Source organism: Leuresthes tenuis, unplaced genomic scaffold (genome assembly GCF_036924035.1).
Source record: "Leuresthes tenuis unplaced genomic scaffold, fLeuTen1.0.hap1 SCAF_7, whole genome shotgun sequence".
Lineage (NCBI taxonomy): Eukaryota > Metazoa > Chordata > Actinopteri > Atheriniformes > Atherinopsidae > Leuresthes > Leuresthes tenuis.
The window spans coordinates 20,379,809-20,623,601 of NW_027325361.1; the positions used below are offsets into that span (position 1 = coordinate 20,379,809).

At 39.8% G+C, this 243,793-nt stretch overlaps 7 protein-coding genes across 10 annotated transcripts; 4 read left to right on the forward strand and 3 right to left on the reverse strand.

Annotated features, from left to right (window-relative positions):
• The first annotated feature begins 22,563 nt into the window (after positions 1 to 22,563).
• On the forward strand, positions 22,564 to 27,840 carry tmem161a (transmembrane protein 161A). Its single transcript, XM_072389779.1, has 11 exons — positions 22,564 to 22,681; positions 23,189 to 23,292; positions 23,706 to 23,789; positions 24,003 to 24,094; positions 24,284 to 24,440; positions 24,790 to 25,005; positions 25,146 to 25,289; positions 25,407 to 25,520; positions 25,638 to 25,812; positions 25,967 to 26,063; positions 26,959 to 27,840. Exons 1-11 carry the CDS (start codon positions 22,679 to 22,681, stop codon positions 27,258 to 27,260), a joined length of 1,488 nt encoding a protein of 495 aa, XP_072245880.1. The 5' UTR covers positions 22,564 to 22,678; the 3' UTR covers positions 27,261 to 27,840.
• Positions 27,841 to 31,325: 3,485 nt separating this feature from the next.
• mef2b (myocyte enhancer factor 2b) lies at positions 31,326 to 46,134 on the reverse strand. Its single transcript, XM_072389781.1, has 9 exons — positions 45,927 to 46,134; positions 41,687 to 41,762; positions 39,451 to 39,654; positions 39,078 to 39,206; positions 38,762 to 38,951; positions 37,843 to 37,991; positions 37,487 to 37,601; positions 34,889 to 35,000; positions 31,326 to 33,357 (listed from the first exon to the last, which is right to left on the reverse strand). Exons 2-9 carry the CDS (start codon positions 41,738 to 41,740, stop codon positions 33,045 to 33,047), a joined length of 1,266 nt encoding a protein of 421 aa, XP_072245882.1. The 5' UTR covers positions 41,741 to 41,762; positions 45,927 to 46,134; the 3' UTR covers positions 31,326 to 33,044.
• A 4,781-nt stretch (positions 46,135 to 50,915) lies between these two features.
• tmem221 (transmembrane protein 221) lies at positions 50,916 to 54,018 on the forward strand. 2 transcript variants are annotated; one of them, XM_072389784.1, is made up of 3 exons: positions 50,916 to 51,479; positions 52,515 to 52,603; positions 53,338 to 54,018. In XM_072389784.1, the coding sequence occupies exons 1-3, from the start codon at positions 51,178 to 51,180 to the stop codon at positions 53,877 to 53,879; spliced, it is 933 nt and encodes a 310-aa protein (XP_072245885.1). In that variant the 5' UTR covers positions 50,916 to 51,177; the 3' UTR covers positions 53,880 to 54,018. The 2 variants fall into 2 exon arrangements, with proteins under 2 accessions (XP_072245885.1, XP_072245886.1); XM_072389785.1 differs by having other exon boundaries at positions 52,518 to 52,603.
• borcs8 (BLOC-1 related complex subunit 8) lies at positions 52,649 to 56,989 on the reverse strand. 2 transcript variants are annotated; one of them, XM_072389787.1, is made up of 6 exons: positions 56,862 to 56,989; positions 56,560 to 56,672; positions 55,553 to 55,617; positions 55,349 to 55,456; positions 54,450 to 54,541; positions 52,649 to 53,171 (listed from the first exon to the last, which is right to left on the reverse strand). In XM_072389787.1, exons 1-5 carry the CDS (start codon positions 56,896 to 56,898, stop codon positions 54,472 to 54,474), a joined length of 393 nt encoding a protein of 130 aa, XP_072245888.1. In that variant the 5' UTR covers positions 56,899 to 56,989; the 3' UTR covers positions 52,649 to 53,171; positions 54,450 to 54,471. The 2 variants fall into 2 exon arrangements, with proteins under 2 accessions (XP_072245888.1, XP_072245889.1); XM_072389788.1 differs by lacking the exon at positions 54,450 to 54,541.
• Positions 56,990 to 57,034: 45 nt separating this feature from the next.
• rfxank (regulatory factor X-associated ankyrin-containing protein) lies at positions 57,035 to 59,927 on the forward strand. 2 transcript variants are annotated; one of them, XM_072389783.1, is made up of 9 exons: positions 57,035 to 57,201; positions 57,349 to 57,453; positions 57,618 to 57,728; positions 57,822 to 57,887; positions 57,982 to 58,082; positions 58,173 to 58,298; positions 58,434 to 58,500; positions 58,585 to 58,665; positions 59,528 to 59,927. In XM_072389783.1, exons 2-9 carry the CDS (start codon positions 57,354 to 57,356, stop codon positions 59,578 to 59,580), a joined length of 705 nt encoding a protein of 234 aa, XP_072245884.1. In that variant the 5' UTR covers positions 57,035 to 57,201; positions 57,349 to 57,353; the 3' UTR covers positions 59,581 to 59,927. The 2 variants fall into 2 exon arrangements, with proteins under 2 accessions (XP_072245884.1, XP_072245883.1); XM_072389782.1 differs by having other exon boundaries at positions 57,036 to 57,268.
• nr2c2ap (nuclear receptor 2C2-associated protein) lies at positions 59,894 to 62,005 on the reverse strand. Its single transcript, XM_072389786.1, has 5 exons — positions 61,917 to 62,005; positions 61,675 to 61,765; positions 61,028 to 61,133; positions 60,837 to 60,898; positions 59,894 to 60,347 (listed from the first exon to the last, which is right to left on the reverse strand). Exons 1-5 carry the CDS (start codon positions 61,958 to 61,960, stop codon positions 60,219 to 60,221), a joined length of 432 nt encoding a protein of 143 aa, XP_072245887.1. The 5' UTR covers positions 61,961 to 62,005; the 3' UTR covers positions 59,894 to 60,218.
• A 37,220-nt stretch (positions 62,006 to 99,225) lies between these two features.
• On the forward strand, positions 99,226 to 242,771 carry ncanb (neurocan b). The gene is made up of 16 exons (XM_072389789.1): positions 99,226 to 99,546; positions 131,057 to 131,139; positions 145,566 to 145,795; positions 145,883 to 146,051; positions 150,560 to 150,734; positions 152,643 to 152,770; positions 155,335 to 155,628; positions 157,600 to 158,436; positions 162,694 to 163,884; positions 181,079 to 181,195; positions 209,418 to 209,531; positions 224,455 to 224,613; positions 226,342 to 226,424; positions 226,568 to 226,712; positions 234,902 to 235,084; positions 236,304 to 242,771. The coding sequence occupies exons 2-16, from the start codon at positions 131,067 to 131,069 to the stop codon at positions 236,444 to 236,446; spliced, it is 4,041 nt and encodes a 1,346-aa protein (XP_072245890.1). The 5' UTR covers positions 99,226 to 99,546; positions 131,057 to 131,066; the 3' UTR covers positions 236,447 to 242,771.
• The last annotated feature ends 1,022 nt before the right edge of the window (positions 242,772 to 243,793 follow it).

Here is a 243,793-nt window from a genome sequence, read left to right on the forward strand (position 1 = left end):
TAAATTCCACTTTGCTCAAGAGTTGCTAAACTCACACTTAAACAAAAACACATGTCACACACTTCTCACTCAAGTCCACTCGCTGACCTCTCAGGCCAGACACTGTCTTCCCCACAAATCAAATTCCCAATTCTTCTCCCCCTAAAAAAGATCCCCTTCCAACCCTGAACCCCTCCTTGAACCTCAAACACCCCCTTCCCATCATGAATGCTTTTCCTTCCCACTCCGAAGTTCCTTCCAAGTGCTGACAGACAGACAACTAGGGTGACATCATGGTGCAGAGAGACAGACAGAGGAAAGGGGCTGTCTGCCCGTCTGCCCCCCCCCGAGCACCCACACAATACAGCGGGGCATCTGGCACTGGGGTGGTGGAGGTGGGGGTGTGATGCTGGGGTGTGGGCTTTAAGAACAAAGCGTTTACACTCCCTTCCATGGAATATGATTATAGTTTATTTGACAACAGAGACATACACATGTGAAGAAAGAGATTTCAGTGTGGTGGCCACTGACAGATATATGAAGTGTAATTTAAGACATATTTAAAAGTGTGAAAGCATACATAAAAAGAAAAAGTCTTTCAGTTTTGTAGAATAATTTCTTTGTGACGATACCTCCCCTGGTTGACCGACTAAAATTCAAATTGGCAAAAGTGAAATTGTGAAATCTTTTTGCATGTTTGAGAACCACGATGAAGCAATGCTGCCAACGGTAGAAAAATCAGTGTCTCTACTTTGAACAGTGGCCCCCACCTAAGTCTGTGTCTGAGAGGCTGTCTGCTCGCTGTGTGCATACATAAGACAAATGAGCTGTGTGTATGTATTGTGAGAGTCCACAGGCCCAGCGTATGTATTAAAAATGTGACTTGACCCTGGCAGGCTGAAGTAGGGTCTCTGCGTCGCACTGGGCGTGGGAAAAAGGGGAGACCTCCTTTCACAGCTGCTTTGGCCGTTGCATTGAACCAATGGAGGGCCCCACCATCGCCCCGCCACCCCCAACTTTCCTCCGCCGCTAGCCCCCCACCCCGCACCCCCCTCGTTCCCCCCTTTCCCATTCACTATGCAGCCTGCTGCCTTTCAGCGGACCCCTGTCCCTCCCTCCTCTGTTTGTCACCCTTCTGCACCCCACCATCACAGCCACCAATCTTTAATACAGCCACCATTCAGCCAGTCTGCATTGAGATGCTAGAGGCCTCCGTGCTTTAACGAGGAATCTAAAGAAACAAATACAAATGCAAAATAAGTCATTTATGATTGTTGGATACAACGCACAGCAGCATATGTTATATGATATTAAAAAGCATAACCCCCTTAATCAGTCCTTATTTCTCTTTACTTCATGTGTTTATTTTACTTTTAAAACTCCCCTTTGCCCTCCAAACCCAGACATTCTTTCTCTGTTCTTCTTTAAACCTGGACTTTAATTTATGTTAACATACGCCACCACTCTACTCTTATACGCCTACGCACACACAGGCATCAGGCCCTCTTCCTAACCTCCCACCATCCAATGTACTGCAGTTTATACTGGAGCAAAATCCCAGCAAACAACAGGCTGCTAAATGCACTCCCAACTGTAAGGAGCAGTGGGTAGATGGTTGGTGAGTGTTTTGTTTTGTGATTAAAGATAACCTATTACTGGTAAAACTCACAATCTGTTTAAACCCTAAATTGAGGCTTAATTACTTCTGACACCATTCACTAATCTGACAGTATGATATGCAATACCAGACCCACGGCAGAATCAGAACACTCATATGGAATTTTGTAGAGATTTTAAAAGGTCACAAAAATGTACAACATGACTGCAACACATTCATAGAAGCAGTCGAATTGCACTGTCTCGCTACCCTGCTGATACACCAGGCGTATTGAGAAAATGTTGAGAAGCAGCAAGAGGGCAGCAACAGGGGGAGGAGGGAGGGAGGTTGTAGCCAAGACCCTGAAAGGACTCCATCTCCCTTGGCCAACATGCCATGACGGTGTGGAGCAGTGGTCTGAATTGGTTTCTCTGGAGTGGCAATGCTGGAGAGGTGATGGCAAGATGAGCCCGAATGGGGGTGGAAGAGGGAATAAGGGGTGTGAGGGGGAGGAGATATGCTACACTGAGGTATGTGCGTGAGAGAGAGCTGGCAGGGAGGATCTGAGGTACTGTAAATGGGCGGATTACTGTTTCCCTCTCCTCGAGTCTTTCCGTATACATGAGGGTGCTCAGCTGTGGAAGCAACAGTGCTATGCATGAAATCACACATCCTCCCGCCCGCACCTTCTGTAGGAACAATCATAGGCAATGCACAACCTGCACATGGGTCCTTGAATGGGAAAACGGAACATGAATGCAGACCTGTGCATGCAAGCTCTTAATTTGCTGTTATGAATCCAGAGAAGATGTGAAGAGTGTCACTTCTGGATTGATGCATCTCTGCCTGTAGCTATGCTTCCACTTCTAAAGCTCATGTCCAGCAAAAGCTTGTTTGCATCGATTTATCTAGTTTGTGGATATAATATTGACTAAGTAGACTGCCAGCCCTCAACGAGTTGAGGCAAAACGAAGAAGGTTTAGGAGGTGGTCGGATGCTTTACAGCAGGATAGCCACAGGCTGTAAAATCTCCTCTGATCCTCCCTTGTCTGATTCTCAAATGCAACCTTTTCTCTTGAGGGAGAAGCCGATATAGAACTAGGCCAATGTCACAGAACACTCATCTAACCCTGAAGGGAAATAAAATTTTTAAAAAATCACTTCTTATGTTTCTCCCCAATGACGGCCCTCAATCTCCAAGGATGGAGCTTCAACTCCCTTTCCTTCCCTCTTCAGCACTGCCTCCATCACTCCCTACACTTTGTTCTCCGCAGGAGGTTGAACATGCACGAGCTGAACAGCGTTCTCTGCCTTGATGGCTTGCTGCAGCAGTTAGGATAGGGAAAGTAATCTTTAGTCGTGTCACTCAACACTGAGAGGCACGTGAGTGAGTCACATACTTCTGTTTTCACCCTTCCATCACCTTCAGCATTATACATTCTTAGAAAAACATACAGCTTGCAAGGTTTTGACAACTAGATAGCAGAGCAACTGGCAGCTTAAGACACAAGTCTCTGGATGCATGTTTCGTGAGATCATTAAACAACGCTAGCAAATATCTAACACAGCAAAGAACAAAAAATGTCCAGAAAAAAGTCAGTTTGCCTGCAAAACAACAAGCCAGAAAATTTGGAGGAAATAATAAGATGCTGCTCCTTAGCAGAGTAAGAAAAGGATCAAAGGTAAGAATTCTGTGGATTGGGAAAGGAAAACATACCAAGTGTTCCAGGAAAGCTGCATATAAATTGTATGTGGTGTTTAAAGCTGTACCTTGAAACTTGCTCCACAACTAAAATAAAAGAATTCATGTTTTAAAAGAAATTAGAAAATATATATATACGAGGGTAAGGCTACAACACATCAGCAAAAGCCAAAGGACGGAAAAGTAAGAAGTTGAGGGAAGGATGGAAGGAATTAGCACAGCGAGGGACTTAGTCACCCTGGCAGTCTTTCCACATGAGCACACCTTGCACAACAGACCAAAGCCCCCATCCATGTATCTTTAAAGGGATAAAAAGCATGGACAAGAGAATAAAAATAAAGATTATATAAGTAACCCCTCTTATCTGGCAAAAGCGTAGAATCAAACAAATTGGATCAGACATTATAAATAAAAGGGGTGAATAGAGGGTTGAAAGGTGACTGAATGAGAGGGTGTGGAAAAATAAACAAATGTGTATGCGTGTTAAAAAAAGAGAGGAACTTCAACTTCGCCGCTCTCGTGTGGAGAGATAAATTGCAACGGAATCAAGAGTTGATTTGATTCAGACTCAATTTTAACGCGCAAGCCTCACAGCAAACAGGTTTTTCTGTTTATGCTCTTGGAATCTTGTGTATAACTGGTTCAAGTTCAAGTGTACTAACAGAAGTAGATCATTAGCATGGCTTTGTGACTGTACCTCCTCCGTGACGCTGGAGTGACGGAGCCTCATTCTGACCAGGGCAGTGACCTCTGCACCTCAGGGCAGGAGGAGGGCTGGTTCTCACTTCTGTGTGACTGCACTCAGTCTGCGCTGCACTGACTCCTGTAAAGCATTAAACATTATTTTGAGAGAGGGCACTTAGATCCATCTGTTAGCCTTGCACATGATACACATATAATTACTTCCTAAAGGAAATGTTTTCGTTACGTTACATTGACTTCAAACAAAGCTATGATGTAGTACTGATAATATGACAAACAGGAGTTTGGATTTTGTCTCGTAAAAATTTATATAGAGCAAGTAGTTATAGGTTAATGATCATATTGATAAATTAAAACAAAGATTTCTAAAAGGAATTAAATGAGTAATACAGGAATGACCAAGCAGATCAATTCAGGACAATTCAATGAATCAACTGCCAACATTAATTCTTTTGTTCTTTCTATTGTAGAAAAATAGACTAAGACAGATATATGTTAGCGACACACGTCTAAGCATTTTATTTACCTTTTTATATACATACGGTAAGAATCCACGACAATGACGATCTCTTCAACACACTCTCATATGCACACACACACACTAGCAAGCACACTTCACAAGCGATTACACAAAATACTCAAAGATTACATCCACTGAAATCTGACGTCCGTCGCGGGTTTAAAGCCTGCATGTCAGCCTTTCAATTTTTTCCCCCTCTTTCCCTTGTATGGGTCAGAGGCTGTTGCTAGGCTACCAAACCCAGAATTCATAAGTTCAGACAAAAAGGTTTATATAGGCCACTGCAATTCAAGGTAGAATGATAACAGTAAGATGATAACACCAGAATATGGATTCAGATGATATGGAATCAAATAGACCATGAACTGCTTCAAATGTGAAAGAAAATGTGTAATAACAACACCAACAATAATAAACAATTATTACACATAAAACTTAAATGAAAAAATATATATAATTAATAAAAACCTACAGAATTTTTGTAATTGCTCTATATAAAGACAGAACCTACAACAGTTTGCAAAGACACAAGCCACATACTTTTTTTTTAAACACTGTTTAAAGGCGAAAAAGCAAAGCTGTGTGCACCACACTGCAAAAGAAGCTGTTCTGCAGTCCACAGTCTTCTGTCATGTTTATGTACCCTGTAGTGACGAAAAATGAGGCACTAAAGGTGCTGCTACAACCCGCAGCAGCGCATACATAAACACATGCATGAAAGCACAAGTACAAATGCGCAGGTATGTGCACATACACGCAACTCTGCAATCTAGTGGCCCAGTGTGACTCAAACAAGATAACATCTATAGGATGGTAGCTCGCAGCAGGGCTGTAAACCTAAAACAATGGCTCTGTTTGTGTATAGCATGCACTATAGGACGGCTGCTTTGTCCAAGCATCTTTGTCAGTAAGTCCTTAAGCAACATCCAAATGTACACCAAAAAACCCACAATCAAAACTGTACAGAAGAAGAGATGGGTGGTGTAAGTGGGAGGGGTGGGGGTACTGCCACAATAGTCTGAAAACATGACAGAACGATTAGAAGTGCAGGGTATGCATGCATAAATACCCCTCTTTTATTGTGCTACATCCTCTCACCGCATTCATTCCATATAATTTTCATCCTCTCTATTGCTACCATCGCTTTGTGTAAATTGTTGCCATCACAGTGCATGCAGAATAAACCCACGGTGGGGAATTTTTAAAAGACATTCAAGTAGACATTCGAACAGAGAAATCACTGAGACAATGAAATGTTTAATGCAGCCTTATGGCAGGTGCTTGGAAGCTAGACTCAGTCTAGACTGGGCTCCATCTGGTGTTGAGGGCCTCCTCCTGATGGAGGAGAGGGCCCAGACAGACACATATTAATGTGGGAAAACCGACGTCTCGCCTGCCTCTCAGTCACTCACCAGACTGCATTTGAATCTCAAAGGGCTCTCTCCATACCCTCCATTTATTAGCCTTCAGCAATGCATTAATTTCTGCTGCAACACGGTAAAAGCTGGGAGGGCGGTGCTGTTGGTGCTGAACAAACACAGTTGACAGATCATGCTGTGTTATAAATGCCAGGCTTAATATTGTAATTATGTGTAAAAGGGATGGACGAGACATGTAGACGAATGTCTCTGTACACACAGTCCTGAAATCATTTTTCAGGAGTTTCTTTTGTCAAATCACAACAGCATGATGGATGTACGAGATACTTAAGCTTATGACATACATTCTGTATGTTAAGAAATTGTCTCACAGGGAAGTTACTATTTAACTACAAAAAAATACAAGTGCAAAAATCACCCATAGAAACATAATAGTTGCAGAAAGCTGAGGTCCATAATGTGATGTGTCAACAGTCAGACATGCACACGCTGCTAGGCAATGCCAATTCCCACATACAGCGTTGAGGCACCACACAGTTTTAGCTATATCCATTGCTAGCATCTGCCCTGGTCTGTGACGCAGTATGATCCGGAATCGGGCAAAAGTAACAACAGACTCTGTGCTGCTTTACACTCCCACACTCTGCACAGTGCAGAACTACAAGCAGCTAAATCTCCTAGAGCTAACACAGAACTGGCTCGTTTAAAATTCAACAGGCTCCACCAACCTATCACTCAGGCAGTTCCTCTTTGACTCAGATGGAGCGTAGAAAGAGCAGATGATGTGCAGCCCAAACAGCATCATAAAACAGGCCTGAAAACCAGTCAGATCAGAACAGGCCAGCTGACCTAGCCTTCCTCCCAGTGCTGCTTTCAAAATCTCTGCAACTTCACATCAGCCATGGGAACACACGTTGGTTGTTGGCTGATTGTGCTGACATACCAGCCTTGCCCTGTGAGTTATATGGACACATTTTGTTTGATAGAGTATAGAAAAGGTGCAGCAACGGACTTGTGTTCAGTCTACTAGCTGGAAGAATAATCTGCCTCCTTGAAATACCGCTCATCAGCAAAAGAAGTAAACATCTCTAATGATACTGAAATATACAGTATGTGTTTTGCTTGTCTGGCGTCCCCACTCTAATGTAGCAGTAATGGCCTTTGTGGTTATTCAGTTTTTCTTGTGCATTAGGCCTGGGGGTGCTGTTAATAGGGGCATCAATCAGGCTAAAGCTAAGGTTATAAGATTATCCCTTTGACAAACACCTACTAAACTGCAATATTGTCTTCCTCTCCATCAGATAACCTGAGACATAGATAGACATTCTTCTTTTTTTTTTTTTTTTAGCATATCAAGCACTGGAAATGCACCGGGATTATTTGACATCTCGGCCAAATTGGAGCACTGTGTGGTGAACATAGCTCTTACAAACATACTAGAAACAAACTATTTCTGTGTAGGCAAAGACTCCATAACACAGCAAGCTGGAAGGTGTAGGTGCATTAGTTCTGATTGTTAAAACCTTTCCCCATATCAATACACAGACAGGCCAACAGCACAGGGATATGGGGGCTACTGTTAGAACACGTGACTTCCAATCAGGTGCCTCTTACATCGTGTTCATCTCACCTTATCTCTCGTGCTCGTCGGCATCCAAGTAACTATACAATTAAATCAAGAGCATGTAAAACATTTTTTAAAGGCTGGATATGTAGTAACTACCAGTCAAGTATGTTCCATTAAGAGAATCAGCAGCACCAGCGCTGCCGAGTAGCACACCTCCTCCTCCTCCTTCTCCTCCTCATCATCACTCTATGAATGGAGCCTGTCTCCGGTTGCTAACTACTGTCACTCCACGCATTCCCTCGTAGAAGGAAACTATAGCCATGAATCCAATATCTGGGGAGCGGCGTTTTTCTCAGCACCGATGAACGTCCAAGAAGGCAGGAGGCGTTTCTCTGAGCGATGCGCGGACGCTGCCGCGGGCTCCCAGTCCTCTGTGCAGGCTGCATCCATCCATCCATCCATCCGCTCTGGTGGCCACCCCGTCGGTCCGGTTCCGGCTCGCTTCGCCGTGACGACTGCAGAATTAGTTTATACATTCGGTTCTCTAGCTTTATGATATTACATAAACTCATACAGCTAGATAACCAAAGAGAAAAACTAACCCACGTCTCTTAAAGGGGCCGCCGCCGGAGCTGCTTGTGTTGTGGTCACATGGAGCCATTGCAATCCGCCTGCATGCTCGCACCTCCCTCTCTCCCTCTGTCTCTATTTCGGTCTCTAATAAACGCACAAAACTGCGCGCATGCACATAACAGGTTATAGTCAACGTGATCCCGCCCTTCTTTAAAAAAATTTTTTTTATTATTGTCTCTACGCATAAGGCTTCCCTTTAACCCAGTCACTTTTACATCAACATTTCATCAGACTCTTTTGGTGATGCCGACAACTGCGTGAAAAATCAGGAGGGAAGTCAAATACAAATATTCGAACTATGACCTCCATCAGCATGAGGGCAAGAGCAATACAACAATACAAAGTAAACCATTTTCCAACTAAGATATCCCTCCCTCAATCCTCCTCTTTTCAAAGAAAAAAACAAACACTCGTGAACTTCCTCCCACTGTACGAGCATCTGCAGGGTGAAGTCATCCAGCTGCAGGATGATGACACATCCGTCTATCAACCATGGACAGGGGTGACCACGTGCAACAACCGTAATGTACCACTAATTCCTTACTAATAACTTCATATAATGTCCAGCTTGACCTGTAAGGTAAAAACACAACTCAGGAGCTGAGATAAGAGCAACTTCCGCACAGCACAGGCCTTCACAAACAACCAGCTTATTGTTGTTTTAAATGCCAGCCCACATCGACCCATTTCAAACCACAGGACTACAGTTTTCGCCTTGACTGAATTAATCTATGAATTGTTCTGAAAGCACGACGCACTACAGGCACTACACAACCTACAGTAGAAAGGCTTCCAGCAAAATGTCAACAACATGATCTTGTGGAACGAGTTCTGGCTCGGTGGATGTTACTGAAGTCTTTTAATTGGTCAGTGACGCGCTAACAAGTTGAAGCAGAGCTTCGTATTCACCTTGATCTTAGATAGATATTTTAAATCCAACAGATAAGCCCGAAAATCTCTGTTTTACAAACCGTTTTAAAAGTGTAGATTCCTGGTTGAAATACAATTTGAGATTTTTTTTATAATGTCCAATACCGAGTAATTCTTCGTATAGGCCTAGTGGAACTCAAATTAGAGCAGATTATTTAACTCCACTGTGGCCTACCTTTGATAAATTGTTCTAAAATGTCACTGAATTTTTGTTTTCTCCTGAGCAGCCCATTCTCGGTGAGACGAATCTTTTAAACTGAGAATAAACACAAACAATACTCACAAATTCAGGCTGAGAAGAGACAGAGCCCATTATCGGACAGTGGTCGTGCGTCCTTGCGCAACATTTGTAAAATCCACCAGGTTGTGTGCTTCAGAAAAATTCTGTTGGTCTCAGTCTGGGTTGGGAGCCTCTCTCCGGTTCTCTGCAGCCGTGATGCTGCGTGTCTTCCACCACGTGGGGTACCGGCACAACGCGAAGACAAAGCCCGTTTTACACAGAGCGATACTGTCGGCGTATTCACGTGATTAAGAGGAGGAAGAAAAAAAAGATGAGGTACATTTTTTGAGCTGTTGAAAAATACAACAAAGACCGAGCACGAGACCATGAGAGTGAGAAGAGAGCGCATCGGCTGTGAGGGTGTCAGATGTGAGGCGCAGGAGGTGGAGGACCGCTCGGGGCCCTGAGGGTCAGACTGCCAAGAAATAGGCGCGGTGTCCCCAGAATTAGGCATGCTCATTGGCACACACATGGATGAGCACTGGAGATATGGAGAGGACGGACAGAATAACAAGAAAGAAACGGAATATTTCAATACGACGTGTATGGCTTCCAAATAGCTTGTCCACCATCATTTAGCTTCCTTCCGTGGAAGTAGTTGTTATCCTCTCAGTGCGGGTCCCAAATCCACTGACGGTGCGTCTTAAATCTCCAACAGCAAACTATATTATTGACTCTGAACAAGGTCCAGCTCCTGAAGCTGCACCATTTCACAAACCACTTGTGATGTTAATGTGCCAAACATCTTCCACATCTTTGCCTTCACGGTTCCACCCTCACAATCACCCTGACTGCACAGACCTTGGGCAAAATATCACACACGTGGCCACGTTTAAAGGCTGACAGTGAAGAATCCTCGTATTGAACCACACCCTGTTCGCGTAAACAAGGACAGAAAGTTTGCAAACGAAGCAGTCAATCACGGGTATTGAGCAAAGTGACAACCTGCTGGCCCCAGACGAGAGGATTCAGTATAGTGTTTCGTGTGGTGATTTGATTTTCTTCATTAAAAGAAAATAGGTTCAATTATGGCTTTATAAAGCTCCACTTTACCATTTTGTCCACACTAGTTTTTAATTTCCTCTTCCAGCTAAAACGAGTCCTTCAGATATCTGTATATTAATGTTATAAGTAATCCTTTCAGGGAGGAGATTATCTGGAGGTCAAATTGACTAAATTTAGGGAAAGATAGTCTACAGATCTCTTCTGTGCGCTTTTGCTTAAATCACCCCGAAGCCCCACAGACGCATGCGTTAGCTTGTTATCATCATAAGCAACATGTTAAATAGAGAATCCACACAAGACCGGATTTAAACTGACATCCAAAACAACAAACCTCTCTGTCTCGATTCATGGCTCCAATTGTTCATTCGCACTAATTTGTTAAAATTTGAAAAAAAAATTAATCAGCTCTGTCAGTTTTCAGCTCAGGGAAGATTCCCTATAAAAATATTTGAATAAATTTAGAGTGTAAACTACAGCAGTATTTCTGTACAGACACGATTTGAGTATAATCTTGAGTGAGCGGAAACCTAATTTTTCACACATTTAGATGTGTGATGTTTAGTCACATTAAAGACAATAAAACCGGCTCAAAACAAAATAATATATTCCCTGCTTGCATCTCAGCAACCAATTTAATGCCAATTAATGTAAGAAGTGGTGTCATTTTGGCTGACCAACTATGCATGTCTAAAAATATCAAATTAAGGAAATATTAATTTAATAACATGAATAGATTGCCACAACACTGGCTACCACCACTTCAAGCCGTAGGGTCAAAAGTAACTGTTTGCGCGTGTGTGTGTGTTGGGGGGGTCATGTTTGCTTTGCCTCTGCTGAACAATGAACGGACTGTACATTGATACAGTTGGACTCTCAGTTCTTACTCTCATCAGCTTCACGTTCATTCACTGAACACGCCCCCTGACTGCGTCACGTCCTGCCAGACATTAAATACAGTAAATGGTCCACAGACAACAAGCTGAACCCCTCATCTTGACAGGGAGTTTTCTATTCTATTCTGTTCTATTATTTGCTATTCTAATCTTTTCTATTCTGTTATATTCTATTCTGTTCTGTCCTATTCCAGTATGTTCTTTATGCGTCTTCTTTGCTCCTATTTTTGTTCTGAATATAAAAAAACGCTCCCTATCATTTCTATTCCGTTTCTAAAGCGTACGTGTCTAACAGAAAAATAAAATACGAATTCGTTTGTTCTCTCGCTCTTTCTTTCTTTTTTTTTTGTCACATAGGCTGAATAAATAAAGCAAAGCCTTCTATGGTTGAATGGAATTTTAAATAAATACATTTCAGTTTAGATATCTTCAAAGAGAGCTTTGGCGAATCCTCTTCAGCATATGCAGCAGAAACGCACAGGCTCTGTCCTTGGTGCTGAAACCAACGAAATTACATTCATTGCGTTTCAGTGCTGAAGTTTCAAAAGAGGGGAAAACGGTAGAATAGTTTGTGAAGACAAATCTAAACCAACTGGAGTCTCACTAAACCATAATGCATATCTAACACATCTAAAGTGTGTGATATACACACACGCACGCGCGCACACACACACACATATAAATATATATGTATTTCCAGTCACATATGTTAATGGAGGGGTTACACTGCCTAAATACCCTGACTGAAATAGATTTCGGTGTAAATAATATATAAACCTGAAAACACGCTTCAAGATACGAATGTAGATACATTTTTTTCCTTTCTCTCTTTTATTTATTTATTTGAAATAACCACAATTTCAATGTATCATTGAATTTAAATTGTATAATTTCAGGTGAAATTTTACATGTGAAGATAGTCCATATTGTGTAAAATAAAAAGAGATTAATTAGAATAAGATAAACTTCATATGAGTAACATCTCGTATCGGAGCTTATCACAGTAGATTGAACAATTCTGGTTTTATGTTTTACTTGAAGTGACATTAGATCACGTCAGCCTTGATTAGAAGCTTATTGTAAAAGAGCAGTTCAGTAATAGCAATATAGTTTGCATTAGGCCTACAACTGTTGCATAGTATAAGAAAGGAAGAAAGAAATAATTTGATATTTTCTTTAAAAAAAGCTACACAATTCTTATGTAGTTTAAGTGTTTTGTTTTTAGCTTATCAATAAAAATTCAAAGCAACACTCTCGCAGTTCTTTATCTAAATTGTTTCTTTGTGTTTATTGCCAAGAATAATCTATCTTTTTTAAAAATGCAACGGCTTAATTTGACATAAATCTTTAAATGTCACTTGAAGTCTAAAAAGAATTAAGATTAGCAGGCCTAAGTCACTGGTCCCACTCTCTGGGAAATGTCTGGTGAAAATGATTTTTTTAATGCTAAAAAAAAATCAAATAGGGAAAAGAACATTAAAAATAAGAAAGAAATGTGACTCGCTGTTTCTCTAAGGAGTTGGTGACTCTATCATAGTCAGCTGCAATGGCTTGATTAATTAATTTCACACTGTAGCTCCGGAGAGGATTTTTTTCCGCAAACAAGTTACCAAGAGGAAAAGAAAAAAAAAAAGAAGGAAAGAAAGAAAAAAATCACCCAGTAAAAGAAAGGAAAAAAAAGTCAACATCAAGTTCAACAACGTGCTGGTGCTCATTAGCATCACAATGCTGTCTGGGAGCACACAAGTCTTCTTAACAAGAGGCTCTGGCGTCAAGTCCCTCCACCTCCCAGCCAAGGGGACATTTTCCCAGGCTCTGCTAACAATCACACAACTGTTTGCTTTCTAAACGCCAGCTCCGGGGCCACTCAGCCCGCCTCATCAGCGCTCAATGGATGCTCCCGGTAATATGGGATGGAGCAGCCGGCTGCCACTCATCAGTTTGCGTTTCAAAGCAACTGACAGCGCTTTAACCACCGTGAAATTTCTACCCAAAGTTATCATTTTTACAATGTTTTTATTTACTATTTATTTTAGTAAAACTAATATTATCATTATTAATATTATTAGCATTTTAGTCAAGCGTCCAATTTTCCATAGCTTGAAGGTTAAAACCGGCTGACCTTAAATAAATCATACAGATATACTTACGAGACATAAAGTTTGAGTAAATCCCAGTTTCAGAATTTGAAGCCTCGTCTCTCAACAGCCACTCAGCTACAAGAGCCCAAAGTCCAAGGAGAAAGCCCACAGCGATGTCAGCTTTCACTGACGGGAACCTGCACAGTGACTCGATCCAACTCAGAGATGCTTTTTGTTCGTTTGTTTACTTTTTTTAAAAAAGAAGAAAGTAAAGTAAAGAAAAAAATCGGGATTACTCTCTCTTTATGCCGAAGGCTTAAGCTGCCAGCATCATGCTCCTTGTTTCCCAACATCATCTGCTCAGCAGCCTCGGATGACAGTCTGAGCAAAGCTGCTGCGTCGCCGGTCCCCCCTCTTTCTTTCTCTCTATCCCACTCCCTCTCTCTCTCTCTGTGTCTCTCTCCCTGACACACACACACACACACATGCACACATACCGGCTGCTGATCTACACAACGTCTACAGTAGCCGAAACATTCCTCCTCGACCAGTTACTGTGAACTTAAGTTCTGCTTGAATGTCGGCTCCCTCCTTGCTTCCAACATTTGACCGACGTGCTGAGCCACGTGCAGCCTCTGTCGCTGCGTGTTAGAGGTTCGCACTGAGGGGTGGAGGACGAAACCGAAGGCCTTCGGGAAACAGACGCAGCAGACCCACAACCTTTCACAAAGGGAGGAGGGTGCATAAAAAAAGCTCGCCAAACTACGCAAGCACCCCGTTGGGCACATCAAATTTTGTGGCACGAAGAAGACGCCCAGACTCTCCATCTCCTTCTTACAAGCCTGACGGCAGTGCACAGAACACCTGCGCCTCGCTGCGCTGAGGCACCTGTGACCACGTCTTGCGGAAAGCTCGAACCAGACCGCCCCTGAGGCGGCAGCAGCCTATGGCGGCTGCGGGTCTAAATGCTGTAGTTGAGTCTGTGCGTCGGTTGCAGCAGGAACGCGACAAAGACAGGCGATCTAAGGTAGAGGCAAGCTCGAAGCTGAGCACGCAGCAGCGGTGTGTGCAGATGCCGCAGCCTTAGCAGCGCCGGTACAAGCTGACGCTTCCCCTGAGCTCCTGTGGGTCACGTTGATTCACGTGTCTCCGTCGTTTTTTGTGAGTAACGGTGCGCGCGGTGGGCAGTCGTGCCAAATGTCGGCCGAAGGAATTCTACTGAAATCAGACTGATGAAAATAAAAAGATCAGAGTGTGGGTGCAAAAACGGAGACGAAGAGGAGTCAACGCGCAGTAAGAATCCAGCCCTTGAAATTGACGTGTTTGCCGACGTGCTGACGTCAGGCGCTGGGATACATTTTTACCTAAATGTGTGATCCTATACGCCTGTGTGTGGGAGCCTCGGATTATAACACGAGGAAGCTTACTTGACAAAGTAAAAGTCAGAGTTTAGAAGTTACTGAGTGGAGTTTAAAATAATGATGATGATACTATTAATGATAAAAAGAAAACATATATATACTACATGCACAAAAACAGTTTGGAACAAACGATGGTCAGATTAAATCAATGCTCCACGCAGGACACAAAGCAGACAGAGAAGAAATTATTATTTTAGCAGTCAGGTGGCTGCTAAAGCCATCTGTATGCAAGGAAAATCTCACTTTAAGCCATATTTTCATTTTCTGGAATCCATTGATCACATACAACAGGGAACTCTCACTGAATAATAGAAGTTCAGAAGCTAGACTTGTTTTACATTTATAGGCCAACAATTTGTCACACTTTTAGCCACTCTGATGTCATTTAGCTGCAGATTTAAATGAACAACCCAGCGCCCTTTCACTGATACATTAACATCTTCTTGTTTTTATTGAACGTCCACACACATATGTGGGCTAAATCATAAACTCGAACGTTTGGAACATTTGAAATGGTGGCCCTCCGGGCCTGCAAGTGCAAACCACTGTAAAATAGCTTGGATTTAAAAGTACGAACTACGACACCTAGCGGCAGCAAAAAGCAACACTAGAGCTCAGCTCGGGCCTGTACGCGTGACGTCTCCGGCCTACATCCACAGCGCATAGAAAACTGCGTAAAACACCTCGTTGCAACTATGTAAATGGAAATGTAGAATCAAAGTGGATGTAGTGGAATATTTTATTATGCATATCTTGTATGTTATGGAGCCAGAGTCAGACCTGAATGCATTCAGACTAACTGCAGGTGAAGTTGGGACATCTCGAGAGGTTTTAGGTGTCACCATAATTAATGATTTATTCATTCATGGCATCGAAATCATCGTTGACCAATTTTAGTTTCAAACTGAGTTGGCCCATGTGATGTTTCGGGCGAAATACAAATGATTTAATTCCGTACAGCTTTGAGGAAATAAGATCAAATAAAAATATCCACTCATTCGACAGTGAAAACCTGGAATATTGCAGACTATACTAGCTGTGAAGCGCAGAATAACAAGGTGATGTTTAAGCAACCTGCCCAGAAATCATGGCCTAAAAAGCAGCATAATAAAACAGTAACATTGTCTTTGTGGCCATCGTTTTATCTGCAGCAGAACGGAGTTTCCATTCATAAAAAGTAATACCACACGAGATGCAAAATAACTTCTCCAAATACCTCTGAAAATGTTCAGTTTTTCATGTTTATCAGCCTAAAACTGTGATCTTCAAGATTTATTTTCAAATGCGATTCTGAGATTTTTTTTTAAAAAGGGCTGGATTTCGTCAGTTTTTCTTGTTTGCGCGTCCTTATCTTATTGCAGTTTGGTTTATGTAGCGTTTTGATAGGCTTTACACAGAACAACGAGGCTGCATTCATACGTGCATTTTTGTGGTTTGATGTCAGCAATTACTGACTCGTATATCAAAATCAAATTAGCCGAAAAATAAAATAAAATCAGACTTTCATACTTTTCGGCTGAAACGTTAGTGTTTAAACATGTAAAATAAGAAACAATGCAACACATAATACAGATTCGTCTTGACAGGCAGTAAAGTGAACAGTTCCTCGTTACAAAAAGCAAAAAAGAGAAATCTGCGCTCGTGAACTGTCTTTCTTAGTTAAGTTTCTGCTGATTTATTAAATATTGAGTTTTTCTATTTATAAAGATTTCACAAAACATTAAATGTATTATGTAACTGATTTCTAAATAAGTTTATTTATTGTAGTGTCTTATTATGTCTGGTGCATTTAGGGAAACTGGACGGTATATATTTTAAAATATAGACTTTTTTTCCTTGATAAAAATGTTGTTTATCTAACGTGACGGTTGTATGATTCCAGGAGGAAATGATTTTGCTTCGTTGTATTGCCCCACAAATGTTCACCTTGATCTTTTTGTTTGCACTCATAACCAAGAGTCAACCATCCCAATCTTCCTGTTACAAACTGAGCCCAACTTGCCCTTAAAAATCATGTATTTCTGTCAAATTTGAATGGCTGTCATCATGCATGACCACACTGAGCCCCGTTGGGTTCAACTGCTAATAACTGACCAATTCAAGCGGCCACTTCTGGGAATTGTAATAACTGCTCTTCAAAGGGGTCTGACCTGACACGGGGACATAAAGGTGTCAAAGGTCATAAATGAAGACCAACAGGGTGCCAATATTTGTCATGCGGCCAAATTAGCGCCTAAGTACTGCCGTTACTGAGTGCTGCAGTGGTTTTGTGATGATGGAGAGGAACTCCTAAGTTAAAAGAGATTTAAAAACAAAACAAAGTAAATGTTATGCAAAATAGATGTTTTATTAATGCTGAGTTATCCAAGAAAGCTCAGATTCTGCAGCTGGGTATCATCCTGGACATGGACTTGCTCTTATAGAAATAAGAATCATTTGTAAACTGCACCACATGAGCAGCAACCAGGTGTAAGTGTTCCTCTCTAAACTCTCTCAAATATAGAGATAGAATTAATATCTTGCAACATTATCCATCAATTTATGGGGTTAAAATAAAGACTTGTTGGCTCTCTTGATTATTTTGTTCCTCCACAACAACATAGTAATGGTTGGTATAATTATTTACTGAGAGTCAAATGCTTACTCTTGGAAGTGTGTAAAAACGTTTCACATCATGTGACAGCCCCAGCTGTCCCAGTTAGATCCTCACATAGGTGAGAATTGAACAGCTGTAGTGTGGAGAAAGGATGCCTATATCAGGTTGATATGATCACACACAGCAGTGAAGACACTCTGCAGCAGCAATCCGCCGAAATCTAAAGGATTTCAAGATAACTACACCTTGTTGTGTCAGTAGTCAGACCAGGAATTATTAATGATAAGGCCCCTCCAAAACATCAGATGCCAGATCATGCATGCTGGGAATGTATAACAGAGTGAAACCCTGCGCGTGGAACTAAGAAACAAGCCGCAGGTGTCACGTACAGCAGCACTCTCACATCAAACAAAACAGAAAAGAAAGACAAATAAATCTGATTTCATGTCTGTAGATTTAAAAAAATGCTTACAGGAACTAAAACGTCCAAATTAATCCAAATTCTACAATAAATTAAAAAAAAAAAAAAGAAAACTGCTCCAACAGAACTTGTAACTTACATGTCAGCTGCTGGTGCTTCTGGCCCTTGACGCTCTGACCGAAGGAGAGATGTTGGTCTGTTCCCCGCCATGAGACAACAGAGTGATGGACTCTCTGGCTTTCCTGGTTTAATTGGGAACAGGCTGAAGTTTATGCAAATGAGCGCTGACATCAGTCCTGCAGCCTCCTCTCCATAAAGGAGGGGAGCAAAGGGCCAAAGTCGCGCCTCTTTTCCCAGCCAATTCTGTCGGTCAAGTTCAAGCGCAGTGCCCTGGATTGTTATTCAAAATACAAAAATCCGCACTCAAAATTAATGAAGGTGGAAGAGGCGGGCCTGCAAACGCCTTCGGATTGGTAAGTGAATCTCCTGGAATGCGTTAAAAGATCGCCAGTGCTAACGTGTTAGTGTATCAGATTCACTTCTATCTTTTTCAGTGACACTGTTTAATTATTTTGCTCGCGAAGGAGTAACGTCCACCTGCGTTTGGGCACGTGTGCGTGACTTTTCGGTTTAATTTGGCCCTGCACGCGCTTTTCTTTTTTTAGCTGCACGGAAATGTTCAACCATAGTGCTGACAAAAATGTTCTCCTTTAAAGGTGCAAAAGAAGAAGGGGAGTCCAATGCAATCATTTATTTTTCACTAAAGACATCCCCACATGAAAAAAAAGAAAAGAAAAGAAAGAGATGATAAACTGAGACGATAAACGTGAGACCTAAGTGTTGTCATGAAATCTACATTATTACAATCATTTACGGTACTGCGTGTTAGCTTCGTTATTTTCCAGCACCAAGCACTGAAAGACATTAATGTAGAAGATCGTACTTGAGAGGCCAAAATTCACCCGTGTATTGCCTGGGTCGTGCTGGAACATCACACATCTGCACGTGTGGCCAAGAGGACGACCTGGCATCATCTCCGCATCCAGAAACACTGGCAACGAGAGAAACCGAAGAAGCATCGCACATTTGCGTAATTAGAGTCAAAGTGCGCAATGACTGATATCCAAATCCGTAAAAGGTGTGAGAACAAGCCAGAGAAACAGATTAAGGCATGGCAGCAGCATTAGGCTGAGCTGTATTCTCCTGATACACACTGAATGTGAAGCCACTCGATTGTGATTTTTTAAAGGCCTCGTGTATGCGCGTGCATCCTCTGCAACGTACATTAACACCACTGTATGAATGCAGTGGGGAGATTGCATCACGTACCAGCATTTTCTTTTATTATTTCAACACAAATAGGGATTCGTTGAATGTTAATCTCTTCAAGACTGTTGGATGAGCCTCCTTCACAGAACATATTCACAATTGTGCTTTACTGCTGTGAAAACCCATGTCTGCTGTAAAAAAAAGAGCAAAAAAAAGGCTCCCATAAAAGCCAGCACATTAGATTCATGAGGTTACAGGTTTACAGGATTGTAGTTGAAATGGGACTATAACACCAGAGCTTTTTCCTTTTTCTGCACTAGAACACTGGAACTAGCAACATGTAAAATGTTTATTACTGTAACGTGATCAGCAAAATCTGTCCTTTGATGGCCTCAAGGATGTTTTTGCTTGGCCAGAAAGAAAAAAAAATCCACAGACTATAGTGTTGCCATATATGACACTTCTAACTGCATTTGAGCCTAATCCCAAATCCACCTTTAGGTGCTACCCGTCTTTTTTCTTTCTTTCAGATTGTGTAGGGGAATCCTTTTTTTTCCTAGAAATCCAGAAACAGCCCCCAACCCATGCGACTGAAAGGCTGAATGACACCACATCTCTGCTCCATACTTTTGCAGAATGAAAGCAAAGGGGCCAAGGTGGGATTTGGGACTGGGCCTTGGTTTGTGCACAGTGCAGATCGAGGATCAGATTAAGAAATATTACAGGACTTTTATAGCTTCTTTCCATACACTTCCTTCTTTCTCATATCTTTCCATGAGCCTGTTAATTAACAGTCATGAGTCTCACTCCTCTTTAAATAAATCCCTGTGACGAAGTAGATCTGGTCATTCATAGCTGGTTCCCACAGCTCTCCTCCTACACTGCAGAGAGGGCAGCAGTTAAAAAAGAGACAAAAAAAAGCGGGGAAAATTAAGGCAGACGAGCAAGGAAAAATAACCATAGCAGTGCTGTTTGGGGGGTGGGGGCCCTTTGATAGGCCACCATTGCAACATTTGCATATATTCAAATCAGGAGGTGAATGCCATGCAAGGGGGTTAACAAAGAACAGCCAATGGGAGGGCTGCGTGCCTGCTGCGGGCTCAGAAGCAGCCGCCGGTATCCCAGCAGCACCCTGGGAGAAACACAGGGAAGTGGTGTGGGAACCAAGAGGCCCCCCGAGCCGAGCAGAGGGAGGGGAGCCACTTGTAGCCCGTGTGGATTTGCATTTTATTTGTGTCCATTTTCTTCAGTAATTTCTGCCCCGGCTCTTCAACCACAGATGGCGGATATGGCAGAGGGATTAGCATTTGTGTCAAAGATGATAATGATGGAGGTGTTTTTTTTTTTTCTTTTTCACCCAGACAGAGACATTTATTCTCTCAGTGTGACTGACATTTTAATGTCTGAAATGTTGGTAGAATGTACAGAACATTTGAGTCATTTTTGTATCTTTTCGTTCGTTATTTATGGCAACTGCCAGCATGAAAAAGGAGCATTTTAGATGAGAGGAGGATGAATGTTATGGCTGCTATTGCACAACATCTATATGCTGGAATTCAAAACTGCTCTAGTTTGTCTCAATTGCCCGTATGTATACCATGCATGTTTTATGAGTTGAAGCAAAACAACTTTATCTTTTAAAAGTTGATATGAATAAGGGACATTTTGATTTAAAGGTGATCTCTATTTTCTCAGAATCTCACAAACTGATAGCCTCAGGGGGTAGCTTTTAGTCACTTCAGAGAGTCATGAAGATCAAACACCCGGTGTTCTATACTGAGCTGAGCAACTAATTTCAGGTGATTTATGTGTACAGATGTGTGCCCACCAGAAATGCTGCTGCTCCACTGCTCAGAGCTCCATTTGATCAAATCTGCTGCTCACTGAAACGTCACACTCTTGCGTGCAAATTCAGAGGGCAAAGGATCAGACACATCTTCAGCAGAAAGGGGTGCCACCAATTAGCAGAAAGAGGGGAATTCAATCAATTTTAAGAAGACCTCCCAAATGACATGGACACAAATGCAAAATACAGATTTGAATGCTGGGAAGGGTTCTGGGAAAAGATCTTTCAACAAAGCGTTGTAAATGCCTTTCACTCTTGAAGGCACACGGGCCTCTGTGTTGCAGAGGATGAGCTGATATTATAATGCATGTGCAGGCCACGGTGTGCGACTGTCTAAGTGTTTGTTTGTGTGTGGATGATCATTCTCAAACTGACCAAGCCACATTTGAAGGAGGCCTCTGCACACCCACAGCTGTTGTCCTCCATCACTCCCCAAACACCTCATGGTTTACGGTAATTTGAGATGTCAGAACTATCTTCGTAAACACACACACAGCAAAGATATACCATTTTCTATAAAGTGTTAAGACAACCAGACGACACACTAGAAAGACTATTAAACAGTCTTTCTTGTTTTCAAAATGGAAAATAATGCTCCAAAACGCGATTAGATCAAAATATGGGCACTTTTTTTTCCCTCTTTTCACATCCCATCTGAGCAGTGTTTTAATGCCAAAGCAGGGAGCAAGAGGAGCATATCTGAGACTTTAAGCTTCATGATTTGCATAATGTTTGTTTTCATCCAGTGAAATGTTAAGATGTGTGATGGTGGAAGCATGAAACCCGGAGATTATCATTAGGAGGATCACACAGAGGCATTCAGGGGTACTGAGGAAGAACAAGGACCTAAGATGGTTAAAAGTAACCTTACATTTTAATTAGAGCCAATGAATTGAAGCATATGGATACATTAAAACTGCCATATGGTCCTTATTACATTTGTAATGTTTTTCCATAAACTGCCATTTCCAAAACAGTTGAGACTCTGCGTAAAATGTCAAAAGGTAAAATGTGTAAAATTGTGTTGATAACTGCAGATTATACAAATTTCTGCAAATACTGAACAGGAGGCATGTTTACACTGTGTTCCATCACTTTTTCCTTGAGGACTGCTTGAGGAGGTCGGTTGCTATAGTTTTAAAAGCAAAATGTTCTCTCAGTCTTGCTTGATACTGGTCTTAGGCCTTTTTTGTTCTGTTTTTTTGCCTTGTATACAAAATATTTTCAACAGCTGACAACAACAGTGTCCACAGTACAAAACCTGTCAGGCTCAAAAATGTCTAAAATATTACAAAATTTTAGCCTCTGTAAATATTACACCTAAATGTTCCTTTACAGATTGTACTATGATTATTTTTTGCATAAAATTAACCAATCACAGAGGTAATTCTTCACAAATAAGATGTTCAAAAACACTTAGAATAGTAAGGATAGACTAAAAAGAGCAAAACAAGGTCATGGAATTCGACCTAATATTGTTTAACAACTTTTAACTTTCCTACTCCCCTGGTAGTGGTGGGTGGAAACCTATGGTTTGACACCTAACATCTATTTCAATCACATTAACAGATTATAAACAGTAGTAATAAACCTTCGAAACACAAACAGATAAAAACTAGGATAAACATTTGTGACCTTGCGAGCTTTGCTGCTGGGTTGTGGCGGCAGTACAAGCAGCTTTGGTTTTAGTCTTTAGAAATTACTTAGCTTTGGTGAAGCACGTGAAGGCAGCTTGGGAGTACATCCGGGGTATTCGGTAGTTTCACATGTCAGTGGGTTCAGCTGTCAAAGACTTGCTTGCATGTACAGAAGCCGTGGCAGCTTTTCTGGGTTTAACCATTTCTGTGGACAGAGGCGATGGTAAATTGACTGACTCCTTAACGCAGGAGCCTCTGACTATTAGTATAAACAGCGTGCTTTATGGTTCGCTGGCGAGCTCAAATCAGCTACTGAGAGATACTTTGCTAATGCTAACTAGTTGGCTTACGCTTGCAGCAGGCTGACAGGTGCTGGAGTTTTGGCTAAATTTAGCACCTTAGCCATTTGCTAAGTTTCATTCATTGAGAGGGGGCTTTCAACGCACCCCGTGTTTAAACCTGTTCAAACTTTTATCTGTGGTTGCTGTGAGCTTTTCATTGTCAGTAAGCGACTTTGGCTTCGACTACAGCCTGTGAAATGTGGACAAAGTTAAATGTGCTATAGTGAAAACTGCATTTTCTTTCAACTTTGTTTTGCGGACTAGTTTTGAAATGGTATCTTGCCGTTGTTGTAGACGGGGCTCTCCTACTCTTTTATGGATAACCTACTAATACGTGTCTTCATTTGCAAGGTATAAACGGATGATACTTGTGTTTCCCTCCTCGACAGGCGCTGATGGGGATTCAGCTGGTGGTCAGCTTGCTGGCCGCCAGCATCATGCAAAGGATGGCTCCGCACTACTCATTTGCACGCTGGCTCCTCTGCAGTGGCAGGTAATCACCCTTACAACCAGTTTCTGTATCCTATGTCTGATGTGCTGTGCTTTAATCACTCCAATATGTGTCATCGATCAGTGGTGAGAGGGGGTTGTCCAATAATCGGAAGGTTGGCGGTTTGATTATCGCCACTCAAAGATTGGTGAAACTGACAGCTGGAGGGGTGTCAGTCCACCTGCTTGCCACGGCTGAGGTGCCCTTGAGCAAGGCACCCATGCTCCCTGGGCACTGTGAATGGCTACCCACCACTTTAGTGTATCTGTCTCTATGAGTGTGTGACCCTGTGCATGTGCTTGTGTGTGCTCAACAGGTGCCAACTTGAATGGGTTATAAGTGGAGTCATTTTCTGTATTTCCCTGTACATGACAATAAATCTGTTCTTAATCTTAAAAATCTGTCTTTCTCTGCAGCTTGTTCCGGTTCAAGCACCCTTCAGAGGGAGAGCTGTGTGCATTAGCAGGCAAGCAGATGCCAAAACAAAATAGAAGAGACCGGTGAGTTAAGCTTTTGCTGCCTGGATTTTTCTATTGTAATTGCTGACTCGTTTTTGACAGTGTGTGGAAAAAAAGGTTGATTCCACAGACAACAATTATTATTTTTTGTTTGATGAGTTGCCGATCCGTCTCTGATGCCCGCCTCTGATTTTCCCCTCTTACAACGCTCAACCACAAAGTTAAAATGTTGTCTTCATGTTTGACCGTTCATAGACGACAGAATGGGGAGAGCAAGCCTCTCACTGTGCCCAAAGACATTGACCTTCACCTGGAGAAAGCTCCGGTCAACATGATTGACGCTCTGGGTAAAGCAAACACTCACGCTATATCTTTTTCCAAGTATACAATATGCTATAAGCTAAGGTGCTGAGTACTAACTCATTATGCGTATGCTTAATTTTGCCAGTAAATTTCACTCCATGAAAACATTCTCTGAAATGCAGCTTGAACGAAAGAATATTCTGAGCTTTTGGTTTTTCTGTTTATTCTTCCAGTGCTGCGTTTTTTCCTGGAGTACCAGTGGCTGGTAGATTTTGCAGTCTACACACTGGGCGTCTTCCTGTTCACCGAGTGTTACTACAATATGGTGGATGCCAGTAAAGAGGTCAATATCGGAGCCATATGGTGTGTCCTCACTGTTCTCTTTGGTTTGTATCCTTCAGTTGTGAGATAACTTAGAATGACACAACAACCAAGTTTGTTTGTGTATTCAGTTCAGACTGACTATACAAAACCCAATGATCTCATCTCCATCTGCTGTCATGAACTTTTTGGATGATTTATTGTTGGTGTTAACGCAACATCTCATCATGTTTCCACGGTAGCTATATTTTCAGATCAGACTGTATGCTAGCAGTAAGAAGCAATGTTAACGCATAACTCACAATGCATCACAACTATTTGTATTTTAAAATCTTCACTGAATTATGCAGAGAGCATCAGGCTAAGTATTTGGTACTGTTGCCTTTTTGGTTGCTCTCCTTTAACCCCTGTCCCTCAGAAAGACCCTTCAAACTCTGATGAGCCACTACTTCCGCTCTGAAGAGGGTGGGGAGCGCTCAGTGTGCCTTGCCTTTGGCTTTCTCTCTCTGCTCGTGGCCATGCTGGTGCTGGTGGTTAGGGAGGACTACCTGGAATTTGGCCTCGAGCCCGGCTTTTCCAGTCTTTTTACCAGTTTGGAAATCTTTGCGAAACAGCAGGGCTATGCCGACTGGTCGTAAGTATCTGGCAAAGACAACTTGCAGCTGAAATGCTTGGAAAAGGTTTTGGTTGTAAAAGTGGGTGTGATATTGCACTGTTCTCTGATTTAGTGCAATGTATGACCTCATATGGGCTGTTTGGTTGTTTTGACATTAGAATTCCAGTGACCAAGCTGACAGTGAAGCTCGGTCTGGCAGCTGTCTGCGCTTACATCGGTGCCCTCCTGGCCTTCCCCGGTCTGCGGCTGGCTCAGACACATCTAGATGCTGTACAGATGAATTCAGATCGCCCACTCATCCAGTAAGAACTGCTCCTTTTGTAAAGATGGAAATGAATAAAACATGGCTTGTGGGTTATTTTAACAACACATTAGCCAAGTTTAGGTTTCTCAGGGATGTTTCTTATGTTCCCTGACAGGATTTTGCTGCACATGAGTTTCCTGTCTCCAGTCATTGTGTTGGTTTTGTGGGTGAAACCCATGGCAAGAGACTTCCTGGCCAATGCACCGATGGGAAAGACTTCCATCACATTGTGAGTGTGCTCCTTTTATCCACCACAAGTAACTTAGATTTGAAGAGAAACAATAGATGTCCTGCACACAGCGCGTAGTGGTCAGCTGGCTGCTTTCTTGTAATATTACTTTTGCAGAGTGCCCAGTGCATCGTTTGACAGCATGCGTCTGTGGATCATCATGCTGCTGTGTGCGCTGCGGCTGGGGCTGACCCGTTACCACCTGCAGGCCTACCTCAACCTGGCTCAGAAGTGGGTGGAGCAGATGAAGAAGGAGGCAGGCCGTATCGCTGCCATTGACATCCAGAGGAAGGTCGGAATCACTTTCACACCTTGCACTGTGATTTCTTTTGTCCTCCCTTGAGTCTGAAACTGAGAGTTTTACATATTTTTTATTCAGAATCATTTAGAGAAGCCTCTCTGGTCTGCAAAGTAGAGAAATATCTGTAAATCTTAATGTTTTTCAGGTCACACGTGTGTTTTGCTACTTGACAGTAGTAACTCTTCAGTATCTGCTTCCTACTCTGCTCATCCTCTTCTCCACTCTGTCACTGAAAGCATTGGGTAAGTGAAATACAGCTTCTGTCATCTGAGCCGTTGCATTTGAGGATGAGATCCAAACGACTGGTTTGACATTTTGGGAAACGGGTTTATTAATTTTTTTAATGCCAAGAGTTGAATGAAAAGATTGATATTTCTCACCTGTCAGTTGTGTATGAGGTCGCAGTGAGGCGACAGCTGGCTTAGCTTAGCATTATGTCTGGAAACATGAAAGCAACAACTTGATGTTTTACAAATACAGGTTCTTTTACTGAACACAAAACTCTAGCAAAAACACTTCAAGTCCCATGTCAGATCACTTTAAATTTTTAAGCATTTTTAAGTTAAAAATTAAAATAACTCTTTAAGATTTATTTAAGCCAATTCAAAGCACTAATTATCCATAAAAAGCTAAAGTGCATTCAAAGCTATATACAGTTATAAAGGGGTTTTAACACAAAACGGAAAACAAAATTAATAGATAGCAATCTGAGTAAGTGTTTGAATTATAGATTTTTCATATGTATAGATGGATAGATTAATAGATAGATATAGAGATGGATAGATATTTCAGAACGTTTGTAATGGCAATGATTAGGGTTACAAGGAGCTATTGCAAAGGCCTGAGGTTCTCTAGATTTTAATCTGCACCTTGAAGGTTATAAACCTTGGTGTTCTTTTGCTGAATAAAAGATGAGGCGTTAATCCATCTAAACATTAAGTGGTAAAAGACAAACTCTTAGAATGAAGTCTAAAACCACCTGGAAGCTTGCCTGTAAACGGCCAAAAACACATGAGTGGATAAGCGAATATCGCAAAGAAACTAACTGTTTCTCCAATGTCACATCCGGGGAAGTTGGAAGTCCCAAACGGAAGTTTTAGGTGTCTGTGAATTCTGTCATGCATTGTTTTCTTACAGGAGACTTCTCCTGGGTTCCGGGTGCTGAGGAGAGCCCCGGGGTGACACCAGCACTGCTACCCACAGCAGCACCTGTGCTGCCCGTTGGTCTCGATGAGGATGAAGAGGGGGTGGAAGACATGGAAGAGGACATCCAGGCCACAGTAGCTCATCTGTCAGAGATCTTTACAGCTCTGCGGTCCGTCCTCACTCCACTCTTCTTCCGTGGTTTCTTTGCTTTTCTCACCTGGTGGGTGGCTGCTTGCCAACTCATCAGCTCTCTGTTTGGCATCTACTTCCATCAATACTTAATGCAGAACTGAGGAAAATGGAGTGTCTCTACATACAATGCAACTTGATCACTCTGCCTATGGTGGTTTGCTGTTGCAAAGGATGTTGGCAGACAGCAAAGGGGACATGTCATGAAACCACTCTACCACAGGCGGACTCTGCCTCATTTTATAATGACATTTCTGATTAAGGTTGGACTCCGTTGCAGTATTGACCAGCAGGATACTGGTTTTAAGAACACAATATACAGATAGAACTGGGGCTTGTATCACAAACAAAGTGCATCTCTGTCCATCCAGCTTTCAATGTTTTGCATGGCTTCTTGAAGTCCTGCAGGTTGTGTCTATGCAAATGTGTGACACGGGCAGCACGTTTAGCAGAGCAGCTGCTGTAAATGTTCCAGTTTATGTCTAAACTGGACCCGACCAGTTATATTGTTGAGGACAGGTCACCTGTGCTCTGACAAAGAGCTGAGGGGCCACATCTAAACCGGAAGGGCACTGTGAGAGCTCTACTCAGCGAGTTTCCAAACAAAATGGTTAAATACAGGTTTGCTTCTTGGAGACCCCCTTAATGGCCGAAGGTTGATTTTTAAAAAAAAAAACAAACAAAAAGGGGTTCAGAATTTATAGAATAAATTGATCAAAGCATTGCTTGGACACTTTGCTTGCCGTTTGGCGGCTATGTTGCAGATTTCAGTTGGCCGACAGATTAACAAAGCAGGTATCTGTTTGATAACCTGAGGATTATCTGTGAAACATTTGATGACGACAGAAAAAATGTTGCCTTTTTAAAAATAAAAAATCTATTATCTAACAAATTTCAAAAACAGCTGTGAAAACCACTCGATCCAAAATCTTTATTTGTGAAATTTTTGGTGCAGACTTAAATAGTTTTTTCATTTCGAGCTGCTCCACCTCTCCTTTTCAGTTTCACTAAAACTGACTTTAAAAGTTTTTATGTCATGCTGTTAATGAACAAATAGCCCCCCCCCCCCCCTCCCCCCCATCTTCTTAGTTGAATTATTGATTAAAACTCCATAAAAAAGAAAAATGCTAAGACTGGAGGCCATATCATCTTTTTTTTCTCTCATTTAGTGTGTCTGCAAAGCGTCTGCAAAGTTCACATTCCTCACAGAAAACAAGGCTCCTGAGCTGTCATAAACGCCTCATTTCAAATGTCCACTGTTTCGCTGTTACTCATCTACGTCGCCATGTAACATATCTGCAGAACACCCACCTAACGGCGAGTTTGGCAGTTTCACACCCGACTAACCATTATCAAAAGCTGGTATTCAGAAAGGTAAAACTAAGCTAAAGAATCATTTGTAGGCAACAAATGCCTTTTTTAAATTCGGCTTTTTAGACGCGTTCAGAAAAGTGATTTTTAGACTTGTAAATGCAGAGAGTCGTGCAACGTGTTACCACGGTGTAAAAGTTCGCCAGTATTGCATACACAGTGGCAGGAAACCCAAGCGGAGCCCGGAAGCAGCCAGCAAGCCAACTGCACTTTGTCATACAGGCCCCAAGCTTATCCTCCAGCTACTGTATGAGAAAATCTTCTGTAACTTTTCACAAATATCTGCGTTGGTGTGATCTGATTTATTTTTTATTTTTTCCATAGGACTAGTGTAAAATGCTGCATATAAGATATTTAATGGTACCAGGGCTGATTTTAGTACTTCCTCCCTGAGTAGAAAGATGTTTTTTTTTGTGAGGGACTTTGTGTCCTTCAAAGAACCGATTCACGAGTGCTAAATGATTGATTTCGTTCTGTCTTTTTGTTTCTTTCTGCTATTTTCTCTTTTTCTGCAACAACGCGCTGACGTTGTGGGTAGTTATTAGTGTGTGAAACCCAAACGCTGAACATTTGTTGCTTTTTATCCAAAGTGCCTGGGAGCTCAGGGGTTTAGAGTCGCGTCTCTTTTCTCCCTGTTTATATGTATTTAGTGGAATTGCGTAATTTAAGGCTTCACCCGCATTTCTTTCATTGGAATACGTTTTCAAACACTACCGTGAGCAGCAATTTTTACTTGCAGTGTCTTGATTAACCGCAGTTTTTAGCCAGTCACTCAGGTACGTTAGTCAGCGCCTTGTATTTATTTATTTATGATGCATTTCCTCTCATAACCTTTGTTTCTTAAAAGTGACACGGCCGCTGTCATTCTGAATGTTCATTGTATTCTGTTTGAGTGAGCCTTTGATTTGTTATGTGATTAAAGTGTTGTTGTATTTCCTGATATCATTACACTGTGAAGTTCATATGAGAATGTTGCTTTGAAATTTTTCCGAACGCATGGTGTGCAAAATCTTTGGCTAAAGCCTGTTTGTTCATAATATATATTTTTCTTTTTTTCGTATGTGTGCGCAGCTCAATAAAAACTGAAAAAAAATCATCTTTTTTTTTGTATAATTGAGGAGTTTTCGCTTAATTCACCCTTCCCTCGTGGAGCGTGGGATAAAGCATTTCTTTTTAAAAACTGCTGCTCCGTTCGACAAAAGAGATCCTGCATCACAATACCCCTGTCTAGCCGCTGTGCGGGGTCCTGATCTCTGACCCCAGCCTCCTGAGAAGATCATTCTTTAATCGCTGCTGATTACTATGAACCTAATGCCCCTCAACAGTCTGGGAAGAAAAAAGTTTGTGGCCACTCGACTTTGCTGTAGCAAATGTTATGTTTTCTGGACTTGACAGGTGTTCACAACATACAAACTTGCTTTAGGAACTATGCGACATTAAAACATTCATATTTACCAATCCGTTAAAGCAGTTTGAGGAGCGCGGCCTCTCATTGGCACGAGACTGGAGAGGCTCCTTGTTTGAAAGCTGACATGATTCATTGGTGATATTATTTGATTTCCACGCCTGATCAAGATCCACAAAAGCCGCCCAAGTTAGAGAGGGACGGGCTCCTCACTGCCTTTAGAGTCATGGTTCAGTGGACGATAACAATTACAATGACACTCAATGTTCAGATATCAAAATTTCCAAAGACAACGGTTGTGTTGCTTTTAGATCATGTTTCTAGTTGCACCATTTGATTCTTGAATTTTTCACCTACAGCCAGCCCTGCTCCTCCCTGGCAGGTCTGTGTTAGAGTCCGGCCTAACGAACTAAAAGGTGACAGGGCTGACACATTCATATAATCACATTACCTGAGTGCATCTGTGCTGGAGGCCTCAGGCCCCTTCAGTCTGCAGCATGCCAAGTCAGGCAATCATGGCTGGCAGTGGTTGCTATAGAGACCAGGATGTCTGTGTGTGTGTGTGTGTGTGAGTGCAGGATTCAGATATGACCAACAGACTGGACCTAGCCTGGTCTCAAGGGAGCAGACCAGACATGACCCCAGTGACAGTCTTTTCATTTAGGGAGGGGAGGCGACAAAAATGGCCCTGGCTGGTCTGAACTCCTCCATGTGCCCTCTTTTGGTTGTTAGTTGAAATCAAAAGGCAGGTAAATGCTCTATAGGGGTGTCACATGAAAACGCTCAGGCATGGTTACTTTGAGACAACCAGCTGTGGAAATTAGCCTTTTTATGCGTTTTTTTTTTTTTTTTTTTAAAGACATAAAGGTCTCCAGGCTTTTAAGTGGTCCATTCTTGTTCCCCTCATTTGGTGGCTGCGTGTTGAGCTGCCTGACAGGGTGCTGACATGATAATGAGGGAGTGAGTGTGTGTATGTTCAAAAGATGAAACGTAGGTGAAAAAGAAAAGATGAAAGGACACATGAAAGCTACACGGAAGAGACATTTTATCTGCTTTACACTGAAAAAAAAAACCAACAACCAAAAAACTGTATTAGAATCACGTTTTGTTCCCAAAGACAGATATCAAACTAAATTTCATGCGTTGAACAAAATAAAACTCATGTCGGGTCAAAGTTACAAATGATTTCTTTTATTATTATTATCATCATCATTTAAAAGGGCTCACAAGAAATGAATGAAAATCAGTTTCTGTTCTGCTAGTGAAGAATTCAGCAAACATGGGAAATAAAAATTTGTAATCAAGCCAGAACTTAAGAATACTGATAACATGAATTTTCACTGCTCATATCAAGTTGATAGGGCAAAAAATTTTTTTTTTTTAAATGAAGAGAGCTATTTCTACAACAGAACTTTGATGTGATGACCTCTGCTCACCGAATCTCTATAAAGTTAGTCAGGATGTGTTTGCTAAATGTCATCTTGGTGAACTTTTGTCCTGTCATGGAGATTCATGATAGGATAATCACGTTTAAATCGCTCACACTGAAGGCTTGTGTTCTCTGCACTTTCTAGTCCCATTCACTGTGATGGTGTGAAACCTCTAGAGGACAATCAGTGGAAGTAGCATGACGCGATTTTGTCTAGTGCAGAACAGAATTTGAATATGCATCAGTAAAACACACACGGATATGTACAGTGATAATGAAACCAGATAAAATTGTGCTTTCCGTGAGATATCCTATACACTCTAAGAGAAATTTATCGAGCACATTTCTGAGCATCATGAGCTAAAAGCCTAAATGAACCAAATGACAAAAAAAATAAACATCTTTTGGCTGTTGCAAGAGGTGAGTGCACTGCATGAGGAGGGTGTTCATGCAATAGTTTTGTAACTGAAAAAGTAAAGATGATTACCGTCATTTTGAGGAATAAAACAAATCAAAGCTTAAAGCACGAACCTGAAACAAAACCGTCATTCATAGGGATGGGGTCTCTCTTCAACAGCTTTCAACGAAAAAAGCTTTTGGCTACTGCTGTTTCCTCGGGTTTATACTGGCCCAAAAGAGATCCTTTGAGGGCCTGCGTGTGGAGGTATGCTGTCCTTAATCGTGGGTAAAAATGATCTGATTTGAGAGCAGGGCTCCTTTTTTTTCCCAATCAGACACTAAACTGTTCGCCCTAAAAATTTTATTAGATTAAAACATTTTATTTCAAGCAGTGCTCTCAAAGGCCGCAGCTCAAAAAGTTCTTTGTGAGTTAGATGAGCCCAGTGGATATTGTCTATAATTTGGACTTTTTAGAAAAGAACTACTTCCAAATGCATTTGCTTTGGCACAAAATATTTCCTGTAAATACACTCGACTATCCTTTAACCGAAGCACGGTGATGAAGTGTAACTGAGCCTGCTGGTGCCAAGAGCTTAACTAGTCATTTTAACTTGACATAGAATAAAGACAATGGATTTCATACCCAGTATTTCCTGTTTGAATTCAGATATTAAGACTTTGACCATGGTTCTTACAGACAGTGATTAAGAACATTTTTTTTTTGTCTAAGACAGACTTAAAAAACAGAGAGAATCGTCTCATTTTAAATGCTCAGATATATTTCACTATTTCAACGAAGGCCAAGCCTCCAGTAATAACTGACTATTATATGTCTTATTATAACATTTATCTTTTTTTTTTTGTTCTTTTCTGACAAGCTCTGAATTTCTTAACGCTTTTGTTGCACTGAAAGCCAGGTATGCTTGCAGATGTGTTTTACTCTTTGGGAGAAACTCAGTTGGTCCCACTGTCCTGCCGTAGATAACTCTAACAAAGTCACGGAGCAAAACAAACACGTTTCTTATTGTATTTTGGTTCACCACACGGAAAACTAAATCTAACAAAAACAAAAAAAAGAAGTAAAAGTCTGTATGTATCAGTCTCCTCATCCGTCTCCTCGTGGGATTAAGCAAGTGAAGCAGAGAAGAATTCTCTGAGAGACCAGCTCTGTGTGAGGAGACAAAGAGGGGCATCTTGTTCTGGGACGTCGGGGACACATCTCGACCCCATCTGGTTTTGTTGGTGGCTGCTGAATGGGAGATGGTGGCAGACTGCAGCAGCTGGCTATCTCTGCCAGCCGTCACTCATGTGTAACTGCCTGAGCGACTGCCCTCCTTCCTCTCCATCTTGTGGGTAGTTGGCTTTGGGAAACTCCTTCGTCCCATTGGCAGACTGAATTTCAGGGGGGGTACGGTGAGCCGAATCAGGGTTGCTCATTGGAGAATGCTGCCTGAGGTGGTGTAGAGGAGGGGAGGTAGGTGAGGACATGTGCTCAGGAGAGCTCCGCTCCGATTTGATGCTGAGGTTGAGGGAGGGCAGATGTGGAGAGTTTGAGGAGCAAGACTGAGAGGGGAAGGAGCACCCCCCACTGGACATCCTAGATACAACAAGGAGATGGAGGGAAAAAAAAAAGTGTGGACACAACATTCATTCATCAGTATTTCATAAAAAAAGTCACAATGATTCTTTAAAATCATTTATGAAAAATTATGAGATTCAATATCTAAATATGACACTAAAATATATATATATATACTGTAGCCAAAACAGCTTTTTCTAGGATTGTACTTTTAATCTATGCTCTTTCACTATATGTCAACATACACAATTTATTTTCATTTGACTTTTTTAAAACAAATATTTAGATACATTTTTACTCTCCTTCGTATTGTTGATACAGATCTGGCTGAGATCTGGATTAAAAGAAAATGGCTGACAGAAAACTTTCTGTCAGAATCCAAAAATGGTAAAATAATGTTGAAAGTCAAAACTTCACTTTGTGTTCATGTTGGTTAAACCGAGCATCAAACAGTCTCCTACACCAGAGGATAAAGAGCTTGTTTTGTGGTATACTGTGATAAGGAGTTTCATGATGCTGTAAAGTCACATGATGTCATTTTCAATGTCCTTTCTGTTTTCTTTGGACAGAAACATGTAAAATACTATTTCATTTCACAGCCCCCTAAAAGAAAGTGCAAACCCGATACATTTGTTTACAGCATTAAACCAAAACCAGGGGATTCCAGTATGTGGAGGTATTAAGTAACTACTGAAGGAGTCATTTTTTTCTTTTCCTCTGTTTATTAGTTTATAACAAAGGGGGAAATGTGGTTTTTGCCTGTCAGAAACAAAACTCCAAGTTAGTAGAAACTTGTCTCAGAGAAAGGACGTGGGTGTCGAGTCAATGGTGACGTTCATCACTATAATAATCACCTAAGAAGGACATCCAAGTAAGTCTGCTTTGCGTGGCTCTTCTTGTTCATCTCTTTTAAGTTTCCTTTTCTTCTAACCTGGATCCAGCTGCCTTTTCCACATTTTTTGCATATGTAACAGTTTTGCTTTCTTTCAAATGTGTTTTGTAACTTCATCTATCATGATTTTATTTTTACTTTTATTACTGTTTTTGAATTAATTTTAATGGCATAGCAAATAAGTTTGCTCACCTCTTTAATTGTCTTTCATCCCTTGCTAGACCAGAATGGTAAAACCAAACCTTCCCTTTTCTCTGTCTCTTAGGGAACACAAGCAGTTGATTTGCCTCTGAGGATATCATCTTCTAATTCTGATTCTGTTTAATATATTAAGCTCATGCATCATTGCTCCAGTTGGATATTGACCCTTGTGAATAAATCCTCTCATTAATGCAATGGTTTTGTCTTTTTTGTGTGTTTTGATCTTTGTCAGAAAGCTAACTGAATCGCCAAACATAATTTGCATTATTTGCTACGGTTAGTTGCCTTGAGCTGACGTTTGATAGCATTATGAGAATGTTGCTGTATAGGTTTATGTTTTTGGTTCAGATTCACTGAAGCTTACAGAAAAACAGAAAAAAGAAACATTCATCCAGTAAACATTTGCAGGTACCAACTTATGTTTATACAGGAGTTTATCTGCAAAATGGATCTTACCCTGAACTTATATGAGGCCCATGGGACTCCTGAGGCGGTTGCGTTGGTTGCCAGGGGTTTACTGTTCCTCGTTGTAAACTAACAGAGTGATAAAAGCCGGGTTGGCTGTACTCTGGAACAAAGAAACAGACATGGATGTTCAATGTTCAGTGACAGAAGATTTTAACATATCAGCCTAAGGTAATAAAATAATAGCCCATTGTCATGAGTCATTTGAAATATCCTCATTGGTTTGCTGACCACATTGAGAGTTACTTTTATGTAGCATAGCCTAGAAATATGGACAAATCTGGCTCTCGATGTCACAAATGAACATTTCCTTCGGTGTGATGTAGTCAATGGACTATTTCTATCTGAGTATAGCGATTGGAAATAGGTTGTCACAAGGCACCAGGACACTAGCAGAAAATTAAGGGCCTTATTAAGACTGGCCTAAAAATAGAACTGTATAAACCCCTGTAAGAAACATGATGTTGTACTAATGAAAAAAATGAGAAAATCAGCCTTCTTTGTAAGTTTTCAAGCTAAGAGCTGGATTCTACAACATAGACAGTTATCTATTACCCTTTTTAGCAGTTTTATGCTAAGCTAAGCTAAGGCAATGCTGTGGCTGCACAGACACTTTCATTAATTATGATGGAAGTGTGTTGGGTGAGCCGGTCCACATGCAATCTGGATGGGCTTTCCATGTAGCCACAGTGCGACTGTCTTAAACCAGCTTTATTCTAGAATAGGAAACATCCTTTTTGAAATAACATATATTTCTGTCCCACAATTCCTTGCAGTTGCAACTTTAAGTGTGAGCAGCCGAAGACAGCAACGATTTAACTTTTGAGCCTTATTCATTTCTTTCTTAAATACGAACCTGGATAACAAAGTAATGATTAATATCTTATTATACGAATATGATACATATGATATAGTGTAATAAAGTGATAAGACTGCATTTGACGAAGTATCTAAAGCAGTTTTTGTAGAATATTTATAGAACAGGTGCAATAATGCTGACCCACAACACAGCTTAGTGTAGTGTGGTCGGATTCTAGTTGCAGCCTGGTTGTTTTTTCCACACAAATTTCTCTACCATCTTTTCTAAACCTTGTAATGTTTCCATAACCTTATCAAGTAGAAGAGCTTCGGAAAAGACAACAGGATTCAACCACACCCTCTCTTTGAGATTTGACAAACAAGCCACTAGGCAGATATTACGGAAATTCTAACATGGTGATGTAGACAAGTGAAGGGGGGGAAGTCTGATTTGCAAATGAGGCAGTGTTTGCTATAGAGGAAAATAAAGGTTACTTTCTGGGTCTGTTCTCAGCCTCATGTACAACTGGTTGTGCCAAAGGTGGCTTCACAGTAGCTGATGCAGCGTGCGCTTTTGAGTAATCTTGGTCATTTGTGCCCCTTGTCATATTTTTGACATGTTCTGTGATATATGACATTGTATGTATGGCATTCAAAAGATGGACAAGCTGGGGGCAAAAGTGGCGAATGAGGTCTCCACTCAAAAGTGGTGAAGGTAAAGTTACTGCAAATCTTAGAAACGCTTCAAAAATTGAAAAACAAGACAGTGAACTTCCAACTGTCAGACTCAACAGGAGGAAACGGGAGTACCCGGAGAGAACCCCTGCAAACATAGGGAGAACATGCAAACTCAGCACAGAAAGGCTCCAGATGCAATTTGAACCAGGAACCGTCTTGCTGTGAGGCGACGGTGCTGCTAAATAACATATCGCAATTATTCATTACAACAGTTTGGCCTCATAGCAGATGAGTTCTGGTGCTGGACTGGCCTGCATGCAGTCTAGATCTTTCAGTGATTTAAAAAAATTGGTACGTCATGAAACACAAAATAAAACAAAGAAAACCCAGTTGCTAGAATCCTGTATTAGACAAGGGACAATCATATATGGTACACCCCTCGGCCAAAAGTCCAGCTAGTCCCAGATGTTTACAGACACTAACAGAAAAAGGGATGCTGCACAGTGGCAGAGATGCTTCTGTACCAACTTTTTTAAGACATGTTGCTGCCATCAAGTTTTTTCATGAAATAGTATAATGTCTGGTGTGGTGATTAGCACCGTCGCCTCACAGCGAGAGGGTTCCAGGTTTGATTCCCACCTGGGGCCTTTCTGTGTGGAGTTTGCATGTTCTCCCGTGTATGCGTGGGTTCTGTCCGAGTACTTTGGCTTCCTCCCACTGTCCAAAAACATGCATGTTAGGTTAATTGGTGATTCTAAAATTGTGGAGTGAATATGGGCATGTGTGGTTGTTTGTCTCGTTTGTCTCTGTGTGGCCCTGTGATGGACTGCTGACCTCTCGCCGGATGACCGTTGCGATAGGCTCCAACCCCCCCGCGAACTGACCGACGGATTAAGCAGGTATAGAAAATGGGTGGATGGATAGTAAAATGTCTCTCACTTCTTAAGATTTGCAATATTTCCTACTCTATGTTCTCTTGTCAATAAAATATTGGTTAATCAGATGTGCAAATAATTGAATTTTGTTTTTATTACCATAGTAAGCAACACACCAATTGTTTTGTAATTGCAGTTGTACATTTACCACAGAGTAGATGATTCAAAGTACACATACCAGAGGATCCAGTGGAGGGAAGGCCATAGCCTCCTAAAGTGTGACTCAGGAAGCCTGCTTTCCCCATGGCCACCATGGAGCTGCTGCTGTGCAGGCCCTGGTACAAGAGACCCCTCTGATGATCAGAGAGATGGAAACAATCATACTGAAAATATCAATACTATAGTGATACAATGATGTCACTCAATGGTGAGAGGTGTGAGTGTGTAAAAAAACTGAAATGTCTTTTGAGTTTGCAGGACAATGTGTGGCATATCCATCCACTTAGAGGAAGTCCTACTACATGCTGTTTGTGGTAAATTCTATGACATCTATTTGTGTCTATCACACTGGATAGCAGCAGCTCAGCTACTCACAGCAGAGTTGTGGTTTGCTCGTGCGCCCACCATGCCCTGACTAACAGCATCTGCCCGAAGGTTCTCAGTGCCCAGGTTCAGAGGAGGAGGGCTTTTCATGTCCAGAGCTCGATTCAGGTTTCCATGCGAGAACACAGAGTAGCCAATTCCTAAACAGTGAAATAAAGGGGCAGGAAGTGAAAAAGACAAGATCATTTTCATCATCAGATCAGTTCTGATTTGATCGCAAACCCTAAATCTGTGTCATTTCAAAGCAAAATCATAATGCTCCATTTAGAAATACTGTGAAAGCAGATGATAAATGTCTAATGACATCATAATGCATCCAAATAGTTAAAGTGTAAAAGAGGTTGATATGACAGGCAAGTGTGACACATTCTGTATAGAAACCACAGAACTGGTTAGAACTGTTGTTACACTGGTGGAGGGCCAGTTTCACACAGCAGGCTGACTGTATGTGTGGATTGGTGAAGATACACACTCACGCACACACACTTCCTGTGAGTTCACAGCCAGCTGCACAGATGGTTTACTTGTGAATTTTACTGAAAGCTTTGGTGAGAAACTAAAAGAGTTGCAGTTGGATTTTCATGTAAAAACTCTTCCCCAACTCAAGACAGATAACACTTCATTCTCCGGTCCTTATTACAAAAATTATTTACAAAAAATATTCTTCATTCAGCAGACTTCGAACCTTTCATTTTGAAATGAAACTCTTACTGACATAGCATTGCTTAAACTTGGACCTATAAATAAATATGCACTGAACACATACATTTGTTACATACAAAGATACAGCACTGAGTACTATAAGATCTCCAGTGATAGCAAGTTTTTGCAGAGGATAAATTACAGTAAATATTTATCTTTGTCATTAATATGAATTAAGTGTAGCTTTCACAAGACGTTCCAGGTTAACCTGCATGTGGAGACATGAATGCAGTGTGTGCACGTGATGCAGCAGGGCTGGCAGAGCCTGGTCTTGAGCTCAGAGGTTTAAAGCTTGGGGGTCTGTGGGAGGCCATGCTGGATGCAGAGGAGTTGGGGAAACCGTTCTCACAACCTGCAGACACCAGGAATTGTGCCTCCGGTGAGAGCAGCGAAGGACCCTGAGGAGTAAATATAAATCCCATGGAAATTAGTATGACCTAAAAATTCATTTCTGCACATACGTGTCTCAAAATCTATGCACGTTTGTGTTGAATGTGTGAAAACAAAAGCGTGTTTGGACTGACATAGAAGCGCTGGCGAGCCACAGAAAGATCCATGCCCTCACTGAGGAGACATTTATCTGCAGACGCTTGTACGCTCTCCTCACTTTCAAGCTCTGAGCCATCCAGACCAAGGCCTTTCCTACGCAGGGTCTGACACGGAACAGAGAGCACATGTGGAAAATTATCCACAACGATGACATAATAGTTCAAAACTGCAAGAATGATAAGTGAGATGCAACAGTCTATGCTGATTTTTCATAGAATTTGCAACCTGAAGCTCTATCATGCCTCTCACAACAGATCAAATGAATAGGAAATAGGAAAGACATTATAATGACTTTCATCTCTATCTGTATATTAGAATATTTGACATTAGAAGTAGTTCTGAGAGTACCTCCAATATGTCTGTGTTGGTGCGACTCTCGTGTGGCTCGCTGTACTCTGTGTATTTCAGCAAAACTTTATCCATGTCAGTGCTGGCATACTGGAACAGACGATTAGTGCTGTTGAAGATGATGAGGGCGATCTCACAGTCACAGAGCACACTCAGCTCATAAGCCTTCTTCATCAGACCAAACTTACGTTTGGTGAAGGTGACCTAAAAGCAATAAAAAAAAAAGATTGAAAAAATGAGGACGTCTGCGCCACCAGAACACAGTCATCGACTGTTCTAAACAAAGCAGTAGAGACAGGATGGTCGCTTATGATAGAAATGAAAAAAAAAAACAGAACTACGGTAGCGTAATTATTTCCGTCTGCTTTTCGGAGGAATCTAAAAACATTCCTTTTCCCAACTGAAATCTGAACCCTGAAATCCAAACGGATCACTTGCAAATAATAACAGCCATGACATTCAAGTGTGTGTACCAAAAGTCCCAACTTCGCCCGGAAAGGCTTTACTATCTCTACAGCAAACAGCACTTTCAATTCTCAGACACTCATATCAGATAGGAAAAGAACGATAAAGATCAGACCAGAGACCGATCGTGTTTACCAGCACTTTCAAACAGCTTGTTTTCTCGCTGTTTTCTGGTTACATCAACATGCTGTCATATTAATAAACTATCTACATGATGTGTCTAACTCCTCATTATTACACAAACGTCACAGTGGACTGTGTCTGAGAAGAACGTCACATCTGAAATCTGTCATGGAGATTATATTGTATGTATAATCTGTTATCAGATTTGTCATTCATTAATCTGTTACAAAAATTCCTCACATGTAAAATACATCTTTATTTTAGACTATAACCGTGTTTCCTCTTTCAGCGTCGGCTTTTTTTTTCTATTCTCACTTCACTTTGCTCACTGTAAAAGAGAACAATTGTACCGTTCTGTACCGCACTGCATAATTCTCACGCTTTTACTGCTGTTTTGGATTTTGTTAGATTTACATTATCAGCGGATGCAAAGCTTTTATCTACAGCTGCTTCTTAGCCCTTGAAAATCATGCTTGCAACAATTATTACAGTTATTCCAATTAGCTTATGGTCACTGAATATAATAACTCATGGACTTTTGAAATATCTACATCTATATCAATAGATTAAATAAGAACAGAAAGAAAAACCTTTTCTGGTATTCCCTCTCTAAAACAAAGTATAAAGACTTTGAGCAGGCAGACCGCTGCAAAGGAAAGCAGCGCACTGGAATTATAACACAAGACAGTTAAATATTTCCAACAAAATTGTCATTTTATCTTGATTATATTCCTTTCATAAACTTCAAAAGGCAAAGTGAGGGTTTTATGTTATTCAAAGCATTGTTTTCAGTCTCACAGCAAGACATAATACAGTCACTTAAACCATATCTATTGATTTGTTTTTTCTCCTTCTGTACGGGAGAAAGTCTCCAGAGTAAGACAGGATCACAGCAGCTCATGTTATAGTCAATATTCAGCTGGTGGTTTGACTGCTTTCTACCAACACTTTCATTAATTTTAGAATGTTGTTTTTTAGGGGTTTTTTGGTCACTATTTTCTTGCTCTTTCACTCACTGTTTCACGGCTGTCTTACATGTGAAAAATTATTTTGTGAAGATTAGATATAAAAAAGACAGAGCTGGGTATTGACAATTACATGGTTAGGCTTAGGTATTTAAAACAAGTAGGGTTAGGGTTAGGAAAACATCACGGCTTGCATTAAATGCCACGCTGCCACAGCGTATCGCATGAAAATATCTGACCCCGTCAGCGAGACACATGAAACATGCTGCACACTTGATCACTCGCCCTCTGCATTACTTTGAAAATCGTTCATCAGCATGAATGCATAGTTTTCGGTTATGTGACTGAGTTGTTTTTTTCCTGCAAGCTGGCACACCTGCCACTTAACATTAAAGTCTATGGGAAAACTATTAGACAGAGTCCATCAGAACTCTGCAGGGCCTCAAGTGAGCTCCTTAAATTTCATGCAGCCTACAAAAATCTTTTAAAATCTTCTAAAGTTTAAAATATGCACAGCAGAGAAAAGCATTTGATCATCCTACCAGAGTGGCTGGAAGCAATCTCTGTTTATCTTGTAATCAACTATTATTTCAGAAGCATTGTGATGTAACTCTGTCCAAATATTGCTGAGGCAAATGCGTTATTAAAAAAGTTATTGTGTGGAATATTGTGTGCAGACTCACCTGTCTGTTCCTCTGGTCAAGAATACGAGAAATTTGTATTTTCTTTCTTCCCATTTTTCCTGTTATGCTCTGAAACCTGTGAAAGAAGAAAGAAGCACTTATTCAAAACGGCTAAAATAAGCTCTGGTTGCTACCTTTCACTTCATTATCCATAAATACGATTTTTGACACTAGTAGTTAAAGTTTGTAATTATTAAAGAAAATATTAAACAGGAATGCAAATGTTATGACCAATGCTGCCACAGTTTGATCTGTGAATATTGCAACATTTAAATATGCTGATGTTGCATGTTTCTTTGGCTTTGATGTTTAGATTAAATGAATGAATTAAAAATACTTTATTTATCCCCGAAGGGAAATTATATCGAATTATATTTGATATGATTCCAAATTTCTGTCAGTTATTTATTTTAATTTCTTTTATCATATGTGTGCATGTAAATAATTACTGCAAATGCATATTTTGTGTGCATTACTCTGTTTCTGTCGTGGTCTGGACAATCTCGAATCTCGAAAAGATATTTAAAGTTTCAACAGTTCTAATTCTTGGTTAAATAAAAGTTAGATGAAAAAAAAACAGCGACTAAGTGACTAAGGTCTCTTCCTCTTGGTAGGGGCAGGGTGTTTATTTTTACCACCATGAAGCGATGCGGTCTAAAGTTAGAGCGACTCTTGCCGGGCCATCAGTCCGCCTACTGACACCCGTAGTCTGGGTTAACCCCAGGCCAGCAGCACAGTGCTCAACTGCACCACGAGGCCCCAAGAGACAGGGTTAAAAATACAGTCCATAGCTCCTTTTAAAGGTTCAGCAGGCAGTAGCTGAAACCAAACATTAGAAGGAAAACGGTGTGTTTTTGAAAGATGGCTGAAGCTGAGAGCCACCCACTCTTCTCTCATGCACAGCCAGGTCAGAGAAAAAGCAGGACTTGGAGGGGCAGAAGTTAAAGACATGGATGGATTGTGGCTTGCTTGAGAATGTTTTGAGACCCACACCCCCTGAATTTCTTGTTTTTCTTTTTGGTTTAGAGAGCTCTGCTCTTGTTCCGTACATAAAGGGCTTAATACTAGAGAAAAATTAGCAGGATATTTTTGCTGATGTCCTCTGTATCTAAGGAGACTGCCATTAAGTCACCATACAACCATACAAAACTAAATCAAATGCATACATAATAACAGAACTCATATAAAGAGCACATCTTTATAAGAGTTATGTTGTTAAGTGGTGGTCTGCCTCTTCTGACCTGACTATACAGTACTTCTCCAAAGCCCAGAGGAATTTTCACTGGTTTTTCCCTAATTCTGGACATTTATTGGACTTTTCTATATTTAGTTGTCTGCCCCTGCTGATGCTGCCTGAACGGATATGGCGCCCATGTTCCCACGACCTCTGAAGTACCCGTTGTCCCTCAACATACGCTGGGCATAAAGGCATCTAGGTCATTTCTGGTGGAATCCACCTCTTTTTCCCTCACAATTACCTTATAAAGTTTGATCAAAACTGCTGCACTTAATCTCCTGCAGACCAGAGAAACCTCATCAATAGCAGCTGTGGATAAACTCAGATATTGCCTATATCACTATGGTAAAAAAAAAGGCACGTAATGGACTAATGGTAGCCCATTAACCAGCACTGGTCTGTCACATTCATAACTCAGCTACGACAAAGAATTAACAGCAGATGAGTCAAACGGTTCTGTTTTTTTGGACCAGAAGTAAGACTATTTAAACTGAGATTAAGGCATTTTAATGGCGAGAAGAGAAGGAAGTGGAACTAAACAAACTAAATGTGTTCTAAACAGTGCAGAAAGATATTTATCTCGTGGGTTCAGAGAAGGTTCCTCTTGTCTAGGAAATAACCAAATGACAACTATCCGCTCTACACACAGCCCTTTGAAATCACATGAGTAGCTAAGTAAATATAGCTCTGCATCCATCCAAACAGCTCCGAGTTAGCTGAGCTCTTCGTGGTTTTGCAGGTTTACCAAAACCCTAAAGGCCAACTTAGGCAGGAAAAGCCTTACGGGGCCTCAAGGCTTATTCTACATGTTTTCCCATATGACAACTGCCACTTGAGGCCTCCACATGTACTCAACTAGCCAGGCAGCCGCACGCACCTTCTCCTCATGACCTTCAATGGCCTTTGAACATGTCATCTCTGAGAGAAGAGGGACATAAAAAGGAAGTAGCAGATCTTTTTCACTGCTCTTACTTAGGTACTAGGATGAGGAATGAATGCCAGACAGAATCCGCCACTGTCCTGCAATAATTGCATACATACACAGTCACCCCTTGGGCTTCTATACTGAAAGACAGCAGCTTTTTCAGATGCCCTCCCAAGTGGGAGACAGAGGCAAATACTGAGCACAGAAACATAGCAGGGCACCACCAGTCATTCTCTCTGACATACCCTGGGATCCTCTGAGTATTCACCGGGGAGCTCACCAGGACGACGAAGCACATGCAAAGAAAAGCTTGAAAATCAACATAGAGTAGAATATGGTTTTAGCTGATTTGATTAGTTGTTTTCAGGTCGCTTATTGGTACTGTATAGTGACTTGTTTAACATTTGTCTTGCTGCAGTGCACTGTATGCATGAATGAGAAGGGGGAAAAAGTAGGGCATCTGTAAAGTATTAAGGGTTCGGCTTCAATGGTTTTCCTTCCATGAGTCATTCAGAGCATGGTGGCTTGGTGATGTTTCAAAAACATGATAAACGTGTGAACAATTATCATCCAAGGTAGCTGATAACTACTGTGGTACCAGAGTAGATCCCACAGATCTGTCAGCACTTTTATTTGTTTAATGTCACCAAATAGAATGGTGCTAGAGCGTAAATAACAATAATAATGATAATAATAGAATAGAAAAGAAAACATGACCTAACCTGTGGAGAAGAAGAATAGTATTTTCCAGTTTCTATATTTTTGTCGGTTGACTGGCGGCTGTACCTAATAGGAACTGATGTATCATGACGGTATACTAAACTCTCACAGCAGCAAAGTGTGGATAATGCCTAACAGGGCTGTCATGTTGACTGTCTAAGACGCTTTTGTTCAAGTATTAAAAAAATAAACCCTAATTGTATGAACTAGTTTGTAACACAGTCCACAAACATTCTCTCAATCCCAACTTAAAAACAGTAGAGACCAAACTGAACCTTGCAAAATAAGCTTCCCGTTCAAATGTTTGAGAATTAATACATCACACTTGATGGTCCGTCATGGGGGTTCCCTATATGGCATTTCAATCTAAATCAAAGAAATAAACATATTAATACACCAAAGATAGTTAGATCAAATTATAATTACCTCTACCAGTCCACAGGGGTACATAAAAGTATGTGTGTATGTGTATTTGTTTTTGTGTGCCGCCCTCACGGTCAGACAGTTCATGTACTCATGGGGCCTTTGCAGAGTAATGGTGAGGAAATATTTGTCTAATTTTAACTGGAGATAATTGAATTGCCATGATATTTTTGATTAGGGCATCATACACTGAAGGCATGAACAAGACATTTGATCTTCACATAAATAGAGGCAAAACCTTTTTTTCATGACTTTATGGTAGAATGATAGAAACTACATTTCTTGCTAAATATATCTATCTATCTATCTATCTATCTATCTATCTATCTATCTATCTATCTATCTATCTATCTATCTATCTATCTATCTATCTATCTATCTATCTATCTATCTATCTATCTAGCTCATAACTCCTAATCTACTACAAAATAAAGAGGAGTGTCAATATAGTTCCAAATTTTACAAACATTAAATGTGCAACAAAGTGAGCTGTAATGCTGCTTAAAGTTGAACAACTTTGTGTTGGATGGACTCAGAGTCGTGGGACGGGCCCATTTCCAAAGAGCTCAGAATCATTTTTGTACACTGAGCTATTTTGGCGCTAAAAATAAAAACTGTAAGAATACAACGCTGAAATTATTGTGCATGATTAGGCCTAATGAATTGTTTACTTCAGTCAAAATAGGCCGTTTAAGAATAGCCCGTCTGTCCCCGAGTTGCCAAGCACCCCTCTCTAATATAGCTTCATCCATAGGCAGCAACAGGTACTTAACTCACAGCTGTGTCGTGAAACGTGCCACACAGGAAACCCAAGGACACACTACTCATTTGGCATTAAAACCCAAAAGATAGATACACATATATATGAGTGCGTATGTAAAACAACAACAACAAACAAACACATTTAAAAGAAAAAGCAGGGCATCTGATCTCACCTGCTCCTCGATGTCCTTATGAGTCAGTCAACTTCTTTTTACGCGCTTGGTCTGCTTACTGTTTCACTCACTTGATCGATATCGATCTCGAAGTTCAAAGTGCTTATAAGAAATGAGCAGGTGTTCTGCCGTGCGCTCGAGTCTTGTGCTGATGTACAGACATTCACCTGATACAGACGCAGCGGATGGTTGAGGAGAACAGCGCGCTGCTCTCCAACAGCTGGCTGCTGCTGCCGCCCGCCTCTCTCTGTCGCCACACACCGCCTCCCCGCTCGTGCCATTGGACACACTCCAGTGGCCATCCTCCGCCTTCTTTCCGCCCTCATGAGCGCCCGATACCATAAACTGCGGGCAAATTCACAAGAGAAACTGGACTACTTTAAGTTTGTTTGTCTATACCTACAGCTGCTTTGCAGAATAGATTGTTTGGTCTATAGGAGAACTTTTCTTTTTACAAACAAGCTTGATTTTGAATGAATTTCCTCACAAGAGGTGAAAGAGATTACAGTGGGCAGAGGAAAAGCATTGTGATATATCGACTGCATATATATATATATATATATATATATATATATATATATATATATATATATATATATATATATATATATATATATATATGTATATATATATGTATGTTGTATGTTTCCAGTTTCCATTTTACCACACAACACCATAACATTTTATGATAGAAAATAGTAAATAACATGTATTCCATGAAAAAGTGTAAACTTTCAAGATTGTTAAAGTAGCTACTTTCCATCATATGATGAACATCTTACATCCTTTTTTTTTAAAGTGAAAAAATGAAAAAGACTAACAAAAAACATAGAACATCAGATTAGTAATCCAACCTCCTTGTTTATGTCTTTGATATAGAGACAGACACATTTGGTCAAATGAATTTCTGATACAGTGAACAGAGAGAAAAAGACAGCCAGATTTCCAAAAAAAGCATAAAGTTGATAACGGTATATTCTTAACATTCAGTGCAAAATTATGCTACATTTTGTGTTTCTGTCCTGACTGATTTGTTTTTTTAAAAAGGGCATTCTGCATTGTCTGTTTACCTGGAACAAAGCTTTTGGACAAATGTTCCCTTAATCTTTCTGCTTGTAGTTGTGTAAGTCTGTTCTTTTTGTGCACAAACAGTTGGAGTGTGGAAGCCATACTAAAAATTGATGGAGGTTTGTTCACCGTTGTGTTTGGGATCATAAACCTTTTCTAACTGTAAGTTGTTTTTACACATGATGTGAGGTTTCATTTAATGAATTTGTCACTTGTTGCAGCAAACGCTGCACTACTCTACTGCTCCTGTGCTTAACCCTCAGAGGGGTGTTGTTTTCATGACTTTCTGCTGCCTTTTTTTCCCTCCTTAGAGCACACCATTGCTTGTTGCAGAAATGTTTTATTATGCTTTGCCAGCAATCCTATAGGCAGCTCTCTCAGAGAGTTTTTTTTGTCTTCTACTGAAATAAATTCTTTGCCATTGTTTTATTGCCTTTCCCTACTTTGCGGGCATCAGACATTCTAATTTCTCAAGTGCCATGAGCAGCTGTTCGAAGGTGTTTATGGATGCTGAGTATCTGGACAAGGTTCAACAAATTGGAGTATTTCAAAGGTTTGAAATTTGCATCATTTGCATTTTCTCCCAAGTGACTGCACAGCCGATTAAGACCAAAAATGCTGCTTCTTTCCTTTTTTTCCACTTTAAAATGGTAAGTTAATAAACTCTTTAATTTGATTTGTTGACAAGAATATTCTGTATTTAACTTCATGCTGTTTGGAGATCGGTTCATGTTCATCTCATTTAAGTGTGCTCAGCAAAAGAAATGCTGTCCGAGGCTTTGCATGCCACTGTATAAAGCAATGTCTGCTTGTGCACTTTGGGCACAGGATGCACGTTGTGAGCGTTTCAGAGTGATTTCCTTTTTAGACCTTTTGACCTGAATATCTGAGGCAGAGTGATGGTGGGAAATATTAAACATTCCTTCATCAAAAGGGGTTGGGGGGTAGCTAATTAAATTTATGCTTTGTTTTGTTTCCTACCCAGACTCTAAGAGGATGGGAAACCAAAGACACATATGTTGCTTTAATGTTATACTTCTGGTGAAAGAGATGGCATTTAATGGCATTTGCATTTGGATGTTTTTTTTTTCTATAGTTATCACCGAAATCTGTATTAAACTGTCTTGTCTCTTTGAAAATCTACATGACAGTTTAATGATCAATGACAGATTTTTTTTTTATTTCTAATCTTTGTGTATATTATGCACTTGTTATTGGATCAAAAATACTTGAATAAGAAGCTTTGAATCGATGGTTATTCTCTCCACCGATGCACCCTTTGGTCTTTCATAAAATATTCAATCAATTGAGTGTCATAAATGTCCACAAAATTTTCATTTCATCAGTAGACGAGTTGATCACAAGGCCGCCAACCTGTGTCACCTGGGGAGAGGTCAGAGTCGCCAGCATCATTTTGTAACTCCCGTTGCTGATAATCTCAACAAACTTTCAACATGTGGTAGCGAGGAGTTCAGTGTCTGTGGCAATAAGGCATTGTGCTTCTGTATAGACTTAAAAATGAATCTTTTGGTTAGAATGCTGCATAGCCCATGAAGATTTGTAAGCATATATGCGTATCAGCTGACCTGGGTATCACTGATGAAAGCAGGGGACGTACTGTGTGAAAAAGAAAAAGGCACAATCTAAATATTAAAAGCAAATGGAGGGCAGACACGCTGTTAGTCAACAGATATATTTAGCAGTAATAACTGAATCACTGCATGAGCTGAATTATCGGCTATTCATGGGCGGTGAAACAATGTACTCCTAAAAATAAGAAGGTGACAAATTATTAGCACAGATGATCTGTGTAAGTGTGGAAAGCAGCTCCATTTCTCTCTGTCTGTCATACACACAGACGCTCAGATAAACACTTCAACATGCAGGCATGGACACATAGAGCTATGTCTACGCACAGACACACAGTTTGAAATCCGATGAGACGTCTCTAACTGAGCACCTGATGCAATGGTTAGCAACATCCCTGCAGACTGCCACAGCCTTTACCTTCAGGATTCATCTGTGTGGCCCCCATCAACTGAAGGAGAACTGTGCAAATCTCTAACTGTAAACATAGCGAGCTTCACCTGCAGCAAAGGGGAAATTCTCTCTTTCCTAGGTGTGGTGTCTATGCAGTTGCATTGTTTGTTACTTTTCTTCTAAACACTGAGCATCTCACCAGAGCAGCGCCCGAGAATGGAAATACAGTCCCATTTGTGTGTTAATGAGAATTACTGATAAATACAATAAAGTAGAAGCTGTGCAGAGATAAGGGTGCCTTTGAGAACTTCACGTATCGAGTCCTTTTTTTTTTTTCATTTTCCTGAAACTTCTCACTTCTGCTTTCGACAAGATCAGCCACGACCCTTTTAGAGCATGTGGTGAAGCTGTCGGATTCAGAAATAGCCTCCCTGGTCAGTGTACATGTGTGAGAGCAATTGTTCACATTGTGAGCCTTTATAGCTACAGCCTTATCTACATCTCAACAGAATAAGGGTTACACCTTTACCTCCCCACCAACTCCTCAACCTTTAACAGAACAATACGGTCTCTGTAACACAAGTTATCGACTTTAAATACAACAAGGTGCTTGTGGCCCAGAAGTGTGAATAAATATTCACAATAGCTTAATTAAATCGTCAAGATTTTGGACCAGGGACTCATTTCAAATCATGGCCACGATGTAACTTAAGTAAAAGATTAAAGTGTCTCTGGGCAACTTGTTAAGATTCAGAGTCTTAAGGAGGTGGACAATGAATAAAAAGCGATACTCTCCGTTAACAGAGGTACTGTAAGCTAAGGAGGCTGCCCTGCTGCAAATTCCTCAAACGTTTGCTGAAATCCACACCTGCCACGGTCCCATTTTGCTCAGGAAGAATTCTCTGCCTTTTCAGTCGTCTGGTCGCGGGTTGATTTTTATGCTGTTTTTAATCTATCAATTGTCTTGTCAGTTATTTATAAAGTACTTTTGAGTTCATATGCTTTCTCTCAGGCAGCAGACAATCAGATGGCCTATTGAAAAATAACTATGTTAATCCTTTAATCACTTCATGAGGATAGCTGTCTATATCACAGCATAAGAAGTAGGCTAATCTAAAAGAAGACACGGGCCTTTTACCACGTGCAGGTTTCTTTCAGATTACTTTGAAATGCAGCCAAGAACTGCACGCAAACCACAAGGTGACTTATGAAGTTAGTCAGGCTACATAGAAATAATAATGCATCTTAGTACTTTTTGATCACTTCGAAACGAGCCATTGAAATATTGCATCTTACACAGTAAAATGAGTGAGAGACAAACATATCATTTTCTCTTTAAAGACTATTTAAGTGCAATCAACTTGCATTGTACATACTTTTCATTTACATTTGGCCGGATCAAATTACACTGCACAAACACAGACTGCAATGTGGTTTTGCATTTTCTTTATTTCTTTTTGCTGCTGTTTTTTTTTAATCTGAAGTAGGAGAGGAGCACATATTCTACTCATGTTCCATCCTGAATTTACACAACATAGATAAATACTAGATCAAAAATGCAAGTGTTAATATAAAGTAAGTACACTCTTTTTACAAACGTAACCTGGACTGGTTACAATTTAATTAGTTAATTGTTTCAGGAATATGACTGTTTAATTGCAATTCCATGTAATAGGTCACTCAACTCTGCCTTTGCCTGGTATTTTTCTAATACAAATGCCAATGTTTGCAGATGATTTAGAGTAAATCTGACATTCCAAAAACAACCCTTCAGTTTTTCATTGCCTATATCTAACACTGACACCAGCTTTGTTCTGTGCTGGTGTTTTGTGTTTACTCGGAGAGCTCTGCCTCTCCCACGAGCACGTCACGGCATTGTTACCGACGATCCCAGAGAAAAAGTCCATTGTTGTGGCGAACTTTTTAATCTGGGGATTTAAAACCCATCACATGCCCAGACGGGGCTGCGGGGCGCTCTACCACAACAGGCAAAAGTGCTGCTAAAACCCATATCGAGGAGGAAAGTATTCACCCTGACAGGGCTGGGAGAAACTTGTCATCCACACTGCAATGCCAGCGCACTTTTCGGGACTATAGGGTCGCAGGAGGATTGGATTCAAAGAGTCCGACCGGGAGACGGAAACCGTTTAGTTTTTTTCTTCTCTGGAACCAGCGCAACCACCGGAGACTATTCGGGATAAAGATGACGCACAAGTACAGCCAGAGGTCTTTAATAGTTTTGTCTTTGCTGGGGATCTTGTCGGCCATCATGACAGTTTTATCGGTGATTTTAATTTTCCAGCAGCAGTCCCAACAGAAAGCGGTGAAGGAGTCCCCCCCCTCCACCTCCTCGGTCATACCCGCTCATGTCTGGGCCGTCCTGCTGCCCGTCTCCACGGTGCTCTCCGCGCTGTCCCTCACACTCAACCTGAGCTCTGTGGTGGTGTGTCTCCTCCACAGCTACTTCTCAACCGAGGTCTGCAGAGGAGAGCAGGACACAGACAGGTATTTTTTGGCCTCAGTGTGAACACCTGCAGCACCTTGCACCCCAAACTGTTCAGACAGGTAGTTTCGGCCAGCAGTGACTCATCTTTTTGACCGTGTTACTTCCAACATCACTTGCGCAGACAGTCGACTTTTAACGCAGTTTTGAAATAGAAATAGTCTGAAATCCCAAATTACTGCTACTACTTTGTGAGGTTTTTCAGCCACACCCCTAATTGGTATGGTATGACTAGAAGCCTGGTTTATGGTGTCTAACTCCAGCTATTACAACATTAAATGCCACTGTTGCATTGGCCTATATTTAATTATGGAATTGCCAGTCACTGTCTAGCAATTTGTATATTACATTTGTAGTGCTGATCTACACGTGGTCCTATTTTCTGGTTGCACAATAAATCAAATAGTTGCCCCCAAGTAGAAAAGAAAAACCCCAACACATTTAAGGTGTTTCCATTAGTTTCTCCTCTTTAAACGTTAATGCTGTGAAGCACAGCCTTATCTTGGATGCTAAAATTAACCATTTTGTTTAGTGAAAGGAAAACATAGCCTGAGAGGCAGGAAAGGAGGCCCCCTATGTGTCAGACAGCAGAGGCCTGCACCACAATGTTGTTGGTCATCCCCCACCTCCCAACCCTTATGAATCCCATTTAAACAATGGCCTTCCTCTCATTATGCACCCAGCACACAGTCTTCCCCACTGCTGGCCCTTTCCCATGTCAGTATACCAATTCAACAGCATACCTCGGGACCTCCCTCCCTGACAGATAGATTGCCCAAGAAAGACTCCAAGAAAGTGAGAATAATAATGAGTGTCACAAAATGCGGAGCATTTGAACCGAATAACCAGTCAAAGTGTTTTATTAGTAGCTAACCAAACTCATCCGAAAGAATATAACAGAATAAGGAAGTAGTCTAAACAAATATTATGCTGCACCCGTGTCAACACATGCACATATGTTTTTGTTTTTAAAACAACAGAAATAGTAATGTTGAAGCGTAACCATTTTGTGGACACTAATGCCGAAGTTCTTTCAGCAGAGCAGACTGGTTCCTTTTGGACAGCAGAGCTGTACGACATGTGGCTATTGGACTCTTCTGCTTGGGGGTGTCGGTTTATTTGGCAGGTAAGAACAACAGAATAAAAACATTACTAAATAAAAACGGGGGCATTTTTCAAATTTTCCGTACTTTTATTTTTGAAACGTTTGCGGTGGAATCTGACATCCAGGCCACTGCCTCCACTTCCACCTGTGGAAACAAACCTAAAAGAAAAAAAGAGAAAAAACAGTGTCCGAAACCTCATTGGCTCAATGAATTTCAGCCACAGAAGCAGATCAGCGCTGCCGCTTTCCCTCTAATCCAGCAAACCAGTCCAGGAGAACAATGCAGTGTTTGAACAGCCATGGCTTAAGTGTTTTTTTTTTCTCGTTTTTTTAATGCTGAACCTGGCAGTGCTGGCGCACTCTGTTCCACAGAGTGGCTTGTACTGGGGGGAGGGAGGGGTCACTGGAGGCAGTAACTTCATTGTGTTGGGAGGGGTCACCCCTGTGACCTCACTTCAGCCGCAATCAAAAGGGAAAGGAGAGCAAGATTCTTGAGAAGCAACACCACCGAGTCAGGAAGTCACGTCACATCCCCGAGCTGTGCCTTTCTCCCCCTTCCTTTAGGATGCCTGAGTCCATGGTCCTTTTCCTGCAGACAAACAGAAAACTCTCAATACCCTGCGACAATGTGTTAAAGTCGCAGTTATATACCCATTACAGACTGATATTGTTTGCAGCTTGGAGAGAAAAGTATTTAATGATTCTGTCTTTATAAATTCTCTACTTTACAACCACCCTCTCCTCTTTCTTGGCAGCGATGTCCATCTTCATGCTCCTGATATTTGAGATGGAGACGGGTATTGCCAGTGCCTGTGTGCTCTCCTCTGGGATCCTGATCCTGCTGGTGGCTGTAATACACTCTCTGGTAAAAGCTTCCCGTGCTGCCAAGCACTATCACAGCGACCGCGTGGACACCCTCTATCAGAACGAGCACAGGAGCAACAGCACAGCTGTTTCTCGGCCCTGCGAGCTAAGGGTCGGTGTGGACAAACCGCGGATTCACCGCAGCCAGTCTCACCTCCAGCATCCCATCTCCTACCCTCCGTGTGGCAATCCGAGACAGCGAGAGCCTTATCAGCAGCAACAGTACTCCCCTGCTGAAGGCTCTCAGGGCCACTCCAGTGATAAAGACGGTTACAGCAGTGGTGGCAGCTATCCCCGCATGCACAGGACTCTGTCTACTGAATCTGGCTTACTGCAGGCACAGGTTAAACCCTGGAATGGAGTCAATAATGAGATGAGGAGCGTTCTTGCACGCAAGTCAGGGATTTCTGCTAAAGACTCTACTCTTGTGTGAGCTCCTGGTCAAAGGAAGGAATTATTAGAGGACTGATTACCGCACGTGGATGTAACATGCAAAATCCCAGCACAGAGGTAGAACTGTTAGCTTGTACTTTTTCCACTAAGCAAGTTTATCCCGACTGCAGACAACATGGGGCTGAGAGCAAAAACGCACCCAGGTTTTTCAGATTATGCATTATTGTTAACTGGACAACATATTGCATCATTTTATTTGACGAGTTTTTGATTAATGAACTTGATTTAAATCTGCACACCAATGCCAACCAAGGATATATCTAGCATGTTTATAGCTTTCTTTATAATAATGTAAATACTTTCATTCTGCTGTATATAGTGACTTTCTGCCATATACAATGTGCCGATGTGTTTTCTTATGTGTTCGAAATAAATGATTTGACATAAACCTTAAATAAATTCTAGGAAATATAACTGAATGAAAAAATGTCTCACGTGACACATCAAAACAATGTTCACAAAAGCCCATTACCTTAAAAAGTCACTCAAATGCACTTTTAACTAATTTCCCGTCAACCTTAGCCATGTTATGTCGAGAGGAACTACTAACCTTGGACACGTCTGACGACAGATCAAGAGGAAGTGGATGGGGCATTTTGAGTAGAGACAAGGGGACTAGGAGATGGGGTCACATCATGTAATCTGCATGCAGGTGTCAATGGGAAAAGAAAAATGAAACAACAATGACAAAAAAGGAGGGTAAGAAACAAAACAAAGCAAGGCTGTCATGAATAGATCGATATAAAGTAATGCTTTATAGTCTTTGCAGTCATTGGTGGAATGATCTGGCATTGTATGCAAAGTAAACTAAAACAGTATCTGATGCAATTTATTCTGAATGAAAAATTAAAAATAAACAAAAAAAAGAGGACAGAGTAAAAAGGGTGATGATGCAAAAAAAATTTTAAAAAATAAATAAAGGTGGGGGGTTAGAAAGGGAAGTCCAGACACTGTGTCCCTGAATATATGACAATAAAAGGAGCTGCAAGGGGCTCTTTAATACTCCTTTATGGTTGAGTGATTGGGTCACAAAGTCACATTCTACAGTTCATTGCCTTTTGAGCACAGACAGCATATACATGAATAACTGGTCCTTGTTTGTAATGATAGCAATGAAAACGAACTCAAGTGACAACCAACTCTCCCTCCAAGTGACTAAAGTGGGGAAAGTAGACGATAATTTGACAAAGCAAAAAAATGACCTTGACACTTGAGGAATAAACGTAATAATTTGAAGGATTGGGTCATATTCCAGTGACATAGGATGGATTTCATTTAGAGGCAGTCATAAGGATGTGAAGAGATGAGAGGGATGAACCCTTACAACACTAAGGGAAACAAGGGCCAGTAAAATGCGATGCTAAGACCTGTTGATTTGAAGAAAAAAAATGACACTGATGCGAGGACCATCAGTGCACCAAAGTGAATATGCTCGTTACTGCCTCCTACCTGCGTCCTTGAGAGGTACTAATCTGCTCCTTCATGCTGATGGCTTGACGGAGAAGGCTGTCGATGTTTTTGAAATACAGACTGCTGTTTGTCATGCTCTTCACGGCACTGCAAAACCAGCAGATAAATGCAAATGTTAACAGGTAGGGCAAAGAGCTGCTGGGTTTATGCAGATATGAACATCGAATGTATGAATCATCTCACCTGCATGCATACTCTACGCTGTAAATGGCTCCTTGACTTTGTTCCTCCCAGCTCTGCATGTCTGTCTGTGTGAAGAATGACAGAAAATTAAGTTGTTCAGTTTGTAACCCTCAGGATTAAGCATATTCCACAAACGACAGGAAAAGAGAAGTAAACTGAAGTAAAGTCATGTTCAGTTGTTCTACATTGAATGCAAACCGTGGCAAGAAAACTTAAGAGCTAAAAACAAAAAAAGTAATTGTCAAGTTGAGAAATTTTACTTGAGTTACCAGTAAAAAAGAAAAAAAAAAAGAAAAAGCAATGTGTCTTTTGAGACATTCTTTTTTTGAAATTCCCTATTTGTTGCAAAAACATCTCAATTTAAAAATGTTGCATTCAGTGTATCTTGGAAAAATCTAGACATTGGAAATCCTGACTACATGTGGGTTGGATCAGCCATTTTGCATTTGCAGTGAGTACTGATACTGATGAAATGAGCAGCTGGTAAACTGGGAGAAGACTCAAGTAGCGTATAGCAGTTTGTACCGGAGCAGCTCTTTACACCTGCGATGCAAACAGGGCCAGATTAGCAGAGAATCCCATCCACTGAATGAGGAAAAAAGGTGGAATCATACACAAACTACTTTAAGCCACGAGAAGTTTTCTTCTATGTCAACAACTTTGAAATGTGTCATTTTAAGGAAAATATAGAAGTTATTATGTAACAACTGCTGGAGTTGGTCAACAGACCTGTGAAGGTTGTGCTTTTTGTCCCTCTTTGCCCTGCTGCATGTGAGCCAGAACTCAATCTCAGCTAAACAAATTGAGACGATTGCTAAAGCCCAGTTCCAGTTCTTTCCAGATGCCCTCCCCCTATGTTTTGCAGAATTAGAGTCTCCCTTTAAGGCAGTGTTTTGAAATGAATGGGTCGTCCTCAGCCTTCTGTAGAGCTTAAAGACCTGACCCATTCATCTGAATGTGTTCCACACAGTTTTGATCTCCGGTAGGTTGCCACAGAATGAGTTTACCTTGTGTTGCACCAGCTCAGGCAGCGACCTCCTGACGTGCTCCTGCAGTCTGTAGAGAGCCACTGAGGGCTCGTTAGCCAGGACGTACATACTCTCCGTGAATTTGTCACTAACTGTAAAACCAAATAAGCACATACATTTGCAGAAAAATCAGGAAAAAAACTGAGAAACACCCTTTTGAAGGCTACACAGACAAACGGCACGTAGCATTAGCTCAGCTGCTCGCCTGAACAAACCCAGCGTAGCTGAAACGTTACAATGTGTCAGTGAGTTGGGTACAAATTCATATTTCTAGTGTTTACCTCGTCGAACTTTCAGTTGCATCTCCTGGTCCTCCATAACGTAAAATTCTTATGTTTCCCCCTACGGTCAGAACAAGTACAGTCACCTGACTCCTTCTTCTTCCGTATTATTGTTGCTGTGTGTCACACGAAAGCATTCCGGAAAAAAATGTCGATTACGAAAAAAACAGTTCCTTCCTTCAGAAAGATCGTGCCAGATGCCGTGGTGGGTTACACAGGCTCCCGAATCAAACGTGTTTCCATTGTCTTTGTTGAAATAATTGTTTCATGAAGTCGTTTAGGAACTGAGTGACGTGAAATGGACTACCGGCGCACTTGGGAGATCAGCAAGATCCATTGTGTGAGCTGAAATAATTTACTTTCAGTTTTCCTAAAAGGAAGTTAGCGCGACTGTGAGGCTGGATGTGGTGAGTGGAAATTTTGCTGTATAAACTAATATGGTCATATCTCTCTTGGCGTCAGGATCTTATATCGCTTTTAATTGCAGTTATCATGGAGACCAGAGGTGATGAAGAGGTAGCAGATGGCCAACACATTCAGCCATCCAACGCTAATGGATGTTCCTCCGATTCAAGACACGAGAAGACCAGTGGTACATTTTCATCCAAGTCTCCAATCTGTGGTCATCATGTCATACCTGACATGTTATCCATCTCTGAGTCACACCTGAAGTCACCTTCTGTTTACAGTCCTGTAATAATTAGATGGTAAATATATTACATTTGCTGACATGGCTGTTTCGTCTGATTTCACTAGTGCCTCCAGAGAACATGGATGTGGATGAAGATGATTTGTTCAAACACTCCACCACTCTGACCAACAAGCAGCGTGGGAATGAGGTTACAGTGCGGCCGGCAACGTTGGACGGTGAGTGTCTTTCTGGCAAGGAAGCTCTGGTATTGAGACATGCGTTTTCACCGTCTTGGCCATTGGAAATGATTATATTTGAATCCCCATCAGTTCTGTCCATACATCAGTTGGCGGCCCAGGGGGAGGTTTCACAAGTGGCTGCGCACCTGAGTAAAGGTGAGAAAGTGTAAGGAAATGCATTTTTATAGAGATAACTTATGGAGATGTTTAAAATTCCTGCAGACTGACCGCGTCTTGTTTGATCTGGCAGACAGTTCTCTGCTTGGCAGCCAGGATGAACGAGGCTTTACTCCTCTCATGTGGGCAGCGGCGTTTGGGGAGAAAGCAGTGGTGGACTTGCTCTTGGAAAAGGTTAGAAAGAAGAAAGACATACATGCTGTGAGGACACAGGACACAAAAAGTGTTTTTTTTTTACTGAAGCTCGTGTGATCTGTGTTTAAGGGTGCAGACCCCAAAGCAATCGCACGGGAGCGAGAGAGTGCCCTGACGCTGGCCAGCTCTGGGGGTTATGTGGACATTGTTGAGTCTCTTCTCAAACATGGAGTGGACATAAACACCTATGACTGGGTATAGTTGCGTCTTCATGACTTGCCACCATAAATGCTTGAACTTTAAAAGCTGCCATTAAAAATTCAAAAGATAACAGCAGTTTATCTTTTTTGTTTGTCCGTTTAACTTTCACATGTCCTGTTTTGCTCTCAGAATGGTGGAACTCCTCTTCTTTATGCTGTACGCGGCAACCACGTCAAATGTGTAGAGGCATTACTGGGTACGCCGGACATCTATTCATCATGTTAAATTTAGGGGAATTCTGTTAAAATGCTTTCATTCCCGTTATGATGCTTTCTTTCAGCAAAAGGAGCCGATATGACCATCGAGTCAGATTCTGGGTATAGTCCAATGGCCTTAGCCGTCGCCCTGGGACACAAAAAAAGTATGTATGATGCTCCTTTACTTGATATGGATCCTGATTAGAATGATTGGCTGCCCTGAATTGTATGTAGATGATTTTGGACTACAAATGAAAAAAATGACCTCAAGTAAAATTCTTGGCAACTTTTACTAGAATTTGGGTATATAAACTTCAGTAGCGATGACAGCCTCTAAAATTTTGAATTGGCCATCAGGAAGCTTGGGGCAAGCGGGTTCTGTGGTAGTTTGTCAGACTTGCAGGAACCATTTCTGAAGTGGCACATTTCAGCTCTTTCCAATAGTTTTCAGTGGGTTAGGACTTATTTTCATCCTTTACTATCAGATCCTGTTTTTTTCCCACTTTTTGCTGTTTTATGTATGCTTTTTCCTGTTAAAAGACGATCGCTATAAAATGCCTCGGCTGTCTTCTAATTCAGATTTCTCATCTATAGTAAACGGGTGTAGAAAATGGATATAAATAGCTGCATTGCTTTCTCAAATAGCTCTGCTTGGAGAGACTGTGGCTTACCTATAAAATTATACATTTGTTTGACCTTTTTGTGATTTTGTTTTTGCCTTCACTCACAGCTGTTTGATTTAATGTACAGTCAGTTATAAAGCTGAAACCACCTCTCCAGATTGCTCCAAGTCTTCCTGATGTCCTGTTTAGAGGTCTTCAATGTAGTTTTATGTACAAAAGGCACCTACTTCTTCTTGAGTGTGTTCTGAATGCCATGTCCCAGAAGTATACACATTTGTAACACATTTCTTGTGCTAAAAAGTTATTTTTTTTTAAATAAGCCTCTTTTGTTGTTTGAAGAACTGTTCATCCAATGAAGTTTTTCTGTGTTAACATTTTCATTTATTTTTATTTTTTTTCCTAGTACAGAAAGTGTTGGAGGACCATATCCTGAAACTCTACAAGCCACCAACATGACTGTGCATCGAAGTAAATTCACAGAAAGGACAGTCTGACAGAGCTGATCTCAAATCCACGAGCAGTTATCTGTGATCAGATAATGGAAGTCATCCGTCTCAAGAAGATCAGAACATTTGTAGAGACATTAACATAGGAAACTAGATTTGTTCATTTAGAAACAGGTTAATCCCTCTGAATGTATGACTTTTATTGCTTTAAAATGTATGTCAAATCTTTGTAGGAAAAAGGACTCAAACGTGCCCGTTGTTCTGCAAAATTGTTTTATTTGGCCGAGGAAGGGCAAAAGAAAAAGAAAAAAATTGCAGTAAACAAGTTTTTAATAAAAATGTATTTTTTCAGTGGAATGATGATTGAAATCCAAGGCACGATACATGTACAAAGAGCGGCGAACAACGGCTTTTATTATCACAGAAGAACCGTGAAAAACTCAAAATACAAAGCGTGGTATATTTCAGTGATGTAGAGCCCGACAGATCCCCCGAATGCAGTCATACCAAAAAAGGCCACATTCATGTCAGTTCACAAGGTGGTGGTGAAGATGACATGTTTCCTCAGTGCCACCACACCAAGTCCCATACTTTAGCCACAGGTCATTTCCTCTCTCATGACAGGATTAAAAAAAAAAAAAAAAATGGTCACGAGGCCTTTTCCCCCAGGAGATCCAAAGAATAAACAATTATTCTCCCAAAAAAGTCGGCACTATTCTCAAACATTATTTTTACTTTGTCCACTGCAGGGGCCTCCTGTATGGGAAAGCTGTGGGTGTGGGGTTAAGAACAAGATAAGAATTGGAATACTGAAAAACATGTCCAGGAATATATTGTCTAATGCTTATTGTGAGCCATCTCGGGCAGCGACAGGAAGGCCACTGTGTTCTTAGAGCGACATGTGGTCCTGCGAAATTCCTGGTAGATTGAACATCATGCATTAAAACAGCATTTCATTTTACATTTACTGTTCAAAATCACGATGGAAGCTTACCTGCAGGATACCCACGACACACATGATAGGCTACAAACTATGACGAAAAGATTAATTCTATAAAACTATAAATAATAGTCTGCCGCCGTTATGTATCCTATGGAATATTAGCTCGAGCCACAGTTGGAGTACAAAATAAACCAGGTTGATTACAGTTACTATCCTGGATAATGACAATAACTAAAGGATTGATCCAATTAATGCACCCAACTTATTGACAAAATGGCCTCCTGCAGAATGTTCTTTAGTGAGTTTTTGAAGGATATCTGAAGAGAGTTGTTGTCCTCTGGGTAAAAATGGCTAAGCAAAGTGAAGTCTTCTTCTTTGAGGCGACCTGCAGACAGCACAGGTGAAATGATAATGTGCCTCATCTTGTCCCACCTGCAACAGGAAGCACTGCAGGTAGAGAGGCGGTTAACATTTCTATGAAGAATCCTCTGGCGATGCCATTCTTAGGTTTTACCTTCTAATCTGCACGTTTTGGCCGAGAAGCCTCCCTGGAATTGGACCTTCACCTCCGACACCCTCACAGGCCCGGGGAACTGCAGTGACACCCACTGACATTCACCCTGACAAAGGTATGACATTGACTCGCTGACTCTGATATGCACAGTAAGTTGATCGAATACAAATTTTCCAGAAAAATAGCATTTTAAAATACTGTCCCCTTTATGGTCTAAAATGTGAACATTTTCTGCTTTTTTTTTACGGTCTCTCACTACAGCAAAGGTTCTCAAAGTTCATGTAAATCACTATTAATGCTTTAGACTTTGAGAAGTCTAATACACCTCAAACATATTTAGATAAAAAATAAGGTCTAATGAAGAAAACAATTGGCAGTAGAACCAGGAATGAAAACAACTGTCTCTGCCCTCGTTGAGACAATTGGTACAACAAAAAAAAAAGAAAAAAAGTAAACAGCATAATTTGATGGTTTTTTGTTTTGTTTTCAAGCTGACTCAGAAACATGAAATACTTTAGAGTCTGCTCTTCCAGCAAACTTATACCCTATCCGTGCACTTTTATTATTGTGTATATTCTCGTTGGTCTAAAGCAACGCATTTTAAGCACGTTTTACTGTATTCAATAAGTAGTGTGCTGTACTTTTACCTGGTCGGAATTCCAGCACGTCTCTTCATTACTGTCGAACATGTACTTCTTTCCATACTGCTTTACATCCCTGTTTAGTACTGAACTCACCCTAAAAATGGGAATAACAGAGACCCATAGTTGTTAATAGTCAAGAGCATTAGCTGAGTCACAACATTCACGAGCTGTGGACTACTGACATGCTCCATTAGCTAGTTCTTCGTCGACAAATCCCTTTTATTCAGTACGACTGTTTACTTTACCTGCTTTGTGTTTCGCTACAAATCAAAGAGGCAGCCATAATCATCGTTTCAAATCAAGATTTTTGCCGTCAAATGCCGCGACAACATGGTGTTGTTTTTACGACAGTGACGTCAACCCCTGGCCGTGTTCTTTCTTCCCACCACTAGATGGAAGTCACGTCCCGTCCAAACATCCTCAGTAGGATTCGCATCAAAGTCGGGAGGTAAAGTCCAGCCATCTTCACCAAGGACCCGTAACTAATACTTGAGAGTGTTGAACATTAAACGTAGATTGACGTTCTCCGGTCAGCGAGGTGCTGTGTTTAGGCCTTCAGCTCTCAGTGTTAACTCTCCTCGCGAGATTTAAAGGTCAAAGAGATAAGAATCGATTTGGAAGAGAAGATCACACCGAGTAACGGCAAATTGATCAGCCAACGGATTTCAACCTTTAAATGAAAGACAATTTTTAAAAGGAGACAGTCAGAGATGTTGCATGTATAATATAACCGTTTTTCTGCTGGTTCACTGTCGATTGGACAATAATAATTGGATAATATCACCCTAAAGTTGTACATATTTTCTAAGCGACCAAATCCTTTACCGTTTTATAACCTGGAGACGGATAACACAGAAATATGGATGTGTGGATGTGTGTGCGTGTGTATGTGTGTGTGTGTGAAGGAGAAAGCCAGCAGATGGAGAAGCCCTGCTGAGCTTTTGTCACAGTGCCCCCTCATTGCAGATAATCAATAGGTCTGAAATACAAAACCTGATGAAAGCCAGCCTCTGTGAAAATTGCTCAAGGGGGCTAGGGAGGGGACTGTATTATGCGGTTTTGATACCTCCCCACAGAAATCCCTCACACATACACCCACACCTTTGCCTTATCCACCACCAGTGTCACTTTGACTCTGCGACCCCCCCCCCCCCCCTACAGTGCAGATACTTATAGCAGCTTCTGCACTGATTTGTCAAGCATCTGAGACTCAACACGAGCTGTTAAAACAACAGCAACATTTTTAATGTCCCATATATGAGCAGTCACGATCAGTCACAACCCACTGACCATGGATACAGGACTCCTTGGGGTGACCTGTCGTGTTTGGTATTGCGATGCGGGCAGGGATGCTTTTGGTTCTTGAGGTTTTGGGCAGTTTCTGTGATGCATCTGTGATGTAACTTTGTCCTGTGGGGAGATGCTGCTTGTGTACTGATTTCATGGGGGCTGCATGCTTGATCCCCAACAATGGTGAAGGCACAGTGTTTCCCAGCAGAGCATTGCATTGTAACACGATGAGATGTGAGTCCCATCACCTGCCAGTGTTTTTAATGTTGCAGCAGATCGGTAAATACTGTTGGAGGTTTGGGAAGTTGTTTATCAGAAGTGCTGCCTCCACAATTAATTTTCCAGGTGCTCGTTTATTTGCATGACAAAAAAAAAATTCCTGGAATGAAGCCATGTTGGATGCCCACCTGGCCAACAGTCCCATGACGGGCCTCTTACGAGTGAGTGATGAGCTGTTGTTCGAACCTGTAAAATGATGCCCAAGTGGGCCGCTAATGATGCCAAGGTGGGCTGCAAGTGGACCATTCATCCCAAAAACGCACATGTGCCCTTTCTGTGTCCATTACAAGAATAGTTGGAGACTTGGAAGTTGCCAGGCAACCAGTTAGCTCTCAAGGATATCAGTGTGTGCCCAGCACATAACCTATGTTAAACTGTAACATAGGTGATGTTGCATATGTTATACATATGTATAACTGTTACATTCTTATAGTAAATGTTACCCAAATAAGGAGGAGAAAAACAAACTAACAAAAGAACTTAGGAGCCCGAGAAGAACTTGTAGCTGTATTTTATAACCTTTGCTCAAGACCAAGCTAGCTGTTATTTCTGCCTCTAGCCTGTGTGCGATAAGCTTAAGCGATGAGAAAGAAATGATGCTGGTTGTTGCATTTGCATTTACCAAATAGATGCAAAAGAGTCTCGTCATTTAAACGAGCAAATAAATGTTTCCTAAAACATCAAACGGTTTTATCCGGTTTGACTGGGTTCCAATAGGGGTAAAAAGGTGGGCTTTCTGTTGTTCTGTCTGACTAACTTTAAAATGTAGTCTGTTGTTAGTTGTGCAGTCTCAAGATTGGACTACTGTAATTCTTTATTATTGGGCTGTCCCACATATTCTCTGAAAAGCCTCCAGCTGATCCAAAATGCTGCAGCAAGAATTCTGATGAGAACTAACAGGAGAGATCATGTTTCTCCAGTTTTAGCTTCTCTTCATTGGCTCACATTTAAATTCAGAATAGAATTTAAGATTCTTCTCCTCACATATAAAGTGCTTAATGACCGAGCTCCATCTGATCTTAAAGATCTCATTGTAAGATATTTTCCTAACAGAGCACTTCGCTCCCAAACTGCAGGTTTACTTGTTGTTCCCAGAGTTTCTAAAAGTAGAATGGGAGGTAGAGCCTTCAGTTATCAGGCCCCTCTCTTGTGGAATAAGCTGCCAGTAGATGTTCAGGAAGCAGACACCCTTTCCACTTTTAAGATTAGGCTTAAAACTTTCCTTTTTGATAAAGCTTATAGTTAGGGATGGCTCAGGTAATCCTGAAACATCCCATAGTTAAGCTGCTATAGGCTTAGACTGCTGGGGGACCTCATCTGTCACACCTTTCCTCACTTTGCTCTCTTTTTCCCCCTGTTAAATTTCTCAAATGATTTTATGTACATGTGACATTATTGTGGTTATTAACTTGTGTTTCCCTGGTCCAACACGTATCCTTTGAATGGCGTTATGGTGTTTTTCCCCCCTCTTTTTCCCCTTTTCTGTCTTCTCAAACCCCAGCTGGTCGAGGCGGATGGCCACCCTTCCTGAGTCTGGTTCTGCCAGAGGTTTCTTCCTGTTAAAAGGGAGTCGTTCCTTTCCACAGTTGCCACAGGCACACTCAGGACGGGAGATTGGACTGAAGACAAGTTCCAGTGCAATCTGTTGGTTTCCTTAGCTAGGATATTGTTTTTGAATTGGCTCTGTATGAATGAATTGGATTATTTTGAAATTAATTAATTGGATTTCATTGGATTATGATTACAATGAACTCCAATTGGCTTGAATTGGACTACATTATTTAAGTGCCTTGAGTTGACATTTGTTGTAATTTGGCGCTATATAAATAAAACTGAACTGAGTTGAATTGAATTGTGTAATATCAGCTTTTGTTTAGATATTCAGTCAAACATAGTGATCGTCTTTTTTGACAATGAAGCGTTTCTGCCTTGGTTTATCAGAAGATTTACTGTCTCTTACCTTATTTTCAGCAAGAGGGCGATTCTCAGCCATTGTTTGCCTTCTTTCCAAAAACAGCATAAATTTAAAATGCTTTCCTATTTTTGCTACTTTTCCCTTTTGGCATTTTCTGACAATTTCTTATTGAAAAATAAGATTTTCTTTGTTGCCCACTGACACTTGAAGTGTTTGCCTGCTGGCTGATTCAACAGTAAAAGTTCCTGAAGCAACCTGCCAGCCCAGAAATTGATATGATTTTGATAGATTTTGCAGAAATTTAATCTTGGACTACCTTGAAAAACCTACCTTCAAAATAGACGTTGGAGGTCAAAACCCTGTATAATTTGAAATGACTGTTGAGGAGACTGTGTGGATGTAAATAGGATGATGCTTCCGAAGTTAAAACAGTCACTATGGTCTGTTCCACGCTTTATGAGCTGTGGGCACTTGTGCAGATTGTCTTAATGAGTTGGGTGATTAATGCTTGTGCTGCTGTCTGCTGAAGAACACAACATTCTGGCTGGGGCAGAACTGCGGCACACTTAACTCTCCCCTTTTGGTCCAGATGACAAACTGACTTATTTTCTGCCTGGAAAGTTAAAACCCTCTTGCACGGTGGGGGAGTCACATGGTGTGAAATTTCTAGGTTTACTCCCACTCATTGTGTAGACTGACGCTGTAGCCTATTGAATTTATCTAAAACTTTGTCTATATGTGCTATTTGTAATTTTTTTGGAGCAAATTGATAGTTGATGATACCTGTCGATAATTGCCTAAATTGACTGTCGGAAATTAGAATGACGTGATGCCGCTTTGTGGCCATAAATCATTTATTTAAGGATGACAACATTTGGCATTTTTGGGGGCCCAGCTCATTTTGATAAAGCAGGAAATGGGAAGAAATGGGAGGCACATCTGTCGACTGCTGCAGCAATTAGCAGGATCTTGTGTTAGCATGCTGCTGTCTGGCACAGTTCCTCTCTCATCTCCATGTTGAAATTTTCTGCTCCAGTTTAAGCAATGTTCTCTAATTAAGTCATTAAAAATCTGAGGAATTGCTCAATATGGTCTTTTGCTTTCGTAACAAACCGTATTCACTTACGATGCAGCGAGGGAGCATTCACAATCTGTAGATGTGTTCTCATGAACAGTTGAACAGCTTGCTTTCTTACAGTGAACCAGAGGTGGAAATAAGCAACATAACCAAGAACACAAGAAAAAAAAAAAGAAAGTATAACTTTTAACTACACATACAATAGCAGAGAGTGACTAAACTGAACTCATGATTACAGAAATGCTTCCTATTTTCAGATGTCAGAAAGAACAAAAATGCAATCAGAGTGACATTTCGCAAAAAGACTAAAAACAAAAACAACATTTTCCAAAATGCAACATTTTCTGAAACAACATCTTAAAGAGCAGGTCAGAATATCAACATTTCAGAAAACACAGCATTTTAGAGAATTTATTTCAGAAAAACACCATTTCAAACACAATATCGCGTCAAAAAGCATTTATTCTTATTATTCTTATTTCTAAAAGGAAAAACTCCACATTTAAAGCAACATTCACTACATTTCAAAACATGTGATATCAACACATATCTTAAAGATTTAATTGTAAGATATTTTCCTAACAGAGCACTTCGCTCCCAAACTGCAGGTTTACTTGTTGTTCCCAGAGTTTCTAAAAGTAGAATGGGAGGCAGAGCCTTCAGTTATCAGGCCCCTCTCTTGTGGAATAAGCTGCCAGTAAATGTCCGGGAAGCAGACACCCTTTCCACTTTTAAGATTAGGCTTAAAACTTTTCTTTTCGATAAAGCTTATAGTTAGGGATGGCTCAGGTAATCCTGAAACATCCCATAGTTAAGCTGCTATAGGCTTAGACTGCTGGGGGACCTCATCTGTCACACCTTTCCTCACTTTGCTCTCTTTTTCCCCCTGTTTAATTTCAAAATTGATTTTATGTACATGTGACATTATTGTGGTTATTAACCTATGTTTCCCTGTTCCAACAGATATCCTTTGAATGGTGTTATGGTGTTTTTCCCCCCTCTTTTCCCTCTTTTCTGTCTTCTCAAACCCCAGCTGGTCGAGGCGGATGGCCACCCTTCCTGAGTCTGGTTCTGCCAGAGGTTTCTTCCTGTTAAAAGGGAGTCGTTCCTTTCCACAGTTGCCACAGGCACGCTCAGGCCGGGAGATTGGACTGAAGACACATTTCGGTGCAATCTGTTGGTTTCCTTAGCTAGGATATTAAATTTTTTGAATTAGCTCTATATGAATTAATTGGATTATGATTACAATGAATTGAATTCCAATTGGCTTGAATTGGACTATATTACTTAAGTGCCTTGAGATGACAATTGTTGTAATCTGGCGCTATATAAATAAAATTGAATTGAACTGAATTGAACACAAATTTGCCAAAGACAAATTTCCATACAGTTTTCTTTCTGTGCTTCATCCAAATAGTTATGTATGAAAAATAGATGCCAACAGATAATATAGAAATCCCTCACACAAACATTGGAGGCTGGGATGAAAAGGGACGAGACATGAGGAAGATATCAAATGGTGAAGTCAAACAGATACAGCGGCTACAATCAGCCCGCCCTATTGACAGTGATGTTACCGTCTGCGTTGCTGTGCACACGCTTAAAGTGATGTGTACAATGTGTGTACGTTTTGAGTCGGGCAGAATAGGATAAATGTTAGAATGACTGGCTCCACACACTCATACCTGCCCGTGTTAGTGTTTCATGCCATCACATGAAACGTGTCACTCTTGGTGATGGGCTTGACACTGCTCAAAAACCTGCAGGCCTCGTCTTTCTTCCTGCTCTGGGCAGCAGATGTTTTACCTGCATCAGCGGTTCGGGGCAGGTGATGGAGTGTGGAAGAAAGAGATGACATGCAGTTAATGCTGGACTGAGCTGGAGGGTGGATGCTTCCCCAGGTCATTCAGTTTCATGGGTGATCAGCCACACTCATGCTGGTCCTCAGTGTCTGCATGGCTCTCTAAGTCCCACATTGGTAATCCAGGCTTTTGCCGTGGATAGAGATTACAAAGCAATAATGACTGTTGCATTAAGTCGTGCCAACACTTACTACTTTGCTGTTAATACCACCTAACTGTGAACATGCTTCAAATCGCTACATTTTGACGTTATCTCGCAATATTCTTGCCAGCAGCTCATTCCCCTAAACTGAAATGATGTGTCCTCATTAATGTCTGCTCCTCCACAAATCTGTGTTGCTTCAGCTGGCGACCACCATGGTGACAACAGCAGAGAACGCCGACAGTCATCTTACCCTAACAGAGAATATAACTGATACAGAATCAAACCATTCATGTTTAAATATTAGTTTAAATTACACACACAGGAGTATTTCTACTGAAACTGTATAGCTGAACATGCTGGAGATGTAAGAGCAACAATGCTTTTGGTCCCCCAGGCTCTCTAACCTCAACTGTGTGCAGTGTTGTGTTGGGTGGGATTCATGAGATGTGCCTTCTCCTACTTCATGCACCAGCAGTCCAAATCCCTGCTTGCTTGTGATGTGGTTTGAGTCCCTTCTCAGTCTGCAATCCCGCAACCACCACCACATGCCTGGCCTCTGATATCTGGGCAAAGACACAGGCCTGTAGTAATGACCGAAGCACCAGCAGGCCTCATAGGAGACAACAGTGTGAAGAGACGCTCGAGCGTATCATTTCATGGTGAGGTCATGGGGATTTGTCCCGTGGTATAGCAGGGGATTTCATGGTTCAGGGGGATTTCTGTTGAATGCACAGGTTCAGGTTATAGTGCGAGAGAGGAATTGCTTGGATTGGAAAGGCTATGACACATGTTTTTTTCAAGGTGTTGGAGGATTTTGCAATTACACACCAGCTGCGAAGCAACAACATTTCAGACTGCGTGGATGGTGCTTGTTTTTTATTTGAAGTAAAACACTTTCAGCTCTAGCTGTTTAAAAACAGAGGAGAGCTAATCCTCACTGTCTATTCAAGTGAGTGAGCTTTGATATGTAGAATAGAATAGAATTGAATAGAGGGCAATCTTCGTATTTTTCCACCACTCCCACTTTTTCTCCTATGATGGAAATAGTGTTCAGCTTATTCCTGATCCCAACCCAACCTCTCATTATCTTAATCTCTTTGTCTCTATATTCAGTTGTGTATGAAACACAACTGGAGTAGCCAAGTATCAGAGACACTTCATTATTAGTCTTTCAAGGTAAGAGAAGGCGACGGCACTCTGCGTTAGAGATCGCTTTGCACTATTTGTTGTCATTTTCCATGTCAAGCTGGTTCAGTGAAGGATGGTATGGGGGAGTGATATCTGACATCCTAAGTTGCTGCTGCCAGATGAAGCGGAAACCTTGTTGTAGTGCAGATCCTTTAGCTTTATTGGCTTGCTGCATCTGACAGAGATGTGGTACCTTTATAGCAATCCAGGTTGTCAAGCGCTCTCTGTTACAGTCAAACAATGCACCTACCAAGGCAAGGAAAACTTCACGTGCAAGACCAACAGAATCAAAGTCACAGCATCATGATAAAAAGCTGAGTGCTGAGTCCAGCAGTGGCTTGCTTTAAGCTGGGAGAACCAGTGTTGGGTTGTTAGGGTTGCTTTACTGTCAAAATCAAAAAGAAGGCTGTTTTGTCATTCGTGTAAATTAATTCCACGAATTCCCACTCATCATTCAAATTTAGCTATAACCTTTGCTAAATTCATCCCACAATCTTTACTATTTAGTAGCTGCTTAATATGGCAAGTTTAATCTCATACATTAGTCATTTGTGATTGACAGTTTAATGAGATTAATTGTTTTTTTTTTCGAGCATGAGGTAGACATTCATATATAGTTCGGTCATGATGTAAGTGACACAGAAAGAGGGAAAATTAGCCGGTCCTCTTGAGGTTGTGTCATATCATGGGAGTATGTGCCACAAACGAGGTCACTTGAGCTGGAAAAAAATGTTCAGACAGCTGTGATTGTACACCTGAACTGCAGGGCTAGCTTCTTGAACCCTGGCAAATTGTTTCTACAACAATTAAAGGAGATGGCACCTTCTCTTCGGAAGTCTCACTCTCATTATAGCTTGTTGTTTCTCTGTGGACGTGACAGACGGCAAAGACCTCCTTAGTGCTGTGGGGGTTTTTGCATGTACACATGTTGGGCTGACAGACGTGTGTTTATGTATGTGTCATTTAAAGCATCTGGTAAGTTGTGGATACTACGGAAAAGAGCAGTCGCGGGTGTACATGTGCAGAAAGTTGTGTGTGGAGGCTGATGGGGTGAGAATTATTCTCAGTTTGCCCAGAACAATTTGTGTGTTGGAGTCCATGTTAGATGGGAAAGTGTTTCCCTGCTGTCAGATGGGCTTCCTCTTTAATTTGTGCAGACAGCTTTGTAATTGCAGTCCTGAATAGAGGGGAGGATCTGCAGCTGATGGTGCACCCCCAGTCTAAGAGATGGGGAAATAATAGAGGTGGAGGATGGGTGTAAGTGTGTGTGGGTTGGGGGGTATATGTTTCTGTGATGGTAGTGATGGTGGGGTGGTTAGAGAGTAGAGCACGAAGCCCAGCAGCATTTAGCTCTAGGGATCAGGGGTTTTCAGTCCATCTCCAAGGCAACGGCATTATTGTCAATTCAATTGATCCCCACCTGTTCGCCCTCTCAATCTGGTCAAAACCAAATGAGTGCCTTTATGAATGGATTCCAAAGGCAGCCTTAGAATCATCCCTGGTTTTCATTTGAATGCTTTTCTGAATAATTTCAAACAGTTTGACTTTCAGTTCTGCCCCATGGCAGGTCCCACCATTATGTGATTCTCTCCTCAACTCCCAGCTTTCTCTCACAGGTGCACCCACTGCACAGGAGATGGACTCAACAAACAGGTGCCATACTGCTCAAAATGACAATTTGCCTTTTAGAAATAAGGCACTGGCTCCATTGTGCTCCCTGAAATTGAATTAGACCATCAGCAGACACTCAACAGCCCACCATCTCCCATCTCTCTCTCTCTCTCTCTCTCTCTCTCTCTCTCTCTCTGTCGTGTTAGACCCTTTAATGTTGAAACTAGCTGAGCATGCACATGCTGAAATAAAATAAAAAGCACATTTAAAGCATATTTAAAAATCAGATAAAGCAAGCTCAGAGAATTGCATGGCAATTTATGTTATGAGTGTTAGACAATAGTGGCTTAAAACATGTTCAAAGGTCGAGAAGTGTATATTACTGAATTGTGCATTTTGACTGTTAAACCGTTTTACACTAATTTTCTGTTCAGGAGGGCAGATCTAAAGAGCACTACATTGACACAGTGGGATTAAGTATATAAGATGTGCAAAACCTTACACCCCCTCTCTGACAGTAGACCAGTATAAACAGGCCTACTACATGTAATAGTCTCAGGCTGGCAGCTAGCTAGCTAACTATTCTGCCCTCACCGCAGAAATGCATCTTCCATGGATGCCAGAACCCGTAGAACTTGGGCTATTTAAATTGCAAATAAAACACCGAGAGCAATAAAAACTACTTTGACTTTGTGAAGCTGAAATGCAGTGCTACAGCAGATAATACACTAGCTTAGAAAAGCATATTTATGCTTGGTGGATTGCAGGATCAAGTTAACAGTTTAATAGTCTCCTATCTAGGCTTTTACAGGAATGTATATGCATGTACTTAGTGGCGTTATACACCATGAAGAGCTAACAGTGCACCATGGAAGCCAGTGCTGTGCATTTACTCAGAGTTACAAAGAGTTGAGGATGACTGCCAACGCCTGCCTAATTTTTCTCCTGGTAATTTTATGAATTTTTACCATAGACAGCTGAAACTGTCAGCTCCTATGTATGTATGTATGTATGTATGTATGTATGTATGTATGTATGTATGTATGTATGTATGTATGTATGTATGTATGTATGTATATATATATGCGGTATATGTTGAAACATTTGGTGACGAAACATTGAATTTTTCTATATTTTCTTATCTGCTTATTGTAAAGGTGTAGAATATCTATCTGTCTCTCTGTCTTTCTGTTAAAACAAGCTCAGTTTGACCTATTAGTGTGGTTCAGTTGAGCTGATATGAGATCTGTCAATCAGGGTCTAGAGGATATGCCCTCAGCGTTTGAGAACCAAGAGTTCTGCTAATTTTCCAATCATTTTGAAACATAGTTTTATTGACTCGGATAGTTTTAATCATTAATGTTTTGTTGGGTGGTTCATTTTTCTTTGATGTGGTAAACTCAGAACATGGATTCTGCTTAACTTTGACTTTAAACTTAAATGATAAAAAAATACTGTTTCAAAAGCAAGCTAGCAGGCAGAATGTAAATAGATATTTCATGTGCACACATGTACAATCTAATTACTTACGTAGCTGTATGTCTAAAAGTATACTAGTATAGACAATGGTATCCCAAACTAAGAGCTGATGAGAAGCTTCTTGTCAACCATTATTTCTGATCAGGTCAGTCAATATGTAAGCAAGCCAGCCAACGGAGACAGGGTCCTCGGTCAAGCCTAATTAACTTCTGCATCTAAAAGTAAATTAGTTATCTATCAAGGGAAGTGGCTGGAAGTTCCATCCGTCTTCAGCAGAACGTATGGTCAGATCTTTCAATTATACTAAAGGTAGCACGGCTATCTTTGCTACTGTTGCAAAAAGCTTAAGTAGTGCAGTGATGGCAGGAAGGTGGAAGAAGGAATCCAGCAGACAGCTCCAGTTGCATGACCCTGTCCAGCTCTCTGAATTAAATATGCATAGCCTATCAGTGCTTGTATTTCAGTTGTAGTATCTTACAAGAAGAAATAACTTGCTAAATAGTATTAACTGTTACCATACAAATATTAAATGAATATGCCTAATCAAATAAACTCTCTTTGGACCAGTTTCCTATTCAACAACTGTTTCACTATGCATGTTCTTATGTGTCCGTGCAAAGTGCAGCTTGATGAAATTTGCATTACACTTTAGGTGATGTCATGGTGGTATGGAAGTAGATAGTAGGTGGTCATGAATAATGCAAAGTTGATGTAAATAGCTTCTAGAAAAGCCTGTTGGAGGACAGAGGGAATCTTTGGCTGCTGGAAAAGATGGATTTAAGTAAATTTAAAAAGTTCTCAGTGGAATTTAAAAAAAATCTCAAATTAAAGTTTTCGGTCAGATTTTTTGTGTATTTTTTTCAACAATATAAACAAGTGAATGAACATCCCCCAAGATTGTTGACTCCATAATCTTTGCCAGGGATTGTATCAAACATGCTATTGCCTCAGACAGTATTGCTTTATATGAGCCCCCTTGGGTGCATTTTCTAAAATAGATAATTAGATTTTTCTGGTTTGTTTACATTTCTGATTTTTCTTCCAGTCCGCAGGTGGCGGAATCTAAATGCAATTACTTGAGCGGTGAATGGGAATGCTCTTGACCAAAGTAATACATCAATGTCAAGCAGGACTGAGATTTTCTGGTGAAATATGATTTTTCTCTGTATCTGCAGAAATAAGTTCCCAACTCAGTAAAATGAAAATAAACTGCTATATTTGCCAGCCACAGCCCATTTACCAGATGGTGGGGTCTGGATGGTGGGGGAATTGATAAAGAAAAAGAAGAAATAACTCCATTCACTTCACATCTACAGGAAGTAATGAGAAATATGCTCCATCCTCAGAATGGCGAAGACATTAGAGATGGATCTGGAACTTCAGGACTCCAGATTCTCTACTTGTGAATAAGATTATAGAGAGAAATTTGATTTGGGCTTTCATCTGTCTCTAGTCACTGAGCTTGTGCTCACCGAGATGCAGATTTGTGAATATGCTTTTAACATTAGGATCAACTCAGAGACTCTTGAATAGTCTTACTGCAACACAGAATGAGATTTTAATCTATTTTACTAGTGCAGAAATAAGCTGAAGTACATCACACAGACGTTTTTTTTAATCTCCTCTTTTCTCATGTCATTGCTGGTTCCCTCACTTCACGAAAATTTCAGAAAACAGCAACAACCCAGATGCAGACACATTGCTACGCCAATATTCAGTGAATGCTGCCAAATAATTGAAGCTTAGACGAAAGGGATGATTTTTCTTGCACTTTTTGGCTCCATGTCACCTCATCCACAGACCATTTCCTTCCGTACAAAACAGTAAAAACCTTACAAGTGCCTGTAACCAGAGCAGAGTTCACTTAGCTGAGACTTTGTGCCAGTCGCATTTAGCCGTTCCAGTGTTTTGTTCTGCTCGTGAAATCCCACCTGTAAACAACACCTCGATGGTACGTTATTTCCAATAACTGCTCTCGTATTTTCTGTAACAAATTGAGGCCTGAACATTTTTACAAAGTCTGTGAAAGGAAGGACTGGAGCTGAATTTTGATGCAAAAACTGTGATGATGCATTTTTTATTATTATCTTCATATTACTCAGGATGTCTTTTCAAAGACTATAGACAGAAATTGACACATCACAACCAAGATTTTATTGTTCACAATCACTACATTCATCCAAGGTAAAGCAGCACTTCCAGGGATAAAGAAAATGCTTGACATCATGTTGAAAAGGAGTAGAACATTTCACACTGTGCTTGGTAAATTACTTACATTCACATAAACTCTTCATAATCAGACCAAAGGATTGGTAAACAAATATTTTCAGCAATAGTTTACAAGGCGCTGTTAACTAATGAAGCTGAAACAGTTCCTCACACTACCATATTCTTGTCTACACAGTCGCATTTTTCTTATTGATTCCTCTTGCAGTTAGGAGGTATACTGGCTTGCAGGGCTATTTCGATAGCAGCAGGATATAAGGAGAGCACAGGAAAGAAAATTGGAGGCAGCTCTTTGTCACTCATTTCTCTCTGCCTGGCTTCTTCACAGTACATATGCACATTCACATGGAACAACTAGTGTTTGATGGGGGAAAGAGGAGCTATTTGGATGCATTGTGATTTTGTCTTGATTCATTCAGCAAGCAGAAAATTTCTCATTTCTAATTTTTAAGCGGTGTTTCGTGAGTAAAACATCCCCTATTGAGGACAAACAGAACATGTGATAAATATTTGGATTCTGTTGAGGGCTGTTCATGGGAAGTAAAGTGGATAATGATGATAGTAATGATAACAAGAACTGATTTATGTGTAACCTTAATGCTGCTTTGTATGGAGTCAGAAATGTCTTTGTCGTAAGAGTGGTTACCTATGAGCTAGAAATGAACACGGCAGCCTGTGAACACATCGAATCATTAGAATTTGTTCCTGTTTCTCCAAACAGAAGTCTTTGCCACCACAAAAGAAAAAGACTACGTAATGATTTTGAGAGATGCTATAATCACATATGAAAGCTTCCATAAAGCAAAGGAAGCTCCCCTGTGTCTAAGGGTATGTTCACACTGCAAGTCTTAATGCTCAATTCCAATTTTTTTGCTGAGATCCAAGTTTTTTTCCGTGGTTGTTCCCATTATAATATAAATGCGATCGCCATCAAGACTTAAGTGTGAACAATCTGTGGTCCTGAAGTGACCCACGTGTGCAGAAGAAGACGTGATGTGCAATTAGAGCCAACAAAATTATGAGGATCTTAATTAAGTCCAAAACCTCTCTTTCTTTCCACTGACTAGCTCCATCAAGGGTGTCTGACATGCTTGTTATGTGCTTTGTTTACGTTTGATCTTGCTGCATACTGCTTGTGATGTCTGTCTCACTTCAATGACATACAATTTGGATGAAATGCGACATGACCAATTGGACTGAGGTCGCTTTGAAAAACATCAGATATGTATCCGATTTACCACATATGAAAAGGGCCTGAGTCTGATTTTAAAAAATCGTGCTGTTTAGACTGCCATAAAAAAAAAAAATTGGGTCACAATGGGCAAGAAAGTCAGATTTGGACCACTTGCCTGCAGTGTGAACTCAGACTAACACACTCATACTGGCTTAGAGTACCATTTACCAAGTATCTGAAATCAGGTTTGTCATCAAATCGTAGCATGATAAGATGCAATATCCATACATAATTATGGATATATCATATATATATATATATAAATGTGGTTAGATGTTGTTAGTGTATGCACTGCACTATCTTAGCTTCATTGTATCCACATCAAATTGGTTGAGATCAGTGTCCTTCAGAAATTCTGTGAACGGTTAAAACATGTATCAGAATCTCTGTATTAAAGCTACAGTTGGTAAGATGGAGAACAGAGCAGACTGAGCTTGAAAATTTGAACCAACACAAGCTTGACGTCACCTCTTGACGTCACGTGCACTCATGCCCTGGCTCCAAGCCCCTCCTCCCTGCCGTGGCTGTGCTGCTGCCGTGACAGCGGCCAAAGATACTCAGCTGAGGCGACTTGAAGAGGCAAAGTAGCCGCTACGTCACGGAGCTAACCGTACTCGCCGCTGGGGTTTACTGTAACAATTTCGCCCAAAAAATCAAAACAAATATAAATCAAGCAGGGGTAATTACCTGTCGAGCAGAAATGCTGCCAACTTGGAATCGGTTTTAAACCCTTTCAGGTCACGTAGCTCCCTCCACCTCTGGAAAGCTACTCCGATATTTACCCTTGTTTTATCTCGGGCTCTGTCGAGTTCTTTCTTCTTCGCTTGTTTGTCGACTTAGCCGTATATGCTGTTGCTGGTAGCGGCGGTATGGGCAGTTTTTCTTTTGCTGGTGGCTGTTGCGCCACCATAGCCATAGGCATAGCTTTCACTAGCCTCCTGCCGCTGCTCACAGAGCTGTTCTGACGGAGGGAGGGGCGGGGCACAGCGTGTGTGTGTGTGTGAGGAGTGATTGACAGATGTCAGACACTCCTTCAGACGCTGCTCTGGCTCTGTTTGGTTGTTTTGTCTCGGTCGCGGTAAATTCTTGAAAATCACAGTAGGGCCATAGGCAGTAGGTGGGACCAATTGAGCTGCTTTTTTTTCACAGATTACAAGTCTCATGTCTTACTGCCTGGGAATAGGGACAATTTTAGGAAATGTCACAAGAAGTTATTTTTATTCAAGTTACCAAATGAAGCTTTAAGATGCCAGGTTCCATTTTATCAGTTGTTTGGGATGATACAGTGCGTGTACTTCAGGAGTGTGAGAGGATACACAAGAGAAATCAGGTTTTATACGTCCTTAATTGTGTTCCTCTGCCAACATCAAGCACAGCAGAACATGGCATCTTGAAAGAGACTTCATCCATAATTTCTGAAGCAGCTCAGTGTTGTGCTGTACAGATGCATAAAAAAAAATAAAAATGTGTATACCATGCAAAGGTAGTATGATGAGAGGCTAGGAGAAGAAGAGTTGAGAGGGAGCCCATCAGCTCAAAGAGTGGCCTCACCGCTCAAAGTCAGTGGAGCTGAACAAAGAGGTAAACTAATGATGGATGGAAGCAATCAATACTTTTTACTGATTTCTCACTGCACCCACACAATTCAGCAAAGGAACCTTGTGCAGCACTTTCTATTATTTTTCCAATAGCTCAGACAGAAATCACACGTTAGAAATTCCTTGTTCAAAGAAACCATTTCTTTAATTGCCCCCAGCAATGAAGCTGGAGTCAATTAAGAATTTAAACTCAATTAAGACTTTTAAGTGTGATTTTTTTTTCTTCTTTGATTTAATGTTGGATAATGATATGATGCAGACAGGAGCGCCCGAATGATTATCATCATTCAGATGGAACATTTCTTATCGTTTAATTACTCCTAGTGGCTTTTTCAACCACAAATAAAAAAAACGCTCGAGGAACCTCTTCATTTAGTCAGTTTCAACATACTTTCTTATTTTAGATCTTATATTTGACATCTCTGCCTTGTTACTGCTGAACCTACAGTGTTGCTGCTCCATTTCTCAACAGTCTGTCATAGACTTTGTGGCCCTACTAGCATTTTATCGCATTTTTAAGCAACTGATTAACAATCAGCTACTTAGCCAACTGTCAAATGAGACAATGCAACACTCACACATGGTTGAAGCTGCAGACAAGCTTTTCCTTGCCAATGAAAAAAACGTTACTCTGGCTGTTCAACACTAATGGTCTTCTGGCAACAAATATGCTTCCAGTCTGTGTGTTTCCATGAAAATGTTGGCAAACCAGACATCTCTAATGAGCTTAATTTGCTTTGTGTGTCATCCTGAATAAACTGCACTGGAAAGAAAAAGAAAGAAAGAAAATGGACAGTTTGTCAGTTAAAAGTGAGATATTGCATTGTCTGTAGTTTGGGTAAACAGCCACCATAGTCTTGGGATGATATGCACATTCTATTTTTATAGATTATGATCCCTTGTTTGAATTTCTTTCTTTTAAAGTTTGATATCAGCTACCATGTGGAGCCACAACCAGCATGAACTGTCTTTATAACTACAGTTTCTACTTGCGTTTTCTCATTAGTCCAGTGAGGACTGGGACAGGCTGATACTTGTCTTGCTGGATTGTTAAACAAAGAGGAATCGCCACTTTTCTTAGAAAATATACAGATCTATGCAGCTAAGTAAACAAAAAAGGTTGGGGTGGTGAGTTGCAGTAAATCCCTGACCTTTAGATTAGAGGTCACTGGTTCAAATCGTGTCCTTTACAACCTCTTCCTCCATCCATGTTCTTATGTACTTCCGTGATTGTGTACTTTTCTAAGTCACTCCCACATGATAATAGTTACGATTAGGAGTTAAAAGTACATTGTTAGTGTTAGAAACATACATGCTAAAAAAAAGATATACACGGCTGAGGATAGAAAAATATACAATACACTACACTACAAAGTCTTTTTGTTCATTGGACTCTTCCTGGTGCAATACAGTTACGTAAAAATGTCATCATCTCACAATTGTGAAACCAGGACTGAGAAAATACTTTGTCATGAACATGTAGAAAAATGTCTATATTTTAATGGTGATACAATGAAAGAAACAAACAACTCTGAACAAGCAAGCCTCCCTCCAAACTACAACACAGTGCAAAAGTCTCAAGCCACCCTACATTTCTCCATATATCTTCCTTCCAAGGAGCCAGACTTTCTGAAGGTTTTGGATAGTTTTTATTTGGACATTCGCTGCTTTTTCACTTCATTTTAAGTTCAGTCCTTGTACCTGTCTAATTTCAGATTAATGTGTTTTTGTTTGCTAAGCCACTGAACCATGAACTTTGAATTATTCATGTAGGAATCACTCTGTTTTGTCGACACATAACAAACAAACAAAGAACTAATTTTGAATAGTATCTTTATGCACTTTGTAACTGGCAGTTTGCTGTAAAGACATATGTTGTACCAATTATTGCAGTAGGATCTATGAGCAATGCCAGAGATAACAGTGTGACAGGTATAATGTTTTATTTTTGCACCAGTAAGGTCACTCCCAAAGAGCTATTAGCTGAACTTGTCATATCTCAGCATGGTGTGCAGTATGTCTTTAAAAAATTTGAGGAAACTGGACAAGGGGTGGAAAAAACAAGAAGTGGCTGGTCTAACAACCCGTACACAGCAGATGAACAGTATCTGAAAGCCTGTCCTTAAGGAATAGAGAATGAAACAGCAAATACCTGACACAGAACCTGAGAGATATATATGGTCCTCAGGCTGATCCATCTACTGTTCACTGAAGCCTCATCTGAAATAGTCTCCATAGAAGGATGGCTGTCAAGAAGCGATTATTAAGGAAGTGAAACAGGGAGAAAAGGCTGACGTATGCCAAATGACTGAACTGGACTGAAAATCAGTGGCAACAGGTTTTACGGCGGGATGAATCCTCCCCAGAGCCAGGATCACAGCATTAATGAAGCAGCGTGGGATCATCTTGACAGAGAACGGAACAAAAGGCAGCCAGTGTCCAAAGAAGAGCTTTGAAATGTCCTTCAAAAAGCCTGGAGAACTAGGTTAACCTGAGGTTTACTTAAAGCTTGTCAAAGAGGGTTCAGGCTGTATTGAAGAACAGAGGTGCTTTCAAATAAAGACTTACAACACTCTATTTTTACTTAATTTACTGTATTTACATTTCTAATTGCTCAGTTAAATAAATCACTGCATCTATTTCTTGTTTTCCTGGCAACATAGTGTACAAAGAAATGGGGGTGGCAAAAGATCTGTGTGTTAGAAAAATTCACTCACAGACAATGGCATGAAACCAAGAAATCCCTCAGAGGCCTCAGTATTTTATTTGTAAGGGGAGAACAACACACGAACCTTCTCTCTGCAGATTCACAAGAGTTCTCCAATGAGTGGTTGCCTCCCTTGCTCTTTTATTTGGTGACACACACACATACATACAATCTTCTACTAGCTTTCATGTGCCCAGGTCTGGTATATCTCCTGAGTTTGGAGTCATCTCCTTATTTGGGGAGCTATAAAGATAACGATCAGTGGGGAGACAACATTCCTTCTTAAAACACAGCTCTCTTTGTCTCCCCACTTCTCCTTGTGAAGTTTTGATATATAAAAAGGCCTCTCTGGCTGTGACTTTTCTATAATGATAATAAGCAAACTTTTCAGACACTGTGCACAGGCAAACATCCCCTTTAATTATTCACCTTCAGAAAACATAAATAAGACTTTTGTATTAAAGATATTTTATGGCAGAACTCTTTACTTTCATTCGATATTTGCAGTGCTGTCACAGAGCACAAGACTTAAATAAATGAAATACAAGAAGTTGATTAAATCCATGTACAAGATAGCATTATTACAGCTGGTACAATCAATTGAAAGACCATTTGCTGAAGCTTCATCCAAACACACTGGAGTGCTGGCAGAGCCTCATTTCCATGACATAGTACAGTTAGTGATATGTTAAGTGATATGTTGTTGTCAACTAAACATATAGGTTAATCACAAGGTTTTAATGAATCTTGGCGGTCAGTCATGATGCTCCTGCAGTTTAAACCTTCAGTCTGATGAGGCCCCAGACAAAAGCATCGGGACATCTAGCGTGAGGTAAATATCTTCTTGCTCCCGACAAACACCTCATGCCAGACCGCTCTCCTGATGATTCTACACTGCTGGAATGAGGTGAAACGCACTGTGAAGACAGGCTCCTGCATGCAAGATTAAAGCTATGTCGATTTCTGAGAAAGCAGAGGTTGTCTGGAGTTTAACGAGTCAGAGATGCACACTCACTCGCTCACACTTTCACAACACTGAGGCTTTTTTCAGGACAGGCCTCAGAGCATGATGTTGGTTCTGCCACTCATGCCTTACTACCTCTTTGCTTTTTATATCCCTTTATCCTTCTGTCTCCCCTAACCAAGTCCCTTGCCACCTCTCCTTTTACTTATCCCCAGTCTTCTTTTTCTTTTTCACTGAGCACAGAAAGCCTTTTATATCTCTGACTGTATATGGACATTGAGGCTGTGCAGCAAATCACTTTTGAAGGTTTTATGGTTACATTGGAATGAAAATTTTTTTATCAATAGAATAGAATAGAATAAACTTAAAAGCACATTTATCGTTTCTTTTCTCATACACACACTGGAGTCTACTAGAGATTGCCGTTAAGGTATCCCTAAATCTGTGTTGAACTCACACCTGGTGATTCAGAAAGCCTTTGAAGTCTGTCAATTGATTTGGGATGACTTTACTTTTTAACAGGCTGCATTATCAGTTATAGATGGGGAACACCAAATGTTTTTGATTCAATAAAACTTTCTCTCAGTTATACAGACACTGATATCAGTACCAATACCACTGTGAGTACATTGCTTACATTTGTGTGCAGTTTTCTTCCCAAATTCAATTTGATTTAATTAAATGATTTGATAAAGAGCCCAATACACAAGGCAATGTACATGACACACCCTGGCCATAAAGAAATGTATCACAAAAGAAAATGTCAATAAAAGTATTTGTGGCAAATTAGCCACAACATTTTTCAGATTCACATAATTACCATGAACTGATGATGAATTAGGTCATTATTACAGGAATAGAAAATAATTCCAAGAAAACATTTAAACAAAGTTTGTTAACAAAAGCTACAAAACTGAAACAAAAACTTTGGGCTAAATGCATAAGAGACATCTGTGATCCTGTGATGATCAAGTCAGAGTGAATATGAAAAGACTTGACATCTTCCATCAGTTCAAGTAAAACTATAAATCGTTCAGACAAAAACAGACTTATAATGATAGGGATGTAAACACACTGGACCTGGTCCAAAAATGCTCAAATGCATCTCCACCAGCTGCAACAATGAAACATGAACAAAGACATCTTTATTTGTCATAGATGAGAAGAAACTTTAAACATTTCCTTTCTTGAATTCTACTCTTTACTGTTTCTGTCACTGATGCTAAATGAGGAAGTTAGCATGCACGGGTGTGTGCTCAGTTCTCACATCCATGTGACACATTCCAGCAGTGATGTCACAGGCTAAATGTGTCAAAATGTTCTGGTGCAAAAAGTAACAAATGATAAAGCAGACCGCATTTACCGACCAGTCATTTTAAAATAATATAGTTGAAAGACTGTTTGCTGCATTTACAGTAGTATTGGACAACAAATATTATTGTAAAAACATATTTAGTCCAAGAAAAGATTGCCAGGTGTAGAGGTATATTGGTGCCATTTTTCTTGTGGTTTCTAGCATAAGTGCATTATATAAAGCAACAACTGGATTGTGCTAAGTAGACTGAGATGTCATTGTTTCTCAAAAACTCCCATTCACTCTGCACAAAGGGGTACACAGAAGTTTATTTGAGAAAATCATTACTCTGAAGGGTGTTTGTTTTAATCTCAGTTTCTCTGACTAAAAGCTGTATGTATGAGAGCTGACAAAACAAACATTTAAGGTGGATGGCATTCAGCCACTCCTGTCAGTCTGTTTAACAATTCTGTCTTATAAGCTTTTGAAAACTGGAGTTAAAAGCTATTTCACTGCATTAAAAGTATTGTTACTTTGGTCAAAGTCAAAAAGTAAAATTATGTGCATGAATAAACTCAGGTCAAATTTGAAAAGTTACTTGTTTGAAATATACTCCAGCTGATTTTATTTTGTTAACTGAACAAAGAAATGTTACTGTGACCCAACATCAACAAACTCAGTGAATGATTAAAGCAGGTCAAATTTGAAACTCTATTCAGTTTCTATGCCCACTTAATCCACCTCAGGCCTAGAATATCCGGCGAAAACCCCATGCATACACCAGGAGAACATGCAAACTCTACACAGAAAGGCCCCAGCCGGGATTCAAACCTGGAACTCTCTTGCCGTGAAGCAACGGCACTAACCAGCACACCACCGTGCAGCCCAATTTCAAAACCTTTTTGTAAATTTATTTAACTTACCCCCAAATGCTTACAGTTGATGAAGAGTTTTTGTAAGGAACTATCCCCACATTTTTTGGTAAGCAAAGCACACACCACAGAAAAAAGCCATTTATTGTATTTGAGGATTAGAGCCTTAAATGTGCATCGACATTTTTACCTTGTTGATGTCTAACCTCTTAAGCTTGTGTGTCATTTTTTATTTTATCCTCACCTCTCGCACCTGAATGGGCAACTTGAAAAAGACGTTGCACTAATGTGAACGTTTTTCTTAATTTCTACTCTGCTCTCAAAATTAATGCAAACTGTTACCAAGTTAAATACCTCATAATGCCATCATCAGCTTCCATTTTCTCCAGGTACAAGTAGACACTAACTCACTTTAATTATAGTAATGGCAGTAAATTGAATTAGAGGATTGGAATTACTGGTTAGGAAACCTTTGACATGAAATCATAAAATATAATGACATAAAATATGATATAAAATACTTTTGAGCTACAAATATTAGTACTAATATTCTTCAGATCTAAAGCAGATTGATAGTGGTTAAAATAAGAGGCATTTGAACAGCAGTTTAAATGTGACATTCATTACCATGAGACAATATAGTAACATTTTCAATTTGAGACTTATTACTCCAGGCAACTCAGTCACGATAAACGTCAAGCTCTTCGTTCAAAATGCATTTGCAATCAGCGGTGTCCGTCCCCGTTTCCCACCACGCTTGCATCTTCCCATATAAGACAGCTCTGACAGAAGATTAGGAAGTTTCAAAGGTTATGTGTGAGAAAACTGGAGGGCAAAAAAAAATAGCAATAATAATATTAACAATATTTCTGAAGAGAAACAACAAGATATATTGGGTGCCATAACTGTTTAAATATTGAGTATTTAAATGGTGTGTATGTATGTACTTGCTTATGAGTGCAAGAGTGCGTGACGCAGAGCCAATTTAACTACATAAGGACAGATGTCTTGCCAAGTGAGTTGCTTCTCTCCTGCTGTGGTAAAATGGGTTACACCCACTTTCCTGCCTGTAAAACCAGCACAGTACCACAGTTGTATAAATACTACCCTTGGACAGCAGAGTGTACCAGCTCTATCTGTGAGCCTCTCCCCCAGCGAGCGTCTGACAGTCTTGATATTTATTCTCCAGTAAGATCATTAGAGGAAAACTGGAGGCAACCATATGGACACGACTTCTGCTCAGCTCAGTCCATTTTTTAAATAAAAATTCCAGCAGGCGGACCCCAATCAGCTTTCTTCAAGTGTTGGCATGGGCAAATATGGAGCGTGCAGCAGTGATTTGATGGCCACATGTAAAAGGGAAAAAAAGTGACAGTAAACAGAAAATGACCATATCTTATTTGTGAAGACATGGACATCTGGGGGCTGAGTGCAGATAATATAATTTTAGAAATGTCATCAATGGACAGATGTTACTGAAAAGAAAGCAAAAAAGTTGCACAGTTGCCCTGATAATGCTGGAACATTAAATCCCTTTGTTCACATCATGCCATGAACCCAACACAGATCAAAGCATTTTTTCAGCGTCAGTCAGGCCTTCGCATCTAATTTAAGCAGATTCTTTTAACATTCAAAGTTCAACATCCACACAGATGTATATGATATTGTTCATTGGTGTGACAGTGTGATCACTGTCTCTTTAACCACGACATCACTGTAATGAGGCACTAGACAGCAGGCTGACTACTCTTTTGTTTCATTTGACTCACATTCATACTGCCCCAGGCGCGCTTTTTCATGCTGAAATATACATAGGAAGCCGTGATTACCATCACTGCCTCTTTCTATGGAAACTAATGTGGGGAAAATTGTTTGATTGTTTGAAGTGTGACCCAGGATGCAAAATATCAGATTAGTTCTGATTTTGAATGATCATCAGCATCTTTTTTTCTTGGACTACAAGGACAGCTAATAACATGTAAATTTTTTGTCTTATTTGTTATGTATTGATTATCGTCTCTTTATCAAAACATTGACATTTTATGGCTTGTGGCCTGTCAGTGAATTTAAGACACTTGGATTGTTTAACGTAGCAGTGGGAACAGCTGAAGGATAGAAGATAAACGTTTGAAGGAAGAGAAATTGAAGAAAAGGGGTGAAATTAGGTAATGATGGATTCTAAACTGAATAGACAAATAAAGTCAACTGCGTCCCAGCCCCTGATTCACGAGGGGCCCTGAAAACCAGGCCTGTGGTTGAAATATTGCCTCTCTTTTTCTGGACCCGATTTCACACATTTTCTCCTGTACTGCTCTATATACACATGTTGTCTTTTCAGATAAAGCCAAGCCAAGGGGGCCAGGCCCACATACTGTGAATGGAGGCTTGATTATGCCGAGTGGCAGACTGAGAGAGGCGTTTGTAGACGCTTCAGCGGACAGATCACTGCTGGGACTCTACAGGGTGTATGTTTGCTGTCCAGCAACCGAGCACTGACGACTGAACTGCTTCCTTGGTGACTGGCGACTCTTTAAACGCCTCAATGAATTGGCTTAACTGTTTTTTGGGGGGGACCACAGTGGGTGGCCAAAGAGAACAGTGCAGGGTAACAAAAGATTTTCTAGAAAAGAGAGAAGGATACATATAAGGGATGGATTGAACATACCTCACTTGACTGATGTACTTTGTGCATCTTTCACTTTCACGTTCTCCTTTACTTGTTTCCATTTCTTTCTTCTTTCATTTTTTTTCTTTGGAGCCCAGTTTTGCTACTTTCAGTCTTTTCACCGCAGCGAGCAGGACGGCCTTTCAAAGCTCAGCATTTATCAGACTGTTTCTGTCATCGTTTTCCTGCCCCCCGCCTCATTAGAATCACTGCCATGTTTGTGGAAGAGTCTTCTGCTGTGCAAAACAGTTGCAGGCATCAACCGTCCAGCTCTCTGCTCTGGCACTTTCAATCTGTAGAAGCCACCCTTAACACTGATTGCAAATAAAGATGATCTGGTGAAGAGAGGCTGAGGGAAAGATGATATGGTGATTGGTGCTACTCTGTGTGAATTGATAATGAAGACTATAAGTCATCTGCCATTATGTATCTTACAGTGTACCCGTAACCAATATGCTAATTAATGCTGATTTATGCCTCATTATGTTGATTTATAACAGGGCTGCAGGAGTGCTGTTGACTGAATCCTGCAAAAAAAAGCTCCATTGAAAGACACGATGTTTGCATTACTTTCTTGTGTGGTGCAGAGAAGCTATCCTTTTTTTCTTTTCAACAAAAGTCATTTTATATCTTATCATTATTTTTTTTTTATCTTAATTACTTAATTTATAACTTTACATTACTCCATTACTGGATCAAATCCATGGATTCTGTCCATTCATATAAAATCATATACATATATTGTATTACTGACAGTAATTTTCCAAATCATAAATTGGAATTCCTGCTTTCCACCATTAGTTCCCTTCAGTGCAATACATTAATCAACTTTTAGAGACTTAAGTTTGCCTGAGATAGATAATCCATAAAAGTAAATGTTTATTCACCAACTTTTCCTAATGATCTTTGGGTAAATCATATAGGAAACAAGTAATTTGTGGTACTATTGTCGATCCTTTGATATTCCGATCTCTATAGTTTCTTTCCAGAAAGAATCACCGCCATTAGCTTAATCTTTAAAGTTTACGCTGTGGTTTTAAAGCTTTAATAGAGCAACCTCAAAGTGGTTGCAGAACAGGGTCTAAAAATGCCAACAGCTTATGATTTATTTTGCCACGAACGTCCCATTGAGATACAACATCTCTACTCTCGGGAAGTGCTGGTCAAGATGGCAGCATAAAATAGATTTCACTTTAAGGTTTCATATAAAAGACTAATTCAAATGTTACAATAAAAATGGCACAATAGGTAAAAACGATAGGGCCATACGAAATGCACCAAACTTGTCTTCCAGATATAAAACAATAAATAAAAACATCGGCTTGTTTTCTTCAGGGCGGTTCTTATAACACCATTAAAATGATGTGATGTGTTTGTAAGCTAATGATATTTTGAAGCTCATTTTATGATTTTTTAAGGAGTGTAGATGGAGAAAGCATTTTTTTTTCAAGCTCTGGGTTCAACCAGGAACATTTAAAAGAATTCTAGTTGTAAATATACTATCATAGTGGCAGGCGTGATATGACAAAAGACTTACTCATTTCTAGCCTTCTGTCATAGCACACCATGATCTACACCACTAGATCTACAACTAGAATTCTTTTAAATTTTCCTTGAGGGCACTCAGATCTTACTGTTGCCTCTCAAAGTTCCTTGGGCAGACATGTTAGTAAAATGTGTCATATTTTCACATCTGGTGAACACGGAGCATTTGCAATTCCGTTTTTGGATTCCTAACATGTACAGAAGAGTATTTTTTCTTCTTTTGGCTTTGCTAAGAAAAATTTTCATTTCCAACAGTGTGACGGTGCCAAGACTGAACCAAAAAAATAAAACAGTGGTGTATGACACAAAACAAGAGAACTGACAGAGGGCTGGTGGCTTTCTTAGCTTGCAGGTTAGAGTTGCCTTTTTACAAATGGAATATGTTATATTAATGGCTGCATCATTATCACTTTCATGTCATGGCAGTGTTCCTCACAGCTTCACTGAGAGAGGGGGCAGAGGTGGCTCAGGAGGGAGTTTAACAAAGGCACTGTGTGAATGTTTGTGTAATTAGGGTGAAAATGGCCTCTGGAGTAGGAAAGTTTGGACAGTGCTGTGATTCATTTAATGATGCAATCTGCCAAATTTCTCAGAAATGTGATTGTGCGCCAACCCCTGCCAGTCTGTGTGTGTGTCTATCTGCTCATGTAGCCCCAAGCAATGAAGACTCACGCAGCGTTAAAGGCAATACTTCATGAATGTTACACCGTCCATAGTTTTTTACAACTCTTGGAAGTGCTTCAGGCTTCTTGGATGCACCCGTAACTGCTGTGCAGGATGCAGGAAGTGATCAGATTCCCTACATCAGAAAGAAAAAGAGTTGAAACAAGGATCGTAGATAAATGATGGCTCTCATGTCAAACAATGTACTAAGCAACTGTGAATTAACATTACTTTAAACAAAAGTTTAAACAAATCACATGAAATCATACTGTCTAGATGATTTGGAAATGGTGAAAAATAGGATTCAATTAAACATACTGCACTGAATAATGTAATGATTGATAATAATAATAATAATAATTCTGAAAAAACAAAAGAATCAGAGCATTACAGTGTGTGAATGATATTATTTTGTGCGATGCTGAGGGTCAGGCACTGTTGTAAATAACAAAAATTAGCCTAGCATTAACCAGTGCTGACTATCTATGGTGAACTTCAAATTCCCACCTGTAACTGCATGTTAACTGGTTTTGGGCTTTTCATTTTTTGTTCCAAAACTTTGATTGATGTGGTTGTACAGATAGTTATCTAACAACTTGGAAGCAGTGGTTCCCATTGACGTCGATTTCACTCAACGGTTCTGCTATAACTGAAAGTTCTGAGATGAAGAAATCCACTTAAATCAATGTTTGAAAACCAGCAACTCATTCACTAAACAGCAAAGACAGGCACCTCATATATTTGATTGGCAGGTGAGCTGACATCAAAGTGTTGGTTTTAAACCCGGGTTCAGTGTTTTTTTTTTTCTCGAAAGATTTCTCTGCCTTATCCCCAGAATTCTCACAGACAACAAATAGTCGACAGAAGTAGGTTACCCCACAAAAACTGACATCATCATGCTGTTATAAAATCAGGGTTTTATCAGAGCAGAGCGACAGTCTGGAAATGCTTTCAAAAACCGCAAGTTGACAGGCAGTCTTACAAAAGAAACAGCAAACCATGTAAATTTATTGAGAATTCATCTATTTCTTTATTGTTTGGTCCATTTGATATTAGTTGAGTGTACAATACAAGCAGCAGTGATTTAACTCCTAAATGCATTATCTAAGCCCAGTTTTAGAAGCTCAGTTTGTACAGTTTTGGTTGTACCAACATGTTTACATGCATATTAAAAGTCTAGTTTGGTTCTGACCAACATGATAATCCACATTTAACTGTCATGATTTAAAACATTTTACTTTAGTTTGTATTAGAACCAGGCCTCAGTTGCTAGAGTGAAAATACATCTATCTATTCATCCATTTTCTATAACTGCTTACCAGTAATCCAATGGGGGCTGAAGCCTATCCCAGTGGTTTGATTGTAAAGCGATAATAACACAATGTTTATCAAAGCTTTCAACAAAATGTCACATTCATGATCTCCACATATAAGTATCATTGTTTTATACATAGCTGAGCTGTCAGTCATCAACCTCCTCAATGACAGAAGAGTATTTATCCTTTTCCTGATAGTTCTTGACTCATCAGGAAAAGCCCAAGTTGATCAGAGTTAAGATTTGTACCATATCTCCAGTGTAAGTTGTAATCATCTGCTTACTTTGTCCTTGTGGTTGCATTTGGGCAAATGTTTTCATCTTTTCTAAGGCTGCAAAACAAAAGGACTGGCAAAAGGAACCTGAAAACGTTTGTTTATTCATATTTCCTCTTTTCTTTTCTTTTTCTTTCTTTTTTCCAAGCAACTGAGTCAAGTGGGACATAAACATTAATACAGATAAGGCATCCTTATATAATGTCCACCTACATCGATGACTAATTTGATTAGACAAATAAATAAAGAGGTTTGCTAATCCATATTTAATCTATAACATGAGGAAATCATCATGTTAAGTCAACTTTCCCTACTGTCTGTTGCCTTCTATTGCTGACATACACAAGAATAACTTCCGAATCGTTTAGACTTACTTCAACAATGGCATGCAAGCTGTTCATCAGAGTTTAAGGCTGATGGAGAATTTTTGTAGTTAGTTGTCCGCTTAGCTTGGCAGTGAATAATTGTCACACACAAATCACACATGCAAGTTGGTTCATATTACAAGTGTGTCTCTGTTTAAGATCAAGCTCCCTCTCATGTTTTTCTTTATTTTTCACTGCAGGAAACTCTTTGCATCTGGTCGTTAACTGCCTTTTATATTCATTCAGCTGAAGGAGTTCCATGAAAACATGCCACTTGGATTAGGTGGCAACTGTAATTGCCACCAACTGTGATCAGGTTGGTCAAGTTGAATTCTGCTCAGGCTGTGTCAAATGTTGATTTACTTCTGTACCAATAATGTTTAACCACATATTTCAAATCAATTATATTTAGATTATAGATTATACATAATTACATTTATATTTCTTTCAAGACCCCCACATCAACAGATATATATTGAAACGTGGGATATTCATACTAGCTGCGATGCCATATCAGCACACCTTTGTATCATGCTCATACCTAGACTGGGGACATCATTAAACAGCAATCCAAATCCTTTTTCGCTCCATTCACCTCTGCTAGGTCAGTCAGAGAATCTCCGATTGGATGTCGGTTTATTACAGACCAAGCAAAGCTCAGCCAACAACCCTTTTTCTCCTCCCTTCTCAGCTTCATTCATTATAGATCACCTGCCCCCACCAGCACGGCTTCATTACTCCCTCATTTACAGCTTCTCTGGTCTGCTGACTCTTCTTTTTTTCCTCGCTGCCTAACAGCCCTCCTGGTGCCGCCGTCTCAAACCCCATCAGTGCCCGTCGTCCCTTTGTCTCCTCTGCCGTTCCTTCACTCCTCCTGAGTTGTCATTTTCACCATCAGGTCATTTAACCCTTCATTCAGGCAGTCGTCCTCATCGATGGTAAATGATTGAGTGCAGTGTGTTGATTGGATTTTAGTGCTTGTGTCGTTCATTTCTGGGTCACTGAGCTCAAGGACCTGGTTTGCCAGGAGTTGTGACCCCAACATAAGACACACAAATATCCCTTTCTCTTTTTCAGGCATTTTGCGGACACACAATTCTTCCTTTTGACTGTTTATTTGCTCATCAGTGATCCCTTCTGTGAGGCACTCCAATAATCTTATAAAAAAAAGAAAGAAGAGAAAACATACAGGGACTGGCACAAATGATCAAGCAGCCATGTGTTATTCAAACTGCATAAAGTAACTGAGCTATATTGAGCTATAAAAAAGTCTGGTTATTGATCTGACTGACATTTGCTACTGAATTGATTCTTGTTCATGTGTTCTGCTGCTTTCTTACCGTGTTTAAGATTGTGTTGTTTTATTGCTTTTCTCATTGGCCTGGTGTGATACTCAGCCTAGAGACCAAAAAAAAATTACAAACAGCTTAAAGCCAAATCACTATTAAAGTAAACTGTTATTTGGGCATGGCTGTTGGTGTGTGCATGTAGTTTGTGTGTTATCAGGCAGCCTCTACATGTACCGGCATGGAAACATGAAAATACCTTATGCCCCCTTACCATTCATTAGATTGTTTACTCAGCCTGGAGGTGCGTCAATTTCAGTTTTCTGTAGATGAAGGTACCTGGTGGGAGTGTGTATCTGACCCCTCTGCAGATTAGCATCAGTTTGTCTGGTTGGTTGTGTAACTTGTTAGATTGGTGCAATCTCAATGACAATTTAAATACAAGGATTTCTCTGGCTAACTGGGAGCAGGATAAAATCAATGTAAGAAAATGTTTGGGGATTAATTTAATTTAATCATTTTCATGGGGACAGGTGCTTTAACATAGAGAATTGGATAACAATTGAATGCAATGCACACACAGAATATGTAGCTGCTGCTATTATGAGTTAAAATGGCTGGTATATTCTAAGATGCACTTTTCCAGCAGACACATACTGTTAAACATACATATGGTCTAATGTTTATTTTAATTATACATACAGTAAAGCCAGCACTCATCCAGCCACTTTCATACATGCACACAATAAGTCCCATTCCCTCTCTCTATAATTATAGGTTTGATTTGTGTTTTAAAATTCTTTCAGCTTCATATTAAATTCTGGCACTTTTTTTCTCTATTTGGAATTCAGTAGTCAACACATGTATTGACTAACTTTGTAAAAAAGACCATCTGACCAAAGGCAGCTTTCTGGTAAGATACTATATATTTTCCTGCAGCGATATTCACGTTCACACCGCAAAGACTTGGGAGCCTGGCCGCACATACAGTATGTGTATTTTGCAAACCTGTTCTAGTTATCAAAACTTGGCATAATGAGCTTTTTCAGATTGTAATTGGACTTTTCAAATACGATTGCAGCGGGATTCCAGGGATGTCATTGTGGGTCCAACACTTTGGTCTAGACCAGTGTTTCTTAATTCCGGTCCTCATGACCCACTGCCCTGCATGTTTTTGATGTTTCCCTCCTCCACCACACCTGATTCAAATGAACAGCTCGTCATCAAGCTCTGCAGTGGCCTGATAAGGAGCCATTCACATGACGTGAGTAGTATTTGAATGGTTTGCCACAGAAGCCGCCAAGAAGTTTTCACTTGTTGACTGAAATGTCTTGTCTGGGCAAATAAAAATTGTTCAGGCATTCATAGTTGAAGATGTATTCTGATGATTATGGAGATACCCTGATTTTCCCTCTGAGGCCAATATGTAGTAGATTTTTGTCTTTATTATACACATGCTTTGAGCACTTTTACATTGGATTGTAGTAAATGTTATGATTACTTAACTTTACATTCGATTTCATCACTAGATACAATTAACTGAAGTCTGAGTGAAGCAGAAATGTTCTGAGTTTGTCAGATTAGAGACAAATGTGCTATCAACCACCCAGTCAAACATGAATGATTAAATCAATTAGCAAGTAGATAAATTTAGGTCTAAAAATCACAGGAAAATGAGCAGAGCTCATGCTGCAGATAATAAGTATTTCAGTCACCTTCCAGCTGTGGACTAAGGTATCAACAATGTTCAACTGTGAAAATGACATGTTCATGTTGGGTATGTCTTGCTGCTGAGTATTCAGCAGACATGCATTGGTGCAGCATGAACACGCCAGCGGGAAAGAGAGGGACTCAGTCCGGCGGTCGCAGCAGGGTCTCTATGTATCAGTTAATACCAACTGTATTTGGTAAAAGTTTGTCAAAGTATCTGGTGAATACTAGCAATTGTTGTTGGAATTCATCCTGAACTCTCTCTTACTACAGCTCTGCACAGATCCGAACCACAGAGCTCCCTTAAACTGGTTCTCTCAGCAGGTGTGCCACCCTCAGTCCTCTGTGGTGCACTGCTGTTGTGTTGCCAGATCTGCGATGGTGCTGGATTTCAGTTTCTCTCCTCACAAAATGTATCCTTTTTTTTTGTTTACATTGTTACTCTGCAGTTTAAGAAGACAGCCCAAGTTATGCAAATTCTAACATCCAGAAAAGGCTAATTTCCATCATGAAAGCAGAATAGTTAGCTAGCAAGTTGCAACTCTGAGGCTGATGCATTTAGAAGACCTATTTATTATTTTTGCTTGCTTTCTATTTTTGCTTTTGCATGTTTCATATACTCAGTCCTATGTGTCATGGATTTGTGATTTCAGACTCTGAAATCAATTAACACCAAAACAGACAGCATGATTCAGTAAAACACTGTTCTCTCCTCTTTAACATGTTTTAAGCAACTACTGTCGAATACATATATAATAATTTCTTTTTAAATTAGCTTTTCTCAGACTTTGATTTCTATTTGCTTCTGGATCAAATACTTGAAAAACTTGACATCTCCATCACTCTTCTAATTTTTTTAAAGTTTACTAGTTAGAAAAAGATTCACTGCAGCCTATTGTTACTCCCAGGATGCCAAATGCTTCCATTTTGTCAAAGCATGTAGTGTCTATGATATGCAAATTGTGTTTATATTTAACCTCAAGAGCAAATGTCACTGCCTTTTCAACAAGACAAGGCAGTGTTTTGCCCCCAAGGCCATAAAAAGATGTTGAATTGTGATGAAATAAGACTTTTTCTGGATGACTTCTTCCTTGGAACATGGTAGAGTTTATGGTCTTTTTAAGCAGGGCCTGATAGAAACATGCAAGCAAGTTGCAAAAAGGAGATGATAAACTTTAATTGAACATGCAGGAACAACCTTAGGTGACTAATTATAATATAGTGTCTGAAGAATCCTGGCAAAACATATTTCTAAACAGTTTAACATTGAGAACAGGGAAACCAGTTGAGAATGTACATTTTACGGAATAAGAGGCAGGTGAGGTAGAAGGCTGCATGGTAAGCAGGTAGGGCCGCAGGTGATACAAATAAGGAAAGAGCAAGCAATCAAAAGGACGCAGAAGTAACACAAAGGGAAAACGTGGCAGCACTGAAGTCACGAAGCAAAGTAAGCAATAAGAGAGACAGAATGAACACATAAACAAGTAGGGGAAAAAGACAAAGAAGGACAGGATAGAGGAGGAAAAGATGAACACTAAAGGATCATCTTATTTGTGTAATTTGTGTGTCCTCTTCACCTCTTTTTCCTCTGTCCTCCTTCCCCTGAGGGTCACCTGGAGGCTTGCTAGATGAGTTACAAGAGAGGATACATAACTGTATAGAATGTGGCAAGTTATGAAAATAAGTGATGTCAGAAACACATGTAATGCTCGTCTGACAGAAATAACACAATAAAGATGATTACAGCAACAAAACCATAGCTGTGTCACATGTCATATTCAGTTGTTGGTTTAGAATGACAGCTCTGAAGCAAGAATGTCTTGATTTGATATGTGCCTGTTATCTGGCCTCGTCTTCTCCTATCTCAGGTGGGAGGGACTGCTGTGTGGGCAGAAGGGTCGAGGATGTGTAAAATTGAAAGAGAGATTAGTGGCTGTAAAAATGATGGAGGACACAAAATGAAAAGAGAATCCAAAAACCTTAACAGACTTCTTGGATTTGGTTACAAGACTGTTTTTACATCTTAGTTTTAAGTTTTAGTTTCAAATAGATCCTTTTATAATGTTAACCTCTCCTTGAAAAACATTATGATGTGAAGGAGTCTTGTGTTTTATGAATGTAGCGAGACGGGGCTCAGGATACAGTGTAAAAACTCATCGATTCATAGATAAATGGAGGTCATTGATTTGCATTCAAGTAATTGTTCCGAAGATGAGGCTAACTTACTAAGTTATTTTGCACTCGGGTTCAGAGTTTAAACACGCTTTTGCGTCTGACTGAGACTAAAGAGGGGACAGATAATTTGAGATGGGAAAATAAAAATGAGAGCTAAGCTCGAGTAGCAGAAATCTGCCTGAGCGTCTGAATGTCTGCTGACCTTTTCCTTCATTTCCACTCCCTCACTAATACAAAACAAACAGCAGTTTAACAAATGAATATTCCGTTGGTTTGGAAGAGTGGTGCGGCTTTGATGAATTCACGCAAGGTCCTCAGCCATGTATAGTATCTTGAGAGATTGTCAGTGAGTTTCTTGGGGATGGAAAACGCTCTGTTGTCATCATTAAAGTGGATTTGTGCTTTATGATTGCCACAGCTCACAGGGCTAGGTCTACAAATAAAATCCCAGTCCTTGTCACAAACATGGAGGTAGAAGGGAACCTCAGTCATGAATTCTCTCGGAGGCAAATACATTTCTACGCTTTGTCTAATTATTCTGTCGGGTTTCAGGGGTGACTGGACAGTGTTGTAAGAAGACACTTCTTCAGGGATTCCTTTCTCTCGTGCCTTTCCTAATTAAAGCATTAACAAAATGTATTAAACTCTTGCCAGCAGATATTTCAAAGCAAATCATTGGCTTCAGTTATTACTTGAAATATTTAGTCAATGTAAATATAATGCAGCAGATGTAGAGGATAAACACATTTAATCACAGCTTTAAAGTCTAGGGATGGTATAAACTATTTTTTGTTTTCTCCTCTGTTTGCAGTTTGATTTTCTTCCAGTCTTTCAAGATAAATGGTCTCATAGGAAAACAGAGGAAAAAAACAAAAAAACATAGTGAGTAATAACACCATATCAGCCATCATCATCATCACCAACATTTCTTTCCCATTAAAGAATCTGCATGTGTATCTGATCTGATAGGCACAAATGTATGTGGTTTTTGGCTCTGAAACAGTGAGAAACTCACTGGGAACTATTATTCAGAGCAGCAGACTGTCTCAAGCACTCAACCAACATTAGTTTAAGTGTCACTCTTATGTGATGCTTTGAACAGGAAGAGGACTTCATCTCTCCCCACTGTGCAGCAATTATGCCATCAGTGAACTGTCTGTGGACATCAGATGACTTCTTCTCAGCTGTGGTCATTAGAGCTGCTTCTTGTGTTTTTCATCAAATCAACTGTGTACATCTGCTGCATGCCTGGGTAAGAATGGGGAGTAAGATCAGTGTGAGGCCCAAGGCTTGTGAGGAGTACACACTCTTTTGTACGATAAATTGTTTCATGTTTCAGACTCTGCTTAGAGTTTTGATCCTGCTTCTGATTTTGAAAATATAATTGTTCTGAAAATGTCTTTTATCATCTAAAGAGAAATGTTCTTTCAGCGTCTCATTTAAAGTCAATGACTGAATAACTTTTTAATGTTTTCAGCTCCCTCTGGCTCAAATAATATATATTTTTTCTGCTCTGTCAAAGATTTGATTAAACTGCAGACCAAACAAAATGCAATACAAAAAGTGTTGATTATGGCCAGAGGATGGTAATAAACTGCACCTTCTCTAAAGTCCCTCTGTTTGCTGCTAGATATTTTTACGATACACTTTATGTCATTGCTCCCTTTACTGTATGAGCAGTCAGGGAGCTACCTCGTAAACACATGTACTTCTGCACATAGGATAACTGCCTCTTTACACTCTTTGGCCTTTTAGTCATTCCCTTGGCCCAGGTTTATACCTTTGTTTTTAAGCAGGCTTTAGTTTATTGGTCCTCATCTCAAGAGCAGCCAGCCCAAAGACCTGGAGCTATCTGAACTTGCTGACAGATTCACACAGTTTCAAGTTATACTCTGTCAGCACAGTATTTACATAATGACATACACCGGGGAGGTCAGCTTAAGTATACTTTAAATACCACTGCAGTGTTTTATAATCATCTTTAGTCACCTTCATGGGTTCCTTTTATTAGTTTATTTTGAAACTTGCCTTATATTTTTGGACATATCACATGGAAAAGGCCAAGATTTAATTTGAACATGATGGTGATGTGAAAGAAAAAGTCAGAATGACTGTCACCTTTTTCCTAAACCCACACTCTGTAATTCCCTTTCATTGTTATATACTAGTGATAGATACAGAATCTATTGTTGAATGTGTTTTAATATTCAGGTGACATCTTGAAACGTCCAGGTCTCCTCTAAAAGGAAAGTCTTTGTTTATTGTCTGATCTTAGATGAGGAAAGGAATTGAATATCTATTTTTGAAAATTGCTTGATGAGTTTTGCAAATTGAATAGGTTCTGAACACTAGAGCTGGTTCTAAGATGATAAGAGGTGATGTTGTGCACCGTCTTCACAGTTCATTTGGTGTCTTATAAGTCACTGACAAATCCTATACAACTACTCAGTACCACATAAAAACAAGATGCAAAGGTTAAAGAATGCGTTTGTTGTATGCTCTTTAATAATATTTGTTTTCTTTTAGCTGCTTCTTTATGTTTGTTATTTTTCATAATGGAAAGATTTAGTTATGATCTGCTGGCTTTTTACAGTCTTTAAAAACACTGGAAACCCTGAACCACAAGTCATTTAATCATGCAGTTTGGCTTGGTGAGATAACTATTAATTCATTGAATGCCTACATTTCTTGAAAGCACTATTATGCTGCTACACAGGTTCAGGACCGTGGGCAGCTCCTTGAGTGTTGAGAGGCTGCAGTGATGAGATTTTATTTTCAACATCCCCGTCTAGCATGTTGCTGCATATGGTGACGTTGCCCTCTGCCTATAGGAAAAAAAGAAAAGAAAGAAAAAAAGAAAAATCTTCATTTTGAGACCAGTAAATAACAATGCAAGCAACCCGAGCGATGGTTGAATTATACAACTGGGCTGCTCAAAGCTTTCATCTCCCTGCACGGGCAAGGCGTCTCGTGGGAGATCATTATTCTCCATATATTGTCTTACAGAAGTGGTGGCTCGCTCATGGTGCCTATGAATGTATACAAGCAGCACTTTTGCAAACTGATGTAAAGGTCTCTCCGCATCTTCTTTATGTAAGTACCCCAACAGGGAAGTTTATGTTAGCAGTTATTTTAAAAAGTAGTTGTAGTTAAAATCTGTGTACATTTGTAATCAGGTGAGCCAAGTTGATGCAGCTTTTGCCGCTTAAGCCTGACAACTAAATCTGCGGCAATCTGTATGTTAATTTACTTTGATTTCCTAAACTCCCCAACTGCAAGCACATCTCAGGTCGAGGTCACTGCAACTCTGCCAAACAAGGTATTTATATCCCTAAGGTCGTTAATTACAGCGCGCAGACAAAGAACAATCGGAAAGTCTGTAGTTGCACAGAGGTGCCAAATCGTAAAATCTTTAATCCATCCCACTGCCCCCGAGTCCGTTCTGAATTACTTGACTAATACTTCACTAATAAAACGCCAAAAAAACGAAGAGGCCAAATAATTTATCACACTGAACAACAATAACACTTCAACAGATCATCATAAATAGTATTAGATCTTATATGTATAAACTGTATGAATTATATTAGGTGTTTTAGAATTCGTTTGCCACACTGTTCTGCAGAAACTTCGAGTCTTTATGTCAGCCTAAATTCTAAGGGCACCCCTCTCCCACACACACACACACACACACACACCCCTCCATTCACACACCGTCCTCCCCATCTCGGCCCTCACTCCCTCCTTTCCATCTCCTGTTATTTGAATAGAGATCCCTCGCAGCACTCTTTTGTTCAGTAGCGCTCAGCTGCTGGAGAGGTGAGCACCACTCTGACTGGCGCTCATCCACTCATCACCGGCTGTTCCCCCGCCTCGTCTCCAGAAGACGAGCGTCTCTTTTCGAAGTCCAGGCGGATCTCTCGTAAGACGACACGGTCCTCCTGGTCTTGTTCCTTTTTGACGATTTAACTCTGAATACTGCCTCGATTTCACCCTCACTCGCTGGGCTTTTACGCGCCGTTGGATGGTACAGCTTCACTCCTTGTGGCGCTACCACCTGCACTGTATCAAAGCGGCGCTCCTGTGAAGCTGCAGCATCGCTCTACATTCCTGCGGACCTCACTTCTTCGAAAGGTGAGAGCGAGTTCTTGTGGCTTTTTTGTATGTTAATGATCGGAATTTCACATCAAGTCTGGTAAGTGTTGAATGATTCGTATATACTCAAAAAGAGACGGGTGTTTCACAGATTGTGTTCACCACAGCCGTGATGAATTGCAGATAAGCGTGTCAAATGTGTCTTGATGTGTTCCTATAAACAGAATTACAGGTGCACGGCAGTACTTAAGTGTATAGCCATTGTAAGAATTGGACTAACTGATTTAAAATGTCACTGGTCTATGTTTTAACATGACAGATTTTAAATGAATTTCTTGTTGAAGTGTTGAAGTTTTATAACAAATTTCACTAAAGCAAATACGGATAATGGCTTTAACACAGACAGGTGCTTTTGTCATTTACTTCTGCCTCCTTTCTTTTATGTCAATTTTCTAATTATGCAGCCTTTCTTAATAGATAATGAATATGTAAAACCATTATTCACCTTTTTTGTTTTCCCCTTTAGAAAATGCCTATGTCAAATCACCGAAAAAGTTTTTTAACATAGAATTTGTATCTGTGCCACCATCAGCCCACCTCTTTTTGTGAGCCCTCCACCCTTTTCTTCCCCTGTAAAGCTTCAGGTGAGGCAGAAAGGGAAAGCGGCAGCTTTTGGTCTTGGTGAAAGTCAATAGGCAGCGCAGGCATGCAGGGTTGTAAGCGCTGTCAGCAAAGCAAAAGGAGGGAACCTGAAACATTATCTTGAATGGCACTTACACTCTGCTTAATAGGTCTCTAAATGATATCGGTTAGAGAAAACTTTGCAGTCTATCAGGAAGAGCCCTAGGCTACAAACTGTTCAAAATAGAGGAGGCCTGAACACAGTTTTCTTGCCACAGTGATGTAACACAAAATGGCTTTTAGTTGGCAATCTCACAGTGAGGGATGTTGTTATAGATGAAGAAGATAACAGTGTTGGGTTGTGCTTTTCCTCTGTTTTAATTTTAACGAGTGTATGGCAGTGTTTCAGATACAGCGTGGCTGTGAGAAAGGGAGCGGAGTTGCTCATGACCCCATGGGAAATTAAGCAGATATTCGACCAAGCAGTTTGTGAAATGGTTACTAGTATCCTTTTTTCCCTCCCCTCTTATTCTGTTTGCCTTGTGCTCATTGTTGGTCTCAGGTATTCGTGCACATGGGGGCACACACACAGTCTACAAAGAGTTAGTACAATCTGTCCTTGGCAGCACTTATTTTCTTTGATATTCTATATATTTTCTATATATTTATCCCTCCCAACCTCATCCCACAGGTATGTTATCCTACTGTATTTTTAACCAGGCATTGGCAGAAGGATCTCTAATGTCTACAGCCAAGGCAGTAAAAGCAAACGTGTTTATCTGAGTTTAATTCTGTGACAAATTTTTTATCAAATATCCCCTCTCACTGGTTGGGCAGTCATGTGTGTATCTTTGTGTATGTGATACTTGTGTTTGTTTCACCTCTGTTGTCAATTCCTGAACTGTGTTAGTCAACAATTTGAGCATTATCGGCTTCTGTTGCACAAGTAAGTCATGGCCCCACATTCAACTGTTCTTTAAGTCCCTTTGCTGCCTTTTCTGTCTTTCTTCTTGATATGCTCTGATGCACATTTCGGAGGATCTCTGTTTGACTTTCTGTCTCTTTCTTTCTCTTGATACCTCATTGTGTTTGGACTTTCACTCATTAATCCTCCTTTGGATCACAGTCACTGCCGTTATTGTCATTGTTCTCAGAAGAGGTGCTCTTTTCTGTGCTGTTGCCAATTCACTGCTCTCATTTTCTGTGTGATGAGGCATTACAATGGATAAACAATATTCCTTCTGAGAGAGCCTCACCGCTTCTTAGCGGCTCTGCTCCAATTGTGGTCAACGCCAAATGCAGCACAGAAATGTTGTCATCACATCTCAGGTGCACGGCAGGAAAGAGGGGGTGAAAAGAAGCAGAAATCAAGAGAGAAAGAGGAAGGTGAAAGCTTTGGGCAGTTTGATAGCATTATCTGCTCTTTGCATGAGGTTGTGTTGTCACATATTTCAATAATATGTCTTTTCTGGCTGACTGCTCTCAGCTTAGTGCAGACACTTGTAGCAGAAGATGTGAATTGGCAAGAATTCAATTGTGCTCTTGAGTTGCGTCCAAGCAAATAAATGAGAAACTGGGGATTTTTACAGATATTTTGCCAATGCAAAACATAAATTTTCCTACAATGAACCCTTTGCTACACTTAAAGAAAACACGGCTGCTCTGGCATGGCACTGGAAAAAAAGGGAGAGCATCCAAGCAACTGCATATAATCAAATAGACAGTCACTAGGGTTACTATTGGCTGTTTGACCAGTGAAGTCCTCCAGCTACAAGTCTTTTGGATGAAAGAGTGTGGTCCTGCAAGTCAACTGTGATCCTGCTGTGGCCAATAGCTAGCCATATTCTACTTTTACAGTGGTTAAAGTATATTTATCAATAACTGTTTTTCTCTAGTGCGTTTTTTGCTCAAATTCCCTTTGTAGGCTCACCTTATACAAGTTTATGTAAGTTTTTTGGGTCTGTGGTGGCAGATGAGGAAGGTGGCGAAGGATTGCTGCAAAAACTGACTAATTTACACACTTAGATAACTCTGATCCAATTAAAAAGTGAAAACCCACACAGCAGCCTATGCACATATTTGATTCTGGCTGTATAAATGACCATGACCGTGTGCGCTTTCTACTTTCTGTTCAAACTACGTGTGTGTAGCAGCAGAGTACACATGATCATAGATCACATTTTAGGCTGCGATCCACTTGGCACCTCCTTTCCCCCAGTCACAGGGTCATTTAAACCTCTTAATGAAGGCAGTACCTTTGCTCACGAGGGCACGTCGGTCTGTTTGATTGACAGTTATGCGTCCATTCACTTCTCCAACCTGATGCCACCAAGCAGCTGGAGCACAGCCTAAGTGGACTGCTGCTAGCTTTACCTTGGCTAATGATATAATAGTCTGGCATTAGCCGTGTTGAACTAGCCACTGCACAGGGAGCCAAGCAAATGAGCAGCACAGCTGGGATATCATGGTCAGTAGCTGAGCAGACAAAGCCCAGGAGGCACAGAGGCAGAAAAAAAGGTAGCTTACCACAATCCCTCCAGGCTCAGGTCATTAATATTCATCGGTCACCCCCCAACCCCCAAACCCAAGCTCTGCACCCCTCTCCCACCAAATGTATTATTCAAAGGAAGCATTTTCCCTGTTAAATACTATAAATAAATGATGATATCTGGTAACAGTTTTCGTCTGCTGAATTAATGACATGAGCACAGTCAAGTATCTTCCAGTGATTAGAGGAACAAGGGGTGTTGAGGTGGATTTCTGTTGAGCTACCTCACGGCTTCCTCTTTGTCTCGCCAGTTGTCTGCAAAGCCTCCTTTGTTAATGTCCGTTAGCATGCCAGTGGATTTGAACTGGATTGCATCTCTATCAGTCAGCCCATGTCACGCTGCAGAGGAGAAGCAACTACTACATAGCTGTTTATTTAACCATTATATGTCTGCTTTTTTTCTGTCTGAGGTAATCCTCAGAAAAGACAATTCTCCCTGTGGGCTCTTTATGTGATTTCAGCACTGGACAGCTCGCGAAGCAGTGCCTGTTTTGTCCATCTCATTGTTTTTCTCTCCTGCTAAACAAAAATTCAACAGAGTTTGCACATCATAACACACACACACACTAATAGGGAGCGTCTAAAAGATGCCTCACTGAAGCATATCAACAATGTAATGTTGGCATCATTGTTGTACAGGCTGTAGCTGTCAGACTCTGATGAGCTGCTAACAGGGAGTGCTTGAGAGGCCCACAGATGGCCAATGTTTTCTCCTCTTGTGTGGTGCAATTCCCAAAGGAGAAGGATGCATTTTGCTGTGTGTGAACAAGTTTTCAATTTTAATTTGTAAAGGTACACAAGACTGCCCCAAATCTCATAGTGTATTTCTTGACAGGAAGATTCTAACTGAAGATGGAGAAAAGCGAGACATAAGGGGATAAAAGAATAAGCTATTGTCACAGAGAATGATTTCTGATTGTCTTCTTCCATCTTACCCTGCCTGCCTGGATTTTACACAGCGGGGCTATTTATGAAGCTGAGACAGCGGTGTGATTCTTATTAAGTTCCCCTCCCTAATCAGAGATGTAGCTCTGGGGTTGCTGAAAACAATTGCAGGGATTTGTGGGGGAAAAGAGGAAACTTGTGAAACTAATTTAGTTCAGAATACTGTCCTAGGTCAAACTAACAACTTCTTATTTTAAGTGTTGACTTAGTTTGTGTCTTTTTGAGTATTGGGAGAGGCAAGAGAGAGTATTTGTGGCACACATTATTTGACATGCTTTGACTGAAATTCATTAGTAATTTGTAGTCACACAAAGTCAAACACAATGCCTCTTTCCTGTCTTTGTGTCAGTCAGACAAATGCTGAGTGACAAATGCCGAAAGACTATTCTGTGCAGGACGCCGTAGTGCATAATTTCTGTTTGAGTTTTGCAGCTTCAAAGGGTTTGATGTTGGTGTATTTTGCCATTACTGAAAAAAAAAAAGATAAGAAAAAAAATCAGCCTATCCCAATAAGAAAAACATTTCTGTCTGTAATCCTCTTGTCTGTGTCTCAGTTGGTGCAGAGTTGATAATAATGCCTTTTAATGCTCTCCTGTCACTCCATTTGTATTTGACTGATCAGGCTGCTTTGTACATTCCAGTGAATACAGACACAGACAAATAAACAAAGGTTAAAATGCCACAACTCAATAAAGTTTGTGCCATTGTCCTAAACTTCAATAAATCTGCAAAATCAAACTCCAGTCCGTCATTTTTTTCATATTTTATTAGTGTAGCACTACACCTACTTCTACTATTTCACTTAGATTCAATTAATTAGTTTCTGTAGCAAGAAAACTTTTTAGGAATTTGTGTTTTGGAATTTGATAACCTCTGATTATAACTGGATTACAATTAATTGGCTTGAATTTGATTGGATCATAGTTCAGCTTGAATAGATAATTTTTTTAAAGGTGCCATATAAATAAACTAAATTGCTTTGAATGGATACACAGGGATAGCAAAGGATGTATATATATATTTTTACCTACATAGATTTGTTCCCAAAAAGTTCTGAGTAAACAAAAAAATACATTCTGTGTGGTTTGTATATGCCCTGCTCATAAACTTCCCATGCTCTAACAAATACTTACAAACACTCTCCAAAGAAGCAAGGTTAATCACGGAGATACTGTATCTGTGTCTGGTGATGCATTGACAGTACCATGGATCGATACGTTCATTCAGGTTTTATTTTAAAGTCCTCCTGTTGTAAGAAAGTCAATCTTGTAACCACGTTAACATGCCCAATATATGTTTCGTTTGAGAGAAAGGCAGATGACAGACAGAAGGAGGACCAGCCAGAGACAGCAGCACCAGTTGACCAACCTGCAAATCTCACCAGAGGGATTAAAGTGACACATGGATTTGTGGAACATGTCAGTTTATCCACCAGCAAGAACAGCTCTGCCTCTTCAGATCTTTGGCACTGTATGTGCGGTTGTGTGTAAGCGCTAGCGTTTGTGGGAATAGGTCAGCGGAATCCATAGACACGCTAAGCTGAAAAGAATGAGCAAGAAGACAAGAGAGAAAGTGAAAAGGCCAAAGAGAGACGAACCCTTTGTGCAGACAGTAAATATTTTGACATTAGAGACATCGACTCATTTATCCAGCTAATTTGTTCACCATTAGTTCTCTCCACTATAAACAGCAGATAAATTATTAGATTCTGGCCAGTCTCATATTTTTTGCGGATATTCCATGTCTGCTTAGCCTATGCAGTGAGCTAAATGAAGAACATCAAGAAGATTTTAGTTCTGAATTTGTAAGACTTGTAGCAGGTCAGATGTCCTGTAAGTGGGGTTCTGCACTTTATGATGAAAATAGTCAACGCTTCCCCAAAATGATTTTTGCGTGGATCACATCCACGAGTCATTAGAGTTGAATGTAGACGTGGTGGTTGAGGTTCTGCGCAGGTGTGTTTAAGCAAGTAAAAGCTTAAAACTTTTGTTCATGTACTTGACTAATGTGAAGCTTAATTTTTAGGGAACGAGCAGATTTTGAGACAGGAGGACATTTATTTTGCTCGTTTCTTGCATCGTTCCCAAGACCATTGCATTTCTAAAGCTTAGTTTCACAATAAAGTACAGTTGCTTCCAAATGAGGCTAAAACCAAGGTATTCGCCCAGTAAGTGAGTAGTCTAGCTGAACATGAAGGTCAGTGTTTGTGGCTGCAGATTTCAATGCGCAAGGCTGTTTAACAAAACTCTACCATTTTCTGTGTTTGCTTAGTGGGTCTGGATGGACATTCTTCCCTGTGGTTACAGTAGTTTTTCAGTTTCACTATGGCAAATTCAAAAGGAGCTGCTTGGGTGTGTAACACTTCTGTTTTATATATTAACTGTTATACTGCGGAATAATGATGAAAATAAAGAGTCTTTGCTGCAGTCAGTCATTAGTCAGGCAAGAATAATATTAATCAGCTTTCTGCTATGTTTACAAGCATTTTTATTTTTATGCCTGTGTGGAAATCTATGACACTAACATCTGTTTCTGATCCTTCTTGTATCCTCTCCTTGTCTACATTTTCTGGGATTCAACAGCTGTAATTAAGGAGGGTGTCTGTCTGTCCTAAAAAACATCTTTAATGTAGGAGTACTGGATCCACTCTTCTCTTGTACCTTTCATTACATTTGGCAACTGTTCCCAGAACTGTTGCTGGGGATCCTCTAGTAGCTGTGAATACTTCAAATTGTATGTGTTCCATAGAGGTTGGTGTGGTAAGCACTGCAACTACATCTCCAAGTGACCACCTCAGTGAGGAGATTGATTGGGAGCTGCAGTGTGTGTGATGGACTGCTTTCCGAGCTGTCACTGCAAGGGCCACAACAGCTGCTCCGATGACTGTGTGTGATTCTGCATGTGTGTACTGTCTTTAGCAAATAAGTCTGCCTCCTCTTTGTAAGTCTTGACTTGCTCCAGCTGTTATCAGTGTCCCATTGGCTTAGCAGAGAGCCGAGGAAACAGTGTTTGTTGACGTGATTACATTCAAAATGTTTTCTCTTTTTTTTTTTGGTGGTCCTTTCCTGGCTATATAGGACTGTAATATGTGTGCCTTTACAATGCTTGACATATTCTCTCTTCTGCATGCAAAACCTCCTCTAAACACAAAACATGGGGGAAAAAATGAGGATTTCATGCTTGGAGAGCTGTAGCCACCTCAGGCATTTGACGCCAAGCTCTAATTGGGCCGTGTCTTAGCGGGACCTTCATTGTTTGACAGAGAGGGGATCCGAGGAAGACTCTCCAAAGCTGAGGTTATCTCCTCCTCCCTGCTCCTGTCCTCTCCTCTCCATGTCAAACCACCAAGCTTAACAGCAGAGGAGGCATGTTCGCGCAGCCATTAGTTCCCCCCCTTCAGCTTTTCCAAAAGGGTCAAAGCTGTCTAAGGCTCTAGGGGGGATGTTTCAGTACAGTGTGTGTATGTATGTGAGTTTCTGTGACTATATGAGTTTGTCTTGCTGGACTTGCATCCAAGAATTGCAAGAAGTTCAAAAAGCGAATCAGCTCAGCAGTGCGTGTTGAGATTTACCACTGAGCCATTAGCAGTCAAGCTGTGTGTGCTTCAGGTGTTCTCGGAGGGAATGGAAAAAGAAATCCTCCCTTCTGTACTGCACACTGATATTAAAAGGTCCCCTGTGATTTATTTGGAAAACATTTCTTCAGACCACCCACCATCACTTCTATGCCTCAGAACATATAGATGCTGAGAGCAGCCACTCGTAGTGTCGAAGTAGCAGGAGGGCAATTTGGAGTGGATATTAAGTGGCCAGTAGAGGTTCACAGCAGATCATTAGGTATTCTCTTCACTGAAGTGTGTCCATAAGAGTATGTGTTTGTTGTTCGCAATCATGGTGCAACAAAAATATATCCTGAGCGAGGAATTGGACAATTCTTTCTCATCTCGTGTCTCTTTCTTGCTCTGTCTTTGCGTCTTAGTGAATGAAGGTCATAAGAGAACTTTGGCACTTTTAAGAGGCCAATCCTGCAATCAGGCTTCTTGATTGGAGTGTTTATTCTTAATCAGGATCCCAGACAGGACACATCTTCAACAGATCATCCCTTCATGCTGGGGCAATCACAGCTATTGTGATTTCCTATGTGTTCCTACAAACAGCCTTAATTGACTTCTGTGTGTCCTGCTACCACGCTGTTGCTATTACTGCTGCTGTTGAAAGAAGATGCTCAGGATTAATAGCTCTTCCTCTTAAAGCAGACTGAAATTACCATTCTAAATGAATTCTCAAGATTACGGCTGACTATAAGTACTTCTTAAAAATCTGTTTTTTATGTGTGCTGCTGTCGTTTACTTTTTTGTCATGTGCCGCATAACCCAACTGATTATATGACTAGGCTGAGCTTCTCCTCAACAGTGCACTTCAGTGTGCCATCCAGCAGCAGTGTACTGTATTTCCAAACAACTCCAACCTTTTCCTAAAGTTAGGAGCTCAGAGTGCTCATCTTGTCACTGCCACAGACCCAAAAGCCAGTGCCCCAGGCCTCCTATTACATTGGCCTTCAGATAAATGAGGTGTTTGCTTTTCTTTGGCAGGGTGGTACCTTCTAAAGGTCAGGTTGGCTTCGCTGGGGAGGGGGAGTTCTGCTGATTGAACTCTTGAATCAGCTCTCTTAAGGACCAATAATTCTGAACATGTTAGACCATTAACCACAAATCATGTACGCTTTAGATAACTGCCAACCATTTCCCAAAATAGGCTGTAAATATTAAGATGAATTTCCTTCCCTTCCTTACAGCAATAGGTTTCCCTTCAGGACACGATAGAAATCAACAAGAGACATTGAGTTCACGTTATCTCTTTTGTAATTTGATGATGCAGGCTAGGGTGCAACAGTTTTAATTGTATTTATGGATGATTAAACATCTAAAATTTCTAGCTACTGTTACAAAAAAAAAAACTGACAAAGAAATGTTACCATTACAGCTTGACCCTTGAAAGTGTTCATAGTTTGTCTTCAATTAAAGTTTTAGTTCTTATATTTCTTTTAGCCAAAAATTAGATTTTTTTTAAATATTTGAAGCTCTTTAAGCTGCGATTTGGAGAGCATTTATTGCTGTCGGAATATGATTATTTTAATACTTACTACGCTAGTTTGTGATTTAAGCCAAAGTGACTCCCTTTTTGTTTTACCTTTATAATAAAAGAAATGAAGACTTGTGACTCTAAATTGTCCGTAGGAGTGAGTGTGAGCGTGCATGGTTGTTTGTCTTGTTTGTCTCTATGTGGCCCTGTGATGGACTGGCGACCTGTTCAGGGTGTACCCCGCCTTTCGCCCGATGACTGCTGGGATAGGCTCCAGCCCACCCGCTACCCGATTAACGGATAGACGGTATAGAAAATGGATGGATGGAAATGAAGATTTGGTATCATACAGTACTTACCACACGGTGGTTTTTCAGTTGGAGGACTTTTCCTCTGTAGAATTCCCTGAAATAGACAGTGTGGTGGACTACCATCATGGTCCTATGTTAATTCAAGTGTTCAATCTGTTGGCTCCAGCTACAGTAATGCTAAACACTGAGCTCTCACAGCCAATGACACAAAGTTAGTTAGAAGCAAAAGAACGTCGTCAAACTAGCCTTTCCTTCAGAAGCACAAGTGTGAACCATTCCACTCGTACCAAATCATTGCATAGATGGTTTGCAAAAACAAGCAGAATCTCATGTGAACAATGCAATTCCGGCACAGACTCCTAGCCAAGGGCAAAGGCTAAGGGAGGGGGGTCTACTTTTTCACATTATGATTCGTAAAATGTTAGTATTAACACCAGCATTGATATGTTTCATCACAAAACAGTTAAATTATCTCAGTTTAAAGCTTAAAAAACACATTCAAGGGTGTAGTTTCTCTACATGAATACACAACATGCCTTTGTTGTGGCAATATCGTCACATATTCTTCAGGAAAAAGATGTTTAGTTCTCTGTGCTAGATCAACTCTGCACCTATCCATTCGAGTTATGAATTTGTGCCAGGTGTCTGTTTTTCTTCTCTCAGTAGAGATTGGATTAGCTTTGCCGTCACCTTCTTCTTCAGAGAGAAGGCACCATTCGACAGAGCAACTGAGGAGAGTAAGTTTTAAAAAAAATAAATACACTCAGACACTGCTTAAAGCAGTAGATGCTTTCATGAAGGTCAAGGTCTGACTCTCAGCTTTGATTAGCTTTTTGTTAGCTCTGATGCAGAACTTTTCATTTTTCTGTTCTCTTCATAGCTGTCCTTACACTGTTGTCTTGCTGTACAGAGTTTTTCCTCAGGCAGCATTCAAATATCTTGCTCTATTCTAAGCTTTCATGTTAACGGCTAATAATTACACATTGCTAGGAGCATGTAAGGAGCTTATACTGTTTAAAATATGTCTCATTTTTGAGTGTATGTCATACCAAAATGTGACTCTGCAGCATTACATTAATAAGATACATTAATAAGTTACAGACGAAAGATTTCTCATGTTTGAGTAAGCCAGTGAAAATATCCAGCAACAGTAGAGCCAGGAAAATACCAATTTCCCCTAATTCCACTTGTCTCTCTTCCAAAATCTAATAGGCTTTGATGCCATATAACCAGTGTCAAGACCACTGCCTGCATAATCTTTTGTGACTCTTTTCCCAATATCTATGCCTCAGACAGGTGGTATTTTCTCTGCCCCACATCATGGCACATCCCACCTCCTTGACATCTTCTGCTGTCAATTGCAGGGATTCTTGTACCTGTCAGAATGATTTAGATGTAACACATTTTCTAGGCAGGAAATGTCCACTCCATATCTGGACAATCTTTTTTCTTATGAATATTATATTTAGAATATGAAAACAGGTTTTGGCTGGCAATTTCTATGTGGGGAGAGATCAAAAAACAGCCAGAAGACTGCTGAGTCCAGGGTAACTTTCAAAAATCAATTTTATATGCTTCAAATGAAGTGCTTAAAGGAATAGTACAACTTTATTTGGGAAATAAAGCTTATTGCTTGTCTGCGGTGAGACAGATGGCAAGATTTGTTCCGTTTTTGGGTAAAATGAAGCAACAACCAGCGAGCTTAACTTAACATTAAGACGATTGAGGAAATGAAGGTCGCATGGTCCCGTATATGGGAAAATATGAGTAACTAAGCTGTGACATTAGAGTCCTGGTGAAATAATGTTTTACCTTTTAACAGAGCCAGGCTATCTGTTCCCCCCTGATGTAAATCTAAATCTCAAGTAACAAATGACATGGATAGATAAAGGTCAGGTTAGAAAGTCATGAATGAGAATGAAAAAACCTGTCGTTATAAGCATTTGCTCATATATCAAATTGTATGTAACATCTTTGGACTGCCAGTCCTTGACCCTACGTTCTTTGCTTTGTGGTGCATATTACCTGTTAGTTCTCAGTTAGGAACTAGCTTTCTTGCCATCAGCAGCAGAGCTTGTAGACTTATATTCCAATATTTTGGCCTGACTTTCAGATCGCCAGGATTGGTATACGTCCTTTTTATTCTTTATTTGTAACATTGAGATTTAATAGTTTTTGGGAAGTTTTTATTCCAGTTACAGTGACTTAATGAGTCGTTCTTAACTTTGTCAAACAAAGGATTAGTGAAGAGAAGAGAAACCAAAGTGACCATAATTGAAACCAAATGCAGTAGAGACTAAAACACGGTAGTTAAATGAAATGAGTGCTTAAAAATTTGGAAATAAACCCAAAGAATAGGTTGATTTTCCTGTGTATTTTTAACACTGTGACACACAGGCTCCCAAATGCAAATGATTTGGCAGTGGAATTGTTTTTCCTTTTCTTGCATATATAACAGCGGGGATCTAATAAATTAAGTAAATAAAGTCTTTGCCACTATAAGATAAATTTTGGTCTTTAACCAACTCATATGAGACGGGTATCAACCTCCCAACCAAAATCTTCAGAAACCAGAAAGTGGGGGGAAAAAGCATATTTCCTAAAAAGGAAAAAGGTGTTTCTTTCTAATGTAATGTTTTGACACTATGAAAAAGTGACTCAACTGTGATCATATGTTGTGAGCTGATCATGTCACCTTCTTTTCAGCTTACTGTGTGCAATGCAGAACGTGCTAAACTTGAACAGCTATTACCCACACCACAGGCAAGAAATCCCAGCATATCTCCTGCCTTTTTTTGATGTTTCTTTCCGTGACCCTCTTAAATCTTCTTTCCCTCATAAAACCTGCCCTGCCATCATTTACAAAGCAACGAGGCAGGAAAAGGCAAGAGATAAGACTAAAATGGGGACATGTTTTTATTAGGAATTCCTAGAATTTTTTTGTTAAAGATTGATTTAATCATCTTTGAGACAGGTTTTAAAATCAAATGCATCCCTGGGCTGCCACTGCTGCATCTTTGGGGGGACATTAATGGGGGGGTTGAGAGGCGGCCATTGCTCAGACAGCTGGTTGCACTGACAGGATGGTATTCATCAGGGCTTGATGGACTTACATGGTATGAGCCCAGAGAGTTAGAGCAAGATGAGCCCATAGCAAGTCATTCACATAATATTGCGTCAATATTCTGTACATTGTTGCATGTGTTAGATTAAACAGTGACTTTTTTCCTGGAGATAGCTGCAAACCATTTCTGTTATTATATGCAGATGTTGTTTTGGGACTTGTTATTCGATGCATGGCTCCACCTCAGAATTGCAGATCATGCCTGCGCTACAGCAGTAATGCGGGAGGACAGCCGAGAGCCCGTGGCTGTGTGTGGTCGTGATGAGATGTGTAATTATCCAAAGCACACTGACAAACTGCTGCAGGTGCATGAGAGATGAAGGGAAATGAGCCAGAAGAGAGGTCAGAGGAAAGCAGAGGAGGAGTTATCGTGGCATGTCATTTTCAAGGTTGAGACAGTTTTGTGCGATATTGCAAGGATATTTCTTTGTTTTATTTGTGCCTCAGTGTTAGATCATTATATGAATGCTACACTCTCTCACTGTTTGTTTGATTTAGCGTATATCTCATTTGGGGTGGACGGCAAACCATCGTCAACCACTGCTGTATTTAGAGTAAATTGCACACAGGGGGTGCACGGTTGCAGAGTAAATCAGCCACTTTGTTTGCACCGCCAAGAGTCCAGGTGGAAGAGGTGGAGGTTAACATCACCAATCAGGATAATTAATTGCTCCAATTTAGTCATTAAGGGTTGAGTTGGAACTGAGAGCTGACACCTGCAGGGTCTCTGAAAGACTGATGGTGAGGGAGAGAAGAGAGACTGAAAAACAGGGAGAGAAAGGAGGGGACAAAAGTATTGACTGTGTCATGTTAAGAAGAAAATAAACAAGGAATCTAACTGCTTAGCTCCTGAAATAAGTAATGTTACTATGGAGGAAAAAAATATTGATTTATTATGTAACTTATTCTAACTGTGGTCTAAAGTTGTGAAAGTTAGTATGTGTGTTTTGGTCTAGGAGTTACTGTTGCTGTGGGAGCTTATTTTTTTTTACACAGTATGAATTAATTCAAAGCTGGTGTAATATTTTAGGTTATAGGTCAACGCGGTAATAGTTATCGTTAAGAGACCACTAAATGTCCAGGAAACAAGTGTAAGTCAATGCAGTGCCCTCTAGTCATGGATACACAACTGTGTGTGTGTGTTTCTAAAATCTGTCAAGCTCCCGGGGTGAGACCTTCAGTGGGTGTATTTCTGCCAAGACACTTATCAGTGATGCCCAGGAAGGAGAAGAAGAGGGCAGTAACTTCGAAGGCGAAGAAGAGAGGGGAAAAATGGTTGAAACAAACATCAAGACAAAGAGCAGCACAAACTAGCAGGACTAAACCAAATACTAACGTAAGACAGTAATGTTAATGCTAATGAAGGATTTTAAAAAAATATAATTCCAAGCTGAATGAGCTAAATTATATAATACTTTGACTTTTTTATTGACTCCTGTTTTCTGTTTAACAATTGAAAAGCTTTCAACATTTGACATCTTATTGATGTTGTTTTCAAGACGCATGAACAATTAATAAAATAAACTTAGGTGAGGGATTTACAGTAAGAGCTAATGGTTTAACCTCTCAATTGTCTTTCCCCCCATAATTTCCCTACCTTTAGAGGTTGTGAAATAAAAGGATTTAATGGACAAGATTTCCAGAAAACCTCTGGCTATGGACTACTTTTTTAAACAAAGTCTTTGTTCTAAACGGGTTAAATGTATGAAGAAATTGTGCATGGAAACTTCCAGCTTTTGTCAACTTTGGGTGAGTAAACAGAAACAGAGGGAGATAAATCACCTTGAACCTTAAATAGTTCAATATGTAGGGTGCCATCCACAGAAATAGGCTCTCCATCAGTGGCTGTTGTGTACAAGTGACTTTCCATGTAACAGATGGCCCAAGCAAGGTTGGTCTGATAATTAAAGTAAAAAAATTAGTGTTATCTTCATGTGCTACCTCAAGTGTTAAATAATTTCTAATTCTAACCTTTTCGTTCACTTCTTTAGTCTGCCTGGTCTCAGATTCGTTGCTCTCTTGTTCTTTTCCCATCCTTGCTCTCACGATTCTCCTTGAGCTCCTTCACCTGCTCGCGACTTCAAACGTGCATCTCTGGTGCTTTGTAAACCTTGTGTTTCCTCTTGTGTTCCAGTGCTGAGTAATTACAGCACAGGCGGTAAGAGGTTACGTCGGCCACTCTTTCGCTCTGATATTCAAATGAGCCTTTGCCTCCTCGTTTGTCATCACTTCAGCAGTGCGCGTTTGTGTGCGTCTACGTATGTGCACGTCTGGAGTCTAAAGTCTTATTTAGAATATCGCCTGGGAAAGGTATTAACATTGCTCGGATGAGAAATTAAAAATGTGGCTGATTAAAGATCTTATCCTTGCCAGCCTCTTTGTTGAGGCACTGAGATTTAAGGTGATTGAAGGTGGTTGCTCTGCGCTGCCACCGTCATTAGTAATCACCATCCTTCAGGAAGATTCATGCTACAGTGTGCAAGTTGGTTCAAAACACTTATCCATTACACATGACACTGAGGGCTTGATATATGACAGGCTAATAGCTCTGCGCTCAAGTGACAATAAGAGCCATTAAGCTTCTATAAAAAAAAATTAGAGGAACAAGTTTCTTGTTAACAAAGGTTGTGGCTTGTAATGAAGCTCGATTGAAAAATTGGTGACTGTAATGGATTATTAGTACAGCTTGGTCTCTGGGGTTCACATTTTTTAGAAACTCCGCAGCTGTGCATTTCCTTCTGAAACGTGTGCGAAAGGTGTGAAGTGTTACTGGGAAAACACACTGACAGTGGTTGACTCATCGACAAGAATTAACATTCCTGATCCAGCCTCTTTGCTCTGCGGTGCTGGAAACATTTTCACTTCTTCACTTCTTCCTCTCATGCACAGAGAGAAATGTAATAAATGGGATCAAATTTACAGGCTGCTTACACTGTTTGTATCTATAGAGAAGTTTATTTTGCCACCAACAACGAAGCAGTTGAAACTAAATAGCTTTAGTATTTTTAAATTCAGGCTGGGGCTCTTTGATTCTTTTTATTTCTTTCTTGACTTTTTTCTGAAGGTGGATTCAGCAGAGATGAAGAAGTGCTTTATGACTAGCTCTAATTTTCCTTGCTCAAGTGCTGGCCTGCAGTTACTAATCAGTTCCATTGCATTATCTCAGGTGATAGGGCCACTTGGGAGATTGGAAAAAGGGAAGTGTCCAGTTCTGCAGCACAGCCTCATTATTCGCTTAAAACTTGTCGTCAGTTGCATGCATCCTAAAAAGCAACATAGTTCATATTTAGAAAATATAGATCATTTTAGTAGAGTGGAAAAGCTTTGTGGAATTTTACATGGAAGGTCACAAAGGTGTCTTAGAGACAACCGCTTGCTGTGCACATGAAATACAAAGACCATCTGATGTGTTGGAGGAAATTCAGACTTTTCATTGGTTGCAGAAGAAGTGTCCCAGACTCGAAGCCTGTCAGGTACTGATAAGATCACAATAGAGCTGAGCTGATCAAAGGCCTGCCTGATGTAGTCTGGCCTCTTTGTTCTTGTCTCCAGAGATGGAGAAGGAGCGGAATTGATGCTCTGCTGCATCTGGTTCACACTTGAAGGACTTCTCATCAGATCAGAAAGCAAACAAAAATTTAATGCACATGGCTGCATACCAGCTTGTGCTCACAGTCGCCTGTGTCCCAACTCACTCGTCCACACATTCAAATTGTGTAAAACTGATATCATACGTTACCCCGCTGCGCTCCCAGAGAAACCTACCAAGCCACAGAGATGATCGCCATGCTTGAGATTGATTCCGTGTGTTGCTGCTAATTACTTTATGCCGCCGTTTGAACTGTGTTGAAATCCAATTATCAGGCAGTCTGTGTAGCTTACAAGATTGGGGCGGCGACGACGGGAGGGGAGTATCAGCAGTGGTGAGAAAAGATGGCAAGTTGTGGAGAAAAACTGTCTGGTTCTTAGATATTCAGAATTTCAGAAAGAGAAACCCTATGCACAAAATGCTTGGAAACAGTGGTTTACTTAGAAATGGAGCTCTGTTTTTCACCTTCGTTACCACATAATGGCACAAGCAGTCAAAGCTAGTTAGTGTAGCTTAGTATCTGTAACCTAGGTTCTGTCTGACAGAAACAAAAATCCTCCAACTTGCATGTTTCAGCCTCACTAATTAATGAATTTGATCTTATCCTTTAATCTGTGCAGATGTAGAATAATCACAAAAAGCCTTAGAATATCCAGCCAAGACAAAAGTCTAACACTTAAGACCAAGTAGAAACAGTGGTTTTGTACAGATTAAATTACAAAGTGATGATTAAAAAGCTTTAAAGGTGCTGGAAGGTGAAAATGTCAAGCATTTTGTTTTAAAAAGTAGGTATCTAGTTCATAAGACTGTCAAAGGGACAGAAAGCCTCTGGATATCTTCACTGAATCAAAATGATGGCAGCCTGTAAACTTTGCAGCAAGGAGTAAAGCACATAGCTTGTTAAAATTTGATCCCCATGGTAGCAGGCTGACCGACATGTAATGACATTGCAAAAACAGCCTATAACTAACAATCAAGCAAACCTTAAAAAAATATACCCCTGTGTGAAATGTCAAATTGTGTTTACTGCCTCATCTTGATTTATGTGCACAGTGTAGGTGGCCAGCTGTATGCTCAGAGTCCCGCCCTCTCACATTAGCTGTCGCTCCTGGACATTGCGGGTTGCTGGGAGCCACGGCAGGTAGGTCCATACCCTCAGACAAACAGGAGTGGAGCAAGGGCAGGCATCAGATAAATAAGTAAAGGCAGGTCTCATCAATTCTGATTCTCTCAAATGAGCGTGCCCGAGAATCGATATAGCCTGGGGATCTCGGTCCGTCTCCATTTCAGACCAAGGAATTGTGCTTGGACCGAGGCTGCACCATAGCCCTTTGCAATAAGGCTGGAAATAGCCAGGCGGTGACACGAAACCCCTGCAAGCCTCTCTCGCTCTATCACTTTTCTCTGAAGTCTCCCTGCATCTTCCATGTCTGCAACCCCAGCCCCATCTCACACCTTCCTCACGCTCCTTATTTACACTTTAACAGCACTCTCGAAACATCTGCACACTTTCATGACTCATTAGCCCTTCCACATGTGATTATTTAATGAGCACAGAGCACATCGAAGCTCCTGTCACTATTAAAAGGCTTGCTTTCCGCTTCCCCTCCTTCTTCCCCAAGCATTTCTTTTCTTAGTGTTTGGAGCGTTTGATTTTTTTCCCACTTTCATTCCAACACTTTGATTCTTCTCCCCCACACAGTTAACGCAGAACAGTGACTTTCTCTTTTAAGCTGCTTCCTTTTTCACTCTCTACTTCTACCCAGTCAAAATCAGGTTTTTCTCATGGCCTCAGTACACTCCCCTACTAATTTCTGCTCAATTCATTCAGTGTACTTTTAAGGTGCTCATCATGTCTCATAATTTTTTTTTCATTACATGCCATTTCGCCTGTGTCCACAGGGGATGATTCGTTGTCAACTTTTAATAACTCTTCTTGTCACTCTCTTTTTAGTTTTCTGTCAATCTGAACTTGTTCAATATGCCTTGTTACAGCTCAAATTATAGACTGCAGAATAATTCAGCTTATTTTTTTCAGTCCTGAAACCCTTCAATCACATCTCACCCACATAGAAAAAAAAAACTGTAATTCATAAAGCGCAGTGAGAAGTTTAAATTAGATTAATTTCACAAATGCTCATATAAAAATTATTATGGGACTAATGCATTCACGGACACTCGCATAAACACAGCTGTTTATAACTGCTATTAAAATTTTCAGTTTTCGACTCATGTTCCTTTGACTTACGTGATTCTTAGATTTATTATAGTGCCATCAAAACACTGACAGAAATAGAAATTGTTCATGCTAATGCACTTCCCCTATGGGGTCAAAACTGCAGCGGTGCATGGAAGAACTCGGCACCATCTTGTACTCTGCTGTCCAGTTCTTAAAAATATGTTGTTGGGTTGGCTGTCAGTTGGTGGCTGTAGAGGTGGACAAAACATCCCAACAAACACACAAAATTGTCTGCATCTGACTTGAAAACTGACTTGATGGGACATTGTGTGGTTTGTGTGTTTGTCCTTCTGGGTGCTTCAAATGGATGTGTCTGGCATGAACTGACACAGTGTTTGCTATGGGAAGAAGACTGATCTGCCCATCAAAACAGCAGATTAATTCTACCACTGGGTTTTTGTGTTCCTCTCTCTATGCGTGTGTGTATATGAAGCTTCCCTTTATGTAGCTTGATTGTGATATAATTTAATGAGTAGTATAAAGTGGATTGGATCTAGAAAAGCTGAGCTGTTGGAGAAACACACTCAGGCACATACACACTGAACTGGTGTCCTACAGGAGTATTTCTGAAAGCAGAGCTGTGTCATATTCCTCTTACTATCCATGCTGACTCTCCACTCCCTTCCTTCCTCCTTTCTCCTCTCTCTGGCAACTTATCAACTCGTCTTGGGAAAATACAACTGAAGATTAGATGAGTTCCCTAAATGACAGGTCACTTTCATCCCTCCATTAATTGGTCTGGTCTCAATGTGCCTGCATGGCATGACGAGGAAGATGGAGGAAAGTGGAGAGAGCATTCATTAGAAAGGAGGAAAATAAATGTCTTTGGATAGCAAAGTGTTTGATTTAGCTCCAAGGTGATTTTTGTACAACAAAGCCATGTCACATATCCTAAATTTGATTATTTTATATGCTTTTTCAAAGTCAAGCCAAAATACCTTATTTTCCTACAAGGATGGTTACAACATGATTATGCAGCAGAAGCTTATCATGAGACACATGCCAAACTGCTTAGGGTGAAGAGCTGACCCATGAGAGACATAATGATAAAATCTGACTGATCTGAAAAGTGCTACTGCATTTATTCTGATGGTGGATCTGGTGCAGGGTTAATAGTTTCCGGTCAACAGACCAGCTCCCAGGCCTTCGCCCCACCATGATGTAGTACTCCTACACCGCTGACTTTGATTAAGTCTTTACAGACTGCAGTCAACAGCTTGGATTTACTATATCTCATTCACCCGTGGATCCTGCAACTAGACAAAAACAGAGAGAAAGAGATAAAAAGTGTGAAAGGGAGTGGAAATACAGAGACGTAGGGACTTGACTGCGGTGACATGAAGAAACAATGTAGAGAAGAGGGGATAAGAAAGTGAATAAGGTATAGAAAGGAAAGAAAAACTGGCAGCCTTCCCAGTGAAAGCTGTCCTGCTCCCAGACCTGCTGTAATAAAATGATAACATCCTTTAACCACAACCATTTACAGCTGTATACACAATATGTCTAAGCTCACATTTGGAGTGATGGGTTAGAGTTTGTGCTGGAATTCATCTAAGATTCTATAATTAATAATCCATATATTCATCCACCCATCCTTCCATCAATTTTCTGTACCTATTTTGGCTGGAGTCTATTCCAGTCGTCATTGAGCGAGAAGCAGGGTACATTCCTGGACAGGTCACCAGTCCATCACAGGCACCAAGGAGGCACACAATCATCGTTAATAATAAAGACATGGAAATAAGAAGAATTTCTGATGTCCTCGTGCAGCACTGTAAGTTCCATGGTCTTTACCATGACAAAGGTAGTGCCAGTGTATCTCAAAGTTTTAGTTTTAATGACCATATGATAAGTTAGACAGTATTATGGTACAGTCTCTGTTTACTGACTTTATGTTATAATTACTTTAAAGTCAATAGTGCAGTGTGGAATCACCGGGACCCCTTAATTGTAAATTAATGTAAAGTTTGGAATATTCAGAGAAGAGCGCACATTGAACAACAAAAAAAGGCTTTTAATAATAAAATAGGATTTAAGTTAATAAAGTGTGCACTTAAATGTTAGCATCCTTTTGATCAATTTAAATTAATTCCTCAAAAAATGCTCACTTCTGCTTAGATTTCAGTGTTTTAATGTAAACTTTATTAGCCAATGTGTAATGACTTCACAGCAGAAAAATTGTTTGAAGGTTTCCTATTTCTTTTACTGTAGTGAAGATGAGAGAGCTGCTTGAGAGTGTTGGAAAAACTATTATCAACTATTGTGCCCAGACAGTGTATTTTCTCCACCAAGGCCTGTGCTGTTTCTGTCTAATTTTAACGAGCTGTTCTGCACCAAAATTTTTGTTCTTACTTTACCTCTCCACAGAGTTTTATGAAGTTCAGTATCATGTCTTGCAGGATCTTGTTTGCAACCTGGCAAATTCCAATGATCACATACCACCACATCAGCTAATACCTTAATGGAAGAAAATACATAAATCATAATGGTATGAGAAAAATTTTTAAAAAAATATATATTTAGGTGCTTCCAGGCCACAGAGGTGGGAGGAAGCTCAATGAGAAAACTATTCCATTAAAACATGGTGGACAAGTGTTTTGCAGCCTCTGTTACCAAAGGAATTGAACACATGAAAGAACTTGTACTACAAACAAAGATATTGGGTCCTTTCATGGAACAATGACACAACAGACACATAAAACAAAAACAGCTTGAAAAGGATAAGATGGACCCTTTTTAAAAGTATTGTGATGGAAGAGTAGCAGAAACTAAGATAGATGAAAGAAGCTAGATGTCTATTGGAAATACTGGCTTTCTCGTGCCAAATATAGTTTAAGGATGCCAATAATTATATTTTTCTCCACTTCTTGAATGTCCCTTTTTGTTGTTCTTGTTCAGTAACTATGGACATTTTATACAAGACATTATAATAACTGATTACCAATACGGACAATATCCTCAATCATGTGCTGTAAATGATGGTGTGCCAGTAATTCTGACCAGAAGCGTTTAACAATTCAAATAAATGTTCTGTTTTTAAATTTATCCTGCTTGTCATATTTCCAGGGGCAACACTTTCTGTTGTAAAAATTAACTGTTTCTTTGATATGTCATGACAGACATTCTCCAGCTGTGTCTGTCTTCATATTATTATAGTTCTAAATCCACAGACTCACACACTTTTGTCCACATCAGGCCCCAAAGGTATTTGTCCCTCCGCCCTTTTCAATTGCTTGTGTACAAGGTGTTTAAACTCCTTGTTCCCTATACCCTCTCCTGAAGCCACATTTATATTCAAGGCAAATACACGCAGACAGCCAAGGGGACCTTGATGTGCCCAGAACAAGTTTAACATTTGCCACCATATAAAGTGGTTTTGTAGCCTGGCAAATGAGAAGTCTCAGACATTTGAAAATTGCCTGGCCACCCTTCCTGAACGTAAAAAGCTTTCTGTCACCTAATTTTTCAGGTGAATCTCTCACTTGCTCTCTTTATTTCTTTACTTTACCACCTTATGTTTTATCCATTCACTACTCCCCCCACCTTCTATATGTTCCTTTATTTTGCTCACACTTACCCTTCTTTATTCCATTATGAGATGAGCTCACCTTTTCTGACCTCACAGATTAAGGTAATACATTTTATACCAAGTAATGGGAGCCCTGGCTGTGTTGGCCGGTCGCTCCTGTGTTGTATGAATACCACACATACCACACTACATAGTTTTGGGTAGCCCTTAAGCTTGACTCTCAATTGACTCTATCAGGGTGCTCAGGCTCAGCTTTGTCACTGCAACACTATACGGTGAAACCTGTTCAGGAATGTTTGGCACACATTCTCCATCTTTTTTTTTTTTATTTTGACCTTTGCCTGGGGATATTTGATTTTTTCTTTCATTCTGGTCTAACCATTCCCAACCCAGCCTAACGAAGTGTTTGGAAAATTTAATGCTGCTTGAGATTCAGCCTTTTGCCTTCCATCTATTCAGACTTGGCATTTGAGAGTGACTGAAATAAGTGTTGGTTTTTCTGTGAACCTTTTTTTAAACTCTCTTTGCCTTAATACCATTTGCTTTTATACCGACTTCCTGTTTTTCTTCTCCTTTCTTCCTCAATCCACCACTGTCTTTATCTTTCCTTTGTCTCTCAAGTCTGGCCTTTTTTTTTTTTCTCTTAGTATGGATGGCAATTCAGCAGTTCAGGAAGTCGTCAGTGAGTCATTGAAATTCTTTCTGTTTCAACTTGTTCTCCGCCAGCTTACATCTTGTTCCTTTCTTTTTTTGTCCTAATGACCATGATGTCTTGCTGTTTCTCCTAACACCGATTCTATTGGCTGGAAAATAACCACCCACTCAGCCATTATTTAAATTTAAGTGCTTTTAAATTGTACTATAAGCTACAAAAAGAATAAAAAGATTAAAAAAAAGAAAACCAGCCATGAGAAATGCTATGAGACAGATGCAAACATGGAACCATCCACTTACCTGAAGAAAATGTGAAGCGCTAAAGCCATTTATGTATGACAGTGTGACAGGTTGCTTTGCTAAAACCTTAATAATATCCTCGTCCAAGGGAAACAGCCCTTTTTCAACCGAAGGGAAGCCTCATTTTTCACTCTAAGAGACTTCACAGACACTGATGGGACTAACTTGCCCTGTGAGCCAGCACTATTGTTAGTATGTATGTGTGTGCATGGAAGATGCAGAGATAACAGGGGTGTATGCGATGGAGTGACTGACAGCAGCTTGAGTGATTAATGAGCTTGTTAATAGTGCACCATGGTGAGGAATGACTGTCGGGACAATTTGAGAAGAGAAAAGAAACAAAGTGAAGACACATTAGAAAATCAGACATTTATTTTTGCCCTGGCAGTGGAAGATTGGTATACAATTTTATCCAAATATAGACAAAATAGGGTTGCGGCTGAGGTTAGGACAGAATGACGGATGTGTTAGACAAGTCGTCAACAATAAAAAGCTGAGGCTGGTCCTATAATGGTTCTTCAATGGAATTTAAACAGCTAAATATGAACACTTGGCTCTGTATTTTTCTGTTGGAATGTGGACTGTGTTTTTGTCTTGCCAATCTCTGTCTATAACAATTTAGCTGTCTGCCCTCCTGGTCTGTGTGTTATAACAACAGTATGTGTGATAGTCTGGGTGGCATTCCTTTAAAATGTCAGGATCTGCTGTATTTCTATTATCATTACTGTACACACATGGCAGGGAGAGTGCATACACACTTTTAGATTACTGATACTACACCTGATCATGTGTGACCATGTGTTACTTATCACACAGCACATATGCACTAATGGCTATTAAGACATGCTGTAGACATGCTGACAACAGTTGAAGGGGAAAATGTAGCACATTGTTGCTGCAGCAGGCCAATTGCTGATATTACTGGAGACTTATGTAGTGGTGGTGGTTAGGTGACCCATGGGCCAAGAAACTGGTAGCACTAGCTGTGATAGAGCTCAGCTAATGAAATATATGCTACCTGCAAAATTATTATTTTGTGGAACCAGCCTGGTGTCAGACTAGCTAGATTTAGCTACAGACAGACTGGACAAACTAAGATCTGCTTTCTGGTCTGTCATGCGTCACAGGTTCAGTTCTGCTGACCAAATATCACATCTCATTAGCAAAGTCATAGCATAGTAACTGAAGCGTTATTTAAAATTGTGTCTCTCTAATAAATCTGATGTTTAATAAACCACATAGGAACACAATATTACAGAAGGTGCACTTGAACTTGTAAAACTATTCAAGTTGTGAAGCCATGTGAAAAAAAGTATAACCTCTGTCAAATCTAAGGTTTTAGGTATTATATCAGGATATAACAGATTACCAGGTCTCAAAGTTAAATAATTACGACCCCAACACATGACAGTTTACACTACATTATCAAATATTTATCAAAAAGAAAACCTGCTTTATAAGCACACCAGGTCCACCCTTGCTGTTTATGAATTAAAGCAGCACTAGAAAAATTTCTAATCTTAAAACCATGTGATTTTGCCTCTTTTTTTTAAGCACACCAACTTTTGCTTTGCACATTACGGGGCTCTAAACTACACTAGAGCCCTCAGGCACTGAGATACGATTTTGTTTACCACCGCATTTTCTTTTCTGCATGTTGCCACATCACACACTAACAACTACATAATAAACACTCATAACATACTGAAAAAAGTTTAAAAATAAGGCACTATTGTCTTTACAATTAAATGTAGGGAGAAAAAAACACACCTTGGCAGATTCATCAAAGAGACCCAAAACAAATCTATTGGAGGAAGTGATGAAAATAGATATAGTGCATGAAAGAGACAGGACAATAATAAACATCAGACTGAGTTTCACAGCTAGAGTAAGCTCAGAGAAAAAAAAAGGATGGCAGACAGTCGAAGAGTTAGCTTTGGTGTTGCTATTGGTGTGTAATAAATGATTAGGACTATTGTTCTGTGCTTCATCTTAGTTTGTCAGTGAAGATGCCGCCATGTAGGTTTAATCATGAAAAGAAAGTGATGATGATCATTTCTTCCTATGCTCGGTGTAGGCCCCAAATCTGAGGAGATTAAAGCTGTGGATGATTCCTAGAATTTACCTAAATTGTTTGCATAGTCAAGACATTTACTTTAGAGCTCTGTATCATGACTATGATACATTACCACAGCAGCATGGCACTGTAATATATATTGTATAATGTGAATTACATTGTATGTGTAGATTCAAATTTTAAAAAAATATTCATCAGAAAATGTTAGCTATACTACAGATTACATGAAGTTTGTTTGTGGTTAGGCATTTTTATGAGCATTCCATATATTATAGTATATAATAATACGTCTTATTCTTGTTGGGTCCTGTAATATTACCCTACCATGTCAGTTGATATTTTTGGTGCCCTCTGAAGGTGTCTTTGCTAGATTCTACAACATAGTGTTATGTATACAGCTGTGGATGTGCACATCCTTGCACATAAGTTCAGCAGCTGCTGTGGGTTGAATAACATAGATAAGTTTTGGCCTCAATAGGACAGCGATCTGCATTAATTTCTGATAAGGCTTCTTGATGATAGCAAAAAATAAAGTCATGATTAGTATGATTAAAATGTACATCATGACTGTTTAACCTGATCTACATGCTGTAATCTATTACTTTATGATATATACTTTGCATTGTCATGGGTATTTATCTGCTCCAGATCCAACAAACTCTGATGGGATATATAACATGCTAGCATTTTTTAAAAAATCTTTATTTTGTCAATTCAGTTTTTTATTTATATAGCGCCAAATGACATCAAATGTCATCTCAAAGCACTTAAATAATATAGTCCAATTCAATCCAATTGTTTTAATTGAGTTGATGAATTGAGTTCAGTTCATTGTAATCATAATCTGGCAGAACCAGACTCAGGAAAGGTGGCCATCTGCCTCGACCAGCTGGGGTTTGAGAAGACAGAAACGAGGGGACAACAAATGCTGTAACACCATTCAAAGGATACCTGTTGGAACAGGGAAACACAAGTTAATAACCACAATAATGTCACATGTACATAATGTCATTTGAGAAATTAAACAGGGGAAAAAGAGAGTAAAGTGAGGAAAGGTGTGACACATGAGCCCCCCCAGCAGTCTAAGCCTATAGCAGCTTAACTATGGGATGTTTCAGGATTACCTGAGCCTTTCCTAACTATAAGCTTTGTCAAAACGGAAAGTTTTAAAGCCTAATCTTAAAAGTGGAAAGGGTGTCTGCTTCCTGAACATCTACTGGCAGTTTATTCCACAAGAGAGGGGCATGATAGCTGAAGGCTCTACCTCCCATTCTACTTTTATAAACTCTGGGAACCACAAGTAAACCTGCAGTTTGGGAGCGAAGTGCTCTGTTAGGAAATTATCTTACAATGAGATCTTTAAGATACGATGGAGCTCGGTCATTAAGAGCTTTATATGTGAGGAGAAGAATTTTAAATTCTATTCTGAATTTAACAGGGAGCCAATGAAGTGCATTGTGGTACATTGATGTCATTGAATGTGAGACATCAAAAATATGTATGGGTAAATATGAACATAGAAAAGTGCACACACAAACACAACTGTAACCCATTGTCATTTGGAAATTTAGGAATTAACTGTATCACAATAGCAAAAGGACGGCACGGATCTCAACACAGAGCTAAAAGGTGCTAATGTAAACCACTGCAGGGCTCCTGGAAGAGGCTAATTACATCCCTCACAAATAAGGTAAGTCAAATAAAAAGCCAAACAAGGTTACCAGTTCAATTCACTGTAGAAGTGACACTCAGAGTGAGCTAAAATATAGAATGTAAGACATAAGTACCCTGGAGAGATGATGGATGGTTAAAAAAAACGCAACTAAGATGGCATAGTCACATAAAACAAAGCTCTGACCCCCATAGTGCTCATGAGTAGCAGGAAAAAAAGACAAGGGAGACCATGAATCATTTGACAAACCCAGTGACAAAGGAAGAAATTCTTCATTGATTCAACCACACAATCAAACTTTGACTCTCTTTTTGAATGAAGCAAAATCCTTTGCTTTTCATAAATCTGTAGATTATTCACACCAAATTCTAAAAGCTTCTTGTTCTGTGGATTTCTTTGCACCATCTTTCATGCACTGCTCCTTTGAGGTCTATCCAGAGATTTTCAGTGGCATTTGGGTTGGAGGAGTTTCATGCCAAAACCTTCAGCTTGCTCCTGTTGAAGTAATTCATTGTAGATTTTGAGGCATGTTAAGAACCATGATATCTATCATGTAGAAGCATTGTTCCCAGAAACTGTTTCCCAGATTTTTCACTTTTAGAATTTGCTAATATATAATTGAATTTATTCTTCCCTCCTCAAGTGAAATGTTTCCAATGCCAGCATGGTATGTCCACCATTGTGGTTAACTTTAACTCTTTCGCAGTTGAAAAATATTTATATTTATCTGCATTTCTAGCAATCTTATGAAGACAGGTCTTCTTCTTCCACTGTTCCTGTTAATTGCCATGTTTTAATTGCATCACAAAGTCGTGAAAAATCTACCTAAAAAAACCCACTTCTTCTTAAAGCCTTGTCCTGCTTACTCAGCATGAACAATCAAAGTGACATAAACCTAGAGGAGAATAAGTATTAAAAGGCTCTAAAATTGTTTCTAAATTCTAAAAAGAAATTTCTTATTATGACAAACCCCATAGCCCTAATAATTAAGCTTTGAGACAATTTAAATCTATCTTCACTTGTGCTTTTGCTATTGCCACCATACATTTTAACCAAACAAAAATAATGCACCGATCCTGCTGAAAAAGTTTAAAAGAATGTTTTGTGTTAATTCAATCTCCTTTCAAGATAAGTTTTTCTTTGCCTTTTTTTTTCAAGCAGCACGTTGAAAAGGTTTTCAAATTGGAATTTTAATACATAAATATAGAGAACCAATTACAGCACTTTTCCAGTGCACTACCATACCAACAGTTGCCGGTATGAACTTTAAAACACATTTGGTTATCTATTACTCCTGTAAATCCACACCACAACAGCTTCCACTCAGCTGCTGCACAGCAGTTTAGCCGTTTGGTCACATGTCAGTGTTTTTGTCCTTGACGTTACCTTTTAAACTGATACAAAAAGGCCAATGCTGGTGTAAGTGACACTGGCTATCTGTATCCACCATCTCCACTACAAGCTGCTCAATCCTCCTCCCACTCTCCGAGCTCCTCTCATGCCCTCAGGCCCCGTTCGGCCCATTGTCTCTCTAGAGATGCCATATTCATTATTTACACTCAGGGCTCCTGGCATGGGCTGACTTACCTCATTTTGTTTCCATCCACTGGCTTTTGTGACACACAAATTAGGTGATGGTCTGATATGCAAAGTAGAAAAAAATATACTGAGATTTAAACCTACACATAAACACAAATCATAAATAATTCAACCTCGTTTGTCTCCTTTCTTCTTGTTATCTCACAGGCAGCTGTAAGCTGAAAGGTTGTGAAGACGTTTTAGGCAAGAAAAATTTCCCATCCTGCTATGCACATAGACATAGTAACTTCAGAGGGTATGTTTTATGCTAGGCTTATCCATTGAAGAATCACATTTAAACATTTGAACAAATATGTTTGTTCAAATTAGAATTTGTTCAGGTGTTACAAATAAAGGATTTCTAAAGAAAAAAAGACATAATATAATATGTAAACCCGATAAACCAGTAAAGATACACCACAGACAGCTCCTCTCAGTCTAAAATAGATATTGTTCTATATTTAATGTGACACCATCGATGTAGCTTTGATATTTTTCCTCTCAACACAGTTACCATTCTTAACATGAAAACAAGAAGTCCATCTTGTTAGTTGTGGCTCTACTGCTTTTATCTGCCTGATTCCATTGTTGAAATGCATCAGTGTTTTTTCCCTGTTGTGCAATGTTTTTGCCTTTAAAAGTCTGTTTTTCTGTAGACAGCTGGGTTGCATTTTCATTTAATCCCATTCCACATGCCAACAAACACATTTCCTATGTACACAGTAAACTGTGAATTCAATATTTCTACCAGAGATTTAGACTAATTTTGATGGCACCATCTGCCTTATCAAATATTCAACTTTGCAAAGACAGTACTAGTCAAGAATTTATTTTATCAGGTAGAAAATTTGAATGTCACAAGCTGGGCTTCATGTGGGTTACAGTATGGGATGTACCTGCCAGATGTGGCCCAAATGTCATCAGCTGGCTTTGGCATGGGTTACAGTAACTTTTGAGAGGGCCAGACATTGCTCAAAAGCCCAAAGAAAATGTAGAGCTTCGCCCTCCACAGTCAACCTGAGTCAAATCCCCATGTGAGCAATAAAAAAAAAAGTAGATGTAGGCGATATTTGGGCCAGCATACTTTGTCGACCGAATAAAAACAGAAACTCGCCATTCAGAGCAAGTATTACATGTGTAATTATTTTTTCTAAAATCAGAAAGCAATTAACATGGCCAAACACAGGTTATCAATGATGAGACAGTCTTTTTCAGATGTTTCATCTCTGGAGTGTACGGAAAGAAGAGAAGTAAGAAAGGACAGACACAGATGTACCTTACGGCTCCTAGAAAGGTGCTGTAGGTAACTAGTAGTAAAATATTTGGAATAGGCTATGTAGCTGGTGCATATTTTCTACCCAAACTATGGAGAATGTATGGTCTTTTAATCACTGATATTCTTTGAATTTTTGTAGTTGAGCAGGTCACCTCTGATGGGTTCAGTGTATTGTTGCGTTACCGAGCTGGCTATCATCATTTGTCAGTAGTTCGGCATCTGATAAGTCTCTAATTATTCCGAATAATCAAAGCTCTTAAAGCCAGCCCTAGCATGTCGATTGGTGAAGACTGAGTCACAAGTACAATTGCACTTGCACCATATTTAGCCACATAATATATTGTTAGTGAGCAAAGTCGCTAGGCTCATACTCAAAACTTTTTGAAGCAACCTAATGTGGGCTGGAAGGAAATAGCACATTTTTCTCAGTTTTTCTCATTGGTCCAAGTTGGTTAGCTCAGATCTTATGCCTGGGCATCAGGGGCAGAGGCACACAGAACATTTTCCAATACAGTATGTTGGATAAGAAGTAACAAGTCAACAAACAAGTCAAATGAGCAATGAGCAGCAAGTGAAGACTCATGAACAAACAATAATGTTATACTGAGGGTGTCTGTTTCTGAGAACTGAACTGTAAACTCAGCCTTAATGGAAATAAATTGTGGTGGAAAACTATTTACAGTTCTAGCATTGATATCCAATCCAATCTCAATATCCTATAACTCGTCATCTGTATATCCATTGTATGATCCTCTGAGCTGAATTTAGTGTCACACCTGAGCTGACCGTGTTCCAGCTGCATCAGAAAGGATTTGCTCATTGTTGTGCTCACTGAGTTGGCTAATAGTCATGGAAGATATGCACATGATATCGTACATGTGACAGACATGCGACTGGACTGAGTTACGCCATCTCAATGGCTGCAGGCTGTTTGTCTAAAAAACATGTCTCAAATTTGGAAAAGCTGTTGTGCAATTGTTTGGACCAACACATACTGAAAGAAATCTAATTTATTCTTTTTCCAAATTTACAAAAATCAGAAAGCCAAATGGATTGCTCTAATTCACTGATATAACTGAAATCCAGGCTCAGAAACATGGATTTGTTGTGGACACTTTGTGTCCAATGTGTTTAAAACAAACACCATGGCAAGATGTTCCCTGATAAAGACTGGATCGTACTATGTGTTTCACTGATTTGATACAACAGCAACTGACAGAAGTTCTTATATACAGTTTGTGAACACAACCTATTATCTATTATCACCACTATTTTTGCCAGGGGCAGCCATGTTGGATTTTGAAGTCGGGGCTTGTGCGTATGTGACTTCAGTGGGAGTTCTATTTAACTTTTCTCCGTTGGAAATAATAATTTCTGAGTTTGAAAGGAATACACAATCATTTTTACACATTGGAGTGAAATTGTGATTAGTATGCTTTGACAGTACAGTTACTTTTGCAGCTTTACTTTTCTGTAGGTTGAAGTTCTTGCCATGTAGCACAGTGAGTCTGTTTTTTTTCTCACTTCCTCATCAGTGCGTGAAGGTATAGGTTTAATGGCCCTGGAGAGAAAGAAAACTGCTTAACACAATAAGTGAATGAAGCTTTTACTTTTATTTACAGACTGTAGTTTTATGTGAAGTGTAAAATGAATCCAATGTTTCTTTATTGTACTTGGAAAGCTCAACACTGTGGTCAAAGTAAGTCTATTTATATCAATGTATTTTAAAGCTCTTTAATGCCCTTAATCACAGTTGCAATGGGCTTTAGAGGACGTCAGTCCACCCACACTGTGAAACAGTAAATGGAAGAAGTATGAACTATCACACTTGTATCCTGAAGCTCTTACTGAGCAAAAGAAAAAAAAATCAGATGACAAGGAGTTACTACACTGACTCATCTGAGCTTGCAGTGTGTATTCAAATAACTTCACAAGGGTAATGTGTTGATTTCAGCTTCCTTTGTTTGCTCACATTCCCTGTCTTTCTCTTCATCTCTGTGTCCAGGTGTAGCAGGATGCAGGGCGTGTGGCCTGTGTGTGGACTGCAGCCCCTGCTGCTCCTCCTTCTGCTTCATACTGCGGGCTGTGGTGAGTCCTCATTAAACTGGGCAGACCCTGTCACCTGACTTATACACTATATAAATCCAGATACCACAGGTCACACTCACTGACTGAAGTAAAATTCCACAGAAATGTGTATTTGAGTTTATATTCTTCATTTTAGGAAACAAGGTCCCACTCTGGCAGTTATCAATGTTTTTTAAGAGCTCATCTTTGGACTTCAAAATCGCACATTTCAAAGTTTCTGGGGCTGACTTTTCACCTTTTGAAAATGATCTATGAACATGAATTTGCAACCTTTCCTGTTTACTCTGACTCTGTTAACACTACGCCCTGTTTAGCATATCTTGTATTCGGATAGTCAAGCCATAAATATTTGAAACAGAGTGAACGCTTAAGAAGAGGATATTATTTAAGGTTACATGCAAGTGAAAGTATCAGAATGGTAATGTATTCATTCATGTGTGTGGATGGTGTGTGTGTGTGCGTGTGTGTGTGTGTGTGTGTGTGTGTGTGTGTGTGTGTGTAGTGATAGAGGATACTGCTCTGGGGAAGAAGCTGTTCCTAAGTGTCATAGTCTGGATTTTTAAAGAGTGGTTCTGCTTACAGATAGAAGGGAAACAAAGAGGGTGGGCTGGGTGGGGTTTTGTCAGGGCTGCTAGATCTAGCTTTCAGTATACACAGAGTCCAAGACAGAAAGTGAAGCTTCCACGGCCCACTGAGATTCTTTGAGCAGCTGGGACAGATCTCTCCCGTTTTCCACTGTGCAGCTTTCATACCTCAATGTGCAGCTCTGGCAATGGTGTCCTTTTTAAGGCACATAAGAAATGCAGCTGTTGCAGGGAGAGACTGAAATGCCAGCGAGCAGAAAAGCTTTTGCCTCCCAGCCAAGCGAGTCCAACGCTCGATGGTCCTAGATAGCTTGGCTGCTGGTTCGGCTTGCTCACAAGCTCATGAACTCACGGCTGACCTCCTGACCGAATCCAAGTCATCATTTTTCTCATGACATGCTTTTTAACACATGAAAAACGCCTTATAGATAATAATGTTAATTCACTGCACAGATAATGAAAAATTATGCTTTCAGTTCAGTTGAGAAGACTGCTGGAGCTTTACATTAAATTTTTCTCGAGAAGTGACTCAAACTGAAATTAAAGTTAATCTATTATTTCAATAGTTACAAATATATTGATTTGAAATATTATCGTTTTGCAATCAAAAAGGAAGTTTTCAACAAATATACAGCTTCAGTTTGTAGTTTGATCATATTTTGTTGACTGACGCACTAACATGAGAAAATTGAAATGGTGCAGCGCTCTGATTTGTACATGCAAGTATGTCAAATAACACTGACCACTATAATGTGAGGAGTAAGAAGTGGGCATTTTGAAACTATTAGTCTGAACTGATGATTTCCAGTCAACCATGTCTAAAATTAGTCTTGAATCCATACAACCTCGTTAAACAGTTGCAGAATACTTCTATGCATTCCACAGACCCCTAACTGCTACACCCCCACCCACCCCCCAACCTTTCCTCAGCCAGAGAAGAGAGCAGACCTAAACACAAATCCCAAACAGGAACAGTAAACAAAAATTTCTTTAAATCTAGTCAAAAATTGTGTTTTCACGCAAGACCCAATCACTCATGGTGAGAGGCTTACAGAGAAAATTGTTTTTCATGGCCTTCAGCTTCATGTTTTGCTACTAAATTGGTAAATTATGTACTATCCAAAATATCCTTGTGCATGCCTCCAGCTTGTAGATTAGCATAATTAAAGGTCACCATGGCAAAAATGCAGCCAACTGTGAAAAACAAATAAGCAGTCATCAAGGTAGCACATTATGAAGTACCACAGTTTGTGATGCAAACACAAACAAATCTTTTTAGTTCCTTTGTCACACTGGCATTTCCTTTATCATGTGTCCATTTCCCTCTATTTTTCACCATAACAGTGTTCATATTTGAACACAGACCTTTATGTCGTATCGACTAGCCCATTTACTCCTTTCATTTCATCTACTTGTAATTACCTTAACAGCTCCAAAAGGAGACTGAAAAAATGACAAAAAGGAGATCCACAGAGCTTATAATAATCCTCTGAGCCTATTCTAAGAAATGTAAATGGTTTTCATATTTGGTTAAATCTCTGAGATGTTTATATCCCATTTAAATTGGCAGAGCTGATTAACATTTGCTTTGATTCAGCTCAAAATGCTGCAGTTTAGGATCCTAATCCTGCAATTATATGTCATCAAGTCATCCAAAGTTTTGTAAAAGACTTGACATTTAGCATTTGTTTGCATGTCTGACTTACTGACCTTTGAAACCACAGATGCTGATGAGGGAAGGACAGTGTGATAGAGAAACAAGTAATGGGGTATACAAACAGAGACTTGAGAAACTCTGAGTCATTTGTCAATCTGTGCGACGGATCTGGTTTCCCCGACTGCCTCCCAATCTGTCTGTTTGGCAGTTTTATCTGTCTATTCCAGGAAGCTCGGCAGGGAAGAGTAGACTATGTAAGTATTCACATCCCTCAGTCCTTCTTTGCCCTCTCTATACTTTCCCTGCTCACTCCTGCTGGGCAACTGTGTATGTCTGCATGTGCTTGTGCGTATGTAGGACAGATTTCATGCCCCCTTACTGCTCTCCGTGGCCTCCCCGACCGTCTGCTCCTTTCTGCATTGTATTATTTCTGCCATATGTGGAGGAACAAAAAAGAAGAAAAATTAGCAAGCCTGGCACCATGGCCTTTCTGCCACTCAGGGCTCCGATTTGCAGGCAGAGAGGCGGTGAAAATTCAGCCAAATATTCTAGATTTGTTTGTATGTTTGTGTGAAAAGCCTCAGGTTACATCTGGCAGGTAATTTCAGCCAACTTACTTAGCACTGTAGCCCACACACACACACGCACACAAAGCATTTCCATGTCTTAGATTTAAAATGTTTTTCCCCTTCCTTCTTGTATTTTAGGATTTTTTTTTCCAGCTGAGCAACTCTAGAAATAGTCACAGGGAGATACAGGGCTACTGGGAGGGTTGGCACTAAGAAAACTCACCCCGTGACACTTTGCTTGACAGCCTAAAATTGAAAAAAGGATGGGATGTGAGGGAGGAGAGCAGATTAGGGGTGAGCCTTCTGCGTGTGTGTGGTGTGATTGTGTTTATGTGTTAATGATAGTGTACCACCACTCCACTGCTTGTGTAGTGTGTTTATGAATCTAAAAAATGTTGGCAGCTTGCCACACAAGATAAATGTCATTATGCCTCTGAAGGTGCAAAATTAGTCACGGCAGCGGCCTCAAGGGGGTTCCTGTAAAGCCTGACAAGGCCTGGTTGGAGTCAGCTCAGACAGTAGGAAAGCTGCCAAGAGGGGGTTAATAATAGTCACATAGAGAGGAGGAGGAGGCAGGGGGATGTAGTTTGGGTCATACAGAATATGAGGAAGGATTTGAGCGTACAGTGGTTGTTGGGGAAGACTGAGGAAAGAAGTGAAGAAGTGTTCAATTTCTCCTGTTTTGATACATAAGATTATATTCAAATGTTGGTAGTTTCAGTCAGATAGTATTTATATTCAGTGTTGTGTTACTATGTTTAGTGGAGATGATCTTGTCTGTTGCAAGTTAGGAATTGTTACCTGTAAGTTGCTGTAAACTTATTGTACTGACTGGCAAAATACTGCCAGGAATTCACAGTAAAACTAAAATAAAAAGTCTAACAGTATAAGTTATTGTATTACATGACCATAACCCTAATCCTAACCCTACCATTGTGATTGATACCTTCTAAGTCTAACCATATTTTAGATTTGGCGGGTGTTGATTTCAGACTGTAGACAGAAAGAAAGGCTCGTTTTGCCCTGCTTCATTTGGGCTAATCTGACAACAGTCTCCTCCAGTGTCTTTCTTTTGTCATCTGTGTTTCTGAACAAAGAGCACAAAGTTGCTGTCACTTATTTTTCAGTTTATTTTGTGAGACAGCAAAACATGTCAGAAATTGTCACTAAAAAAGTAATAATTTGCATGAATAATGATCTCCTCTGAGAAAGTTAGAAGCTAGGGAATGTTTTGAAAGTTTTCTCACACAGTCCATAGTGTCACTCTGTCAGACATTCTTTGGATAATAATTTAATTCCTCTCATCTGCATGTATACCACGACAACGACAGTAATTCACTTAACCAGCCAAGTGGAGCTACGGCCACAGCTTGACTCAGCTGTGCATGTAATTGTGCTGAACGTTTCTTGTTTTATTTTGCTATTACTGCAAGGACCAGTCCAAAGTTTCACCCTCTCATGCACTTGGGAAACACTTCTGACCCGTCTGGGTTAAGTGACAAGCACATTAAATGTCTATTAACATGACACAGTCTTAGGTAATCTCTGCAGGTACTCCAACGCAAAATTTGAGATGTGTCTCATTTCTACATACCTTCCTGTTTATATGTGAGTCAAATGGAAGTTCATCCGTTTCTGTGGAAAACCGCAAAGGTGTGCAAAAGTCCTCCATCGTTATTCATCATTATTTCTTTGCTGTTTTCTTTGTTCGTTTTATTAACCTTCCCTTCAGAATTTCCCTTGAGCACCTTGAAAAAGTTAAACTTCTTTGGTGGATTGATGACAGAGACTGCACTGTGTGCCAAAAAGTTGAATAAACGAAGTAGCAAATAGGTTTACAAACTACAAGCTCGAGAAGATGTGATTACACAGTTGACATTTTCTGCACTGTATCAAATTAAATTCCTCTCTGAATTTATTTGAATAGAAACATTCACATTTTTAGCAGGGCTTTTGTGAAAGACATGCAAGTATACCCAGAGTGTTCTGAAGTGTTTCGAAATGCAGGAATCTAATGGGCATGCTGGTGAAGGTTAAATCCAGCACAACAAAAATGTTCAGAAGAGCCTGGGAATTTTCAATGAATTCTATAAACAGATATCTAGCTACTTTGGTATGTACATTGTAATGACTTATTTCTTTCTTCTTCTTCCTCTTCCTTCATCTCCTTTTCGGATCTTCCTAACTGAGTGAAATGACCTGATAGTATCTGAGCAGCAACCATGATAAGAGCTGTTCAAATTCTCCAAATACAAAGGAAAAGAGCTCCAACGCTTCCTTAAGTATCCTCTTTAGCTTGGGATTCACTGGACCATTTTTCATTAAAAAAAGATAGGACATAATTATATCCCACAATTCCTTGTGACCGCAACTTTTATAGCAACACTTGATTATTTTCATCCAGTCTAATTAATTATGTTTAATGTACCTAAACATGTGGACAAGAGGGTAAGTGTGAGAAGCCTGTGAGAACACTATATGTAACTTTTTTCTTATTTTTTTCATTTTTCGGTTACAAACTTTTATAATGAAGTCATATTCTATATTATCCGTAATATGAAATACATGACATAGCCTTTATGTAACAATGTGATGAGACTGCAATAGACAAAGTATCTAAAGCACTTTCTCTAGAATATTTATTGAACAGTTTTCAGTGCTGCAGCCTTGCATTGCAGCTTAGTGTAAGTGTGGTCGGATTCTCATTGCAGTGCGGTTGTCTTTTCTTAAATCCTTAAAAAATGTTCCCCGACATCTCTCCTTAACCCCACAACGTTTTTCACGAGGTCAAGTAAAAGAGCCCAGGAAAAGATGATAGGAAAGGATTTTTTCTTTTGGGCTATTCAACCGGATCCCTCTTTCTCCATTTTTCTCCTGCTTGCCTTTTTTTTTCTTCTCTCCTACTTCTTCTTCTTTCCTTCCTCCATCTCTACCTCCCTACTCTTCCTGTACTAAGGCTGGCCTCTATAAGGAAATGTCAAACCCAGTCCAATATAAGATGCTTGGATTTTAACTGAATCCTTGAATCCAAGTTTTCATTTGAGGAATTAAGTTAAGTACAGTGTCCAATGAAATTGATAGTGTTAAGGCTCTGGCTCTCTCTTACTTCAAAAAATGTATAACCTAGTTGTGGAATATGTGACATCCCTCTGACAGAATTGCATATACATACACATGGCTACTGTGTACATCTGACTGTGGGTTTATACCTTAGTGTCTACATGTGTGCTTTGACACGTGTTATTATATATTCTTTGTGTAAGGAAAGTAGAGTTGTGCTGCAGTGGAACAGACCAGTGGACACCAAGGAGGCACCGCATTCAGGTCACATTATACAGTATAGAAGTTTGCATGTGTTCTTTGTGATGGTTGACCCAAGAACACATGATCAAATGTATGATTTCTTCTTATCTTGTTGTGTCTCTTTTGCCATGGTTATCATTTTTTGGACTTGGTCAGCTTCAGTCTCCCCATTTTTCAACCTTTCTTAAACCTTAACATGTCATTGTTTTAGGCAAACCACCACCATTTTTTTTTTGTGCAATGTCTAGGCTCTCATTAAAAGGGTGCTTTTCCCCACATTCCAGAAGGAGAAGACAATTAATGAGGATAGGAAGTAGTTTTGTCAGATTCACTTGCACCAAAATGAATGCACGATTTCCACCTGTGCATTTTGCACTCACATTAGAAGATACAATTAGAAGATTACTTCCCATATGTTCTAAATTTCACATTACCCTCTTTTCTCTGTTTTTCTTAAGTTGTAGATACTATATCTCTATCAAGTGATGCCTTCAGTCCAAATTAGTGAGCTTGCTGGGCACCAGAGAGTTTCCCAAAGGACAGCATACTGACATGAGCTTTCCTTCTGTTTGTATTCCCATCACATATATGAACGCTGAGGTAACATGAATACCAAATCACAGTTAGCAGACAGTTCTGAAGACATTGTAGTTCTTTTGTTGCATGTAGGCAGAGTAAACCACAAGTTTCACTGTTAGTAATTCCTCTGTTTTGTTTTTCAGCTTTGAAAGGCATTTTGATTGATGTTGTTGATAGATTCTAAATTGCTGGATTATGTATAATAATTTCCCCACAATAGGTACTTTAAATACAATGTAAAGGGTTTTCTAAAGTCTTACTTTATTTGGACAACACAACAAAATGGAAAACTAAGTAGAAAGTAGTGAGTGATTGTGGACAAAGTGATTCACTTCTCACAACAAATGCATCATTACCAGTTTATCCACATGCCACTTTCCTAAAGGTAAATACCTGGTTAATAATGTATTTGTATGGAGTTAATTGTGCTTTAAAATCTTTTTCATTCAGATAGTAGGATGGAAATAATTTGATTTATTGTAAATTGTGATAGAATACATATTATATGTTTAATTGTAAAAAAAAATTGTAATTACTCAACAGCTCTTATATCAATAGAATGTTTTTTAATCATTATTTCACGTCAAGGTAGTTTTTATAAAATTATTTACCAATTGAAATTAGTATGAACTTCTCATGAAATGTTCCAAAACCTATAGCCCCTTTTATGCATAGGTGCGTTAAACTGCTGGTGATCATCTTTGATAATTCATGCTGGCCAGAGGAGGATCAGCCCCACATCAGTGTGTGTCACGTCAAACAAGAGTTGAAAGGCTTTATACTAATTACAAAAACTCTTAGAGCTCAGTCTGTTACAATCCAGTTGTTTTCATTATATCAGCTGTCATTTCATAACACAGTGATCAGCTAATGGCAGCATTCCTCAGTCTGACAGCTCATCTGTCATGATTTATGACTTACACATGTTTCTGCACAAACACACACTTACACAAACACATAATCAGCTGACATGCAGGCAGCAGGACTGGAGTGGTAGTGCAACCGGAGAGGATGCACTCGATCAGTTCCGGTAGCTCTTGACTGGCAGGCTGACAGGGTTGTATTGGGCAAACTGAAGACAAAGTGGCTTTTATCTTCTGAAAACCCACTGCAGGCATACTGAAAATAAAGGAGAAGATCAAGATTAAAAAAGGAAACAAGGAGTGATGTTCTCAATTGTGTTCCTTTTCACAGTGAAAATGCCATCACCACCCACCCTGTATCTGTGTGCGGCACCGTGCCGGCCACATAAAGACTCTCCAATCGTGTTTAATAATTTGCAAGCTCCTCTAGAGGGACAACGGAGCAATGGTGACGATCACAGTGATGCCACTGTGCAGCAGTAGACAGAAAATAAGACAATCTGGGTGCTATCTGCAACCCCAAGTGGAGGATGTGTTCCTTTACATCATAGCACTCTTGAGGCTTGTACAGTTACATAAAGAGATGAGACAATGCCAGTAAAAGATTACCTGTTAGCATTTAACAGCCAGCTTTACCAGCCAATGTTTCTCGTGGAGGACATATGTTCTTTTTCTTCACCTTTCTGCTTTGTATTGATACTCAGGATTTAATCTTCTTTGTTTTACTTTCACATCTTTGCATGCCTTTTTTAGACAAAAGTGGCACAAAAATGAATATGAAATAGGGATATATAATAAAACAAAAGACGTCACATTTCCATCTAAATGCAGATTTGAGATAGCGTTGGCGTTTGGATCCTCGCTAGTTTACATTCATCAACATGAAGGAAGAGAACAATGTCGTTGTCTTTAATTTTCACGCTGTCTCCTTCAAGATGCAATCTAAGCTCTTCAAGAAGAGAATTAGCAATTGATTTTGGCTGACAAATGTGTATGAATTGCAGCCCCAATCTGAAAGCGGCAGTAAACATATGTCCAAATAAAGTGAACAGCAAGGTTGAGAAAGGAGACAGTCGCCTGTGAATGAGGATGATTGTAAGTTTGGTTGGCTTAGTGTAAAACACTCTCTCTATTGGCAGCTTAGATAGCATAATGCCAAATGGTGTTTATGCAGGTGGAACCATGCCGCAAACATAATGGCATTATTGATGCTTCTTCGCTGAAGAATAAATTTGCCTGTTTTTGTTCCTGGTAAGCTCACATCTAAATGGATCAGAAATTGCCCTTTGATTGTCTTTTGGGACTGCGCCTTTGTGTGCTTGTGTCTAAGTGTGCATTTGAGGGTGTGTACAGGAGATGGAAAGGCACGTGCATGTGTCTGGAAAACAAAGGCGAGTGCCCCATCCTCAAAGAAGATAAAGAAAAGAGTGACAGCAGGGAGTGGAATCTGGTAGCCTCTTCTGAAGATTGTGTTGTTTGAGCGTGTGTGTGTGCGGGCATGCACATGTGTGTGTGAAAATATGAACGTATCACTACTTTTTATATGCCTGCTGAGTCACAACAGTCCATCTCCTCTTTTACCATCATATCCTCTTGACTACTTTTCCACATCACATCATTTGAGTTTCCCCGTTACATACACTTTCCGATTTTTCCATTTCTTTTACTGTATTTGCTGGTATATTTTCTCTTTGTTTGCCTCCTTCCCTACTCGGAGTTCTACTTTGAGTTATGATTGAGAAAATCACGCTTGCATATGTCTCACAGGACATTTGTTGTTTGCTCGTCAAAGTGAGAGAACAGTACTTTGGCCTTGCAATCCATTAAAACAGATTTATGAAGTGAATTCACTGTCCTTGGGCATCCATTTCTATCACCTTGCAGATACATTTATATATATGTTGTCTTTAAACTCAAATAAACAAGGTGGGATTTTGAACTTGAAAAACAGCATAAAGCAGGTTTTTCACTATAACTTACATAGAGAAGGTAAAAACAAATAGGAAGATAATAAGAGGGGAGAAACAAAATTTAAATAAAAACTTCAGGAAGAACATCTTCACACTGTTATTAACCATTATTTACCACTGAATTAAATATGATTGGCTGATTCTGAATACAGTCACTTTCCCACATGCATGTTTTTGATAGTTTTTCTCCCCCTAATTTTCTGGTTTCTGATTTATTTTTTACCATCTTTATTAGGTTGCAGTTAGGTTCACAAATACAATCATATGGAAAGAAAAATTCTGACACCATTTATCTAATTTTCTTTGTTTTATATAAAAAAAACTGCAAGTAGACACGGGTGTGTAAGCAATGTGTTTTGACAACATTGATCATGTTTTTACGGTGGACAGTTCATGGGCAGCAATTTTATATAACTTGAAAAACTGCCTCGTTAGTCACTTTTGTTTCTAATGATTTTGTTGGCAAAATGAGTAATGTGCATCTGCTTTGAAAGAATGATGAATATAAGAAGAAGAAGGAGTCCTTTCAAAGGACATTAGGTCATCTCGATCAGTTAATAAAGACTCTTGATAAAGTTCACTCTCTTTATAGCCCACAGGTTGCAAGCGACCCTCTTAAAAATGCCTCACAAGGCTCCTAAAGAGCAAACAAGGAATGTTTAAGCTTTCATTAATATGGACATGGTGTGCATGGTTAGATTGGAAAGGTTCTCCACAGTTCAACTCTTCATTTGATTTTTAGAACACCAAAGTGCTGCCATTAGCAAAAAGAATGAGATATCGTTCACAGTGACTTAAGGTAGTGATATGACAGTTAACCAATATATTTTAAACTTAACACATCTAATGCTGAAACTGAAAAAAAACTACTGTTTCATAGAAAAAAAAATGCTAAAACTGAATAAGATGCTCGAAACACATTTTAAAACAGTAACCACAGGGGCAACAAAAGAGATTAAGTTTTGCAATGCTTAGAGAGATCACAATTCAGACTCAAACTCTGAAAAAAGAAAGATGGTGGTGATAAATAAATATTTTTATTAGAACTGAAAAGTCCAGAAGACAATAGAAATAAAAATCCAAAGATGTAAGGCTGAGGGTGGGAAGGAAACATAGGCTCAGTATGAGGAATATACACAAAAGAATAAAGTCAACAAGGATCTGGCAAGGACAATATAAAACTCAAGACTACATATTCTAAAGAAGATGAGAACAACAAGATGCATTTGAAACAATCAACAAATTAACAACAACTAAAATAAACTCAAAAGCTTACCCAATCAGGGAATGCTCTACAAAATTAAAGACCACACTAAAACGAAACAACGAACAAAAACAGAAACCATAGGCAATAGCATAGCTCAGAATCAGGAGTCTGAAAGCTAAACTAGCCTGCCTGCCATCCAGTCCCACTGAAAACATTTGATGTATATGTCATGTAATTAGATGTATATATACTGGTCAAAGACATACCTGTTCCATTGAATGAGCAGTTAGAGGATTTGATCTGTCCAGAATTGACTCTAACCTGAGTATGAAGCAACACTTTGCCCTTCGGAAACATGGTGCACTCTGTGGTTTTCATCTTTGTGGAGAAGGATTTATATGATGGCAGCATAATGAGCCCAAACACACAGAAGACCAGGGAGCGATGACTTTCATCAATTTTCCTCCACAGCCACCTGAACTCAGCTTCACTTAACATTTATTCGGCACTTGAAGACAGAAAATGATAAACTCTCTCCCACACCACAAGAGGTTCTTTGTACCTAGGATAATATGGTTTTCAGTTTTTTTGCAAACTTGTGGAGTCCATGCTGGTGCTTTCATTAAAGCAAAAGGGGCGAGTGTTAATCTAAGCTGCCGAGTATTGTATTATCTACAGTAGATGTATTTATCTCCTTATGTATCTATCCACCAAAAAGGGATTAAGTGTATTTTTATAAACTAGTCCTTAATTCCCCTAACAAAGAACACCAACTATTTGAAGGGTACTTTTCTTAATAGACAAAATCATCATCAGAAAAAGTCGTCTCCTTGGTTACTTTAGCTTCTGATTTGATTTTGTGCTGCTATGCTTTCACCTTCCCTTTTATCTCTTCTTGTCCTCCTGCTTTTGAAAGCCTGTTGTATTTTGTTTTCACAGGTCACCTCACTTGACGGGCTTAACTTCTAAGTGCAAAATTAAAGGCCATTTTACAGTACAAATCCTTTTTGATAATGCCAGGTAGAGCAGCAAAGATCAGCGTGGGAGTTAGATATGTTCTGTAGCGCCTGTCTTCATAATGTCACTGGGAGAGGCAAAGAAGTGGATGTTTATGTGTGTTTATGTGTCAGTGGGGAGGGAGAAAAAGTGATGGGAGGGCCAGTGTTAAGCTCTCAGTGTCGTAGCATGAGTAACCCAATTGTATAACGGCTGCAGGAATGAGCAATAACAGCCATTCTAGTGCCTTTCTGTGTGTGTGTGTGTGTGTGTATGTGTGCATGCGTGCGTTTAGAAGCATACAGGCCAACCAGTCAGGAATGAAAAATGGAGTGTTTGAAGCTGTGTGTGAGTCTTGGGGTGCTTTCACGGTTTCAGTGGAAAGTGTGCATTTGATGTTTCATGAATAAAGAATAAGAGATTAAATGTTTTCACTCACGAGTGCATTCCAGGGCACACACCTGTACTGGTACAATACAAAGTATACACGTATACAAACAAGGTATATACCTTTGTTGGCTAAATCATGGCAACAATGAGACAAGTGGCTCAAAGTTGAATTTAGAGTGAGAGTTTGCCCAGCATAACTGGTGGGAAACTCACATCTTAACATGAAGACAGTATCTTTACTCATTGGCTGGAGAAAGTAAGGTAGAGGTGTGTGCCTGAACGAAGTGAGTTAAAAATGCTCATCTGAAAGCTGGTAGGTGGTCCCGTGGTGATAGTGGAAGTGGGAAGAGATAATTGCAGAACAGGTGGGGAGCAAAATAACATAGCAGAGAAAGAGAAACAGAGATTGAGAAAGTCACATTGACGTACCTGTCATTGCTGGCGAAAAAACGCTGTTTCACCAAGGGTCCATTTAATTACAAACAGGACAGGCTGCCCCTATAAGATGTAGGGCTTTAGCATGCATTCAATCAAATGAGACTGCAGCAAGACAAACAGAAAAAGAGAAGTGGAAAGTGACTCCAATTAAATGAAATCAAACTGCTCATCTGTATTTTGTTTTCATGTTTCAACCACCCTGGTCAGTTTCATTTATATAATGTAAAAGTTGCTCTGACCAGGAAATCTGTATATCTCTGATCTGCATTATTGTAATTATAGCCACTGATTACGTTGATGCATTTTGGCATGTATATATAGAACCTAAACCCCCAAATAACATTGGAATTGAAATATGAATGTTTGTCAGAGGGTGAAGATAGATTTTTTTCAAAATCCTTGAAGAAACAAAAAGCCATACAAACCCACCTGATAGAGATGGATGAAGATTTAGGGGTGCAGTGTTTCAGGAAGAAGGAAGTCCAGCTCTCAAGAGGCAGCTCTCAAACATAAATAAATAAATAGATAAATAAAAATCTGTCCTATAGAGCCCAGGAGGGCTAAAGCTGTGACAGATGGCCTTGTGTATATGTCCAGTCTCCTGGGAGTAAACCAGCTGTCAAAGATGTTACCTGGGTTCTGCAAAGAGTCAGAGATCCATGCGTACTGAAACAGTCTGAAGCAGGGCTTTAGAGGACGGACATCATGGCAGTGCAAGGGCATATGTGAGATTCTTTATTTGGACACACATTCTGAGTTATAATGAATTACAGACCATAGATAATATAAAGAAAAGTCCTGTTTGTCTACTTGGAAAAAAATAACATTTTCGCAACCAACTGAAATGCCCTGACTCCCAAACTATGACTGCCATGAAGAACTTCAGAACCTGCAGACCCAAACCTCCCAGAGTCCCTTTTTGGTCAAAGCCGAGCTACTGAATTTGTTCAGAAAAAGATTTAAGGGGTTACATTTTATCTAAAGGAGGCTGTAGCTTACCAAAAATTCATGACAATCCGTCTAATAGTTCTTGAGATATTCCACTTAAATTTCAGATGTCAACCTCACGGTGACAAGAGGAAAAGTCAGGGAAAATTGCAAGTCAATTGAATTCCCCCTCTTGAGATCTCAGGGAACATCTCAGCAGTCTGTCAAACTGGAGACAAGACATACAAGTCTAGACCAAAGTGGTAGGCTGAGCGACAGACTTGCCGCTAGCAGTGTGGCTAACAACTGGCTAGGTGATTTAAAATGCATGTACCGCTGCTGGGCTGTGGGGGTGAATTAGATTAGACATAGAGACTTGTGTGTTCTCAGAAATAAGAGGAAAGGGAATAGTAACTGATAAGGGACCTAGGGGAAAAAAAAGTCAGACGAGGTTTAAGGGTTCACTGGTAAACCTCATTTGAACTCTGTGTAAACAGGATAAACCGAAGCAGATATAGCTCAGAAATAAGATTACAGTTTTGTAAACTGCTACCATCTGCATTGTAAATGAGCTACCTTTGTTGTTTCAAGCAAGGTGACACAGATTAAATTATTATGATAATGTATGATATGTATGATATGACCAGTGTAAAATTAATTTGTTTGGTATAAACAACAGCAAAAATGCAGTGTAACTTTGTAGGTACAAGAACAAAAACTGATCTTTTTTTCAGTCCATACCATCACTTGTTATTTTGATAATAGAAATGTTTGTATCTTTATGGTGATGGTGGTGCCTTCAGCTGCAATACACACACACATATATATATATACCTGAAACCTGAAAGCAAGTCACTTTATGTAATGTGAAATAGCATTATGTGGCTGCCATTATTGTACAAGACAGGATTAATTTATTCTTCCTCTCCTGTCCTTTCCACAGGTTTAACCAATGCTGACACAGTGGTGAATATGCGAAAGGTGACCCATCAGACCATTAGTGAGGAGATGTCTAAAACTGTTCTGCTCCCTTGCCTCTTCACCCTCCGCCCCAGTGTCGGTTCACCCCATGAACCTCCCAGGATCAAGTGGACGAAGGTCTGGGGCCAGAGGGGCTCTGATGGCCTGCAGAAGGAACAGTCTGTCCTAGTGGCCAAAGACAATGTAGTCAAGGTGCACTACTAGCGAGGGGAAACCATTCTTAAATGCCTGTGAAATACAGTATGAAAGACTTCATGAATCACTCTCTCCCTTTCTCAGGTGAAGAAGGCCTTCCAGGGTCGTGTTGCTCTGCCAGGTTACAGTAGGAATCGCTACAATGCAAGTCTTTCCCTGACCGGTTTGCGTTCCAGCGACTCTGGTCTGTACCGGTGTGAAGTCGTGGTGGGCATCAATGATGAACAGGACACTGTTCCGCTGGAGGTCACAGGTGAATAAAATGCAGAGCCATATTAAAGCAGCTGTTTTGAATTCAAGTTGTCCAAATTTCATGCCAGAACAAACCAAAACAGAGTATTTCCAATTAAGCAACTCTTACTGAATAAACAAGACCAAGCATAGTAACACAATAGGTAGTGATTGTCTATCAATACAGTACATTGCATTCAACAGAATTTGTCTGGACTGATGATATTATCAAAAATCAGTGTGTTCTGAGTGAAGGAAAATATTCAGTGATTTTACACTGTACAATGTCTTTTCTATGAAGTTCAAATAAAAAACATTTAGCTCTGTAATGCAGTATTATTGTTTAGCAAATTTTACACTGGTTCCCACAGATAAGAAGTGTTGAACAAGGAAATTAAGGCTGTTGCAGTGCGTGATCTTTGTGTAATGTGTGTTTTCACCTCTGCAAAATATTACCTGTCAAAATCACTGTTACACTCTTTGGCTGTGAACTGTTCCCACTATGCTTTTATGGTCCACTATTATGAATAATAACAGCCCCGTTTTCCCATGTTAGGGTAATACAGTCATTACAGTCAGGGTTGTTTACTGTCCCTGTTGAATGTATGATGATGGGAAAAGGAGAGGAATTCAAACACATTAAATATCATAGATCTGGGCCATTCGAGTGCTGTTCATGCGCTGAAAGGCTAAAGAAGCCAATTAGGTTGAAACCCTGCAGTGTACTCTGAAGTTAAGTAGAGCTGCTCATTGTGTTTTATATCGTTCTTGGTGGCGTAGACCAAACATTTGGTAAATTACCTCTATCCAGCACTCCAGTATTTGTGGAATTGCAGACTTAGTGGTTGCTCACTGTAGCAGAACTGTAATAACTATGTATGAGTATTTTAGCTTTGTAGCTGCAATCAGATTATTCTGGTGTCATTCACTATTTTTAATGATACGCCATTATCATAATAACTAAAGCCACTGTACACCATGTTGTCACTTGTCACATAACATGCAAAAATTAACATAATTAACAGTTTCAGCACAGCGGCTAAATTGTTTATTATCTAAAGTAACAAATATCATCTTTCTATGCCTGCATATGACCAACACGTGTACATGAATATGTTTGTGTGTGCTTACTATTAAATATATCTAATTTGATAACTTCAGCAGGCATGCTATCTCTTGTTCTCAAGTCAGCGGAGCTCCTAATTTTTCTCCTCAAAAGAGCTTTACGTAAAGCAAGCAAACTCTCGGCTTATATGCTTTGGAAACCCAGTGTTCTGCCCCTCTTGGGTGATCAATGCCATGAAACTACTCCTTCAGAGAGAAACCAATTATGAAGCCAGTGAGGAGTAGCCATCTCCAGGGCTTACTCTTAATTGGTCACGCTACATGGCAGATCGCAGCAGTCCTCACTAATTCTGCTCAGTGGTCAACATTTTAATTAGGAAGTATTGATAGTGTTTAGCGGTATCAATATCACATTAATCCACACTCCTCTTCTCGTAGCAGTATGCGTGTTTCTAACTTTTTTATTAATCTATTTCTGGTGGCTTCTGTCCTCTTCTCTGCTGGTTTTATTACCATTTCTCATGTAACATTCTGACTAGTCAGTTTGAATGGCCTTTAGTTGAGTTAAAATGTAATTATTAGATGACAGCGCAACACTGACAGGTCTGAGGATGTTAGGCGGTATGTAAACACTGGGTGCAATAAGAATTAATTGTGATTTTTAATCCATCTATATCCAATACCTGCTTTATCCTGTTGCTGCAGCTATACCACATGACACTGGTTGAGAGGCAAGCGTGTTTGTGTGTAGATAACAACAAGTAACCCTCTTTCTAAAAGGTAAGTTCAAAGCCTAGTCTGAAAACAGATAGGGTTTCAGCATTTTCTACCCAGGCTGGGAGCTGGCTTACCAGCTAAGGAGCCTGAGAGCTAAAAGCTTTGCTTTCCTATGAGAAAGCTATGCTTTCCTAAAGACATGGAAATTCTGTGGGCCACTTGAAAGTAAGTTTGCTCTCTGAAACCTTAAGCGGAATTATAGGAAAACAGTAATATCTTTAAAGCAAGTCCTGAGAAATTATTTGGACTCGAGGATTGAATTGCGTGAATTTAGCTGAAATGTTGTCAATGCTTTGGCAAGTTTTTCATTGTTGCTTTGGGACAGCATGTTCCTGATTTTCTTCCATAACCGATTAGTTTCCTGATTCTCATAGACAAATAGAGCTGAGTGTCATCAGCATAACAATGGAAATACAAGTTATGTTTCCTTACATTTCCTAAAGAAAATAATTGGTCCTAATCCAGAGCCCTGTGGAATTTCATAAATAACTCTAGTGTGGACAAAGCTTAATTTACATGAAAAACCAGGAATGTATCAGATAGAGCAGTCCAAAGCAATATCCTTTGGCTTAAAAAAATATATACAGTTGCTGTTCGTGTACTGTGGATGCACGTTTGTCATGACTGCTTCGCATATCCTGCATTCGTTTGGTGTGACGGTTGTGCACGAAATAAGCGGTATGTGTACTTAAGCTGCAATATGTAGTTCACCAGTCGGGGGTGTGTAATGCTTACTTTTAATGTTTCCATGTCCATCATCTATTTCTTACTCCATGCTTGGTTTATAAGCCTCACATACGGTATGCAATACTGCCGCAGTCGCTTTTCCTGGCGTGATCATAAGAACAACAAAATGCTAACCTCTTCTATTGACGCCATGTTTACCATTTATCAGAGAGCTTATGTTTACATCCTGTAAATCTGGCAGCACCTTCCGGTCTGACTGATCAGGTGTGCCCCTCTTGTGGAATCTTCTGATAACGAGATCAGTACAGATGCAAGTATGTGTGCAATTACGCTGAGAACGGAAACGGCTGCTCTACATTTTCGGCCTTAATCCCATTAATATGTAAAAGTCTTTATAATAAGATGTTGTAGTCAGCCATGTGTCAAATGCAGCACTGAGGTCTAACAGGACTTACATAATGACAAGACAACTGTCAGGAGCAGTAAGCAAACCATATTCTCCTTAGTTCCAGTATTTATGCTGTAACTCCATACTGACAGAGAAGAATAGCATTTTCACCAGGGCCAAAAACCAGTTAAGTGTATTTCAGAAAATGTTAGGCCCATATATAAACATATTAGGACTCTGTATCTCAGTGTGCTCATTTAAATTAATGCAATTCCACTGTATATTTTTTATTGCTAAAATATGTAGTTCACTTAGTCCACGGGTCTTTTTCAAATGCCAGGGGAATAACAACTCTTCACCATGCTACAATGAGGGCATCTTACAGTCACATATGGTGCCTTTCTGCTCTACTCCCTGGAGACTGTGAGCGAATGTGTGAAGATCCAGAGGGTAAAAATAGAGATGAGGTATATTGGACATTTAACCCTCTTGTGGAATGGTACTAGGTTTAACGTATAGAGAAGAAACATACTTGTCACTCTAGCATATTTATTATCCAGTGGATTAGCATCACTGTTTGGACAAATTCCTCCAGCGTCAAAGGAAGAAAGATGGAGATGACAGATAAGAAGAAGTGGAAAAAAAAGAAACATAGGGTTTATGCTCCATATAACTAAGAGGTGGAGAGTAAGAACGTGATGACCGAATTGCTGAATGGACTACTGGGATTGAGGGACGTGGGTGGGTTCTGAATGTGTGTGTCAGAATGCCACATTCAATAACACAGTAGACTTTCTCAGCCCAGAGCCTGAAGTGTTAATTCTCAAATTGCCACTCGGACATTCATCTCGCAGGAATCTCTGACACTCCTAGACAAAGTCGGAGAAGATAAAGGAGCCATGTTAGCAGTCAGACGGCGACAAGAAGCTGGATGCTTCACAGGGGTATATGAATGACAGGTCGAGGTGGGAGGTGGATGGATACATCTAAAGTAGTTCCATACCCGTTTAAGTAGAAAATATACTCCTACACAGCTAGGAGAATTGTGTCTCATCTGGTCCCAGTTCATTTCTTTTACCTAGGTTTTCTTGTATTGCTATCTACCCGTTATCCTCTTTTTCTGTCACCGTGATTCAATACACACATTTCCAGACTTCAGTGCTGTTCTGCTTTTTCGTCTGCTTTATTTGTCATCCCATCATGAGTGCGGAGGCAGGCAGAGTGCAGCAGGGTGACACCATGTGTAGTGTTAAAGCAGAAAAATAAACATCCCCATTGTTTGTCGTACACTGTATCCAAGGGCAACATCTCTTTTCTCCAACAATGAGCCAGTCGACTATCCGATGCAAATGACACTCACGTACACAGTTTGCTGAACCTGAAGGCTGTGGCTTCATCCTGCACAGAGGGAACATTGTCAGCACATGATGAAAATGTCTAGAGGGTTTCGTGTGTATGTGCCTCTGAACATAAACATGTTCAGTTTGTAATGGCTCATGGTTGCTGTTGATAAATACATCTGTGCTTTAAAGATTGGAGGTCATACATTTATATGATTAGTTTCTGGAGCACCCTCCCTTCTTGTCATCACATCTTCTATCTCTCTTCTTCAGGTGTTGTGTTCCACTATAGGGCCCCTCATGATCGTTACGCCTTGTCCTTTGCTGATGCCAAGAGGGTTTGCATGGAGAACTCTGCAGCCATTGCAACACCAGGTCAACTACAGGCAACCTTTGCCGATGGCTATGACAACTGCGATGCCGGCTGGCTGACTGATCAGACTGTACGGTGAGGCTTTCAACACAGGGTGTATGTGTAGCTGGTGGCTGGCAGGCTAAAGTTTTGATTTCTGGAATAACTCAAGAGGGCGGTGCTTACTGTCACTATTGTTTCTGATGAGACACAACATATCAACTTTTATATCATCACCATTGTCAGGGGACATTGTTAAATACTGCCAGCAATGTGTTATGGGAATTTGAAACTGAGATTTAAATGTTCACATAACATAAAATGTAAATATACATTGTTTGCTGCATTACCTTAGTGTCTGGTGAAGGTCATATGTCTCTCCTACCATTTAAGTTAAAATCTAGGTTTTCGCAATTTAGTTGCTGGGATATTATTCTTTTAACCATAGAGTGGCTGGAAAGACAGCAACATCTCGAATAAAAATGAATGTAATCATTCAACTATACTGACTGTCACATAGATTGAAGGTGAATCTGACTGCCAGACTCTAAATGATAATTGTACTCGATTGTCTGATATTAGAAAAATTCACTGATCCATGTTGTTATTTTAAAATCTCTTTTCAATGGCCCACACTGTTGCCCCTAGTCTTTTTGGAATTTCTATGAACATGAAACTGTGCAACATAATTAGACCTAACTGCTAGTTTGCCAACTTGAAATACAGTTAACTACATGTGCACCCTTGGATCTGTCTGTTAGACTTTTGAATGTGTTTTCAGTTAGCCACTTTCCATTAAGTCCCACTTAACATTATCAGTCAGAGCTTGCCTGTTGACAGCATACTCCATATCTGCATTTGAATTTCAAATCACTGTGGCTTCAGTCAGCAAGCTGATTGACAGTTTTGTTTTTGACAGCTTTTCAGAACCATCCTGTGCCATGACTTCCTTCCTTATTTCTTTTACTCCACCCATCCTGCGATCCTGTCATTTGCACTAGGGACCTATCTAATTGGTCTAGATCCAGGAGACTCTAATGGCACATCAGCCATGAGGAAAGTGCCCAATTAACACAAGAGAGGAAATTTAGCTTCAGCCATTGTTTCATCAAGCCACCAAGCAGAGAGAAAGTGGCAGAGGCCGGAGATGTTATGAGACTTGGTTTTCTTGTTACATTCTGTGTGGAGTAGCTTATTATATAAGAGAAGAACTGCAGTTTTTGGTTTATGTGCAGATGTGTTTTGTGCATGTATGTTTGATTGTGTGTATTTCTGTTTCAGGTACTTCATAAGTCTCTGTATGCCTAGCATAATCTTTTAATCAGTCTCTTTGCTTGTGCCCCAGTGCTGCTGGAATCAATGTTCTTGTGGAATAATTGCTCAGGTGGAGCCCAAATATAGATTGCTGTTTTCTCAGCCCCACAGGCATGCCAAGTCATTGAAGGATTTCCTGATTCCTTTAACCTCCCCTTGACTTCACGCCACCACCCCCCTCTCTCTCGCTTTGTCTCTCTAAAACTTGAGTTTAGGATTACTGGTATTTTCATATTACTAGAGATTTAAACACATTTTGTAATGATTTGGCTAATTATGTGTGAAAACTCACACTGGGGGCAGAATAAATAAAAGAAACAAGATGGTGTATCAATTGAAGTGCTTTCCATTTATAGTCCTGGGATTGTTGTAGCATGAAATAAATTACTGTATTCCATACTTTGGCATTCTTTTAAGATCTTAGGGATATCAGTGTTTATATTCTTTGAAAAAATATATACGGTGATCTCTGAGAGGTGAATATCTTTAGATTTATTGTATTCCCGACAGATTATGATAAATATGTGGCTCAGTTTCATCTTATTTTGTATGCTTGTGAGCACAGACTCATCCCAGGGGAGTCAAATTTGTCTATGGCTGCTTTTGTCATGGCCAAACTATAGAAATCTTCTTCTCCCTTCTTCTCTTACTTACCCTTTCTTTGTACCTGTCTCTTGGTTTCCTCTACAGATACCCTATCCAGTCACCACGGCCTGGTTGCTATGGTGATCGTGAGGACTCACCTGGTGTCCGTAACTATGGCAATAGGTCCCCTGATGAGCTGTTTGATGTCTATTGCTTTGCTAAGAGGCTTCATGGTAAGAGTTAGGAATGTCAACTGCAAATACAAGTTTGGTCATGCGTCAGTCTGCTAAGGTTTAAGTGTGAAGTGTGAGAATGCTGTGACCAGGACTTGACTCTGTTAGCAAAGAGGGGGACGGGCAGTGGGAGCGAATGGCAGTATTGAGTCCACTTGTCAGCTTATTAGCCTCCTGAAGTCTCCTAAAACATTACTTTTTGATTTGCACTGACATAAGCAGAGGTGGCAAAGGCTCCACGATCAACGATCTAAATTATAAGTATGTAAAATCAAGCTCATGTGTGAACAATTCTCATCAAACCATCTTGATGTAGAAGTTTAGGTTTGTGCTTTGCACAGCCTGCACAACCTGACTGCATTCTTTCCTTTCTAACAAAGGTTAGAGTTACAGTTACAGAGAGTGGTAGCTTATAGTTACTGCTCAGGGACTGCCTCTCCTCCTGTGTTGGCTTCAACTCTAAGAGCTCCAGCTTACTGAATTACTGGAGCTGAAGCCAATGGCTCAAACTGATGCAGCTCAGGATCACTATGATCCTCCACCTCCACCTCATTCTGGAGGGGAAAAGTCCTCCAGCTCAAAAGAGCAATCTGTTGCAGGTGCCTTCTGCTACAATGCCATTTTTCTCTGTTGGACTGGATAGCTACTGCCTCACACACTCCCTCCCTTCTCTGTGCCCCCCCCCCCCCCCCCCCCCCATACCCCTTAGGTATGGCAACTCTCACTCAGAGGCTGCGCAGCAACAAACACATAGTTACAAAGGTGCAAAGTTAATGTAAAAGTAAATATTCAACCAAATCTAATCAACTCAGGACTTCTATGAGGGATAATGAAGGAGAAAGAGGAATATGTGTATTTTGCCTTACAGATATTGCATTCTTAAGCATCCGAAGAAAAAAATAGATTTTCAGTCCATTGATTTTTAAACCTGTAACTCCAGCATTCCATTCACTTTGACATATTGTCTGCTTCAGGATGTTGGTTGACATGATTTACTTCTAAAAAATCTTTTGGTCTGTTATCTTACTTTTGGACACTGAATACCTTGCTATACCTTGCAATCTTCATGATGATGCTGGAGTGGATCAATACCAGGGACACAATATAAATTAGTTGAGGACTTTGTTACTCTCTTCCTGGCAAAGTTTGATATTTTGCTGTAGTTGTTTATTGGAGTGCCAGTAAACCATACTTAAATCCATATAATTTTTCTCTTCCATGTAGTCTCTCTTTGCATGATTGACAGTTGTTTGTCCCTATGCAGTAAATACTTTCTACATATCTGACAACCATGCAGACTAATTTAAGAAACCATCTCAAATCAATGCTGAGTATTAACACTCCAAATATTCCCCACTGATATTATATATTATTACATATGAGTTGCCTGACTGAAATTAGGTGTTTGTTGCCCTTGATTAACCTCCTCCACACACCAGGGAACAATCATAATAAACAGCAAGCATTTAACACAGCAGTCTGATCTGCTCAGGGGGGTAGTTTAATTTGGGTCACTTGTTATGAGGTGGAACAACCACAACTGCCATCAAGCCTTATTTATGGTAAGAGTTTCCAGAGCTCTATACGTTATTAACACCCTATCACCCAGTGCCTGAAAGTCACTTAGATATTTAGAAGTAAAGGTTACATGATCACCTTGAGACTTTACACCCAGCAGCCAAATTAGTGTTTTGATCGAGACAATCAGCAGATAATTGTTGTCTTTCAAAATAACGTGGCTGGTTGATGCATTGCTGTTCTTTTCCTATTTTTTCCTTAGAAAAAATGCAACCAGAGGCTTGGTTAATACACTAATGTTCATTGCACAATATTGTAATACTACTATAATTACATGTCAGTTTGGTTTGGTTTGCACACAGATCATCTTAACTCAGTTGATTCCACCCTTCTTTTCCTCTCTTAATTTCTTTCTTTTTCTATTTAGTCTTAAATCCATATGAATTAGCTACTTCTCAGCAGCCTTCCAGCACATAGATTTTAACATCTTCTAAGCATCCTCTCCAACAACATCCTCAAACAATCCAATTCTTCTTCGTTCTCCTTTCATTTTGTTTGCATCTTGACCTTTCACCCCTCTCCTCTCTGTTCAACATAACAGAAACACCGTAAATCTCCTGGATCCTCATTACAGACTTTTTCCCCTCTTCCCCAGTCCCTAATCTCACTGCTCACCTCCCAAGCTCATATTGCTCATCACACCCTAAACTGGCAGTGAATCACATGAACTTTTATTTCATTCATGCTTTGCAGACAAAGAGGTCTTATTGAATGTTTTTTGTCCAAAGTCCTTTTCTTGTCAATATCTGCATCAATTTTGGCAGAAAGTGGCTTGAAATGAGTGCTATTAAAGTGCCTTAGAAATAAATGTCTGTCTAATGTTCACACTTACAACAAGAAACGGGTACAAACTCAAATATACTATTACATCATATATCACTAAACAAACCAATCATAATCCACAATGATTTATTGTCTGAAGGGTGAAATATATTTGCTTTGTAATACACTCAGTCGCTCATCACGCTTCTCTCTATGGCCTCCAGGTGAAGTGTTCCACTCCACAGTGCCAGAGAAGCTTAGCCTTGCCACCGCCTCCACCCACTGTCATTCCCTCGGAGCCCAGCTGGCCACTGTAGGGCAGCTCTACCTGGCCTGGCAGGCTGGTCTAGACCAGTGTGATCCCGGCTGGTTAGCAGATGGCAGCGTCCGCTATCCCATCAATGTCCCACGGAAGAACTGTGGCGGAGACGAGCCTGGAGTGCGGACCGTCTACAACAACCCTAACCGCACAGGCTTCCCAGACACCACCGCCCTCTTTGATGCCTACTGCTACCGAGGTACTGAGAGCTCTGTGATGGTGAAGAAGTCAATTTACCATCGTTGTGGTTATTTCCATAGCAACAACGGTGGAGTCTAGGAAGTTGTTTTCCTTCCTGATTTTTAATTAGCACTAGATGTGTGTGTCACAGATGAAGGAGTAGCAAAGAGATTGTGTGACATTTGTGTCCCTCCTGGTGGATTTTTGAGGGCTTGTATGTTGTGTGCAGTGAGCCCTGAGAGAAAGAATGGAAATATAGATAAAGAGGAAGAGGCATGAATACAGTAAGTCCAGCTGGGGTTAGCAGTGACTGTGTCTGACCTTGTCTTTTTTATCATGTGCTAATTCAAACTGGAATAAGTTGCTTTCATCTTCACATTGAACTGACTTTACACCCCATTCTGTTCTCTGTTATGTAGCTTATCATTTTAGAGCTTAGTTTTGTTTTCTGCTTGAAGTAGAGAGAAGATTAATGTTTGAAACTTTTAGTCCCATTCATAAGAAAATAATATGATTAATAATAATGGTAACAATCTTTCACAGTGATCAGAGGTCAGACAGTCAGTCACATTTTTACTATTACATTCAAAATCATTAGCTCATGTTGAATTTTATGTCAATGTTGGGACAGTGCCATGTTTACCAACATGCAACATCAGGTCTTCTTTCAACAACACTCCATAATCATATAGGAACTGAGAAGACCAGTGGCAGGACCTTTGGGAGAGGAACGTTACCCTGTTCTTGTCTGATTTAGGATTTTAGCTGCTCAACAGTCCTGGATCCTCTTTGTCTAATTTTGCATTTCATGATGCGCAAAATGTTTTCAGTTGGTGAAAGGTCTGGATTGTAGGCAGACCATTTGTGCACCTGGCCTCTTCTTCTATAGCACCATGCTGCTGAAAGATGCAATATGTGGTTCATTGTCTTGCTTAACTATTATAAGGCCTTCGCTGAAAAAGATAGCATCTGCATGGGAGCATATGTTGTTTCAAAACCTGTATGTACTTTTTAGCTTTGATGGTGCTTTTTCAGGTGTGCAGGTTACCAGTTTCAAATGCACCAAAGCGCCCCATCAGAGATGCAGGCTTTTTAACTGAGCGCTGATTACAAACTGGAAGGTTTTTCTCCTCTTTAGTCTGGAGGATGTGGAGTCACAGAACAGTCAATTTTAAGTGAGCTTTGACCCAGAATAGATGTCAGTATTTCTGAATCACATACTCATATATAGCTTGCTCTTTGCTTGACAGAGCTTGCACAGTGAACAATGTTCCCAGACAATAAGTTCTTGAGTTCCTGTTTTTAAAGCACCTCCATCTGAGGGCCTGAAGGTCACAGTAAATCCAGTATTGATTTTTTTGCCATGTCCCTGGTGTCGATAAATCTCTCCAGACTCTCAGAATCTTTTAATGATAGTGTGTTCAGTAGAAAATAAAATATTCAGTCTTCACAATTTTATGTGAAGAAACATAATTATGTTGTTGTTCTACAATTTGTAGATTGTTGAATCACTGCCCAACTTTACTTCTGGGAGCCTCTGTCTCTCTAAGGTTCTGTTTTTTATACCCAATCATGTTGCTGTCCTGTTCATTTGACATGTTTTTTGCATTCTTTTGTAAAGTAAATATTTGTTCTTGAGATTTATGAATCATTGCAATCTGATTTAATTCACTTTTTTTCACAGCATCCCAATTTTGGGGGGAATTGGAGATGCACATATGAATGGGAATATGATTTGTTTAATAAAAGATTTGGTACTTGTAAATAAAATTGTGAGAACAATGTCATTAATATGGCATGAAAACAATGTGTGCATGTACGTTAATGTAATATGGATAGATACTTATGTTAGATTTATATATTATTATAACACTGTGACTCATGCTCTTAGTTCATTCTTTTTTTCATCGCAATAACAGATGTTTAGGGTTGTGTTGTGCAGCAGCTGGTAAAGCAGGTCAAGATAAAAGTTGCTTTTCGTGTGTTGCAGCCCATGAGCCAGCGGGGATCCAGGTTGCAGAGGCCATATCTTCTGTCACCAAAGCTGAGAATAATCTTCCCTTTTCCAAAACATCCATCTGGACTGGCCTGGTTGACTTAGACAAAGCAGGAGTCTCCTCTGTTGCTGGAATCAACAATTCGTCTGAGATCTCTGAAGAGCATGTTGTCATCGACTTAAGGCCAGAGGCAAATTGGGATGAAAGAAAAGATGGATCTGGAACCACCCAACCCAGCCAGGACAAGTCAGAAGACCCAAAGAGCAACAACACCTTTGGCCTTTCTGACCTCGAAGGACTGGAGAGCCAAGGAGGTTCTGCTCATGAAGATGAGGATGGCAGCTACTTTGAATCTTATACCTCATTATTATCCTTCACAGCATCTTCTACCCCTGAACCTCAGACAAGTAATAGTATTCTTACTGAATTTGTTAATACTCTTATAAGGCCCTTTAAGTACTTGATGAGTAGCATAGAGGCTGATGAGACAGAGAGCAGACACACAGTGCCTGAGGACAAAGCAGGAGAGAACCAGACATACACAGAAGCATCAAACAGAAATCTGAGTATTGCAAAACCCAATGAAAACAAGGGCAGCATGGACAACGCCATCATGGAGCACAGAGGTGGTCCTCCCCCCAGGGGTCCCACTGGTGGATTGCAGAGTGTAGAGGATGGTCTGTCTGAGCAGGAAAAAGAGCTGACGCCATTGATTAGACTAATGCCTGCAGTCCAAAAGCAAAGTGACACAAAGCAAAGTGACACCAGCTCTCATCCCAGGGAAGGAGTGGTTAGCAAGTTTACTGACAACCCTCAATCCACTGCTTACGGTAAAAGCTTATTTTTTTTAGTATTTAACTTTATCCTTTAAAACAAAAGTGTTTCAATTAGGACTTTTGTTTCTGTTCTGTTTCAATTTTATCTAGAATTTAATCAAATAGTTTACTAAACAAACAGTTTTGAGTAGATGCATGGGGCATTTAAATGTTGTTTGTAAGATCTTTTATGTCGTGCTTTTTAAACAGGCTCTGCCTGTGTTCCGCACAATCTTCTTTCCCCTCGAGTCTGCTATAATGTATTCCTCCGCAGGGTAGAAGTATCGCTCAAAATTTAATGAAAAAGAAATTGCAAACAAACAAAAGGGACATATCACATACTGTATAGAAATGTAAAGAGCTGGATTGCAGACTATTATGCCCTTATTGTTGTATCTATTGACAGTGCTTTGTTTACTGCACAGGCTGCCAGAGAGAGAGTAAAGGTTTGGAGAACTTTAGATATGTATAATAAAAGGTTTGTTCCCATATGTAGTCTCTGCTTAAAACAAGGAAACCTGCATCCCAAACTACAGCTTTTTCTTAAGAGTCAACAATGTATCAGACTTGAACTGTGGAGAATAAATTGAACAAATGAAAAAAAAAAAAAACTACCAAACACTGACAGAGGTTTGTGGCTGGTCTGACACAAATTGAAAGAAGTGTATGTGTGTGTATTTGTTACATCTTTGGGTGCTCAATGACCTTAAGTTCAAGACACCTAAGAATAGAAAGAGGTCACCTGGGTTGCCTTTTTCATCTCAGATGCTCTTAAAAGCATCTCAAAAATAAACCCAAAAAACACTTCCTCTAGTTTATACCTGTAGGGAAGATTGTTGGCTACAGATTGAGGAACAGTTTGTGAATGGAAGATGCTGGACCAATAACTACAGGACAAATGTGTCCACAGTAATGCCAACCAACATTTCAGTGAAGAAATGTAAAGGACAGTAGCAGAAAGGAAAGTGAACCACAACCTTTTGTTGAAGGAGGCAGTTCGCCTTTTAACAGTCACGACAAATAACACACACATCCCTGACACCAGCTAAAGGGGGAGAATACAAAGTAAGACAAACACTCTCACACAGACAGCTAGAAGAATGATTCAATAAAAGTGTTAGGCTTTTCTCACCTTGCAGTTGCTGACTTTATTAATATAAATACTCACTGCTGTGCTACCTGAAATCCCATGGCAACCCAATCTCAAGGTATTACTGAAAAACCAAGCTTTAGTCTGCATGCATTATTTACAGACTTATCCAATTAACGTGGAGGTTGGGCTGCGCTACTGTTCACTCCAATCTTCATCTATGTCTCTGCCAATTAGAGCCCGGCTCTCTGAGGGTAGGCAGTAATGATCACAACAGAGGGTGAGGAACAAACTAGAAGAAGTAAGAGGGAAGAAAGTGAAAGATAGAAAAAGGAGGGTGAGGTGAAGTCACATCTTTCTTTAATGCTGCTGAGATGGAAAGTTGCCCAACTGATTTCTCATCATAAAGTAGCATCAGTGGGCTAAATTAACTCTGTTATTGCACACCGCAGGATATCCCTTGGATCTCAGCAGTGTTTAGCGATTGATGGTGCCGTGCTGTCTTTGAGGGGCACACAAAGCTCTCCTCTGCAGACAGAACATCCCAGTATGATTAGAATTTGAAAATTGAATCAAAACATTTTTGGAAATTTGAAATGGTTCTCTAAATGCAAGGCAATAATTTCAATTATGTCAGGGGGAATCAAGGCTGGGGGAGATACTTGAATCTTTGAAGCTGAATAATTTTCTCTACCTTCTAATGGAAAAAAAGAAAAGTGCCTTCAACTAATTAAGGATTTTAATAATCTCTAGATGCAATTCCTAGCAGTTTGTCAAAGCAGTACATGTCTACTTTAAACCAGTCCCGTCAACTCCAAACACTGAACTGAGTGAAGACGGCGAGGGTCTGTACTAACGCCTACTATAATGTAGATACTCCTGACATGATCCATGTGGCCACGCAATAACTTCTCAGCGTTTTTGATTAGATGCCATATCTGTAGATGGGATGAGGTGGCATTGGTACCATCTGTCTTGTTCTCCTTCTCTTCCTCTCATTGTCAACCTCTTCTCTCACGATTTAATATCATGTCTGCCTGACCCGGGGGATTTTCTCTCAGCCCGTTTACTCCATTAAAGTGGAGTCAACACAGCAGAACCACTCGCAATGGAAGCACAGAATTACTTTTTGAATGGGGTTTATTATAAGTTTGTTTTGCAGCATTTCTGCTTTGATTTGCAGCTTTTTTTCCCCCCACCTGGTGCTCCACCAACAGATTTACAGCAGCTGAGATTAACTTAAACGGCACTCTTCGCAGAGCCATGAAATCATCCAAACCCATGCCTAATTGTCTAATTTTATTTATTACATGGGTCATTACATAGATGATCAAACCAGATTAATGTGTTTAATTATTCCCACTTCCATCAGTGTGTGTAGTAAAAGTATGTAATTAGCTGTTTGGATTATTAATAGGACAATTACACCAAGCTACAAGGCTCTTATGGAAATGAACCTCCAACTCATAAACTTCACTTAGGCATAAGGCAACGAAGTACCTTCTGAATAATTTACACACGGTTTAATGTTTTATGCATGGACATCTTTGTGTATGTTCCCTCTCATGTGGTAATTTGTTGTGCTGTCTTGCTGTCCTTTCTGAACATGTTAACTAAGCTAAGGATAGCCAAACCAAGCTGAGCAGTGATGAACAGTTCTTTGGCCTCTCTGTAAAATAACTGCAGAGGTGCCCTAAAAAAGAACCCTCCCACACAAGCCATGAGTCACACACGCAGATGAAATGCATTATTAATAATGTTGACAGAGTCTGGTTTATAGCCGTAAGACGATAAGGTACAGTGGGCCACTTCATCTAAATGAATAGATCTAGATGGAGCTTGCTGTCGAGTCAGTCATCCGCTCATCATGTTGCAAATACTCCTGTGTTTTTCCACATGGCCTCTCTCAACACATACAAATGTATTTCAGCAAGAGGCTGTCAAGAGGCTGTTTTGGTTAGACTAATCCACAGGGACAGAGAAAAGAAGTGTGAAATTCCATTTCACTGTAACCCCCCCCATCTTTCTGTGCATTTTTATCTGTGTAAGCAGGTGTGCTCATGCCTCCACATGGTAGCCACCATTTTAGTCCATAAACTTCAGCAACTTTGACTGATTTATACCGAACCATGCCAGTAAAAAGAGAAGAAATACAATCCACTTTAGAGCAAATTACGTATGATAGCAGTTCACAGAAAATTACAGTTTGATACCGGCTTAAAAAAACGAGATTTAAAAAAATCCAAAAAAAAGAGATCAAACTGTGCCAATTGCAAATGTAAACCTTACAAAGCACAGCTATACTTCAACTATATTAGACATACTAGTTGCTTCTATGGAGTCATTTTACAAAATAGTTCAAATGACCCTAACCCACCATAGGGAGTTAATTACCCACACAAAAAGACACTGTTTCTGACTTAAAGACCTAAAACACCTAGTTTGATTCTTTTTATCTTATGGCACCACCATGGAACACATTTGCATAATGCCTCTTTAGTGGCTGATTTAGCATTTCTTGAAACAAAACCACTTTCATTTAGTGATTGTGATTTAATGCCACAAAGACATGTCTCTGCCACGATGACATTGTTGTCATTTCTCGCATTTGCTCGTTCATGCAGATCGAACAGATGCAGCATAGAGCCGTGGCAGGGTCTACTTTCAAAGTGCAGCAGTGTTGCCAAATCAGAAAAGGGACAACAGCATCAGTATCTGGAGTATCTCGTTCTGCCATGCTTGCTCTCCCTTACACAAGTCAATGCAGCCCTGTGACTACCTGCACTGATGGCTTAGAGGATAATCTGTTTAGTTAGTAAACAACCTGCTTAGAATATGATCGTAGAGGATGTGGTCTTTATTTTTCTTCACTTCAGACTTTCGTCCCTGAGTTGAGCTGATTCTATGATCCAAAATAATTAAACATGTACAAATGCTATGAAAGTTAACACACAGTTTAAGCCCCTGATCACTGTTATCAGCAGAACCGGGCCCCCGCAGAGCTTGTGTCAACTTTTCATAATCATTTTGAAAATTTGATCCCAGAAGAAGTTTTGCTGCATTTGTCTGTTTAATTGCTAATTTTACATCCATTAAATGAATTTCAAACAAACCCTTGTGAAAGGAACTATATTAATTATTCTGCTTTCTCTTTTTGTTCCCTGTCGCATCCCCTGCATCAGGTCTACTTGAGAGATCACCACCAAGTAAGCATGCCAACATATCCAGTCCTCAAGGTCCCAGCAGAGGCCCAACCTTAGCCCCAGCCCCTAGTACTCAGTTTCAGAGGGCCATCAAGGCTATACGTGGCCCTAAAGTAGAGTCCCCTGGAAATGTGGTATATGTGGCTAAACATCCCTCTTGGGAGCCAATGGAAGCTAAAGCAGGGCCCCTTGAGATGATGACCCTGCCTACCTCCCTTCAACAGGACAACCTGGAAAACTATTCAGGAGAGGGCAAGAACCAGGATACAGAGGGCGCAAATACATCAGCCGACAGAGGCAGAGCTGCATCAGGAGAGGAAAAGGATTTGGATGGGAGTGGAGTAGGAAGCAACTTTCCTGGCGGCTTTGAAATGACAGTCAACAATTTGGCCATCAGTGATGTCAAACTGACTCCTAAAAGCATACCCATCCAAAGTGATTTTGTGACTGTGGGTGAGCACAGTACTCTGTCTCAGTGGAAGCTGGCTGAGCAATTCACCACCCCACCTCAGAGCTCCATGCAGCCAGACACAGCAAAGGAGGCCAGGGGAGAGATTCTGTATGTCTACCGACCAACTGACAATCTCTCATACGCTTCCTCACACACAGACGAGGGCAGTTCAAATTCAGCTTTCACACCAGCTTTTAGGAAGAGCAGCAGAGGAGAGAGCAGGGAAAAGATTATTACTACCACAACCGAAGCTTTGATGAAGGTGCTGACAACTACAGAGGTTACCACAGTGGAACTTTTGACTACAGATGCACGTGTGAAGAATCCTATCACTACAGCAACCACCACTGAAAATACACCCAACAGCTCTCCTACAGAGGAGCCATCAATTTCAATTTCATGGGTTCAGGAAGAGAAAGAGAAAACTACAAGCGTACCTGACATGCAAAGCCACCTCTCAGTGACTCTGGCACCGACTGAAGGATCTCAAACTGGAGACACTCATTTGGCCACCACCTCATCAGGTTCTCAGGTTGGCGCCACCGAAATGGAATCCAGATCTGCTGTGTCTGAGTCTTTTGTTGTGGGAGGTCGTAGGACAACTTTCAAAGATTCAAAGTCAGACGAGCAAAAATCCCCAGAGATGACGGAGAGCAAAGATACAAACAACCCGTTTGGCATTCTTGTACCCAACTGGGCATTTGGCCTCATCCCATCAGGTAGGTTATTTCCACGGCATTCCCAATAAATGAGCTCAACTGCCATTATTATCTTCATGATTATGAGTGATTATCTAATCAGTAGTGATTTACTTAATTATGTATCCAGCTCAGAGAGAACAGAGATAGCAGAAGTTTCAACAGTGCTGCAGACTCTCCTTCTGAGTTCACAGTTCACATATACTCCTCCATAGGCTTTCTGTCTGTCCCCTATTGTTTTATTCTACATCTCCTCTCTGCCTACTGCTCTGACAAATGTCCTGCATTCTTAATCCAGCCTTGTTATTTCTTTTTGCCTTCACATTCTCTCTCTTTCTCCTTCCCTCACTCCGATTCTGTTATAGAGACAATTCCAGACAGCAAGGCAGCGCAGTGAGGTGAGACCAACTGGGTCTCAGGCAAGTAATTAGCAGGTCAGAGTGAGTGCAATTAGGTGAACTGGGAGGAGGCAGAGATCCTAGTTCCCAACAAATCAATGTAGACACGAACTACAAGACGGGACTCGTAATTGACTGTGCTCTCTTGTCCTTACTCATTTTCCAGTTTGTTCATGTTCACTTTGCCCTTTCTCTGGTGGCGAGCTCAACTTTTGTTCTCTTGAACTCCATCCACAAACTTGTTCGTCACAAAATTATGGAAATGTCTTCATTTTTTTTTCTCAGCTAGTTCGCATTGATTGACTTTTGGCACTTAACATACTTGTTGCTTTGACAGGAGAACATGAATGAAATCAACAGACTTTCCTTGTCCAAATTTGTATGCTTAACGACAGAAGTGGGCTTGACGAGTTTTTAGTGTAAATGTCAATAACAACTTCAAAGTTGCAATTTTAACATGGATGGCGTATTCTGACATTCCATTACCTAATTGTTATATACATTAATAGATGCATTTTTAAAGAATATATGCCACTTCTCAAAAAAGTGGCCTCTATTTTCACTTCTTTGTTCAGTAGGAGGATTATGGTTGTATATTGGGAAATCCTTTCCTATTAGTAGCAATTAGTCGCAATTTCTTTTTCACGTTTGTTTTGTTTTATTTGGTTATTCTTTATGGAACACCTATTGGTCAGGAGATGTTTTCTAATTTACAGTGCTAAAATCCACTTGATAAGAACAAGAAGAAGATATTCTGATTAGATTATGGTTTCAACAGAATGCACTCCAGCAAACCAATAACAAAGGCTCATTACTGGTCTGTCTTGTTTGTTCAAAGTGGAGTGCTGCATTCAGTATATTCCACATGTTTTCCGTGGAGCCTGACCATGACCCATTATGGTATAATTTAATTGAGTGAACCTGCGAATATAAATTGATTCATTCACAGAAGAATAAATGATTGATGCAAAGAGGCATCTCAAGGTTACTTTTGTTGTTATTGAGATAAAATAGTCCCATCATCATTCTGCTATTTGTTGCATACAAAAATTCAAATAGAAAAGAGGGAGAACAAGAGGACATTTTGTCTTTATCAGGTTGATATTTGAGTGGACTGACAGGCTGTACGCTTGCTGAGTGATTAGTAGCACGAAACTCCCTCCTCTGTGCGACCTTTAGCAGTTGTCAGTTTTTACTACAGAGGAAATTACAGCAATGGTTTTCTGCCCATTACAGCAGGGAGATACAGTCAGAGACAGAGAGGAAAGAAAGGATAAGAGGCTCGACAGCCCTTGGAAGGAAGAATAGAGCATGGTGGGGTTGAGGGAGAGGGGTAGAGAGGTGAGTTTGTCCTCAACGATGCTGTCGGTAGGAGTACATAAACCTTTTTAATCAATGATCAGTAACTACACTAACACAGTCCTGTCAGCTTCCAGAAACACCATTGCTCATCCTCATCTGTCCTTTTTTTTCTTCTTCTTTATATATCTGTGTTTCCTTCCAGTCTTCATTCATTGTTTGTTATCAGGACAGGCTCAGGCCCTCTGTGTCCTGTTTGGCCATATATTGTTGCGATAAGGCACTGGTATATAACAGTAGGTCCACATTTTCCAATTCCCCGTTGTGCTAGCCTCCAGCTAAACAAACACAGAGCAGTGGACACACACACCCACGCACACACATACAAAACGAAAAAGAAATGGTGAAGAAGCACCAGGATGCTTAATACATGCAGGAGAAACATTCTATAATCCATCCCACATTTTGCACATACACACAGAAAATCTTAATCCTTCACTGTGAACACTGTGACACAATCAGTACTTTTCATTTTATTGCTTTAATTATTAATTTCTTCATTTTCCAATTATATATTCTAGCAGCCCTGTTTGGGCTGCAAATACATTTGTTCACATCTCTAAAATGTATTCATTTGTTTTCTTAAGGGCGGTGTCCGTGTCATGTTTAGACTCATGAATGCTAAAATATATTAGGTCTTTTATCCCAAATTATTTATTTTGTTACAGTAAAAAGTAGGAAAATTATAAATTGAGTAAAAGGAATGTGGAATGTGCACAATGAGTCTTAGATTTACGGGTATCTCGCATTTCAACATTTGTGGCCTGATCAACAATGTTGAAAGTGTAGAGAGTTGACATAGAGAATGAACGACACTGAGCATGAGCAAGATGTATGGAAACACCAAACACTGACATAATCACATCACAAGACAGTCTGTGTATCACTTGTTTGCAAGAGATTGTGTTTGTATTTGTGGATGATTGTAGAAAATTGTAAAGGCATACTAGCTGGCATAGAAATTTACGGAACAGTTTGGAGCCATGGTATTCAGAGCTCAGGGGTGATAAAGCAATCCAGGGGCATAAAGTATTATTGCCTTGCTGTCAATCCTGTAAATTACTGATGCCAGTCTGACACTGTGGCAAACAGGGAACAGGTTGCCCCTGAGTTATAGTCGTCTTGACTAAAGCCTTGTCCAAGGCTCAAGATGGATCAGACCTTTGGCAGCATCAATAACACAGCAGCCAGCCCACAACCAAATTAGAGTGGTAAATTTGAAGGAGAGGAGCCAGCAGGTTGGTACGGGGGCAGGCTGGAGTGGCACATTATCAGTGTGGGTTTGTGGATGGATGTTCAGTTTGTCAGCTGGCTTTTGGAGACCTTGGATAGGCTGTCTGGAACAGCGAGAGGGCATATTCTCAATGCTGCATTTAGAAGTCTATTGATTTTCCTGCTTCTCGCTCCGTGTGACTCTCATCTTTATTCTCACTAACCTTTCTTTGCTTCATCTTGCCGTATTTGCTTGTTGTTGTCTTCCTTTCTCCTCATCTCCGCGACTTTGTCTTTTAATACTTCTGAGGCCATCGTTATGACTGACCCTGGCACAATGTTTTGATAGCATCTTGAACTCCGGTGTGATACAACACAAAGCAGTCGGTAGCTGTCCAACCACATCTGCTCTTTGTGTGATACTCAGTTTCAACTGTATTGTCCTTTTAAATCTGTCCATTGCCCAATCTGCCATCCTCGAATCTGCTTCTCGTCTCTGAGCTTCTCTTTTTCTTTCTTTTCGTGGTGTAATTCCTCCCTTCTTCAATATCAAACACTCCTGGCTGAATCTAATCCTGTGCTATTGGCTGCTGCTTATTAAATGAATGGGATTTGTCAAAGAACAGCCTTGAGGGACACTGGGTTCTATCATGGTGTGGGATGAAATGGCGTTACACACCACTCTGTGCTGACTGAGCATAGCTTCTTTATATTTCTTTTAACAGAGCAGCCAAAGTGTTGAAAATGAGCAAGAATAGACTCTGCTGAGGAATCAAGCTTTTATGTACATCACTGACTGTTCATAATGATAACGTTTAAATCCTATGAGCTGCAAAATCTTCCTTCTCAGTTGTCTGAAAGCTGTTAAAGATAGATACTAATTATGGAATCTAAATTATATGTATTTACCAACTCTAAATGTTATCACCCTATTAAATTGGCATTATTTATTTCCTGTTCTAAATGGCATAGAAATGGCTAGGTGGTACACTTATACACCTCTTGGGAGGGTTAGTTATCATCATTCAATCTGTTCTTCAATAAGCAGAAAGCAACTCAAATCACCCAGACAGTAGGACCAGCTCTACAGCAGCTGCGTGTATATTGCACGTGTCGAACGTCATAACTTTAAGTTTGGCTCCCATATTAATAGATTTGAGCATGCGCACTGGCTGCATGACACACGTCACAGCACACACTGTCAATAGTTTTGGCATGTAGCATCTGTCATGCCACATCATAACTGTCATGCCAAAACATTTCTTTGTCATCATACTGGCTTCACACAAATGCATGTTTTTTTACAAGCTTAAAAAACACAATTTTTATAGAAAGTTTTATTATGTGGAAACATAATCGCAGGTATTTGATATTCATTTGGTTTTCTTTTCATTTCAGTTCATTTCTTTTCATTTCTTTTCATTTCAATTTTAGTAATTGCATGTCATCAAAAAGGGAATTAGTGGCTATATGAATTTGTCTATTTGAGTTATAGAAGAATTGTAGTTAAGTCAGTTTTTCAATGATTCTTTCTCCCCTTTTAAATGAGGCTCAAAAAGACTGACCCTCTCCCCAGTCTCCATTTTTCAGATAAATTCAACCATAGATTACACTACACTGCAAATTTAAGGGCATTACTGGAGGCAAAATTATGTTCGGGCTTATCCATGCTGCAGTTGTAGCAAAACAAAAACATCAACAGTGTGAATACACTGCTTGATATACACAAAGTACACCGAAGCAATGTTAAGGGCAGCTGACAAAACTGTAAGCTAATAAACCAGCAGCAAAGGTTATCCAGCAGATGGGGCATCGTTATCAGTAGTTTTGTCATTATTTCTGGTGCACCAAAATCTGTTGGATGGATGTTGTTACAAGAGTAATTTGAATAAAATCTGTAACATGAGATTGGATTGAAGGAAAGGTTTCTGAGTGTTATCAAAAGGTCAACACTAGCTTGGATCAGCAGAATGTCGTGTTTGGTTGTAACAGGGTCATACATGTCATATGTGATGTGCAGAATTTATCCTCACAGCAGTTTTAGCGTGTTGTCGTTTCATGTGCACGCCTTCTCATTCTATCAGTGGACAAAGTAAAGGGCTTTGCCTGGAAAGGACATCGAATGTAACAGTGAGCAGTTATATGAAAGGCAAATATTTATTGTTTTACAAGGTGCTTTTGATTTTAATCTATTTGACACTGAGAGAATTAATCATTCAGTGAGGATTTTTCTGCACTGCAGCAAATTATTTTGAAGCGAAGTATCTGTGATCAGTGTTCCCTGACATTTTGGGAAATGGATGAAAGTGTTGATTTATACACATAAAAGTCAATGTAAAAGTTATGTTTGTAAAAATTAATGCACCACAGATATTTTCATTTAACATTCTGCAAAGGGCCAGAAAAAAGCAAAGGAAATCTGTACTGAACCGGGTTTTTTTATAGAGCTATAAAAATGCTTTATTATCTTGGCTGCCACAACAAAACCTGATGATAATTCAGCCTCTAGGAGCCTCATCACAGGCAGCTGTATTTTATTTTTTAGACTGTATGACCCAGAGCTCCCATTATGGCAGATGAATGACTGGATTCCTTGATTGTTTTCTTGTAGCAGATCTGCAGCTGAATTGAAAAACAATTTTGTTGTTCTGTTTTTAAGAATATTTTCTCATTTTGCAGTCCTCCAAATATTACATGAAGGGCAGAGCTGAATGCTATGTAAACTTAAGCAACAGTGAAAGCTAAGCTTCAGCTGTCAGTTTCCTTGAGACCAACATGAGCTTTTAAATAATGTACTTGTTTTTTTATTATACAGCTTAATGCTCACATGCGTACCAAGCGCTGCTATGAAACTATTTGTGGTCTTTATCTGTCACTCAGCACTCCATAGGCTTTGTTATTCTTGACTGGAAGAGTATGATATTTGTCACTATATATCAACTGGATATGGGGATCTTTTGCTCCTTTTGGTTGTTTAGATTAGAACTTTTAGACTTCAAGTGATTAACTGAGGGATAAGAACAAAACATTTAACCAAACAGCAGACGGAACCATCAACTGCTTGTTTGGTTCTTCTTCTCTTCCCATTTTACCATAGTCAGTTTCATTTAACTGCTTATCTAAACCAGAAAAGAACAGAAGCATATGTCACTCCATTAAAAATACAGACTGCAGTTCACTGAGAAAAGCTATATTTTCATCCGTCTTGCTGTGTTTATTGTCAGATACACCTTTAGGGCCCCTGAGGGCACATAGAGTTTCATAAAGCAAAGAACAGCGTCACCTCTGTTATGCCACCAACTGGAAGATGATGGGAAGGATGGATGGAAACTAATAGCTTGACAGTATGCTGTGCTGTCGGAAAGAATACATTCCTCTCTGAGAAGTCATTGTGTTGTTGCACAGAGCAGGGGAGACTAACCTCGATGGGCTGCACCGGCTAGTATTACAATTGAGCATTCAGGCATCATTAGATTCCACTTGAGCAATCTGCTTCCTTTTGCTGAAAGAATATTTCACTTTTCTGACTTTATATCACACAGTGTGTCCCAGAAAAGGTCAAAGAAAGGAGACAAATTATTTAAATATTGCATTGTTTTTAGAATATCGTAATGAGAAGTTTCTGGATATAGATCTAATGTTTTGTAAAAACATTTCACGAGATATAAAGAAAATTGGGTGTTTATTATTTCCATAGCACACGCTTTACTGTCTAAATTGCAGCATCGTTGAAATTTCGCATTTTCATTGTCCATTTGCTGTTCATACACACACACATTCATCAGCAGTTCAACCATAACACACAGAATCACATACCACAAAAAATGGAGCTGCTTGCCATCAAGGTTAACACTGAAATGTGCGATTTCAAACTGAAGTATTTTGTAACTATGTAGGAGTAGTAGCAGAGGAGAGGATGAAAGTACCCAGCTGGAGTTTTTGAGCTGCCAGATTGCCTGACTGGCTTCACTCCCTCTCACTCTCGCTGGCACTGAAGGCTGAGCAGGAGTGTTTGGCTCCCAGCATCAGTCACAACGCATCATGCAGCAGCCAAGCCACAGCGGGTGGAGGGGCTGAGGGGTTTCTTCATGTAGGACATGTCAGACACACCCAGTGGTCTGTCCCAGAGGTGAGGTTTCAAAAAGACTTAAAAAGGACAGATCTCACAGAGAGGAAGGTTACTGAAAGATTGTACAGATTGCAGACAGGATGGTGTACATTATAGAATTTGTAAAGCTGTAAAGTGAAAGGGAGTGTTTATTAACTGTAATTATGGATTAGAGGAATTTTCAGGGCCAAGCTTCTTTTCAGAGTTTCTGCTGGTAGGGCACTCTCAGGTTGTGTGAAATATTTCTTTGTTGAGCTGTAAACATGTCTCAAGGCAAATTCATCTGTCTATTGCTTCTCCTGATACTGCTCTGCTGTACTAACAGCTTCTTGATAGTAACATCAGAGGATTTCAAACAGCAGGCCACCCTAGACAGCGGTCATTATTCTTGCTTCCGTCAAAGTTTTTAATCCACATTTAAAAGCTTTAGAAAAGGTTGATGGAAACAGCAAAATGAAAAAGAATAAAAAAAGTTTCACTATAAAATTTTTATGCTTATTTGAGGAATCGATTAACTTAAGGGGAGGTGGAAACATTAAACTGAATCTTCTCTGACGAATCTTATCGCTTGAGAGATCAGTGCACAGCCTATAACTTGCTGATGTGAAAGGAACTTTTATGTTCACATAGCATACATTGGCACATTAAGAAAAAAGGCACTATTCAGCCTAGTATATCTACTCTAAATAATTTAATGGAGACAAGCCTTATGCGCCTTCTGAGAGGCAGCATGTTCATAAAGGAAGATCAATAAAAAAAGAGTAAAATTTATTGATGTATGAATTTGCAACAATTTTATTTGCTGATCAGACTGATGTATCATGGCAGTGGAGTGGTGACATTAATAAAGGAAGGAGATATGATGGGACACCCCCCCCCACCCCGATCATACACCCACCCCCAATCCAAAGCCTGATGGCATCTGTGAGAGGTGAACACATCCAAAAAGATTCAATCACAGAACCCACAGGGCCTCAAGGATCTACCGTTAACATCCCCTCAGATGTTCTTTGTTCACAACCTGCCCAGCAAGAGCTCTATTGGCAGCAGGAGGATGATCTACTCATTATTAGACAGGTTGTCATAATGTTATGGTGGATTGGTATGTAGTACAGACTGCATGAACACAGCAGTAATTCCTCTGAGAATTCATGGCGACTGTGCAGCTGTGACGTTGTACTATTTTCTGCTTATTTGACTTTTTCATCAATATCATTGATAGATGCAAATATGTTGATCTTAAATGCAAAAACAGTCATCATCACTGGCATGTCCATTGCCTTGTCCACAGCTGTCAGTGGGTTGTAAAAAAACCACTCTCATTTTAACAGGGTACTTTTTGGATCCTGTTCTGCGTCCATTGTGCTCAGTCCAGGTGCGCTCAGGTTGTGAGCATGCTATAATTTGCCAATATTTCCAGTTGTGAGAGCACATTTCACACAGAGAGTTTCGTCCTGTACATTTGTGAATGGACTGTGTACTTTGCCAGGTACACATTCAATAGCTATAAATGTATAATCTGTATTAGTTAGTCTTTTTTTTCTGTAATCACACTACCATTGCTTTTTGGATGCTGATCTCAATCATCTTCCAAAATCTGTATTCTTTTTGATAAAATGGCCAACACAGCTCCTCACAGTTTGCCTGACTTGAGCAAACAGTGGGTTTCAATGTTAAGAACATTTCCCATCACCTCTGCTTCATGAAGCTCCTATTTACCACAATGACCATCAGTTTTAGTGAAAATACTTAAATACTGATCACTCACTGCTCATTTAAGTTGACATCATATTATTCAGCTTGCATGCATGTTCTGTGCAGCACAGTTTAATCTATGAAACGGAGTGTTATTTGTATGTGTAAAACATTGTTGGATAATTAAACTAGGTTGGCTCGGCGTGGATGATTCTTCTATCTTGAAAAAAAAGAACAGAGGAGAACAGACCAAAACTCAAAGTGGATTAGATCTGTGTGTAATATGAAACCAGGAAAGATTATTTTACTATCACTATGACAGCCGAGATAATATGATTTATTTAGGGCAAGCAGAGACGCTACAAGAGCCTGTGTTGTACCAATGGCCCATCACTTCGTTTGTCAGTCTTGCTGTGCAGGCCTGTGGAATTAAACTGTATTGAATTGCTGGCATGTAACTCCTCCCCAAGTTCTCTCCAGGCTGATTCAGTGTGACGCTCTGTCCACGAGGGGCTCTCTAAAAGCACATCCACCGCTTTCTGCTGTTTCAGGCTCCTGCCTCTGTAGCCGATAGCCAGTGTCATGCTTTTCCATAGGTTTTGTGTTTGAGTACATGCATATCTGTGTGCATTTGTGTTTGCCTGTGCAGAGGATACTACAGTGCATTCTGAAAGTATTCGCAGCACTCCACTTTTTCCACAATATCCCACATTACAGCCTTAATCACAAATAGATCAAATTCATCTTTTACCTCAAAATTCTACACACAATACCCCATAATGACAAAGTGAAGCATGTTGTTTTTAAACTTTTGCAAATTTATTGAACTTTTGTTGAGTTAGCTTACATGATAATAACGTTACTATACTGTTGCCATTCACATAATTGATCATTCAAAACATTTAGTATATTGTCTTTTTCATTTGAGTAATTGCAACTTTCAGCATTCTTGCTAACAATTAACATATTGCAGAAATGGATTACAGCTGAAGTGATTTAGGATACTCTTTGTCTACATCCAGTGTTGTTTTCACCCATGAGCACACACTCTGTCTGTCACATAGACACATGCAAATGTGTGTGTGCACCAAGACATAGGGCACAGCACGTGGTCAGACAAACAGAAATAGAGGTTCCTACCCCTGCAGTGCTCATCAGTCCTACTTCGTCAAAGTCTGCTCTGCTTGGGTTTGGTACAGTAATACCAAACTAAGTAGTGAAGAGAGTAACAGTTTTACAGCTTTAAATTGTTGAAAGCATTTGTTTTCTCACCATGACACAAAAACAGAAGCAGACCTGTATTTTCAGAAACACTTTAAATGAACCATAATACATGTTACTGAATACATGTTACGCATGTACGTTTATGCATTTCAGAAGAGCAGTTCTGACAGGAAAATGTGACGGTTATCAAACATTTTTTACAAAGAATTCAGACAAGGTTGAAAAAATAAACGTCAATAAATTTCATGCAATCCTGACCCTTCAGATTTAACTTGTGTACTAGTTTCGACCGACAAATTGAGAGCAGGAAACTTGGTCTGAAGGAGGCGAGGCATGCAGACCCTCCCCACTGTGAGTATGACCTCTAAGACTGAGGGTCTGTCGAGTTTATGTGTAAAAGTCTGACATCTGGGGCGTCTTACTGACATAATCTGCAGAGACCAGAGCTACTCTAATAATGAGTACATTTAACCTCTGTCTTGCTCCATCTCTTTTACTGTCTTCTTCTACCCTCCTTCCCTCTTTTTGTGCTCATACATAGCTTACCTGTGTAAATGAGTCCCTTTGAAGCAATCTAAGACTGCACTGGCCTGTGCATCTCTGTGCCAGAGATGGATGCTATCTTTATTTCAGCAGAAATAGGTCTTATATTTCCTCACAACTTATTTAGCTTGCTGCAGCAGGAAATGTGGCTCATCTACAGTGAATGAGTTGCCTGTTCTGCGGTACACTGACACATGAATAATCCCTTCCTGTGAGTTTGTTGGCATCTGTCCATCGTGTCAGATGAGGTGTTGAATTTGGAAGTCATGCAGGTCAGACAGATTATTCAGTGAGCAGACAACAGAGAAGGCAGCAAATTATTTGCTTTGTATGTTTTTTTTAATGCAATTCACGTTACTCTTAATCATCTTAAAAAGCATTTTGGGGTCCATTCAAATAAAGATACTGTACACATAGCTAAAATCATCTGCAAACATTATGATTATTTAATGTTATGAATTAAAATTCTGCTTATTTTTTTCTTTTCTTTTTTACTGTAATAAGCCAAAATATCAGCTGTGCTAAAATCACTATTAGTTTGCTGTAATTGTGCACACTTTTTTGGGTTCCTTTTACTTGGTAATATAATCTGGCATAACTGTTTAAAATATAAATAACAGATCCAAGCAACAACCTCTACATTCTTAAAAATGAATCCAATGTGGAAATGCCAAAATCCTCCTTGTAGTCAATCCGTTACTGCCAAACTTGTGTCTTAAAAATGACATCCACATTGTCATGGTGGCAAACAGTGTGTGGATTGATCATCTTGCGTCAAAAGTGCTGGAACTTTGAAGTTTGGTTCATCAAAACCTCAGTCTTTTGTAGCATGTAACCAAGTACTTTTGTTTCCTAAACCTAACCACTGACAGCTAAATTTAAATGATAATAAAAACATGAAAGCAATCAGTCACCTACGTGAATATAAAGTGAATTCAAGTAGGATTTTAACCCAAGCTAGAAAGGTGTCTTCCAGAAAACCTTAAAAGCAAACTTCTGCTAAAAGCAAAAAGAAATAAGTTGAGATTAAAAAGAATTTCCTTTTATATGTTATTTATACCACATCACATGCCCTGTATTTTGTTCAATAAGCTTTCTACTTAGTCCTGACTTTCCACAAATTCGACCATATTATAACTCTTTTTGGGTGAAATACAGTTCAGCACCAATGGAGCAGCTGTCCCTGCTGCATAATTTAATCCTTCTTAATTCATAAAACACATGTTTCTGTTGCCATCCTGCAAGTGACAGTATGAATATTTTACACTATGGACTCATTGAGCCCTCACCATGATTACAACAGCTGCATTTAAGACCATACTTTGAAGTTTAGCTTCTGCCATTCATGTGGCTCTAAGCATCTGTGTGCTTCAGTGCCTCTTAGCGATGTAGTGTAGCATTAAATTTTAACGGGGCAGCTCTTGCTGGGCTCAGGTGATGGCTTATCACGCTCGTAGAGGGGGAACACTTGAACAGGCTGAGGCATGATCTCTGTCTCAGCAAAGCTATTACAAGGTTCAGTGAGTCTAAGCACAGCCACACGGCAGGTGATAAGCAGGTGTATGTACAGTAAATGTAAGTGCATGTGTGCAGTTTTGCTGTGTGGGAGTGTGTGTTACACATTTATTCATGCAGTGTTTCTGTAAGCAAAACCTTTTCTGGGGGCTTCAATTCCGTAGAATTTGCAAACCACTCAGATTCATGGTTTATAGGAGGCATGCCATTTACCCTGTTACAATCCTCTTTTATGGTCCATTTTCAATCCTTGATGTACATATGAGTCATAATCAAGGAGTAGCTTCCAAATTATGCCACAACAGTAAAATAATCTCTGTTCTAAGAGGCTTAGAAACAACTTTAAATGACCTTATTTAACATGCTGTCACACAGCAGAGGATATGTCGTAAAACTCTGCTCAGTAATGCAAAGATGTTGCCACGTCTGCTCAGAGTCAGGGAAGATAAGTTAACTATTTTGTAAGTACCTTATGAATTTGTGTCACACCACAGACCTCAGCACTGAAATCTGAAAACCTGCAAAGCTGTAAGTGTCTTTTTCTGCTTCTACCTATCTTCATTCGTCGAGTTCAGCGCTACACAGAGTTGCTCTTTACCCGGACTGCAACTTTCTCTACTTCTCTCTCTGTGAGAGACAGACACAAAGTAGGGATAGAAGAAGCGACCTATTTTAAGACTAGTGTGTAATTAATCATAAGCTAGCAGCCAGCATTAAGAGAGGAAGAAATGTATGATAGGTTCCTCTGTGACTTTCTGTCCCTCCCCAGACGACATTTTTTTTCTCCTTGAGCTTCTCCATTCTAAATCTTAATCCTTTCCTTCCGTCTTTCCTGTGGATTTGAACCTCCACTTCTCCCTTAACTCTTTTTTTCTCTTTTTCACCAGCATATTAACTGCTTGGTTAATGTGTATGTATGAATAAATACAGAAATAACTTGCCTGAAGTTTTAACACTAAACAGTCACGTCTGTTATTGTCTGATTCCATTGAATCAGGACATTTCTTTGGACTGACGTTTTGCCGTAGTCAGACAATCTATACTTATGATTACCCCATAGAGTCTGCAGGCTATTGTGGACAGATGGTGAAGAACACAGTCTCATTTGTGTGTAATAAGTCGTTACTAATTGCCTGCAGATTGGATCAATGTCCTGTTCTGCTGCAGCTCAGCTCTCTGTATTACCAAAGAGAGCACAGCCACCATCCATCTCTGCTGGTACATGGTAGCTGAGGAAAAGTCCTCTCTAAGTCATTATTAAGGCATTTTTGCAGGAACTGATTTAATTATGTTGAGAAATGGTTTCTTCTGTTGAGGAAATTGGACCAACAGGAGTACACTTTGAAAGTTTTTATGGCATAAACCCATGTTCAATCACACATTAATAAATACAGCTGGCACACACAAGAGTTGCTCAAATTTTTCCTATCAGCGGGTGATGCCATTTGCTTAAATCCTAAAGAGCTTCTCGATTACTTTGTGTCACTCTCATTTTTCATAATGACAAGGAACAGCCAACTGTGCCATTAATCCTGATTGCAACACAAGCTGGGGCTACTGTATCACTCTGTGGTGTGAGTTACAGGGGAAATGGTCATGGGAAGTTCACCCTTTCGGCTCCTGAAGCCTTCCACTTTAAGGCTGCTCAATGATTCGGTTCTCAGCTGTCGGCTGCAACACTGCCTTGAGCACTGCAACAGATACACATCTGTCATATTTTATAACTTGGACTTTATAACAACACTGCATGCAGAAATGCTTAGATATCAGTCTTGTCTTTGGATGTATGTGTGAGAAATGAATGTGACACTGTCAGATTATATCACTGAGAGACATTTATAAAGCACACAAGTACATTTTGAGATAATCCCATCCCAAAACTCATTGTCAGTTTCACCCCATGAGGCATGTCTGATTTTGCTTTTGATATGATTAGACCGATTTGACGGATAATTTGTGGTAAGTTGAATGTGAATCTTGTTGGGGAATTTCTTTATTACAGTGGTTCAAGATTGTGGAATTTCTTTTAAATTAAGCAGTTACCATAGAAACAGTAGAAACAATATAACTGGCAAGAATTTGGAAAAGGTTACGCTGTCCTGTGATGTTCATTAGAGCCTTTGGTCATTCTTTGGTCCTGGCTGAACTTGCTGTCAGGAAATATGTACACTAAGTGGGTGATGTTGTACTTGATGTAGAGGAGTTTTGTGAACATATTCTTGCCTGGGACAGTCAAATCCCCTGGACTGAGCCCCTTAAATATGTTTGCTGAGACTCTTGGTGTCATTCACGATAATTTTTTTTGTTCCCAGTGCCTACAAAAATTGTCACTGGATGCTACAAACTCACAAACAGTCAAACACCTCATACGGTCAAGCATTATGATGGAGGGGTGATGATTTATGCTTGTTTGACAACCACAGGACATGGGCACCTTGGGGTCATTGATTCTGGATTCAGCTAAACTAGTTTGAAAATGAGTCATGCAACACAACAATTATCCCAAGCAAAGCACCAAATCTGCAACAGAGTGACTGAAAAAGAAAATAATCACGGTGCAATGGTTCAGTCAAAGTGCAGAACCTGAGCATTACTTCATCGTGTCAACACCAGGGTAATGTGAGAACTTCTTATGGTGGCAGGGTGAAGACAAAAAGAGTGGACATCCCACTGTAGTTCTCCAGGTCCATTCACATACATTAAATAGTAACACAGCAAGAGTGGTAAGACTGGTAAGTGCACAATCAGGACAATGAAGGAGGATCATCTCTCATGGCTGTCATGTTCTCTGTTGTTAAAGGTGCTGGAGAAAAAAACAGAACATCAATCTGACTTCAGGTCATCGTGAGAATAATATATTGGGATGAATATACTTAGGATGCCTCATTCATCAACACCGGAGCAGAAGCCATAAAGAAAGACATAAACCTCAAAGGCTTGCTTTGAATAGGGATAATATTAGTTAATCAAACTGTGAAACTAAAGAATGTTTACTATAAGTTTATTCATTTATCTTTGTTACCCTGTTGTCTTTAAGATTTTTTTCTTCATCTGCTTTTTAGCATGGAAGATTTAGTGCTCTGATCTGTCTCTAGCTTTGGGCAAGCGGTCGTGCCATTTAAAAAACTTGCTCCTACAGATGTCATATAGTTCTGGTCACAGCATTGTTGAAATTCTCACACAGTGGCAATGTGAAAATATTGCCACAGTGCCACTGAAAAATATCCACAGTTTTGCTTGGCTTTTCAACATTACCAGTTTTGATTCTGCAGTGCTGAAATCAATAAGCATTGTATGCAATAATTTATCTGTTTTTCATGTCAGCTTGTTTAGATGATGGCGCTCCAATTATGGTATATATATATACCAGTTTTCATGAAGAATTTTTCAAATATTTTCATTTTGCGTATTTTCACTGAACTCAATTCTTAGCATTGTAATGTACTAAACCACAAATCAAAATTGTTGTAGTTTCCAGACATGTGCAGCATAGTTATGTGCACTTTACCAATAAAGGGACAGCACACAACATCATTACACACCAACCACATAATGTTGCATTCATTAAAGTTCACATTTGTCTGACAAGCTAATTGAATCACTTAAAATGTCAGCATCTGTAAATAAATTGAGGCGAGAATGTAAATGATGTGATGTGGATGTTTTTGGCTGTTGGACTGTTTTTTATTAGGCTCCCACAGCCAGGCTGGGTCTTTAACCAGAGAGCATCTGATTGGGACCAGAAATTTGTTTCAACCTAAGATGGATTATGTGGATGAACCATTCTTAAATACTGACAAGTCATCTTTATTTTGCCTTGTGTGTGTATTTGGTTCACATTAACGATTGAAGTATGAAACATAAGTGACTCTCAGAGATGTAAGTGTGTTACTGTATATGTTCACAGATATAAATCATGACTGTCAATTCAATATTTTGACAGCTTGCTTTAACTCGTGATAGATGCACGTATGGATGATAGCTTCCTCTTCTTCTTCTTCTTTCATTCACCTCCTCTCTCCATGTCTTCAACCCCATTATCTAACATTTTTAAAACCAACCTGGCTCTCACATTCATCATTTCCTAGATGTGTGCGTGTGTTTTTTTTCCCTTTTTTTTCCTATCTCCATCGGCACATCATTAACCTTTAAGCGATGTATGTTTTCAAAGCACGTACAGTGTTAGTTTTTCCTCCCTGCTTCTGAATTAAGAAATGATCTTGTCTCTAATGGTTTTTCTCATTCAGCAAATCACTATTATGTATTTTCAAAAGCAGCTTTTCCAGCATCTCCCCTGCACAAAGTATCAATAGCCACCTCTCTGCAGCAGTGGGAGTCTATCACCCTCTTTTTCACAGGAAATTGAAAACACACCCACATAATATCGCACTAGCATGCACTGAGTCAGACAAGCATTCAGAAATGCACACACATATGCTTGCACGCATACACATGCATAAACAAACTCACACAAATTACGGCACTCCCAGACTTTCAGGGGAAGTGCACTCTATGTTCAGTACAGCATCTCTGCTCATACATCATTAAGTGAGTCTGGGTGTTATTATGGAGAAGATGCAGTGTATTAGATGGCCTGACAGATTGTGTCGGGCCTGCAATCCTATCAGGACTGGATAATAAAAAGACACTTAATCTAGCCAGTTCCCAACAGTCCTTCTTTACACAGAATAAAAAAAAAACTGATAATCACTCTGCGCTCTAACCGTCCTTGTCAAAGTCTCCTTCCCCCTCAGTCCGTTCTTAAAATTTAAGAGGAGTAATTACGACTTTATCGTCTCACTCTCCACCGTTCATCCGCCTAAACATTTTCAATGAGAAGACACAGAATTACAGTCTAGAAAATGTGTTTATAACTATTGCTGCAAAGCATTAATGTGCAGTTTAAACAGGTTCCTGCATGACTGGGTGTTGATCAACTCATTAATGTGGACATTGTCTACTCAGTATGACATGAGATGTGAGGTGGGAAAACAGGGATGGATTTGTGTGCTGTCAGGATAATGACGGGACATGTTGCTAGATCAATGCCTATTACAGTTAGTCAGTTTTGATGCCACCTTTATGGGTTTTTGACTGCAGAAAATAAAACTACATTCACTTAACCTTATTCCCATTTCTCTCGCACTGTCTCTCCTTACAGTGGAGAATAACCCATGCCAGACCAACCCTTGTCTCCACGGCGGGAGCTGCCTGCAGGAAGGTGATGGCTATAGCTGCTACTGTCCTCTGGGCTTCTCTGGAGAGAGCTGTGAGATCGGTGAGTCACTGCCAGGTTAGGTCTGAGCGCTGATACCTCGTAGGTCAGCAGCTGTAGACACACCCTGTGTCACTGGAGCATAAGGGTAAAAGAGACAGGCATATGCCGGGCTAACATTTAGCAGATGTACACTCTTGTACGGTGAATTCATGAGGAAAACATCAGCTTCTCTCTGTGGGATTTGTTTCTGTCTGTGTTCTGCACTATGGGTCCAATTTCACTGCTTTGCTGGCAGATTCAACAGTTTTGGTTCAAGCTCCCTGATTGAAAGTGAAAAGGGAATATCCATATGCTACAAGTCAGGCATTTGTGCCAGAGGCTGTTGAAAGGGTACGTGCTCAACTGTGTGTGCGATTATTTCTGCGTGAGTGTGTGTCTGTGTGTGTTTTCACCTTCTGCCCCAAGAGCAGTAGGCTCTTTCCACTCAACTGTATGATGGGAGAGTGTGGCTGTCAGAAAATGATGGTGCAGTGATTTGGATGTGTGAGCATGTGCATGTGTGCTTGTGTGACACAGACATACAAGGTGACACTGGCCACAAAGGAGCTGTGAGCTCAGTGAGGGGTGAAGTATCTGATTAAAGTTGTGTGGCAGCAGCACACGCCTCTGTGAATGAGGGGAGACGGGAGAATACAGGAAAAGAAAAGGCAGTTGTGGAAGAAAACACTCGGAATCAGAGTTCAGCTGAGCTTGACGATGCAATGCAAAGTTCAAAAGATGGAAAAAAAAAATGCAAATCTCAATTTCCATGTTAAGCAGGACAAAATACTCACACATTTCACTCATTTACTTGGTTCACATCACAGCGAAGATACGTTTACACATTCCAGCACAGAGCCTTCATTAGAGCGTTCTGCGGTGTACAAGGTCAGTCATGTGATAAATGTAAGGCCAGAGATGCTACACAGATAGGAACTTAACCTAATTAGTTGAGATCCAATTATTTTGAATAATGCCAGTCATGGAGACCTCTAGACTATAAATTATTCTTATGTCCATTACAACACTATCTGTGGCTAATTCTACTTAAAAATAATTTCAATTTCTTAAAAACATTTTAGGCTAAATACATAATTAAGTCTTTTTGGTCTTATCATTTTGAGGGTGTGTATGTGTAAACCCTCCCCCATCTTTAGCCAGTTTCCTCAAAAGGTCACCTCCTTTAGTTGGTATTGTGACCCTCTCAATACTCCTGAGCTTTAATGAGGACGGTGAAATTGGTTTCTGCTGTGTTTTATAATTGTATAATCCATATTGCCTCGTACGGATTGACGTTTTGTGCTCTGATCTCATTTAGTTTGTCTAAGTCATGCTAAACCACTGGGAAACGATGGCATGTAAAATATGTGGCTTTAGACCCTAATTGGGATTTCCCTCACAGTGTGAGAATGATTGAACAGTTTTGTGTTAATTGTATTGTTGCCACATCTGTGTGTGCCAGGTGTTGTTAGCCATTTGGAGCATTTGTTGGATTTTGGGTCTGGCACTCCACCAAGGCTTTAACTGTTGAAGCGTAACCTCTTGTTCTAACTTTAATTGATACAGAGTCGTTGTTAATAGCGCTCTATCTGGCGGATTGATTGCGGGTCCTGGGGGAAAACCAGTGGGCTGAACCACAGTAAAAGAAAAAAATTGATTGCAAATAGAATGGGTGATGTGTTGTAATGTGGGCATTCAAAACTGCACCCTTGCATTTTTTTCTTCTGAGGATTGTCTCCTTTTTTTGTGGTTCCCTTTTGTGAACAGTTTGTTTTAAGACCCAAGAGTAAAATATAAGGTTTTTTCTAGTTTTTATTGTTAGATACATGTTTTCTAAAGCTGTTCTACATTGATCCATGCAAAGACAATAAGTCAGGCTGTGGTTTTGAGGTCATTACTCATGGAAAGAGGTCAGAGTTCAGGAGGCAAGGGCCAAGATGGGCATATTGTCCTCAGTCTGATTATCGATAACTTTTGATGCTTGGCCCAAATGTACATATTGTGCAACACTAAATTGGAAATCAATCAACAACCGGCCATTGGATCAATAATTTGTGATGAATGCATGTTAAGAGCACATTTTGGTAATGATTCCCTGCAGTTGATTTGGTTTGCGAGTGTAATTAAGGTAGAAAAAAACATAATGGTTTTTAGATGCAACTGCATTAAATGATAAAATTTTGTTTTAATGATGAAATATTTGTTGGCAACAAATTACATTTAGACTCTTCTGCTTCTCCTTGAGTTTTCTGTCTCCCAGAAGAGTTTAACTGCCTTTGGCAGTGGTCTCTTAGTGCTGTCATTTAGATTTTTTTGGCAAGCAGCTACATAACTGATGTTTTTAATATTAATCAAGGCTAAATACAAAACAGGTTAATTCCCAGCCGCAGGAAATATTTAAGCACACTTTTACCAGCATAACACAATGCTGTCTTTGAGAAGAAGAAAGTGATAATGTGACTCAGTAACTGTTGCATTACACCCTCAGACTGTTTCATTCATCAGTCATGGCTGAAAAGCTTTTTGTCTTTGATTTCAAGTGGTTTTAGACACGGCCGCAACAGTCCTGGTATAGCCCAAAAGGCATATAAACTGATACACAACATCCTGCAATGTTTCTGCTCTGTGTGGAATGATATTGTACCGTTGGCAAAATGAGGCACTACCACGTTCAAAACACCTTACGACTGCATGTTCATGAGATCTTTGGGGATTTTGGATGTATCGATGTCTTGTATTTCCATATTTCCACTGTAGGTTTGTGGTTAATATTCATGAAGAGAAAATCTGTGGACATCTTTTTAACTGTCTTCTCAACTGCATATCTTTGTCTAAACATATTCATGGCTGTCAGTAAAGACACCTGGGCAGTAAGAAAATGTACAGACAGGAAAACTAAGCTCTAGATTTTGCAGTATCCCACTGATAATCAGCGGTAGTTGGTAAAGTCTGGATCTTCCTGATTAATGACACACACTGATGCCAGGCAGTTTGATGCTCATGTGTTGTGATACAGTCATGAATATTATTTTCCTTTCTGCACAGCTGGGATGAATATTTGTTTATAGATATAAGATTTCTTCCAAAACAAACAAGAAAAAGCAACCCTGTGGGATTTCACTCTACTGATTATGCACAGGTGAAATAATCAAATGTCTCAGTCCTATTGTCGCTTATCTTTCATGTGGTTTACATAAATTAAATATGTTAAAGGCTGACGAAGCAGAATCTTACAAACAAAAACACCATATGGACTCAAACCCTCTCAATCATGTCTTATAAGCTAGGTACAAGCATGTGGTAGTGAATATTGTTGAGACAACCCTCTGCAGTTTTTTCCTCTTTGTTTCTTATTATTGGTTAAACAATTGGTTAAATTCTGTTAAATTAATTATTCTTTCTGTGATTGGCCGCAGTCTCTTCTTTGTTCTTTGAACAGTGTATATTCTCTGCAATGCAAGTTTGAAATACAACCTTAACAAATATTGAACACATACTATTCCTTTAAGCAGTGACATGAATTTAGATAGCACTGATGATCACATTATTTGCAATAACCGTCCCTATCAGTAGGCTCTGAGAAAAATGGTGCTTAGTTGCTTATTCAAAACTCCTCACATGCCATGCAGAGAATTCAGCTTTTCAAAGAGAATACAGCTTTTCAGAGTCAGTTTTTATTCTTTTTCTATGAACAACAACTTTCAATGGAAAACCTGCATAAGGGAAAATGGCAAGTTTTAACAAAGATTTTGATATATAGTTAGGCCCATCTGTTCCTTTCAGTGTTTTTTTATGATCAACAGCACTAAGAATTTGCATTTACAACATGTGTTATCAAACAGCTCTTCCACCAAAATAAATTCCTCAAAGACATTATTTTTGTTGCAGTGCCACGAATTGCTGCATCCAGGGTCCAGTCCCAACCAAGACAATTGTGGCTGTGAATGTTGTGACAGGGTCGGTATGAACCCAATGTTTCTCTAAACTATACCCACTCTTTTTGTAACTCATAGTTTTATAACTTAAGCAAACTAAAAAAAAATTTAAAAAAGTGATAATAGCAAATAGTATTTGCAAAGGAACCGAGACTGCATGTGAAAAGAAAGGATGGTTTTGGACATCAGGCGATATCTGAACTTTGAAAGAGAAGCAGCTAAACCAAAATCAACCAAAGTAATATTTCCTATTTACGTTTTTCATGATCATAACATCATCCATCCACACGCTTTATCCAATTCAGGATTACGAGGGCGGGGGGGTTTTGAGCCTGTCCCATTGCCATCAGGCAAGAGACAGGGTCCACCTTGGACAGGTTACCAGTCCATCACAGGGCCAACACAGAGACAAACAACAATGCATGCTCACACTAAATCCTTTGAGTCAGCTTAATTGCCTGGAGAGAATCCACGTGAAGAACATTTAAACTCCACACAGAAAGGCCCCAACAGAGGTTGGAAGCAGGAACCTTCCTGCTGAGTAGCGACAGTATTAACCACCACACCATGGTGAAGCTTGTACTGACACCAATATTCCCCAGTTGCCAGTAGGCAGTTTGACCCTTCCTCTTTTTGTGTGCTAATGTCCATAGCACAATATTGGCGGAGGAAATAACCTTGATTTTGACGAAGTCCTCCAGGGAATAAGAATGATAGGCATTCATACAGAAGCAGAGGTGATTCTTCTCTTTGGTGTTTGGATTATTGAAACCAATGCAAGTGTAAATCATAACATTACATTTATTAAATGTTCCAGCAGAAACTTGAAGCCAAGTGACATCATTCTCTACAGACGAGTTGGTATTTATAAAAGAATAATTTGCAGAGAGAATCTCTTCACTTCATGGGCATATATGATATGTACACACAGTTTTCTAGAGCCTTTACTTCGCATGTCAATGATCTTTTTCTGTTCACTTTCGTCCTCATTTATGAAGCAGTGCAGTCGTTTTCAGTGTGAGAGCTATCAATGTTTTAAATTAATGGTGCTGCCTATAAATAGTCATATGCAGTAGTTTTGAATACTGACAGCTGCCCTGCTGTTGGAAGAGGACTTATACCATGCGACACAATCCTCTTTCCCTGCTGGGGAAAATTCCTCACTCCCACAAATAAAGGAGAAAAAAATGAGAAAGAAAATGTGATTTAAAAAATTGTTTGGCAACGGTATTCTGGAGAATCCAGAGGGGCTCAGAATGCTGATATGTTTCAACATCGTTCAGTTCCGTAACATCTGAGTAAACCAGTTCAGACAGCTCCAAGGCAAAAAAAGAGCTCAAATTAGAGTTAAATACAACTTAGTTATTTAGATTTCAAAACACAGGTTACTATGCCTGTCTTTCAACAATGTTCTGTCTTTGTTTCCTTTCGTGCACTCAAAAAAACCACCAGCCAATTTTTCTGTTTAGCTCCAGTGTGGTTTGTTGTGGGGAAAATGTATTAACCTGTCTCATCTATCTCTGAGCACAGGTCAACATATCACAGGAATTCTAAATGGAGCAAGAGTTTGGGAAATTATTTATGGTTGACTGCGGTTTGCTCTTTTGAAAGACCTCAATCAGCCCATCAGTCAGTCACTCTGGAGACGAAAGGAGAGTCGGCAGGTAAAACATTTCAGGCTATAAGCCATTTATATGCAACTGGATTCACAACAACAGCAGCACACTATTATCAGAAACACACAGAAGCTGTGTTTTCTTCGTGGTTTTTCACAGCAGAATCACAAATAGCTTGGAGATCTTTTGGATTTTAAATTCACTGTTGTAAGGTCAAGACGGCAAATGATCCTGTTAAAACGAGGAAATTACTTTGGTAACACCTTTCTCTCTTCCTGTCTTTCGACCCTGCGTAGATTTCCCTCTTTCACTCTTTGTCATTTGCATCATGAATTAGAGGAAATATCAGCTCCTGAACCCGCTCAGGGAGTTCAACAATTGGTTGAATGTGACACAGTCACAGGTGTCTTTTTTTAAATCATTTTTTCCGTCTCTCATGAGCCTTTTATTTCTCTGCTACTCTTCAACAGCTCTTCAGCAGTTGTACACACCCACACCCATATGTGATATATGGCACCATTCAGATAATGTCAGTTTTTTAGGGAGGGCCTTGTTTATTTAAAAAGCACAATGTTAAACTAATATGGTTATTTTAAAGCCAAGGCGTGATAGCTAAAGATTCTGTCTCCAGTTTAATTAACCTGATGCTGTTGATAGTTAATAATAATAATAATTATAATAATAATGTTAATAATAGCATTTCTCAATTTCAACTTGTGGCATTTTGTTGTCGTAACATTTTTCATTTTTAAATTTGAAAAATATCAAGAGTGGATTGTTTGTAAATCCTTGCATTCTGCTCTTCTTTCCATTTTTTTTACAGCATACCAAATTTTCTGGAAACAGACCTGTACACAGAAAAGCAGACATTGTATAATGAACTCCTAGGTCAATTTTAGCTAAATAAATTGAACTGCGACATCATCTACTATATCTGGGCACATTGTTTTCACTTCTTTTGAATTTATTTTGCACCTCGCAACACATTCAGGCCTCACTTCCAATCATGCTGATTAGATCTGAGTTATCGTTCCCACTTCTCTCCCTTCTCCCGTGTCGGCTCTGTATCTTTTTTTTATCAAATGTGATTTTTCTTTCACTTGCATTTGTTTCTCTGACCACATCTTTGTATCTTCACTACTGCTGCCAATCTGTTTCACCCCCATGTTTTTTCATTTTCTTTCCTGCTTTTCTTTTTTTTATTAATCCTCCATGTCTCCCATCTGATTTTCTTTCCCTTTCTTTTGTCATTTTCACCTCATTTTTCTTTCCTCTCCTATTCAGTCCATAATCTGTCTGAGGTCCTCTCTTTCTTCCTTGACCCTTCCAGCACATTGCTCCTTGGCCAGAGCCACAGTAAAGGCATGTATTGAAACTGTTCCTCAGAGCAGAGGGCTGAAACCAAGCCTGAGGCAGCCACAGCATGTCTCCCATATAACACATTTCATTTCCTGCCACACGTCCTCACTCTCTTCCAACTTCCATCCACCCCCCCCCCCACCACCCCCTCCACCCCCCACCCCCCCAACCTCCCTTTCTGGCTCTGTGCCTCTGTCTCTGTCTCTTGCACAATATTTTTTTGTCAAAGGCCAATACAATTATTCATCCAGAAATGACTCTGTACTCATGCATAAAATTAAACTCATTCAAGCTCACACACTCGCTCACATATGAACCAGAATTGCGAAAAACACCCAGAAGGATGTGTGCTAAATATGTTTTCCATTTTTTTTCTCTCTCTCTCTATTTCCGTGACCTTAAAAATACCTATTTGTGCTGGTCAAATGAAATAAACAATACATCTACAAGAGTATATGAAGAGCTAATGCATTACACGTGTTAAAAGAGGCTGTGAGAAGTGCCCCAACTGGTTTTCTCTATTAACTAATGCATTCTCTGGGACCAACTCCTCACATGTCAGCTCATATGATTGAGTATGAAAGATTCATGAGTTTGAAGCTATTAATATCAGTGCCCTATACCATCTCACCAAAGTGTCCACAGATCTGTGCTATGAGATCAACGTCGGTGCAAGTGGAAAGGGCAGGAATATTGTGAATATTTTGTTGTAGAAACATACTTTTATCAGTATATGCTTAGGGGTGGAGATGCGGTAAAACTAAGAGCTATAACCACAGGTATAAGAAAGATAGAGGAAATTAACCTGAAGGACTCTCTATTAGGTGCACGGGTACATACAGGCAGCCAGTGCTGACGTGCTGCTTCCCACCAGACATTCCACTCCTTCCTTCAATAATGATCTAATGGATTTATGCATTTGGCGCCAAATCCTTCAAGTTATATTGACTAGATTCATGTGTCGATAGGTTTTTACTGCTGTTTCTTGGCTTCTCGTTTTCCAGCAGTGCTGCATCCAGCACTGACCGCAAGGTGAAAGAAGCTACATTAGAAAATGGTGTTTGATATATTGATTGAAAGTTGGGAACTTAGCTCCTGTTTTTTTGAAAGTTGGAACTTTCTGTAATATCCAAATAAACATGAACAACAATGCAATTATTTACTTTATTCTCATGGAAAAAATCTTTTTATTTACAACAGAACATAGAAAGCATCAAATTGAAAGACTGAGATAGTTAATTGTTTCATAAAAAATATCTAATTTCTCTGGCAGTAACATTCCTCAAAAGCAAAAAGTTGGCATCTTTGTCATATTTTGTGGTTCATGTGGTTCATGATGCACCAAATGTTTACAGTAGATGAAATGTCTGGACTGCAGACAGACCAGTCCAGCATCTGGAGTCTTCTACTAAGGAGCCATGCCGTTGTAATAGATGCAGTATGTGATTTAGCAATGTCTCGCTGAAATATGCTTGATCTTCCCTCAAAACGACGTAATCTGGATGGGAACATGTGTTGCTCCAAAACCTGTATATACCTTTCAGCAATGATGGTGCCTGTCTAGATGTGCAAACTGCCATGTTCCATAGGTACTAATGCTCCTCCATACCATCAGAGATGCTTTCTTTTGAGCTGAGCATTAATAGCAAGCCATATGGTCTTTCGCTTTAGTCTGGAGAGCACAACATCCGTGATTTCTTAAAATAACTTCTAATTTCCTCTCATCAGACCACTTTGCCTCAGTTCATTTTAAATGAGCTTCGGCCCAGAGGAGGTTTCTGCCGTCACATATTGCTTCTTGTCTGTGTAATAGAACTTCAACATGCGTTAGTGGAACGATGAAGTGTGTTCACAGACAATGTTCCTGCATTCATTGCATTCTCTTTTAATTTACATTTTACACAGCTTACCAACTTCTTTGGAACTAGGGTTGTAGATTCTGCTTTTTAGGGCTAATTGTCTCAAAAAAGTTAAAGTCAGAAAAGTTATTGTTGCTAAATAGAGCTCCTTTTGGTGAGATGTTCTGGTTTTCCATTGTAGCTACAGCAGTCTAACAATGCTAAAACAACAAATGACTCAGCACAGTGATTCGGATGAGCCATGCTCAAAGCTGGATGTGACAGTGTGCGCACAAGTGACAGAGTATATGTCTTCTGTGTGATTGATTACTAGCAGTTTGTCACAGTTTGTAGGCCGCTGAGAAGCTCTAAAGGACCTATGATTGGCTGGCTCGGCCTGTATTCCCATGCCTCATTAATTCTTCCATGCAACTGGATTCCTCAATCAGCATTTTGATTGGCTGTACCCCCACCCCCTGGCTATATGCATACTCATATCCAAAAATCACTAAGAGCACCCAAAAAGCATGTAGTGCTGATTAGAGCTTCTTGGCTTGCAGCTGACCCAAGAACTGGGACTGCAGGTTTTGTGAAGTAAAAACTGAAAATGCTGCATAAAATAGACCGTATGAAAACTCTGATAAAGTGTGATTGAAACACAAACTAAAGCACCTGCAGAGAGATGTTAAACTCCGCTCAACTTGGCTTGAAATTCCAGTTTTCAATCAATATGAACACCCCTTCCTCTCTTCACTTTTCAGAGCAATGAGAAAGAAAGGACAAAGTGACTGCAGAGCTGAATGAGAATGAGCTTCATAATACGTGTGTGTGTGTGTGTGAATACATGTTAGAGCAGCCAGCTGTATCGGGGTTTTTTTGTAGTTTTTTTTTTTAAAACACATCAGCAGATTAATGAGCTTCTGGCCAAGTTGCCAGGACTCACCTCTCTCTTTTTATCTTTTTCCCTATCTTGCTCTTCAGCTCACACACACACACACACACACCCAAACACACACACACAAACACGCCACCATCTTGAAGTTTAGAATTGTTTTGCGTCTCCTTGTAATTTACTCATCAGCTTTGAGTGCATAGACAAGTGAGTGAATGTGCATGTATGTGGCCGATATGTGCTTGATTTAGCTCGGTGTGTTTGTCTGTGCTGGAAGTATGGAGGCAGTGACTGTATACACTGGTTTGACAGCTGTAAGAGGAAGTGAAGCATATAAAGGCAGGCCACGCAGAAAGCGAGACAGATTGATTTCCCATGAAGACCGGGAACTGGCTTTTAGACAGGAGGGACCTTATTGTTGTTCCATAAACACACACACAGACTGACACACAATATCCTGCAGACCAAACTTGTATTATTGCAAGTGGAATCATTAATTACGCACTCAATGTTACATTATACACTAACATTACATTCAAGGTGGACTATGCACATGATGTGAGCCATCTGTTCTTATCTATGTTATTATTTCTATATAAAGAACCTGTTTGTATTCTGTTTATGATTTATAGTAACACTGATTTCTCAGACTTCATATTTTTTCTATTTTTTGACAGCTGGTGCATAAAAGGCAGTGAAGAGGACAAAGATGAATAACAAAGCATGCAGAATGCCATGTGATTTTAAGGAAATAACTTTGATAAACAATTAAATTAAACATGCCTGTACATTTCAGTATGTGTCACAGGGCTCCATTGTCTTATAGTAGCAGCAATGTTTTAGTTCACATTCTTTAAGAGCTTCACAATTAACAAATAACAAAGTTATTTGAAACTTTGTTTAACTAATTATTTTCCAAATCTTCAATGGCCAACTTTATTGTATTTAGAAAAAAATCATCAACAATTTCATGGTAGCAACACTCTACATCATCCTATTCTTGATCTCCCACCACTCCGTGACCCTAAATAAAATAAGGCAGGTATGGATGATGAAAGGGTGGATGGCATGATTACACTTGTGTTTCATCATCAGTCCCTTTTTAATTGTTTGAGAACAAATTGTACCAACTATTGCATTTTTGCTAGAGGGGTCCATTCTCCCTGAATATAAGATTGCTCAGCAGTCCATGGATGGCAGTGTTTGATTGTCCTCTTCATGATGCTCTATAGATTTTCAAAAGAAGACCGATCTGGACTGCAGGCAGGCCAGTGAAGCACACAATGACTCTGTCTGTGAAGCCTGGGAAAAATGAGTTAGAAAATGAAGTTAGTGTTGTTCTGCTGAAATAACCACAGACCTCTCAGGAAAATAAATTGTTTTTATACTAGCATATGTCTCTCTAAACCTCCAATATGCGCATCGATGATGCCTTCACCCATGCCATGGGCACTGAGTTTCTCTAAGTTTATAAAATCTGTTTCTAAGCAGGGTGCAGATGGGGTCACAGTGTGAATTGAATCCAATGAGGACAACTGTAGTTGGACTGTAACCTAACCTTTCTTTTCTCTGAACTTGTTGTTGTGGACAAACGAAGGCTTGGAAATATTTGTAGTGACCCACCTTGAAAGAGGCTGAACGAAAAAAAAGGAGACGATCAGCTTAATGTGCTGAGGTTTTATGGAAGACCTCATGTAATGTTTTTTCTTCATTTTCATGACTATTCACATTGTAGATTGTCACTGAAGGCATCAAAACTATGAATGAACACATATGGAATTATGTAGCAAACAAAAAAGTGTGAAATAATTTAAAAAAAACTTTTCTTTTGTATTTTAGATTCCTCAAAATAGCCACCCTTTGCTTTGTTGACAGCTCTGCAAACCCTTGGCCTTTTCCCAATGAGCTTCACGATGTAGTCAACTGAAATGGTTTTCACTTCACCGGTGTGCCTTGTCAGGGTTCATTTGTGGAATTTGCCTTCTTAATTGGGATCGGGACCATCAGTTGTGTTGTGCAGAAGGCAGGTTCGTACACAGCTGACAGCCCTATTTGACATCTGTTAGAATTCATATTATGGCAATAACCAATCAGCTAAGTAAAGAGAAACGACTGTCCATCATTACTTTACGAACTGAAGGTCAGTCAGTCCGGAAAATTGAAAAAACTTTGAATATGTCTCCAATTGCAGTTGCAAAAACCATTAAGCACTATGACAAAACTGGCTTACATGAGGACCGCCCCAGGAAAGGAAGACCGAGAGTCACCTCTGCTGCTCAGGATAAGTTCATCCGAGTCACCAGCCTCAGAAATCTCAAGCTAGCAGCAGCTCAGATTAGAGCCCAGATGAATGCCACACATAGTTCTAGTAGCAGACACATCTCTACATCAACTGTTCAGAGGAGACTGGGCGAATCAGGCCTTTATGGTCAAATAGCTGCTAAAAAAACTTTTTTCCACTCCCGTTCCAGGTGACTACCTCATGAAGCTCATTGAGATAATGTGTGCAAAGCAGTAATCAAAGCAAAGGGTGGCTATTTTGAAGAATCTAAAATGTAAAACATGTTTTCTTGAGTTATTTCACACTTTTTTATGTACTACATAATTTCATGTGTTCATTTGATAGTGTTGATGCCTTCAGTGAGAATCTACAATGCAAATAGTCATGAAAATAAAGAAAAACCCTTAAATGAGAAGGTGTGTCCAAACCTTTGACCGGTAGTGTATATACATATTTCAACACATAATAAATACACTCAATATACACTCTGAGAGGGGCTAACCCGAGCTGTGGAAAATAGATTTTTATTTATTAATTCAGTTTTCTGCCTTATCTCCATGGCAGCAGCCCAGTGATGTGGAGAAAAATAGCCCAAGACAAGAATGATGGAGAGGGAGATGGAGCAAGGAAACATGAAAAGATGATGGAGAGAATAAAGTCTTTGACTAAGCTTTTGTTTTTGATTGACTGTCAGATCTAAACTTGCTAGAAAAAAACAGTGCATAATTTGTTCTTAAGATTTACCAAAAAGCTTCTTCTATGATTCGGCAGCCATCTCTTTACAGAAATAGATTTAAGTATTCAATTTCAGAGCAGCCTTCTCTCGGAAACACATTCTTATATACACTCACTGTCAGTGATTAATTGATACTGACGGGACTAAGGACAAAAATAATAATTTCACTCTACTGTTACCTCTTTAAGTATGTCAGAAATAACGACAGGAGGCAGAGAATAGCCTGTCACTCACCCCTCTGGGGAACTGCTCTACTTAAAGTTATTGTATTTTTTTAAGTGTGCACACTCAAAGAAGTCAGGACAGAGAAGGAAGGAAGCATTGAAGAAAGTATGCAAGGAAGAAGAGTGGGGTGGACAATTCTGAGAGGAAGAATGGATAGAAAAGTGATAGAAGAAATCAATTTAAAAATTTTATGCAGAAGTTAGGTTTGTGATCACATGCTGGCTGTCACCGGCAGAGATCAGCATCACCCACACATGGCCCAGAGGGACTCTGCTGCTGCTAACACCACCAGCCTCAGGGGAACACATGTAAACTTTCCTGACTCAAAGGAAATTAGCTTGGTACGACCCATGGGGCCAAGGAGGAAAAAGTTGCCATTTAAAGATCTCCAGAGGGAAGGTGAGAAAATAGAAGGTGAACGGACTCGGAAATGACTACCGAAAATTAAGATCGGAAGCCAGCAGCAGAAGAGAAATGAAAAGTACAGGGGAGAGTAATGATTTTCCAAATCTTTTCTGCTTTTTCTGTTAAAGCCTACAGGTTTCAGTGTGCTCCTTTTCTGGGGCCACAGAAATAGCATGTGGCTCTATGATACTGGTGGCACTGTGGCAGCTGGCATCTTTTTCCTAGCCAGTGCCCCCCACCCCTCTCCCACACAAAATATAAACAGACACTAAAGACAGAGCCAGTAAATACACACAAACACACACACACAGCATCGGTGAGCAGAGTCAGGCTGTCAAACGTGAAGGCTAGCAAAGCTGTGTGAGATGTTGTGACACTTTACCTCATTACATTTTCCCTGGCTGTTATGAATGTTGTCGCAGTGCTGTCAACCAAAGTATAGACCTGTCTGAAACACATTGTGGGCACAAGCATACACACACACACACACATACCCACATCCACAGCGCAGTTCATTCACTGAGATGAATCTGTTGCTGCTTTTATATTTGATGTTGCTGTGTGATTTTCTGGAAATGTCCATAAGGCAGGTTTTTATTTTCAATTGGCTCTTCTCCCCTTTGATACACATGACTTGGATTGCTGCCTGCGCTCATCTCTTGGCACATCATCACCAAAATGTACCCTAATTGCATCTGGAGTTGGTGGTGAAGTAATATATCCCTGTTCATCCTTACACCTTAGCCAAGTAAAAGCGATTAAATATTTTCACCAGAAAAACAGAGTGAAGGACAGACTGTGGATCCTCAGATAGGTTGATCAGTGATGCACTGAGTTTGTGGAGAGCAGTAAAGAGTCTTGGGCAGTACCAGAGTCTGTCTGTTTCCTTTTTTTTACTGCTGATTCTCGTTCCTTTTCAATCCATCTTCACCCAAACACAGCTGAAAGTTCAAGACTCAATAATACCCCGAACACAGGCAGGCACTCAATTAATGTCTGCACTCAGATAAACACGCACTCATAGGGGCTAGCATACTGACAGGCACAAAAGCATATAAACAATATGTGTTGCATTTGATTTCACATGCAATTAAATTCCTCAACTTTAGTGAATCTATTTCTGAAACTGTCCTCCTCCCCAAATTGAACACATGTTCATGCAGAAAATAATGGCCCATAAATACAGCCACAGATTATGTGACTTCTTCTGGTCGCGATGACAACTTGCAGTTAAGGTCTCATATTGATGTGAGTGACTGCAAAATGGTGGTGATGGCATGGAACAAAGAATGTATTTATGTTATAACTATGATAGTTTTTCATTCTAATCGAGTAGATTTGATTTGATTGATGTTATTGTCCAAACTTAATCAGGAAAAGTGATTTGCTTATATATGGAAACAGCTATATGAGTCTTATTTGCCTCATGTGGGCAATATAGGAAATCCTGTAGTGGCGGTAGTTTAAAGGATGCCCCCTGAGGGTTCAATATGATGTTGGGGAGAAACAACAGAAATTCATTTTGATTTGAGGACTGTCGTGTGTATATATGTGCTTCTTGTCAAAACAGTATGCGCTCGAATACCGTAGGTCGGCTCCACATAGCACAGCAGTGAGCCGACAGTCCCCTACCTTTTACAGCACTGCCAATGTTTTTGTAATAAAAAAAGAGAGTCACAAGATCAGTGATTTCAGTCTTTAAGACTGATGTTTAAGACTGATGATTCTTTATTTGAGAAATGAAAACATTAGATTTCCACTTAGTCAGAGAAGTAATAATGTTGCTCATAGTGCATAACACATCATGCGTTTCTGGCAATCCCGTATACTGCAGAGCTAGCCACACTGACCAGAAGTTGCTCAGTCTGGTTTAAAATGTGTTTCATTCAGCTTGCTAAGCTATATGCATTGAAACCCACAAATTCGTTTTTTATGTATATTTTGAAAGGTAATTGTTGATGAATTACTGTAACAGGGAGATTGCATCTGTCATTCCTGTTATTAGGATGCTAAGCTTCAGATGATGGACCATAAAACAGACGAGTTAGAGAATTAGAGAAGAGATCACATTGAAAAGAGATTATATCTGACTTTATAACCAAAGTGGACAAAGAAGTGCAAAGGAGTCTGTATATTTGGTTCCTTTTTTGAGTAACACAGTAAAGTAACACATTTATTGTTATAATGACAATCTATATCCCGCTCTGATTTTATCCAAAGTAGTTTATTACTTTGTGTGTATATTTTTTGAGACTCAAAATGATATTTAGAGGTCCTCTTTTTTCCACTGTGCCCCCTGCATTATTTGATGATGCAGCAAATAAAACAAAGTGCACTGCTTCATCTGGCTGAATGAACACTGAAACTATACTATGCTACATGTTTTATATTCAGGAAGGAGTCCTTTCAAAAATCCTCAACACAAATGTGTGAGCTTGTACTGAACATCCTGACTGTGAGAAGTATGATGTCCTGCCATGTTTTTACGAATGAAGAGGAAAGGGGAAAAAATAAGCCATACCATAAATATGGCAGAGTCCCTCAAGAGCTGTCCCCGAGGTGATTTGTGATAATCAATATCTGGCAGACTTCATTGTCATATTCAAAGGAAATTGAAATTTGACAGTTTTAATTACTGTGGATAAATAATTAGCATATCCCCCTGTCTCTGCCTTACTTCACTCATTCTGTCCTTGGACTGCAATAATGCTTTAGTTATTATTGGCTTGACATCCATGTTGCCCCTTTTTCATATCTGCTTAGTAACTTTTGTTCCTTAAGCCTATCTATGCCGCTAAAGTGATAAATAATGCTTTTTAAGGTCAAATATATGACTGGAATTAAATTAAGACAATTTTAGTGTTCCATTCTGTTCCCTATCGATGCTCTAATGTTGTTGGTTAGATATCCTGTGCATCCTTTTGACTTTACTCACTACTTTTTAAAGCAAATTCTAGTATTGTTTAGATTAGCACATGTCCAGATGATAGAAGTCTTTGGTCCACAAGATTTAATTTTTAAGAAATTAAACACATCTTTGGTGGTTTACTTGCAAAAACATTCAAGGCAATTATCTCTCCTTTGCCTATGTGTTGCTATGTGTCTCACGGTTACATACCGTCATTCCGACATCCCACCATTCCAACCATGGGCCTCAAATTGTCGGAATGGTGACATTTAATTTTCTATCAAACGTCCCGTCATTCCGACACTTTTTCCTCCTATGGTCGGAATGACGGAATGTTTTATTTTTTATAAACACCCTGCCTTTAATAGCCTATTAAAGCCTTTTTTTTTTTATCAAAATCCCCTGAAAGTTCAAATATAAAAATACAGGTATGAATGTACGTAAATCGGGCGAGTCTGAAACATGTTAGATTACGCAGAAATACAGTGTCAGTGACCTGCCACAGCAGCCAGCTGGAGCGGAGCTCTCCACAGAGCCCATGCGTCTTTTGCACACTGGTATCATATGCAACATTAATAATTGCAATTACAGACATCAATGACAGCTCACCTGTGTCGGACGTCCCTGTGCTGCAAATAAAACCAATTTCATATATCAGGCTACCCAAAAGACAAAAACCCAAAGATTTGTATTATTTTACACACACCAGATTTATAGTGAATAGTAGCAACACAGCCCATATGGATGGATCCTGAGTGCCATCATCTTTTATTTTTATTTTCAAAATCCAAAATAATTTAAATTATCATTCAGTATCAATTAAATATCATTCAAACATCACAAGCTTTGAAGAATAACAGGCAAAGAGAGAGGGGGAGAGGCTTTAATTACGCTTTTAAAGACTGTATCACATCTGTAAACATCTTAACACATGCTAAATGCATGAACAGAAAGAAGGGACTGTTATCTGTTGAGTAACGCTCATTTCCTTATATGGAAAGCCTTGTCGGAATGGTGGGACGTTTACATGTCGGAATGGCGGGATGTCGGAATGGTGGGATGTCGGAACAGCGGGATGTCGGAATGGGTGTTGCTGCCTGTGTCTCACACAGTCTGCTTTGACTGGGGCAGGTGTTGGTTGGCTGTCACTTCACAATTTGAGGTGCCTCTGCCCCCTGTTTCTCTTCCTGTGGATACCTTAAAGGTTACCTTAAGCATGTAAGACTGCTGCCACTGCCTCAGCATTATGTCCTGTGCTCCACCACATATTCTGTTGTCTGCGACTGGTCCAATCTGGTCTTCGAACATGGGCTTCATGGTCAAAAATACTCACAAAATCCTTTTTATACTGGTTGAAAAAATACCTGCTTACATTAGGCTTTTAAGGAAAATGGAAAAGTGTTTAATCTGCATTCAGCCCCACTTCAAATGAGGCTGCAGTGGTCATGGGTATTTAGTGGCTCCAGCTCTTATAGGAAGTGATGTAAACACAACACCCAGGTGGACGTGCTGATTTTCAAAGAAGATGCCAAGCTTGGGGCAGCAAGAGTGCAAGAGTGATTGATAGATTTTAGCTGCTTCTAAGACAGATAGCAGCTCACTCTCAGTCCCACTGAGACAGAGTGTGAGTTGGCTTACATTTGCTGTTCAGTCAAAAATAATAACCTTGCCTATTTATCCCAGAGAAACCTATTACCTGAAACTGGGGTCCAACACAGCCTGAAGTGTAACAGCATTATTCCATGTTGTCGTTTTACATGGTGCTAAGTTAATAAAAATTTGGATGAAATCTCTTTCCATACTGACCAAAATAATTCTGAAGTTTTTCTGCAATAACCGAACAGATGTACATTATACTGGTGTAAGCTAAAGAGTGTTTTAGTATACGAAACGTGTCTGTTAAATGGAACATCAAGAAGACACAGATATAATTTTGGCCATCTGGTAAAAGTCAGTCAAATATTCATCGCTTTTTTTCGCGGGTCTATTCAACTCGTTAGGGAAACATCTGGATTCATTTATCTTCAGAAGCAGAGTCTTAGAGCTGAGTGCTAGAAAACAACAAAAATTGATGGACGCTAAAGCATTTGTTAAGATTTAAGTCTAGCCTTCTGATCCACTGTTTATTTGAGGAATATTAAATGGTGCAGTTTTAAGATATAAGTGATGGAAATGTTAGATAAAGGTATAAGAAGAGCTTACTTGGCACTAAAACATGGAATGACACATACATGAAGTTCATGCTTGTGGCCATGGGTGTAAATTCTTTAAGCAAGCGCAGACAAGCTGTTTTATTGATTGTGTATTCACACACAATCCTTAGAATGTGGAATACATTCTAAAAAGCACACATATATCATAATTATGTTCATGCATTCCCACATAGAATTACCACTATTGACACAACACAAAACGGTCCATTGTGTGTTCATGCTGTTTGGACGAGCAGCAGTTCAATAGAAAGGTCCATCTTTTAAAGGGACATGGAAATGTCAGTGCCTCTCAACAAACTAAAGGAAGTCAATCATCCAGGGTCTCCACTATGGAAGATGAGAAACACAAAAAGCCTTTCAGATACAACCTTTGTGTTACAAATATTTCCATTTCAAAGCTTTCACATCGCTGGATGTCATGTCAATTTATTTTTACATAACGTCAACTGTGGTTCTGTGGCAATTAGGAGAACGCAAAAAGAGTGACCAAAATCTGTCACAGCCCAAGATTGATATGGGGCACACTGGCACCCGTGATTGTAAGTGTCATTCTATGCAAGTGTGAGAGTGAGAGTGATTGTGTGTGCACAATCCTGTCGGATGAAAATGCGCAATCCTTTGGGGATCTGCCAAAAAAATGGTATTGGTAATAAAATCACACCTTCATTCTCTATTGCACCTTGTCAGATGTAAAGGCTCTGGGTGGCATTTACTGGTTCAAAGGTTTTCTGTGTAATTGATTGGACTGCTGTTTGATCTGTACTCCTGGCATTTAGTCCCGCACAAAAAAAGAAGCTTTCAAATGTCTGATTGTCACTAACAGAGGTTTGTTGGGGGATGAATACACAAAAATGACATCTTCTTTGCTCACCTTCTAGCTTTTGCTTCTGTGTGTTTGAATAATGAATCTGCACCGTTGCCTGCATGAATAAACAGGAGCATAACATGACTGTGCAAACAATGACGTCTTTAATTAATGTCATCAATTTATTCTTTGTCTGAATGTCCAAATTTTACTCATTAAAGCCTCCGTCTCCCTAACTCCCCTCCTCAACATTTCCTCTCCATTTCTATTCACTTAATGAGATGCTTTTTGTTCGAGTTGCTCATAGATGACCAAAGCAATTACACCTGAGACAATTTGCTGAAACAAGATTGCGTCCTCTAGAATTTTCCCATACAGGATCAGCAATCATTTACAGTCACTTTTAGACTCAATCAGAGGAAATTGTAGCTATTTTGGTGTCAAAGCCAAAAAATGGCAAGTAAAAAATAACTCACATGCTTTCCCTTTTTGACATTTCTTTTTATAAGATGCTGTAGATGAATATTTATGAGTGTTTGGAGAAGAGAATAGGACATTTGCAAAACACCTTGCTGACACACAATCAAAAAGACAACATAAAAACAGTCGAATGTAATTGAGTTCAAGAGCACAGATACGATTATAGCATTTGAAAACATTTGCCTTTTCATTGATGAGAAGAAATGGACAGGACAGGATATCTTTTTCTTTTGAAATAATAGATATAAAGTTTACAGAAAACATTTTTTTATGGTAAATCTAAACCAGTTGTACTGCATTTTCTGGAAGGCGTTAGATTTAGAAGAGCAATAGTCTCATCAAACCCATCTAAGCAGGCAAAAAGTGTTACATGAAGCCAAGGTAGAGGGAAAAGAAAAGAGGACTGTTTTCTTAACACGGTTAACACGGTTACCTGCAATAGAAACACATGTTGAACTTTAAACCACAGAACGTCAAATGTTGCTATACTTTTACTGAGCCAAATCTTTGGGTCATTCAAATATTTGAACCAACAAAACATTCTGAGTCAAGGTGTTGATCTAATGTTGCACAGGCGTATATGGCATCACTGCATTCCCACTGAACCCCAACAGTACCAAACTAGTAAGAAGAGCAGTTTTCTCCCCGAAAATTCTGTTCCTGTTGGAGCCTACAATTCCTAGTAATAAATCATGGCAGTATCCTTGAGGAGGCTCACACTAGCACTTGAATGGAAATAATGATTGCATGTTTCACACTATATTTTACCTGATAGTTCCATACCATATCTAGTGTTACGTCATAATTTAATGTTAATTTCACTGTGTAAAAGACAGATACTATATATCTGACACATTGTAAGATACATTGTAATGACTCACATGCTTCTCAGTTTATGCCAAAAGACAATGAAACCTTACTCTAACGGGGGTGTTTAAAATTGCTTATGGCATCGGATCTAATGAGCTGTGCTTTTATGTTGTCATTAACATGAAGTTTTATTGAGTCCATAAACCTGTCGAGATTGTCTAATGCTCAGTGTCATGATACATGATTCAAGGAGAATTACTTCTATTGTAAGAGGCTCTTTAAATCTTATGGAGGATATGTCGTTTCTAATCTCAATTCTGCCTCATTATCTGAGCAAATGATGCCCTCGACTTCCTCTTTCATTTATTCCTTGAACTTGCTTTATACTTTTAATGGTTGTAGGGTGGCTGAAGCCTGTCTCAACTCACATTAGGAAGCAGGTAGAATAGACTATGGAAAGGTGACCAGTCTACTGTTGGTGAAAGAAAACGGAAACAGCCGATTTCGAATCACCAATTAACACTTAACCCTGGTGCCACCGTGTCACCTTTTTACTTCCTCACACGTTTAATGTAGAATTTAATAACAATTAGTAGGGTTCAAGAAGACTGCAAGCATTTGAAAAATATTACTATTTGCTGACCTCACTGAGCACTTGAAAAGTTACCACAGGAATAAATTGCTCCATTGCTACAGAAACTCTGCGGGGACTGGTTTACAGGCTTAAGGTCAGTTTGGTCTGTCCCTACGGCTGTTACAATAACAATGATAACCATGGAAACTGGATTTTACACTTATTATCATAAACCGAGGCAGTGGCATCACTTAAAAAAAAAAAAACTTGAAATGTTCACAACATTAAATGTTAAATGTTAATCATGAAAAAATATTGCATCATTTTGCTTTTTTTGAGCGCATTCTCAAATGTTTTGATGTTTAATCAAACTTTTGGTGAAAGAGAAAATGCTTTTCCTCCAGTATTAAATTAGTTTTACTATGAATTAAACCAAATGCAGTACAGATGCAAATGAATTCAAAGTTTAATATTAAAACAGGACATTTGAATTCATGCTAAGCCGTTTGCAAGATAATTACAGAGAGATCAACTTGGATGGAGGCAGAACATGGATGCAATACCTTTAGTTTTGAGGTCTAAGTGCTCATTCATGTTTTTACAATCACTGCAAACTTAGTTTTAATTTAACTTAATTAGCAATATTAGAGGATGTTTATTAGTCTTAACCCTATATAAAAACACAGATTTAACACAAAGGAATTTCATTTAGTAGCTGAACATTGTTTTATAAAAGTACAAAAAAAATTTGGATTTGATAAGAGTGTAATGGAATTTCATGAAATTGTAATTTTTCACTTTTTCTCAGATGCATACGGGAAAGAAAATGTAATCATGAGCAAATGAGCTTTGTTGCGCCTCATCTGGCTTTTACGGCAGCATGAATTCTTTGAGGACTTCACAAATGAAAAATAATATTTTACATGACAGGTTCAAACTTTCTCGCAGTTGACAGATCAATTTTGCTTCATGCAGCCATGGACCATTTTCTTTTCACTGTAAATTTGAATTCATGTCAAAATCCAGACTCTTTGCTGGCCATGTCATTGAGTTGATATGTCTTTTTTTGAGCACTCTGTGCTCTGGGGTGAGATGCATTTTCATCCCGAAGAATGATCTCAGCATCACCAAAACTCCTTTCAAATGAAGGACATTACATTGTCATTTACTGTTGAGGTAATGACTGCTATCTTATCTGGTTTTCCACCTGACATCAACCCCATGTTCATCAATCTTTGTGGAAATGTTCTCATTTTCATTAGGCAATCACCTTTTTTATATGATTCTTTGCACCAAACTAAAGTTCTGGCATCATCTCCTTGTCCAATGCAGATTAGTGATTCATCACTGAATATCACTTGTATCCAATCATCCACGGCCTATTACTGCTTCTCTTTAACCTAATGTAACGTTGTTTTCTTCTGCTTAGGTGTTAGTGGTGGTTTACGATTTGTTTCTCACTTTGTTTATTGTGGATTTTCTATATTCAAGTGTTATGTGTGGCCAGGTAATGGCATACCTGGAGTGTTTTGTGTGCTGCTATCTCCCCGCCCTCTCCTTCCTCTTTGTCCTCCCCCACAGGCCAGTAGGCAATTGATAATCAGGTTGAGAATAAAGAGGGAGAGAAGGAAGGCTGCTTTCTCTCACTCTGGGGGCAGCAGCCACATGGATGGTTTGCTTTCTTTTGATTAAATAATTAACCCTTGTTTTTTTTATTATTATTATTCGTCTGTCTTAGATGGCAGAGTGTTTTGTCTTATTTTAGTTTATTATGGTAGTTTGAGTTGGAGACTGCCGGTTGTCCTGTTTTGTCGTTTTTGCGACGGCCCACTGCATGGCTGGCCCTGTGTTTCCCCTTTTTGTTCCTTTTGGCTGTGGTCTTTTTGGTCTTCTCTTTTTGGTTCATAACTTTATGGGTTAACCATTAACTTTTTTTTCCTTTTTTCCTTTTCAGTGGTAACTTTTTAATAAATCTTTTCTTTTTGCAAACATTGTGTGGCGTCCTTATATGTTATGGTCTCGTTGACCCTATGTGTTATTTTAATTTTATGAGGTCGTAACATCAAGATATAGAACTTTAAGTTTTCTTTCTTTAAGGTGATGCTTTGACATCTCCCTTGATTGACATGCATGCTTCCCTTTTACAACCTTTGTACTTTGTACTTCAAACAAAATCCGATGTATTTTGCCACACTCCGGGTCTAATTACGTTCTTGATGGAGTTTTATTCTATTTCTATTGTTTCCTGCTCGACAGCCAGGTGCAACAGCTCTTTAAGCTGTCTCTTTAAACAACAGACTCATTTGCATCTTTAAACTTGTTCAGGCATCTGTTTTAGAAATGCTTATTGCAAGATAATTCAATATGATTATTCTTTTTACTCATGGTGGTGTAATCCAATTCTTTTCCTCTACTTTGTCTGAAAAAATATTTTGCAAACGCTTTTGGGTCATATCTGTGTTTTTAACATTATTATTATCATGATGAATATCTGCCAAGTAATGTGATTCTATGATTTCTGCCAGGTGTTGTATAGAGAGGGTCTTGTGATTACTATTACTTAAATGTTTAAAGAGTAGATAAGTAGAAGGAGAGAAAGAAAGGCTCTTGCAGCTTTGTTACTTGGAGTCCCTAAATTAAATGGACTTTGTTTCTAGCATAAATTATAATGATGCTTTTTTTGTAGAAGTTAAGGAGATAGTCAATTTCATAAATCCACGCCTAAGTAACAAGAGGACATTCCATAGTTTGTTACCATAACTATTATTTTACAGTTACTAGACCACAAAAGTATTACTGCATGTTTTAGTGCTTGCCGGTACCCGGCTACAATATTGTTTCCTTTTACTAGGTCTTTATTTATCCCTCAGTGGACTCACTCTTTGCTGGACTTTTTTTAGTTAAACCAGCAAGGATTCAGAGGCATGAAATCGCGATTGTTCCTCAATGTTCAAGTCTCATTTATACAACAACAAGAAAAAGCTACATACTTTATATTTGGCTTCAGCGTTCACAAGAATTTGATGAGAGGATCGAAAGCACAAAACTGACATAGAGGAAATAGGACAAACACTCTCCAGAGGTGGTAAAAAAAAAAGAAAAAAAGGAACAATTATGTGATCTCACTATTCTCCCTATTTCCCCATCCTCCACTCCTGAGTTCTATCGGTCTCCTCAACACACATGTAGAGGGGGATGAAAACAAGAGCTTGTTAAATGTTGCCCTTTGCTTAAAATCAATGTTTTAAGATGTCTGTAAAATGATTGTGCATTAGACATATCATGAGCAAAATAAGCCATCAGTGCTGTGGCCTTGGACGTCTGCTTTGAATCTGCAGAGCACCATTTAAAGTCTCGGAAAGGCAAGGTCAGATAGTCTATACTCTAATGTTCTACAAGCACTATTTGGAGAAACCATTGCCACCCACTCCTGACTACTTTTGGGATAGTACAACTAATGTGCATGCACTGAGAGGAACAGATTAAATGAGAAGCCAGGATGGAGAGCTAACCAGGGAGGCCACTAGCTCTGGTAGTGCCAGGCTAGATGAAAGCACTCTACGGGCTAGCCCAAGAGCTAGCAAGTGAACTCTCAGCTGGGCTCCAAGCCAAACAGACGCTTGCTCACAGAGGAAGCCGCAAGCTACAGAACTACCAGGCTAGCCCATGGGAAAGCAAAATGAACTCAGAGCCAAGGCAACAAGATGTATAAAAGTTCCCTCAGCCCAAGTTCTGGAACCTCTGGGCTAGATAGATCTGGGAACTCCTGGAGTTAACTATCTCTGCGATGTACAAGCTAGTTAGTTGCTTTGAGCTTGCCCCAATCCTGACGCTCCTGGATTGTCAGATACAATGAAAGTGAATACTCTAGCATTACAAAACTTACACATGAATAAGACCACTCTCTGATTCAAAGATGTACGACTGATTTTTTTTTTCTTTAACTGACTTTTTTTGAATATACAGTCATAACATATTGGCTAGATAAATATATGGCTGATTTACAAAAATATTAGAATTGCTCATTGCTTTGTGGAAACATAAAAGGCCTTTGCCAGCTACTGGCAGTTGAGATGTGAACGGGGTCTGAATAGCAAAAACTTCAAAGTGTACCATTTGGAGGTACACAGACAAGTTTTTAGAGGATTTATATCTGCTTGAGTTTTTTTTTTTTTTTAATTTATCCTGCACTCACACATTCCCATCCAAACTTTTTATTTAAACCTCAGTTTGATTTATTATCATGGTATTGCTTCAAATTTTCCCCCTTTCCAAACAGATTTGTCTTAGTAATATAAAAGAAAAGAAAAGCTGGAAGTGTGGGTTTGTGTGTACACTGCACCGAGAATTGACCACAGTATCTGGCATTGGTTTATCGCCCCATCCATTTCTCTGCCAGCAGATAAGTGGAGAACTGCTCTCCATGACACCCATGGGACTATAGCAGTGCTTCGGCCTGATTTGGTTGTACTGGGCAGTGAGCCAGACAGTGAGGGGCACACATGCAAACACGCAAATTAGTACACCCTGCCACCTGCTTAAGTTGGATGGTCTTCTCATTAAGTCAACTAAGCAGAATTCACACTGAGTGGCCTTTGAGTGGACAGACCCACAGCACTTTAGCCTGCATCACTCTGCTGTTATTAGAGAATAAACTAGATGCTTCGAAGGTTTTCTTGGCTATGTAGTGCTCAATAATGGTACTGTAATTTCATAAAACTAGTTACTTTAAAGCATGTCTCTCTTTGTTAAAAAAAAAAGTTGTTTGACAAGCCAGTTTGGAAGCCAACACTCAAAATCCAAAGCCAACTGAACTCTGTTATAATGAAAATAAACTTAAGAGTAGGGGGAATCTTTTGTCCTGTTGTCTGTGGTAAAACTTGCCAAACTTACAATATTAAACATTCATCATTGGGAGTCTGGCTTTTCACGTGGCTTTCATGGCTTTTTTTCTTTCCCAAGAAGAACTAAAGAAAGGATACTTGGCACATCTCACCAACCACACAATGATATTAAAATGAATGTTCCAAAATCAGTCAAGACAGCTTTGTGTTATCCAAAAAAGGATCACAAGATATAGTCTTGTCCTCCATGGTGCTATTTAATCAACATACTTTGGAGTTTCAGTCTTTGTCATTATATTTAGCAGTGTCTGGAAATTTCTATTTCCCAGTTTTTCCAATAATCCTGGCAGCTGCAATGATCAACTCAACAATGATAACTGAAAATGAGCCCCTTAATGCATTTGGTATTTGCAATCTGTCCTCTGCCAAACAGAACAGGAGGTAAAGGAATACCAGCAACCACACACTTTTGATACAGAATGGTTTCACTAAGAATACATTTCCATAAGTGTCACGGGAAAATTACGACCAAGATAAATAAATAGTCTTATATCTGCGTCATACATGACATGTTGCTGCAGGTTGGCAACATCTTTGTGTAACCTTGTATTGTTTGAATCTTCCTCCAGCTTCTTTTCTGTATGTCATACTTCCTGCTGTAATACTTCATTTATCCTATTTGAAGGTCTCTTTGCCTTAGCAATATTACATTAGAGTATCCACAACTAACAGGACTATTTCTCAGTCTACAAATTTATAAGACTAAGTGACATCATTGCGGCATATTCAGGTAGTCCAAGATTAAGTCCACTGAGATCTCACTGAATCTAGAGGTTACCATGTTTCTAATGTGTGGATATTTTCCAAACTAGTGTTTACCATTAAGATTAAAGCAAAAGGGTAGCTCCTTTTAAAATTTGAATTTGCTATCTTTATACAGACCTGTAGAGCTTTTGTCATGTAACTGTCAATGTCCCCAATAAATACATGACTTATTTACAGGGTAAATAGCAGTATGATGCACTATAGTAACAACTTGCACTGAAAAATTGTTAAGTCTTGTTTTTGCTTCCTCTAAAAATGTGGACCAGCCACCCACATGATGTCAGATTATCTTGATTTCTTGGTGTGGGAAGTGTTTACTCTCTGGCTATCTCTGCTTTTTTACGTCCTCTTGTTATTTCTCTATCCTGTCATGAGTCAGACTGACAGAATCAGTCATACATGGACATACCACTATAGACTAAAACCAAGCACCTCATTCCATCTCCTCTACACTGTATCAAATTCCACCTTTCATATCAGCGAGCCCAAAACAGGGCTGTCAGCTGTCAGGCTATTTTCTCCAAACCGACCGTTCTGTACAAAAGGCTGCTGCCTGCAAAGCCTCTGTAATCAAACGATGAAACTTGCCATCTTCCTGGACGCACAGAATAATATCATCTCTCCTCTGTCTTTTTCCACCCACCCTTGTTTTAATCTCTTCACCCTCATAACTTTCCTCTCCTTCATGTTTTTGAGCAACATCTTATTCCCATATCTTCCCTCAGTCTTCAGACTTTCTCCTGCCTCCCCCCATGACCGCTTGCCAGGGCTCCAGGGACTCTCTCAGTAGATCTGATGGCAGAGGATTGTGGAATACCAGCTGCAGTTTTAATGATTTTGCCCCCGGGCCCTGATCAGCTGAAGATATATAGTTCTATTTTCCAATAGAACGAGAGTTCACACCTCTATGGAATATGTATATTAATTTGTTCACAAATATTTAAACTTGAGTTTGATAATAGTTGTAGGGAATTGGTAGGGCATAGTCTTGACACTGAATCTGATCTATATGAATGTTTTTCTGTTACTAACGAGACAACTGGTGCATTTGTGTGGGTGCAATTATGTCGAAGACAGAAGCCCATCCTTAACTGGATGTTTTTCTCCCTCTTATCTGCACGTCTGTCTTTCTTTCTACCTTCCACCCCACTGCGTACGTCCTCCTCAGCTCTTGCTGCTCATGTTTGACAGCAGAGCTGCAGCATGTCCTGCAAACACATTGCAATTAGCATCATGCGCTTCAGTGCATCCCAGACCGCTCACTGATGAAGTTCAATCAATTCGCTTTAATTATAACTTTCACAGAAACACCTCTAATCTCTCCAAAACTTTGATCTCTCAAGGTTTTTTCTTCTCTCATATTTAGTAACAAGCTGTGGCAGGTAGTTTGAAACATAGCTGTTTGGAAAATGCTATGTTTGTGTGTAAGTGCATCTATGTGTGTCCTTCTATCTCACCTGACTAATCCACTGCTCCTCTCTCACTGTTTCCCTCAAGACGTTGACGATTGCCAGTCTAATCCATGCCAGAATGGAGGAACCTGCATTGACGAGATCAACTCTTTTGTGTGTCTTTGTCTGCCGAGCTACGGCGGAGCTACTTGTGAAAAAGGTAACAACCTGGAAGACAACACTGGTGTCTCTTTTTACTCATTACCTCATTCGAGCTTGTTGGGAGGTAGCAGAAAGCCGATAACTACAAAGAGGATTAGAAAGCATTGAGAGCGGTAGATGATGGAGAGTAAGGAAATGATCGGAAGTAGAATAGGGAGATTGCAAATTGAGCAAAGAAGGAAGACAACGTGGTGAAGGAACAATAGGCAAGGTGTCAGAATGGTGGAGTGAAGTAGAAGAAAGGGAAAAAAGACGGTAAGGATGTGGCATAAAAAAAATAAGGAGATGTCAGGAGAGCAGAATGCTGAGAGAACAACGAGATTTAGGAAGATATTTAATGAGGATGTGAAATGAAGACAGAGGAGGCAGAGGAAAGGGTGGTGGAATGAATGCAGACAAAGAGGTGGAGGGGGAAAGAGCAGAGGGAAGCCGTGCAGAATAAATTACTGGGTTTATATAGAACACCTGCGTCCAGCTAATTTAGTCTCCTATTATGGGAATTCCCATATGAGAAGGGGCCATGAAGGAGGCTGTTCACAAACTGCGCGTCATACGGAAATATGGCCGGCAAACTACACCCAGGAATACCCACAGCTGCTGCTCAACAAATTCACAAATTGTGTTTGGTGTTCTTATTGAAGAAGTGGAGTTAAATTCAGTTCAATTCAATTTAAAAAAAAATGTCATTTGTCGCCCGGGGAGGGCAATAAAAGGCGCACAACGCAGTTGTACATAAGTAACATGGACAAGTTAAAGATAAATATAGTGCAAATGAATGAAAGAGCAGACAGTATATATACAAGTCATTAATGAAATATTGTAGCTATTGACAATATTAAAACTATTAAAATATTGACAGCTATGCAAATAGACAGCCAATAGACTGCAATTTGCACATCTTAAAATAATGAAAGCATTGCCACATTGACAGATGAGAAAGTAATTTAAGTCACACAAACAAGACAAAGTGGACAATCATCTCCAAAATGAACTCAAACTACCAAAAACACTTCATGTGTCTCAAAATAAGTTAATTGGACAATAACACTGGCAACCATTCACACTCAGAAATCAGGAACTTTTATCTTTGCTGCAATGACCTTTAGTTGTTTGTGTTCCTGAGTCATTAGTTTAGTTGGTAATTGTTCTGTTTGTGTTTGTCTTTTCGTTGTCTCTGGTCTCTCTGGTCTTATCGTTTCTTGGTTCTTTGTTTTTCTCTTCTGTGTTCTTGGTCTGTTGTTTCTTTGAACTCCTTGGGTTCTCTCTGTTCTGAGTTCTTTGTTGGCAGTTTGTTTGAGGTTATACTTTGTAATGTGTTCTAGATTGCTGTTCTAGTCATTACTCCTAGTTATCGCCAGTTTCCCCGTTTGTTCATCAGCTCAACTTCCGCAACTGTCTCCAACTCACTCTAGCACAGCTGCAGCCCCTTCTTTGTTATTTCTCCCTCTGTACATGTACCCCTTTGTTCCGCTCAGCCTTTGTCATATCCTCGTTGTTATCTTCTCTTGTTTACCCTGTCACGTCTTTGTTCATAGTCATTGTTTCAGTCATATTTTTTTCAGTCCTCAGCTTTTTGTTTTACCAGTTTAGGTTTTTGTTTTCTCCGGTTTGTCCACACTATATGTTACCGTCTCAAAAAAAAATCGAGTTTTAGTTCTCCTATAACCTCCTGTCTGCATCCATGTCTCATCTCCACCAACTGTGACATTTGCAGAATGAAAGATTTCTCACTTAAATCAGTATTTCATATCAAAATAAGGAGAGCCTCTTTTCACTTTACTGTACATGCAACAAAAATTAGAAATGTAACATGTCAGCAAGTCACTTCAGTAGATTTTACTTTCTTAATCCATGTTTCTAAATTAACTCAACGTGAATATATGCCCTTTTTTCTCTTTGGTAGCAAGGTCTGGACAGTAACATCTGCTTTTAGCTGACATAGCGATCAGCTCTGTTTGATGTGATCTTTGATTGACTTCATTGTAAATATTCCTCTTACAATGTCTATCTTTTTCCAACATGGTTTGTTCAATGATTCCACATTTCTTTCTGGACAGTTTTCATAGCAGATCTGAAAACCGTGTCTTAGCATTTGATTTGTTCTTCAGGTGGGTGCACTATGGATGAGAGATAAGTCCATTGATTTGTTTCTTGAATGTTCTTGATGTGAAGGCAATAGGAAATGAGTCACAGTTTGGTCCAAATAGATTTGTGTTTTGCTGGCTGAATAATTTTAACATTGTGACCTCCGTTTGAACTGATGCATGGTAGAAAATGTTAATAATTTTGCTGTTCTAAAATCCTTGATTCCACCGACCTCTACATTCTCATTCACTCTTTCCTGTGCTTTTTATCTGACCTGATCTTATTGCTTCGTGTGGCTTTCCTGTTGTTTAAACAAAAACTTGTTGTGTGAAATGACTGCAGAAATCTTTCACATTTATCTCTGCTTTTGCAAAGACAACATTGTTTTCTGTGTTTTTCAAAGTCTGGAAAATACCAGCAACAGAGGTTATATAACTTTGGAAGTAAGTGGAGAAAGAGGCATGTTCACTAAGTGACATGACCTGGTCCTACATTCAAAACGCAAGGAAGAACTATAAGAACCACATTTAAACTAAAAACCTTTAAAAACAGCACATGCAGGTTTTATAACATACTCAAGAGGAGGAAATAAAGCTAACAGATGTTAATCTTCAGCTCTACAGTCCACTATTTCAGTTACCAGAAACAGCTACTCCAAAAAGCTATCGATTGCTACTAGGGAAAATCTGAGTACTATATCCTTCCTTTTGGATTATGAATCAGTCCTTGATTTTCACCAGAGATTTTCAAATTGCACTAAAATGTACAGCTTCTTTTGAATAAGGGACAGTTATCAAAGCATGAAATGTGGAAGCACTTGCTCAATCTTTCCAAGTCTTTCGATTTAGGACTTTTCTATCCTATAGTGTTGCATGTATCATTGTTTAGTGCAGTTTTGTCTCTCCCTGTCCTTTATTTTAAATATGCACACACACACAGACATCACCTGAATGTGCCTTGTGTTTGAAATGCGCAGGAGCCAATGCGTATGTTGCATCTCCTGCCGTGTCACTACCGTCATGGCTGATTGGGAGCAGCAGGACTAATTGTGTAAAACTAAAGTCTGTGTTTTCCTGTCGCTTTTATCTCATCACTCTGTGCTGGCAGAAATAGAGAATTCAGCTGAGAAGAGAACAATTCACAACAGGCTTTTCATTCAGTGTGATCTCAGTTTGATATCCAGAGGGAAGTCTTAACTGTGACAGAAACAGTAGAAATTAACTAATTTGTTCCACCAAAACCTCCATCTTTTTAAATGTCATCCATTGGTCCCTGTCTCGCCAAAGTGGTCAAGTTTCTCAGTCTCATTTGCTGTGTGAACTTGAGGGTGAGTGTGTTCATATGCATGCTCGAATATGTTCAGTTCTATGCATTGCAAGCTCGCAGCCTTGGATGCGGGTTCTTTACGGTGTGTTACCATGGTAATCCTTTCTGAGGCTCCATAATAGAAAGTTGACAGGGCTCAATTTCTCCAGCATTGTACTGAGAGAGACGCAAAATGGTTTTCTACACTTAAATTTGAACATTTATATTGGAATTTCCTTTTGTTACTTTTTTTTTTGCTTCCCTTTTCCTCTTTAAAACACTTTAAAGATCATTTAGAATATTTGCCCTTTGTTGTTTTCAGTAATAAATGGATATTTGCTAAACAGACTAGGCAGCTGTGGATAAACCAAGACCACCAGTTAGTTGCTTCAGTCGTCTCGTCCCATAACTGAAACTGAATGCTGAGTCTGCCCTGCTGTTTTTTTTACTTGTTGCCCAATCGGTAGAGACACCAATCACTTTATCCCGGGCCTAACTGAATTGATAAGTGACTGTCATAAGCTGCTTAAATCTTGATTTGTATCCATTCCTTACTCTGCAAGTCTTCTCTTCTGCCATTATTCATTATTTGTCTTTCTAGGTAGAAAATAATATATACAGCTAACAGTGGACTTTTTACTTTAGTGCTATGGCACTACTGTAGACACACCTGTTTCATGTTGTTTTTCTTTCTGTTCTTCTTTTCACTCCCTACCTTTCTGCTGTCACACCCTGCACTTTTGTGCATCTTTTTATTCTCATTGTAGGTGCACCGGTAGATGCTTCGTTATGCTCTGAGAGAGTTTTAATGTGTGTGTTTTCCTGTTCGTCACTGTGTGAGTGAACGTGTCGGCAGGTGTCTGTGCAGACTGTATTTGCTGTTTCTTGCATGTTTGCATGATGCTTTCACATTTTACGGAGCTCTAAAGTTGGAGATCTTTCAGTTGAAATGTTGACACACACATTCAGTTGCTTCATTGCGAGCATAATTGTGCCTCGTGACCTAATCTACTCTGTAGCCTTCTCATTTTAGCCCGGCTTCTCTTAAACCCTCAACAGGTCTTTAAGGAGCATGCAAATCATAAAAAAGGTCATTTTTGGGAGAAATGTTGCTTTTTTCATATTGATTTGTGTGACTGACGTGAGGTCACCAGATCTGCATTACAAGTGTTGTTAATCTCCTCAATGATTCATGTGATTTATGTGTGCCTCATGCAAATGCTTAAAATGCACTGAGCAACAAACATTCTACTCAACTGTAAGGACCTGTTCCAAAGGTAGTATTAGTGTGTCAGGACCGCACTGCAGCAAGAGGCTGGAAGTTTGCCACTCTATTCCCAGTATTTACCAAACAATATATCTTTTTAGCAAACACTACTGTACTGCAGGTCAAACATGGACAGTACATGTATGACAGCTTTTCCGATATAACGTTAGCAGCTGAGCAAATTTAGGATAGTCTGCTATGTAAGCCATATGGTTTACAAGCACTGTTTTGCCATCAGTTTATCTCCAGATGGAGAGAATTTAAGAAAAGGTACTTTATGTGCAAAAGTTGGATCAAGGTTGCATGTGCAATTGGAAGAAGCTGAAACGAAAGGTTATATTTGGCAACGAATCAGTAAAACACACATTCCCACTTTTTTTTTAATAAGATGTTGTTGTTGCTGACAGTAAAGTTAACCGAGGTTAAGGTCGTGCTGCTGCAGTGGTTAATGCCATAATTCACCACACATTCAGGCGGCAAACATCACAAAGAGGATCCATAGTATTTCATCTAAAATGGTGTAACACTATATAAAGTTCCCCAAAAGATTGTAATTATATGAACTTTGGTGTGAAAGTTAGTGGGGCTGATTCAACAAGCTGGTCTGCTGGACAGAAAGATACATATTGTGTTTTTTACAAATTTTTTACTAATTTGTGAGAAATAAAGCAGATAAACTTTGCTCTATATGAATGAACCACATAATTAGACCATTTTGGTACCAGGGCTGCTCATGGCAGTCTCCGATCGGCATTCGGAGATTCGTGGCAGTCTCCGATCTGTTCCATGTGTGAGCATGAGCGAGTGCATGTGGATATGCACTCTGAATGAGGAGTGATTTAGAACGGAAGAGAGAGAGGGGGGAACTGCTCGAGACATGCTTTATTTTCAAATATCCAACTTTTTTTTTCAGATTTCCAAGATCTTTGCCCCCTGCATTGTTAATTAAGTTTTGTTGAGGACAGATTGAACCACATGTTGTTAAGGCTAACTCCCCAACATTGCAGTTATGACATCCTTTTGTTTTAAAAATGAAAAACTTACAACTTGAAATATCTCTGTTTCAAAGCTTCCATTTTAACAAAATATTAACCAGCATGCGAATCAATCTCAATAAAAAATTAGGGTTAACCCTAATCCTAACCTCCCCTCTCACTGTTTCCTTACAGGACAAGCAATCAGCCAACTGGGAAAAAAACACTTATGTTAGAAGTTTTATGCAGCTAATAAATCCCCAGGTGTCTTTCAGGAAGGTGTTTACTGTCTTCCTAAACTCAGACAGAGCCGACTACAGAAGGAGTGACTCATATTTCATCCATCTTGATTTGTTGTTCCTTCTTACCCCTCTCCTCTCTTAATATTATGTACTGTATTTTGGGGAGGCCAAGCTACAGGCTAAACAGCTATTACTGCTACACTGACAACTACTGATTGAGTCCAAGTGTGAGCATGCAATTGAATTTACACCAGAAGTGTCTCAGTGAAGTTTGCAGCCATTTAAAACTTCACCAAACTTGTTATATTATATATATATTATTTATTATACATAAATTCCCATTCAGTTTTTCCAGGCAGGATGCCTCACCTCTTGTATTCTCATACATTTTCAGACACAGTATATATAGGAGCACATGCTGTGGACACCCAATGCTAAGCTGCTTTTGACAGGAAAACAAAAACTAGACAGCATTACACGGAACCAAAGACAAAGTAGAGCGCCGCCCTCCCTAAGAGGACAGCGGAGGAATCTGGGGCAGACAGATATGAAGACTTTTGAGTATGTCGATGCCATACACCAGTGCAGCAGATTGGGAGCAGGCACTAGACGATTTTCTGAAGCTTACACAGTGAGACTAATGGGGAGCAGAGCAGACTGAGCTAACTAACAGCAGCAGGAAGTACATCAGAAAGCAGCAAATCCAGTCCTGTAGTAGCTCTGTCACTGTACTCCTTCCATCACTATCTCATCCCTCACTAACCTGTTTTTCCTTAAAACGTGCATATTCCTTCATCACCGTTAGGGCAACTTTCTTGGCAATCTGAGTCCAAAGAAGTAATTATGTGCACACTATACTGATTTCCCTAAAGAATATGACAACATTCAGCTCCTCGTGATTTATTGTAGGTCCAGTTCCAACATTTAGTGTGAGTGCATAATGCAGTCTAATATTTTTTACTGGAAAATTTCACATTACACCTTTAAAGTTCTTTCCAGACCTCGATTGTTACTCATTTGTTCTAACCACAATGTTCATAACTCTCAATGGTAACGCCATTTCATGTCTGTTTAGTGGTCCTGGAAAGTATTACTGTGAGAAAGAAGTTGTTAGGAGCCCACTGTGGCTCCAGAGGGAGCAGCTTAAACTCTCAGTTCAAGATGAACTGTAAAATAATTAAAGTCTGTGGGTGTGGAGTAAGAAACTCATCTTACAAGACCTCTGTGACTCACTCCCCATCTGCTAGTGGCCGACAGTGCATGGCTACATTAGTAAGCAGCAAGATAACACACCAAAATCTCTCATTAAATTGAGTTGCATAGTGCACAATGTAGGCAGCAGATTTTTACATGGACAAAAATTGTACATTTTCAGCTTCTAAACTGCTGGAATGCTATTTTAACCACGTTGTATTTGTTTTGTGCAGATGGAGTGATGGAAATTTGGTTTGTTTTTTTATTTACTAAAAGATTTTTAGTGATGAATCTTAGGCGATTCTGCATTTTCCGGTATTATTCTTCAGTTGGTCAACTTGAAAAGTGCTCTGCCGAGGACAATTAACCTAATGGAGCAGATGGTTTGTTTCACTAAACCATCTGGGAAGTTGTTTGTGAAACAATCGAAAAGAAACTAATTAATAAGCAGATCCAGCCTTCCCCAGACCCTCTTGTTTCAGGACATTAAAGACATGGACAAACGGATACAAAACGCAGTTTTTATCCAAAAACCATGACTGCTCTAATCACTGCTTGAACTTTGAATTTTAAAAGAACAAATAATGGAATGAATACCTGAAGAATGTGAACATGAAAGAATTATTGTTTTCCACTGGGGTTATTTTTTTAAACGCTTTCTGATATTTTAATTGATGGAGTGTGCGCAATTGAACTGTGCAATGTGCAATGACAATAGGATCTATATTCAACAAATAATAAAATGAGCTAAGCAGAGTTACATGGAACTGTTAAGTGAGTCAAAGCCGACTTTGTTTATTGTCAGCAAACTTACAACCTGTCTATATAAATAGAAAGGATGCTTTTTGGTCCCAGCTTTTGAGTTTAGGTTCGAGATGAATGGTTTTTAGCCTGGTGACCTTTATCTTGCAAATCTTAAAGACAGTCCTCCTTCTCAAAATATGTCAGTAATTACGTTCAAAGAATATACAACCTCTCGAGGTTGTGAGAGCAACTGAATGTGAAATGTAAACATGGCATTCACAAGGGTGACTGTTGCCTAGTAGCATTTTTTTTTTCTTTTTTAAAGTTATCGCACGTCAAACATTAAGTGTTCTTGAAATTCAACATGGTTATTTGCATAATCTTTTCCTCAAAGAAAAAAACAGCAATAAATTGAATAGTACTCTGGGGAATTTGGCTGCTTCGCAGGCAGTAGTTTTCTGCTCGTGTTTGTTTTGCTTTTTCCTATTTGCTTTTTCATACTTCTCTCAGTGGTTTTGTGAGTCAGCATCATCTCTCAGATGATGGAGAGGCCTCTGAGTTCTGTGTCTGCTCTGTCGCTGACTCTGCTGCTACTGCTGCTACTGCTGCTGATGTTTAAACTGGCAACTCAGCAGACTGTGTGGCTGAAATGTTAATTTTGTGCTTCCTGTGGGTCTTTAGAGTCTATTAATGCTAATGAAGATTCATGCATTATAATAACATGTCAAGAGGGACACGTGCCAAGACTGAAAAGAAAAGGAGTTGGAACTTTTTTATTTTCTTCACCCACAGCGAAGAAGACAAAAATGCCCACAGACACAAACTTAGGCATGCACACACTCACTGGGGCAAACACTGAAAATCCCTGAAGTTTTGTCTAAGCCTGGCAGAGGCTATTCAAATGGATTAACAGCAAGGCATCACTCTCACTCCATATGCAATTGTGTTCGACACTTGCCAAATCCCTTTCCAGACAGAAAAGCTGGTAAATGTGAGGTAATTTATTCTCATTCAAGGTGCTTAATTAGACAATGTTCCTCCACTCTGGCTAGAAAATAAATTAAGGCAGTTTATCCTCTGCCTTAACTGTGAATCTGTGGATAAAACAAAACATAGAGGCTACACAAGATGAAAGAAGAAGAAAAGATGGTTAATGAGTTTAGCGTTAACAGACATGTATGATAGGAAGATGTAAAGCTGTCCTTTGAGCTGTGCTGGAGGTTTAGTGTGCTTCTGTTTTTCATTGCTCTGATATTCTCCCCAAAAAAAATGTTTCTTTGGAAGCAAAGGAAAAACCACAGCACTCCGTTATTTTTCAAGTTTTGATTCAGTCTGTGGTACATTTCCACCACAGCATTTATACCATAAATTTTCCCTGCTTTTAGACCACAGGAAGGTTGTTTCAGACCTGTGTCTGAGGTCCCTGCTTCAGTGAAACTGCAACAAAAGGATGTGCTTTATTAGCCAGCTGTTTAACGTAGAAAGTTGATTCAATCAGAAAAAGCAAGTAGAAAACACATGCTTTTCCCAAATTTACTCTACATTTAGCTGCAGAGATCTTGTTTTGCTCTCCTCTGACTTTTTTGTTTAGATTTAAAAGTCAGGTAAGATATTTGGATAATCTAGGATGTATAAAGGGCAAAATATCAAAAACACTAACAAACATAATTAAGATTACTTACTCGCACTCAAAAAAGCTATACACATTAACATATTTCTCTATACAACGTAAGCAGAAGGTAAGGGGAACAAGGTAGATGGTGTCCCACCACAACAGATTCATAATAACATAATTAGATATGTCAAAAGATTGTGGCTTATTGGGAGAAGAAGGCACTTAGTCCTTACACTGCACTGCGACGGCACTATCTTTGGTTTTTATCTTGGATGCAGCCTGTATACAATGCTTTTCAACCTGATAGCTGCCCCACCATTCACAATCTTGTACCTGCATGCTACAAGTTAAACAAACACAAATACCCAATAGCCTTGTTTTACTGCTGTTGTAACAGATCCTTTCATTTTTTTCCAGAGTTCTTTTTCTTTGTCTACACACAATTTTGTACAAGCGCAAATATTGGCATAGCTATTCTGTAGATGCTTCCTCTTGGCAGAATCATTCTACCTCTACTTCAGTGCATAGCCATTTTCAGGTCTCTTCATGGATGTTCGAGGTTCAGGTGCAAACTCTGGCTGGATCACTCTGAGAGTCCCACTTTCTCCAACCAGTCTCCCAGTCTTTTAAAGAGGAATAACTTTTGTCCGACCTCTCTGATTGGTACAGGATGGTGCTTCTCTACATCTCCACAATGGAACTCTGGATTCCATTTAATTACCAGTGACTTGTTTATCTGTCTGACCACAATCCTTTGTTCCCTTTGCCAGTCTGTTCGTAGTTCTAAAAGAATAATGAGGGCAGCTGTGCAGAAATGTTCGTTTATACTTCCCCAAATACGGCCACGACCCAAGTCTGTCTTGCAGGTCTACAGACAGTTTTCCCAATGTATGGAGTATAAAGCCTCACCTGGACCTGTACTCATGTACGGGTGCTTTGCATTAGCTTCACACTGTTAAAAGTCTGTTACCTGCCCACTCATTTTAGAAAAAAATTGGAAAGAGCCAAACACTGGATATGCACCAAAAATGTAATCTCTGTGCTGTCCTTTCCTTATGTTTGCCCACTCACGTAAAATGGGAGCCAACTGTGTGCATGCTGTGTGGGAATTTTGGCATATTTACTGGAAAAGCCTATTCTGCCCTCATTTTTACCTCAGCCTTTTCCATCAGCATCAATCTGTAAAGACAAGTATTTGGCATAAATATGCAGAGCAAGTGCTGAGTCTGACATCTGTCATTAGTGTAGTGCTCTATAGCTGTTTTTGCTGTAACATCTATTACATCCAGAATCATACTACTATGTTTCATTAATCCATGTTGGGCTCATAATAACCATCATAAATTCCTTTGATTTGCACATTCCGGGCACATTCTCACCTTTTGACACTGGCTATCAGCAGATTCTCCTTTTCAGTCACTTTCTACTCCCTGTGGACCACTGTCATCTGCCCTCTTGCAAATGGCACACCGAGCTGTCAGCCTTCAAAAGAGTCACACAGGGAGGAGGCAAAATGGCAGCGCACACACACAAACACACGCAAATGCAAACACATGCCGTTTCATCATTCAGGGGATCTAAAAGAGACGAGGAGCAGAAATATCACTCGGTGATGTGGATAAACGACCCAATCAGTCAGCTGGAAGTGTATGGCCTTTTATTTCCTAACTGCTCTTCACTAGAGTCTGTGGAATATTAATGGTTGAAATATGCCCCTACCTCCCTCCCTCCCAATCTGATAGAGGGAAAACAAGAAAAAGAAGACAACTTGAATAATGTCTAAATATTTGAAGAGGCTGATGTGATGTCGGGCTTTGAGCCTTACTGTCAGCGAGTGGGAGAAGAAATCAGCAGAGACTAGGTTGAAGATGTGAGGGGGAGAAAACATGCCTGTTTATTTCTGATCTCTCCTTTTACTTTTTCTCCTCTCATCTTTGTGTCGTACTCTCATTCAGTTTCTTTGTCTCTCTGTTTTCTTTCCTCCTACTCCGTAGCACACTTGTCACTTGGTTCACCTTTTTGTCCTCGCAAGACTTTTTTCCTCTCCTTTTCTCACATACAGTGTGCAAAGCTTGCGTTTGTGTTGGCAGAAAATTACTCGTGTTTTGAACACATTGGTTTTGAGCTTTAATGGGAGCAATGCCGCTGGCCAAATGGTCAGTGTGTAGAATTAAATTAAGGTGTGCATGTTTAATTTATAGTGCACATTAGTCCGTGTGCGTGTTTCCTCTCGCTGTTCCTCTCTCTGTCAAACCTTCCCTGACTCTCTTGGCCCTGCTCTGCAAGATAAGAACCTTTTCACCACCTTCTTGAGCAAAATATGCTACAATACATGTTTGAAGGATTTACATTATATGTCATCACCTGTATTTTTTTAGACATGAACAGCAGCATCCTCTTACTCTGGACTAAGTAGATGCCCAGACTGAAGAAGATACCACCTACGCTGAATGCTCTTCTTTTATAAAATCCTTTAGTGACATTCTCAGTTATGTGTATCAGGCCATGCATTTATTCACTTAGAAATATGACAGCTGGCTCAGTCTGGGACACTGTGTTGAACTGTGTTGAACTGATTACATTGTTAGCTTGGACCATGCACTTTATATTAATAAATCTGTCATCATGGACTGATTGAGATTTTCCTAAACAATTTATAGTTACAATAAAGGAATCTTGAATCAAATATGCTGGGAAATTGAGATCCTGGCATCGTTCCTGACTACCAGTCATGTTACTGCCATGCCTCTAATATTATGACACGATGAAAAAGCAGCGAATGGATCGATGAATGGATGGGGTTTTTTTCATGATTCAGTTGTTTGATAATTGAGTTGACAGAAATTGACAAATAATGGAAATGTGTGTTGCTGTTTTGATTTTGATTTTAGGAAGTTTTTTACAATGCCATGACTGACCACTGCAGTTTTGCCTCCTGGATGAGCTCAAATCCAGTAAGCAAGTAGTAAGCAGGAAACCTTTCTATACTGCGACAGGCCTAAAACAGCCAGCTGCTCATTCAGAGTATCAGGTTCACCAGTCAGGCATGTCTTTGGATCTTAATGCTGTGAGTCAATACTGCGTCACCAGAAAGGCCTCATGGGGGGCACATTGTTCACATAGGGCCACTGTTAATCTTACAATCCAGTCTTTCCTTTCCTTTCCTCAAGCTTATTCCAGAATTCATTAATTCAAGCAAAGAGCAATAAATCTAAATCTGTAGTCGTAAACTATCAGTTTGTGTAACATACATATGGCTTAGGCAGTAGGGAATCCATTCTCTGGGAATGTTTTGCTCTTTGTTTTACTTATGTAAATAGTTCTGATAAAGAAACAAGTTATTTTTTTCTGCTATATCAAGGTTGTACGGTGAACAGGTTATTGTTAGGTCATTGGTCCTGCTGTTGGTTTTTCAGACCTTGACAGTGCATTTGAGTTAGAGAAAACAGAAAACCATTAGATATTGGGGTTTTTTTGGGTTTTTTTTTTCAAGGATCTGTAGCAGGTTATAGATATTTAGTATAATTAGGTCTTCTTAAAATGTCCGCTGAGCTCATGTGTAAAAGATTTATTTTCATTTTCTATTTTTGTCTCTGAGCAATGTAAAGGAGTATAAAAGTATGAGTCATGAAGTCCATCTATCAGAGGACTGAACTCTCACCCTTTTGAGACAGATTCAGTTCTAACGTTCGCAATTACAAGTAGATGAAAGTCCCCTCATGTTAAACCCGGGAACGTCTTGCTCACAAGCAGTTTGGCCAGCCGGAGGGCCACTAAGCCACCCAGAGGAGGCTGAACCTGTTAAAACAGCTAATTGGTTTAATGTCATTAGAATGTTTCGAGGTCATCAGATTAAAATCCTACTCTACCAGGAGAAATTTGAGCTGGCAGGGTAATGAAGCAATACTCCACATTAACAGAATTTACATAATAACTACGCTGGCGACTTACTGCAGTGCTTGGAAGACTTGAGGAAATGAATAAAGAGGAAATCCAATTGTCCCACTCATTAACTGAGCTGAAGTTCCAGCAGGCACCAAAGACATGTGCTGGACTAACAAAATAATTCTCTCGTGCATAAAACGTGTAGAAGCTCTCATGAGGGGTTGACGCAAGTTCACCTGTAGCTTTAATTCATCAGCACACATCGACCGTGGTTGCATGATTACCTTTAGTTCTATTATGTGAGGCTAAACTCACGCAGACGGACTTGTGGGTGAATGATGCATTTCAAACTGTTCAGAGAGCACCAGAACATTATCTAACAGGTCAGACACTTACCATCACTGATTTTCTTGACATCAAATGTTACTTTCATTCCTCTTTTCTCTCGCTCCCTGCTTGGACAAAATGTAGCTTCACCTGAGGAAAGATAGTGTCACAATGACCCTTTGGGTGAAAAAATGTCATCGTACTTCACAACACTGGACCTCGAAAGGCCCTGAACAACACTCTGAATGTAGAGGACCTCAACTGTGCGTAAAGCAGAGGTTTTGAAGCCCTTACAGCCCTTATTTCATATTACTCCATAGAAAAGCTTTCACGATGAACTACTTCACCCGCCTCTACTTTCTTCTCATATTCTGTCCTTTCTACTCCTGTCCCCCATCCCTTTGCATACTAAGCAGGGCCCCATGCGGCCCAATTTGCACTGCCAAATTTACTGGTGTCGCTTCACATTTGTTTGGGGAAAAGCCGAGGCCATTTCCTGATCTAAATACTGCTGAGAAGGGGGCAAAAACGGGGGTGAGGGAGAGGGGGAACTGGTGATGGCTCGGCTGACAGATCAACTCCATCAACTAAATATACATTTACAGACATCAGATGTACACACATTTGCAAGCCCACCAACAGTGCGAAAAATGAAGCTGAAAGCCACAAAGCTAAACCCCAGAGAGCTGAGAGCAGAGGGAATAGATGAGAGAGATTAAGAAAGAAAAGGAGGATGGGGGGGGGGAGCTGTGGTTTGAGGATAGTCGGTGTGCTGACAGGACTGTGACGGGGCTTAATTACCAAGCGAGCTCTGCACACTGGAAGCAATTTCTAAGGATTGTTGTCATTTGAATAGATTAAAAAGCCCTTTCACTGGACTAAGCTGTCTCACCGCCAGCTTGCTTCCGCTGTGGATTAAAAGTCAAATCAAAGAAGAGAAGGCACAGACAGAAGCAGAGATGGAGAGATGGAGGCAGAGTGTCACAGAGGACACTTAAGGCAACATGGTGCAGAGAAAAAAAATGACAAGAAAAGTATTATGTCAATCTCCTTCCTTGCAGCAAGACAAAAGGGACAAGCTGTGTGTGGATACAAAACGTAATCCTCAAAGAATAAGGGTCTCCCACTTTTCAGTCCTAAATCCTTCTGTCTCTCTCCTTGAACAGTACAGTTTTGGTCATTACCAATTAAACAACCTACCCCTGTCTTCCCACGTGGATTTTAAATAGAGTAATCACTGTTTTTGTCTCTCCATCTCTTTCATAATCCCCATACACCTGCAGACACTGAGGGCTGCGAGCACTCATGGAGGAAGTTTCACGGCCACTGCTACAGGTACTTCAGCCGCAGACACACCTGGGAGGATGCAGAAAAGGACTGCAGGGAGCACAGCGGTCACCTAGCCAGTATCCACAGCGCAGGAGAGCAGAACTTCATCAGAGGTGGGTGGAAGAGTCAGATTTGGCACACATAGTGTTGCCTGTGGAAATGAAGCTTAGTGTTTGTTCTAATCTGTCTCCTCTGTAAGGAATCTGAAGTTAGGAACAAAAGTTTGGAAAAACAAGAACCATAACTCCTTCTGTGTCATTCTTTGTCAACTAAAACAGAAGCCCCTAGTTCAAATGTTTTATTGTCTATTTTTAAGAACATATGTGATGGTTAGATCCCCAAATATACATCCATGGGGGAATTATTTACAAATGTAAAGCCAGTTTTTCCAGAATGGGAGTTTGTCTCAAATTACTGATCAAGTTTCAAAAAGGTTCAAAAAGGCTTCTTTTCAATATTGGACAGCTGTTTTTTTTTTTAATGAGGACAGACATGTTACTACTGTAAAAGCCTACGCTCATTTTAAAACATTTATAAGAAATAACTTTGAAAAGAAAACAATACATTATAAAGTTGTAAATACAAATATAGTTGTGTTTTAGAGATTATATAATGGATAAATCCCTGCAAAATTCCAATCAGATATGATTAAACAGAAATATGATCCATTTTTCTTCCAAACTAATCCAACACAAATGTTATCTATGTGGAATCCAGCCTTGAGTAAATAGCTTATTTCAACCACAATGATAGATTTAAGGAGTTGTATTAGTTTATTTTCTATAACTGAACATGTAAACACCTAAGATTCTAAGATTGTATTCTTTATTTGTATTATTAAGGAGGAAAAAAAATGGAGATTTAGCTTATATGGAAAAGACTTGAAAGTGTCACATGACAACATCACGTATCAACTTGAGAATAACAATGGGGATGGAAATGGTATGCAAATCCTATTTGGATTTTTGCCACACAAGTTAAGACTTAAACAGGAATAAACTAATTACTTTTATTGCAAGCTTGTACTCATGTTCATCATGGACTTTTTTGTCTCTTAGAGCCATAAATTTATGCCAGTCTGTATTATCATGCTAATAGACATTTGTTCTTTATTTGGTGCCTCATAATCCTTCATCTCTTCAATCTTATCTTTTCGCTCAATGGTAGTGCTCCAGCGTGTTGTAATAACACCAGATCACCTGCAGCAAAATCCTATAATTCTCAATCCACCTCCTATTTTTGGCAGTCACTGGGACAGTGGCACAAATATAGGGCCCATCTTTCTTCCACACACGCCCAGATACCAAAAAAAAGTGTTCAATTGCCTTGAAAATGGATGTCTCCACCCCTACAATAAAAGGATCAGAGCTATTAGGAAGATTAATGTGCCTGGCAATGATGTTAATCATCACAGTGATTGAACTTCAATACATACAATATGTGCAGGCGAATGCACCCCCCACACACACACACAAATGAGATTAACCCAGGACATCATTAGGGAAATTTCCTTTCACGCAAACAAAAATCTCATCACTAGTGCATCACAGACTCAAACAGTATGTTTCTATTATTGTTTGACACTTAGCTGCAACCACCGCAGGGACAATAAGTATACAGCTTGCATTAGACCTGCTGCTCAAATACAGTTTGACCAATGCTAGCCTCACTTCAATACAAACTCATAATTCTTTTCCCAATCCTTCCAGTGAGGACACAGATACAGTGCACTGTTTATAAAAAGGTTGGACATTAGTGTCATATCACTTCTAAAGTTAAGGTCGCTTTTTTTTTTGTTTTAATCCTAAATTCATTTTTTCCATTTATTGCATCCTAATCAGGTCTGAGTCATGACAACACATGGATCGGGCTGAACGATCGCACCGTTGAGGATGATTTTCAGTGGACGGACAAGATGGATCTGGTAAGGAGCCAGCTGTCTGCGTGGTTTTGTGCACAGCGGAGTGAAAAGTCCTAAAGAAACTGAGAACATTCTAAACATGGCTTCTCATGTTTGTGTTTCATAACTATGTCTGTCTGTCTTTGTCTTCTTGTGCACGTGGGCAGCAATATGAAAACTGGCGGGAAAACCAGCCAGACAACTTCTTCGCTGGAGGAGAGGACTGCGTGGTTATGATTGCTCATGAGAATGGCAAATGGAATGATGTGCCCTGCAACTACAATCTGCCCTATGTCTGCAAGAAGGGAACAGGTGAGGGAAAAAAAGTTGAAGGAATGGAGAGGAGAGGGTGCTTTCAAGTATTCCGTTAACTTTTATAGGTGATTAAAATGACTGACACAAAGGTGAGGAGGAAGTGCGCAGCAGGGTTAAAAAGAAGAGCGCTGAAAAAGAATCAGACACAGCGAGGAGTCGGACTCCAGGAGACTGGGAGAGAATGAGGAAAAGGGCAAAGGATGTCACATCTCTGGCCTGAAACAGTCTTTAAAGTGGAATTATTAAATAGAAAGATGATGAAATGTTCTTGAAGCTTTTTCTTTCTAATGTAAAGCAGCTCGCAGGAGTTGCTGCCCATTTTTGTTAAAGCACAGACAGACAGCACACGTACCTTAAGGTGAGCACCCTGTGTCACACTTTACTTTAATCACATTTGCCACAGTGAGCTTTTTCAAATCACTTCACGTACAAGTTTCAGGAGGTTTTCCACCTGCTGCTCACATGGCAACACCATTTTTTCTCCCAAACGTTCTGTTTTAGTAAGATTAAGCACATCTCAAGGCAGAAAACGTGTCCTGTTTTACATCCAGAAAACTAGCGGAAAGAGGAAAGCAAACTTATTGTTGGTAAGCTCCCAAAGAATATATGCTGCGATGTCATCTTCATTTTCCTTGTTGCTGCTGCCCCCTCTCTGCGCTACAGTTAGGCCACTACCTGCTCCTCTGAGAGCCTGTTTGAGCTCATTTTTCCACCTATTTGCATACAGGTCAGACTTATGACCAGTAGCAAGAGAACAGGCTTATTATTAGCTTGGCAAAGATTAACAAAGTGGTGTAGAGAGATGCTGGGACAAAAAGACACTGCGTTGTAAAACTATACCTTAGAGCTTTGAATACATCAGAGCTTACATTTATTAAAATGTGTCATCGCTATCAAGACTGGATGAATATTCAAGCAGCTTCACTGTCACAGATAAATTTTCCATATTGGATACAGATCATGAGAGTATTATCAGGGTGATGGAACACTCCCATCACTCCGTTTGGTGTAAGTTGGTCGTAAAACTCAGTCAGAGCAGCCTGAAATCAGTCCTCTTTTCACCTTGACATTTTTATTTAATGTCAAGGTTGTAGAATGTAATAAACGTGTATAACACTTTTTATTCGTTTTTAAACTTTTGTAATGGAAAAAGTGAACTACAGTCAAATGGACACTGTTGACAACCAGTCAGTGTTAAGCCCCCAAGCAAGAAGAGGGGAGTTCAGAGAGAAGCAAGGGCGTTATTAAGCCTCAGCCCTCTTGGCCTGTGGAGGAGGAGGAGAAATTGGAGGAGTTATGGTGTGAACCAGAGTGGAAAAGGTAAAATAAAATAAAAAAAGATCTCATCATCTGCAGGGTTTTCTCTTTTCCACTTTGGCTGTTTTTTTTCATGAATAACCCACACTCACAAAGGCAGCTGTGTCCACTTCTTTGTTTGGACCATTTTTCCACAGTTTATCTTCTTGTAAATTTTTTTCCAGGAGCAAGAAATAGGAAAAATCTCCTAAATAATCAGATAGTAGTCCTGTGAATTGTGACCCTGCAGGATTTCCACCCTTTGCAAAGTTTGAGTCTATGCCTGAGAACTTTGTAACTTATGACAAATTATCTTTAAATGTGAAAAGGTTTTAGTCTTTTAGAAGTCTCCAGAACGTCATAACACCATAAAGAAAATGTTAATCCCCTCTTCTGTCTAACACTTGCGGTTCCTTCACTTACTTACCTTCACTTTTTTCATTTCAAATAGTATGATTATACCAGTTTTCAGACTATAAATATCTTGGAATTTTCCTTTTCTTGTATGTTAAAGGCTTCTCTTTCTTAAAGGTTATTCCTAAACTTTAATGTATGTGGGTACAACTTAGCTTTATACAATATGTTAGCTTCAATAGAACCCTTAGCCTACCTATAAATTGTCTCTTTAAAGGATGTTAAGCATTCTGATAGATACAAGATACAAGAGTATTAATTGTCTATTAACTGTTCTAACTATTCTAACTAGTCTTTTAGGCTGCATTGGAGAGACGTCAGAAAAAAAGAGCAAGAGATGCAAACAAAGTTTCCGTCCAGATCCATACAGTAAAGGGCCTGCGAGGAAAAAAAGCATTATTGTTTGTAGTTATGTTAATTTAGGCAAATTATATGTGCTTTACCAAATATAGAGAACATTACTTCTGTTGCCTCATGCAAAAAATGCTTTTCCTGAGGTGTTCCTGGTCTATTCTTGCATGAAATGAAAGCTATTTCCCTCACAAGCAAGGTGTTGCACCATCTCTGATGCCTACTGTCACATGTCCCCAGCATCCAGCCCACCTCTGACCTCAATCAGTCACTTGTAATCACCAGAATCTTTTCATCTTCCCCTCGCTCCCCGATCAGCCTCTTTCTCACTCTAACCAACCCCATGTACTGTCTTGTCCTATCAGTGGAGTTTGTCAGCGCCACACTGAGAGTTCCCAGCCTGATTTCTAATTACCACAGCTCAGGTGATCTGTTTGTCTTCTCATCACACGTGCCTTTCGGACACCTTGATCAGCCTCCTGGGGGCCAGTCAGTGTGACGCATTACACAGATGGTGGTGATTCATTTATTTATTCAGTTCATTTTCTCTGAAACAGAGAGGGACAGGTATCTGATTTGACGCATGCTCTTTGTGAAGACTTCTCACACAAGCATCCAGTCAGAAGTTGGGAAAAATTCTTACTTTCAGCAAAACATGTTCTAAAATATTATTATCCAGGGATCCAAAGTACATTTTGCCATTATCTTGAGATAACCAGTCCTGTTTTCTCATGATAAGAGGTGATATATTTTGTTAATTCAGCCTAGGGAAGTTTTCTAGTTTTCTTTTTCCATCACCATTGCCTGAAGGGAGTTGGTCAAGCTCTTATGTATCCCTAGAAATGCCACTGTCAGTGTTACACATGTATACTTTGACCTAATGTCATAGTTCTTCAACAACCATATTGAAAATGATAATGAACTATGAAACTTTGTGTTAATACAGGTACCATTCATTTTCGAGCTCACTTTGATCACCAAGTGACCTTAAGGAAAACAAGTTACTATGTGTTCTGATGACAAGAAAACAAAAGACCTTTTTTTTTTTAACTTAAAACAAGAAACTTCAACTCGTTATCACAGAGAAAACAGACTCTATCATCTAGAGATAACAGAATAATCCACTTGTGATCTTGAGATAACAGCAACAAAACAAATAACTGCTGGCAAGGCTGCTCAGCCCTCATTCAGCTGGAGAAATTTGTGGACATAGGGGTGGAGAGAGTATCCAAAAGGGATGTTTTATTGTTTGATCAACATCTTTTTAGGAAGGATAAAGAAAATATGGAAACTGGCAGGAAAACTAGAACAGATCCTGCTTTAGAATGTCGGAAATTTTTGGAAAGTATGAAAGCAATCCACTATTTATCTATGGATCATATGTACTGAGGGAGGAAATTAATTTTGCATGGCTTCTGGGCAGACACTCTAAGCACTTTGGGAAATAATTCACTGTTTACAGATTCCAGCAGCTCGTGTGTCTTCTGAGATGTAATGTGATTGTTGTGTTATGTACAGACACCTGGTTTTTCAGGTTCTCAAACAAAGAGGGGAAATTCTTTTATTTCCACTATGAATCACCAGCTTTACAGGTGTCTTAGATCTCTGTTGGTGAATTAAAGCCTTTCAGATTGTTGACATTTGTGTACAGAGGGGACATGCAAATGCAAATGTTCTTCTGAATAAGAAGAAGTAAGAATATTTTTGGCGTAAATTCCATTATGATCTGTCTGTAAATGATAGCAAATTTGACCAATCCCTAGAAAAGATGTTGGCTCTTCTCAACAAGCCAACATGAGCAGCCACAAACTTCATCACATCACATTTGCTGCTGTGGATACTGATGGTCACATTAAAAAGGTGTGACACAGCAGCTGTCCATAAAGACTTGAAAATGAGCTCGTCTTTTGAATTCACAACATACCAAGCCTCTGAAACTCACCATTTAACCAACTGCATCTCATTTCTTTACTTTTTATGCAAACAAAATGTTAGCATGACTAAATAGGATGTTGCGAGTTCAATGTCATCGGGAGTAGAAGCCCTGGAGCTGTTTCCCTCTGCTTCCATTTTTTGTGCTAAAACGTCCATCACCTGACCCCAGCTCTACATGAGCCTACGGGCCTGAGGGGATGTCAGGTTTTTTATTGTGTTTCAAACTGTTTGTTAAGGGAAAAGGGACTGTTGGTTTCCCTCTTCTAAAAAAAAAAGTACCCTTGTTCAAAATTCTGTCAATATGGCCTGATTTCCAAAAGGCACAATGACATATTTGATCATTTAAGCATTTTACTTTTATGTCTGAAGCTTCTTACTTTTATGTAAGTAAGTAAGTCAAATAAATCTTGATTACCAAGTCCAATATGTTATTTCATAAATATCACAGTTTTTAAGTATTTTTTAAAATCTTCTAGGATATTTTTGTTTGGGAAGGGTTCATCCAGTTTTCAGGCAAAAGTCCTTCAGACCTGTGAGATAATTGGGCCATCTTTCATGCACGTCTCTTTTTAGTGAGATTAAATTGTGGCACTCTGATGGCCACTTTAAAACCTTCAGCTTGTACATGTAAGGGAAGCACATAATAGGCTCGGAGATTTGATAGGATCAGTACGCGGCTGTAGAGGCAAACCTCTTCTTTTAGTTTTAGCCTTTTTCCAGATGTTAGCATAAAAAATGTCCTTTTTTACTTATCATTAAGTGTAGCATCGTTTTTCAGCAAAGTATACCCTATATAGTCCACATGACTTGTTTTTTTATCAACTATCAGTTTTTTTGTTAAGAGAAATTTAACTAAGTCTTTCTTTTGTGAAGGTCTTATTTGTCCAGGTGTAAACACTAATTTGGAGTCTGATGTTTTTTCCTGAATATATCTTTTGCTTTTGTTTGAGTCATAGTATTGATCAATCTTGTATCACATGGTCTTTGCCAATGATGACTTTGAAGCCATAGCCCTTACAAGCTAATCAAGAGTCATCTGAGAAATAATATCTGTTGTGGTGCACAGTTTTGCATCATGCTCCTCTCCCTTTTTGTTGTTGTTGTATGTCACTGCTCCTGCATGTAAATACCAGTAACTCTCCTGTTGGCATGGTTACTCATCAGCTGTAATAGAGTGCCAGAAATGCATAAATGATTTATGCAGCACAGCTTCCAAAACCACATTGGAAAAACCTTTGGAAAAAATAGTGGGTTTTTTTCCACAGTAAAACTATAAAAAAATATAAAAAAAGATAAAGACACAATTCAACCAGAGTACTAGAGCAGGCTGTCACAAGTATGGTGCCACTATGATAATCCAGATTAGTTTATCTTTGACTTCCTTGTCCTTTCATGGCGTCAAAAATTGTGGGTGCCCAAAATTCTGCCTGCCCCAGTATATCTTTGGAATGCATAAAACTTAGTGAGGATGAGTCAGACAAAACAAAACCACTGTCTCTCAGTTGTTCGCAGCAGCTGTCATCAGCTGTACTCACACAGCAGTTTGTAGCAATACTGAATCTTTCCACATCGACTGTCTCCATGTGAGTCTTTCTCCCAGCAGTGCTTGCCAGAGAATGCACGCATTCGCACACGCATTTCATATCTCTCTCATTCAATCAAACACTACTGTCAGCAGGTGTTCAGATGCTTTGAAGTCATGAAGGAGTGCAGAGAGGAACCAGGATCTAGATGTCTGCAGATCGCCCCACTACACTACTTCTCACTGACAACCCCCCACCACACAGGCATAAAGGCACAGGAAATACCTCTAGCATTTTACAGCATGCACGCACACAACTTCTCTATGCAACCCTTATAAAGGAGTAATTTCTTAGCATCTAATGTTTGACTAACCGAAATATAAAAATCAGCTACACAGAAATCTATTTAGTTTCATCAGCAAGCTTTTTGAGCTGTTTTTCTGATCCTATCTTTTTTTACATGTTATAAAGGTGCACATTGAACTAAGCTGAGCCATGCTCATGTCTGCCAGAAATCCACACTTGTATTTTATCACTTAAAGTAAGACCCATATAGATTGAGAGATGTCTTGAGTGCATTTTGTAAAGAACATTTTATGGACTTTTTTCTAAGATCTAGACTATTTCTCTCTCGCTGGTATCCTCTGTGCATCATTTAGGCTTTCTGCTACAGACACCTTTTCTGACTTAAAGCACCTCCCATAAAATATTTTCTCCATTTGCTTCTTCTACGTTTAGTGACATTTTCTTTTATCCCTACTTTAGCACATCTGACTTATCTTACCCCCACTGCGAGAAAGCATTTAGCAGCCAAAAAGGCTGAAAGCACATGGAAAACTACCTTTTAGCCGATCATCTCCAGTGAGGATTGAGATGCTCATTGCCCAGTCCTTCAACAACACATTAAACTGTAAATGTGGTGTGAAACTTTTCATCTGAAGTAATGATGCTGCGCTCCATTTATTCGGGACTTTAAAAGTATTACAACAGGGAAATGGGAATTAGGAGGGCTTGTAAACTTTTTCCGATTGCTGGTTCAGTCCGTATGACTGATTTTAGCACTGAAGTGCAAACACTGTACATTAGAACATTGGATTTAAAAGAGGACAATTAGTGGATACAATTTCATTTGAATCAAGTCATAACTCATCTTAAGTAAGTGATGTGTATTTTAGAAAAACAGGATAAATAAAGCATCTAAGTTGAATTAGTGTACAAAAAGATTAGTTTGAGAAGTGGTGGGTATCAGTGCACAATGCTCTCAGGTATTTTCAGACAACCAATTAGAGATCATCCTTTGGATGTAACTTTATATTTTCACTCGTGGTTCAGTAGCTTGTTTAGTACAGATTTGTTGATTGTTTGATCGATTATTCAGATGAGAACTAAGAATTGTAGAATCATTTCAGGAAGAAATTTTAAATAAAATGTAGCGTCATGCCAGTTTTCCAATCATAACTACTCAAACATCCCTTAGGGTATCTCTTGTTTAGTTTTATTCTTACTGGTTGTTTTTTTCTTATACATTTTAATTAATAAAACAAAAGGGTTTATTTTGGAAAATGCAAAATACATGTCATGCCAGCCTTGAGTCTGCAAAAGGTCAATTTAGTATCATTCATTGTAAATGAAGTTTTTATGGAGCATTACCTTAAATTTGCATAGACTTGATAGGTCAGAATCATTTGTACAACCATAGTAATTATAACATACCCAGAGGTATCAAGTTATTAGAATTTTGGCACTTCTATGTTGTTCAAGTTTTTGTACTCACTCAAGTGTTTGTGTTTTTCTAAATTTTACAGATGGCATTTAAGGAGAAAAATTGTAGTCTTAGGTGTTGTCAAAATATTATACCTGAATGTGCGTGACCATTGGACAACTTCTAGATTTATCTCCTGCCCTGAAGCTGGGCTGAAGTTCAGGGCAGGTGTTCAGGTCTGATGGGTCAGTTAACATCATGTAACTGTTGAATTGCGATCAAGGCCCGAAGCTACATCATAAAAGCAAAACCTGAAAAACATATGTTATGTGTTATATGTTACATTGTCACAACTTTTAGAATCCAACCAGCTGTAGGGTGTAGTTGCAGTTTTCTGACTTTTTTTGTGTGTGTGTCGTTTAAATGATCATGTTGAAAGCAGGTGGAAGTTGGGCGCCAGCTACAGCTTTCTCATCTGGAAATTCACAACACATTCACAATCACTGAGTGAGACTATCGGAGTGCTTCCCTGAGGCTTTTCTTTCCTGTCAGTGTCTGAGCAAGTCGTCAGCCTCTCCCTCGCAGCTTCTGTAAACATTTTCCCTATCCTGCCTTCACTCTTTATGTGTCAATGTCGCAGCTTTGCCTCGACAGGCGCCCACTCACTCACAGACTGGGACAGGCACGCCATCCTGCAGACACTAAATCCATATTTTGATGTTTATGCTGTGTTGGTGTTCTGAGAAATGTTTTAGTCAAGTCCTGCATTGTGTTTGTCTGTGTCTTCTTAATATTAGTATAAACAAACATGTTTTAGTGAAGCACATTGATAAGGTGAATCCAACTAAAAGCCCTTATCATGTAAAGACCACCTTTATTAACTGTACCCTCGTTGCTGTGCAGGAAATCCAAATAAACAAAAGTTGACAACCTAATTAATAATATGTACTTGTTTCTCTCTGCAGTGCTTTGTGGATCCCCTCCCACTGTGGATAATGCCTTCCTGATTGGTCGAAAGCGTTCGCACTATGATATCCACTCTGTAGTGCGCTACCAGTGCGCCGATGGCTTCCTGCAGCGTCACGTGCCCACTGCTAAGTGTCGTGCCAACGGGAAGTGGGACCGACCTAAAATCATCTGCATAAGATGTGAGTTCTCCACTACAAGGTTTTTAACAGACAAGACTCCCAGCTTTGTTTTCATTTGTTTTATTTTTAGCATCAGCATAGGTCAGAAACACCAAACCTCGTACATTAACTGCCCTGAGGCATTCTGTCACCATGTGCATTCAGGCTCGCCAGCCCTGCTCTCATTATTAATAATTGTGAGCAAAAGGATTGCTGTGGCTGCAGCCTGAATTAATTCCCCTGGGCTTGCTTAAAACTGACTGGATATCCTTTGAAGTCTTTCATGCTTGAGGTTGGATTTTATTTCATTCCTTTAGACTTTTCAAAACAGATTTTTAAAGCAGGTTCGAACTCCATGCAATACAATAGATATGTGCTAAAAAGGACGACAGTTCAACCACATTCCATATTACAAATGCTGTAATAAGCTAAACATATGAGCAAAGTAGACGGGTATCTGCTCAAAGACTTTTTTTCAAAGTAAGTGAAATAATGACATTGCAGTGGCATCACAAAATGCATCTATTTTTAGCATAGTGGATCATCCACAATCTATTTCTTTTTTCCACAGCTTTTAAAATGCCTCATCTTCTTTTGGCTTTGAAAAAATGTCACTTTTGCTGATTGTATTGAAAGTGCGCACTCTGTGACAGAACTGATAACACTTTTTGCTATAATTTCATGTTCTCTTTCAGAGGACATAAAGAGTAGATTCACCAAGCTGAGCTTTGTATTTCACTTCACTCAGCTCAGAGTGTGACAGTAATGATGAAACCCCGACATAATGTAGCTTCTGTTCAAACTGATAAAGATTCAGTTGTTTGTGACTCTTTATCTGTGGGGTGAGTTGGTTTTATGGCACAGAGTTGTAATGTTGTCATTCACTGCAGATCACAGGTCTTTGTTGCAAACCTAGTGAGGATGGTCAAACAAAATTTGGCAGCACACCCCAGCAATAAGCTTGTGCGTCCTTGCTAAAGGCTCCCAGTTTAAACAATCTGAGAACAAAACATATTCTTTCAGTGTAGTGGAAATAGTTGAAGCATCTACAGAGAACAGGTGGCTTTGCCCTGCATTTTTGACCTGCATCTCCTCCCTCATTTCTCTATCTGAATGCCTCCGATGCTCACCTGTGATTTATGTCCCTCTTACATCAGACTTTCACTGTTGCCTTTCACCATGTTCTATCGCTGACATACTTCAATTAACAACTGTTGCACCCTTCCTTTTATTTCTTCAGCCCGGCGAGCCCACCGTTACCGGCGCCACCACCACAAGGGCAGGAGGGAGCGCAGGAAGCACAAGAGGCACGGCCACAGAGAGGGAGGCCACCATGGAGGAGAGCTGGGCCAGGGCCAGGGCCACAACCACGCCCGCTTCTGAACCAAAAAAAATTAACACCCACTTACCTTTCCTCCTTTGCAGCAAACTGCAGTTTGCCTGTGTCCTCCCCATTCCCATTTACTCAAACACAACTTCACAATTACAGCCCAAAAATGCTCAACCCAAGCACCCAATCCTAGCACTACATGTCCCCAGCCCCGGTTCTCAGAGTCAGCCTGCATCATAGTCAACTCTGAGGCCTGTCACTTGCTGCCAGGTGCCGGCAGGACTATAAGAAAATCCTCAGTTCCCTTCTTGCTCTCTTTCTCTGTTTTACCTCCCGGTCCTAGCTTTTCTGTCTCTCATCTTACTTGATCCGGTTACTCTCCCTTTGAGCTCAAAATGGGGCTACATTGACCTGTTTTGAGGATGAAAAAAACCTTTGAGTTCCACCCTGAACATTCTTTGGAGAGAAGTGTTTTAGTACGAACTGTAAATATGGATGACATCATTGAAAATGCTGTATCAAAGTCAGACAAGTCAATGAAGACGTTGTGTTGTTGACTTGAGCCTTTTGTCTATTGAACACACGGTTATTTTTTACAAATACTTAGTGTTTATTTCCTGACTCTGCTGCTTTTGGTTTGCCCTTTGTAAGAAACTGTACTAGACTCACGGCAACGCTGAGTTATTTTGAAACAGAGTTGATTGATTTTTGAACCAGAAGCAGTTGTGATTGAATTATTTGATTGTTAGCGTTGTATCTTCTTGTCAGTGTGAGACAGTTGCTTTAGATCAGATGATAAACCCCCAGAGGAAAATGGAAAACACATCCCATCTCCATGCAGTTTCATCACGTCACACATCAGTCACTTTTCAGAAGCGTTGAATGATTTCGAACAGTTCCTGCTGTGTCAGACACACACACCTGTCACTGCCAGGGGTTAATCTGCACGTTCAGTGTCAGTTTGTCTCAACTCAGCTCAGCACTTACACTTTTTTCTTTTTACAATTTGTGTTGCTGTAGGAATGTGTGCTGTGAATTATTCATAGTGATGCAGCAGGGGGAAGTGTATCTTATGTGTCTGTTTCTCCTTTATTTTGGAGTTTACCTGCCATTTTCCAGAGCAACTGTATTGTTCAATCACTAAGACCTCCTTTTGCGACCTCGTGAAATAGTGCAAATGAGAGACTGGTGTAGAATTAACTGTGGTTCACAAATTGTCTTCATGGACTGATTTCTCATCAGTAGCCAAGTTAGCTGTATTTACGTAGATCTACCACGTATTTGCACAAACCATAAGCAAGACATCTGTTTCATCCGTGCCCTGTAAATTAACTGGATTATCGTGAGATCTGTGAAATCACAATCACTCATCTTGCCAGGCCTCCAGCACAGATCATATATAAGAAGTGTACGAAGTCACAGGGACGACCCCCTTTTATTTGTTTACAGTTTAGAATTTATGAGACTATCATTTTCCCATTGCCATTTTGGAAATTATAGGGCTTGAAGTTGATATTTTTGCATGAGAAATACAAGCTGGCGGAAAGAGATATTTGTTTTTGTTGTTGCTTTTGTTTTAATGGGGTTTTGTGAAGTACTTATGCATCTGTTTAATCAGTGTGTTATCTGCAGTAGACAGCAGTCAACACACTCTCAGTTTGATGGGGCAGGAATCAGTTCTGCTGATCAGTTCAAAATTCCACTGGTCTAAGCCCAAAAATGTAACCATTAGACAGAGAAAAGAATATAAAGCCTGCAAGGGCACAAACGCTTCCCTGTAGGACACTCACTGCACATGCAGTGACAAAGAAACCTGGATAAACTGGTGAAGAAAATAGTGAAGTAAACAATTGTCTGATGCTTAACTCATGTCATAGAAAAATGGCTTTACATAACATTCCCTCAAAGAGCAATGACATTTTTTAGTTGCTTTAGTTGGAAAAAAATATCTCTTCAGTGGTCCTGTTTTGAGAAGATGCTGGTACAGCTTCCTCTCAGAATTCCTCCCTGATTATCCAGAATGAGAGGGCTCTGCGCACTGCAAGTAAGACATTAGTGACTCATAAGTACTTTGTACAACAGAAAAAGAATTAGGGAAAAAAAAGAACCCTTTCATATCATTATTCTCAGAGGGAGTGAATTTAGTAAATGGCATCATATTGAGTCACTCTGTGTTTCTTGACAGAAGTTACATTTTTTTAAGGCTAGCTGCTAGCAGTCATCAGTGGTATTACATTTTAAGGCACCTCCTCACTGGCTTACTGTCTTAGACCCACTGGCTATGTCCATCTTTTATATGCAGTCTTTGGCTATAAGCTGTGTGCCTTTTGTTAATCCACATTCCTATATTAGCAGCTACAGTTTGATGTTTCATGGTGTGATAACAGCCAACAGTGTCAATCCTTAAGTAAGTTAGTCTATATGCTAATGGTTTCAGGATAGAATAGAATTTGTGAATTGAATGATGAAACGATAGAGGCAATGACGGTTTATCTGTAGAAAGACACAGAAAGGAAAGCAGTATTAGCTTTCACTGGAGTTGTGTGTTTTGTGTTAAATACCTCACAAATAGACATGTGTATGACCAACCTCGTCTGTGGGTCACAGCATATTTTACCTGAAAACAGCTGCTTGCTGTGGCTGAAACTACACTGGTGAGAACAGTGAGACTGAATCTTAAAGTAAAGTAAAAACCATAATCATTTAGATAATTAAGATAAACAATTAATTAAATAACAGCTAATTTATTTAGAGGAACAGCAGTGGGCTGGTCACTGAACATCTCCTTTTGCTTGACATAATATCATCAGACCACCACTGTCTTTATTAATCAGTTCAAATATTTTAAGACTAAACGACTAGATTGACAATTTTATGTAGTGATCTGCAAATATAACCAGGCCTCTAAAGCTGATGGCTGTGAAAAACAAAAATCCATTAATGAAAGGTGTTTACACAATTATAAAGATGTTTTTATGAAAGAAGAGAGAGACACTGGACTCTTGCTCATACTTTTGTGTGCTTAGGCTCTGTGCATATGTGTTCATGTTTGGGGGCACTAATGGTGACTGAGGCACCCGTCGATAATGATAGAAAGGGTCAGCAGAGATTAAGGCGTGCTGTCTCGGGAGCAGACAGAATCTCACAGCTGCTCACACATGAACTCGGCCCTGCTGCGTGTCCTCGTTTAAACAGGGGATTGAGGTGGATAGAGCAAGTGATTTACCGTCTTTTCCTTCTCCTTTAGTGACCGGTTAAATTGCTGCTTTTGAAAGCTAGGATTATGACCCAAACACTAACTCCAATTTTTTTTTTCCTCTTTGTCTCTCCGTCTTGTTATGGCTTTTCCTACACACTTCTATGCTTCGGTACCATTTATCCATCTTTTTATGTGGATAAGTGGATGACACCAGACCGTTTCAAATTTAAACCACCTTATATAAGAAAGATTTTAGCAGATTTTCTAAAGAGTACTAAAGAGAGTACTAAAGGGGATCAGGTTATATGAAGTCATGTGAGGTAAGAAAGTCAAACCTGTGCACGTTAATTTGCTGCCTTTGTTTGCCTCCTCTAACCTTGGCAATGACAACAATAGTGAACCTACACCTCTGTATCAGTTTAATTAATCTACTGCATGCTTAATTAACAACTTGCATTATCTGCACAACCACAGAGCTGTGATGACGGGGAAGGGTAATGCTGACGGACAGCCAGTGGAAGGTGCAGCGTGTCCAAGCTATCAAATCCCTTTCAATCTGTAGATGTCAGCCTGACATGAGCTGCTTTTTTTTTTGTCTTTCCTCGAAAATGGTTTGACCATGGGTGGATGAATAAAAGGGCAGGCAGACGCTCCTTAAACTGCTGAGCTGATGGCCAGAGACAGGGTAATTATAGTTGTGTAAAGGTTCAGCTGTCTGACAGGACTACAAAAAAAGGTGATGAAGCGATAAGGAAAAAAATATAGGTGTCAAACCTGGATGAAATTAAAGGAAATAACTGGAGGGAGTTAAGATTTTACATGTTAAAAACATGCTAAAAAGGGGGCTGCGAGTTTAACTGAGTCGGCTGTCCTGTGATGTGTTGCTGTAGAGATGATTTGGTCTACCACAGGTATGTCGTTGATTTATGTAAATCTCCAATCCTTAATTAATTAGAATGAGCGGATTTTTTAACAGACAGTGTTCTGTCTTCCCCTAAAAGTTCAAGAAGCCAAAAGCAAAGCAGACAGGCACAAAAACAGATGTGTGGGTTTGTGCGTCTCTATTGGCACATGGGTTTTTAAAAGGTGTCAAACCTTCCCACCAGCAGAGACAAAATTCTCATCTGTACAATTCAAATACCCACCTTCTGTATCATTTTCCCCTACACACATCAAGCGCTGTTTTTGTCTCTCAATCCTATCACCTTCCCTCTCTGAGCACTATTGTCAAAGCCCGAGGGAAGGCAACCAGACAGCTTAGAAGCCTCATTATTTTGATTCTTAATTGTAAAGATGAGCGAGTTAACAGAGGTTCCTGCCAGCTGTCTCAGCAGCGAACATCATGCCCGAGGGTAGAGTCCTGAATGTCCTCACAACCAGTGGGTCTCTTCTCGCTTATTGTAATGGTCACCCTGTCATTCCACTGACTCTCAAGCTTTCAATGTTTGAGCTTGATAGCAGATGCACAGTGGCCAATTATATGCGAAAATAAGATACTACTTACACACAAAACTCAAACATCCAAGCATATGATGTCAAATAATAAATGCCTCACAAGTCCTCATTATAAAAGACCTTTGAGCTCATAACGCAGTAACCTTGCCAAGAACACATGCAAATAAAAGACTGCACTGCAAATAGCACAAATGTTTTCTTCATTTGAAATTTGGTTGTCTATTAGTATGTGTGCTTGGCGTTACAGTGGGAAACAACTCCAGTGCATGTGTTTGGGTTCAACAGCGTTTCTTAATGTTAGCTGCAATATGAATATGGGACACTCCTGGCCTCATGTACTTGGAAGTAATATTTGAACCCTTTAAATGCAGAGTATCACTTTCGTCACACCCCTGTGCATACAGGTTATAAATGGAGGGATCCAAAGTTTGACGAGCCCGCCATGCCTTGTTGGGGTTTAAGATGTTACTGGACCATATCTGTTCCCGTTTGGAGGAGTGATGTAGCCGATGGGTCTGATGCAGTAACCGCTCATGATGTTTCGAGTTTATTCGGAAACCTCACCTTGCCTGTGTGTTTGTGCCTGCTTGTGGGACCATCTGCAAATTGGAACATCTACTGGTGACTGTTGACCTGCTGCATTAAAAGACAGCACTCATCAGTAATGACAGCCTGATAAGAGCGGTAGAAGCTGCTGTCTTTCCCCATTCGCACACAGACTGACTATTGATTTCACGATTAGGCTGTCTGTCCTGGACTCTTATTAAGTCTGTCAATGGTATTGATGGTGCAATTGCATTGACTGACCACTTAACGTTTTGTACATGACAGAAAAACAGACAGTCGTAATTCACAGCTCACCTCTGTATCCCACGTAAATGCACAAATTTTCTTTTTTTTCTTTGCATCTTTCTTTTCTTAGTATCATCTCCATCTCATTTTTTTTACCCTCCTGTCAACTGTAGCATCACCTCCTCTCTGTTCAATATCCGCTACAGGCACCACCCTAGTGGTATTTGCATGACATTACATCTCTGCCTGATACTGAGTTGAGACAATTTATCCTTGTCAGGAAAATCTCTGTATCCATTTGGGAGGGATAAATGAATGGAAACACGTTCCAGCAGGAAAATGATAAATGACTGAGACAAACGCAGTGCTGGAACCAATGACAAAAGTCTCTTTTTCTTCTTTGTTGTATATCATCTAACAGGTTGATCCCATCCTTTCCTTGGAATCCATTTAAACTCTGGGTGTGTTTGTTGCTTAGCTTCTCTGGGCCTTATTCACACAGCCTCTGTACATCCAAAAACCTAGCTCCTCCTCATCCCCCCTCCCCCCTGCTCACAGAACAGACTGCTATCGTGAACTGCTGCAATAGAAAAAAAAGAGAGAGAAAGACAATAAAACAGAGGTGCTTCGGTCAACACACACCCCGCAGGAAAGCCAGAAGCAAGGAGATACTTTGCCATACAGGCAAACTTTGTCTTAGCTCTGTTTCCTCCACAATACTTCAGTTTGCAGCTAGCTGTGTGTTCATTCTGACTGTGAACACAGATGCAATATAAACCTGCAGCTTAGGTTGTCTCGGGCTGTGTTAATAAGATCCACAAGTATTTATTCATATTTATTGATGTATGTTCTTATAAATTCCAGTCCTGTCACTGTATTATATTCTTTACAAGATAAATGATCATTAAAGGAAACCCTTGTTTGGATCCGTATCTGCTTGGTTGGAGTGGTTATTTGTTTACAGTCCTTTGATTTATTCAGAGCCAATATACATGATATTTGTTTATAATGAAAAATGTCTTTATACATTTTGCATTTATTTCTATTGGTATAAGGGACCAAAACCATTTCGGCAACCCTTGTATCACATTGAATTTAAAACTATTTAATTTGGTGATGATACTTCGATTCAGCTTCTCGATGGAATGCTGACATGAACAAAAGGAAAGGGATAGGATAGGACCTCTCCAAAAGACAGTTGGACATGAGTCGTGACGACAGAATCAAGAATAAGGGGAGTTTAATAGCGTAGAAAAACTGTAGTGACAAAGTGTAGCAGTCAGGCAGTCAAAAGGGAAAAGATTTTCCTTATTAAACTTTTGCATCAGCTTCAATTCATTTGCTTGTAACCAAATTAAGCAATTAGTTCAAGTTGATTCTTTTTTCAATGTACAACGCTAAGACTGCCAAAACGCCTGGGACTAAGCTAAAATCATTCGATTTCACTATGTTACAGGATTTGAAATATTACAGGATGTTAGCAGAGAGAAAATATTGTACAGACAAGTTAAATACTGTTCAGTTATCACGTATCATACTATGTTGTAGCGTTCTGATCCATAAACATTATTCTACAACACAATTTCCTACTATCATATGTTTCTGCCAGCAATGACTGTGTCATGTTCCTAATATTTTCCCTTCTCTTTCCTGAACCTGTTTACTGTCATTTAAAGTTTTGTTTGATTTTTAGATGCCAAGGTCTCTCATTAAAAGCATTCATGTTATTCTTCTCTTCATCTTCTATATCTGTTTTTTTTTCTCATTTCTGAATGGAGTTTGATATCCAAATGCATAGCGTCAGTCTCCTCAGCACCCTGGGCCAAGCACCACCCAAGAAAATGGTGACAGGATTGAAGGTTTTAAAAATGATATAGCGAACAACTAATTGTTGCTTTAAGATTTAGCGCTGTAATGTTTCATGAACAGCACATTATTTCTTTGTGTGTACTTC

What these genes read in the sequence shown, in the direction of transcription:
- tmem161a (XM_072389779.1), top strand. An exon ending in AAACAAAATAGAAGAGACCG is followed by an intron (nt 23,790 to 24,002) that starts GTGAGTTAAGCT and finishes GACCGTTCATAG; the next exon opens with ACGACAGAATGGGGAGAGCA. An exon ending in CCATTGACATCCAGAGGAAG is followed by an intron (nt 25,813 to 25,966) that starts GTCGGAATCACT and finishes AATGTTTTTCAG; the next exon opens with GTCACACGTGTGTTTTGCTA.
- mef2b (XM_072389781.1), bottom strand. Translation starts at nt 41,740, where the DNA reads ATGGGAAGAAAGAAAATACAAATTTCTCGTATTCTTGACCAGAGGAAC. An exon ending in CCAACACAGACATATTGGAG is followed by an intron (nt 39,207 to 39,450) that starts GTACTCTCAGAA and finishes GTTCCGTGTCAG; the next exon opens with ACCCTGCGTAGGAAAGGCCT. An exon ending in GAGCAAACCACAACTCTGCT is followed by an intron (nt 37,602 to 37,842) that starts GTGAGTAGCTGA and finishes TCTGATCATCAG; the next exon opens with AGGGGTCTCTTGTACCAGGG.
- tmem221 (XM_072389784.1), top strand. Translation starts at nt 51,178, where the DNA reads ATGACGCACAAGTACAGCCAGAGGTCTTTAATAGTTTTGTCTTTGCTG. An exon ending in GGAGAGCAGGACACAGACAG is followed by an intron (nt 51,480 to 52,514) that starts GTATTTTTTGGC and finishes AAGTTCTTTCAG; the next exon opens with CAGAGCAGACTGGTTCCTTT. An exon ending in GGTGTCGGTTTATTTGGCAG is followed by an intron (nt 52,604 to 53,337) that starts GTAAGAACAACA and finishes CTTTCTTGGCAG; the next exon opens with CGATGTCCATCTTCATGCTC.
- borcs8 (XM_072389787.1), bottom strand. Translation starts at nt 56,898, where the DNA reads ATGGAGGACCAGGAGATGCAACTGAAAGTTCGACGAG. An exon ending in AGCGTAGAGTATGCATGCAG is followed by an intron (nt 55,457 to 55,552) that starts GTGAGATGATTC and finishes CTGGTTTTGCAG; the next exon opens with TGCCGTGAAGAGCATGACAA. An exon ending in AGTACCTCTCAAGGACGCAG is followed by an intron (nt 54,542 to 55,348) that starts GTAGGAGGCAGT and finishes ACCTGCATGCAG; the next exon opens with ATTACATGATGTGACCCCAT.
- rfxank (XM_072389783.1), top strand. Translation starts at nt 57,354, where the DNA reads ATGGAGACCAGAGGTGATGAAGAGGTAGCAGATGGCCAACACATTCAG. An exon ending in TGGACTTGCTCTTGGAAAAG is followed by an intron (nt 58,083 to 58,172) that starts GTTAGAAAGAAG and finishes TCTGTGTTTAAG; the next exon opens with GGTGCAGACCCCAAAGCAAT. An exon ending in CGCCCTGGGACACAAAAAAA is followed by an intron (nt 58,666 to 59,527) that starts GTATGTATGATG and finishes TTTTTTTCCTAG; the next exon opens with TACAGAAAGTGTTGGAGGAC.
- nr2c2ap (XM_072389786.1), bottom strand. Translation starts at nt 61,960, where the DNA reads ATGATTATGGCTGCCTCTTTGATTTGTAGCGAAACACAAAGCAG. An exon ending in CAAAACGTGCAGATTAGAAG is followed by an intron (nt 60,899 to 61,027) that starts GTAAAACCTAAG and finishes TGCTGTCTGCAG; the next exon opens with GTCGCCTCAAAGAAGAAGAC. An exon ending in ACCCAGAGGACAACAACTCT is followed by an intron (nt 60,348 to 60,836) that starts CTTCAGATATCC and finishes TCTTAACCCCAC; the next exon opens with ACCCACAGCTTTCCCATACA.
- ncanb (XM_072389789.1), top strand. Translation starts at nt 131,067, where the DNA reads ATGCAGGGCGTGTGGCCTGTGTGTGGACTGCAGCCCCTGCTGCTCCTC. An exon ending in CCAAAGACAATGTAGTCAAG is followed by an intron (nt 145,796 to 145,882) that starts GTGCACTACTAG and finishes TCCCTTTCTCAG; the next exon opens with GTGAAGAAGGCCTTCCAGGG. An exon ending in TGATGCCTACTGCTACCGAG is followed by an intron (nt 155,629 to 157,599) that starts GTACTGAGAGCT and finishes CGTGTGTTGCAG; the next exon opens with CCCATGAGCCAGCGGGGATC.